General features: G+C 44.4%; 2 protein-coding genes and 2 long non-coding RNA genes across 25 annotated transcripts in view; 2 read left to right on the forward strand and 2 right to left on the reverse strand.

Annotated features, from left to right (window-relative positions):
- Positions 1-406: 406 nt before the first annotated feature.
- On the reverse strand, positions 407-37,316 carry LOC102550524 (uncharacterized). Of its 4 annotated transcripts, XR_005492396.2 has the most exons (7): positions 37,177-37,316; positions 33,269-33,483; positions 30,828-30,907; positions 3,747-9,548; positions 3,113-3,281; positions 2,375-2,438; positions 407-1,041 (listed from the first exon to the last, which is right to left on the reverse strand). It is a non-coding gene; the product is annotated as an uncharacterized LOC102550524 (long non-coding RNA). The 4 variants fall into 4 exon arrangements; XR_010056964.1 differs by having other exon boundaries at positions 3,747-30,907; XR_005492394.2 differs by lacking the exon at positions 37,177-37,316 and having other exon boundaries at positions 3,747-5,592; positions 33,269-33,433.
- On the forward strand, positions 32,099-119,056 carry Zcchc2 (zinc finger CCHC-type containing 2). Of its 19 annotated transcripts, XR_010056913.1 has the most exons (17): positions 32,099-46,300; positions 57,060-57,171; positions 60,486-60,562; positions 62,415-62,486; positions 68,777-68,889; positions 73,146-73,240; positions 75,626-75,709; positions 77,205-77,262; positions 78,967-79,099; positions 80,468-80,532; positions 80,885-80,979; positions 85,075-85,203; positions 87,401-88,882; positions 102,397-103,083; positions 106,952-107,436; positions 110,369-110,489; positions 118,283-118,387. XR_010056913.1 is itself a non-coding variant. In XM_063272218.1 (16 exons), the coding sequence occupies exons 1-16, from the start codon at positions 45,377-45,379 to the stop codon at positions 118,332-118,334; spliced, it is 3,696 nt and encodes a 1,231-aa protein (XP_063128288.1). In that variant the 5' UTR covers positions 32,099-45,376; the 3' UTR covers positions 118,335-119,056. The 19 variants fall into 19 exon arrangements, 15 of the variants coding, with proteins under 15 accessions (XP_063128288.1, XP_063128291.1, XP_063128292.1 ...); XM_063272218.1 differs by lacking the exons at positions 102,397-103,083; positions 106,952-107,436 and adding an exon at positions 116,353-116,436 and having other exon boundaries at positions 118,283-119,056; XM_063272221.1 differs by lacking the exons at positions 102,397-103,083; positions 106,952-107,436 and having other exon boundaries at positions 118,283-119,056.
- On the reverse strand, positions 98,995-101,482 carry LOC134481472 (uncharacterized). The gene is made up of 2 exons (XR_010056965.1): positions 100,685-101,482; positions 98,995-100,284 (listed from the first exon to the last, which is right to left on the reverse strand). It is a non-coding gene; the product is annotated as an uncharacterized LOC134481472 (long non-coding RNA).
- Positions 119,057-233,955: 114,899 nt separating the features above from the next.
- The window catches only part of Phlpp1 (PH domain and leucine rich repeat protein phosphatase 1), a 222,488-nt gene continuing 168,119 nt past the window's right edge, over positions 233,956-288,324 (forward strand). Inside the window, exon 1 of the mRNA NM_021657.2 lies at positions 233,956-235,669. Within this exon, the coding sequence (NP_067689.2) occupies positions 234,205-235,669 (1,465 nt within the window). The 5' untranslated portion in view covers positions 233,956-234,204. The remainder of the gene's footprint in view (positions 235,670-288,324) is intronic.

Here is a 288,324-nt window from a genome sequence, read left to right on the forward strand (position 1 = left end):
CATCTGCTCTATTTGACGTGAGTTAGGAAAGCCTTGCAGCCAACAGTTCTGGCTATGAAAGGTGTTTAGGCCCTCAAGTGGCAAGTTATACCACAGCTGATGCCGGGCAATGCCATGGAAGAGTTGTGGCAGATCCAATAGGCACATGATTTTTCTAGTCTTGCCCTCAACTGTTGCTTTTAAAATTACATGTGTTTCCTGTAACTTATTCCCCCCACCCCCTGATTCATTCCATGGCTTCCCTGCATCAGCTTGAGATCGTGTCATTGTATCTGAGGAGATCTTGGGCTTCTAGAAAAAGTGATCTGGAAATGCCATCTGGCTAGCCATTCGATGTGTCCAGACAGACACTCTGCAGACTATCTCCAGGAAGGAAGAAGAAGAAGAAAAAAAAAAAAAAGCAGACGAGAGTCTTAGAACTATTTATACAATCATCCTGCAGGCTTTGCCCTGGAAAACAAGAAACTGGGACTTTCAGGTTTTCTGATTGCCTCCCCACCCCCGCCTCCACCACCCATATTTCGTGAAGCTTAAATTATAACCATCTGTTTCAAGAGATATAAAAATCTTGAATCCAGTCTTTCTCCACACTAATGGGATACTAACCCTTTGGGAAATCTTTTACTGACGCGTTCTGCTAATTGTGGCAAAAGCAGAATGCCACAGCTCATTGTCTGCACACTTGGTAGGCTTTCTCATGGGTGTTGGAGGAGCACTGGTCTCTGACATGCTGAGTGTCTCTTCCCTGTTTGATGATGTGCGGTGATGATGGGAAAGCCCCTTTTCTTGCAGTTCCTACTAAATTATCTGTTTATGTTTATTCTTTTGCTTGGAGCATGCTTGAAGCTCACATGCTAATGCTGGGTCACTACGGAGAGCATTTGCTTGGCCTCTGAGCAAGAGTGGCTTGCATATCCGGAAAGTGGGTTATATTTACAGAAGAAAATCACCAAGATGGTTGTGGCAATTCAAAAGCTGTTCACACTCGTTCACGTTTGGTGATTAGTTGAACTTGTCTTCATCCTTACAGCGAAAAGGAATCTGAGGATGAAGAGCACTGCTCTAATTCGGCATCCGAATTCTCATCCCAGCTCCACTCAGCCCCCTCCCCCATTAATGTGCTGGGTTCGATACTTTTTCAAAAGTCAGAGGCAAAATATAACATGGCTACAGGAGACCACCCTGGGAACCTCTCTGCACTCTCTGGTTAATGTTTTCGAGATTCCAACTCACTCTTTCTGTCTTTCAGAAATAATTCCCTCTTCTATCCTACTAATTGTAGCGGCTGGTGTTCTCTTGCGAATTGTGTTCTCCCAAAACCTGTTTGCAGTGTCCTACACACTGACTAAAGGAAGCCTGCCCCTAGGCTGGATTTGGTTACTGTGTGGCCAATGGCTGGGCAAAGGGAAACTGGGCGGGACCCTAAGAGTGGGGCGGGGGGAGGGGTGCAGGCGGAGGGGTAAGGCACAAGAGATATCGCACTGACCCAGGAGAGACAGACAGATTTAGAGCTGCGGAGGGGAGATCATCTAAAATGTAAGAGTAGAGGAAAAGTGGGCCCTGGAAGGGCTGCCCAGAAGCATCTTGGGCAGCAAAACCCAATGGGCTTCACAGAAGGTAATAGGGCAGCAAAGTTAAAATAGATTTAGAAGGTATTGAGGCAGGAGTACCAGAGGGAAGGACCTGCTAGCTGTGTGAGGGTTAGAAGTGCCCAGTCACTGAGCTAGTTAAGGCATATTAAAAATAAACGTGTGTGTGTGTGTGTGTGTGTGTCTTTCATTTGCAGATACAAAAATAGCTCCCGGGTGGGTTTGCATGTGCAACCCGCCAGGAGCCGGAGTGGTGTAGCAAAAACTCCCGCTGTAATTAATAAGCTCTGACTGAGTCCTAACTACTTCCTGCTAATACGGTCTTACTGAGACCAGTTGTTTTCTGAGCACTGCGCTGAAGATAGACACGTAAACTAAGAACAAGCTGTGCAAAGCACTACCTACCACACAGTGATCCAAAGTGTGAGCCAAAGCAGAGCTGAGGGATGGGGGAGGGGGACTATTCATAAAGCAGAGAATCATATATCCTCCCACACTGTCTGATTCTGCTGTTAGATAGTTAATTCCCTTATTTTATTGTGGCACCTACTTTAAAAAACCTCAGTATGTTCAAAATATATGTTTTTCATCTTTTACTCTGTCTGTCTTAGCCTGTGTCTCACAGATAAACACAACCTTTCCTTGCACTACCTGGAATGGCTGGAGATGTAGAAACCAAGGGGGAGGAAGATCTGGAGGGAGCAGTGCTGTGGCAGCTGACTGAGTTAACAGACCCAGGCATAGCCAGAGTGTGGAGACAAAATAGACAGCTATGTCATACTTACCGGGCTGTGCCTCGGGCTATCGGGAAAGGAGCAAGTGATTCAGGACAGGGAAACCTTCCCTTTGCTACAAAGAAAACAGAGGGGGAGGCCTGGTAAGGCCGGTCTTCTTAATAGGATGTCGCAACCGCAGGGACCTCAGGACATCTGGGCTGTGACTGTTCCTACAGTGATCAACCTTAGGGCCCCAGTGGGTGGGACATGGGACAAATCAAATGTAAAGGACAAATAGGAGTGAGGAGGTGGCTAGCAAGTGAAGAAAATGTGACTTCCACTGTGACATAAAAGAAGCAAGTCATCCTGCCTTCCCCCCTTCCGAGTCCGCGGTCAGTCTGTGTGTGGCGCCCCAGGCCTCCCCCCACCCCACCCCCATTCCCGCTGGCAATGGACAAACACTTTGTTGGTGGTGACTTCTCATATCAGTCAGATGGCGGATTTTGTTCATCCTAGCTTGATGCCTGGCTTGAAGGTTAAAGTTGCCTTATGCCTAGGACTCAGAAAAGTCAAATTAAATCAAACTGCGGCAGCGCTGTACAGGAGAAGGAAGACGGACACCTGTGGACCGCCATGCCGCCCACACACTTGCCCTCCCGCACATGGCACAGGCAGGCCATAGACACCTGCTTGCTGCCACAACGCACAGCGTGGATAGAGGATGTCACCCAGAGGCCACCAGCTGCATGGCTAGCCTGCAACAGGAGCCATCACGATGTATGGTGGTCAGATGGAGAGGAGTCCCACCTGTGGAGCAGCATGAGCATGTGGAGAGGAGGAGCCTGTTGTGAGCGGCCAGTTGCGCCACCTGAGGTCACGGTGAGGTCCCAACCCGAGCTGCCACTGAGAGCCAAGTGAGAGTCTGTGGCTCCGAAGCAGCGTGAGTTGGGGCTGATGTCCGTGGCTCATATTACCACTATAGAAGACAGGGACACCCTGTTTGAGACACTCACAGGGACCATGTGGATGTCAAGGGGTTGTGCCTAACTGTCCTTGCCCCTCACTGGATGCAGTTCTCTGGAAAGCTGGCCTATATCTCACTGAGAAAGCACAGTGCAGCTGGCCACGGTGGGAGGGTGCGGGAGAGCTGACCCTACCAGGCATCTGCCATGGGATGGCACGGGAACAGAGGTCCTGCCCTTCATCCCCCCCAACGCCCCCCCCCCCCGCCACCTCTGGCAGTTGGGAAAGCAGTCCACAGAAGGGTTCATGGGCCCAGGCGAGCTATCTCTGTCCAGCGCCAACTAAACTCTCAAGAGAGCACACTCTGCCTCATCTAGGCAGCACAGTAGAGTTGGCCCTGGTGGGGCGGCACGGATGAGCCAGCCCCCAAGGGCATTGGGAGAGCATGACAGTTAGCCCTGCCCTTCCCCCACCTCACCTGAGGCAAGGGTGAGCCAGCCCCAAGGGTGTGAGAGCAGGAGGGCCGCTCCAGTTCCTCATAGGCTGCAGCCCTTGGGAGAGTGGTGCCCTTGCCTTGACTGGGAAACAGTGGAGCTGGCTCTGGAGGGGTGGGCATGAAAGAACTACCCCCAAGGGCACGAGAGAGGAGAGCAGCAGAAGGCAGCCATGCCTGCTGATGCCAGCACTGGGTCTCCTAGCCGGAACAGCGCTGGAGAGCTCATATGAGGGGGTGGGAAGATGAACCGGGTCGGGGTGCACGATGGGAAACTCACAAAGAACCAATATGAAATTTAAAAAAAATAAAATTAAGAAAAAAGATTTTTTCACTGAAGGACATTGTTCATTTTAGAAGAAAAAGTGAAGCAAGTTGTACAAATAGTACTCTAGCTTGTATTTAACTTTGAACTTCATTGCACTGTAATTTAAAAATATCTCCACTACTCTTCAATTGTAGAATTTATTGAAACATATTTAATGTATTCTACTAAAGCTTTCTGTGTGATGGTTTTAAAACAAGATGCGCCATAAAGTTTTATACCAAAGGAATCTGTCTAGTTCATTGCTGTGTCCTTAGCATCAAAATTGTTCTGGCCCCAAAAGAAGCATTTAGTGGGTATTTGAAAGATTAATGAGTGAATGCACAGACACAGAGAACTATAACTTTGTCTGCTGAACATCTTAGGGAGAGTATAATTGAAATGCATTATATATTTTTAAAGCATGAGCAAGTTAAACTTATCTTCATTCAGACTGCGTCCAGTGAAAGATTAACTGTGTTTCACTACTTAATACGTACTATAGGAAAACAACATGTTTTCACATTGTGCTAAGTTGCTGACACGATACCTAAACTAATAACACACAGGAGTTATGAGTGTGGGTCAGAAAGCCCCGGGACACAAATCCTCCAGAGTGGAAGTCCACTTGGATTCAGAGGGCTACTGTTACGGAGATTTGTACCAGGAATGGGGTCGTCACTGCTGGACACAAGCAAAGGACAGAGACTAATTGTACTACCCGAATTTACCTGCTCATTTAATTATCTACTACTGAGCTGGGTACTGCGGACATGGAACACAAAGTAAATTGTTAGACACACTCAACCACAGAAGCTGATCTTTGGGAGTGCGGGGTGGGGAGAAGGGTATTGATACACTGAGACTGTGCAGATACAGACTCAAGTCCTAAGAGGGGCTAGCCAGCTCAGCCTAAAAGGCAGAGACTCACATGTGCTTAAGCTGATCTACCAGATAGAGCAGGTTGGCTCTCAAGGGACACGTGATACAGTGGCCATCTGGGAGAAGATGCAACATTCATTTTCATATTCATTCTCCAGAGTTGCTGAAGCAGTACATCTCAGACTGGGTGGCTGACCAACAGGACAACTTTCCCACAGTGGGACTGGCTTCCTCTAAGGCCCTTCCTTACCTGCTAGACAGCCACTATCTTGCTGTCTCTTCTCTCTCTTCACCATGGCCTGGCATCACTGTGTTCTGCTTTTTGTGTGAAATGCTGTGGCCTAGAGCAAGACAGGCATCCACTCTGCCACTGAGCCATGTACACCCCTAACTATGTTCCTCTTTTATTTTGAGGCAAAGTCTCATTAAGTTGGCCGGCGTAGCCTTGACGTGGCTCTGCAGTCCAGACAGGCCTTGGTTTATGATCCTCCTTTTCCAGTCCCTGAAGAGCTGGGATGGCATCTCTGTGCCATGATGTCTAGATTCTTCTTCTTCTTTTTAAAATGTAGAATTATTATATGTCCAAGTTGCAGCTCTTTCTCTTTGTAAAGGAGGGTCTGCCCGTGTCACAGTTACTTTAACAATCTGAAGAGAACATTGAAATGGGTCCTAGTAACAGAACCAAGAACTGGACTTGTAATATTTCTATAAACCACACATAATCTCATCGAAGGCGGGGAGCATCTTGGGTTTTCGCATTACCTTATCCATTCACTTAAGCTTTATAAAAATATTTCATACTTTCTCATTTTCTTTTGTTTTTTCTTAAATAAACCATGGATTATAAATGACAATTTTTCACCAAAAATTTGGTGTTTATTCCAGGGGAAAAGAGAGGGTTCTCTAAAAAGCAAATAAATAAAAAAACTGCACAAATAAAATTATTCAGATAGCTATTAACAATGACAACATTACATCAACCACTCATAGCACACGAAGCAAATTTCTACAAACCCTGGCGGGGGAGGGTGTCTTTAGGGTCCCTAAGGATAAACTAGTATTCCTTGGTATCTGTGTCTGATGTTTCTCATGGGCTACAGTTTGTATGGGAGATATGTTGTACCAATGGAGTATAAACTAAGAGGTCCTGTCCTGTGTCCTTGACCCTTTGTATCCTTGGCTCGATAGCTCTGGCAAGGTCACGCTTGCATCAGTATTTGGTGGGAGCTATACGCCGTTTAAAATTTAACAGTAAAAGGGAATAACACTCGAAATGTAAATAAGAAATACTCAAGTTAATAAAAAAATAAATAAATAAAAAAGAAAAAAAAATTTAACAGTGCTTAGGACTCCAGTGAAAAAATACATTAAAATAAAGACCTTTAAAAACAATAAACAGGGGGTTAATACAGTAGCACAAAAGAGGAGTTGACCTATTCTTTGTTTTGGTGGTTGGTTGGTTGGTCTTGCTGAGGACCTGCCTCAGCTTGAGAGAAGGTCCTAAGGAAGTGGTGAATGGGAGCAGTGAACAAATGACTTGGAGTCAGTGATGGACACAGCTGACAGCTCTGTGTTCTGCTGTAGGTACTCCCCCTCCTTTCTCTCAGACCAAAGCCAAGTCTTTTATTTTCCATAAGCACATGGCCAAAGCTGCTTGCTAGAGCTGGAGCCCCATTGTTCTATTACATTATTACCAACTTTCCAGTTTCCTACTCCCTCATGGCCTGGCCTAAGCTTGTCTGTCCTGGAGCTTGCTCTGTAGACAGACCTCAAAGACTCAAAGATCTGCATGGCTTTGTCTCCTGAACACTGGAATTACAGGCATGCTCCACCATGCCTGGACTTAAGCTTTTCTTTACCTAGAACTTGGTCTGCCCCAAACTGGCCTTTAATTGAGAAATCTGATTTCTTTTGTCCTCTGGGATTAAAGGTATATACCACCATGCCTGGGCCTGAGCTTTTCATGGCCATTATTCCTCAAGATCTGGATCAAAAGCCTGTGTCTTCCATCCACAAGTGTGATCCAGATCTTAAAACTCCATTTCTCGATTATAGTTCATTCCAGATTAAAAATCCAAACTATTCCTTGTTCAACTACAAACACAAACAATAAGCCTATCTGGGTGGGATCTTGCCCTTAGATCACCACCCCCTAAATCTCTTTATTTCCTTCCTTAATACCTTTCTGACAAAGCTGTCTCTATTCTTTCAGGTCTATGAAGCCCCTCGTACAATTCATATTGTATTTCTTATATTTTGCATAGTTGAGAAATTCTGTAAAGAACAGTTCTTAAATTAATTTTATATATTCTTGAACTCATGTTTTCAGAGTTCTTTTCTACAGCCTTAAGGGTTGTTCTGAATGAAGGTCACAGTGTTACTATTTTGCTGAGGAACACCAGACACATTCTTGATTCCTGGAATTGTACTGTTTCTGATTATCATGTAGTCATTAATCTTCACAGGGAGAACATTCCCCAAAGGAGGAACATAAAATATATACATTATTATACAAACAAGCCTTATGCCTACAGCAACCACTGGCACTGAGAGGACCCACACCCTGTTGGCTCTGCTCCAGGGGTGGGAACTGTGTCACACTGTCTCTTCTGATGCCATGCCAGACCTAGCAGTATTTTAAGAGAAAAAAAAACTGTTTCAATTAAATTAATTAAGTGTACAAACACCATAGGGTTTCATGCTGAACAAACAGGTATAATTAGACCTAGTGACCTGTCTGAGTCACCAGGTCTGACTCATCATTGTCTCAGGTTAGAACAGGTTCAAGGACTCCTATTGTATAATAATAATAATAATAATGATAATAATAATAATAATGATGATGATGATGATGATGATGATGATATGTCTAATGTATGGTCTGCTTGATACAGAGAGAATATCTTATGTATTGTATGGATGCATCACCTGTCAATTAAAAAACCTATGACTTATACGAAAGGGTAGAATAAAAGGCGGGATGTCTGGTAGGCAGAAAGAATTCTGGGATAGAGCAGAGTATAGGAAAGATGTGAGAGGACAGATGGTGCCTAAGCAGAGGTAACCAGCCAAGTAGCAGAATGTAGGTTAGTATAAACGGGTGACCTTAATTGTGTGTGGAGGTGGTTGGAGCCAAGTGGCCTGGAAAGGGTACCTCACATTGAGGTTGGTCACGTGAAGGGACAGAGTGCTTTATCGTCCTCTGGTTGAGTCAGGCGCAGAGGACAAAGGACCACTCACTGGAATACCCACTGATGAGTAGCCAAGGGCTCCTGGTGAAGGTGGGGGCGGGGTGGGTCATGCAGTGAATCTTCATGTGCTTCCTCAGAGAATGTGGGTGAATGTCGGATATGTCACAACCTTGAATCTTACAGTAGTAGGTCTTGTCACTGGTACTGACATGGGAGTGTTTCTTTTGATCCCTGCCATTGGCAAACTTCCTGTCACAGCTATCAAATCCACTTTTTTTTTCTTTTTTCTGGAACTGGGGACCAAACCCAGGGCCTTGCGCTCGCTAGGCAAGCGCTCTACCACTGAGCTAAATCCCCAACCCCTCAAATCCACTTTTGAAAGGCTCTTCCCCTGTATGAGTGCACCTGTGGATCCATGCATAGAGAGTCCTCTCCAAAGCAGATGTGGCTGTTCGACTTCAGTCCACCATGAGGTAATTCACCAGCGTATGCACAGAGCATCTGGACACTGCTGGCCAGGGGTGGCAGGACAGTCTTCTCATCATATAAGGACAATAGTTCGAATGGAAGAAGGACCACCCTAAGGGTTCCTTTTAATAATTACCTTCCTACAGGCCCTTCATCTAAATACCATTACATTCAGGGATGAAGATTTTTTCAGATGAGATTTGTAGTGATATAACAGATGTGGTTTCTAGGGAAGTGGATCAATACATAGACCTGCAGAACTCCCTGACCAATGATCCATGCAAGATATGTAGTTCCATTTGGGCAGGGATATAATATTCATTTGTTGCAAGGCTGACCCATGCATTAGTGTCACCAAGAGAGAAAAATTAGACTTGCACAGTTTCAGATTCTACATTACAATTAAACTTAAGAGATTGCTACTCTTCGACTTCTGACAAGATTTCAAATATCTGAAATACGTGGTGAAGATAGGAAATGTTTCCTCTTTTCCAAACACATCTTCAAGATTAGATCATTTTTCAGGGGCACCTGCCGCCTTTGTTGTTGTTGCTAACATGTTTGGGGAAGTTATAAGCACACGCATGCAGGTGGGCAGGAAGCTGAGGAGAAGTATTTGGATCCCTAGGGGCTGGAGCTGCAGGAAGTTATAAGCCACCTGACATGGATGTTTGGAATAGAACTTGGGTCTTATGTAAGAGTGGCATGTGCTCTTGACTGTTGACCAATCTCTTCAGCCTCAACTTGCTCATTTCTTGATTTCAGAGGGTCTCCGGTGTCAAATCACTGAAGATAGCAAACATCTGTGAATATTCCAGTCCTTTATATGAAAAGTATGATATTTGCATATAACCAACACTCAGCTTCTCATAAACTACAAAGCATCTCTAGATCTTTTTTAACAGCCAGTTCTACAGAAATGTTCATAGCTGTTATGCTGTGCTGTTCATTAGAGAAAAAAGAAAAGGAAAAAAAACATTATAAATGGTCAATACAGATGCAACAGTTTTCTAATATTTTGCCTGTGTATGTGCATGTGCCATGCATGAATGTGTATATGTGTATTTGCATAGGTGTGGGAGCACATGTGCATGCATGGGTGCATGCATGTGAAGGCCCAAAGTTGATGCTAGTGTCCTCCTAAGTCAAGATCTACATCATTTATTGAGGTATTCTGTGCTGGCTGAACCTGAAGCTTGCCAATCCCAAGTTTAGCTTGTCAGCTTGCCCCAGAGCTTCCTCTCTGCTCCTCAGTGCTAGGATTACTGGTGGCTGCCACATCTGCTTGGCTTTTACTTGGACTCTAGAGATCTGAACTTCTGTCCTCATGCTTGCACAGGTTATCCACTAATCCATCTCCCCAGCCCCCATAAATATTTCTAATCCTGGGCTGTGATGTTTCATGGAGGTGGAGTTCAAGAATTTGAAGATACTCAAAATGTATGTCATTGGAATTAAAAGATAGCAGTAAATGGTCCTGAATATAAATTCCATCACTAGACTTGGCCACTGATGCTTAGAACAATGACTAGTTCATAATTGATTTGCAAATTTGTTGCATAAAACTGAAAATGTCATTTTTACTTATTATTATGTAATTATTATGTGATTAATAATGTGCAATTGTTATGTAATTTTATATAATTATATATCTTAGTTATTATGTAATTAATCATGTAATAGAAGTTTGTTGCTGGATTGCAAGCTGGTACTCTCGAAATCAGTCTGGTGTTTCCTCAGAAAACTGAACATTCCACTACCTGAGGACCCAGATATACCACTCCTGGGCATATACCCAAAAGCTGCTCCAACATACAACAAAGACACATGTTCCACTATGTTCATAGCAGCCTTATGTATAATAGCCAGAACCTGGAAAGAATCCAGATGCCCTTCAGCAGAGGAATAGATACAGAAAATGTGGTACATCTACACAATGGAATATTACTCAGCTATCAAAAACAATGACTTCATGAAATTCTTAGGCAAATGGATGGAACTGGAAAATATCATCCTGAGTGAGGTAACCCAATCACAAAAAGAACACACATGGTATGCACTCACTGATAACTGGATAATAGCCCCCAAAGCTTGAAATACCCAAGATACAATTCACAGACCACATGAAGCTCAAGAAGGAAGACCAAAGTGTGGATGCTTCAGACCTTCTTAGAAGTGGGAATGAAAATACTCACAGGAGGAAATATGGAGACAAAGTGTGGAGCAGAGACTGAAAGAAAAACCATCCAGAGATTGCCCCACCTGGGGGTTGCATCCCATATATAGACACCAAACCCAGACAATATTGTGGATGCCAAGAAGTGCTGACAGGAGCCTGTTATAGCTGTCTCCTAAGAGGCTCTGCCAGAGCCTGGCAAATACAGAGACAGATGCTTGCAGCCAACCATTGAACTGAGAATGGGTTCCCCATTGGAGGAGTTAGAGAAAGAACTGTAGGAGCTGAACAGGTTTGCAACCCCATAAGAAGAACAACAATACCAACCAACCAGAGCTCCCAGGAACTAAACCACCAACCCAAGAGAACACAGGAATGGACCTATGGCTCCAGCCGCATATGAATCAGAGGATGGCCTTGTTGGGCATGAATGGGAGGAGAGGGTACTTGGTCCTGTGAAGGCTTGATGCCCCAGTGTAGGGGAACGCCAGGGCAGGGAAGTGGGAGTGAGTGAGTGTGTGAATGGGTGAGGGAGCACCTTTATAGAAGCAGTGGGGGGTGGGATAGCGGGTTTCTGGAGGGGAAACCAGGAAAGGAGATAACATTTTAAATGTAAATAAAAAATATCCAAATGCAATAACATGAAATTATCGAAACCCTAATAACTTAAATGATTGAACCAGAGCTAATTTTAAAAATGTTTGAGCTAAAGGAAAAATTCAATACAATCTAGTTTTATGTTATAGTTTTGGAGACGAGAAAGGTCAAGCTTAGGTATCATGTGCCGTGACTCATCTAAGGACAGACAAGATCCAATTCCATAAATAATCTGGCGCTTACTTTAACTTGTTTGTTTGTTTGTTTGTTTGTTTGTTTTTGGACAGTGTCTCTCTGCATGGCCTAGGCTCTCCTTGAAGTTTCAATCCTTTGTTTTCAGCTTCCAAGTGTTGAGATTACGGGGTATGTTGCCACATCTGGCCGGTTTGTTTGTTTACTAGCTCATTTTTGAGGTTCGGTCTAGGTAGACCTGCTGGTCTTGAACTCACAGAGCAATTGCCTCTGTCAAGTGCTGGGCCTAAAGGTGTGTACCACCATATCTCGAAGATCTCCTTTAAAATGGGCCTGGAGAGCCGGTCAGCAGCTAAGAATCTATATAGATTGCTCTTGCAAAGGACTAGAGTACAGTTCCTAGTACCAGAGTCAGGCTGCCTGAAATTGGAATTTGATGTCTCAGACCTCCCAGGGTACCTGCCCATAGGTATATACTCCTCCATGAAGACTTACATGAACATGAATAAAAATAAAAAATATTTAATTTTTCTATGTTTTATAAAGATCATACCTGATTTTAAAAGAGTGCTGATTGCTTGAAAAAGTAGTTATATGGAAAAATGAGATTCTGTTCTGGAATTCTACTTACAAATTCATGTCTTGAGAGTAATTATTATGAATACAGCATTTGTTTGCAGCTCTCAATGGGTTATTTTACTCCACCCCACCCCCAGCTTCCATCTAGGCATGGCCATGCACAATCCCATGTAATCCCAGCACCCAAGGGTCAGACTTAGCCATGTAGTGAATCCTAGGTTCATCAGGGCTCCACGACAATACCTGTATCTCAGAACAGCAGAGGCTTTTAAACTAAAAACATACGATAAAAGAAGCCCATATACTGAGCAGCTGGTATGTGGCAAGCACACTTCTGCACTCTGGCACAAAAACCATAAAAACTCCTGGGCTCTCAGAGCTGACTCTGGACCCAATAGGCCAGAGACAAAGAAAGCTACTGGGTGAGAACATTTCAGTATTCAAGTTGTTTCTCATCTAAGAGACAACACAATATACAAAGAGGCAGATATTAAGAATATGACTCTCTTCCTTCCTCCCTCCCTCCCTTCCTTTCTTCTTTATTTCCGGCAGGGTCTTGCTCTGCCGCTCAGGAGTTCAGAGCTCAGGGTAGCCTCAAATTGCCCTGCCTTCTTGCCTCCCAAGGACTGGGGTCAAATGTGTATGCAACCATGCCAGGCTAATAATATGATTTTCTTTCATTTTAAAAGACATCCTCATTTCCACCACCAAGAAGAGCTTTGCCTATAACGTTAAAATGTTAGTTCAGATTTACTGATTTCCGAAACTCCATGAGCCTGCCACGGGGTGCTAGAACCCCAAGCTTGTGGGATTGTCCTTCCTACAGCTGCCGGCAGTTTTAGCCTTTGATTCCAGCCTTCCTTCCCGATGTCCAGGCAGGGAAGCTGGGCCCTGGCTGAGCAGTTTAAGAGGAAGAAAGATCCGTGATTAGTGACCAGCAGAGTGCATGTTCATCGTCGTAAATGTGACTACTATTACTCTATGTATTCATAGCTGAACATTCAGGTGCAAAGAGACACACGCTCAAGACTTGAAGGTAGTTGTTCTGCTGCCACATTGAGAAAGAGTATTTTTATGTATGCTTCAAAGATATGTAGATACAGAGATGCATGTGTGTATTGATGAGGGTAGTATTAGCATCCTGCCGTTTTCTACTTCATATAATAAAAACATTTCCACTAAAAAATATAGCATTAAATCACTTCAATAGCTGTGTGAGCATAATCTCCTGAGTTATTAAGCCTTTATTGTGATGGTTCTCAGGTCATAAATATTTCACTATTTTAGACATAATGTTGATGTGTGTGTGTGTGTGTGTGTGTGTGAGAGAGAGAGAGAGAGAGAGAGAGAGAGAGAGAGAGAGCATACATGCATGCAAGCTTTATGAAAAAAATTAAATGTCTGGGACAAAATACAGAAGCACAATTCCTGAATCAAATTTTCTGTACCCGTTTAAGCTTTGGAGTAGAAATCACAGGTTCTGGGCCAGAAAACGTGTGTGTGTGTGCGCGCACGTTTGCACCTCTTCTTGCTGTGTTCAACAAGCTCCTGCAACAAGCCCTCACCCACGATGCCGTCCTTAGGAGAATGTGACCTCCTCTCAGTCTAACTCAGTGCCCTCTGACAAGCTTCCTAGAATCTGGGGGAAACTGTGGTGTCCCCTCCAGTCTTCTTTGTGAGGTGTGGCTGCCGTCCAGTACTGACAGCCGTCCAGCACTGACAGACACACGTCTATCAACCTGCCCTGGGGGATCAACAACTCTGTCCTTCATCTTTGATTGCTCAACGTCCTAGCAGGTGAGTGGGGGCTGGGGGAAGTTATAAAGAGCTGGCTTAGAAATTTCGCTCCACTTTTACCCAACGCTTCCTGGATGCTGGACAGATGTTCTGCATGGCTCTCGGGAAGGTTTGTAAAGATCAATGATACTCTTTCCAGGAGCTGGGGCTTGATCAGAGGTGTGACCTGGGCTGGTCCTGGCATTTTCTCATGCCACCTGTGGCTTCTGGTGTTTGTAATCGAAACCAACACCCTGCCATAGGGAGACACCACCCAACCTGTTCCTGAGCTGGGGGTCACTGGTCATCAGGATCCTGTCCCTCAGGGCAAGCTCCTGGTGTATTTCAAACGTGAAAGGCTGTGAGGAGCAGAGCCAGCAGCAGAAACAGCACTGTTCTCACCCTACCCCTCAAAGCCGGGACATTGGACTGAGGAAACCACCCCCTCAGAGCTGCAACTCCTACCCCAAGTCCTCTGATTTCTCTGATTATTTTCCAGGAGAAATGTTGGCTGACTTACTCAAACTTAATGAATTTTGGAGAATATTGGGATGCAAACACAGAGACCTCAAAAGGAGGCTGGCTGCCACGATCTCTCCTAGTGAAGGAGCTAGTTAGTGGTTGAATGGTCCAGTCTTAGGAGATCCCAGAAGTTTGCTGTGAAATGCAAATGAGACTGAACCAGAAAAAGAAAGGCTCAAAACTGTAAACATTTATACCTGGGCAGCTGTGAAATTACCCAGTTGCTAACACTTCTGAGACTTCTGACCGGCTAATTCCAGCCTGATTCCCACTGTACGCTGATCAAGATCAGTTCCCCCAACCCCACCCCCACCCAAAGGAATGCAGCTATTCTGTTCACCAGGGTGTCTCCTGCCAGGACCTGGGGCAAGAATCAGTTTCCTCACTGTGAGTTCCAGTCAGATGTCCTAGCTGAACTGGGTGAAAAAAAAAAAGTATAGACTATGACTATTTGAGCAGTGAGGCCGGTCTTACAAAGAAAGACAACTCTGTGGCCAAGGGGCGAAATACCGGGTCAGATTTGTACCTCCTGTCTTTGGACGGACTTCACATCACAGTGGCCAGTAGCTGACTGGAGTAGAGAGCTCATTTTTGCTTTTTAAATATTAAATGGACCGTGTCCTACCTGCTGGCCCTCCCTCCACAGCAGACCACTTGCAGCATCTGTCACGTCTCAACTCGACTTCTGCCCCTGCCCCCTAGGAAACCTTGTGTCCCCGAGGCCTAGAGGGTCACACAGTGTCAGGACAGTAAGATCCACTCAGAGGGACAGTCCTGAAGGGAAGATCTCTGCCCTGGAGTGAGCTGGGGTCCTTCTCAGCAGAACTCCCAGTCTCTGAACTTACTGCGTTTACTGAGCCAATAGCAAGCAGGACGCCATGTCCTATGGGCCCCAACTCTGTCTTGTAGTTTGTACCTCCCCCATCCATGTTGGTCTCCAAAGGAAGACTTGGAGATTTAATGGAGCTTGTGAGATGGCTCAGCACATGTTCACTCACTACCAAGGGTCAGTGTGGGTTCAGTCTCTAGGGCCTACGTGGCAGGAGAACTGACCTCAAGGCAAGCTCCAAAATATATGTGTACACGTGCGTGAGCGCGCACTCGCACACATGCACACGCACACGCGCACACAGCAGCGAATCTTTCTCTTGCTGGCTGTGCTGTTACCATGAGGGAAAGTGTTTATGAAAAGGGCTCCCCACGCCTCACCGTTTCCTCCATTGCTCTTTCCTCTCTAGCTTGCTCTCACGTCCTGTGTTGCCACCAGAGCTTGGACATTTCAGGTTCCAAAACCTTGAGCCAAAATACATTTTCTTTATCCCTAGTGCTTGATATTTTGTTATAGCAACACAGAATGGATTAAGATAAACTGTGAGGAAAGGGAGGCTCAGGCAGAGACTGGAGGGGCCTCTGAGCAGGGAAGCCTAACACTGATGTGCTTGACTCTGGGTATGTGAGTCACATTGCCTAGTCAAGCATACAAACACATGTTCACTTCCCTCCTCCTCTGTCTCCACCTCCTCCTCCTCCTCCTCCTCCTCCTTTTCCTCCCCCTCTTCCTCCTCCTCCTTTTCTTCCTCCTCTTCCTCCTCCTCCTCCTTTTCCTCCCCCTCTCCCTCCTCCTCCTCTTCCTCCTCCTCCTCTTCTTCCTCCTCCTCTTCCTCCTCTTCCTCCTCCTCCTCTTCCTCCTCTTCCTCCCCCTCCTTTTCCTCCTCCTCCTCTTCCTCCTCCTCCTTCTCTTCCTCCTCCTTCTTTTCTCTCTCTCTCTCTCCCTCTCCCTCTCCCCCCTCCCATCTTTATTTAAAATCTAAAATGTCACTGAATTTACTATAGATCACATGCACTTTTAAGAAATAATAAGGATCTTGGGTACTGGCTGCAGTATGGACAAACAATCTGAATAGCCCCCCCTTGAAATAAAGCAAGAATGTCAGGGACAGGGGCAGGAAAGCCAAGGTTAGACCAGTCTCTAAGTCACGTAAAGTTGTATTTATCAAGGAAGGATGCTATCACACTATTTAACGGTTTGTTGACTGGATTTACAACTGTTAAATATTTAGACATATGAGCTATAGGCCTTCCTCTGCTAGCAATCATGTCCCATACCCCTGTGGAGGTTAGGAATCTAGGAATAGAAGTGGGTTTACTCAGAAATGAATTCATAATGTCCATTTCTGGAACCCAAGAAAGGGATATTGGGGTAATGTGAAAAAAACTGGGTCTAGGAAAAGATTTTCATGGACTAGTGGGCATGAGGAAGTTTCCTTCTTTTGGGATCCACTGACACATGTTCAATGTTTATGATTTGGTGTTTTCTTCTTTTCTAGTTCTTTTGAGAGTTCTCTTAGCATATTATTCAAATTCTATGTGGAAAAACCAAGACCTCCCATGGGTCTTGGCTGAATTTAGAAGCTAAGGATATGGGATCTAGTTAGCTAGAACTCAGCCCGAAGCCAGTAGAACCAGAGCAGGCAGAACCATCTGAACACTTAACAACTCTGCAACCTAGATCTGCTACAAAACCGATCTGGGACACAGAGCCTACATAATAGCTCATACAAGGCAATCATATAGTATTTATTGTAAGGTAATAAATACCTTCTAGCAAGATAGAAAACACTCAATAAATTGTTAGATAATTATTTGTAAATGTCTAAATAAGAACTATATTAATAATATAAATATAAACAATGTGTTCTAATTATCTAAATGGAAATACACAGACTATAAATAAAGTTTTATTTAATCAAAATATTAAATGATTTTTACAAGCTTTATCACATATAGTTAAATTGAATTTAATCTTAGGAAGTTTGACCACTGTTGTGGTTTGAATGAGGACTGTCCTCCATTGGCTCATGTATTTGAACACTTGGTCCCTAGTTGGTGGCACTGTTTGGGGAAGTTATGGAACCTTTGGTGTCATGGCTTTGATGAAGGAAGTATGTCACTGGGGAGCAGTTTCAAGGCCTCATAGCCTCACCTCACCTCCTGTTCCCATTCTGATGAAACTGGATCTCTGCTTCCTGCTCCTGCTCTCATGTTATTATAAACTCTATCTCTGTGAAGCTGTAAGCTAAATTAACCCTTTCTTCTTTAAATTGCCTTCGGTCATAGTGTTTTATCACAGCAACAGAGAAATAACTAACAGCGCATTCTCACGTTCAAAGGCTGAGGAGGGAGATGGCATATGGTAATGCCAAGTGAGCCATTCTAATTAATGTCTCTTGCCCCACTGGGCACTTTGACAACATTTCCAAGTTGCTTGCCATGTCCTTGATGTACTTTTCTTTTCTTGACTTGTTGATCTTGTATCGATAGAAGGAATTTATCCGGCAAGAAAATTCAAGCTGTGCTTCTTGGAAAGGTCTGCCAAGCACAATTGCATTAGGCTGCTTCTGTTTAAACATTCCAGTTCTTGAGAAATTCCCTAGGCACTGCTCTCGGTGTCCTTGTTGGCAGGGCTCATGCCTAATGTTAACAGTAGTCTTCTGCCACCGAAGCATGACAAGAGGGCTGCAATGTGAGTGTTTCCCACTCGTGGGTTGGAGCCTTCATTGCTCAATGTGACTGGCACTGATGGGAGGGAGGCTTCATGGAAAGTGCTGACCTCACAGAACCAGAAGCCTCATGCCAGTCAGTGCTCTCTCTTGTGAAACTGGATTACTTACTGGGAGGAGTCAGTTGTTACAAAATCAAGTTGGCTTTCTCAGCACTCCTTCATTGTCATGGGATCCCTCCTACTTTCTGTTGTGAGTTCCAGAAGCTGAGGCCCTCGTTAGAAACGCCCTCTAAATATGGAACTTTGCTGGCTTCATGAAACAGGGCCAAAATAAACCTTCTGTCATTATAAATTACCTAGACTCAGATACTCTGTTACAGCCACAGAAAACAGGCAACCATACATTTGAACTCTAGATAGAATGTACTGAAGTATTTTCTTTCCTGTCTCTGTAGAAGGCAGGCCATCCCAACACACTCACACACACACAGGATATATGGGTCAATGAATAGAATTTAGAGTTCAGAAACAATAGCATTTATCTATCACCAATCAACAACAATACCAAGACAAAAGAATGCAGAAGAATAGTCTGCCCCAGCATTAGATATCCATATGCAATAGAATGACATTGGGCTCCTAATTTATATTATATACAAAAATTAATTCAAATAGGTCAAATATCTAAATCTAGAAGCTGAAACTATGAAACTCTCAGGAGAAAACAGAGGGGTAAGTTTTATGGCCTCCTATTTGAGGCTAGACACTGAGAGATAGCTCAAAAGAATAATCCACACAAGAAAAATAATTTCTGGATTTCATAGAACTTCAGAATGGAATCCAGGTAACACATGCACTAATCCTGGCACTTGGGAGACAGAGGCAAAGGGTTCTCTGTAAGTTTGTGACAGACCTGCCCTACATTTTGAGTTCCAACCCAGTGAGGGATACCTAGTGAGATCCTATCTCACAAAAAAAAAGCTTAGTGCATAAAAAAATTGAGAAAATAAAATGACAACATTTCACAATGAGAGAAAATATTTTCAAACCATATATCTGTAAGAGATTTGTACCAGGATATACACGTTAAAAAAACCTTACAGCTCAACAAGAAGACACAATTAAAGGTAGCCCCCCAAAAAAGATGTATATTTCTCCAAAGAAGATATTTTAATGGGACAGTAGGCACATGGGAGGGTGAGTGGTGGATAGGAACATGGAGACCATAGTAAGACCCCTCTCCAGGAGCTGGATTTGTAAATGGACAGAACCGGAAAAGATCATACTGACTGAGCAGCCGAGACCCAGAAAGACAAACATCACGGTTCTCACTAACTTGAGCTCCAAGCTCCGAGTCGTCAGATGTAAGCACACATCCTGGAGGAGTGCCGGCACAAAGAATGTAAAATGGAGTGACTATTGCCAGGGTGGGTGGGTGAGGGAGCAATAGAGAGGGAAAGGTAGGGTACAAGGATCTGATCCTGACCGGGGACAGGGGATAGGAAAAGGACGGGCTGTGTTAGGGAAAAGGGAGGAAGTAAACACAGCAAAAGGAGGGAGGGGAAGAAAGTAACAGTGAGAATAACTGGAAGGGTCATAAGGGATGTTGCTACTCACTGTCCACCTAAAATACCCACGATGCCAGTAAGTCAGTATACATACACGCAGAGTCTGAATGAAAACTTCCCATCGGGGCTGACAATGTTGCCTCTAAGAGCCAATGACCATCTTACAAAAACCTCAATACTGGGCATGAGAATCCCTCTTTTCAGTTGTTGGTAACAGTTGTCCAAGAGGCTCCCAAAACATAGCAATTGCTATTACCCTTGGTGGCCTCCAGGATGTGGAAGGTTTGTCTCTATTTTTGAAGACACCACACATTTCAGACGTATGCCCCAGAGGACCCTGAACTGGAACTGACCTGGAAACATTCTCCCTAAGGACCAGCTTTGACAGTACCGCAAGGCACCATGCAAGCTTCCAAAGGAGGGAAGCCACCAACAATCCTACCCAGCCAACTCCTGTGAACTACAACAATGGCCACATGGCACAATAATCTTAAGGGTCCAGTATGGCACACATACCTTGGTGATAACCAACAGCTCTCGAATTGGACTTAAGACCTGCTCAACAAGAGGGGAACTGAGCCTAGTACTGGAAATCTTGCCAATTACCCAGGTTCAGTGACGTCATGGATGTTGAAAGAGAACCTACAACTACTTCACTAAACCCACAGGATCCCTAACAACAATCTAAACACTTGTCTTTATACTCTCACATAAATGAAGTTACTCTTTGTCAACAAAACTCTGTGCGATACTTGGAGACCACTACAGAAAACTGCAACAAATCAAAAACTGCAACAAATGGAAATGCAGAGTTGTGGAGCCCACTCCCGATGGGTACATCTACAAAACACCCAAGACTCAGGGAGCACTGTGCAAGAGGGAATGGAAAGATTGCAAGAACCAGAGGACCAGGCAGCTAGCTATGAGATGGTGTCTCCTAAGAATGTCAGAAGTTACACCCATAAAGTCTCGTCAACACAACTTTCCAAATGTGAGCTGAGCAAGAACGACTACAAAAGACGCGCTAAAGTGGATGGGGAAAGTCATTGAGGTCTCAACCCTACGTAAAGATCTACAGGCAACTAAGGTACAATAAGAACAGGAGAAGTCGGCTTCCTCGGGGAAAAACGCACCAATTGGTTATCCAATGCTAAGTGGTTCACTCTGAATACTGAAGTGATTGGGGGGGGGTGTCCTGTCTCACTCTTTACTGTATTGCTCTTGAGTAAACAGCACAGAGACATCAGAATTTATTAACAAGCTGAAAATCTGCAGTGCACAGGTTCTGAGAATATTATAATTTGTCTAGGCTAACAGTAACCAGGTAAATGCCCCACCACTTGGCAACCAGGCTATCAATAACCAGGTAAATGCCCCACCACTTGGCAACTAGGCTATCAATAACCAGGTAAATGCCCCACTACTTGCCAACTGAGTCCTGCTCTGTTTCATGTGTGTCCTCAATGTGAGCTTCTCTTAGCCACATGCTCCTGGCCTGGCCTGCCTCATGGCAACCTCCTTTTTCTACCTCCTCTGCTTTCTCCTCATGATCCCTACTTGGTCTCAAGTTCTGCCTTCCTCTTTCTCCTGCCCAGTCATCATAGACTAAGCAAGTTGTACTTACACATTTAAGAGAGAGGAAGAGGGAGAGGAAGAGAGAACAATGAAAAAATCATGAAGTTGAAAGAGAGCAAGGAGTGGTATATGGGATGGCCTGTGAAGAGGAAGGGGAGAGGAAACAAGTGTAATTATATTACAGTCTCAAAAATACAGGAAACATTCTTAAGGCCATAAGACACACTTTATATCCACTAGGATAGTTGCTGTTGAAATGGGAAATGACAAGTGTTGTCAAAGTCATTCTTGTACACAAATGTTGACAGTAGCACTACTGACAATAACCAAAGGGTAAAAGAACTTACATGATCATCAACAAGGTAGATGAATAAACCAAATGTGGATTATGTAGTCAGTTGCTAGCTCGATGATGGTTTGATAAAACACTTTGTGTGTATATATGTTCATGTAAGTGTATATACATGTGAGTGATGTGGGTGTGGGTGAGTGTGCACATACGTGTATGCATGTGTATGTGCGTTTATGTGCATGTATGTGTGTGTGCATGTTGTGTGCATATGTTTGCATGTGGTATGCATGTGTGTTTGCACAGGTGTGTGCATGTGTGCATTTGTGTTGTTTCGTGTGCTGTGCTTGTGTGTGTGTGTGTGTGTATGTGTGTGTGCATGCGCATGTGTGCATGCACATGCACAGCCCAGACGTCAATGTTGGGTGTCTTCCTCAATTGCTCTACACCTTATTTTTTGAGACAAGCTCTCAGTGAAAATGGAGTTTGCTGATTTGATTAGAGCAGCAGCTGGTCAGCAAGCCTAGGGCTCCTTCTGTCTTTCTCTGCCTCCTAGCAATAGTATTATATTTGTACCTCCACGACTAGGTTTTTATATAGGGGAAGGGGGACTGATTATAGGACTTCATGCCTACTTGGCACTTTACTGAACAATCACTCTAGCCACTAATTTCGCCTCTAGTGTGAAAGCCTTCTGTATGTTTGGGGTTTTCTTTTGAGGCTTACATGCAGGAAGATCTTCTCTTCAGTTGCTGCGCAGTGGAAGCAGGTCACAGCTCCCAGTCAGTCCCATGCTCTCATGGTAACAGCAGATGGCCCATGGCATACTGTGTACTGTGTACTGTGTACTGTGTACTGTGTACTGTGTACTGTGTACTGTGTACTGTGTACTGTGTACTGTGTACTGTGTAGCTGAGCTATGAAGTTATATGTAATACAAAATTCACTTACAGTTCACAAACTTCTCACTTTGTGATGGACTTACTGGGACATTAAATCTGAGAAGTAAATGTATACAACACTGGAATATAAAGGAGCTCCAGCGCTTCAGTACTCGTGCAACACTTGAAACATGAGGGAACCTCGAAAACGTGTTAAGTGAAAGAAGCCAGACTTAAGATGACACCACATGTCGGATTCTATTTATACAGTCCATCAAGAATAGATGAACCTTTGAAAGCAAAAAAGCAATTTGTGGTTGGCAGTTCAGGCTGGGTGGGGAAGGGATTGTATTGAATCTGTACATTGATTTTGGTAGATTCACCATTGTCATAATAGACTCAACCAGCCCATCAGCATGGAAGGACATTCCATTTTCTAGTGTCTTGCTCAACCTACGTGTTTAGAGATTTGAAGCTTTCATTGTAGACGTCTCTCACTTATTTGGTTAGGCTGATTCCTATCACATTGTGAATGGGAACGTGTCCATGAGCTCTTTCTGAGAATGTTGGTGTCTAGAAAAGCTACTGATCTTCTAAACCAAGTTAGAATTGGTTTAGAAGACCCAACCATGATATACAAAGATACTAAAAGCATACATTGGAGAAAAGGCAAGACCTTCGACCTATTGTGCTAAGAAAACAATGTTCATGTGTAGAAAAATGAAATTATAGCTGTATCTATCACCCTGCTCAAAAGTTGTCTAGAAATGGGTCAAAGAACTCATGTGGCACCTAAAATATTGAACCTGCTAAAAGAAAATATAGGCCATACCCTACACAATGTAGAGGTGGGAAAGGAGTTTCTGAGTAGGGTACCCTTTTGCCCAGGAATTAAGACCAACAATTGAGAAGTGGGTCCTCTGTACTACCAAGGAAACAATCAATCAAGTAAAGAGGAACCCATAGAGTGAGAATCTTTGCCATATATATCATATATATATATATATATATGATATACATGGCATATATGATATATAATTAATATCCAGAATATACAAACAACTCATAAAACGAACAACCCAAAGAACCAAGAAGACAAAACCCTAATTTAAAACTGGGCTTTTCAGACATTGCACAAAGACTGAAACGTTGGAACACTGAGCTCTAAATGGGAGCTCTCCTGTAAATCCCTTCCCTTAGAGTGCAGTAAACCGGTGTAAGGAGGCAGGAGGAGTGTAGGAGCCAGAGGGGTGGGGACACCAGGAGAACAACTGTAAATCAGTGGTTCCAAGCCTTCCTAATGCCGCCTGCCACCCTTAATACAGTTCCTTGAATTGTGGTAATCCCTAACCATAAAATTATTTTTCACTGCAACTTCCTAACTGTAATTTGGCTGCTGTCACAAATCACAGTGTAAATATGACACTGTCCGATAGTCGCGGGTGACTCCTGTGAAAGGGCCAGCAGCCACAGGTTGAGCACCTCTTATCTAGAAGCTGCGTCAGCAGTATTTGGGGCTGTTCTGAAGACAGGAGCTTGTGCGCACTGCTTCCATGCCCTGTGCCCCTCATCTTCGTCTCCTGGGCCTCACTCCACTGCTGCGTATGTGCTATTGATTTGTCCTGTTCTCCCAGAGGCCTCTGATGAGCACAGCGGGCGAAGAGCCCCAGCATTTCCCTCTCATGCCTCCCTCTTGCAGCTCCACTCTCCTCGGATTCAATTTTCATGTGCTCCTGTGCCACTCCAGCAAACTCTGGTGACTGGAAGGGAACTAAGTCCCTCCCGGTGCGAGATGCCTCGATGCCCTGTGGTTTGTCAAGCTGACACATCTCTCCTTTTTCAGCTGAATAACGAAGTCAGACAGTTCGTTCATTTCCGGTACACTTTATCACCTGGGGAACTTTGACTTTCTGATAATGCTGGCTTTTAAAACCCTACCTGGTTCGGGGTTTTGTTTTCATTGTGCTGTTGGCTGAGTTTCGGTTTCCTTTCCTGTCCTTCCTATTAGTAAGGTTTCAGTTCTGTTTCTCAGTATATTCTCTTTCCCTTTCCTGATGCCGCCCATTTGCTGGCATTGTTCTTTTCTGTTTTTTTAACCTGATTAAAATTAACCAGTTATTTCAAGGCAGATGTTCCCAAACAGGAGCTTTCAAAATATTGAGAGCTCGGTACCCTGTCTATTTTAGATCAAGCAAAATCCATTTACTTTATTAGATTACGTACTCATTTATGAATACATTGGCTTGCTCCTAGGAAATCCCACGTAGTGAACCGATCATTGAGGACGCCCGGCACACTAGTGACTTTAAGGGACCCACATTGGGGGCTTCCGCTTCTGCTTGGACAAAGTGCTGAGAACTCCCTGAGCTGAGGAACATTCTGGTCACAAGATGTAGAAGGGTCTACAATCTCATTTCTTCTTTTGGTTAACAGTTACCTTATGCTCTGTAGAAATTCAGACTCCCATTTTCCAAGTTCTATGGCATTCTCTCATAGTGGATATGTTTGCTCAAAGGTTATCTTGGAACATTAATGTAAATATAAGCCTACCATGACTGTTTTCATATAAATATTTTTCTTTTTTTTTCCCCAGAGCTGGGGACCGAACCCAGGGCCTTGCGCTTGCTAGGCAAACGCTCTACCACTGAGCTAAATCCCCAACCCAAATATTTTTCTTTTCCTTTTTTTTTTTTTTTGTGATTTAGGATTATCTCCTCAAGATGCAGTCATAGTTACAAACATCACAAAAACCCTTTAAATGCTAGCTTTAATTTTTCTAGTGGTGTATGTTTACCATGGTGCATACGCAGAGATCAGAGAACAGCTTGTGGGAGTTGGTTCTCTCCTCCTACGTGTGAGTCCCAGGGCTTGAACTCATGTTACTGGGCTGGGCAGGAGCTGCCTTTACTCACCAGAACACCCTCCCACCCTCATTGTTTGACACTTTCATCAAAATACCACTATATTCTGCGTCACACTTCCCTCCTCCCCCACATCTCAGTTTTAGACTCTTATACTCCTTGTCATTATTTTACATGAGGGATCCAGCCATGTGTGGCCTAAAATGGCCATTCACTATTAATGTCCCCGATAAATCAGTCCCTTTTTTTGTTGTTGTCCAAAAGAAGTATTTTGTTAAAAAGCAATTTGCACAAAGAAATTTCACGTGTAGCCATCTCTAAATTAAAAAAACCAAGCTTTAATCAGTATGTCTATTTAACAGAGAAGCATAATGAGAGTAAAAGTGCATAGCCTGAAATGGATGGAACTGGAAAATATCATCCTGAGTGAGGTAACCCAATCACAGAGAAACACACATGATATGCACTCATTGATAAGTGGCTATTAGCCCAAATGCTCGAATTACCCTAGATGCACAGAACACATGAAACTCAAGAAGGATGATCAAAATGTGAATGCTTTACTCCTTCTTTAGAAGGGGAACAAGAATACCCTTGGCAGGGAATAGAGAGGCAAAGTTTAGAACAGAGACAGAAGGGACACCCATTCAGAGCCTGCCCCACATGTGGCCCATACATATACAGCCACCAAAGTAGATAAGATGGATGAAGCAAAGAAGAGCAGGCCGACAGGAACCGAATGTAGATCGCTCCTGAGAGACACAGCCAGAATACAGCAAATACAGAGGCGAATGCCATCATTTGTTAAACCACTGAACTGAGAACAGGACCCCCGTTGAAGGAATCAGAGAAAGGACTGGAAGACCTTGAAGGTGCTCGGGACCCCATATGAACAACAATGCCAACCAACCAGAGCTTCCAGGAACTAAGCCACTACCTAAAGACTATACATGGACTGACCCTGGGCTCCAACCTCATAGGTAGCAATGAATATCCTAGTAAGAGGACCAGTGGAAGGGGAAGCCCTGGGTCCTGCTAAGACTGAACCCCCAGTGAATGTGATTGTTGGGGGGAGGACGGCAATGGGGGGAGGATGGGGAGGGGAACGCCCTTATGGAAGGGGAGCGGGAGAGGTTAGGGGAATGTTGGCTGGGAAACCGGAAAGGGGAATAACAATCAAAATGTAAATAAGAAATACTCAAGTTAATAAAGATGGAGGAAAAAAAGGAATAATTCAGGCTCATGAAAAAAAAAGTGCATAGCCTGGAGTAGGAGAGATTTACAGACAATCAAGAGGAAGCAGAGTTACTGCTCTGGGTAGCAAATGTTACCACAGCTCAGTAAGAGAAAAGCTCAGTGGACTGGCATATTTAGGAGACACGGTGGTTCCCTTCTGGAGATAGCAGGACCTGACATCACACAATGTCAGGACTCTGCTAGAGCTAATGAGAGGAAGGAGATCCTCTATGCCAGAGGAGAGCGCTAACAAAACCACTGGAGCAGAGAAGCTAAGGTTTGCAAGTCACTATGGGTACACCACATTCAGAGGTTCCATTTCCTGACCCCAAAGGAGTCAGCCTCATGTGTTTGTAATGTAAATTCTACATAGCTTTAAAACTACAAGACTTGAACAACTATTCAGCTAAGTGTCTCCCACATCATTCATTTTGCAGAAGGAAGAGAGAGTGAATGAAGGGTTAAAAGTCTTACGTCTATCCCAAGGATACAGCTCCTTCTCCTGGAGTCTTAGTTCTAATCCAGGGCACTCGGTGCTTTGCTGGTGCTATGCTTAGACAGACAGACAGACAGACAGACAGACAGACAGACAGACAGACAGACAGACAGATGCACCTGTAACCCCAGCTCTGTGCTGGGGAAAAACAGGAGGATTGGTGGGGTTTACTGACTGCCAGCCCAGCTACAGGCCCAACGAGAGAACGTGTCAACAGAGTAGGCAGGAAGTGATAGAGCAGGATACCTGATATCCCTGCCTGGCCTCCACACTCAGGGGCTTGTACAGCTGCATACACTTGTGTACAAACATCCTGGCTTTCTGTCCATCCCCTCCCTGTCTCTCTGTCTCTGTCTGTCTGTCTGTCTGTCTGTCTGTCTGTCTGTCTGTCTCTCTCTCTCACACACACACACACACACACACACACACACCAAGAGACAAAGAAAATTCTTTGAAAAACAGAAAGAATAACGGTCCTTAGACAAGGGCACCAATGAAGAATGATTATGCAGATTTAAAAAGTACCTGACTTTTGAATAACTTCAGAGGTTAGTCCCGTGTCTCTGCTGTTTTGTGTAGAATGATGAAATAATATAACTAAGCATTGGAACTACCTCATTTGCCTGTTTAAAGAAAATTTGTAGTGTAAAGCATTGTGTCTAGTCAGCTTTCCCTGGAGCTATTTTTACCTCAGGTGTAAGTCACCCTGCTACATTCTATGAGGGGTCAATAAACAAGGGTGTGAACGCACCGCCAAGTAACAATTTATCTACAAGTACAGAAAAGTGATCAGTACAGACAACTTTGCTATGACTTCTGCAACCTAACCAGAATGGGCACTCAGGACTTATTTTCTAGCATTTGGGAGGCTGAGGCAGGAAGACTGCAGTGTACTGGAGGCCAGCCTGGGCTACAGACGATACTGTTTCAAAGTTGTACACAAATGTAAAGTTTACCAATTTCACATAAATTAAGAAAAAGAGACTGGGCTGTTGCCAGGTGGAATGTCCAGTGTGGAGACCCTGCGTCGAAGCGTGGTTCGTGTTTAAAACAGAGATAAGCTAAGAGCTCTCACAGACAATGAATAAAACAAGAGCCTGGAGCGCCTATTCTTGGCAAGTTAGACAAACACATTCTCTAGATGCTAAAAATTAAGTTTCCAAAATAGATAAATGTGGTAGAGCCACATAGCATAAAATAGCATTTCCATCGCATAATATTAACACATATACATATATAACATAAAATTAGCAGTATTCCTCACCAAGAGATAACGTTAGGGCAAAAGAAAAAAAACGATGTATTCCAAAAGATGACATGGAGACTATATCTATTCACTAAAAAAAATAAAACAATCTTCTCTAAACAGATACCCAACCTAAAAAGCTGTGCCCAGTTATAGTGCTATATACTGAATAGTCAGGAAATACGTGCTTCTGGGAGACGGTGGTGACTAATGGTCATGTAGCTGTGAAAGCCCGTGGTTGGAGAGGTGCGATTTCTCCCGTGGTAGAAGGTACGTAAGTTCGGGAAGTAAGATTGCAAAGGATGAAGGTGTTTTGTGTGTACATGGGTCAGGATGTGTATACACAGTACCTTTACCCAAATTACTATCTGCACGCTTTACACAATGAAAAGACTAGACACACTCTTCTAGGTACTCCCCATAAGATACAGAGACTTTCTTTGTTGTTGGGAGACTCCTAAGCTTGAAGAAAAAAGCACTGTTCACAGATGCAGAACACAAGTCAAGTATGCTTACTAGAACTTTCTCTCTCTCCTGATGGCATTCCTGCAGGCCCCATGGCTATTTAACCCAAACCGTGGCAGCCATGTGTAGATGTCTAAGATGTGTGACTACAGTGTAAAGGACAGGGAGCGGACCCGTCTCACCACAGGCGTTCTCCCCAACGAGGGCTCGAGTTTTGCCTGAATCGGAAATAACTAGAAACAACTGAACTACGAACACTTGGAGGGATATATTTCTAAAGAAACTAACTTGAGTGGGTGTGTTTGTGTGTATACACGTGTGCAGCTATACACGTGTGCTTGCATGTGGAGGCCAAGACTCGAGCATGGGTCCTAAGGAGCTCCTTGTGATTTGGTTTTATTTTCCTTTTAACCCTTTGTGACATTCTATTTATTTTGTGTGTCTCAGTTTGTGTATGGTCACACTACCACACCTCGTAGAATAGGGTCTCTTTGCATCTGTTTCTGAATTCAGGTCACCTGACTTGATGTTGGCTTTGATTTTACTTTCTTTTTTAAAGATTACCTATTTATTGTATGTATGTGAGCACACTGTTGCTCTCTTCTGACACACCAGGACAGGGATCCCCTTACAGATGGTTATGAGCCACCCTCTGGTTGGCTGGGAACTGACCTCAAAACCTCTGGAAGAGCAGTGCTCTTAACCACTGAGCTATCTTTCAGCCCTTGTTCTTACTTTTAAAAAGGTTTTTGGGATCACAAAGTTTCCCCCTTGCCTTTTCTCCCTGAAAACTTGCTCATGCCCTGCGGAAGACGCCCACTCTCACTCCCAGCATTTCTCGGCTGCCTCTGGTTTGTCATAAGGTTGAGACTTCGTGGGCTTTCTTCTTTCCACTTCAGCCATGGCCACTGGAGTCATCCCGGTTCAGTTCACATTTGGGCAGATATGCTGGTGAGACTTCATGGGCGTGGCTCCTAATGTTACTAGGAAACAGAACCTCACAGTAAACTCTAGTCTTGTGGCTCCTCCAGTCTTCCTGTCCCGTCATCGGCAATGTCCCCTGAACACGAGGTACAGGACTGTTTGTACACGTATCCAAGGGGAGTAGGCTTCACCACTCTGCACTGTGATTGGCTGTGGTTTTTATTGTGCTCTCTAAGGGGAGTAGGCTTCACCACTCTGCATTGTGATTGGCTGTGGTTTTTATTGTGCTCTCTAAGGGGAGTAGGCTTCACCACTCTGCATTGTGATTGGCTGTGGTTTTTATTGTGCTCTCTAAGGGGAGTAGGCTTCACCACTCTGCATTGTGATTGGCTGTGGTTTTTATTGTGCTCTCTGTTGCAAAGCAGAGTTTCACTGATAAGGGGTTAATGAAACCCTAGATTGATCTGAGGGTATAAGAACAAATATTTGTAGATTGCTAGCACTTATGCTGGTTTACTAAGTTAGTGGTTATAAAGTCTTTTCCACTAACCATGCATTCGCAAGCACTGAGAAGTTAGCTGGGTTTCTAGTACCAGAGAGAACTTCCCCTTTATTGAGTGGGCCTTAAGTCCGATTAGACAGCTGACGGTTGTCACTAACGTATGTCTGTCATCCTTCAGGTTCTGGGCTGGTAGTGACCCAAGAGTCAAAGTTCTCCTAACAGAAACCCTGATACCAGACATGAGAAGTCCTCTTTTGAGTAGTTATCCAAAACTGTCAAGAGAACCCCTGAACACAGCCTATTCCTGCTGCCCTTGGCCACCTCCCAGAGATGGAAGAGTTGTCCCTATTGCTGAAGATACCACGCACTTCAGACAGGGCCCAGATGCTCCTGAGGTGGACTGACCTGAGAGCCTCCTCCCTGAGGAGGAGCTTCCATGGTATCAGGAAGGACCATGCGTGCTTCCAGAGAGAGGATGCGACTAATATCCACCAGCTCTCATGCCTATCAAACACATCATTCAGCAGCAAGGCTTGTGTTTTTAAGACAGTCTTTCACTAGGACCCAGGGCTACCCAACGAGTACCAAGGAGCCACCTGTCTCAGCCTCCCTAGAGCTGGGATTGCACATGTTTACCACCATGTCCTGCTTTCCATACGGGGGCTGGAAATCAAACTTGGGTCTTCATTCTTACGGAGACTTACTGCCTGGGCTATCTGTACAAAGAATGGCAAACCTTCTCCAAAACATATACAATGGATACAGTTATCAAAAACAACCACCTTAATATCCTGTACATTGACCAGGGCCATACAACAAATGTGAAAAGAATACCTTCAAGAGAAATGATTGAACGTCGCTGAGATTGGTAGAAGTCTCTGGTGTTGTCCCCCTGGCTCTAGCACATGGCAATGCTGTAGGGAAGAGTAAGTCATCAGTTGTCCACACAACCAAGCAAGCAAACAAACAAAAAGCCAACCTATATCCAGGAACAGTGACAAAAATAATAGAGATTTCAGTGCCAAACAGTCAGGGAAACCCTTGTAACTAGCCTACGATTCCATATAGCCTAAGACTAGAGAAATTAAACAGTGTGGTCGGCGGGCATCAGTTATGCAGGCCCTACACGCTCCTGAATTTTCCTGGTAGGTCTGAAGACCACCTGTATGTACATGGTTGTACCCAAGCTCAGAAGAGACCAGACTATGGCTTGTGTAACTCTGAAGCTCACTGAACATACAGCTTTATGATACAGGGTAGGAATGGTAACTTCCTGCACACTGAATGAGTTTCAGCCGGAAGCAAATCAACGAAAAATGGGACACAGCTTTATTAAATCATTATGCTGAAGTGCAGGTCTGGTCGGTTACATGCTGGCTACTGGGCTATACCAATCCAGGGTATGATAGGAATGGCTTACGACAGCAATGCGAGCTCTGTCAATATAAAGACTGAGCACACACAGAAGCTGCTGCTTGTATTTAGACAGCCAGCCTCTCACTGAGTCCAGGTAAATCATTACCCAATGAATAAAAGAAGCTCGGCAACAACCACAGTTAAAGGTGTGAGAACACCATGCTATGTTATCATGAGCTCTCTAAAGGTTCAAGCTTCAAGAAAAACATCACGAGATTTACAAAAGAAGCACTCAAATATAGGAGAGAAAGAAGAGCTAGCAGAGACAACCTCTGAAGGGCCTCAGATATTGGAGACAGTGACAAAGACTAAAACAAAGGAAACAAGGTTGACAAAAATTAAAGGAAATGACAATAGTATCCCACCAAACTGAGAATATTAACAAAAGTATAGAAATTGATTTTTAAAACCGAATACAGGTTTTATTATTACAAGAGATTCTGTGATTTAAAATACTCCTACAGTTAAAATCTAAGGCCCATTTGGGTCTGGCCTAGGTCGTCTGCATACATGTAATGATTCTGAGGCTTCATGTCCGTGTGGGACTCCTAAGAATGGGAGTGGGTGTCTCTGGCTCTCTTGCCTGTTTTTTGGACCTTTTCCCTCCTACTGGGTTGTCTCATGCAACCTAGATAAGAGGTTTTGTGCCTAGGCTTACTATGTTTTGTTATGCCATATTTGGTCGATATCCCTGGGAAGTTCTTTTTTGAAGGGAAATGGAAGAGGAATGGGAGACCAGGATGGGGGTGACGCAGGACTGGAAGGAAGGGGTGGGGGGCACTGTGTTTGGGATGTAATATATGAGAGAATTTTTTTTAAAAATCCAAGGTATTTTTCTAGGGACAGATTCTACAAGTCATGTAAAAAAGAAAAATAACTTCAACTCTCCCAGAAAACAGGCAAAGGAAATGCTTTCAAGTTACTCTGTGACAGTGTTAATGTGTACCCAAACCAAAGACACACACACACACACACACACACACACACACACACACACACACATATAACTTCAGAGGAAGTGACTGACTGACTATAAGGAAAAACACAAACACCTTGTATTTGAATTTCCTTATAAAAATAGAACCTTTAGCAGAATATTAGCAAGGTAGAACATTTAAAGAATAAAAAGATTTAACCAACTGTGGTGGTTTGAATGCTCTTGGCCCTGGGAATGGCACTATTAGGTGGTGAGGCCTTGTTGGAGGAAGTGTGTTATTGTGGGTGTGGGCTTTGAGACCCTCCTCCTGGCTGCCTTGGACACAGTCTTCTCCTGGCTGCCTTCTGATCAAGATGCAGAACTCTCAGCTCCTCCTTTAGCATCATGCTTCCTGCCCTGATGGTGATGGACTGAACTTCTGACGCTGTAAACCAGCCCCAGTGAAATCTTGTCCTAAGAGTTGCCTTGGTCATGGTGTCTGTGCACAGCAGTAAACCCTGACTGAGACACCAAATGGAGTGTATCCCATGAGCCCCAGGCTGCTTTAGTATCAGAACGTTACAGCACAATACACCATTTAATAAAACAGACTTTAAAATGCACACCATCGTGTGGGCAGACTTAGAAAGCACTGCCTCCAAAGTTCAACATAAATTTAGGATTAAAAATAAAACTGAAGAGATGACTCAGGGACTTAAGAGGACCAGGTGCGCTCTTCCAAAAGACCAGAGTCTGAGTCCAAGTAGCCACGTGACTGCTCGAAACCACTTGTAACTCCAGATCCAGGGGATTCAATGCTCTGCTCTTCTGCCCTTTGAGGGTACCAGGCACTCCCTTGGTACACAAAGATAACTGCACACCAACACACAGCACACATGTAAAATGTGACTTTTCAAATGTTAGGGGAAGGAGAAAATCCTACCTTTTCCAGAAGGCAGAAGGCCCTTGTGGTCCTCAACCTTGTGATGGTTGGGAGTCTATGACAGCGGCCAAGTAGGAAAGTTGATTTCATGTTGGAGGAAAGAAAAACACACACCCATGTGCGCACACATGCCCACACAATGGTAAAACACTACATTTTTCTCCTTGTCAGACTGGGCCTAATGCAGCAAGGCCAACTTTTGCCACTTCCATATGCTTCGTTCCAGGCAGTTTAGGGAAGACAAAAAAAAAAAGTGTTGTGATGAGAAACTTTAAAAAAAAATCATCATAGATTTATGACCTTGTATGTGAAACCGAAGGAATGATTGTACATGAGTACACATGTGCATGAACATACACACATATGAAACTACCACAACATTAAAGGATCAATAAAGTTGCAGAATAAAACTTTACCATACCAAAGTCAATAGTATTTCTATATATTATCAATGAATAATCCAAAATTGAAACTATAAATGTTTTCCAATGAAAAATGTGGCAAATCCAAACCACCATAGACAACATGTATTCTATAATAGCCAGGCTTCACAGGCTTGCTAAATGAACCCACAGAGAGAGAGAGCGACATAGTCAACTCTTACAAGTTGACCTCTAACCTTCATAGGTGGGCCATGGCATGCATGTATGCATGCACATATATAACAAATAAACATTAAAAAGCAGTTATGTATCTCAATGCAAAATACTTACCACAAGCGCAAGGACCCAGAGCCTTCTACAAAACTCAGTCACAGAAAAATACTGAAAAGGACTTGGGGGCAGGGTATAGCTCAGTGCTAGAGCACTCCCCTACCTTGCAGGAGACCCCACATCCCATCCCCAGTGCCACGGGAGTGGATGAAGTGCACGGCAAACTTCACGCAGAGAAATTGTGCCTGATTTGTTTTTTGCCATATTAAATTTTTAGTAATGAGTACATATGGCTTTTATAGTCAGGAAACACAGGGTTAACATTAAACTCTGGGTTCATTCAGAGTATCACATGCATTGACTGCTTAGTGGCCAAAGCTTGGCTTTGGGGTTGCCAACCAGAGTTTGAATGCCTGGAGTACTTTCTAGCATTAGACCTAGGAGACATGGCCTCACTCCACACCCTCCATCTCCATATCTGTCCCAGTGACACTGTCCGAGGAATGTTAGGAAGGTGAGTGGATGCTGTACAAACTCACTCGTAAAGTGACACTCGGCTCAGAATTTACTGTGTGGTCCTTCACAACGTTGTGATTGCTCTGTTAAGGAAGTCTTGTTTTCCTATGAGGAAATGATTTTTTTTCCTTGGCTGTCACTTCCTTCCTGTGACTTCTTTAAGCCACCAAAGTAGAAAACACACCAGCCAGAGCGGGTTGGGTGAAGAAAACAGACTATCAGTGTAACTCTCATCCTCAGAGCTGCTCTGAGCCTGAGTCCTTTGATCTCTGCATAGATCTGCTCCATGGACGCCCAGGAGCCAGGTGCCGTCCAGGGAAAACTACCAGAGGCATAGCTTTTACCAGAGCTGTTGCAAGCAGGGAGCTAGCAACATCCCTTGACCCTAAACGCTTGTGAGGCTTTGCAACCAAAGGACTGGCTGAAGCAGAAGTGTGCTGGGCTGGGCCCTGGAAGAGCTGATCGTATGATGAGTCTTAATTTAGCACCATGTGACCATCTCCTACATGTGATTAGCCTGCCTGAGTCATCAGATTCAGAGGTCAGAGGTCAGTGAAGGACAACATGGTTAACGTCCTCTAGTCACCTCTAGCTCTCTGACGTCACTGCCCAGTCTTTTCACAGAACAAAGCGGCCCTGCAGGCTACCCAAACCTCAGTGGCAACCCGGACACCATCGCAAGCTTGCTAATCTTATATTTGCAGTTAAATGTGAGAAGCAGTAGATGTGTGTAAATAAGAGACTCTGATATTTATCTCACACAAAAAAGAAAAATTTCCAAATATAATAAGACCTTTGAGACTTAGAATGAAAGTTCTATCAGCGGGGCAAAGAGTGATGGAAAATTTAAAGCAGCACTCTAGCCTATAGAAAAATAAACCTTGACTTGAGGTTTACTAACAAAATAAATGTCTGTTAATGCTTTAAGTAGAATTAGACTATAAAATCAGTGTCACAGGTAGCACTAAGCTCTGAAGCAAATACATCAAGAATATAATCATTTATGTTTGCTTAGCTCCAGCTCATTATGATAATCACTTGAAAATGTACAACATATCTTTGTACTTACTAGATAAATTGACTGACTTCATTTTTAGTATAATTTTAAGAACCAGTTTTATTTTAAGGGTACATTATCTATTATTGTGAGGTGTGGCGGTCAAAAGGCAACTCTCAGGAGATAGTTTTCTCCTTCTATCACAGGTTCAAAGTTCCTGTCTTCAGGGTTGAGGGATAAATGCTTTCTTCCTAGTGAGGAATCTCACAGGCACCTGTACATACAAGTTCTATACATACAAGTAACATATAGGCCAGCCAAGAAGATTATATATATTCACAAATATAATTAATACATATGCATGTAATAACACTTGATGAAAATGTCATGAATTTGAAAGAAAGCAAGTCTGGCATATTAGAGGGTTTGGAGGAAGGAAAGAGAGAGGGAAGTGAAGTAATTAGAATCTCAATTAAAAGTAATCGGATTTACTTAGCTCTTAAATCTATTTTGTATTTTCTTTATGTAAATGTTTGCTACCATTTCTATAAAATTGATAAGTAACATTTAAAACTCTATGTTTCAAACATTCTTCCAACTATTTTTATAAAATAGGGTTTCAGGCGTGGTGTGGTCTCAGCTCTTGGGAGGCAGAGGCAAGTGGATCTCTGTGTATTCAAGGTCAACCTGTTCTACACACAGAGTTCCTGGCTAGCCAGGGCCACAGAGCTAGACCCTGTGTGGTGGTTTGAATATGCTTGGCCCAGGGAGTGGCACTATTAGGAGGTGTTGCCTTGTTGGAGGAAGTGTGTCACTGTTGAGGGGGACTTTAACATCCTCCTTCTAGCCATATGGGAACCAGTCTTCTGTTTGCTTTTGGAACAAATGTAGAACTCTCAGTTCCTCCAGTGCCATGACTGCCATGCTTCCAGCCTTGATGGTAACAGACTAAACGTCAGGACCAGTAAGCTAACCCCAATCACATGTTATCTTTCGTAAGAGCTGCCTTGGTCATGGTGTCTGTTCTCAACAGTAAAACCCTAAGACACCCTGTCTCAAGAAAAGGGAAGAGATTCATATAATCCTAGGCTGGCTTCAAACTTGCAATGTAGCTGAGGATAACCTTGAAAATTTGGTCCTCCTGCCCTCAAAGTGCTAGGGTTACAGCTGAGCTTCACTATGCCAGATTTTATACAACCCTGGGAATTGAACCAGGTCTTCCTGCAGGCCGGAGAAGTATTCTCTCAGCTAAAGTACAGTCCCGACTTGTCCAACTTGTAGTATTATTATGGCATTGCTTTGGATCAATCTTACTTACATTGATATGATAAATGAGGTTTAAATTTCAAATAACACAAACATCAGGCTGAGTCTCGACTAGAGGCCGGATCACTTACCCCAGTTGGTCATCCTCAGGGGGAGTGATAACCGACTTAGCTATGAGGACCTGGTAAATCGGAATGCTATTCAATTCCAGGATGGGGATAGCCTCATTGTGAAGGTAAGTGACAAGCCTGTGTCCACTCCCCAGAGTAACGCACAAGAAGTGTCAGTCAGGACTCACTCTGAGTTAGAATTACAGTGTGAAAGTTAGACAGAGGAAAGACAGAGACCGTTTTATGAAAGTAAAAGACAAATGGAGAGAGATAACTCTTCTCCAGGACAGACTGGGTGTCTCCAGCGGCGGAAAGTTCTGTCACAGATGGGGAGCCGTGCACACTGAGGAGCATCGTCAACCTTACCGTGTGTGCATGCTGCCCAGCTCCTCACTTCCAGATGACAGGCAGCCCTCTGGATCGCTTTTGAAAGAAGACAGATAAAACAATCAAGTAATAAAGGCAATTATGGACATTGAACTGCCTGAGGACCCAGCTATACCTCTCTTGGGCATATACCCAAAAGATGCCCCAACATATAAAAGAGACACGTGCTCCACTATGTTCATCGCAGCCTTATTTATAATAGCCAGAAGCTGGAAAGAACCCAGATGCCCTTCAACAGAGGAATGGATACAGAAAATGTGGTACATCTACACAATGGAATATTACTCAGCTATCAAAAATGAGTTTATGAAATTCGTAGGCAAATGGTTGGAACTGGAAAATATCATCCTGAGTGAGCTAACCCAATCACAGAAAGACATACATGGTATGCACTCACTGATAAGTGGCTATTAGCCCAAATGCTTGAATTACTCTAGATGCCTAGAACAAACGAAACTCAAGACGGATGATCAAAATGTGAATGCTTCACTCCTTCTTTAAAAGGGGAACAAGAATACCCTTGGCAGGGAAGAGTGAGGCAAAGATTAAAACAGAGACAGAAGGAACACCCATTCAGAGCCTGCCCCACATGTGGCCCATACATATACAGCCATCCAATTAGACAAGATGGATGAAGCAAAGAAGTGCAGACCGACAGGAGCCGGATGTAGATCACTCCTGAGAGACACAGCCAGAATACAGCAAACACAGAGGCGAATGCCAGCAGCAAACCACTGAACTGAGAACAGGACCCCCGTTGAAGGAATCAGAGAAAGAACTGGAAGAGCTTGAAGGGGCTCGAGACCCCATATGTTCAACAATGCCAAGCAACCAGAGCTTCCAGGGACTAAGCCACTACCTAAAGACTATACATGGACTGACCCTGGACTCTGACCTCATAGGTAGCAATGAATATCCTAGTAAGAGCACCAGTGGAAGGGGAAGCCCTGGGTCCTGCTAAGACTGAACCCCCAGTGAACGTGATTGTTGGGGGGAGGGTGGCAATGGGGGGAGGATGGGGAGGGGAACACCCATAAGGAAGGGGAGGGAGGAAGGGGATTTTTGCCCAGAAACTGGGAAAGGGAATAACACTTGAAATGTATATAAGAAATACTCAAGTTAATAATAATAAAAAAAAGAATTTCATAAAAATATTAAAAAAAATAAAGGCAATTTAATTCTAAGAGCCCAGGCAGGAGAGCCTGCTCTTGGCACTCCACCATGTTTTTGTATAATGTGATTTTCTGCAGCATCCCTTAGGTTTATGCTGGGGTGACCTTGCTTGGAGTTGGCTGTCTCAGGTTTCCTTTGTAACACATTGACAAACTGATTCTTGGGACACCTTGTGAGTCTGCAAGTCATGACCATTTATTTGGTTCTGAACAACTTTACTCCATAAGTGTTTGAAAGGTCAATAAACTTGAGGAAACACCTTCAGAAAAGCAGCTCTGCATTACATTTTAAGCCCCTTTATAGAACTTGTATCTTTGTTTTGAAGGGACTTTGAATAATGCTTTGTCCCATTTACAAAAGCAGTTAACTAGGCAACTTTTCATGTGTTAAGTACACTGCGTATTTAACGCTGCGGCTCAGTGTTGCTCAACAACATTCTGAGAAATGTACGGCTAGCTCATGTTCATGCTTGAATACCAGAGAATGCACTCAGATAGATGGCGTCTCGGCACAACTGAGAACACAATAAACACATGTCTGGTGTAGCTGTGACTTAGTTAAACCACTTTGGCTCCTGGCACGTTGCGCGCACGCTGCACCTGCCCAAGAACTCTCTGGATTCGCTCTCGCACCGGTTAACTTTGATATTCCTTGACTGGCTCAACGACTGACCACTTCTAAATCTCCCTATGATGAGCAACTTTTCTGAGTCAACTTGTTAAGTCAACATTTCATCTCTGCTATCCCAGACCCAATTGGGGGAGTGGCCCCTAGGGCTGCCTTCCCAATTCATCCATGGCTGGTTTGGTTCTTTCCTGCAGCTCTGATGTCTAATCCATGTGCTTCTCTCTCATGGCTGTTCTCCTCCTCTCCTGCTTCAGTTCCTTGCCCGTGCAAACTAAAAGTCCTGCCTTCTTCTCTGCCCAGCCACTGGCTCTAAACAATTCTTTATTATCAATAGAAGGCAGCTGTGGGTAGGACTCTCAGGTCTGGAAGCGGCTTTGGGAAGCAGAATTAAGACAACATTAGAACCAATTCCCAATGGTCTGGTGTCAGTGTGCCACAGCACTCTTTTTATTTATATGTAGGATCTTCCAAAATAATGACGACGTACAGTAGACATGCACCAGTAGATGACATTTACCATAGTCAAGTATGGTGCACACCACACACAGTTGCATGTGCTGTACTTTCACATAGCTGGCAGCACCATGGGCTTGGTACAGCAGAGCCATCACGAATTAGTCAGGAATGCACTGCATTGTCATGCGGCAATGGCTGTGAAACTACTAAGTAGTAGGAAGCCGTCAGTTGCACTATAATCACAAGGAAGACGGTGACGGGCTAGCGTCCTGTGCACGGCGCACAGCTCTACGGTCTTCACAGGTTCTTTGGATGTGTACTGGGGATGTCCAAATTTTCCCATTTTATTTTGCAAAAATTCATACCAACAGAAAACCAAACCAGTACATTGTTCACCCCTCTTAGATTTTGAGTATTTCCTGACATTTACTTCCTTTTCACTAATTCTCCTGAGCTATCTGAAGATGAATTACAGGTGTCACAGCACTCAATCTTGGGTGTGTCTACACACACCTCTCGAAGACCCGGCTTTCACTTAGAAGCCACAATGTCAGCATTTCTCTGGAGAAAGCCAGCATGGAGCAAGAAGTGGCTGATCGCTCATATTCAAGTTATCTAGTTATCTCCCAAATGTCTTTCAGGTGTTTACTTCAAGGAACCAATCAAATCAGGCATTGCATTTAGCGTTTTATTTCTTGAGGGTCCTTTTATCTAGAACAGTAGCCTCCTTGTATTTGCTTTGACAATGTAACTAATTTTAAATATTTTTAAATATTTACATTATTCCAAATAATGCCTGGGTTAGCCAGGTGGTGGTGTCGCACACCTTTGATCCCGGCACTCAGAAGGAAGAGACAGGTGGATATCTGAGTTGGAGGCCAGCCTGGGCTAGAGAGTGAGTTCCAGGACAGCCAGGGATATATAGAGAAATCCCGCCTAGAAAGGAAGGGGGCAGGGTGGGGGGGAGTGTCTGGGCTAATCCTGTTCCTACGTGATTATATTCATTAAGCATATTTTGACAAGCATAAAAGTGTGTATTGCTAGTAGTGCTCTTGACATAACAAAGGAAAATATTAGTGTTACATTATTGCTAATATTAGCTGTGGCATCATGGCTTTGATGGCATCCACTTATATTTATTCTAATAAAATACATTTTCTTTATGTTAAAATAGTTTTGGATTTACTTATTTTACTTATACGAATGTTTTGCTTGTATGTCTGTCCGTGCTCCATATGCCTGGTAGCTGCCGAGGTGTTCTGACCAGTTATGGAAGATAGAAAGCCACCATGTGGGTGACAAAAATTTAACCTGGGTCTTCTGCAAGAAGTGGTCTTACCTGCTGAGCCATCTCTCTAGTTTCTATTTTTCTCTGATCTCAGCTGTGGTGAGAGAATATGTGTATTTGGTTTTCCAGTAGCTTTGTATCCAGTAGTAAGCAGGTCAGAACCATGATTACAATGGACAGTTACAAAATGTTACCTTCTTTAGCATCACTGTCTCAGAAGTGCACCCACTCGTCCCATGGATTGGGATTTTTAAAATCCATTAATATCACTGTACTGTTGCACACTGAAATTTTCCCAAACTTGAAAAACTGGAGTTCATCTGTCTCTGTGAAATACCCTATTTCAAATTAAGTAGAATTTTAGATTTGTAGATTTCTAATAGAAGTCACTCGTTTGAGGACTTTCCATAGCAAACCATTTTAGTATAAAATTTATTTTTTAACAGTCTCTAAAGATCATGGATTTCAAATTTTCAAAAACCATTCCATGTACAGTATTTGAAAGCAGAGTCATCCTGGTGGCTCAGCCCCAGGAATCTTCCTGACAGAGTCAGGCCTCCGGGGAGACTCTGAATTCAGTCCACAGATAGGCTTCTAGCCTGTGGATTTGCATCCTTTGCAACAGCGCTCGAGGTCTTTTCTGGATCTTTATCATTCTGGAGAAGCCGACTCGGCTGTGCTGGACCCGGAGACTGATCAAGAGTGGGTATGGAACGTCAGCAAGCAGAGTAAGGGAGCCCGTCAGCTCTGCCCTGGACAGCCTGGTATACAGTCGGCTCTGCCCTGAACACACTGGCATACACATTTTCTTTCCTGCTAGATATGAACTCCAATGCCCTTGGCTTCTGGCCTTTACTTCTGCTATACTGCCCAGTCATTTGTTTGTTTCATAATTGTTTAGTACTGTGTACTAAATAGGATGAATAGATTAGTAGTTGGTAAAACATGCAGTTGAAAAAGACATGGCCAGTTAACTAACATTTACATCTCAGCCAAGTATGCATCATGGCTCCCACTTACCCTGCATGTGAGTTCAAGGTCAGTCTAGCTAACACAGTGAGGCTTAGTCTCAAAAGGGAAGAAGGAGGAAGAGGAGGAGGAAAAAGAAAGGTGGAAGAAACAGGGAAACATGTTAAGAAGTCCATAGGTTAATATTCATGACTCACAGACCACACTTTATAGATGGCTCAGCCTGGCTGTTTCAGATAACATCTTGGCTAAGTGCTAAGACTTGAGCATAGAGCCCTTTAAATACCCATAGTGTAGGGGCTGCATCTGTCTGTGCACCTAAGTGTGCTGCCCGTCTGTGGTGGCCAGAGCTGTTAGGTCCCTTGGAGCTGGAGTCACAGGCAGTAACAGCTTCCTGATGTGGGTCATGGGAACCAAACTCCTAAATTTAGGTCCTCTGCGAGAGTAGCACACACTCTTGACTGCCAAACCATCTCTCTGGATCCTAAATCGATTCTTTTGCTAGAGGGGATGATGTTAAGTATATCAATGTATTTGGAACCGCATAAGTGTTTGGTGCTTGGGTAAAATTACTTGCTGTAAACTAATTGCAAAAGGTATTATTTAAAAGTCCTTTCCATCATTGCTAGCATTCACTCTAAAGTACAACCTTCCCTTGAAACCATTTTTCTTGTTGCGGAGAAACACATACTGGGATGTTAAAAATAATAGCATCTTTCATGGTTTACTAAATTGTCTATCAAGATCATCTAAAGACAGGTCACAATACTACCTTGGGCTAACTCTATTAGGGTCCTTCAGAGTAATAGAATCAATAGAATATAAGAAAAGTTATTAGATTGGCGTATACAGTATGGGATAGGTAGAACTATGGTTGTCTACAGGCTAGAGAGGTTGAGAACCTTCTCAGTCCACGAGCTGAAGGTCTCAGCAGTCCAGCTGCTGGTCTTCAGTAATTAGACGGGTAAAACTGGGCTAGAGGCAGAAAGGGGGTGCGTCAAAGCAGGCAAGCAAGACCAGCAGCTTTTCCTCTGATCACTTCTAATCTGGCCCCCTTGCTGGCCCTAGAGGGGTGCCATCATCACATAAGGGAGGGTCTTTCCCCTCCATCAGTTCTTGTAAGAATTATTCTCACAACTGGCTCAGAAGCAAGTCTCTGACAACCAAGTTTAGCCATCACAATCCCAGTATGAAAAATTTGGATACAAATCTGACGCTCACCACTCTTAGAGCCCATGTGATTTGATTACACACGGAACATAAAATTTAGAGCAGGTTTTGGCAACCAGGCAGATCATATTTCTAAAGAGTCATCAGAATCATGGGGGTAGTTCTCCCTAGTTAAACACTTCCATGTTGCCCTGGGCTCACTCTCTCTTGAGAGCTAGTGCTGGCTGCAGCCGTCCTTCACCCTTGCTCCCTGGGTTCTGTCAGTAATCACAGGGTGGAAAAAAAAAAAACACTTAGATCTGTGAGTGATTTGCAGGGTGCAGAGAGGGCCCTGAAACAACACCCTGTGGGGACGAAATCATCAAGCTGATAGAGGATAGCCTGACTTAAAGTATACTACGTGTTATTTATGTGTCACTATTAACTGCGTTTTCTACTTGGCAAAGATACAGAGACAAAAGTCATTATTACCAGCTGCAAATTTAATCCTGATGAAAAACGTGGATTGGGTGTCGTGAGTCTGTATTTAGTAACTGATGCAATGGGAAATTAAAGATGTAAAGATCAATTTGGAGGTAGACTATTTGCTCATTACATAATGAAGCATAGTGCTACTGTGCTTAGAGCATTTCATCCTAAGCTTCAGAAATGTGCCTAAGGCATCAGGCAAGAAAGGTAGACTCAGGATAGCTAATAGCTGAGGCATACTCCATTTAAGCTACACCCAAGAAGAGCATGAAAGAGAAAAACCACAGGATAGAGTAGCTTTCCCTTGTTTTCCTCAACCTAAAATGTACTGAGTAATTAGTACATTTCCATCTCTCAGCTTTATCACTGAAGCTGATTTAGGGTTCACCTCAGCCATATCCTAAATGATAAAGCCACTGAGTTGTGAGATAAAGGAGATTCCACATACTCTCTGTAGATGTCCCAGCACTCTCAGACTGCATTAATTTTCTCACGCTCCTTCTAAGGTTATGTAGTATGAGTTCCTAATTTAAAACTATACGGAAGTATAAAAAAAACAACCTACTTTTATTAAAAAAAATCCGGATTCCCCTGCCCCCCACTCCTAGGCACTAGATTTATGATTTATTTACAACCATGGACTTATAAACAGCATGTCAAGAACTCTTGATTGGTGGTCAGGCTCTAGCACAAGTGAGACAGACAGAAAGACGGTCCTGGTGGCTCTGAGAGGAATCACGGCACCTTGGGTTTTCTGTTGGTTTGCTTTTTAAATTTATTTTTATAGTTGCGCTATACATATCACTAAAAGAGAGTCATTTGGGGGCTGGGGTTTTTCAAACCTTAAAGATGTAATATCATTTAAAAACCTAAAACCCTGCCAAGACAGTAATTAATTAAATTGTTTTAAAAGAGTTACAGGAAATCCACACCAGCACTAGAATTGCAAATGTTCATGGATAGTAACTAAAAGGTAACTAATAAGTGATTCTGCAAACCATAGATTTGGGGCAGGAGGGTGTTCTTAAATTTAACCTTGCAAGCCAGAAGCAACCATCAGGCCAAGCGCCCCTACCAACAGGGTCCCCACGGCCGGATCTAAAGCCAGTCTAAAGCAGCACCTTGCAGCCAGCCTGGGCACCGGCGCTCGCCGCCCCAGACCACTCCACATCCCGACCTAACTCCCGGATCTGCGTTCCAGCGTCCACACCAACGGTCCAGGTGAAGTTTTAGAACGTGGTAATTATCCCCGGTGGCTGACTTTCGCGGAGTCCACTAGGCGGCGGGGCTGTGAACCCAGGGCGGTGGCTGACTCGAAGATGGTCTGCAGACAGATCTCTCAAGAAAAAGTAAGTCGATTTCCCTCCTCCCACGTGAACCTCGCCCACTTCTGCCGCTCCCGGCCGAGCTCACCTCGCCGTGGTCCCAAAGTCCCAAACTCACGTCCTCATTCTGCTGGAACTCACCAAGCATTAGGACCGCGCGGGACCTGCCAAAGCCTTGCGGCCTAGCAGGAGGTGGGCGTGGCCTCTCGGAGAGGGCGGCTCCCGGCAGGGGAGGGAGGCGGACGAGGAGCGCGCGTCACTCTAGCTCTGGACGTTGATTGGCTGGGGTGCGGTGCGCGGAGCCCGCCAGCGTCTCCGCCCAGCCCCTCTGCTCCTCCTCCTCGCCAAGCCGCTCTGCCAGCGCTGGCTCGAGAGGGAACCGCTCAGGCCGTCACCGCCAACCCGGTGCGGACGCGGAGAAGCCGGAAGGAGGACGCGCTTGTCGACTTGCTCCTCCCGCACCGGACTCCCCAGCGGGCACGGAGCCCAGGGGAGGAGCCGCCGCGGGCACGCCCCGCCTCCGGCCGGGACGAAGCTGCCGGCCGGCCACCGCCTCCCTTCCCCGGTCGGCGAGACCCGCCCCCGGCCCGCCCCGGCGGCATGGAGGGGCAACGTTCTTGACGGCCGTGCCGCCGCCCGGGCGCTCGGCTCCTCCCGCCGCCCCCGCTCCCTCGCTCGCATGTCCGCACCGCCTTAGCTGAGGATGCTGAGGATGAAGCTGCCACCGAAGTCCACGCACCCCAGCGAGCCGCCGCCCGACGCGGAGGAGCCCGAGGCGGACGCGCGGCCGGGCGCAAAGGCGCCGCCGCGCCGCCGCCGCGACTGCCGCCCGCCGCCGCCGCCGCCCACGGGCCTGCCACGGGGGCCCCCGCCGCCGCCGCCGTCGCCGCCCCGGGGGCTCGAGCCGCCTGTTGCTAGCGGGCCGACGGCGGGAGCGGGCATGCCGGGCGGCGGCGGGCACGCGGCGGCGCTGCGCGAACAGGAGCGGGTGTATGAGTGGTTCGGGCTGGTGCTGGGCTCGGCGCAGCGCCTGGAGTTCTTGTGCGGGCTGCTGGACCTGTGCAACCCGCTGGAGCTGCGCTTTCTCGGCTCGTGCCTGGAGGACTTGGCGCGCAAGGACTACCACTACCTGCGCGACTCAGAGGCTAAGGCCAACGGCCTCTCGGACCCGGGGTCGCTGGCCGACTTCCGAGAGCCTGCGGTGCGCTCGCGCCTCATCGTTTACCTAGCGCTGCTGGGCTCGGAGAACAGGGAGGCCGCCGGCCGCCTGCACCGCCTCCTGCCCCAGGTGGACGCGGTGCTCAGGAGCCTCCGCGCGACTCGAGTCGAGGGCTCGCGGGGCAGCGTGGAGGACGAGCCGGGTGGCGATGACGAGCAGGACGCGGAGAAGGACGGCCCCGGCCCGGAAGGCGGCGGCTGCGCCAAGCTCGGGACTGGAGGCGGGCTCGGCTTCAGGGCCCAGGAGGAACTGCTGCTGCTCTTCACCATGGCTTCCCTGCACCCGGCTTTCTCCTTCCACCAGCGGGTCACCCTGAGGGAGCACCTGGAGAGGCTCCGCAGCGCACTCCGGGTGGAACCGGAGGACGCGGAGGTGGAGCCGAGCAACTTTGCCGGCTCCAGGGCCCAGGTAAGGTGCGAAGGAGTGCAGTCGCAGCTCCGGCTTCCCCATCGGAGGCTTCGGAATCCAGCTCTGACCCCAGCCTCATGCAGGTGTCTCGGAATAACCACTCCGCGGCTCTCGGCCCGGGGTAGTCATAATTTTCTTGGGCGGCTCAGTTCCAGTCACCCACATGCATATAGAGCCACCCGCCATAACAGAATGATCTAGACTTCTCTAACGTGCACGAGTTGTCACGGAAGACTTGGAGCTTCCTGACCCTAGACCTCGGATGAGGAGTGTCGTGGGACATTTTGGGCTTTGGTATTTGGGCGCTAAGTGCAAGGGGAAAAGCCAAGCGCTTTGGGGGCGGGGGGGCTGTCAACCACGGTCTATCCCTGGATGGCCTGTTTCCTAGTCTCATCTTGTTTAAAACTGCCTTACCCCTTGGCACTCCCTGTGGCATAAGGGACTTTTCATACTTAGTATGTTCCAGTTAAGGTTTTGAATAGGTCTTTTGGCTTTTAGTTGGAGAACTTTGTATTCACTGGGGTTAGAGGGGGTTATTCTATGGAGACCTATGAATTGGCTGACCCAAGTACTAAAATCGGTCATCTGGGTAAAAGACCTGGGATGGCCTGGCTAAACCTTTATAGACTACCAAACGAGCTTTCCTAAAGGGGCCTGATTTCTACCTCAGATTTGGGGTCTGGTGATCTCTTAGGTCACTACTGTAGGCATTAACTGTTGTCTAAAAGAGTTATTAAAACACCACATTTAGTACATAGGAATCCACTTGTCGCAAACATTAAAGAATTTTTACAGTCTTGAAAACAATTTAATTAGGTCCAATAAACCACTAAAGAATGGTGATTTAATGGGGGAGATGTTTCGGTGGCATTAAAAACTGTAGATTAAGATCTTATTTTTGTGGATCAGATCTGACTGGAATGCCAGGCTTTCCACTTTAAGAGGGGGGATGCCCCTCCCTCCTCAGTTAACATGTATCAGCAGTCATTCAATAGCGCAGAACTAAAATTGAGCATTGTGTTTCACTAACGATTGTATAGACAGACTCATTAGGTTTAGGATCAGTCCCAAAGGGCCTTAGAGATCATGTAGGTTGAGTACTTCGTTTTTTTCGTGAGGCATTTGTGAAATCACAAGTTCATGTTTTATTTTATAAATCTTAACAAAACCCAGAAGTAGTAAAACTAATACCTTGCATTTTCTTGATTGTAAAATCATACCATCTTCTAGTGTCTCCACTACCAGCACACACACTTGTGTGTAATGATGGTAAAAGCTTAATTCACCCTTCAGCCTACTCACTAAATATACCTGAAAATATACACCACAGAGCTGTGGTGAAGAGAGCATGAGTTCGGGAACATGCTTTCTTGTGACAATGTAAGATAACCTTGAACTTGGTCTGATGAAAATGCCCCACAACAGAACAATTTACATCATCCCATGTGTAGTATACCAACACAGGTACAGCACTAGTGGCAGAATTTTAACCATGAGGGTCTCCTTTCCTTTCATGTTGCTTTGAATGTGGTATTGTAAAGCGGACAGGATACGTATGTGCTAATCAGAGTAATGAGATTTTTATCTTGACTGCAGTCAGTGCATGGCCTTTTCTGGCCACCAGTGATGGTTGGGAGGAGTGGACAAAGGAGATTGGGCAACCTGCCACTAATTTCAGCACATCATCACTTCTCAGGAAGTGGGAGTAGGGAATAAATGCTACAGGGATTAACGTGCTAAAACAGCGGGAGACACTGGGCTATTGCTTTGCGCCTATTTCTCCAGTAGTTGTTTAGGGTTGATGAACAAACAGTTTATGTCCAATGAAACAACTTAGATCTCACCTTTTGGAGGTTTGTGTGTGTGGGTGTGTATGTAGGTTACTGTGGGTCCCCAAGTCCTCCAGCTAACGCTGTTTCGGACTTGATGTCTGAGCAGATCTTGTTGCTCCCAGGTTGTCATTCTTGAGGCTGCTGGTGCAGGTGGGCTTTTTTAAGTGCGGATCCCCGCGGTGCAGCCCAGCTGTTGCTCAGCTCTCGGTGACCTAAGCACACATAAAGTAGGGTGCTAGCGGGATTCTGCAGAGAGGGGGCTGGAGCTTATGCCGGACGCTCGTGGAGGCGCGGGGTCCACCCGAGGGCGCCGGGGTCGCGCGTGGTCGAGGCCCACAGACAGCAGCGAGTGGGACTGCCTCTCCCCCGCCTAGCAAGATGGCGGTCGCGCAGCCCACGTGACCAGCGTCGTTCAGCCCTGGCCCCGCCCGGCCCCAGCCTGGGTGAAGGGCTGGCAGTGGAGGTGGAGAAGCACGTGGGCCCAAGGCTGGTGGAGGCTTAGACCTGATCCAGGGGAAATTCATGGGGCTGCATTTAAGTTGCCCCGGAAGTAACTGGCTACAGTTATGCAGCTTCTCATTGCATAGGAACCATATTTGTCTTTATTAGTGTTTATGACCAAGGGAAGCCCTCAGTGGACGAAGAAAAAAACGAACTCAGTATTTTGCTAAGGTATACTGGTTCAGAATACTGTACCTAGCTTTAGAATTGTACCTAATAACTATAAAGTGGGTCTCTTTAATTTATTTTATACTCATAATATTTATGGGTAGCAAGTGTACTTGAATGCCAGCTTTATTCTGTGCCCTGAGGGTGAAGTCCAGCACAAAGTGTCTTAATCATGGACAGTGTCAGTAGTTGATGACAAGTCCACCAGCCATCCTGAGAGTGTGCTTACTAGTCCACATCAGAGAAACAGGAGTAAACAAATGTGGTTTTACTCTTAGAAGTGACAGTTCATAGCTTGTGAAAAGGGGTTTGGGTGATTCTGTACATTATATTAAAACTTGAGTACTGGCACTCCTTTAGGAGACTTGCACATAGATCTCACTTTCTTCCCCGCTGCACTAGAGCATTATGCTTGTATATGGTTCCACAAATAGGCTCAAGGAACAGCGGTGGGAATACTCATACCCGTCTTAGGAAATGTGTGTAGTTCTTTGTTAGACTTCATCCGTGAGAAATCTGCAGACACCGGACGTTAGACAGTTATCTTCCTGTTAGTAATAAGATAAACCATGAACACTTAGAACAGAAGAACTTCTGTGGCTTTAGGTACCAGCGTTATTCCTGTGTTTGAATGATTATAGACACTGGCACTATTCACAAGCATTCGCTGACCTCCTTCAGAAGATTTCCCCCTAACTAGGGATGCAGAGGTGTAAGAAACAAACCATTGGTTATCATGGGAGCCTACAGTGGCTGGTATTGTGTGGTAGCCCTTTTGTTTTTTCTTAATGCTTGAAGCTTGGATGTTTGACTTGACAAATAGTATTAATTTTTGAACAAAAGATCCCTGTGTCTTAGTGTTATTTAACCTCATAAGCCATACTTGAACTCATCAAAATTAAGTGGCCACAAGTCCTTTCCCTACTAAAATTAGTAAATTTAGTGTGTGTGTGTGTGTGGGGGGGTGTTGTAAAATTGTCACTTTTTCTGTAAATATGCAAATTGGCTGTGTTGTCCTTGACTGACCTACTCTGCTCAGTTTGTAATACAGATGATGTATGAGTTGTGCTGAAGCTTGAGAAAGAAAATTTTACAATGGGTTTTAGTTTAAATGTTACTTCTCCAAGAAAATCTGAATGTATTTGTGTCAATCAGAGTCCATAGAGAGAGCTGCTACTTAGAAGTTCGGATGCCAGAATTCTGTTGTTGTTGTATTAGGTGCTAAAATATGTAAGACATGACTGTAAAAAGGAGCAGTGTTTTGTTGTTTCTGAGACAGTTTCACACTGTAACCCACGCTTGCCTCAAACTGGGGGATCCTTCCTCTGCCTCCAAAGTATGGAGTATAGGTCTGAACTATTTCTGCTCATTAGTAACATATACTGCATTTGCTCTCTTAGGTCATTGCTGGAATATGTCTTATGGTAAGGGGTTGGTAGGTCTTGCCTGAGGTTTTCTCACTCGTTGGAAGTACTTATAACTCGTCTTCGTTAGCATTTGAGTCTGGTCTGCCTCCTAGGTGGTCTAAGGGGCAGCATCTCCTTCACGTGACATGCTTGGTTTGCTTGACTGCAGCAAGAACTGGAAGCATCAGTTGTGATGTCAAGCACTGTTGGAAGAGGCTTTTTGTAGTCAGGTAATTATTTTAGTTAGCAACTACGGTACATTAGTTCCTATGCAGAGGCTTCCTCCTGGGGTCCAAGGTGTAGAAGGAAAGTCTCTTCTCTAGCTAGGTCAGACAGGTCTTTCACCACCACACCCCTGCACTCACTCCTTCTTTCCTTTGTGGAAATGGATGGGAGGCTTGTGTGGTAGAGCTCTTGGGGGTGAGGGTGGGGGGCACATGTCTGTAACAGCACTTATCAGGGAGGGGTTTACATTTCCAGCCCCAAGACCTCAACCAGCCATCCCGAATCAGAGTTTTAGTGTCATCGGTAAAAGAAGGTAGAGTGATTGCACTAAGAGCAAGTTGCAAAATAATTCAGACTCTTTTGAACACATTCTCAGGCTAGCACAGGTTTCTTTAACACTAAGTCATGTCTTCTTATTTTCAGGAAAGTGGGGTCTTTCTGTGTTTGGGGCCTTTTGGTTTTATACTTAAAGCCCACAGGGTAGAGTACTTGCACATTCTTAATTGCTGTAATTCTAGATAGATTGATTCTCAAGAAAGATACATAGTTTAAAAGATAGTATTTGGTTTTCAAAAAGGATACATAGTTGAAAGGATAGTATTTGCTATTTAGAAAAGCTATTTTTTGTCCTATTTACATTGTTAAAAAAAATCTTTTAAAACCCCCAAAGAAGAAATCCTCTTCAGTTACAAATAATTTTCTTCAGTATTGGATTTGGGACTATAAATGCAGGAAAATACATATTTTGCATTTAAATAATCATTAACTCCAGTGCAGTTGTAGTCTACTTAATCACGACTTTTCACACTTAATTAGGAAATAGTAATTTAAATTTATGTGGAGACAAGTGTGACTGTACTAAAAAAAGCAATTTTATAGTTTGATTAAGTTACATAATCCTTTAGTTAAGGGCACAGGTTGGGACCCATGTACTTGTGAGCATTTCTGCATGGGAGCTATTGTATATCTTTTTTACTTGTTTAATATTTTCCATTCTTTAAGAAGTGTTAAGGTTTTGTTGTTTGGTTTCTGGGTTCTTTTGCCAGTTATTGTAGCTCATGTTGTACTGCTCATAATCTTAGTCTTTGGAAGGTTGAAGTAGAGCGTCTGAGGGCGGTAGGGCCAGGGCTTTATCACAAACAACAACAAAAGAGAAGCAAGGGCTAGTACTCCCCAAGTACACTAGTGCTTCATGTTACCAACTCTGATTGTCACGATGGAGCACTGGAGCACTGTCACCGTACGTACAGAGAACAGAGAATTCTCTGCTCACGGGTAATTCTGGTTTGTCTGTGTAAACAGTCATGTGAAAGGGAAGTAGCCTGTGGGGTGTTTGTTATAGGTAGTGGAGGCCCAGCCCGGGTCCATTTCCTTTTGTTCTTGTGCTCTAGGGAATACTTGCCCTTTGGTTCTCTGTTAACTGGCTCATAAGCAGTGTTCAATGCTCATTCAAGGAGTAGTTTATCTGAGGTTTTATTTTATGTTTTGCTTGCATGTATGTATCTGTATCATGTGTGCCTGGTACCCATAGAGGCCAGAGAGGGCTTCAGATCTCATGGAACTAGAGTTCCATGTGGTTCTGAGCTTCCATGTGTGTCCTAGGAACCAAACCCCAGTCCCCTATGAGGACAGCCAGTGCTTTTACTGCTGAGCCATCTCTCCAGGCCTCCTCCAGCTTTTGAAAGGTTACTTTGCAAGCTTCTGGGGGAGGGGGGCATATGAGGTGGAGCTCCTTGTGTTGTATGTAACGACCCTAAGATGCGTGCACACTGACAGCAGTGCATGAGCTCATGGCTTAGTCAAAGGATGGCTGTTTGCACAAGAGACTATGGTGGATGAAGAGACTACAGAGGGCTTTCAGGGTCAGATTAAAGGACTGGCTTGTCACCAGTTTGCATGGGGACCAATGAAAATAATTAGGAGTCTCTGCTGTGTCTCCTGAAGGTCAACTGTCACTTTTAACTTCATCTGTATAAAAACACTGATTTTTTTTTTAATTACAGACGTACCCATTTCTTTTAATAGTACCATTAAACCTCAATCACCATGGTATGATTGATTATCTTAACCCTTAACTGTCTTACTTATTTACCCTGACTCTCTGCCTTTTAGTCATGAAGGACTGGTGACATATTCTTGATTCTATAGATTTGATCTTGAGTCTATAGATTTACAATAATTCACTACCTACTCCTCTTGTTTCAGCTTGTCCACCTCGTCTTTTGGACACTCTTTCTAAATCAATCCTTCGTCATTTTATAGTTTCTTTCAGTGAATGATAGACCCTGGGCTTTAATAGACTCTTAACTCAAAGTCCTGCTGCCCATTCTTTCTTCATAAATAGTGCCTTTCTTCAACACAGGGTTCATGCCTGCCCCTCCTGTGATGATCTTAGGTTATCAGTCTTCTAAGTCTCCATCGATCCAGATTTCCACTGTACATACATTCCTTAGGAATTTGGGTGCTTCCAGAAATCTTACTTCTATTTTGAGCATACAGACCTGACTTTCTTGCTAGATCTTTACATTATCTTTTATTTACTTTTTGTCCTCATTGCATATATCATAATTGCTGTTATAATTTCTTAACCCTAAGCTTTCAAATGCAGCTCTGGAAGCACTGCTTTAAGAGCGAATGTATTGAACAGTGATTTCTTTCCCCTGGTCTTACTTATACTCCCTCCTTGAGCCTCACAGGGCGGATGGGTCTGCACAGCTGTGTCCAGAGGACAGAGTTATAGACCACTGTCTTGCTGTCTGGATAATTGACTTAGAGTCTCCTTCAGGGTTTGGGCTCCAGGTTGTGATCCATATGAGAGAGAAGGAGTGAGTTGGCAAATGGAGAACACTTTGCCTGTGCTTAGGAAGATAAAAACTTGACTTTGGGCACTGAAATGAGCACTCTGTAAATTTGTGTGGAATTTTTGTGCTTATTAGTAAGACTGTGTAAATCGGGATAGGTTCCTACAGTAAAATGTATTTTTGTTTTAAGTGGTCCTGGAGGGGAAAGTAGTTATGTGTGATCTGAGCCTGAGTACTATTTGAGGGAAAAAGCCATTCTAAAAAGAGTTTGCACGATGGTGACATGAAGAGCTGTTGCTTTTGGAAATGGATTGTTTCCCTTGGACGGGTAAGTGGCTGCCCTCACTGGTTCGCTGAAGGGTCAAATGCTAATAAGAGTGTGCTCCCACTTAACTGCCTTTCTGTCATCACCACTGTCGTGGCCCTCAGATGTCTACATGGTTCCAGGAAGTCTCCTGCACTGAAGGTGTAGCTGTGGCTTTGCTGGAGGACCTCAAAGGTCTTCTGGCCCCTGGGCTGTCAACCTCAGAGGACATTGGTCTTGTCCGTCTGCATTCCCTTCTATTGTGCAGTAAGGCGGTAAAGGGAAAGATGCTAGAGCATTGCTGTGGGCTGGGGAGATGTGTGTGCAAGGCCAGGCCCTTCTGCGCTGTTTGCTCTGGTCACCTCACCCCAAAACAGCTTGCTGTGGGGATGGACTAGCATAGGAATGAAGCAGTTCCTGGCCCGCTTTCCACCTTCCTGTACAGAATGGAACTTTACTACCTGTTTGTTTCCTGTACCCTTGTCACTTTGTGTCCACTGTAGATTTTGTTTTTCACTGTGCACCTGTCATCTTAACAGGTGGCACTGTTTAGATTGACTCAGCAGAAGCAGGAAGAATTACACAAGGGACAGGCGAAGGTCAATCCTTAGGTTAAAAACTGCTGCCCTCTTTTCCTGCACCCTCCACTTCCTTCTCCCCGGGAAGCTTCTATGTCGGCATGATTGTGCTGGAACTTTCTTAATGGTTCAGTTCCCCCAAAAGGAAGCGATACAACAGTTTTAACTTTTTAATTAGTAATTAAAAAGACTCCCCCAAACTTCATAGAGTGATAGTGACAGTTCCCCTGCCACCTTGTTCCCTCTGTTCAGGTCTGCATAGTTTGCCATTGTTATGGCAAGTATCACATTGAGAAGATCGTGCGTGGACAGAAGCAGTTGTGGTGGCAGAGTGTATGTCCTCCAGAATTACCTCGGGTACTCTCTCCAGTCATTTCTCTGTATACCCAGCTCTACAGTAGCTAGTTGTGCCATCCCCTTGCTGAGTCATCTGAGACCCACATTTCTACTTAATTAGCCCCCAGAGAGGACGCACAGTCATAGCAGAAGTCTATATCGTACATGTTCTGAGATGCATCCATTTTACTGCTGCAGCTCAACTCATATACAGGACATGTTTTTCTTGATCTGGAAGGTGTTTGTATCAGGTGCTATAGGGTAGTTCTGAAGAATGCCTTTGGTTGAGGTAAGATTACACTAACCTCCTGTCTTGTGCAGTAGCTGCTAGGTAGAACAGAAAAGCAGTATTTCTCAACTTCTCCTTGTCTTATTTCTTCCACAAAGGTGGGAAGCAGAGCTCATGAGGGAGATGTCTGTTTATGGTAGTCCATGGTAGTTCTCAGGTGCCATGACATCTTTCCTTGGCTGAATGTCATGTTGTGTGACTTGTGAGGACAGAGGCAGCCTAACTGACAGCCTTTCACACTTGGTGCTAATAAGCACCACAGTTATGCTTTCCATAGCCCATTGGACACTTTAGAAAACAGCTTCTAAATTTAATCTGAAAGATTTTTGCAGTATTGGTACCTGCCTAGACTTGGGGATAAGAAGAAACTGTTTGCAGAATTTCATGGGTTGGTGGACATGGGTCCTACTTTATTAAACAGCTTGCTGCATAAACCCTGTAAAAAAAAAAGCCCTTGAGCCCCTTTTAACTTTATTTTGGCAGTCGTGCCAAGTTGCTCAGACTGGTCATGAACTTAAGAGCATTCTATGTCAGCTTCCTGTGCAGCTAGGATTACAGGAATTTACCACCATGCCCAACGAGTGTTTTCTTGAAGTTAGCTTCAGACGTGTGATTTCAGTTGTGAAGCAACCGTATTTCCCTGGTTGTTTGACTTGAATGCTGTGGAGGCAGTGTTGCTAATTAACTATGCTGAGATAACTTGTAGCAAAACTTGTTGTCCTACTGCTTTACAGCATGGTGGCACTGATCATACCACATCCATTTTGATGGATATAGAGTAATCTCGCTGTGTTTTGATTTGAATTTCCTTATGGAAATCTATTGTTGCATATTTTTCATTTGTTTATATTTGAAAGTGTATAGTTTTTAACTTAAACCATATTTTGGCCATGTTAAAAAAAATCTGCTATAAAGAGAACAAGTGGGCTGGTGAGATGGTTCAGTGGTTAAGAGTGTGTACCACTCCTTCAGAGGACCCGTGTCCCCTGGAGTTCCTGCTGCAGGGATGTCTTAAACTTCTGACCTCTTCAGGTCCCTCTTCTCATGTCTACATAGCAGTCCTGGGAATGTTTCTTATGGCTCTGGGGCTGAAAACTGGACCCTCCACCATGCAGAGCAGGTACTCTGCTGCTGAGCCATATGCCAGCACTGCGTTACTGTTCACTTTTTAAAAGCATGTACAACAGTGTTGAATTTCTAATTAGCAGAATCTCTCAGGCAGATGTGGGCTATAAGGGAAGAGATATGATCTGAGTTAGGATACCTATGAGCTTGTTTTTAGAAATTGATAGCATTGCAAGTTGGTAAGGACGTGAGGCCAAATGTTTTAGCTGCTGGGCCCTGAAGAGATCTGTGCTGTCCTAGTGACATTTGTAAACCCTTGTATACATATATGTTTGGTTTCTAGAAGGTGGGAGTAAGGCTTAGTTCCCCAGAGTATTTAATGTACTTATTTACATAACTACAGCTGTCATCTGGAATCCCACAGTCATTGTCAGACAGCAGGAGAAAACCCCTTACATGAGATCCCTGACAGCTTTCAGTCCTCTCTTCCTGTCATTTCTTAAAAAGTCAGTGTATGTTTGGTTCTTAAAACAAATGATGTTAATACGAGAGGTGCTTTGAGGTTCTGGCTAAAAGGGGTAAGGTGTCAGGATGGAGAAGGGAAAGGGCTAATTTCTGTTTTTCTGCTTACCCAGAGTCTTATAATAACGTACATATAGCACTGTTAATTCTGGAGAGCTATAAGCTCAGTGTGCTTTTCATTATTTATAAAAGCCAATCTCTGAGGCATACATCCACAGTTAACTAGTGATGGGCTGTGTAGACTCAGTCAGGGTCAGAATGTCATGGTTTCTGGGTGACTTGACTTTGATAGTGTCACATAGCGCCTCTGACAAAGATTTGCTGTGTGTGGACGGTGAGAGGAGCATCCTGTTAGACTGTCACTAAAGCTAACCAGTAAGGAAGGAACTCTGTGTGATGATTGGCATACGCTGTACTTGGGAAATTAACATAACATGTACTATTATTTATATGTCCTTTTGATTCTGGTTCACGTGACGTAGAATGAACACCACGGGCAACTCTGATTAGCATCATTGGATTTCTCTGTGCTAAGATAGCTGGGGAAGTAAATATTTGAAAAGATGATTACTTTTAAATAAAAATAAGAGTTTATACTGCTACTTGTGACTCTGATACTTGGTGTCTTCTTAATCTTAATGTTTAATTGCTTGTAACTAGTATAGTCTTATTCAGACTGTAGGATGTGGCTCATGTAATTTTCTACTCTGATATAGACTTCTTCTCTTCTAGAACGATTCTGCTTGTGGTGACTATATACAGAGTAATGAGACTGGTTTAGTAGAACAAGCCCAAATACCTCAAGATGGACTCACTGTGGCCCCTCACCGAGCTCAGCGAGAAGGTATGCTGAATTTGTTGTATTTACACTGATTAACTAACACAGGCTTTTAAAATTGTTGCTGTTGCTGCTGCTGATGGTGGAACATGGGTGGGTGGGTGGTTGATTGGTTGGTTGCTTAGTGGGTTGAGATAGGGTCTCACATAGCCCAGGCTATCCCAGATTCACTATAAAAACTAAAGCTGACATTGAACTTCTGATCTCTCTGCCTCCATATCCCAAGTGCTAGGATCACAGGCCTGTGTCACCAGGCCTAGTTCATGTGATGCTAGCAAGCAAATGTAGGGCTCATATGTGGCAGGTGAGCACTCTGTCAACTGAGCTACATTGCCAGCCCAGTACTGTTTAGTTCCTAACTCTTAGTTTTAGAGAAATCCTGTTGATCCTGGACGTTTGCAATGCTCCCGATGCTCTAACTTCTCTGTTCTGGTGTCCTCTTTCTCAGCAGCCCTGTACTGTCCTCTCACATGTGTCTGTCCTGTTTCATGGACAGTTGTTTGTTTGGCTGTCTCTTAAACCTTTACATGTGTTTCTGGAGGGCAAACACTTTAGCCTATTAATAAAGAACTTAGTATAGCATTTTATCTGTAGTGTTCAGTGTTCACTACTAAAAGAAAGAAAGAAAATGAGTAAAGTTCCTAAGACCAGAGTGAAGAAATTGTTCCCATCCATTTCCCTGTAGCCATGCAGTTTTAAAGAGGAATTATGGGAATGAGAGCACATTGCCATCTAAAAAAAAATGGTCTTGGATGTTCCCTTTTCTTTGCATTTGGGGAGTCCGTAAGCTCATACTGAGAGGAAGTTTGAAACAATGCAGGCTGCTGTGTGGGCTGCAGACGAGCCAAGGCTGTCTAAGACACTCAGTGGTAACTCTTGAGTTTGTGTCAATATGCCCTCCTTTTCACCATGATCCTTGATGCATTTTCCTGAGAGGACGTCTGTGTTTAATTATTACAGATGTTTATCTCTACCTCTGTTTAAGATGATCATGGTACTGTCTCAACTAAACTTTAACCAGAAACTACTTGAGTTCGGCTCATTGAACGTTAGTAATAATGCAGAACTTAACTTTTATAATGTTTTGTTCTCATAAAAACTTGTTGAGGAATAGAGGATTTCTAAATGATAGCAGTTCATTTTAAAGTGGTTCTGTGGCTCTTCATTTTTGCCTGATTAAAAACTTGAAGTATATAACACATGCTTCCTGGCTTTAGTGTACAAGGCTTAACACAGGTAACAGCAGGTATAACTCAAAGCTGAAGTCATACTCCCAACTTGGGAACAGCATCAGCCCCTTTTCCCTCCACCAAAGAGCAGACACAAAGATCTGGCTCAGTTGGGACCGTGCTTGCAAGCATGAACTGGAAGCTGGATCCCTAGCACCTAGGTACAAAGAGCCAGGCGCAGCAGCCCCTGTGCTGGAGACAGAGGCAGAAGACGGTCCCGGCCTTCACTGCTTATCGGGGTCACTGAGCCCTGGCTCTAGTAAAACACATTTCAAAACATGGAGAGTGATCATGAAGATGGCCAGCACTCATGCTGACCATCTCTCATGCACACACAGACAACACCCATGCGCGCATGCGCGCGCGCGCGCGCACACACACACACACACACACACACAGCGGGCTGAGGGAAAACAACATGGAGAGTGACCATGAAGATGGCCAGCATCTATCTCTCATGGGCACACACGCACATGCACAGCACACACACAGGCGACGCACGCACACACACATACATGCACAGCAGACTGGGGGGCGCTAGGGAGAAGGATGACCCAAGCTGGCCTTGCTTGCAGTCCTCATGCCTTCGCCTGTGCTGGTCTGGGATCCTACTCAGTCCGTGTGCACCCTAGACAAGCACTGTGAATGAAGGCCTCTCTACAGCTCAGGCTGCTCTGTTTTCTCAACACTGGTTAGTTCAGTGCGCTTTGGTTTGCTAGTATCCTCTTTGAAGTGATTCAGTTATAGCAATTTTTGGATACACAAACCTTCCCATTCCTCTTCAGTCATTGTAATGACTGAAGGTTGCAAGGTACCGTCAGGCATTTGCGATTCTTTTCTACCTTCACCCTCAGAAGCCAACACCTTCTGAGACACAAAGAAGAGGCTGGCCTGAAGTAACTGTCAAAAAGTACAGATTGGGAGTTGGCACAAAGTGCCGTTACTGCTGGGTCCTTGCTACTCTAAGTGCACTTCCTGCCGCCTCTGAGTGATGTGTTTGATACTCTGTCATTGCTCACCTTTCATCGTGTGTGACAGTCTTCCTGTCACTTCCGTGCTGTTGCTACTTTAACCTGTCCTCTTCTGCATCACTCCCGAATTCACAAGTGACTCCCCCCAGCCACAGTCCCATGGCATTGCTCTCCCAGCTCTTCTGCCATCACTGTCAAACCCACTCCTGTCAGGCTCCTGTGGGGCAGCCTCAGCATCAAGTAGGCACCGCAGCTGCTCTACACCCAAGCTGCAGTCTTCTTTCCTTCAGGTCCTTGTGCTGTAGTTTGTAGAGTAGACCTTTTCAGATTGGCCGCCACCCTCCTTCCTCCTGCTCTTCTTCCTCTCCGTCCTCCTTCTCCTCCTCCTCTTCCTCCTCCCCTTCTTTTTTCCAACTGGATTTCTTCTCTATGACAACTTAGTGGAGGAGCTGTAGTGAGCAGGGCTTGCACACTCACTTAGTTCCTGAGCAGACTGCTTCTCTGCATAAGTTTGTTCTCGGGTTTACCACCCTGTGTCCACTGTCTCATCCCTGGAGGAAACCGTATATTCAGTTCTTCACAGCAAGACTTACTGTTTCTTAGAGTGACCAGTTTATCCGACTTTACCCATTCCAGGAGATACAAAATCCCTTTCTGGCCTCTGTGGGCACCAGACATGCATGTGGTACTCCTACATACATGCAGGCCAAGCACCCATACATGTACAAATAAAAAACAAAAAACTAAATATTTTCTAAATTATTCCTATTATATACAAATAATTGAATGGGCTGTACATATTTAATTCACCCCAAAGTGCTGTACTCTGCCAGTTTGAATAAGAATTTTCATTATTACAGAAAACAGTCTCCACTAAAATATCTTTTGATGCATTGTTTTGGTGTTGACTGCTCGGCTTGAGCATTCAGCATCTTGACGTATGTAGGAGACATTGCCTGGTGGTTGTGTGGCATATCTGTGTATCAGTTTTCCATGAGTTCAGGCAAGTTGTAAAGACTAAGTAGCTTAATTACTGGCATTGTCAAGTTAGAGGGTCACTTAGGAACTGAGTATGTATGTGGTCTCCGATACAAGTCAGCATGTGTGTTTTTTCTTTCAGCTGTCCACATTGAGAAGATAATGTTGAAAGGAGTGCAGAGGAGAAGGGCTGACAAGTACTGGGAGTACACTTTCAAAGTAAGCCGTTCTCACCCAAGTGCTTCATTCTCCCCAGTAAGGGACGAACGAGAGAGACAGACACAAACGCAGACACAGACAGATGGATGGTTGAGATGATTGATAGGTAGATTGATGATACATAGATAATAAGTGATAGGTAGATGATTGCTAATACTATAGTAGGTAGGTAGATAGATAATAGATAGGATGGTTGATTAATAGATGGCAGGTTTTACAACAAGAACCTTGAACTTGGGAACCTTGAAAATGCAGGTGTAAAATGGATGCTTCTTTAAAAGTGAAAGTGAGTATTTCACAGGCGTCTGGACACCGGCCTTCGCTGTCCCGCTGTCACTTCCCTGACTGCTCTGCTTTCCTTGCTGCCCACGGTTTCCCATCCCTGCTGTGTGGCTTTGTCTTCCTGTTGGCTGTGAAGCACCACAGGGCCCGTCTGGTTCCTACTCTCTTTGTACCTGCCGCTTACCACTGCTGCAGCTTCACTGGGGAGCCCCGTGCGTGCGGCTGCAGCACGTGTACTCTGTCTGAGGCTGCATGCAGTGAGGCCAGGGTTCTCACAGCTCCACTGCAGCTCTTCCCACGGGCACCGATGACCATGTTCAGCTGTCCCACGCTGCTGAAGACTTCTCACCTCTGATAGAGTGCTTTCTCCATCCTCTGCACACGATACCACTGTAGCGTCCACAGATCCTTGACCAGAGCGTCATATGGAACTGGGCGTCCTCATCCCTGCCATCTTTTAGTGTCTGCCTTGCTCAGGACGTTTGTTGAGTGAATTTTAAAACTTCTTCTTTGAAGGAGAAAAATCCTTGACTTTATGATTTCTGTTTCCATATTCCATATGTCTCACTTTTGGGATATTTGGCTCTTTGCCCTTGAAACTCGGCATGCTGGCTTCTTTAGTTGTTGGAACTCACAGCTTTTCTCTGAAATTGTTCTCCTTACCCTGGACCAATGCACAGCTAACATCTGGCTCAAATACTCCCTCTCTGGCGAGCCCTCTTAACACCCAGCTACTCCTGTTTCAGACCCCAGTCTTCATCTTTGGAGTAAAGACTGGCAGAAATTCTTGCATATTTGTTTGGTTTTATGTGATGCTGACATGTGACTGAACGCAGACTTCGGTTGTCATGTCTACTCCTGTACCCCCCTGCCCAGGTAGATCCTTTCCATTTCAGAAGTGTACCAGTCAAGCAGAGGGTTGCTGCATAGCACTTTTTATGCATTTAAAATTACATTAAAAGTGATCTAGTCACCTGCAGTTGTACAGTAGAGAGTAAAAGTCCACAGAATTCTGAGGGTCCAGGAGGCAGAGCAGTACAGCTCAGTGCATTATATATCCTCTTCCTTTTGGGTCACACCCCATTTTCCTCATCTGAAAATGGAGGTAGTCATGCTTGCCCAAGCATCTTGCTAGGACTTAAAGCATCTGAAATCAAAGTGAAGTCTTTTGAGAAGCTAAATCTCCCTCCCCTGGGAAATGCACTACCAAAGAGGGGCAGTCTGCAACCACACATTTAGTGAGCATCAGGAGACAGGACTTTTGGATCTACCCTGTCAGAGTATAATTTTTGTATTTAACCAAAAGAGCAAGACATTTCTGAAAAATTAGTTCCTGAAAACTACCAAAACAGTTACATTTTAATACTGCTTTTCTAAAAATACAATTTAAAAAGAATTACTGGAAAACTTTTTTTGCATAGAATGTCAGAGACTATGAGAATGCTAGATGAACTTTTTATCTCTAATTGCTAATCTTAAATTTAAGGCCTTTTGTTTGACACATGGCTTTTTCCCCAGCCAGTTCCTGCCTAAGCAATAACCATACAATGTGTGTGTTTTCTTAAATCAGGTAAATTGGTCTGACCTTTCAGTCACAACAGTAACAAAAACCCACCAAGAGCTACAGGAATTTCTACTGAAGGTAAAATTACAGATTTTGTTGTTAAAGATTTGTATATGCTATAGAGATTCTTAAAGTTTCAATGTCAAAAGAATCACCAAGAAAATTGAAACACATAGGTTAACTCCGAACTCGGAGTGAATGTGAGGTGTAGAAAAAGGTGTCTTCTTACCTTGTTACCAGCATAAGTGGCAGAAGAATTTGCTTTAGAAAATGGTCCTTATTCTTAGCACTCTGCAGAGGTATTTCTTGTGGGTGGGTGTTCATAAGGGCTCCTCCCTACCCGACACGGGACAGCGTCTGCAGCAAGGTGAGACTTATTTTCCTGTGGTAGCCAGTACAGCGAAGCTCACCTTGAACCTTGCTGCTTTTCTTCCTTGGGGTTCATCCTTCTTCCCCCCTACCTTCAACAGTGTCTTCATACCATGGGGACATCAGAGATGGTGGGGTTCCCTTCTGCAGGTTTGTTTTCTGCACATCCTTAACCTGTTCCTTGAATAGAGTCTACTAATGAGATGTAATTGAAAGACAAGGTAAAAAGGGCACCCTCCGTCCGTGTGGCCCTGACTTACTGTAGCTCAGCAAGCGAGTCCTTTACGGTGTAGTTGGTGGTGGGGAGTGAAGCTGAAAACCCAGAGGCAGGAGGGAGCCCTCACTCACTGACCACGCTCAGTGCGAGAAAGTGTCACCACCTGATTTGAAGGTTTTGCTGGGATTCTCCTTGTGTGCCTTTTAGATCATTTGTGTGTCTTGATTCTTAACTCTGCAGGGGACTGGTTTTCACCAGTCCATCAGCTTCAAGCAGAATTCTGGAGGCTGGTTCTCTGACACACACTTTGATACACCCTCAAAATGTTAGTTTGTTGAGTTTGTTAGTTGGTCTAGGTTAAGCCGATTGAATAGTTCCTTTTTCATATGGCTTGTTTTCAATTGAACCAACCCATACACACTCACTCACTCTCTCTCTCTCTCTCTCTGTCTCTCTCTCTGTCTCTCTCTCTCTGTCTCTCTGTCTCTGTCTCTCTGTCTCTGTCTCTCTCCTCTCTCTGTGTTTCTCCCCATCTCTCTCTCTTCACTCCCCTTTTATTAAAAATAAATTTTTCTCATACTATATATTATACAGCTTCCCCAGTTTCTAACCACCACCTCTTCCATCTATCCAGATCCACTCCTTTTTTTTTTTTTTTTTTTGTCTCATTAGAAAAGAACAGGCTTCTAAGAGATAACAATAAAACTTTAATAAAAATAAGATAAAACAAAAACTACCATATTGAAATTGAACAAGGCAACCCAACAGAAGGAAAAGAGCCCAAGAAAAGGCACAAGAGTAAAAGACCCATTTGTTCTTACACCTAGGAGTCCAGTAAATGAACGGAAAGCCATATTATACACAGAAGACCTAGGCAGGCCCATGCTTGCTGCCTCAGTCTCTGAGACTGTATGAGCTTTGCCCACCTGATTTATAACTTGGTCTGCTGTTGTCCTCTGTCCCCTCTGGCTCTCAAACTCTTTTTGACTCCTCTTCCACAGGGTTCCCTGAGCGCTGACAGAAGGGATTGGATGGAAACATGTTTAGAGCTGTGTATTCCAAGGTTTTGCTTGCTCTGTTGATGATCGTTGAATAAGGCACTGTTCTAGGTGTAGCAAAAATACCGTTAGGGGTTTTAAACTCATGGTTTCTGGAGTATTTCCATTAGGGGCTGAGAACTCCATAACCTAGTTACATACTGACCACCTGCTCGTTAAGATGGGGTGAGCTTCGTTCATGTCTAGTCACCAAGGCCTGTGACCCTCCTATCAGTCCTAGACAGTGTAATGAGAAAGAAGACAGTGGTAGGAGGGCTGACACCATAAGCACTGACCTCTTTCCAAATGACTCATGGGATAATCAAAGGTGTCCTTGCCTGGGGCTGAGAGCCAGGCCACACTACAACAGGGAGATAGCCCCTCGCTGCCTTCGGGTGGTTGGGTGAGTGGGTTGGGTCTGCCTCTTTTCTTTCCATACATTTTTGAATCTCTTCTACTTATCACTAGCTCTCTTGTGTCTGGATAGGAAACATTTGCCAGCATGTAATGTGAGTTAAATAAGCAGTTATGGTCACCCACTGTTTGGATTTGGACCAGGATACACTTGCCTCCTTTTTTCTCCGTCTTCTTTGGGGCCTAGTCCCAGTGCTGGAGAGAGAACTCCAGATGAACTCAGGGGCAGAGGAAGGGCTGAAGTTCTTAGTGGAACCAGTCACTGCCACCTGTCAAGGCCGGCTTCCCTGTGTGTGGTACCTGTCCTCAACACAGAGCTCACTCAGGGCTCTGCCTGCCTGCTATCCAGCTCTCCTTCCTTGGGGTTTCCCCCTAAGCAGTGCTGTCCTGACAGATTACATAAAAGCTAAGTGCTTAACAACAAAGCCCCAAATGCCTTCTCATTCTTCGGGCTGTGGGAATTAGCCTTCACCATAGTCAGCAGGTGACGGAAACGTTTTTTCTTAAGTGCGTGACCTCCGCTCTTACCTGGAATAATCTTCACTGTCTTCCTAAAATTAATTGCCTCTTGTCAACTCTCCTTCAGGCTGCCTGCAGCATCTTGAATGTTGTGGAAACAAGAGCAGAGCTGTCCAGAACACCTGTTTAGTGGTACTCTGCTGGGTGGTTGTTGGACTGCAGTGAGGCTTTTCAGAAATGTGGGTTTGAGGTTGGGGTTGCTGAGTTCTCTGTATGTGAGAACAACGGTTTCTACCCACCATGTTCTGGCCCCTTCCAGTTTGTTTTTCATATTACCACAGCAACTCTGTGAGTTTTTATTTCTCTTTCACTGCTGTATCCACAGTTCTTGAAACAGTACCTGGGAAACAAGTAGGAATGTGGACGCATGCTGACTTCCTGAGTGGATTGAACTGTATGTTGTAGGGAGTTTTATAAGTGACAGTATAGGAGACAATATGGATATTAACTTGTTAGGAGTATACTGTAACCCCTAAAGAGTGTGCTCCGAAAGCTCACTGTCTTAACAGTAGAGGGGAGCAACACTGATGCATGTCTAGTGTGCACCCTGCCAGCTGTTTCTGGAGCTGTGCTGCACCTTTTCTAAATTGAGGCTTTTTAGTCAAACCAGGCCAGGTCATTTATAATCGTGAAAAGGAAACTACTCCGTGTATGTGGAGTCTGCTTTAGAAACCCCAGAGCTAATGTGTAAGATTGGCAAGGCTACATTGGATCTGACTTACCGTGTGGCTAGAAAACCAGACGGGAATCCTGTGGTTGAAGTGACAGTGGCCCAAGCGTCCTCCAAATGAAGAAAGCAGCTTCCTTCAAGGCCCTGACATCACAACTGTAGTCTATTAATAAAGTCTGAAGGCGATGGGTCAGAAGAAAGAGGACGCTAGGGTTTATAGCATAATTTAAATTGATTGTCCCCTTTTCAGAGGGAAGGGCTTCATCAATGAGGGCCTGCCTCATGGTGGTCTACTTCCTGAAGTGGGGAAAGGGATATGGACTCTTGTGAACATGGAGAGAAGCCTGATCAACTTCTGTGAATCATTACTGTGTTCCTCAAGATCCTTGGGTGCCGGAGTCACGACGAGCTAGTTGTAGCAAAGCTTCTGAGTCTTTGCAAGTTGTCAGTGCATAGGGGAAGGTCGCCAATGAGGCTCTCAGAGACCGTCAGTTGGCAAATGATAGTCAGTGATGTCAGCTGTTGTCCAGGCCTCCAGGCAAGATTAAAAGCCATGCAACAGGAGAGTGAGATGGTTACAAAGACAGTCCCCCCTGATGACTGTCAGTGCTGCTGATACTCTAGGAGACTCCTGAAGGTGAAGGCTGCAACTTCCTGTCATGAATCAGCAGTTTATTATTAATAAGAAAGATTAAAGATGAACGGTTTCACATTAGGCTTTAGCATTATTTTTAAAAAGAAACTTGTATCTAGGTACAGAAACCTTCCATCACTCTGAGATTGTGCAGAGAACGTGGGAGGCTGGAGCTGTTAAACTAAGACAGAAAGAAAGAAAAATCCCGTGTTGGACAGACTGTAAGACAGACTGTAAGACAGACTGTAAGACAGACTGTAAGAAAGACTGTAAGAAAGACAGACTGTAAGACAGACAGACTGTAAGACAGACAGACTGTAAGACAGACAGACTGTAAGAGACAGACTGTAAGACAGACAGACTGTAAGACAGACTGTAAGACAGACAGACTGTAAGAAAGACAGACTGTAAGAAAGACAGACTGTAAGACAGACAGACTGTAAGACAGACAGACTGTAAGACAGACTGTAAGAAAGACAGACTGTAAGAAAGACAGACTGTAAGACAGACTGTAAGACAGACAGACTGTAAGAGACAGACTGTAAGACAGACAGACTGTAAGACAGACAGACTGTAAGACAGACTGTAAGACAGACAGACTGTAAGAGACAGACTGTAAGACAGACAGACTGTAAGACAGACTGTAAGACAGACAGACTGTAAGACAGACAGACTGTAAGACAGACTGTAAGACAGACAGACTGTAAGACAGACAGACTGTAAGAAAGACAGACTGTAAAGCTTTACCTGTAGAAGTTAGACATCCCTTCCAGCTAAGTAGGCCCTGGAAAAGGAAGAGAGAAACAACATGGCAAGAAACTAGATTGTACGCCGAGGACTGCGCCTCTGCTCTCAACCCAGTAATGTTGCCTTGGTCACAGGTTGCTGGCCCTTCGTGTGATCTACCCATTATGTAAAGCAACTATCAGTGCTTTGAAACCTGAGATAGAGCTCTCCGCCAACCGTCTGGTTTTCTTTGTTAGCATATACGTATTCCGTAGAAACAATGGTCCTGAGGAGGTAGTTTACTTGTGAATGTGTCTGCCACATAAGCAAGAGCGTCCATGTAAAAGCTGAGTGTGCTCAGCCATGTCTGTAGCCCTAACACTGCAGTGTTGAGGGACGGTGGGTCCCCTGACATCACTGGCCAACTCTAGCCAATCTGTGAACTCTGGATTCAGAGAGGGGAGACCCTGTCTCAAAAGACGAGGTAGAGAGCACTCGGTGTCACCGTCTGTTCTCCACGTGCTTGTCCACCCACTCGCATACACACATTCATACATATGTATTATATGTGCATGCACTATACATACTAAATAAAGAAAATCATGTTTAAAACTAGTAAAAATATGCAGTGTCAAAAATCTATTGAAATGCTATTGTCAAAGTGTCATTGTTGAAATAAGTAGTGTCCATTTGGAAAATGTGTCCATTCAGAATGTGTTTCTCTAAGCTGCTGGTTAGAGAACACAGCAGATACTGACCAGACGTCCCCATGCCATGCTCACTGTGTTTGGCATGAGTGCTGCCACCTTTGCTCTGGGGCAGATCAAATCATGTCGATCGCTTTTATGAAAAACAGGCTAGGTGACTGCTGTTACCATTATTCTGGATTTTAGTGAAAGTGACAGTAATTCCGAAGCTAATCATAAAAGTCACAACTGAATTCTCGAGAAAGTTAGTTTTAGAATACATATTTTAAGAATATTTTTTAATTAAACAAGCTAAGTAGTATGGTAAGAGCTTTAAGTTCTTTTCTTGGCCAGATGATAGTTTCTTAGAGATTCTAGCCCATTGCCTATAGGATACATCCATCATGCTGAGAAAAACTCTGAGGAGTGTTTGCTTTGCTTTGCTTTTCTCAGTACGGGCATAGGGTGTGCAGCGTGTGGACACATGTGGAGCTCAGAGGCATCTTTGAAGAGCCCACTTCTACCTGGGCTTGAGGAATTGAACTCAAGTCTTTAGCCTTGAACAGCAAATGCTCCTACCAGTGAACCATCTCACCGGCTCCAAAGGGTGTTTTGGGGGTAAATAAAATTGCAAGGCGTTGACCCAGCTTTCACATCTCTGTTCTTTGTTTGGCATATGGCATTTAATTGTCTACCATTGCCTGAGATTAAAGTGTGAGAAGCAGGAAGGAAGCACAGAGCCGGTAACATAGGGGCAGAGAACACTTTTCAGAATGGTATCCCAGGTTTACAGTGCCAGCTGTACTATGCAGAATGGTGTTTACCTTGAATTTTGTATAAATGCCACCTCAAACAGGAAGGGGGATTGTGTGCGGGATTTGTATGGTGTCCATGGTGTGCGTGCTGAATACTTGGGTCTCCAGTATGCTCCGCCAGTCCTGGGAGATGGGCTTCCTACAGACAGACCTGTATAGCTTCAGCCTGGTGCCTTGGAAAGAAGGTTCTGAGGTGGTTAATGAAGAGAAGGCATTTACGTCTGTTTGTATTAGTTCAGCAGGTGAAATCTTAGCATTGGATATTGCTTTTTCTCTTGCAGCTTCCAAAGGAGTTCTCTTCTGAGAGTTTTGACAAGACCATCTTAAAAGCCCTGAATCAGGGTTCTCTAAGGAGGGAAGAGCGGCGCCACCCTGACCTGGAGCCCATCCTAAGGTGACAGCCACAGAACCTGGACTCGGGGGCTGACAGAGACTGTCGAGGGAGTTTGTGAGATGGACTCTCGTACTGGGTAGCTCTCAGCGCACAAAAGACAGTAGCCCTGTCTGTCACTTATTCCTGCTTCTCTAACAACATAGCCTTGGTTCCTTTTAACCAGGAAGGATCATGAGTTAAACCCTCCCCGCCCTTTTTTTTTTTCTATGAAATTTTATAAAGACTGCCTAGCCCAGTGAGATGAAGTTACTCAGAAGGAGGGAGGAAGGGAAAGAGAGAGGGAGGGAGACAGACAGACAGACAGACCTTCCCCAGCACCTGTTTACTTCCTGTTTGCTTCCTTGGAGCCCAGTGCTGCTTAAGATCAGGTCTTTACCCTTGTGAAGTTGGGACCCTTGGGAATGTATGCATTGCTTAGATGGTTAATGTGGTGTCCCGTGGTTTAAACCTACCTCGTGTTCACTCCTGCATGTGCAGGGGTCGGGTGGTACAGGAGTGGGTGATACAGGGCTCCCCTTCTTCTCAAATTCCAGCATGTGTATATAAACAAGGGAACCTGTTTTGTGATGGGAACTGGAAGTTGTCTCTATCATCCCTGACGTTGCATAAGGCAGGAGGGCTTGAAGGTAAAGGAACCAGTGCTGGAGAGGAAGGGCCTACCATTCTGTAGGCCGGGTATGGTGGCCAACACCTTTAATCCTAGCACTGGGACCCACAGAACTCTGAAGTAGAGGCCAATGTGGTCCACATAGTAAGGCTTGTCTTTAAAACAAGACAAAACCCAGCACCATGTACAAAGGCTGAGGGAACAGCTGAGTGAGGGAACTGAGGAGCTGCCCACTGTGAGCTGACCTGAAGTTCAGGCCAGCGCGTTCATAAGGACATCAGTTCTCATTGGTTCATCTAAAAGAAATCCTTTCAGCAGTTCTAGTCTAAGTGCTAAGAAGGTGAGTGGCTGCATTTATCCTGAATAGAGGTTTCCTAGGTAAAACAGTAGAGTGAGGCAAGGAAGGGGTTTGGGGGACGTTGTTGGGTTTTGGAAAGGTGAGCGTCTAAGCTGACTTGGGAAGGGTGGGGCAAGTGAATCTGACAGTGTGAACAGACAGTGCTGGGGGTGGGTGCCCTGAGAGTCTGCTAAGACGTGTGTCCAGTTGCTTATCATGCTGGATATCCCAGCTGTCCCCTGCAAGGATGTAGTCGATGTTCTACTGGAAACGTAGTCATTGAAAAGAGCTAAGTATGACTATGTTGCTCAGGTTATAAGTGAGACTCCTGGTTTGTGTTTAGAACATGAACAGAACTTCCCAGGCTTCCTGAGGAGGGACTCTGTCCTTAGGATCAGTGTGGTCCAGGATGGGGAAGGCAAAATTGCTCCACAGTAAAGATAGGCAGAATCTGGGATGGATGCATTGTCATCGTATCACAGAATTCAAAGTGTGACTGTAGGAGCAAAGGACTGGAATGAGATGGAGCCCAGAATGGCTGTCCTTGCACTACCCAGTGACACATGACACAGCATGGGAGGGACACAGGCTGGTTTCAAACCTGAATGTGAAGGTGGATCTAAGAGTTGGTAGGTGACCTGATGGATACAGACTAGGTAAAATGGATCAAGAGGGCTAAAGGGCAAGACAAGGACTTGCTGGCACATGAGTGCTAGGAAACTAGCACCTTCCACCAGAGCAGCTCTCCAAAAAGCTGGGGCCTGAGTTCAGGGAGAATAAGGAGATACAGCTTATAGCCATTGATCTGAGGGGTCTCAGGTCATAGAAGAGTGTCAGAGGAGAAAGGAAAAAGAGTGGACCAGAGAGCATTCTGGGTAAGAGCAGGTGGATAAAGTTGCAGAACATAATTGAATTCCTGAGAGCTTGTACATTTCTTGGGGACCTTGTTTTCAAGGTCCTTATTGTGGGTCCTTATTGTCCAGTACTGGGAAGGGCAGGGGTCCTGAGCACAGCAAGCTCTAGGTTGTGCTGGGCGTTCACAGAGGCCTCTGTGACTGATCAGTACTCAGAACTGCATCCAGCTGAGCAATGGGGCTAGGGCATATCTGGCAGCATGAGCCTCAGGCCTACTTGGGCGTGAGGATGCAGCACCCAGATGACACCTCTGGTGTATGAATGGCAACAGAATATGAGCCTTATGTGGACCAGAAGGTCAGCAGCACTGTTCCTGTCTACACTGGCTTCAGTATACACTTTAAACCCAGCCAGACCATCTGTACTGACTAGTAGTGGACAGAGGCTCCACTGTTGTACTTCACGGTGAAGAGAGATGCAGCTTCATAAGCTTAACTCAGTAATCCACAGTGCGTGGTGCAGTGACCCTTCCTTTGGGAAGAGTGTGGTTTCCATGATAATGCCAGTTGTTCAGTGAGGACCATGTGGAAATTCAGAAGAGAGAATACATCCATCTTCCCCAGATAATTTTTGTTGATTTTTTAATATTCTCTTTGCCTATAATTACAGATGTGCAATTCAGTTACCTCCCAAATTAAACATTTAACCCTCTGTTTTGTGTTGTGAAAGTCATATAGCATAGTCCTGGCTGGCTTGGAGCTTGCTGTGAAGACCAGAGTAGCCTCAGACTTGTAGCCATTCCTTTTGCTTCTACCCTGCAAGTACTGAGGGATAGGTAGCACCAACATATCCATCTTTAAACCACTGTGAGGGGCTCCGTAGCCTGTCCCATCTGCTCTGTAACACAGTACTTCTCTAGTGATGAAAAATAGACCATTTTTGTACCTAAGACATTTCCAGGCTTATGGTTAATTGCTGAGGAGAGATGATTTGAAATTGGCTGAAGTAGTGAGCTTGTCCCATTTCGAGGAGCACGGCCTGCTCCAAACAGGGCCTTCCACAGCCAGGCAGGCTTGGAGGCCTGGCTTTAAGAACTGGCCGATTTAGTAGGTGGGTGGTTGTCTCCTGGCTTAGGGTGCTTCCTTCCTGCTGTCCTATAAAGCTTAGCGTCCCGTGTCTGAGATCACACATCTGTTTAGATACATGTGAGTGACATATGAATTAACATTGACAATTTTTATCTTGTTTAGCTGTGATGGTTAAAATCAGATTTCAGATGTTACCTCAGCTCAGTCTGTGTTTTGTGTCTCATCATCTATGTCTTCAGATTGGAAGGTAATTTCCAGATTGTTGGTTAACTGTCAGGGATAGGTAGCTCAGTCGCCATGTAGAAAAAGGAAACCTGAATGTTACGCCGTTTCTTATTTCAAAATTGTTTATAGACGCTGGACATGATGGTATGACCTGTAGTCCTCAGCACCAGGCCCTGAGATGGGGAGGTGACTCGAGTTCCGGACAACATGAAACCCTGTTTCCAGAAAACTACTTAGAATAGGGTTTTAATTTGTTTGTTTAGTTCTAGGAGTTGAACATTGAAAAGAGAATCTAAGTAAAGCTGGGCGTAGTGGCACAGACCTACAGTCAGCCAGGCTAGCCTGGGCTACAGGAGTTCAGGGCAATTCTGGACTATTATTGAGACATTGTCTCAAAATAAGAATTAGGAAAGTAAATGAAAAGGAGGCCGGGATGTGGCTTGTTGGTAAATGGCTTCCCAACTGTGTAGGGGTAAGAAGCTCCATGCCTAGCACTTCCTGTAGAGTCCTGAGTGTCTACAGGAGCCTGCTGTGGTGCCTACCTCACCTTGTGCCTTACAGTGTGTTGGGAACCATCACTGTGGCTCTCGTTTTCCAGAACCGTTAATGTTTCCTCGGCCTCTCCCAGTGCGAGGAGGTCCTGTGATAGAGCAGCCACAGGATGACCACAGGATGAGCAGTGGTGTTCGTGAGGAAGAGGAAGGCTTGCATGTCCTCTCTGAGTAAAGGCAGCTTTTGAACCATCTAAGCAAACAGCTGAAAGAATACTTTTGTTTGTTTTTTGTTAAGTGGAAACTTCCCCATAAAAAATCAATCTCTTGGGGTTGGGGATTTAGCTCAGTGGTAGAGCGCTTGCCTACCAAGCGAAAGGCCCTGGGTTCGGTCCCCAACTCTGAAAAAAAAAGAAAAAGAAAAAAAAATCAATCTCTTTAATAGATTCTTGGCAAACAGGTTTTGTTAAAGTTTGCCCGCTCCTGCAGAAATGCATTAGAAAATAATTCTTTCTTTGGGGAAAGGCTTGCCTTACACTCTTTACCCCCACCCTCCTCTGCCTGAGCGCGTACTCACTTACAGTGGTTTTTAATCTGAACTGCGACTGCAGACGTGGACACTGGCAGGTGATATGACTTTCTTTCTTCCGCAGGCAGCTGTTTTCAACCTCACCCCAGGCCTTCCTTCAGAGTCACAAAGTACGCAGCTTTTTTCGATCAATATCATCGGAGTCTCAACATAGCTTCAGTAAGTGGTCTCTGTTCCTTTGTGGAGATCTGGCAAGTGTTTTGTCTGTTTTTGTTTGTGTTTTGCTTTTTATGGGGTTTATTTGTTGTTTATTTGTTTTTGTGTCTTTCTGTGCCATCCTGTCGTTCAAATGTGAAAAATTTTATTTAAAAGTTAGGGAATAGACACTTGCAATTAAGCAATATTTGGCTTCTTTAATGAACTTTACACTGTACCTTAAAAGATGATGATACAGAAAGAGTAATAGAACCAGGTAGACCGGTTCCCAGGAGAAAGTCAATCCTCCAGTCCTTGGCAGAGTAGGTGTCCTGAGCTGAGAGGTTGGTCACTCTGGGGCGGGGTGTGCAGTGTCCCTTCCTCCTATAGGACCCTTCAGTGCTGGCTTTCCCATTCCTTACCCTGTGTATCTCGTCCTCTGCACAGCAGCATCTAAAGACCAGCCAACACAGGCAGGACGCTCTCCTCTGTCCTGCCCATCCTTTCTGTCATTTTCAGGTGGGCTTTGTTTTGTTCATGGACTGCTGTCTACAAGAGTCTGCTGTTTACATAGACTCTGCCTAATCCCAGGACTATTCTGTGGATAAACTTTATTGTTAATCTTCTGATAAAAACTTAAGTTTAGTAAGAAACCCAGGTATTTATATTAAAGTCCTTGAGCTTCCCTTGGACCCCTTAGGCTGTAGCTGCTTGGAAGCTCAGCTCTTCCTGGAGCCCTGTAGCTCACTGTTGTGGTGTCTCTGTGTCTGTTGCTGTCACTGCCCCTCTAGATCACACTGGTCAATACCAGACTGAAGGTGACATCCTCAGGATGGACTCCGAGTCTTGTTTCTCTGTGTTGTTTGCTTTCCTGTTTTCAGTTTCATCACTCCTGTCTCATGTTCGATGGTGCACCGTTCTCTCCAGCCTGGCTTTTATGTGGCCAATCATGCTGATGCATTCCATAGGTGATTTCTACTTGCTTTAAGCACAGCCAATATTTTGAGCAACAATTTTTTTCTTAAATCTTTCCTCCTGGTTTCAGTTGTGATTTTTTTTTTTTTATACCTAAAGGAAAAAGAAAATACATTGCCTCCTCAGCTTGAGGTATGAGAAACAAAGATGAAAATTATAATTGATTATTCAGTGTGTGCTAGCTTTGAAAGTGTAACTGCTGGGGCAGCACGTGTGTCCATGTGCGTGCCTTAAATGTTGGGACTTGGTTAGCAGGAAGGGTCAGAAAAGCAGGTGCAAAGACTCGGTGACTGCAATGAGATGCACAACTCCGTGGTTGAATTTATGTCTAGATAGTGGCAGAACTTACTAAGTAAAGTCATGGTTATTCTAGAGCTCTGGAGTCTTCTTCCCAAATCAAAGTGTGGGCATTTTTAATAGTCTACCAGTAACACCTGGCTCATTTCAAAAAGGTGTTGATCAAAGTTAAGCTTGTACCCCAGATTATAAACCTGCTCAGAAAAGCTACCCACTTGGGACACACATATACACATACCCACACGGGACACACAACACACATACACACACGAGACATCCACATACCTACATTGGACACAAACATACACATGCATACATGGGACATCCACATACCCACACAGGACACGCACATCCACATCCACACATGGGACATCCACATCCACACATGGGACATCCACATCCACACATGGGACACACACACACACATATAGCAGAGTCTCTTGATAGCTTAGCCCGGCTTTAAATTCACAAGCAATGCTAAGGAGCCTGGAAAGTCTTATCTGAAGAGTAAGCATGTAAAATGCTGCTGAAGGCCTGCAGCTTGGCTTGAGGGGAAACGTGTCAGCACTTGGCATGTGTGAGTTGTTCTGCTGAAGAGTAACAGTGTTGTAAGGGTTCATTTGCACACTTTAAAAAAAAAAAGAGTCCCTCTTGTGTTCCCCTGTGGCAGAGAGCACTGTCCCATATGCTGACAGACGGTTGACTACTGAGCAGACAGTGCTGCTTCTGAGGTAGCTTCAGACTTCTTGTCTAGAGCCTGCTGCTGGCCAAATGTGCAGTGGGTCGGTACTGATCACAGTCACTGTTGTAACCAAGTAGAAGTGTGGGGCCTTAGAGCGAGCAGTTGAGCAAGGCCACAGTGCTGACACGGACTTTAAGAGTAAGAGTAGAGTAACAGGTGAGGTGCTCCTCATTTCATCCTTTGCTGCGTGACCATGCTGGGGCTCGCTGGTGTGGGCTGCCTGAGGGACTCCACTCAGATAGTTCTGCGCATTCTTGAAGGGCCTCTTTGAAGAAAGGGTCTTCACTAGTGACTCTTCCCTCTCCTTGGGGCAGAGGGACAATCATTATACTGATTTTCTTTATCTCACTATTATAATTTTCCCAGAGTTAGTAGTATTGAATTATTTCCTGCAGATAACTTACAGTCCTCTCTGAAGACTTCTAAGATATTAGAACACTTAAAAGAAGACAGCTCAGAAGCTTCAAGTCAAGAAGAAGGTAATTGTAGAGTCACTAGACTAAGTCTACACACACTGGCTCAAGGTCAGAACAGAGGCAAAAGAGCCCAGGTACACACGTGCCTTGGGATGTCAGAGATGGCATTACCAAACAGAACAGCGGACAGAGAAGAGGTTGCTCACTCCATGGTGTTGGCATAATTGGCTTTCCTATATGAAATGTATATTAATCACCTCCCACTATCATGTGCAAAGCTCTCAGGGGAATAGCAACTATTTGTAAAATGTAAAGTTTTATGTATAAACTTGAGGAGAGAAGGTTTTGTTCAAAAAGATAGATCATGACCGTACATTTGATTAAGCAAGAACTCAATATATGACCAAAAGGCCTGCATACTTAGAGACAGCCTACAGATGAGATACCAGCAGGGTGATGACAGGAAAAATGTACCCTGCATCAGTCAGGGAAATCATCGTGGTGATGTGCATCAGTGGAGAACTTATTCCAATATGTGAGCAAAATGTGTGGATAGGAAATGTGTGGTTGATGAAGCCTCAAGCTGATAAGCACAAGGCCTCCCAGGTAGTTGAGAAAGTGGAGGAGAGGCCCTCGGCACGACTGCCCAGCCATCAGGCCCACCCGGGAGACAGTTGCAAGTCTGATGCCAGGGCATCGACAGTAGGAGCTCAGACGTCATAGCTGAGATGTAAGTCGACATGGTTTGCACAGAGCACATGGCATGCATGGTGCAGTGAAGTTGGAGATCATGGCTACCCCTTGCTGATTCATCAACTATGAAATTAGACCATGTACCGGCTGTACCATGGTTCATAGTGACAAATACCAGGGAGCTGCCTGAATGTTTCAACTAAGTAGTGATGTCTGCTGGCAACAGTTAAAATAAAGCTATTTGTAGCTTATTCAGCCTGCCACAGCTCCGTATGAGTTTATGAATGTACTCACTTACATGGGTAATTAAAATGGAGCTTTCAGTAGGGCGTTTAAACAAGTTAGGTAATAGTTAACCTCTGTGAGGGGAGGAGGAGAGGAAAGGGCGACCTTTAGTCCAATCTCATGCATCTTTTCTTTTTTGGAGTAACTTGAAAGTGATCTTAGAGACTTAAAAATATTGAACATTTTAATGGAAATAGTTTCACTTGAAGTAAATTCAGTTTGAAGTCACAGACTCAAGTAAAATTTGCATAATTTTAGTAAGATTGGTATGCACATTTGAGGTAATTCAGTAGTATGTTATGTAATTGAAGATTTGTTACGGTATCTTCTGTAGGCTTGGTGTGGTGGTGCACACCTCTAGTCCTGCACTCAGGAGGCTGAGGCAGGAGTTGGGTTCGAGGTCAGCCTGGACTATGTGTATACGGTAGACCCTGTCTCTCAGAGACAGGTGGAAGCCCCGTGTGCTGGGAACTAGGTCAGAGCGATGGGCAGGCCACCCCAGCTGCATCCGTTAGTACAGGCACCTTTCAGTGCTTGCTATAGTGTTATAAATTAACTCTTGCTTTTCTCTCCCACCTAGATGTGTTACAGCACACCATTATCCACAAGAAACACGCTGGGAAAAGCCCCGCTGGGAAGTAGGTATCTAACTTCTAACGTGTAAATGCCTTTGTACCATCTGAACTCAGTTAACGTTTAGTCAAGCTTCTCACGAATGTGTTGTCTGGATTCTACTGTTTTGCTCTATGTGTTTTTGTTTTGTTGTTTTCAGTTGTTGTACATGCTGTTCCCCCTTCCCCCTCCTTACTGCCTTTTGGGGAAATTCCTCTCTTGTGGCAACCTTCATAGTTATACACTGAATTTTGTTCTTCCAAAATTTGCAGTGTGTCTCTTGCCTCTTAAAGTCTAATGTAAATTTGACATGCGCCGTAGCACTCTGAGGAACCTGGCTCAGTGTACCTTCACTCATTGCTTTCTCCTGAGTTACAATCATCTTGCATTTACATTCTCTTCACAGCTTTGAATTTGTGCCACTATTTCCCAGCATTCATTTAGGGCTCTTTCTGCTCTGTCTTGTCCCTGTGTGTCCACCTGTGCTGGTTTCCCTGTTAAATTAATGCACACATATCTGTATGTGATAAAGGCAGTTAGGGTGTGGGTGCACACGCACACGTGTATGCGGGTATGTGGGTGCTCACAAATCAAAGCCCTCTACCACTGAGCTTAACCCTGAACAATTCTTGGTTGACATTCATTTTCTGCTAACTCCTTGAGGTTCTAACAGCTGTCTGCTGGCTGTGTAGTTTTCGTCTCTGACAGCTGATGTCTCTGGCAGATCGAACAGTTTATGCGATTTGTAGTTTCCTAGTACCATCACCCAAATACAAGACTTTCTGCTGTCGTATTTAGGACCCTTGCTGATTTTACGGGTGACTTCTTTCTCTCTTCGTAGGTGAGCTTGGGACTCCGTTACTGATGGCAGCCCTGGCTCCTGCTCTCGCTTTGGACTGCTCCGCGTGAAGCCATCACTTGGCTGAGCCAGTCTCAGTGCTGTTGTTTTTGTAGCTTTTCCTCCTGGAGCTTTTGAGTTTTTCTCAGTTGTCTGTGATGGACATTGTAGCTGTTTTATGCTACTTGTGCTTCTAAATTCTGTAACCTTACATATTTTAATTTTAGAAAGTTCTCAGCCTGTGTCTTCAGACACTCCTCTAGTGTCTGTTCTCGGGAGCTGTGCTGTAGGAGTCCCCGAGGTCCTTACGTGTGTGCTGCTCACACATCCCTCTTGTCTCTCACGTTCATGTTCCGTCTCCATCTTTCTCTTCTTCAGTCTATCTTCTTCAGACCAAACTTGTTATCAGTTCTTTTTTTTCTCAGCTCTCCATCCATTGAATTCTTACACTAGCTTTACAGTTGAAGACTTTACATTTGGTTAAGCACTCAAAGTCTATAGCCAGTAACTTCATTCTCTGGATTATGGAGGCGGTGAGGGGTTCCCAGTCACATTAGACCCTTCGTGTGTCTATTTGTTCAATTCAGTTAACAGTTCTTGCTGATCCAGGCTCTGCGGCTCTGGGACTGCCAGTGAAACATGGACACCCAGTAGCCAGACACTAATGGCAAGTATATGCTTGATGCTGCTCTGTAAGGACAGGCGTTAGTGATAAACTATGCACTAAGCTTCCTGGAGTATACTTTTTTCCATACACCTATCACTAGATACTCCAAAGAAAAACAAAACAAACAGAAAACCCCAGAGACTAAGATGCGTCGTAATTGAGATGGTAAATTGGTTAAGTTACAGGGACAGACTTGACATTGTCATGTTTCTCTCTTATGAGCAGTGTTGCTACAAGCTGTGCTCTATTGGAGGGGCTCACCATGCAGTATGCAGAACAAAATGGAGTTGTGGATTGGAGGAACCAAGGCTGTGCAGCCATCCAGCACTCAGAGCACTGTGTATCCTCTGCTGACCAAGTATGTGGCGGGCTGCCTTTGGTACCGTGTGGTAAAGCATTTCTGCTCTGTGTGCTTCCAAAGAATGAATGCTGTAAGCTCTGGGTCAGGTGACTGCTGGTGAGAAGTGAGGAGACCTCAGGAAGCTTCGCTCTTACCCAGGGTTGAACTCTTCTGACTGAGGTCTGAAAGGCTTTATCTAGAGAGCTTTGCTTATTTGTAGGAATGACGCAATAAATACCTACACTCTTTATTCTAGTTGTAGGGTCTGCTAAATTGTTCCTTCTTTTGGCAGGGCCCAGAGGTGGGGGGTGTCTCACTGTCTCGATATGATAGGATTTTTTAAACTGACCGTTCCTTATAGTGTTTAGTTGGGCTTACCCAAACTCTTGCCTGTAGTAAGTGAACTACTGTGCTGAGAGGAGAAGTCTGTGCTGCATGTGGAATGCATGTGCTACACATACTGGGGCAGAAAACTCACCTTGCGTGTTCTGTCTAGAAGATTGACTTGTGAACGTTATTGTTTCTAACCAATACACAAATCCAAGTGTGTTTTTATGGACTAGAGGTTATTTTGAGACACTGCAAGTTGTCACTGTCATGATCAACGGTCTCCTTTTTAAAGCCACCAGACTTTTCTTTCTTCTATTCCAATGTTCATGCCCTCCCTCCCTCACATTTGACACAGGTCAGTTTTACTCACCCAACCTCCAGGGGGAAGGCCTGTAGCACATGCAGTCACTCAGTCACGGTCCGTTTTGGACAGTAGTCTCCCTTGCCCACAGAGATGGCATTTCCAGAACTTAACAGAGTACCTGGAAACACGAGTGGTGTCAGATCCTGTCTGCATTTCCCACACATGCAGCACTGTTACACTGCGTAAGTGGGCCCAGCGCGAGCTTAGCCACAGTAACGGGTGTAATAAGGTAGTGGTGACAGTGTATCCTAATGTTCATGGTTGTGTTCATGTGCTAAGTGCTCTTGGGGTTGTAGGGAAGAGGGCCTGGATGTCTCCAGGAAGGTGGAACAAAGTGAGGTTTCACCATGCTGACCAGAAGTTTAAAACAGGACATGTTTACTTGATGGAATTATGTTTCTGCTTGAACTGATTGTCTGGAAAGTGAAAGTGCAAATGAGGAGACCTTACTAGAGTCAGAAGAGCAGACATTGAGACTCAGTTTAAAAGAACAGTTCTCATGATTGATGTTAACTGCTTGTCATAGAATATGTACACATTAGTGCTTCTGCGGGTAACCTCAAAAGTGGTCTGAAAATCAAACTGTGTTAGTGTGTAATGGAGAAGACGTTGTTTTAGTGTTTGATATTAGAGCATGGGCACTGGAGCAGTCTGTGCTATAGCTGAGGTCTATTTGTTTTTATCTCTACTAGCTCTCTGCTGAAAAACGGAGCTTGTCTTCAGTAAATAAGAAGAAAGGGAAGCCACAAGTAGAAAAGTAGGTTCAATTTAATGTTTGCAGTACTAAAAATCAGGAGAGATGAGCATGCAGTATCTGGCGGCTGTGGATATATTTAGTGTATGTTTGTACACACACACACACACACACACACACACACACTCCAGTGGTTTTACTGCTTAGCTTTGTGGTTAATGTTTGTAATAGAAAGTGTCACATGCACGTGACAGAAGCTAAGCTGTGTTGAGTGTGGGAGCTCAGAAGCACTAGGTTTTCCTCCTTGCAAGTGGTTTTCATGATACAAATACTGGAGGGTTGAAGGTCTACTGTCTTTACTGTTTTGATGGAGGGCCTTACAAAAGTGTTGATAATCTCTGTCTATTTGGCTCAGGGAGAAAATAAAGAAAACTGAGAACAGATTGAGCAGTAGAATAAACGGGATTAGACTCTCGGCTCCCCAGCATGCTCATGGCAGCACTGTGAAAGGTAAGAAGGGTCTGAGCTCTGGCGCTCCTTAGGTCCGTCGTGTAACCTCAGCTTAGTGGACACTGGGCTACTGTGTCCCCCTTCCCAGCAGTTTCCAGTCAGATAGCTCTGAAGGTAAAATGGCAGTCTCGGTGCAGATTCGATGTCACAGTAGTCTTGTCTGTAGTTCTGTGAACCACCCTCAGCAAAATCTAAGCATACTCTTGTTAGAGTCAAATTTAGAATGGTACTGACATTTTTATAATTTGAGGACTATTCTTTCTGAGCGTCGTTAGACTAGGTTATTCAGCTTCCGCTTACCTACCATCTCATCATTGCCTTTTGTGTGTTTTCTTTGCCTACAGTGTTAAGATAGGAAAAGTAAAAGCCATAGAGCTATAGGAAAAATATTTTCTGTATGTGCCTGACACTAATCCACTGATGCCAGAAATGATTTTTTAAATTTAAATCTTACTGTCCTGATAGTGCATTAAATTGCGATACAACAAAAGTAACAAGAGTGTATTTCTTAAATTAGATGTTTATAGGCACTATAGAAAGAAAAATGATTTTATTCTGAGTTACAGATCCTGCCAGTTTATTGTATTAGCTAACCTGGGAGTGACTTTTCTTTTCTATTGCTGTGATAGAACACCATGACCAAGGCAGCCTATAAAAGAAAGTACTCAGTTTGAAGCATACTGTTTCAGAGGGTGAGTGTAGTGTGTGGCCTTGATAAGGGTGGGCTGGCAGGTCCAGGTGCGAGAGAGTAGCTGAGAGTTCCTGTCTTGATGCACACATCTTGATGGGCGCGCACACAGCACAGAGGGCTAACTTGGGGATGGTATGGGCTGTTTGAAACTTCAAAGCTCTTCCCTGACCCCCAGCCCCACTCACACAACACATCTCCTCAAATAAGGCCACATCCCTTAATCCTTCCCAAATGGTTCCACTAACCAGGGACTAAACATTCAAACAAATGAGCCTGTCGAGGCCATCCTCCTTCAAACCACTACAAAGGGAAAGAGGACCTGGGCAACCCATCTTGCCTGTGGAAGGATGTGGTCCAGAAGCATGTTGTAGCACTTTGGCATCTTACATTCCAAATGGTGACAGCACTGACAGGAAAAGCTCTGTCTGCTAGCGGCTGACTAGAAACCACTCCTGCCGGGCCTCGTGCTTATGATCCCCATCTCATTCTCCACATTGTCTCCTCATCAGTCTTCAGAGAACACAGTTAACTGAGTTACTCCCTCACCCTCCGTGAGGCCCATAGCCTCCTGTTGGTCTCACTCAGTTCCAGGAGCTCGCTCGCAGCTGTTCTCATCTTCCTCAGTCTTAGGTACCCAGAGAGCAGCACATGGGCTTTGGTCAGAGACATACATGGCTCTGGTTCTGTTCCCTTCTGTCTTAAATGTCTAATGTCCGTCCACTCTGAATGGAATGCCGCCATGTGTAACCCAGGAGTGATGCCTATCTCCTGGCTGTGAAGTGCACAGAGCAGCCTGCAGCAGCACTAGCTACTACCTGAAGGTGCTCAGGGCTGTAGGCTTTGTTCCCTGTTGTACTAATTAGAAAAACACACATTTGAGGCTGTCACAAGCTTAGTAACATCCAACCTGAAGTTTCTTTCTCCTTTTATTTCTTTAGTTTTCAACGTTAATGATAACAGTTAGACTTTTTGAGTAAGTCAAACTTTATCCTATGCTGGGTTGTTTTGTGTCATTTATTTTGTCTGTTGTTTGTTTTAGTGTTTGAGTATCTATCTAGATATATGCATGTAGATATACATACATATGTGTATCTAGTTCTAATCAACTCATTTATATTTATTGGGCAGGAGTAGGAGTAATGTGTACTTTAGGCATTTTGTCTCATTGACGTCTTATGTCATTCTAATGCATGCAACCCAAGCTAAGGAAACAAATTCATTTATTTTCCTCTGAAATATCAAAGTGCCAACAAAGAATAGCCTTTAAGCATTCAATAAAGTGGAAATAATATTTTCTTCCTTTATGGAGCAGCTCTTCCCATGAAGTGTCACAGTGTTAGAGCTGAGATATTTGGTCATTCTGATTAGTGTAACCTTTAGTTCCTTAAACAGTGTACTCCATCTCAATATGTATCATTTACCTTTTTGAATTTATTCACTTTTATCTACATTGATGTTTTGCCTGCACGTATGTCTGTATGAAAGTGTCAGCTCTTGGAGTTATAGACAGTCATGCTTTGGACTGCTATGGGAGTGCTAGGATTTGAACCCAGGTCCTCTGAAAGACCCTTAACCACTGAGACACTTTTAATTTTTAAAATCTTATTTTACATTTTAGTTTCTCGTTTGACTAATGGCACACTCATATAGCTAAGAAATACAAAAGAGAACAAAACAGAAATGTCCCCTAATCCTCTCTTCTTCCTGCCTTCAGGAAGCGGTCTGTGCAGTTAGTCAGCTCTGGAGGCTTTGGTTTTTCTTTGAGACTTGCTCTCCCAGTGCTAGGGAGGGCGGCACTCCTGAAGTCCCTTGGAACTCAAAGAAGCAGGGAGATTACCTGTTCAACACAAGGCCAGTCTAGACTCCTCAGTAAAATCATATCTTTTTATTAAAGAAAGAAATCTCTTTATAACTTCATTCTAAAGGGGTGTGGACATTGCTACCCAGAGCTCATTAAGAGCTGATTGCTTTGGGATCTGGAGAGATGACTTAGTGGTTAAGGGCACTTAAGGTTGCACATTCATGAGGACCTGAGTTCTTACAGCAGTATCCACAAAACGAGCTGGATATGATCTTAAAGGGGCCTTTAACCCTGGAGACAGAGGCCCAGGGATTGATGAAATATGTGCCCTGGGTTCAGGGAAAGAAGACGCATGGCACCCTCCTCTGGTCTCTGCATATGTGCACACAGGCATGTGCATATACACGTGCACATACAGACACACCCCAAAAATTAACAAATAAACTCTAAAAAGAGCTTGCTATTCACTTTTCATGCTAGATAAAAAGATATGTTTCTGCCCACTTTTCTGTTGCTGATGGCCACATTAAAAAGTGTAAAAGGAAATCAGACCCTTTTGTGTTTTAATAATTTAAGATTTTTTTTTTGTATGTGTATGTGTAAAAATTTTACCCTTCCAAAAAAGCCCACTGCTACTTTCCTTACAGTTTTATCAGTTTTTGTGTAGTTTTTTTCCCGTGGCAACTTGGTGTTACCCAAAATGAGCCAGCAATCCATTCTTAATGCCTGTGTCTTTGATAGCTCATTTGAGTGGCTGTAGCTAAGGCCACAGTAACCATCGTTACACTGTTGGAAGTTTATTCCCGACATAAAACACTGGTTAAGTCAACTAAATTCTTATTCCACTAACATGTCTTCTCTAGTACATATTTTGCCAGAGTAACTAATAGTTGTTACCTTTTATTGTTCTACCATGTTGCCATAGAAATGGTTGGCTTCTCCATACATCTTAGGAATTCCCTAGAGTTGCATATAAGGATCTGTATGGTAAACGTGTGTTGGATACTGGCTGTGTAGCAAAAGCTATGCTAGCAGTTGGCTTACAGAAATGAGGGAGATGGGACTGTCTATGCCTGGACTGGTGTCCGAGTGACCCATACTAGACATGGATATTCTGACGTAGTGTGCCCAAAGTGGATATAGCTAATTGGTCCTTGTGTGGACTGCAGTCATTCCTATCTTGTCTTAGCATAGGAGTGACATCTGGGTAGAAATTAAAGGGTTACTTTATCTGCCTGAAGAGAAACATGTTGTATTAAGTGCTATGGTATGGCTAGTGGTTTTAACAGAACAAGTGTGATAGACCAACCACTCTCAGAGGATTTCTGCAGCCAGCTCCAAGGAGACAGATTCTGTAGACCTCCAAGGTAGTTCCAAGTGTTGATACTGGGCTGATCCTGTAAGAAACTAACTGTGATGCAGTAAAATTCACCTGTTCTTCTATGCCTCTGCCTTAAATATGTGTTTATCAGCTGCTTAATGAATCTCAGTATACGTCAAAGACAAGTTTCAGTGTTGTAGGAAAACAAATCATTTATAGCTACAATTAATTTCTAACAATTCCATTTGAGAACTAACATAACTGTAGAGTTGTTATTTTTAGATATGAATTTGGACGTTGGATCTGGACATGACACATGTGGAGAAACATCTTCAGAGAGTTACAGCTCTCCGTCTAGTCCACGGCATGATGGAAGAGAGAGTTTGGAAAGTGAAGAAGAGAAGGACAGAGGTTTGCTGAAGGAGAAGGGGTAGAAAGAGGTGGGGGGACAGAGCTGTCTTCTCATGAGCAGACCCAATCAGAGAGAGCCTGGCAGGGTGAGCACAGTGGCTCCTCAGCTCTTGGTGGGGGTTGGGGGGAAGATGGTGATGGCTTTTGTGGAGAGCTCCAGACTTAAAGTTCTTGCCAGTGACATCTGTTGCTGGCTCTCAAAGCTGTTGTCATTGAGATATTGTTACTCTCCAGAGTGGGGCCGGGTAAAGGTCATAAGGATCTCCTTTCTTACAAGATTCTGTTTTTCTTAAACATTCCTCTGATTGCTCCAGGCCTTTAGTTAATTTCCTCCGTACCATTCTGGTCTGACAGTAAGGGGCTCTTGAAAAGCCCATGACTAATGAAGATGCTATATTACCACGGCATTTTGGCCAAAATGTGGTTTCTCACTGCACAGCTTTCAGCTCACTGGAACCTCAGCTTCTGTGTCACTTGGGCATGTCTCAGGACACTAACACTGTCTCGGGAGTCAGTTGAAGTCAGTTTTTACCTTGCAGTGGTTTCATAGTCCCATCAAATAACCTGCAGTGGTCAGTGCTACCACTCTGTGGCCACACTGCAGTTTTGTAGGGAGACATTTCAAGAAAGAAGTGAAAATAACTCAGAGCTCTGGGACCTTGAGAGAATCGTAGTACCTTATCTAAACAGGCAGGCTTTGGTGTGTGTGTGTGTGTGTGTGTGTGTGTGTGTGTGTGTGTGTGTGTGTGTGTGTGTGTGTGTGCTGCAGGTTGTGCTTGGTTGATGGGATGTGCCTGAGTGAGTACAGACACTCCCTCGGGCCTCAACTCTGACTCTTGAGTGGCTCTTGGCTGCTTGTCAGGTCTGCGGGTGACTCGTAGCATCCCTGTCTTGTTCTCGGGTCTGAGAGTGGATAGGCCCATGTAGGTGATGCTGTCCTTTATTCATGTAGGCTTTCCTAAAGACAGGACCCCTGGACTGAGAGCTGTGAATGCTTTCCAGGGTTCAGGTCCGTACGTGGCTTTGGAAACGTGCGGCTCTTTGCTGTTGTTTGTTGTAGTGATGCTGTGAGACATTTGGCTTTCCACTGTCAAGTACACAAAACATCGTTCTATCTGATCCCAGTAGGCTTCAAAGGCGTGGGGCTGTCTATTGCGACTTCAGACTGAACGTTTTCATTCAGATGGGAATTTAACTGGCCATCTGAAACATTCTTTTTTCTTTTTGGACTTAATTTTTGTTCCTAACTCTGCATTGATGGGTAGTACAGATCCAGTGCCTTGAAAAGGTTGTTAATTTATGACTCCTCTCTTCTATGAAGTTGAATATAAGTAGTGTAATGATCTCTCTCTCAGGGGCGTGTTTGCTCTCAGCATTCACTCATTCACTTAAGCTCCCTGGATAGATTGAGGCAGTTCAGCTCACAGCACTGGATCTTCCGTGTCACTGGGGTCTGTTAGCCTTTCTGTAGGAGTGCTCTTATTTGAGGAATGCTTATTCTTGCCAGCCATGCATGGCCAGTCTTGCCTTTGTGAATGCAAACACTCTTTAACGTGCCTCAAGTTAAGCCAGCTTAATTTGTGAGCAGAAAGAGTCTTACTGTAGGCATGACACCCAGCTCTGAGCTCTGGACACGGCAGGGCAGCAGTTTTCCTGTTTACTATGTCAGATGTCCCGACTCCTCTGCCCTGACTGGAAGCTGGGGAGGCTTTTGTGTGCACCGTGGTGCGGTGCAGAGCAGTTTAGTGTCTGTCTGTCGTGTGGTGGTGAGAAGTAGTGGTGCTTCCTTCTCCACTCTGGCTCTTGTGTCCCTGTGGTGTAATCATCGTAGGACTAATGGTGGAGCTTTACATGCTCCCTGTTGAGTATGCGGTACAAGTACTAATTCCATCTCTAGCCTAAACCATTGGAGCTCAGTGTTCTCCTGATCAAACTACTTAAACCGAATCATTTATGGAATAAATTTAAACTCAGGTTTGGTGGCACAGAATTAAGTGGATCACCAGTAGCCTTGGTATTGTTTTCCTTAGAGCACACTACCAGCCGGAGATGAGACGCAGTAGCAGGGGCAGTCAGGAAATGCGATCGAGGAAGCATTGCAAACTTGAGAGTTAATTCTGAATAGACCTAGCTTTTAGTTCTAATGTGAAAATAGGAGTTCAGCCTGGGTTTACCTGCATTTGCATGTCTTCTGTAGATACAGACAGCAATTCTGAAGACTCTGGGAATCCATCGTCAGCCAGGTTTGCAGGCCATGGCTCTGTCACCCAGACCGTCTCTGTCCAGCCGCCTGCTGACACCGTCTCACTGGGAACTGAGAATGGGAACCTTTTGGAAGCTCCGTTGACCTCACACAAGTACCCACATATTCCCTTCATGCCAACTCTACCCTGTGTCATGCACAACGGTGCCCAGAAGTCAGAAGTTGTCATTCCGTCGCCCAAATCTGCAGACGGCAAAGCCGTAGGGGTGCTTGTCCCTAACCCTGTGGCTATTTCTACAATGATGGAGTCCACAAATGCGGCCCCGGTTGGCATCCTAGGCCCAGCAGCTTCTGGGGAGTCAGAGAAGCACCTTGAATTGTTAGCTTCCCCTTTACCTATCCCGTCACCCTTCCTCCCACACAGCAGTGCTCCTGCTTTGCAGCTGACGCTACAGAGTCTAAAATTACAACCACCACAGGGAGCGTCTGAGAATTGCCCAGTTAATATCCCACAACAAGCAGCCACAAGGCTGAGCATCGGATCACCAAACACTGCCTTGATTCCTGTCCATAACCCAGGGGCTTTCCCAGGATCTCCTGTGGCTGCCACGGATCCCATCACAAAATCTGCATCCCAAGTGGTAGGACTAAATCAAATGGTGCCTCAGATTGAGGGAAACACGGGGACAGTCCCTCAGCCGAACAATGTGAAGGTAGTTCTTCCAGCAGCTGGCCTCTCAGCTGCACAGCCACCAGCTTCCTACACCTTTCCAGGCTCACCCCTTGCCGCCAGTGTGCTACCCACCCAGAATTCCACTGTGCTCAACACAGCCACTTCTGCCCAGCCAGCAAGTACAGGCATCAGTCCAGCCCAATCCACAGTTCCTCCTGCTGTTCCTACTCACACCCCAGGCCCTGCCCCAAGCCCCAGCCCTGCCTTGACACACAGTACTGCACAGAGTGACAGCACGTCTTACATCAGTGCTGTGGGGAACACGAATGCTAACAGCACCATAGTGCCACCACAGCCTCTGGGTCCCTGTGGTTCTTGTGGGCGAAGGTGCAGCTGTGGGACCAATGGAAACCTTCAGCTAAATAGTTACTATTATCCCAACCCCATGCCTGGACCAATGTACCGACTCCCATCATTCTTCACTCTGCCATCCATTTGCAATGGCAGCTACCTCAACCAAGCACATCAGAGCAATGGAAACCAACTTCCTTTTTTTCTGCCTCAGACTCCATATGCAAATGGACTGGTGCATGACCCAGTCATGGGGAGCCAAGCCAGCTATGGTATGCAGCAGATGGCAGGATTTGGGAGATTGTACCCCGTATATCCAGCACCTAATGTAGTTGCCAACACCAGTGGTTCTGGGCCCAAGAAGAACGGGAGTGTCTCTTGTTACAATTGTGGTGTAAGCGGACACTATGCACAAGACTGTAAGCAGTCATCCATGGAGGCCAATCAGCAAGGTAATCCCACTCACTCCCAGAGGACTTGTTTTTGAGTTCCCAGTTTCTTCTTGATTATGTGATACTGTCTTAGCAGAAAGATCCGTATGTGTGTGTTTGTTTACAGAGGTTGTATTTTCAGTGACAAAATGCAGCCAGAGAAACTCAGTGTAGACCCAGGTCACAGAGCACAGGGAAGGTCCAAAACCCAGCCAGAGAAGCCCAGCATAGAGAAGCCCAGGTCACGAGGTCTCTGAGTAAGGGCTAAGGAAGTTTAGGTTGTCACTAAGAAGTGAACGGCAGAGGTACCTGTCCAGACTCAGGGAACAGCACAGAGTGTACATTCTGTAATGTTAGTCCCCTGCTTGCAGGGCTGTAGTTTAAGAGAGTCCTTTTCCATATGGGAAGCAGGATGGTTAAATACTGACAGCTACAATGCGAGCTCGTTACTCGGCATGTGAGCTAGTTACCAGCCGGCATTCATGGTTTGGAGTCAGGTTAGAGTCTGCACAGCTGTCTCACATCTGAGCCCCTGCTGCCCGTTGATTCTGTACACGAGGCAAAAATCTAAGACGCCATTGAATCCTTACAGCCACGAAGCTTTGTGAACACGAGTTTGTGAGTTAGGAAAGGAGTGAATTTGAAGAGTACTAAGAGCAGAAGAAAAAGATGCACTTTACTAGGTGTGGGGAAGGGACCAGGTTCTGTTCTTTTGCGTTTGCCCTTTGTCGTTGTGCCAGATCTTAGCTGAGAACTGTCCTGAAACGGGCGTGTTAATCAGGCGTCCTCAGAGGAAAGTGCAGTTGATCAGCTGTAGGTTGTGCATAAGCTCAAGCTGCCCATTCTTTTGTGAGAGTAATTGACTTGCTGTTTTGGACTGGAGCTAGTGCTGAGGAAAGCCTTTGAAAGCATGCTCATTTGCAGTCTGTGTAGTGGTTTGTGATGCGTGCAGTCATAAGCGGTGACTTAGCCGTTCTGTCTTTCCTGTTTTAGGCACTTACAGACTGAGATACGCACCTCCCCTCCCCCCTTCTAATGATACGTTGGATTCTGCAGACTGACCGAGTAAAGCTTGCCTGCTTAATGCACTCACGTGTGGGGAGTCATGGGTGTGGAGGGGAGGAAAGGAAAGGTATTTTGTCTCTTTGTCTGTACATTTCCTCAATTTCTATGCAGTTGGGAGTTTTCATTTCTCTTTTGCCTGTGTCCACATAAGAAAGAGCGCAACGCGCTGAGCCTCTGGTCTCCTGTGCCGACAGCCGGCTGGTCTCCTGTGCCGACAGCCGGCTGCTCTCCTGTGCCGACAGCCGGCTTTCATGTTTGACACTCGTAACTTCAATTTCAGACAAACTCAAACGGAAACCGTCGATGTGTGCTTTCTTTACACTGAACACTTGCTGTGTGCAGTGTTTACTGAATCTTTAAACTGTGTATCTGACCTTATTTGTTTCCACAACACTGGTAACAGTCGTATGGTTTTCTTCCTCTGGCTTTCCTCACTTTGACCCTGAGCCCATGTCTCTTCCAGCCACCCTTCTCCCTAGCCTGCAGCGAGGGTGCTCAGCGCGTCCTTGTCACACTTCTGTAACCTGCTCTGAGTCTGAACCAAGGGCAACACGTGTCACCGTAAATTTTAGACATCAGAGTCCCAAGAAGTATGTACATATGTCACAAAAGCACCACGTAAATACACATATGCAGCACCTGTCCAAATAACCTGAGAACAAATGGGAGAGAGGAAGCCAGACTCGGGAAGGCACACACGGGACAGACAGGCTTTCCTTGAGTGAAAACAGTGTTTCCTTCCATCACACTTCTGAGAGCACCCCGGCGGTGTGAACACCCCGGTGGTGTGAATGCTGCGCTCTGTGGGCCTGTGTCTGTGATGAGGCCACCTCGGCCTGCCCAGACACTGCTGACTGAAGACACCCTGTCGGACAGCAGCTGTTGCACTGTCACACTGGGGTATAGTGTGTGTGCTTTGTTGCATCTGACAGAAGCTATGGCTTTCTACAAAAGTCAGGTACCTGCTCCCAAACAAAGTCACTTTTAAAACCGTTTACCACTATGCTTGATACAATGTGAAAGACTGGGTGGAGTGTGTTGAGATGGTGTTAATCATGTCACTGTCATGTCACTAAGTCTAATGCTGCTGGCTTTTTTCAGTTTGTTTTCTTTGTTTTGTTTTTAAGCCAATCTGTGTACTAAGTTGCTTCCAGGTAATTTTTGTTTTGATTTCCTGACGTGCACTGAGGATATCTGGGAGGTTGGCTGTGTCCTACCATCCATTGCAAGCTTGTGGGGTAGCAGGAAGGTAGCAGGCTTTCCGTGCCCCGGTACAGAGTAGACGTGAGTGACTTCGTTGTGGGGAATAGAGTCGGTGTGCAGCAGAGGCACTGAAATGTTGGGTCTGGGTTCTGAAACCTGACATTGTGAGACAAAGAAAAAACTTGAAGCAAAAAGAAGCTAGTTCCACACGTCAAAAGTAGTGTTTATATTTATAGCGCCAATGTATGTTCTGAAACTTTCAGGGGTAGGAGACCGGGAGAGATGGGGGGAGTGTGACGGGGTAGACGAAAGCTTTAATTTAGAAAGAAAAGTTCAAGTAAAGGAAATTATTTTGATTAAATATATTTTATTTGATCTGGGTATTTTTGGACCGCATTATTAAATCGTTGAGCTGCAGTTGAGTTGTTGAGGGGAGAGTATTGACCAGACCAGCCTTGTACAGGTGCATTGTGACTCACATTGTGCCCGGTGTCCTGTGTGGGGCTTATTTTATGATTTCAATACTGTACTGTACACAGGAGGTGTGTTACCTTCTCCTTATTTGTATGTTTACCATAGACTTTGATATCTGAGATGTTATGTACTGGAAAGGCCACTTATATTTCTAGAACAGATTGGATTTTATGCAATCTTTTCCTTGAATTAACAGCAATAAAAAAAGAAAAACAACCTAAGAATTGTGCCTTATTGCAAATTTTATAAAAGTGGGTTTTCACGGATCCTTTTCCTCGTAAAGAATCGGTGTGTTTCCCTGTTATCGTGGGCAGCGTCTCCCACTGTGATTTACCACCTTGATGTTCTAAAGTCTCTTCCTTAGTGCAGGTCATCATGCAGCCTCCAAAGGAAGGGAAAACAGTGATGCCAAGGCCACTGTGAACAGGGCACAGTCCCTGTGCCTACAACCTAGACTTGTTTCATTTCCCCCTTACAGCAGCACAAAGGACCCAGTTTATCCATTGTGTTGATTTCCATGAACATAATTACCATGGTCCAGTACCATGTTCATATGGTTTATTCCTCCTCCTGTCACCCAGTCCCAAGTCAGTCTTAAAGCTGTCAGTCATTTCTAAAGCATTGGAGGCCACTGAGCTCTCTGCTGCCCGAGTCTTTCCCCGGTGCCTCTACCCCTGGCTTCCACATAGGCAGGACATGGCAAAGGGCCGACCTGAGGCTGTTAGACTATTCCTGACCACTCTCTGAGTGTGTGGTGGTTCATCGGACACCATGTTAGTTACTTGTCTACTTCTGTGACTGCGCCATGATCATGACATGCACCAACTGATAGAAGAACAGTTTACTTGGACTTAACGCTTTCCGGAGGGTTAGTGTCCACAATGGGAGCATGGAGGCTGGAGCAGGGTCTGAGGCCTCGTGTCATGAACCACAAGCACAAAGCGGAAATGGCAGGAGGCTTTGAACCTGGGAGGGCAGGGGAGGGGCACCAGTTTCCCTTCAGCCTGTCCACATGCACATCACAGAAGGGGAACTGGACCCTTATGCTGCCCCGGGCTCTCATGGCAGCCCACCCTTCTCAGCTCCCGTCGGCTCAGTTGGTGTCCTCTGGGGCTGTGTCCGCTCGTTTGGTTTGTGATCCTGACGCTGTGTTCCTGACACTCATTTTCACACCCTGAAGTAGTCAAATAAGGATGAGTATTGATAAATGGGTCCATTGATCAGTCAGTGGACATCTGGGCGGCTTGCCTCTCCTCCTTTTTAACTTAGAGTCAGGGATGCCCGAAACATATTTTGCTGTTGTGGTTTGTGTGTAGGAACTTGTGAGGACATGTGTCGCCCTTGTGAGATGCAGATGGTTCAGCTTTCTAGGACCTAACATACCTCTTTCCAAATGAGACACACATTGCCGTGGTCCACTGGGGACCCTGAAATGCTATCCTAACACTCTCCCAGGATGCAGTTGAGGAAGAGCAGGAGGTGACTCCACAGGGGTTTGTAGGCCTGTGGGAGAAGCGAGACTGGTCTCACAAGAAGGTTCATGAGCACTGCATGAAAGCCTCCGGCAGGAAACTGAACAGATGTGGCAGGACATCTGGTCAGGAAGGAAGATGGAGGCTAATGGTAAAGGGTGTGTTGTAAGAGGATGGGTATGCAATGGGGTGAGAATGGGGGAGATTGGAAAGTTGGAAGTTACCAGATTTCAAACAGGAACAATGTGTTTCTTTGCTGTCTGAGAAAAGAAAAGCCACTGGGCACCTCTGAATAGGAAGAAAAACAATTGCTCATTGGGAAGCAGTGCCACCTGGTGGGGCATGCGAGCGGTGCGAGCGAGCTATTTCCTACTGACCTAATTTAGAGCATGCTGAATGGGATAGACTGTTTGGTTTTGTTACCCTGTGCCCAAGGCCTAAATGAATGCAGGCATCTGGCCATAAGGTGACTCGAGAAGGCACCTCTTCCAGGCATGTGCTTGTGTCAAGGTGTTGCTGTCAGTGCTGCCCGCCTTGACAGTGTTGAGACAGTGCAAACCCTGGGAGGACTGGGATCTTCCTGATGTCCAAGGACAGCAAATGCCACAAACACATCAGTGATGAGACCAAGCTCCTGCTTGAGATCAGTGCTGACATCCATGCCCTGCCTCCTGCCCCCACTGTGGCACTGAACCAAAACAAGATGGCATCTGTCTCTAGAAAGCTTCCTGTAAGAGGGCTGGGCCAGGCAGTGGGCAGACCTGCCTGCCGCCTACACTGCTCATCAAGCCAAGCGTCCATCCAGTCTCCTGTGCTGAGGAATCGGAAGACACGGGATGGGGAAACGTTCACAAATAAGAAGCCTTAGGCCAGTTGTGGTGGCGCATGCTAGTAGGATTTGCTGAAGGAGGCAGAGGCAGGAGGATCATGAGTTTGAGGCCAGCCTGGGCTACGCATTTTTATGGACAGGAAACTGGGAAAGGGGATAACATTTGAAATGTAAATAAAAAATCCAATAAAAAATCACTTTTAACATATATGATGGAATGCTACCATGAGTCTAGAAGCATCTGATTTTTTTTCCAATATATAAACATGACAGAGTTTAACTTCTGAGTTGAGCATAGCAAAATATTAATGAAAGAGAATAACTATACTGTAATAAAAGTAGAAGGAGGAGGAGGAGGAGGAAGAGGAAGAGGAAGAGGAAGAAGAAGAAGAAGAAGAAGAAGAAGAAGAAGAAGAAGAAGAAGAAGAAGAAGAAGAAGAAGAAGAAGACGATGACGACGACGACGACGACGACGGAGGACAACGCAGTCTTAGATCTTTGACAGCCAAGCTTCGAGCATTTGTCTTAAATTGCCACAAAGGCAAGGCTCACCGTAGTGCTAGTTTGAAGTGTACACAGATCTCCTCTAACAGAACTGCTTAACTTTACAGAGGCTGTGATTATTCTGTGTATCCTAAGCTTTCCATGAATATCCCAAGACTTGGGAAGTTGTAAAAGTATTGTCAGTGGTGATGACACCTTTGCAATCCCAGCACTTAAGGGCAGTGGCTGGAGGAATGGGTTCAAGACCGGTGTGGTTTGCATAGTGGGCCCCAGTCTACTAGCAAGACCCTGCTTTGAAGAAGCAAAATATAAGTGGAGTATTGGACACAAGCAGGAAGAACAAACAATCCAGTAATCTGAATTGGGGATGCAGCAGCTCCCCCCAAGGCCTGCTAAATGGCCAGAGTGCCACCAGGTAGCCTACTGTCATAACTACAGTTACTTAGTGTTCAGTGTTTGAAGGTACAAAATACTTTTTACTAATTTATTCACTTTACATACCAATTCAACCCCCTCTCCTCTTAGTGCTCCCGTTCAAAGAGCTCCCCCTCCCCTTCTCCTCTGAGAAGGGGGAGCCCCTGTCCCCCCTCCCCCCACCTATCACCCTCCCCTACACATCAAGTCACTGTACTGCAGACCTAAGTCCATCCTCTCCCACTGAGGATAGACAAGTAGCCCAGTTAGGGGAATGGGATCCACAGGCAGGCAACAGATTCAGGGACAGCCCCTCGTTCCAGTTGTTAGGGAACCTGCATGAAAACCAAGCTGTACGTGTACTGTGTGTGTGTGTGTGTGTGTGTGTGTGTGTGTGTGTGTGTGTGTGTACACAGGGTGGTGCTAGGTCTAGCCCATGCTTGCTCACTGGTTGGTTAGTGGTTCAGCCTCTGGGAGCCCCCAAGGGCGCAGGCTAGTTGACTCTGTTGGTCTTCCTGTGGAGTTCCTGTCCTTACCCCAGTTCTTCCAGAAGACTTCCCGAGCTCCGTCTAATGTTTAGCTGTGGACTCTGCATCTGTTTCCACAGGCTACTGCTGGGCGGAGACTCTCAAAGGGCAGTTAAGCTAGGCTCCTGTCTGCAAGCATAACAGAGTAGCATTAGTAGTGTCAGGGATTGGTTCTTGCCCGTGGGATGGATCTCAAGTTGGGCCAGTCGTTGGTTGGCCACTCCCTCTGTCTCTGCTCCTTCTTTGTCCCTACACATCTTCTAGGCAGGACACATTTATTGAAATATTAATAACATGCCATCAGACAGGTCCTCACTGCATAGCCCAGTCTGTCTGTAAACTCAGTCCTCCTGCATCATTTCACTGATTGAATGGGCTTGAAGTACCTTGGCTTGCAGAACTGCGGCTTTCTGACACTGGTGCTTGTTACTGCAAACCACAGGTAACCCCATGCCCTTAGCACAAGACTCAAGCTGTCAGCACTAACCTTGTAGCTATGAACTCTCTTCCCAAGTGAAAACCATACTTCCTGGCAGAGCAAAACCTAGAAACTGTGATGGGTAAGGAAAGATGGTCCTGTGCAGTTTGTGCAGTCTGTCCTGCCATCTACTGGCTGTCTGTCCTAATGGCAGGCTTGCCTCAGTTCTTCCCTCCTCAGAGCCCCCTGTCTGCATCTGTCCGTTCTCACAGCCATGAGCATCATTCCAAGGCAGTGCAGTCACTGTGCCAAAAGTAACTGCAGGAGTGAAAACTACGACTTCGATAGCTTCACACCTCACAGCTGGAGACATGGCTCACTTCCCACCCGGCTCTCTGGCCAGCTCGGCAGCATTCCCTGGAGATGAGTGTAGAGTGGGAGTCCATTCCCAGCATTGGAGGAAGGGAGGAGAAGCCAAATGTGGCGGGGCACAGGAGTGTGAGGCCGAGACCATGTCTGACAAAACAGAAGGCCCAGGAAGGACAGGCTGCACCAGAGAGCGCTGCCGAAGACTGCCTGACCCCAGAGAAGATCTGTCGGTGATTAGTCCACAACACGGACACGAGTGAGTGGAACCGCATGCCTGCCGCCTCCCTGCCTTGCTGTCACCCGACTGCTCCGTTTCTGTAAAAAAGAAGCTCAGTTCCTACCTGGAAGTGTGTGGCTGACAGCCTGACCTATACTGAGCCGTCAGGAATTCTGAGTACACATGGAGAGCCTGTGTATGTGAAAATCAAGTGTTTAAAGTACCTTGCCAGACTGACTCATTACAACTAATCTACAAAGTGAGTGCTGCCATTCCGGTCAGCCGTTCTGCTGGTTGGCCTCACGGGGTCACGTGTGACACGGGTGAGCACCCAGAGCACAGCCATGACTATGGCTGCCACAGGCTAACTATATCTGTATTCCTGACAATAAATAGCATCTAACTCCACCTAGCAGGAGCCAAGGAAGGCCCAATGGAGAATGCCGGAGTCTTTCTCAGAAGGGGAAATAAGGACAGGACCCGATGCTGGCCCAAGGCAGGCTATCACTCCAACCCTGCTGTGGAGTGGCAGGAGGCCCGATAGCTTGGAAAGAAATGGGTTCCTTTGTTCTGCTGAGTTTGCAGCACTTGGGTAGCATCCGTTAGGGCTCTTTCTCAAAGCGTAATGCTTGGGTCTTCTGCAATACGACCTTCACAACTCCCCCTCCCTCCCGCACACACATCAGGAGACATTCCTACTGGAAGGAAACTTCCAGAAGGCAGGGTCATCAAAGAATACTGAAAATAAGACTTCAGACACTGGAGAGTGAGAAGCTGTGTCCTGAAGACACATACATATATACATTCATATATACATTCATAATTCATACGTAATATATATACATACATTCATACATACATGGTTCAGGAGTGAAATAGCATGACTGTGTACAGTGGGGTTACAGTGTTCCTTGATGTCACCAGAACAAAGGCAGAACACCAAAAGGCACTAGGCAGAGCTGGAGGAAGCCTGCAGGTCACTCTGCACACGCGCGGGGGGGTGGGGGGTAGGTATGGTGGTGTTGGTGCAGGGGGAGAAAAATGACCCAATGACCTCTTCTGTTCCTGGTGAGGTGGGGGAGGTGGCTCTAGAGTAGAGGTACCAGGAACTGCTGTGCTGAGTACACGCCCCACCCACCCTTACTGCTGGGTCCATTGGTATGACCAACCACGCAGCACACTTTCACAGCGTTGTTTTTGGTTTCCTCTTTAGCGATGTGGGGAACTGGGTCTAAGGTTAAGGTAGAGAACTGTGGATTCAGTGCAGTTTATGTTGAAGTCTGGACTTCCAGCTTCCCAACCCACTACTCCCTCAACAAATGCCTTCTTTCTTTACCTCCCAGAATGCCTTTCTAAAGGGGCCTGTTCATGCTCCCATTGCTGCTGAGTCCATCTCCCCCTGTGGCCACCAAGGGCTTGTTCCAGGATCCTGCTGCTGCCCCCACCTCTGCAGGCGTTGCCCTCCCAAGATCTACTTCCTGTCCGAGCTCCCCGTCCACAACCTCAGGAGACCCAGAACTTGCCCACTAGTTAGTGATAAGCCTCTGTCCCTCACATCAGTCAAACAAGCCCTGGGCCAGAGCGTGGCCCTGGCCCTTCAGGGTTATCTATGTATAGACACACCGTGTGTGCGTGCCAGGCAGCTCAGTAAACTCAATCTGGATTGCCAGGTACAGGAAGCCGAGTAGATGCAACTGGCTTCCTGCTGCCAGGAGGGTGAGGAACGGCAAGCAAGCCTCTAAACATGGAACTGACAGTCTCATTTTGGGGAACATGTGAAGCCGCAGGATAAGCTCTCCTTAAAACTGATAAAGCAATATTGATACGTTCCTTAAAATCTATATGATTAGTGTTCAGTCATGAAAGTTCTGTGGAATTGGCAGGTGTATAGTGGGTACTGCTATCACGGAATCATGGGATACTCTGATAATTTCTAAAAATTGTCTGTACGTCACCAACTACATAGTCTCGCCTTTCTAGAACATTGTATGCATACATGTTCCTTCACTTCCCGTAAGGTTCCATCGCGATGAACACACCAAACGCCTACCAAACGCCACGGCTTAGCACCGGGGTCTACGCTTTGGAGATTCAATGGTTTATTGATGAATGGGGGTGGGGAGGGGAGGAGGCATGCAGGCAGTGGGGGGGATCTGGCCGGGAGTCTGGGAGTGCTGCTATTGCCCAGCATGACAAGAGACTGCCATACTGCACTTAGCCTGGTCAGTTAGAACTCAGCGTGGCTCCTACTGCACCCGGAGCACTTGTACTGTGAAGAAAGTCAGAGTGGCCATCACAGGCCAGGGTCTTCACTGATGCTTTATATGATATGTTTAGTCCTAAAAGCCACTGAATGGTCTTCCAAAGTGTCAGTACCATTCTGTGTGCACACTGACAACGTCTGAGAGTCCCTGCTGCTGTGCATCCTGGGTGTCAGTGTGGACGTAACCACTCTAGCAGGCGGTGATAGCATTCCCTCCTTGTCTTAATTTCTGCTTCCCCAGTGGTACACGCACGAAGTTACACATCCTTTCATATGCTAACTTTCTACCTTTGGTGAGATAAACTTACCTTTCTGGTGATTTTTTAATTGGGTTTTAATTTGCTTGTTTTTCTCTCTCTTTTTCTCATTTTGATTACATTTTTGGGGAGGTGGTGTACACACGCCAGAGGATACTTTGTGGGAGCTGCTTTCCCCTTCCGTGTGTCCTAGTGACGAAAGCGAGTTCGGAGCTTTCCCCCTTCACAAGCTTGCAAGATACTTTCTTACCAGTGAGTCTTTGGATCACTTTGGGTACCAGTCTCAGGAAGATACATATTTTGCAGATACTGTTCCCCAGCCTGTGGCCTGGACTTTATGCTTTTTTTGTTTGTTTGTTTGTTTAATTGTAATGAAACAGAAATGTAGAAACAACACAGAACAGAAAAGCAACCAAGGATATCTCTCTCTCTCTCTCTCTCTCTCTCTCTCTCTCTCTCTCTCTCTCTCAATTTTAATTCTTTTTTTTTTTTCTTTTCTATTTTTCGGAGCTGGGGACCGAACCCAGGGCCTTGCACTTGCTAGGCAAGCGCTCTACCACTGAGCTAAATCCCCAACCCCCTCTATTTTAATTCTTATTGAAGGAAATACGAGTCACCTCCCCCAGGGCAGCTTGACTTGGTGAAAGACAGGGAGGTTCTGGAGCTCCCTCCCCATAGGGACAGCCGGGAACTGTCAGGGCTGGAGCCAATGCTTACCTTTAGGGACTCCAAGGGTTCAGGAATGGGGAATCTATGAGAACCTCCCCTTCAAGTTTCCTTCCACCTTAGTGTTGATGTACTTGACTGGACTCACAGATTGGTTTGCTCTTAAAAAAACCAAATGTGCAAGCCATAGAACACTGGCTTCACATGTGCTGTGCACACAGAGATGCCCTTTCTGGAAGGCACAGTCAGATCTTGACGAACCTTGGTAGGACAGTCTGAGACTGTTCACGTGTGGGTAGAAAACCATTCCACTGGGAAGGAGGTCCGGCTGGTGGAGGGCTCTTCTGGTGACTTTCCAGGGATTTTCTTCTACTCCACCCAGCTCTTGGCAAATGGCTTCATGTCGCAGACCTTTAGAATAGTCATGTTTTCTGCAGAGCTCAGGCATGATACAAGCATGTGTGTGGCTGTGTTGGAAAACGTTCAGGAAGGTTTCTTTGACCTGCTGGAAATAAACCATCGTGCCATGCTTGTTCTAAATTGCAGCTGCCTCCAAAATCATTCTGTCCACCTACTACAAAGTAGAGCTTTGAGTTGACTCCAGCGAAGAACGGTGGTTATTCTTGATTGAAGATGTTTGGAGATGGGTGTGGCGGCTCACACTGCTAATCCCAGCACTGGTGAGGCAGAGGCAAGTGAGTCTTTGTAAGTCTGATGCAGCTTGGTCTATATAGTGAGCCCCTGTCTTGAAATAAATAGGTAATAGTTAGATGATTGATGATAGATAGATAGATAGATAGATAGATAGATAGATAGATAGCCACACATCCAAGAATATTTGATGGTCTTGATGAAGGAAAGAGAGTATGTGTGAATGTGATCAAACACATTGTACAAAATTCTCAAATAACCTATAAACTAATAGAACTAAGTCACTTTTATCAATGAGATATGACATAAACCAATACATTTCTATTATCTCCTGGACAGGTAAAAATCTCAGGGCAGCCTGAATGTCTGCTTCTCATGACCCCAGGCTACCCAGATGCTTGATAATTAACAATCATTTCAATCAAAACCACACATTTAGCCAAGTGTGCTGGGCACACACTTGGGAGGAGAGTGAGTTGAATAACAAATCCTACCACATAGCGAGGCCTTCTCAAACAAAACAAAGAACTGAAGCGAATGCCTGCAAAGCTGACTTGCGAACCTGAGTTTAGATGTGAACTCTGTGACCTTTGGGCAAATCTTTGAATGTCCTCACTCTTTTCTGTAAAGGGGAAATGGTCATAAGAAAGACAAGCATCGCCACACTGTGCACTGTGACAAAAATTCAACTCACAGTGGCTTCGAGATCACAAAGGAGGGGCAAGACCTTGCAATCTCACAGAGGAAAACCATTGTGACTTAGGCCTGACATCTTTCATAGCACATTGGAAGCACATTCACAGAATAGTAAAGAGATAAATTAGGCTTGATCACAAAACTCCTTAGGTTGTTACCATGGGAGAAAACTTGACACATCATACATTCATAAAGAACTTGTGTGTAGAATATATAAAGTGCCCCCAAAACATAGTGATTAAAAAGATAGACAATTCCTAAGCATATTGGTACACACCTATAACCCAGCACTCAGGAGGCAGAGGCAGGAGCTCGATGTTTGAAACCAACCTTGGCAAATGCTGTCCAAAAAGAAAAAGAAAAGAAGGAAAGGGGGTAAAGTGGAAGGCAGAGTGGGAAGAAATGGAGAAAGCGAAGGAACGATAAACCAAGGTAGAGATGAGCAAAAGATCTGAACAGATCAAGGAAGGCCATTCAAACGATATGCAAGTCAGTGCAAGGATGGCAGCACTGGTCACTGGGGGACAGGCATATTAAAGCCTTCCTAAGGTGCTCCAGGATGGACTTGGCTGCACAAGGTATTGGCCAGGCTGTAGGTCAATTAGAACCTAGGTATTTCACATGGGAGTGCGGGACACTACAACCGCATTGGGAGATCCGGCAATTTCTTAAGTTAAACCTATGTGCACCCTCAATTGAGCTATTCTACACTTAGTGAGTTTATGCATGGGGCAGCGTAAAAACTGTCTGCTCAGGGAATGTCTACCACAGCTTCATCTGTGCTGACAGAAAGCAGAAACAATTTGAATTTCCATTTGGAGGTGAAAGTGATATTCTGAATAATGGGTTACTGCTTGATGATAGAAAGGAATGAACTGTAAAAGCCACAATAACACGAGTCTTCAAAGGAACGTTTCTGTCAGAAACAGGCTTGCAAGTATGGCGGAACACGGTACGATAGCGAGTTTAAGAAAAAATTGCCGCACCCGATGAGGTTCCTAGTGCGCCGATGGTCTCAGTGCGCACGGGGAGGCTGAGTGAGCTGGGTTCCAATGGCATCAAAGGCAACAGCAGCCGCACAACAGGGCAAACACACCAGCCAGCAAGAAGGCAAGCAACTGTGTCTCTTGACGCCCATGCCGCCATCAGAGGCGCTGCCCACTGTGGGGGAGTGTCTTCCCACTCAGTTGATCCCGCTGGGAGTGTGCTCACAGACCTACCCACAGGCTGCTCTCAGTTCATTCCGATCCAGTCTAGTTGACAACCCACGCTAACCTTCACAGCGCTCAGGATCATACCAAAGTAGGCGTGGACCACCCGTGAGTGTACTGAACAGCAGGCCCAGGGACTCTGAGCAACACTGTCCTGAAGCAGAGGTGACCGGCAGTGCCAACCTCGCTACAGTTTGCGCATGAATGGACCGGCAGGCGGCGGGCTGACGGGTCCTCACTCTCCGCGGCTGCAGACGAGTTTGCTCCTCACTCTGATGCAGGCTCCTGTGTCTTTCCAGGTCTTCAGCTCAACTCGACTCAGAGGCCTGAATCAACCCCGCGAGTGTGAAGCCCCTACCACCTGGCTGTGGTCTGCAGCATCTCCCCAGCTGTGTTTGTGAGATTAGCAGAGCAGTGCGAGCAGTGCGAGCAGTGCGGTGGTGGCTCGGTGGTGGCTGGCTCTCCTGCCATCCTATCTGCTTTCTGCTCTGCCTCCAACAAGGCCTCTGTCAATTGCTGCAGCCTCTTTAACCCTTCTTTAGCCACTGTGCAACCAACATGTGTAATACAGATATAAATAGAATTGCTGTGTGGTGTGCTCTATGTGACCTGAGGGTTTGTATTAGTAATTAAAGTTGGATAAAGGAGCCTATATTTGCTGAATACCAAGGGAAATCTGGACTACTTACAAACTGCGGCTGACACTGTGGAAAGACACGACCATGTCTGCTTCTGACAGCCCACTCATCACTTCGCTCCTGGGTCTGCCTCCTTCATCCGGTTGCCCATTACCTCATCTGGAAGGTCTTGGGCCCCAGTATATCAGGCAGGTCCTTGGAGCCAGGAAACTCCTTTCCCTTGATGCCTTCACTTTCTGCAGCTGCCACGAGCCTGAATGCATCTGCGCAGGCTTGGTCTTGTTTCTTCAAAAACTGGGAGATTTGGACCAGGGAAAAGTCTGCAAAAGAAGAGATGCCAGGTTCCTGGTAAGCACTCAGTAAACTTCCCTTCCATGACACCTCATGAATGAATGAGGTGAGGCACCTTCAAACCCTGCCTCGTGTGTGTGTGTGTGTGTGTGTGTGTGTGTGTGTGTGTGTGTGTGTGTGAGTGTGTGTGTGTGAGTGTGTGTGAGTGTATGTGTGCGAGTGTGTGCATGTGTGTGTGTCTGTGTAGAATGTACGTGTGTGAGAATGAGCATATTTGTGGCACAATACACAAGGAGGCCAGATAACAACTTTCCCAGTATCTTCCCATCAACAGTGGGCACCAGGGACTGAGCATAGTTTGCCAGACGTTTGCAGCAAGCACTTTTACTCACTCAGCCAGCTTGTCGATGCTCCTTTAAAAAAACAAAAACAAAAACAAAAAGCCCCAGTGTCTTCTGTGTGTGAGCATTTCTCCGGTGTGCAGTCTGTGCACCATATGCACGCTACGCCTGTGGATGCCAGAATGTGATGGATACTTGTCAGCTGCCGTAAGGGACTGGGAATCGAATCCTTGTCTTCTGGAAGAGAAGACGGTGCTCTAAACTGCTGAACCCCTCTCTCACTGAGCTTGGAGCTCACCACTGTGTCAGGACTAGGTGGCCGCAGAGCTTCAGAGAGCCTGTGCACTGGGATTTCAGGTGTGTGGGCCACGCCCTGTTCTTAGAGGAGTGCTGAGAATCAAACCCAGGACCTTGTGCTGTCCTGATCTTACCAACTGAGTAAACCCTACTTTTGCTCTTTCTTTTACCAAGAGAAACGATGCGTGGGAAGGAGAGATGGCTTAAGTGTCCATACTGCATGGCCTGGTGTGGCAGCGCATGCCTTTAGTCTCAGCGGTCGGAAGCACAGCTGGATCTCACTCGGGGAGCTCCAGGCCAGTCAGGGCTACACCGTGAGGGCCTGTCTGGAAAAGCGTGTGTGCGTTGCTCTTCTAGAGAAGTGAAGTTCAGCTCCCATCCCCCACATCAGGAGGTTCACAACTTCCTGTAGCTCAGCTCCAGAGGATCCAAAGCCTCTCTCTGGCCTCTGCAGACACAGGCGCTCATGTACAGAGACTCCACAGGCACATACACAGTTAAAAATAATTAAATAAATATATAGAAAAGGGGCTTATTCCTGTTGGACTTTGAAGATCACACCCTTAGGAGGTGAATTATGGGGATCTGTAGCGAGATAGCTTTTCCTTCTTGAGGCAAGAAAAGGACCTTCAAAGCCCTTGGCTCCCTGTAATGGAGGATAGGGAAGGCAGGAAATGCTTTCTCAAAGGAAAGCAGATGGCTTAATTTTTATTTTTAAATGTAGCATATAGACACGGCATACTCACAAGCAGTGTTTTTAATATAGTTACATATTAAAATGCTAAATTTTTCTCTCCCGGGGATAACCTATCTCCTGCCCTCTGTGTGGGTCTCCTGATGTCCCAAACTGTCCCCCAAGAGGCCTTGGTGCTTTTGTCCTTGTACAAGGGGGCACGGAGCTCCCCTTTCCTGTGCTTTCTTTCTGATGAGGTATTTGGCTTTTATTAAGGTATAACATTCCTACAGTAAAGTGCACACTAACCTCCCACTGCTAGAATTGCAGGGTGTGTCCCTGTGCCTGCTGTGCTGTGATGGGGAGCCCAGGGCTTCATGCATGCTAGACAGGCAATGCACTGAGGTCTTCCCCCAAGCCCTGAAGAGGCTTTATAAGGAAAATCCACTTTACCATGTGAAAGAAGTGTTGTAGCCTGTAAAGCTCTTGACTTTATGCCTCCTCTACACTTTGTCATGTGTTAATGCTGCTCCTGGTACATTTTAAATCAAAACATTAACTGTGGCAAAATAAATCCAACCACCGGTCGGCCTTATTCATTGGGAGTGTAGGTCAGTAGCGAAGCACACTGACACCGTGATACTCCAGGGTTTCTTTGACCTTGCAAGTCTGGAACTTTCTCTGCCCTTCACCCAACCTCTTCCTCCTGACCCCAGCCGCTGGCCACCAATCTCTGCTACTTTTTATTGGTTTGTTTTCTCGAAACAGGGTCTCACTAAACAGTTTCGGCTGTCCTAACTATGTAGACCAGGCTGCCCTCAAACCTCACAGAGATCCACCTGTCTCAGCCGCCTGAGTTCAGGGACTCAGGGTGTGCACCACTATGCTTGGGCTATTTTTAAAATTGTTTTATTTATTATTACTGTGGCACACGCCCCATGTACCTCAGCTCACTTGTGGGGGCCAAAGAACAACTCCAGGAGTCTGTTCTCTCCTTCCAGCAGACACAGCTTCCAGGAGTTAGATTGGGTTGTCGGGCTTGCGCAGTAAGCCCCTTTACCTGCTACGCCATCTTGCCAGACCTACCGTTTCTTTGCTGTGTCTGAACTTCACTACTTCGGAGACTGTGGGCTAGTAGAATCATACAGAAATTTGCTGTTTTGAAACTAGCTTATTCCGTTTAGCAGGCTAACTGGATATCCTCAGGGCACATTTATGTCGTAGCATATGTCACAGTTTCTCTTCTGAGACTGCGTTGTACCCCATCGCATGACTGCCTCACGGTTGGCGCGTGTCAGTCCCTCCGTCAGGCTATGCCAACTCATTCTGCCTTTTGACTCGCAGTAAACTTGTTGTGAATGTTGAGCTGCAAATGTGTTTCCTTCCATGTCGGGAGCTTCTTGGAGGAGGTGCGATTGCTGCCCCTACAGCAACTGCCCCTCTGTCTTTTGAAGAATTGCCATACTCTTGTCTACAGGTACCGCACCAGCAGGTCCCAGAGCTTTCTTTCACATTTCTTCACATTTTGGCCAGTTTTTGTTCTTTATTATTGCTTGGTTTTGGATAGTAGTCGTCTTCATGAATATGCACTGTGCTTTGGTTTGCATGCCCCTGGTGGTCAGTGCTGTTGAGCAGCTTCTCATAGACTCATGGCTACTGTATATCTCTGGAGAAATGTCGACTCAAGTCACTACCCATCTTTAAATTAGCCTCTTTGGTTGGTGTTCGTTATTTACTTCTGAGTACGTGTTACACTTAAAATCAGAAAATGATTTTATTTCACAAAGAAAGGAGACAAACACAGGGAAAGCCAACCATGGAGGGGGTCCTGACTGAAAGCTTTAAAAAGCTTTTGGCTCTAAATATAAAAAGTTCAGTCATTGGGATGTTTGAGCAATTGTTGAGTCCTCTGTGTGATCATTCAGGGACCATCTTGTAACACTGGCACCCTCCACGGTGTCGTGTCCTCTTGGGTATCCATGAGAGAGGGTAAAGGGGGCGTTGCACGAGCGTAATTTTATGAACCCAACAACAGGTACTACTGAAGAGACGGGAGCTTCCTCTTCTTGTGTCCTGAAGAAAATGCACTGTTTCAACCACAATCCCTTAGGTCACTAAACCATTTCATTCTTCCCATACGGAAGGACAATCCTCTTTTACCCTAGAGAGTCACTCAAAGTCCCACCCAGGCACTGCGTCTGGGATTCCTTCATTACGTAGTTTTCTTCCTGGGGACCATGACTTGACTCTATTGTCTCAGCAACCAGTCCACCATAGGAATATGCTACCTATCTTCTAGCCGTACACCCAACATCTCCGGGCAGAGGCCAGCACCTTCCCATCTGACAGGCCCTGGGATAGACTGTGCTCTGAGTAGTATGACAGAAATTGCTAGTGTTAGATACAGAGCTCTGGCAACCCCAACAAGCTGGGTTTGGCCTCCTGTCCCTAGTTCACCCTTTGAAGAGTCATGGGATACCGGAAGTAGAGAAAGGAGATGTATCCAGTGTAGCCACATTAGGAAAAGATGGGCGTAAGGCCAGTGACCATCCAGGTGGGTCTTCAAAGCACTGACATGAGATTTCTTTTATTTTTTTATCTTCACTGAAAATAGATGCCATCATGCAGTGCACTCTGACTACAGTTCGCTCCATTTCTACTCCTCGCATCTTCCATTACCACCTCCCCCCCTCCCCCAGACACACTTCTCCTCCATTTCCTCTTCAGAAGAAAGCGGGCCTCCAAGAGGCCACAGCCAAGCAGGACAAAACAGGATACAATAAGACAAGGCAAATGCCCTCATATCCAGGCTGGACAAGGCAACCCAGCACATGGAAGAGTCCCCAGAACAGGAAAAGACTCAGAGAAACAGCTGCTCCCACTGTTACGAGTTCCATAGAGTCACCAAGCTAACAGCCGGCATCTACGCAGAGGACCTGGTGCAGACCCATGCATGTCCCTTCGTGCTTGCCACTCGGGATCAGTGAGCCTGTGTGAGCTCATGTAAGCCCAGCTTAATTGACTCAGTGGGCCGTGTTCTGGTGTTTTCCATTTCATCCATTTCATCTCCCTCTTCCTGAGGGTTCCCCGATCCCCAAGGTAAGAGACCTGATGGTGACCCTCCAATTTAGACTCTCTCCACATAAGGTCTGGCCATGGTTCTCTGCCTCCATTCCCATCTGCTTCTGGAGAGAAGCCCCTCTGGTGATGACTGACTGGACAGGGCACCAACCTCTGAGGACAGTCGACTATTATTAAGAATCTTTTGTTTGGTTTGGATTTTTGTCTGTTGTGTTTGGTTCTGTCCTAGGTCTCCTGGCTATCCAGGCAGTGTAGGGCATGGGCTCCCTCTTGTGGATTGGACCTTGGTTAGCCACGCCCACAAGTTCTAGTTCACCCTGTTCCAGCACATCTTGCAGGCAGGACAGATTGTAGGTCAAGGTTTGTGCCTGGGTTGGTGTTCAAGTTTCTCTTTCTGTAGTACCTCCTCAGCCAAAAAGACAAGAAACTAGGGGTAAAGGCTCCATGCAGAGACCAGCTTGGTCCCTCTACATGCAATGAGCTGTAGATGTTGTCCTTGGTAATGGGCACCTGCTGTCAGCTTTCAGAGACTGACTTTCTGTCCTAGCATCGACCTAGGTTGTTTAGGGGTCTTCCTGGGACCCCCTTGGCCAACGATTCAAAAGAATGTAACCCAGTCCCACCACTGGAAGCCTTGCCTGGCTACAAGAGATGGCCAGATCAGAATTACTCCATGTCCTGAATTACTAGGAGTCCTCACTAGGGTCACCTTCATAGATTGCAGGAATATTCCACTACACTAGACTCCCCTACAATGCTCCCCAATTCCAGCTGTGTCTCCTCACATTCTTTTCCTCCAGCCCTTCCCCTGCCTAATCCTTCCCTCTCCTGTGCCCCCACCCTCCCACCCACCTACAGAAATGTTCTATCTCCCCTTTTAGGGTAGCTCCAGGCTTCTCCCCTAGAGCCTTCCCTTTACCTAACCACTCTGGGTCTATGCTTGACTATCATTTATTAGCAGTTAATATCTACTTACAGGCGAGTCCATGCCATGTTTGTCTTTCTGGGTCTGGGTCATCTCACTCAGGATGATTTTTTTTTTCTCGTTGCATCTATTTGCCTGCAAATTTCATGGTGTCAATTTTTATAGCCAAGGAACAATCCATTGTGTAATGTACCTGTCCCTTTTTCAGTTGAGGGACATCTAGGCTGTTCCAGTTTCTGGCTATTATGAATAAAGCTGCTATGAACATAGTTAAGCAAGTGTCCTTGTTAAGGTAGATTATCCTTTGGGTATATGTCCAGGAGTGGTATATCTGGGTCTTGTCATAGGTCAAGTCCCAATTTACTGAGGAACTGCCGTATTGATCTCCGTAGTGGCTGTAAGTTTGCTCTCCCACTGTCAATGAAGGAGTGCTCCCCTTGCGCCATATTCTTGCTAGCATGAGCTGTCACTTGTGTTAATGATGTGTCAGACACTCAGACAGTTGTAAGATGGGATCTCAAAGTCCTTTTGGTTTGCATTTCCCTGACGGCTAAGGATGCTGAACATCACTTGAAGTGTTTTCTCAGCCATTTGTGATTCCTCTATTGAGAATTCTGTTTGAACCCCGTTTTCAGTTGGGTTATTTGGTTTTTCAGTATCTAATTCTTGATTTCTTTGTATGGTTTGGATATTAGACCTCTGTCAGATGTGGAGTTAGCTTCTGCCTTGTCTTTTTGACAGTGTTCTTTGCCTTGCAGAAGCTTTTGAGTTTCATGAGGTCCCATTTACTAATTGTTGATCTTAGGGCCTGAGCTACTGGTGTTCTATTCAGGAACTTACGCCAACATGCGGAATGCCGTTCCCTACTTTCTCTTCTGTCAGATTCAGTGGATCTGGTTTTATTCAGTGTATCTGGTTGAGGTCTTTGATCTACTTACACTTGAGTTTTGTGTAGGGTGATAAATACGGATCTATTTATATTCTTTTACATTCAGACATCGAGTTAGACCAGCACCATTTGTTGAAAATGCTTTCTTTTCCATTGTCTGTTTCTGGCTTCTTTATCAGAAGTCGGATGTCCATAGGCATGTGGATTCATGTCTGGGTCTTTGATTTGATTCCATTGATTAATGAGCTTTTATCTCTATAGCTCTGAGACACAGCTTGAAATCAGGGATGGTGACACCTCCAGTGGTTCTCTTATCATTCAGGATTATTTTGATTACCCTGGGTTTTTGTTTTTACAGATTAAGTTGAGAATTGTCCTTCAAGGTCTATAAAGAATTGTGCTGGAATTTTGGTGGGGATCACACTGAATCTGTAGACTGCTTTTGGTAGGATGGCCGTTTTCACTGTTAATCCTATGGATCCTAAGCATGGAAGGTCTTTCCATATTCAATTTTTTTCTTCAAACTCTTGAAGTTTTTAACCATACAAATCTTTCACTTGCTTGGTTAGAGTCACTCCAAGATATTTTTATATTATTTGAGGCTCCTTTAAAGGGTGCTGTTTCCCTGATTTCTTTCTCAGAACATTTGTCACCCTTATACAGGAGGGCTGCTGGCTTTTTTTTTTCTTTTTAGTTAATCTTGTGTCCAGCCACTTTGCTGAAAATGTTCATCAGCTGAAGGAGATCCCTAGTGGAATTTTGGGGGTTGCTTATGTATATTATCATATCATGATAGTATAAAATACTGATTTTCTTTTTACTGCTTCCTTTCCAGTTTGTATTTACTTGATCCCTTCAGTTGTCTTCCTCTAGTTAAAACTGCAAGAATTATACTGAATAGATGGGGAGAAAGCAGACACCTTGTCTTGTTCCTGATTTTAGTAGAAATGTATTGAGTTTCCCTCCATTTAATTTGATGTTGGCTACAGGTTTACTGAAAGTTATTTTTATATTATTTTTATATATGTGCCTTGTGCTCCTAATCTCTCCAATACTTCTATCATGAAGGGATGTTAAATTTTGTCAAATGCTTTTTCAGCATCTAATAAGATGGTCATGTTTTTTTTCCTTTCCAGTTTATTTCTATGATGGATTATGTTTACTAGTTTTGTATACTGAACCATCCCTATGTCTCTGGACTGAAGCCTACTTGATCATGGTAGATGTCATTTCTGATGTGCTCTTGGATTTGGTTTTGTGAGTATTTTATTGAGTAGTTTTACATCTATGTTCAGAAGGAAAATTGGTCTAAAACTCTTTTTCTTTGTTCAGGCTCTATGTGGTTTAGGTGTCAGGGTGACTGTGACCTCATAGAATGAGTTTGGCAGTGTTCCTTTGTAAGGGTCCATTGTTTGCCAAAGAATGACCACCCCAGACTCAAATATGCACAGGCAGGGAGTGTTCTACTGTACAGACGTCCAGCATGCTAGGGTTCCTCACTCCAAAATGGAGAGATGTTCCGTCCAGTTGTTCTGTCCTGCAGGACAGTCAATGAGGGTATAGAGGGTACCTGGAAGAAAATGGGGGATAAGAGATGTGAAGAAGGACGCCAAGACAAGGGTCTAATCAAGGCGACAATTTTATTTTTTTTCCAAGGCTGAATTTACACCATAGCAGGGGTAACAGAGAGAGGGGGAATGTGGGAAGTATCTACCAAGGCCAAGGACACTGCTCTTGTGATCAGCTGATGTCAACAGGATGTTGGTTTCTCAGAAATGTCACAGGTCTGTCATAACATTAGTCAGCAGGATGTTGGTTCCTCAGAAAGGTTACAGGTCATATCATTGGGCATCCTGAGGTCAGATGTATTTCTCAGCAAGGTCACAACTTTGTCATATCATTAATCATCCTGACCACCAGGTTTGTATTAGTCTTCTGCAGCTGGCTGGGGATTTTCCATGAACCCAGTCATACTTAACTTTAACTATAATATTAATATCAATAATGAAGGGTTTTAAGGGCATCGCTCCCAACAGAGAGACAACCAAGTGAGCCCTCAGGCCTAGTTTAAAGCATACTGGAATTCCAGGGTAGATGAGCTTTATCTTATTCTAGACATATCCAGAGCCATTATCAAGATGTGAAGGCTGGAGCCTGGGGGAGGTTTCTTTTAGTAATTGACTTGCCTGGGCTTGCTTGGACACAGGCCTAGTCACCTTAACTGCCAATTTGAAGCCTGTCAAGAAGTCAGCCTGTCATATCCCTCTTATGCTCCCCTTTCAGTAATGGGCCATCTCAAATCCTTGAGATGTTTCTAAGGTTTCTATGGGCTGGTACTGTTGTTTGGGAATCATTAACTAAACAGTAGAAATTTGTTCTTTAACAAATGAAATTAAAGCATTGATTATACAAGGACCACAAATCAAGGCCAAGATCAGTAGGATGAGAATCAGAGACAAGGGTGGTCAGGCAGGGAGACCAGTTGAAGAGAAACTCATACCACCCCTGAGACTGTTCTCTTTCTAGTCTTCTGTCTTTTCTTAGTCTCTTTCTAAGGCCACAGATTCTTTGACCACCCCTAAGCAGTCACCATAGAAACAACATTCCTCATCTAAGGCTGCACAGAGTCCTCCCTGCTAGAGGAACAGCAAGTCTGGGCCTCTTCTGTTCTGTAGGACTACTTCTGCCAGGTAGGATAGAGAATTCTACAGGGCCATGATAGACTTTTTCATCTCCTGTGTTTCTGCATCTATAGTCATCCATAGGGCCTTGTGATTTTTATCCTGGAGTATTAGGGCTGAGGCCCCTGCACAAACAGCCCCATGCCATGGAGAGAGCCTAGGACCACAGTGAAAATGGCTAACCATTTTATTTGGAGGTTCTAGCTGGTTGATAACATCTTCCCCAGAGTACTAAGTCATTCTAGATATAAAACTAGAACACAAAAATTCTTCAGTTGTCTTACAACCAGGCCATAAATGCATAGGGTAAGCCTCAAGGTACAAGCCTACCAAGCGTCCTCTGGGGACAGCATGTATCCTGCAACGATGGGAGTTACAGTGAGGTTGCAGAGGTGGGAATAGACTGGAGGAAACTTTATTTCCAATTTCCAGTAATGTCCCATTACTGACTGTAGGGTCAGCTTTGTGAATAGTCTCCAGGGATAACTAGTCCTTCATAGTAGTGGGGATGAGCATTTAAACATAGCCAAGAGTCCTGTGTTAAGTCTGGGTGGGAAGAGTTAAGGGCCAGGAAAGTGGCTTCTAATAATTGCAGGGGTCCTGATGCAGGTGATGAAGTGGGTAGTGCAGGAGGTAGAACTAAGGTTTTAGGTAGCAGTTGGTTAGATGAAGTGAGACCTCACTAGGGTGAAAGGGTGGTGGGTCCTGGTGAAGGAGTGATGGTGGGCAGAGGCAGACATTGAAGGGGTGCTTGGTCCAGCCTTGCTAATACCTTTTGTTGGGATTTGGTGTGCTCACCACTGCGACCCAGGTTCGATTCCCAGCCAGGGAACCAGATGTAGCAGGAGGTATTGATCCCTAATTGGCTCTTGATTGTGTCAGTAAATGATATGGAAGCCAATCTCTGGGTGAAAGGAAAAAGGTGAGGAGGAAGAGAGGGAGATGAGAGGCGTTGGAGTGGAGGAAGCGGCATGGCCTCTGGCTGCAGAGGCCAAGGAAGGTGGGACAGGATATTCTTGCCCAGCCATTGAGATATCCATCTATTTTTAAAATATTAAGGCTGTCTAGTATTTTCCATCCATGGTGACTAAGGTGGGCAGGAGAAAGAGCACAGCCGGGGAAGACATCGATGCCTTGGCGGAGCTAGCTGAGGGGTGGTTGACCAGTGGAGAGCATTCGCAGTTACAGGCGTTCTTGAGAAAAGCTTCAGTTAGCAATTGGCAGAGCTGAGTGAGGCGTGTGGTTGCTGATCACAGAGCCTAGACGGGAGTGCGGAAAGAGCTCCTTTAGTGTCTGATTCATCCTCTCAGCTTGCCCTGAACTCTGGGGTCTGTGTGCACAATGTAAATTGGTCCCCAGAACCTGTGCTAGAGAAATGAATGTTAGCCCATTGTCAGACCCAAGCAGAGTAGGCATACCTGTGTCTGATATCTTCCAGGAGTTTGCCACTACATAGTTTCCTTTGTAGGGTAGACTTCTAACCATCCTGAAAAAGTATCTACAAAAAACTAGAAAACACTTATAGCCGTATGTTCCTGATTTTATTTCTGCATAATCTATCTCCCAATTAGCCCCTGGCTATTGACCTCTGATTCTAGTTCCTGGAGAGGCTCTTGGATTGGGGCCTGAGGTGTTCATGGCCTGGAAGGTCAGACAGTATGTGATTACCTGATCAACCAAGTGTCCTAAATCAGATATTTGTATCTTGCCCCTTGTAGTAACTCCTTCAGTTCTCAGTGACCCAGATGGGAAACTTGATAAATCTCATGAATGAGCTGCTTGACAAACTCCTTATGTAGGATGGTGCAGCCTTCAGGGGGCAGCAGCCTTCAGGGATCAGCAGCCTTCAGGGGGCAGCACCATCCATCTCTTCTGTAAACTCCTGGGCATTTTGCTTGATCTCATTTGTCTTCAGCAGTGTACTCAGGGGTGTCTGATTCCATTCTGGATCAAACTGCTCCCATCCTTGAAGTGGATACGTTCCACATCTGGCCAGGGGATGTCAGTGAAGTCTGGCTTGATGTTCTGGGTGTGCCCAAACTACAGAGCAATCAGTCATGCTGCACATCTGAGGAAGGGTCAGGTAGCAGAGTGGCTGGGTGTAGGGCAGATGATGGGTTGTATCTTATTCAAGGGGGATTCAACAGTAGAGCCTGAAAATGCACCAGTCTGGGTTTGGACAGCCACATGCTGTGTGAGTTCTTGAAGGTTCCCTCAACAGCATGGGGGTGGTGATAACAAGTTCCTGCCCCATGTTTATTTTGTCAGCATCCTTGACTAGCAGGGCAGTGGCAGCTATGATCCTAAGGCAGGCTCGTCATCCTTGGGCCACTGGGTCCAGCTTCTTAGATAAATAAGCCACAGGTCTTTCCAAGGTCCCAAAGTTTGGATGAGCACCCCCTTTGCTATCCCCTTTGTCTCATCCACATACAGGTGGTGCAGGGGTATTTGGCCAATGTCCACTCTACCACTGGGCATGGCTGCTTGGGGAAGCAGAACACAGGGACTCTGACTGTGTTTATCTCACACTGCCACAGGGGCAGGTGCTGGGCTTTAGGGAAGCACTGAGGCACCAATCTGGGGATGAGAAAGCACAGTCTGAGATGTGGGAAAGCCGGAGCTCTCTGGGGGTTCCTGTGCCTGAGTTGAGGCCAGGGACATGGCTTTGGGACATCCAGGTGCTGCTGGGAGTTGCAAAAGAGCAAAGAACAGGGTTAGGGCCTCTGGGCTGGGAACAGCATCTAGCCTGGGGCCAGGGTGGGGGCAGAAGGGGAGCCCCAGCTTGTCTCAGTCAGGAATGACTGTCCTCAGCTTGGCAGCAGTTGGCTCGATGGCTGCTGTGGTTGGGAGCACAGAGAGGCCTTCTCTGGGAGATTAGGCTGTGGCTCTGTAGGCGAAGGACTTCTTCATGGCTCCCCATGGTGGATCTCAGTGAAAAGACACAGTCCACGGTTCTAAACACTTTATTATTGTGTCAGAAAGTGGGTGCATAAAACCATACCCCACTCCTCAGGGTGGGCCTAAGATTAAATACCTGTTGCAGGGAGGAGTGTCTGGGAGGGCAGACTTACCGGTTCAGCCCTCTAGGCCTCGAGGTACCTTGTTAGCATGGAGAACTCTGTTTTGGGACTACATGACTGTGGTCACATCTCTTTTATGTGAGAAGCATGGTACGTGTTCCAAGTCAGGAGTCCAGCAGGGAGCTGGGAGTCACCTAAGCTTCAGGTGTGTGCCCACCAAGTTTTCAGGTCTTGACCTGCTCTACCTTAACAAACTTCCTGGCACAGTTTTTCATCTCACAGGCGAAAAGGTTTGTGACTGTCTGGGTGGACCAGGGCCAGCATCTCCAATAAGGCTCTTCTTAGAGTCTTAAAAGCAATGTCTGTCTCAGGGGTCCATTCTAGTTTGTCTTCTTGGTCCCCTGTGGCTTCATATAACAGATTGGCTAACTCAGTGAATCCTGGCACCCAAAGTCTACAGAACCTGTCAGATCCCAGAAAGATTCATACTTGCCTTCGGGTTGATGGGACTACGATGCTAACGTTGGTGTGCTTCCAGGCATCCAACAGCATGTGCTGGCCCCCTTTAAGTAACTACCCCGGATAGGTGACCTCAAGTTGACAAAACTGGGTTTTCTTAGCAGACACTCAGTAGGCAAATTGACTCAGCTCCTGTAGCAGGTCTTGTGGGCCTCCTGGTATGTCTCTAAGTCAGGATGTCATCTCCATACTGGAGCTCTGTTATTTGGGAATGAGCTTGCTGGTACTCACCCAAATCTTTGTGCAGTGCCTCGAAAGTAGTGGGAGAGTTCTTGAATCCTTGAGGCAGGCAGATTCAACTCTGTTGTCAGCTGAAACCTCTCTATAAGTCTTGACATTCATAGGCAAATAGAGGCTGGCTATTGGGTGTCAGGACAGGTTGAAGAAGACAGCCTTCAGGTGGAGAACAGCATATGTTGTGTGCTTGAGAGGGAGGCTGCTCAGCAAGGTATACGGCTTTGGAACTGTGGAAGGGATGTCTTCCTCCCTCTTTTTACCTCACTTAAATCCTATGTGGGTGCATAGTCATTGGAATGGGGCTTCTTGGTGGGAAGGAGGGAAGTGTTCCATGCTGATGGGCAAGAATCCGAATCCCTGCCTTCCAGAGCCGGTTAATGTGAGGGTGATCCCCGTTCTTACGCCCCTGGGCATTGGATACTTATTGCCTGATTCAGGCTGGGTGGCTCCAGCTTTTAATTGAACTAGAACTGGGTCCTGATGTCAGGTGAGTCCCATTGGACTCTTTCTGCCCAGACCTTTGGGACTTCTGCTAGGAACCTCTGGAATAATGAGCTTGGAGATGGGGCTGAGGGAACAGTTTTCATTTCTCCTCTAGGGCCAAGGTCTCTTCTAGGGCCAATGAATGGTATCATTCTTATCTAGCACTTCCACTTCCTCTAGGCCAAAATGGATTTGGGCTCCCATTTTGCTAAGGAGGTCTCTTCCCAGCAGAGTGTATGAACATCCAGGAATGACCATCACTGAGTGAGTGACCCATCACATTCCCAAGTCTACTTTTCTTTGCGTAGTCAACGGATAGCGCTTGGTGCCTGTTGCCCCTTGTACCCATGACTCCATGTCCACCAGAAAGTGTATGGGCTTCCCCTCCACCTTAAGGGTTACCCAGGGCTCATGGAGGGGGGTTGAGCACCGACACCCTCAGTCATCTAGTTCTAATTCCAGAACCTTTGGGCCCTCTCTTTGATATTTTTTAGGGCACTCATTTTTCCAATGTTTTTTCCCTTGCAATAGGCACATTCGTCCCTTTCTAATGGAGGGTGATTTTTCCTTCAGCGTGAGTGGTCTTACCCTTGCCCCTTCCATGAACTAGGTTTTTCAGCTCTCTCTTATCAGGACATCTCTGGCTCATGGCAGCGAGTAGCGCTTTCACCAGTCCTCTGGTCTGTTGGTCCTCTGGAGTCCCCTGGTCATTGAAAATCTTCTCAGCTATGGCTACTAACTCAGTCAGTTGCTTACTGACAAAACCATCCAGGCACTGAAGCTTCTGACAGATGTCAGGGACAGCTTGGCCAACAAAAGCCAAACTCATAGTGACTGGTGCTCTCTGGCTTCTGGGTCAAAAGGAGTTATGTCCTAAAGGCTCCAAAAAGTATTTCTAGATATTCCCTGGGGCTCTCATTCTTTCCCTGCATTACCTAGCTCACCTTAGATAAATTCAGCAGTGCTAAAATCCTAGTCGGGTCAAGTTAAAGGAAAGGCTATCAGCCTGGACTTGAGTAGTCAGCCCATTTGCTTCCGGAACCATTTCTGGGGGACTCCCACAGTTCTCGTGTTCTCTCTCTCTCTCTCTCTCTCTCTCTCTCTCTCTCTCTCTCTCTCTCCCTCTCTCTCTCTTTCTCTCTCTCTCCCCCTTTGTTGTAAAAAGGACTTGGAGCAATTGCTGACAGTCATCCCAGTGGGCAAGTGAGTCAGCATGATTGAATCTAGAAGACCCGAGAGCTGATGGTCTTTCTGAAAATGGCGGGTTCTGCAATTTCCAATTGTAATGATCATTACTGGGGATGGCACACATGTCATGAACTGTCTACTGGGGGTCCCATACTCTGGAGGGGTAAGGCCATTGTAGAGACAGCCCTCTGGGCAATGTGGTCCGAGTGTGAGATGGACTCCAAGTGGAGTTAGGGGCTGCTCCTCCCTCTGACTGTGAAGCTTGGGCAGGGGCAATGGTGACAGAATCTGTAACATAGGGAAGGGGGCAGAGATCGTCCTCAGGAGAAGAAGGGGGAGCAAGGCAGGGAGACTAGGCCAACCCTCCTTTAGAGAAGATGGGTGAGGAGCAGGGAGGCCAGTAACAAAAAAAGGTTTTATCTAAACAGGGGCTTCTCAGCCAGGGATTGCCATGTGGTGATATAGGGCACTCAGTCTGGGCGGCCCCAAGCCTCATAAATTACAGCCTTTACCCAGTAAATGGTAGGGAGATAAAACATTTCTTCCTGGCCATCCTACTTCATAGGTGAGCCATTCAATCCTGCAAGAGATAGTTAGTTTGCTAGGACAAACAACTAGACCAGAGTCTTCTGCAACATGGCAAAAGTCCTTAAAATGGTGCAGAACCAAGCCCAATGAGGTGCTCTGTGCCTGTCCCATCCTAGGAATCAAAGAAAAATGTGTGTGAGAGGACAAAAAGCACAAAAATACACACAGGCAGACACGGAAGGACACTCCTGGGACTGTCCCACACAGTCCTCTTCCCTGTGCACAGGAGGCCCACAGAAATCAGATGAGCAAAAAGCAAGCTTTCCTGCTTCCAGTAGGGGATCAGAAGTGTACTTCATTATATACTCATCCTGTCTGCTTTTTCTCTCTCCAGATTAAACAGAAACACAGATATGTACAAGAAAGAAGACAACTGGGCATCCTGAATTACCAATGGGAGATTAAAAACAAACAAATAAAACCCACTCCACTATATGGATTAGGGGTCTCCAGCAAATCCTGGACAAGCCCCCAAATGTAAGGGTCCATTGGTTGTCAAAGGATAACACTCCAGTCTCAAACAGCAAAAAGCATTTTATTCTGCAGAAGTCCAGAATGCTGGGGTCCCTCACTCCAAAATGGAGAGACACCAAAGTGAGCTCTCAGGCTCGATTTAAAGCACACTGGAATTCTGGGGTGGATGAGCTTTATCTTACTCCATCCCTAAACATTCTGAAACCATTATCAAGGTAGGAAGGCTGGAAACTGTTGCTGAGGAATTCTGGGGTAGATAAGTTTTATCTTATTCTATCTCTAGACATTCTAGAGCCATTATCCAGGTGTGAAGGCTGGAGCCTGGGTTGTTGGGTTTTTTTGTTTTTTTTGTTTTTTTCCTACTAGTAATTGGCTTGCCTGGGTTTGCCTGGAATTAGGCCTAGTCTCCTTAGCTGCCAATTTGAAGTCTGTCATGAAATCAGCCTGTGACATCCCTCTCACCTTTTGTTTCTTATCTGTGAAATACTCTGAAGAGTATTGATGTTAAGTCTATCTGTGAAATACTCTGAAAAGTATTGGTGTTAAATCTATCTGTGAAATACTCTGAGGAGTATTGGTGTTAACTCTTCTTTGAAGGTCTGGTCGAATTCTGCAATAAAATCATCTGACCCTTTTTTTTGGTTGGGGAACTTAATGACTACTTCTATTTTACTAGGGGTTACAGGTCTATTAAATTTGTGATCTTGATTTAACTTTGGTAAGTGCTACTGTCTTAGGGTTTTACTGATGTGACCAGACACCATGACCAAGGCAAATCTTATAAAGGACAACATTTAATTGGGGCTGGCTTATAGGGTCAGAGGTTCAGTCTATTATCTTCAAGGTGGGAATATAATAGCATCTAGGTAGACACGGTCAGACAGAGCTGAGAGTTCTACATCTTCATCTGAAGGCTGTTAGCCAAATACTCACTTCCAGGCAGCTAGGACTAGGGTATTGAAGACCACACCCACAGTAACACACCTACTCCAACAAGGTCACATCTCCTAATAGTGCCATTCTCTGACCCAAGCATATACAAACCATCACAGGTACCTATTGAGAAAAATTACCCATTCCTTTTAGATTTTCCAATTTTGTGGAGTACAGGTTTTAAAGATATGTCCTCATGAGTCTTTCATTTGCCTCAGTGTCTGTTGTTATGTCTCCCTTTTTGTTTATTGTATTAATTTGGATATTTTCGATTTGTCTTTTGGTTAGTTTGGGTAAGTGTTTGTCTAGCTCATTGTTTTTCTCAAAAACCCATCTCTAAGTCTAGCTGGATTGCAAAGTTAAGTTTATGATTATGACTAAAACCTAATAAGAAAAAAACCTCACCTACGTTTCATTGATTCTGAGGGGTCCACAGAAGGCATGGATGAGGGGGAGGAGATGCTGCAGAAGATCCAGATCCATGGGCAGCCTACCTGGTATTCTGGCAGGCATGGCCTCCAGTAGAGCAGGGGGTGTCCTCCTGAGTTGGGGGCTGGGACCTAGCCATAAGACAGGAAGGGAAGGTGGGTGAAGGGTTGTAGTCTCTGAGATCCACAAGAGGCATGAACAGAGCAGAGGGGAAGCTGCAGCTGGTGTTCTGTTGTAGCACTAAGGATGATCCTGAGTCTTGGGACTGTGGTAACAGAGAGAGTGGAGCTTCTATTTAAACCCAGCCAAAAGCTAAACAGTTGTGGGCCAGGCAGCCCCGCTGGTCATTCATTCGCCATCTTCTGGGCTAGCCTGCCCTACAAGGTAGCTTAATAAGTTGTCAGAACTCTGCAGAATCTCTTAATCTCTTTCTGGGTTGTGGGGTGGGGGCAGGGTGCAAATTCCTCCTCTGGCTGGTGGCAGGCATCAGCCTTTCCCTTCCCGCAGCATGGTGGACTGGGCAAAATTCGAGTTCCTTGGGTTCCAATGTTTCAGTTAAGGGACCAGGGTACAGTTGCCTCTAGAATAATCTCGCTCTTGCCAGTAGCAATGGCACGTCCCTCTGTGATCTGTCTGCCTCAGGCCCCCTGCATCTGTTTGCTGCAAGCCCTTGAAAGTCTGCAAGTCTTCCCTGGGAATGGGTTTCTCCTTAGCACATTCTAGCTGTGTGAACTTTCCCCCTGGATATTATATCCAAAGCTTCTTGTTAAGTCTTCCTCAGTCAAAAATTTGAGAAGGGTGAGGTCAACCTCATAATTTCTCTAACAATAATTTTTGAAGAAATTTAGTAAGTTTCTTATATGTTTGCTTCTGGTCAGGAATCCTAGAAATATGGCTCAGCAGTTCAGAGCGCTTGCTGTTCTAGAAGAATAGAGTTTGATTCCCAGAGCCTACATTAGGTAGCTCAGAATCTTTGGTAACTCAAGGTCTTCTGGCCTCCACAGGTACCCAGACACACTCTCAAACACATAAATATGAAGTAAAAAACTTTTCTACACGTACATTCTACACTTTTTCTCTTGAATATCATCTGCTCTCACTGTAATAAAATACCTTGAGCTATAGGGAACTGCTGCTGGAGTGTGGTTGCTTATTTTTCTATTCTCTGCCTCTCTGTCTCTCTGTCTATCTCTGTCTGTCTCTGTCTCTCTGTCTCTCTGTCTCTCTGTCTCTGTCTCTGTCTCTCTCTCGATTTTTGTTTGTTGGTTGATTTTCTTTGGTTTTAGAGACAGGGTTTCCCTATGTAGCCCTGGCTGTCCTAGAACTCACTCTACAGACCAGGCTGGTCTTGAACGCAGAGATCCACCTGCCTCTGCCTTCTATGTGCTGAAATTAAAGGTGTGCACCACCAATGCCCATCCAGGTTGTTTATTTTTAAAGATCCTGTATACCACACTGGCCTCAAACTCCCTATGTGGCTGAGTATGGCCTTGAAATCCTGATCCTCCTAATTGGTGCTATGGTTACAGGCCCATGCTACCACACCAAGTAGTTGTGATGCTGAGGAGCCAATCTAGGGTTTCAAGTATGCCAAGCAAGAACTCTGCCAGCCAAACCAGTCCAGAAAGCCTTCTTTTCATCTGATATTGCTGCTAAGGCTTAACATCAGTGCCCACTTAAGATGCCTTCCTGAACTACTGAGCCCTTGCCAATCAACATTATCTCTATACACAGCTTTCCTTTTTGTATTCAGAGATAGGGTGGCATCAGGTACTTGCATGGGGTAGGTAAGTGTCCCTGCCACTGACAAGCCTGGGCCCAATCAAAATGCATTCCAACCTCCTTTCTTAGCATTCTAAATACAGAAGCAGGAGACTTCCTCAAGCTTGCTAAAGCCACAGCTCTAATTTGTCTTTGGCCTTTCCTTTCTATTTCTGCTTACAAATGTGTCCATCCCCCTGGCTTGCTCTTGTAATAGCTGATCAAATATTGCTATGACAGCCAAAATACATTGTTTTGGTTTTCTTTCTTCTGTCCTTTTCACCATCTTGACTCGAGGCCTTCGGTCTATCCTACGGTAATCACAGAAAACAATGCTACCAAGGTTTTGCTACCTCATAAAAGGGTTGTATCTTTTAGGCCTTTGATGTCAACAGCAACTCCCACTGTGAACTGCCTAAGGGCCACAGACTCCAGTAGGTGACAATAGAAGCCCAGTTCATGCACAGCAGTGAATTCCCACTCAGGGGGGTGAAGAACAAGCACCAAGCTCATTTGAAGTCAGGATATGGCCTGACTGTGTACTGGCGGGTCCCTCCTAAGGGCTCCTCAAAGTGCATATTGCTTTCTGCACATAAATAGCTCACTTTACCTGCTAATTAGCTGGGCCTTTTAGCCCTATCTAGGAAGCTCCCACGGGCTCTCTTGTGTAGACATCTAACATAAGTCTAAACCTGGTCCGAGATGGATCTGGTATTTCTGCCCTGCCCCAACTCGTGTAGAATGGCCCTCACAGGGATGCCTTAGCTCTTTTCTACTCTCTACAGGAACCAACATCCCCAGATACAAGTGCTTGCTTAGGCCTGTTAACAGAAGAAAGGAAGTACTATTCGACTCCATCTTGCTTTCCTCTTGTTCTTTCTCATTCTCAAGGTCTATGGCCTTCTCTGTAGATTCTGGAGCACCTCGCCATTAAGAATAGCTATCAGTTTGCACCTTGGCTCTGTGTCAAAACACCAGACTGCACAACTTGAGCTCCTGGGAAACTTGGATCTCTTCATGTTACCCCTAATACCTAACCTTCCCAATGACTCAAAAATGGGAGACCCGAGGCCCCAAAGGTCTCTTTCCAGACTGGCATCTGATGTAAATGCTATGTCCTTTCCGTTCAGCACTGTGGTACTGGGCTTGCCGTGTAGTGGGGCTGCCCGCAGGGATGACGAGCAGTTCTAGGAGGTTTCAGGGATCTCTGGGAAGTCTTGAGGCGAGCTTCCCTGAGGGTAGCAGAGTATTGACTGTGCTCCAGCAGAGGGGCCCTGTCTCTGCTCACAGGGGCCTGGCATTATCTTTTAATTTAAACACTGGACTGAGGTCCAGTCTTCGTGCCAAGCTTTGTTCTTTTCCTGAGAAGTAAACACATGCCCTTTCTTCCTTTCTCTTCTGCCCCTCTCTTTCAGCTCTGAAACTTAGAAAGTCTCTGTATAGAAGCCACCATAGAAGCTTTCCTAATTTTCCTTAGTAACAAGACTAAGGAGTAACCAATCAATCCTTGTGTGTCCTGACCTAATACGCTAAGAATCTACGACTCTTCTGTTATAACCAAAACAGAAGGCCAGATCCCTTGCTCCCACATAAAGTATCATAATTTTCTACACCAATTTATCCAGAATTACTTACTCTAGTTACACCCCTTCCAAGTCAGCATCCCAGGCTGGTCTCACTAACAATGTAGTCAAGGATGACTGTGACCCTCTTGTCCCTCTTGCCAGGTGCTGAGGTTATAATACTGCAGGCCACATTTCCAGTTGTGCAGTATTTAATTAGCTTCACTGAGCCGGTCACACATGTGGTCAACTGAGCTGCATCCTCGACTCACAGTAGGTATATTAATCTACTCCAAAAAGGAATGTGCATCTTAAGGATGCGATAGGAGCAGCACCCTTTCAGGTCACACTGAGGGCTCTGCACACTGTCAGGTCGTGCCGAAGTCCGCAGCCTGCTTGGACTCTGCCCAGCCAAGAGCCTTGCTGCATCCCAACCAGCATACCACGGCCTCCCTGTGCTCCTTCCACAATGCTCAGCTTTATTCCTTTTTTGTACAAAAAAAAAAAAAAAAGATTTCGTCTGTAATAACCCTATTTCCAAACACGGCCATATTTGAGGTCCTGGCTTATGGGACTGTGAAAGGTAGCTTGGTCCCCGTTGAGCTTAGGGCTAGAAGCCCCATGACCCTGAAGGGACAGTAGGAACTTTGTGTGCTCCTGGGCACCAGGCCTCTATACTACCCACAGCCACCTATAGATTTGTGGCCATCAGTCAAGTAAGGGCAATACCCCAAGCCCCCTCCACATGTAGAGGACGTGACCTGTGGTCAGTAGGCTCAAGACAGAGATCTCCATGCTAATTAGGTTCCTAGAAGCCACCCTCCAAAAGGTATTTAATCTTGGGCTCACCCTCACAAGTGGGGTGTGCTTTTATGAGTCTACTTTCTGCCATGACAATAAATGATTTGGAAGCACAGACCGTCTCTTTTCATCGGGATCCGCTGTGGGGAGCCATGGAAAAGGCCTTTGCCTATAGAGCCTACAAGAGTCTAGTCTCCTGTAGAAGGCCTCTCTGCCCTCCCAGCCACGACCACCACCAAGTCCAAGCCCAAGCCCACCACCACAGTCAAGCCAAGAACTCCCACCACCATGAGGTGAGCCAGGACCTCCTTCCCCATCCCCCAGCTCTGGGATAGATCCAGCCCACAGGCCTCCACTCCGTTCTCAGCTCTTCTGCAGCTTCCATTGCCACCTGGATGCCCAAGAACCTGGGAACCTGATGGTCCCAGCCTTGTGACAGGTCTAGGGACCTCCAAGCCAGCTCCAGTTGTCAGATTGCCCAACCCCAGAGCAGTGTCCCAGGACTTAGTTACAGCATAGTCAGTTACAGAGTCCTGCCTCCCCAAGTGGCTGTGTCCTGTGGTGGGGCGGACACAGAACCAATAACCCTACCCTGGGGTTATCACGTGTACATAAATACTTGTAAGGATATAATTTAAATCCTAACAATTCTAACTCAGCTTCTGGAATCTGCTCCCTTTCTGGGGTGCCTGAACAAATTACTCAGGGCTGCCAGAACAAATTGCTACAGACTCAGTGGCTTGAAACATGAGAGTAAAGTCCCCTAGTTTTGGAGGCTGGAGGTCCTGAAGGGTCACCTAGAGCAAAGTTCTTTTGAAATCAGCAGGGGACTTTTCCTATATTTTAGATAAGTCTTACAGATTTTTATGGATCACGGTTTCAACCTGGGGTTGATATTACAATTCAACACATCCCAGTGACCACCTTGTCTGCTGCTGTCTGGAGCTGGTCGCTTCTGTTCCAGCCAACTGTTCTAATCAGCTGTCAGGAGGATGTTTCATGGATGAGGTGCTGAAGCTGAACGTGGAGACAGCTTGCCCGCTCAGCAAAGCTCAAGGAAGCTCACAAAGACGAGGACCTGAGACACTGTGGGCCTGTCCCCTAGCACTGAGACACTGTGGGCCTGTCCCCTAGCACTGAGACACTGTGGGCCTGTCCCCTAGCACTGAGACACTGTGGGCCTGTCCCCTAGTACTGAGACACTGTGGGCCTGTCCCCTAGCACTGAGACACTGTGGGCCTGTCCCCTAGTACTGAGACACTGTGGGCCTGTCCCCTAGCACTGAGACACTGTGGGCCTGTCCCCTAGCACTGAGACACTGTGGGCCTGTCCCCTAGTACTGAGACACTGTGGGCCTGTCCCCTAGCACTGAGACACTGTGGGCCTGTCCCCTAGCACTGAGACACTGTGGGCCTGTCCCCTAGCACTGAGACACTGTGGGCCTGTCCCCTAGCACTGAGACACTGTGGGCCTGTCCCCTAGTACTGAGACACTGTGGGCCTGTCCCCTAGCACTGAGACACTGTGGGCCTGTCCCCTAGCACTGAGACACTGTGGGCCTGTCCCCTAGCACTGAGACACTGTGGGCCTGTCCCCTAGTACTGAGACACTGTGGGCCTGTCCCCTAGCACTGAGACACTGTGGGCCTGTCCCCTAGTACTGAGACACTGTGGGCCTGTCCCCTAGCACTGAGACACTGTGGGCCTGTCCCCTAGTACTGAGACACTGTGGGCCTGTCCCCTAGCACTGAGACACTGTGGGCCTGTCCCCTAGCACTGAGACACTGTGGGCATGTCCCCGAGCAAGCACATGGTTTTAACTATGCTCCCCTGAGGTGAGAACACAAGACCAGGAAACTTTGTTCAAAAGTCCCTTTACTTCTTGCCCAGACACAGTAGAAAGTAAGGCCATTGCATACCACTTGCTCAAAATCTTTTATAAAATCTTTCTCCCAACATGGTAGGATCCCTTCTAGATATTTCTCTCCATTCTGTAATCAGACACTAAGCAAGCAGTTATGTGACCACCATCTGTACAGATTCTCTACAATTGTGAGACAAGAACCCAATCTCTGCCTGAGCAGGAAAGACTCCTCCTCCATTAGCCATGGGCATTGGAATGACGGCAGGGAAAGTGCCATTCCTGTCATTAGCTTGTCACCAACTAGTTCCAAATTCTGCCCTAGGCTCCCGTATGCCCCACCTCCATTACTGCGCTGCCTGCCTGTAGGCATCGGTAGAGTTTGAAAGTCCTCATGTGACCTCATATGAGTTCTCTGTTCAATGTGACTTCTGGAGCTTCCACCTTCTGGCAAGTTGTGGCACGCCATCTTGCGCCCAGTCCACAGGGAGAACAAACTGGCTTTCCAGATCTGCTCAGGTTCGTCATTAACTGAAGGACCTGCAGCCCTGCAACTTCTGATTAGTGAGACAGAGCCTTTTGTTAGCCTGTAGACATCAATGATGATGTACCCTGGACAGGATCTCTGGGGACCGCCCATCAATTCCCAGCTTCCTGTCTCCTGGATGAATGCTTTTGCTTCCCTGTGCATCTGGCCTAACATACTCTTTCAGAATATCAGCTCTTATGGTTAACTGGGCCCCAAAGATCCAGGTCCCAGGTCATAACTGCCAGCCCTGTGGGTAGGGCAGCCTCGAGAGCCTGCCAGCTGTGCACTCTTCCACCTTGATCTCATACTGCTGCTGTTGCTTGACTGTGGGCGTGGGCTGGGAGGTTTCATCATAGCCATTGTGAGTGGGGCTGAATCTTCACATGCGGCAGATTGTCATTGTGTTATAGGAGATCCGGTGACATTTAAAAATAAACCTGGGTGCTCCAGCAAGTTGAAAAGGACTCACTCTTACACACGGTGACACACCTTCCACTGAGGGCTCTCTCAGGTCTCTCACCCTGCGTCCTAGCCATGCTCCCATCTGACCCTCAAAACAAACCTCCAGTCAAGTTTAGGATCCTCATCTAATAACTTGGCAAACAGGCAGAAACAGTTTAACTGGTTTAGTTAGGGTTGCTGGGGCAAGACTAACAGAACCTCTAGTTTGATGTCTAACATGTATGCCTGTGTGTGTGTGTGTGTGTGTGTGTGTGTGTGTGTGTGTGTGTGTGTGTGTAATTTTCGTCCAGGAGAGGAGGACTTTTGAAAATGCCTAAGGTTACCCTACTTCTATCTTCCTAGGGCCCCTGACTGTTTTATCCCCACCTTGTTAGAAATTCACTTTGCTTTTCTCTATGCTTACTGTGTATTGGTTTGTTGGAGATAAGAAGGGAGAAGAGGGGAGGTGAGGGAGGAGGACAGAAGAGAGGAAGGAGGAGGGAGGGAGAGGGAGGTGAATAATTAACTTTAGGTTCTGCCAATCTTTTGTCTCAAACACTTCACCCAGAGATCAAACTCCCTTATCCCCTTTGCTGTTTTCCTTTGATGGGAGCTTGTCTGGGAGGATGTGCTGCTCTAAAGTCTCTAAAGAGGTCGTTTCAGTCACTGCTTCGGTAGAGAGGATGAATTTAGAGTGGGGAGGGGGGTTGCCCGGCAATCTCCGTTCCTTCCTTTGGCTTGTTTATGTTTGCATAATCTATTTTCAGAAGTAATTGTCCCATATATGAAGAGACAAGAGCTTATTTTGACAGCTGGCAGTGTCTTTGATACTGGAAGATGTCATCTGGAGAAGAGTGAGCCGCGAGATCGGAAGCAGCTGTTGGGCAGCGGCAGCCTGAGAGTGCAGCTGTGGGCTCTGAGGGCGGGGATGGGCTGTGGCTGCTTCTTCTGTTTCTGGTTTGTGTTCTGCTCACAAGCTCCATAGCTTGTGAGCTCCAGGCTCCAAGCACCATGACTACATATTTATAACCAGGGGTTCTCTGCACTGAAAAGCAGGAAGGAGACAGAGCAGAGATGTGAGGAGGAAAAAGAAAGCCAGGAGAGGTGCTCAGATGTGAGGTAGTGGAGAAATGGAAGCCACAAACATGGGAAGGAAAACCAGACAGAGAAAGACAGATGGGCTAGGAGATGGCTCATGCTGTGCTGAGCTTGGATCCCTAGCCACACAACAAGTATGTGCCTGCACTCCCAGAGTGGTACCTGGGGCCCGCCGGCCTAGCTCAATCACTGAGCCCCAGATTTAATGAGAGACCTTGCCTCAAAAAATACAGTGGAGAGTGATAGAAGACACCCTAGACTAACCTCTCTCCTCCACATATGTACAACATAACAGGTACACACACATGCACACACACGAGCACATATGCATATGAACACAATGCATACACACATACACATGAGCACATACATACACATGGACACACAAACACATATACATAAGAACACATGCACACACATGTACACACACACACACACACACACACACACACACACACACACACGCACACAAGCACACAGAAAACAGAAAAATAAGGTGTTTGGCAGAAGGCCTGATTGCCCTTTCTGATATTTTGAAAATTTCCTGCTGTCTTTGCTGTTCAGAATTGCATAGGTGACCACTGCCGTAAGCAAGGAGTCTTGTCCTAACCTACTGCAGACAGCAGCCCTTGTGGTCCCTTTCATCCCCGAGGCTCAGGCCTCCATGTAATCACCAAGGTGAGAAATGACATCTGCTTGCCAGCGCTGCCTGTGTTGTGTTGTCTGGCCATATTATGCTCTTGTCTTCCTTGGGGTTCCCAGACACACAGCCACTGGTGCTGTTCCCATCAGTACCAGGTGACCTGAGCTATAGCCACCCGGATCCATGTTCCTACCCCAGCTGTCGGCTCTGACTGACTTTCCTCCCCCTCTTCTGCCTTCACTCCTGTTCAGGGTGCTCCTTGTCAACAGCACCAACAGCAGATCCTAAATTAAATTACTTGTTTTGTTTGTTTGTTTTTGAGACAAGGCATATATCTATACAGGCCAGAAGAGCCTCTGACTCTCTATGCAGCATAAACTGGTGTGGACTCTCATCAATCTCCTTCCCTCAGCTTCCTAAATGCTTGGCTCACAAGCATGTGCCACCATGCCTAGCCAGGAAGCCCAGTTCTAACCTTTCAAATGCTGGGGCTCTGTAGGAGAGTCGGACCCCAGTATCTTTCCTTCAGCCCTGGAACCCCTACTTCTCTTGTGCCTCCTTGCCAACACTGGGAGAAGACCTTGGGACACAGGCACAGACCTGGGGAATGAGGCTGTCTGCCTCTCTGCCACTGTCATTCCTGCCACTTATGGAAGACAGACCCTGCTAGCAGTTGGGGGGACTTGTCTCTTCAGGTCACAATGAGCCAGGGAGGTTCCAACCTCTGATCTTAGGGACGAAACCCAGCTCTGGGGCGGGGTACTGTGCTTGTGGTTGTCTGCCTTTTCCTCCCAGGGTCCTTCCAGGCTCTACCTTCTTACGGAGTGGCGGTGGCTGTGCAGGGGATCTACTTCAGCTTGCAGTTGACTTTTACAGCCTTTCTAGGAAGGCAAGTGCCCTGTGACTCCACCACAAGGCACTCTTAGAGAAAGAGACATCTGAGTTCCCTCACTTTCGTAAAGAGCATTTGGATGCACACGAGGGGTGGAGGAATACTTCTCGGGTAGGATGTTCTTGCTACAGAAAGTTGTTCATCTTGTAAATAGTCCGGCTGTCATTATTTTACGCACGGGCATTGCCATTTTGAGATGTAGTCTCCCAAAGTAAACTGCTTGCTCGAAGGATATGGGTGACTGAATGCTACGTTTCCAGATTCCTTTTCTTCGAGACCACTTTCTTTCAGCCTGACACATACTTTTTCTCTCCATACGTACTTACTGTGAAGACTGTATATGGTGTGTGTGTGTGTGTGTGTGTGTGTGTGTGTGTGTGTGTGTGTGTGTGTGTGTGGTATATGTGTGTGTGTACACACTGGAGTTTGAGCCCGTGCATGCTAAGTACGTATTTTACCACTAAACTATCCCCAGACCCTAATGAATGTTTTCACACTTGTATTTAAATTTGTGTTTTTGGGATAGCACCTGTGGCTCAGTGGGCAAGAGCAACCTGAGTTTGAGCCTACATAATGGAAGGAGAAAACTAGCTCCTGTCAGTTGCCCTCTGATTTCTACATGTGCATCATGATATACTCATACCCTTCCCACCAGTGTGCTGAGAAGACACACTGCAAACAAAAGGACTGGTTTGGCTTATGGAGCGGAAAGGGTTTATTCGACTTTTTCTTTACCATCCTTACTCCATTGCTAGAGGGAATCAGAGCAGAAACAAGCAGGGCAGGGTCCTGGAGGCAGGAGCTGATGTACAGGTCACGGAGGTTGCTGCTCCCTGCCTTGCTCCCGGTGGCTCCCTTGTTCAGCCTTCTTTCTTACAGAAGCCAGGACCAGCATCTCAGGGTGGTGCCAGCCACAATGGGCTGGGCCCTCAAATATCAATCTCTCGCTCGTTAGGAAAATGCTCTACACGGTTGCCTGCAGCCAAACCTTACGGAGGCGTTTTCTCAATTGGAGTTCCGTCCTCTCAGATGACTAGTCTAGCCTGCATCAAGTTGACATAAAATTAGCCATTTTAAAAGGCAATTGGTGTTGATTGTCACCTATCTTGGTTGTGTTGAGGTGTGACCTCATAAGCCTTCCTCCTGGAGTGCCACATGTCAACCAGATATACCTCCTTAAGGAGCTTGCCTTACTCTGCCCCCTGTGCCAAGTGTGGCATGGACATTTCTGACACAACTGCTAAGATTGCAAAAATGTGGCTCAGTTGTCCCCGTAAAGGGCGCCCATTCTTTGGAAGCTGTCTGTCCTCAAAGTGTGGTCACTATTATTATAGCATATTGGTCTCACACATAACAGATGCCAGGCCATTAGGACAAAAAGCTATATCTTCATCGCCCCTAGCACACTATCTTCCCACTGCCTACGCCATTCTGTAATTACAAAGTCAATTCTGCTTGCTTTTTGCTACTGAGGGTTGTACAGACCCTAAATAGTACTCATCACTGTTTGCTCTTCCAAGCTGTGTGCGTGGAAATGGGTTCCAAAAATACAACTTTCAAAAAATGTGTTTTGTGTGACAATATAGAAACCAGATGTAATATGCCCAGCAAATGATGCCTGTCAAATTAACTCTTCTGAACACTGCCTCTTCCTGACAGCAACTGAAGGGCGGGACTTAAAGGTCACCGATTTCCCCTCTTTCACTCAGACACAAATGGAAGTTGGCATGGCTACAGCAGACGTCAGTCACAAGCGTCAGTCACACAAAGAGCTTTCAGTGTGGCAGGAAGTACAGTGATCAGTCCAGTGGAGACAAGAAGAAGACACATTTTAAGAATTATGAACCAGCCCTGCGTATCCACACAGCAAACCCTACAAGTTTCAGAGAAAGAATTGCAGCAGACATTTTCAGTCTAAGTTCTTCACATTCTACCGACCTCATCAAAGACCCTAGACCTAATCGTTTTCTCCCTAGTCTTTCCTCTACCTCTACTCCACGGAAGCCGGTGTTACTAAAGGAAATGGCGCAACTGTCTCTGAGCTAGGGGGTCAGAGCCACCCTCCAGCCACAGCTCAAAAGCAAATCAAGTTTTTGCCGCTAAACGAAACTCTCTTGTTGGGTGACAGTGCCCAATGAAGCGGGTATCTCCTTTATAGAACAGCAGGTTCCATTGGTAAGAACCACTTTCCACTAACCTATTAGGAATATTTAAAAATTATGTTTAGTTATTTATCTGTGTATTGGTGGTCGCTTGTAGCGATCAGAAGACAATTTGCGGGAGTTAGCTTATTTCCTTCTACCCTGTGGGTCCTGGGGAGGCAACTGGGGTCATCGGGAACAAAGGACTTAACCCACTGAGCAGCCTCACTGTCCCCATGCATTCTCTAACCACCAAATAATTTCACCACTAATTGATTTGAAAGTCTAATTCGGATCAAATGAGTATCCTTTGGAAAGTAAGCATCCCTTAACAGCCCTACCTGTGGAATCCCAGGACAGCTAGTGAGGCCTGGAAATGCCATCCTCTGCGTCCCCTGTCTCTGTCACACTGGGCCGAGAGGCAAAGCTGACACTCTGAGGCTTGCTGTCACTGCTGCTGCCTTGCATTGATTTATAAGTCTCTGTGCAAAGAGCCCAAAGCTGAGCAGGATGCCAGCTCCAAGGCTGACACAGCAGAATGGACCAGCCTGGGAGCTTGCTCGGCTTGGCTTCAAGCCACTGTTCTCAGCTAAAGACCCATTGGTGTTAAAACCCATTGGTTGGAAGTGGGTAATCCGGCCATCAGTGTGGGGAAAAAAATGTATCAAGGTATCAAGACCAGGACCAGACATGTACTAGATGTCTAACCTGAGCAAAGAAAGGGTAGGCTCTGGACCCCAGGAGGAGCTCTGAGCTGAAAGCAAAGGCCCGTCTTACTTATACTAGAAAACATTCTAAAGTACAGAGTCCTGACTTTGGTTCCTAGCACATATATCAGGTGCCTGTAAGCTTGGAGCAGGGGACAGCAGACACAGAGCCACAAAAGACCTATATGATCTCACAGACATGATGTACCTAAAATAGTAAATGTCATATGAACCCAGGAGAAGCAACTGGTACTGACTTTCTGAGCACTCCTGTCTTACAACAGGGGCATGACAATGAATGCACTGATGACGGTGAACTGAAGAGGGCACAATTGTTTCAGTATGGGAGGCTTGGGAGGGTGGGAGTTACAGCAATGTGAAATACTCACTACCCCAGATCTGTTAAAAATGTTAACGTGGGGAGCGTTCTTTCAAAAGACACTTTAAAACGTAACTCATCAGGTACGTTCTTTTGAAAGCAGAATCAGGGGTGGAGTGGGGGGTAGTTTAGTGGTTAAGAGTGGGTGCTGTTCTCACAGTAGGTCCTGAGTTTGGTTTCTAGCACATACATCAGGCAACTCACAGCTACCCGTAAGCTTGGGGAAGGGGAGGAGCGGCAGAAACAGACAGACAGACAGACATCTGGAAAAAGGAAAGGTTTCTCTAGACTCTTCTCCACCTGGTATGTTAAGGCCTCGAAGTTTAGAAAATACAGAGAATAAACAAATATGTTCTCCAGGGAAAAAACAAAACATTGCAAGGTAAGAAGGAGGCAGAAGGAGGGGAACAGTTGGCGCCTTTCTAAGCTTAGCCTCTGCCAGGGGTTCCCAAACTTTGGCGTTGGCAGAATCCTTTGAAGGGCTTGTTAAAACCCGAGTGTCATTTTAAACAATACCTCATGCAATGCTACTGCTGTTGGTCAGGCAGTCACTGACTTTGGGGACCGCTGGCCCATCTGAATCCCTTTAAAGAATTAAGAGCACACTGAGGGGTTCACAAACTTTATTACATGCAATATTGTGGCACTGCAGGATACAGTGAAAATGCACATGCTTCCCAGAGCTTGCCCCCCGTGACTCGGGTGAGCAAGTGGGTTCTCATGCCTTGGCTAGTAAGCACTGCCCCGAGCGTACACTAACTAGCCGAGAGGCAGGCTCTCTGTGAGCGCACAGGGGAGGTGGGTGTGACCAATAAAAATCCCAGGTTCCCAGGCCTTGCCCAGAGCTTCTGAGTTGGGTTCTTCCAGGGTGAGACCTCACTATTTGTGGTTCAAGCATACGAACTGTGAGCTAGAGCTTTTTAACAATTATTTTAGGAAAATTTCCTTTAATTTTTAATGGCTAAACCAGAGCTCCTGATTACTGGGTATGCATTGTCCCAATGTAGGTGACCAATCGCTGGGGAAAGAGATTTTTATTCTCCCTTCATTTCCTTGCAAATATGATTTGTGTATCACCTGAGTGAGAAACTCAATCCAGGATGACTACTGAGTGAGACCCTGTGTCAAAAGCCAAAACCACAGGGTTGGAGAGATGGCTCAGTCTGCTCGCCCAGAGGTCCTGACTTTCATTCCCAGCAAGCGCATGGTGGCTCACAACCATCTATAATAGGAGCTGATGCCCTCTTCTGGCATGCAGGTGTGCATGAAGATAGAGCATTCATACATTAAATAAATAAATCTAAGAAAGAAAGGAAGGAAGGAAGGAAGGAAGGAAGGAAGGAAGGGAGAAAGAAAGAAAGAAAGAAGGAAAGAAAGAAAGAAAGAAAGAAAGAAAGAAAGAAAGAAGAAAGGAAAGAAAGAAGACAAAGCAAACAAAAAAGCCAAAACCCAACTGGACATGGTAGCACACCTCGGTTTAGGAAACAGTCAGAAGGATCATTGACATTTGGGGACTAACTTGGTGTACATAGTGACTTCTCGGATGTGCAGGGCTACATAGCAAAGCCATGTGTTAAAAAACAAAACAAAACAACAACAAAAAAACTGATAAAACACAAACTAAACAATCAATAAACAAGCAAAGGAAGCATGAGCCAATGTGCCCAGTGAAGCTGATCTGATAATTAACCCTTATCCTAACTCACTCTTTCTTCAGGGTCTGTTTAATACTTAATCCTTATGCTTACTAAGAAGTAACAATGAGAGAATCACTGATTCAGCCGAAGGCACCAGTTAAAACAGCAGTACTCTGCTGTCCCTAAAACAGAGCTAACAAAGGGGAAAATAGATAAAATAGCAACATACTGTTTACTTGCTCCAAAGAAACGGAAAGGCCAACTTCTTTTTCACCTGACATTTAATCCCCTGTGGATGACCTGAGGAGCATGACCTCTGCTGAACCTTTGTCCTCTGAGGAGCAAGTCCCTGAGAGAGAAAAATGAGGAATAAACTTCTGTTTGGCATTCTTCCTGTAGTTCGGATTTTGAGTTATGCTTAGAGTTAGACACCCAAGCCAAGGCCACTGAAGGGGGACGATCTTGAAGTGAAAGGGGAGCCAGGAAGGAAGCCTCTGAGCAAATAGAGATATGAATAGCAGCAGAGAGAATAGGCCTCCACCCTGGGTGTAAAGGAGGAGCTGACAGGGAGACACAAGACACAAGCGTCAAGTCCCAGGGCAGACCCAGTGGAGCCACTACAGAGGAGCAGCAATCGAGGGGTCCAGCTCATACGCATTTGTTTCAAGAAAGATTGCCCTAGGGCTTGGGAGAGGGATCAGAACTGAAATTACTTACCCTGCAAGCATGCACACCAGACTTCAGACATCCAGAACCTACGTTCATGGTAGATGGATAGTGGGCTACTCCAGAGGAATTTTAATCCAGCAACATGGCTGCTCTGACAAGGGATCACATCCAAAGATCTTCTTAGGCCTGTGTGATCCAGCTGGGGTGCAGGCATTTCACATAGCTTTAATCCCTCTGGCTGGAAGACTGACAAGCTCTTAGTACCAACCTTTAATCCCAAACAATGTAGGTAGGGTGTTTTTGTAGAAGGAAGCAACCATGTTTGAAAGTGACATTTAATTGCAAGGCAGTTCAATGAGTGCAGCTAAGCTGAGTTCAGTTTGGTCAGTTAAGAGTTGGGAGTCGGGCTGGAGAGAGGGCTCAGCGGCTAAGAGCACTGGCTGTTCTTCCAGAGGTCCTGAGTTCAAATCCCAGCAACCACATGGTGGCTCACAACCATCTATAATGCGGTCTGATGCCTTCTTCTGGTGTGTCTGAAGACAGCTACAGTGTACTTACATATAATAAATAAATAAATCTTTAAAAAAAAAAAAGAGTTGGGAGTCACTGGAGTTGAGTTCCTGCAGCTCTGTGCAGGTCACCAGAGGCAGTTGAAGCCAAAGAATCAGGAGAAGACAGAAGATTATCACAAGTTACTTTGAGGCCAAGCAGAGCAATTCAGTGAGAAGTGGAGAGGAGCCAGACTGACTCAGGCACCTTGGAGAGCAGTTTGAGCCAGAGCAGCTAAATTGAACCAGCCAGCCAGAGTTCAGAAAGAACTAGAATGGATGAGCTGAAGTAGCAGTGAGCCTCAGATATGACAATTACATCGGGCAAAGAAAAGTCACTTTTACAGGTGACCTGCTTACAGTTCAGGCACTTAGGAGGCAGGGGAACCCTGCAGAAAACTGGCTAGCTGCAGAAGTCTAATCTGCAAGCTCTGGCTTCAAGGGAGAGAGACTGTCCAGTGTAGAAATGAAGAATATTAAAGAATGACATCTGGCATCAACCTCTGGTCTCCACATGTGTAGTCACCTACATCCCTACACATACTACAAAGCAGTCTTCGGGTGGTTCTTGTATTTTTTCATTTGGGGGTACAATTTGATGTATGTTTAATGAAACCCTTTCCAAATTGTTTAGATTTTAGACTCTACAACATGTGAGTTCTATGTGCCAAGAAACAAGTTTATAAAAAGTATGACAGTGATTTAAAACACTGGCTCTCACTACCCAAAGACTATACATGGACTGACCTGGGCTCCAACCTCATAGGTAGCAATCCTAGTAAGATCACCAGTGGAAGGGGAAGCCCTTGGTCCTGCCAAGACTGAACCCCCAGCGAACGTGATTGTTGGGGGGAGGGTGGTAATGGGGGGAGGATAGGGAAGGGAAGCCCATATAGAAGGGGAGGGGGAGGGGTTGGGGGATGTTGGCCCGGAAACCGGGAAGGGGAATAACAATCGAAATGTAAATAAGAAATACTCAAGTTAATAAAGATAAAAATAAAATAAAATAAAATATAACACTGGCTCTGAAACCAAAAGACTGGTACTAAAATCCTCCTTTATCCTTGATCATGGGACAGTTTCTTAATATCTCTGAGCCTTATTTGATTTTTTTTTTTATTTTTGGAGACAAAAATCTCATGTACCCAAAACTGGCCTTAAACTCAATACATTAGCAAAGGATGGCCTTAAAGTTCTGATCCTCCTGCCTCCAGAGCAACCTTGGAATGCTAGGACTACAGGCAGATGCTTCCACACCTGGTTTATGTTGAGCGCTGGGTTTTGTGCACAGTAGGCAAGCACTCTACCAATGGAACTGCATGCTGATCCTGAGCCTTAGATAGGTCTTTGAGAAAAGTAAAGACACTTGTTAGAGTAGTGTTTTCATGTACCATGTAAGGATTATCCTTGAATTATTCAAATGCTGATTTCCGAACCAGCAAAGATCTGAGTACAGGCTGGATTTTGGAACTCTTAAGCATCAGGAGATGCTTAAGTACGTTGTAAACAGTGTTCTCCATTACCTTCTGACTGGTTAAAATAAAAAGCCTACTAGTAAGGTAGGACTTCTGGAGTGAGAGAAACTCTGGGAAGGAGGCAGATGCAGGAGATTCAGACAAGCCTGGGCCTGGAGGATGAAGCAGGCCCGGAAGGAAAAAGAGGTAACGAACCAGCCACATGGCCGAACTTAGGTTAGATAAATGGGATAACTAAGTCACAAGACAGTGGGAAACAATGTGGCTCACTGCTAAGCCAAAAACTTAGAAATAAATACAGTCCCTGTGTCATTATTCAGGAACTGGAGTGGGCTTAGAAAGTCTCATGGTTACAGACACTGGCTGACACTTCTTGGTGTGTGACAGACATTCATTTGTTGCTGTTTCTCTACTGAGTTGTGTAGCTGAACTCTTAAATGCTCTTGAGTATTGCTCCCTGGATGCTAGGATGACACCTGCCACAAGTTTGTGTCAAACTCTTTCTCATTCCATGATGTCTCGGTCCACTTTCTGAAACTATGATAAAATCTCGAGTGTGGATAAATTCGTAAGTAGAAACAATTTACTTAGGTGCATGCTTCTGGAGGCTAGGAATTTCTAGGTTGGGGAAAAAAGCCCATGTGCACAGGGTCTCATGCTGCTTCCGAGCATGGCACAAGTAAGGAATAAGGAAAGAGGCAAAGTATGATGGCTCATCTCACTTCCATTTTAAACTTGTTACTATTGTGTGTGTGCATGCATGTGTTATGAAGTCACACCCTCGCATGACTGCAGAGGCTTGAAGAAGCATCAATGAGGTGTCCTGTTTCATTACTCTCTATCTTGCCCCCTTGGGACAGGGTCCTCCCTGAACCAGGTACCAGGCTTTCAGCCAGCAAACCCCACCAACACCGAGGTTAGAGGCTTGTACGGTCATTCGTGACTCTACATGGGTGCTAGAGATTTGAACTCAGGCCCTCATGCTTGCACAGCATGCAGTTTTACCTGGTGAGCCATTTACCCATCCCCTAGAGTAACCGCTCTTAAGGAAACTCACTCCTGTAAGAAATGCTTTAATGGCTTCTCAGTGCCCTTACCAGCACCCAAGCTCTGATTCCCAACTTCGCCACAATGGCAGTGGAACTTCAGCATGAGATTCGGAGGAGGAAAACTGGGAAGACTGGGAGACTATGGACAGAGCTGCGGTGCAGAGGTATACTGTTTCACTTTCTTGGGAAGCATGTCTTTTCTTGGATGACGTGCAGCGTGCTTTGCATTTAGAAAGAATGATCTTGGTAGAGGAGACAGAAGGGACGTTTTGTTTCATGCTCTCTGCACCCTTAGATCTGTCCTTTATTTTATTATTTTAGTTTTAGGCCATGACATGCAGGGTCCATTCTTCTTCGGGATAAACAGACGCGCAAGCAGAAGTGCTTACGGCTGGTTTTGGCTGCTGTCCCTCCTCTTCTCTTCGCAGAATCTGTGTTGTTCACTCTTATAAATATTTATTCCTTAGTCAACTGTCAGTTTCTCCCTTTCTTTCCATGTTTCTAAGCTTATCTCCCCAGTCCCTCTATAGGTACGTCTGTAGCCCAGACTGGTTTCTATTCCCTACATAGGTGAGGGTGACCTGCCTCTAGCTCCTGAGTGCTGGGATTACTGGTGTATGCCACTCCGCCTGGTTTATGTGGTGCTGGGAATCGAACCCAGGGATGTGTGCATGCTAGGCAAGCACTCCACCATCCTTGCCAGCCCCTTACTCACTTTCTTGTGTTCCCATCAGCTCTTTTCCGTTTTCTGGAACCCCTTTTCCCCTTGCTGCCTCATTTTCCACCTCCCTCGAGTATTTCCTATCAGTTCCTGGTCTTGCTCCTTCTTCCTAAGTCCCTACGATGACATCAGAAGATGTGTGTGCTGTGTGAAGTCCCCTGTAGATGGAAGTCTAGGTTGAAAACAGAACCACGAACATGTTATCGAGAGTGTCTTCTTGCCTCCAGATTAGTGCCGCGCTATTCACTGAGAAAGTCCCTCCTGACACTGGAGGCCCTTCATCCACTAGAGCATTTCTTTTCTAGAAACAGCCAGTGGGGCCAGTGTATCCCACTTACTGGAGACTTCAGCACTGTGAGTCCTCTGGCATCTGAGCCAGGAAGTTTATGTCAAACTGGAACAGTTGGCCACCTTAAGAGCAACAGACTAGCACACACAACGATGAGGCATGGGTGGTCTGGGTTCAGAAAGTAAGAGAAAAGATGAGGGGAGCTGGGACCACTGATCCTGGAGCAGAGGAGCTGGCCGAGGGTGGACAGTGGCTATTCTGGGGACAACCTTCATGTGTTCACTGGGCGTGCTCCATCTCCCCCAGAGATCAGAGTCAGAGGAAATGGGTGTGTGGGGAGTCTGAATTTACTCACAAAGCCAAATTTCCTGACAGTGAGTATTCTTGGACACCAGAGTGAGTCTCTAAGACAGATTGAATGCCGTTCTTAAGGTCTTCAACACAAGGCATTCCCAAGGGCTTCAAGAATGTGGGTGTGGCTCAGGACCTGGGGCTGAGAACAAAACATGGGATTCTGTTTCTGCCTACTCAACCTTCTGTGGATCTGATTTTGTTTCTTGTCCTTGCTCGTCTGCAGTTAAGTCTTACCACAACTGGGACAAAGGTGGTTTCACCATGGTTTCCTGGGAGATTTCAAGCCCCACTGACATGTGATGGAGAGGAAAGACAAGCTTGTTTTTTTGTTTGTTTGTTTGTTTGTTTTGGTTTGGTTTTTTTTTTTTTTTTTTGCTTTTCTCTGAGAAATGTTCTTATTAAGAAAAGTTTATGTGTGTCTGCCTTTAATGACAGTGGTGTTAGAAATATTAAGTTGGGGTTGAAGGCAAAGGGAGTCCTGTCTCTGACGACTACCACCCCATCAGAGTGAGGGCCCCCTCTTCTCTCCCTGATCATTGCCATTAGATTTTCTTAGGGCTCTGTGATTTAACCCGAAAGCACATTTCCTCATGGAAAATTCTTGTCACAGGAACTGGGCCTTGTTGAGGTTGTTTTCAATCTTTCATTCTGTGAAACTAAGCTGAGCTCTAGTGAATCACTGTAGTTGAAAGTGGTGTGTTCTTTGGTTGATGGTTCAGACTGAGAGCCCCAGGGGTCGAGATTAGTTAACTCTTTTAGCCTTCCTATGGAATTCCCATCTTCATTTAGCCTGTAATCCTTCCTCCTATTCTTCCATAAGAGCCCCCAAGCTCCATCCATTGCTTGGCAGTGGATGCCTACATCGGTCTGAGTCAGATGCTGGGCAGAGCCTCTCAGAGGACAGCCATGCTAGACTCCTCTCTGCAAGCACAACAGAGTATCATTAACAGTATCAGGGATTGGTATTTGCCCATGGGATGCATTTCAAGTTGGGCCAGTTATTGTTTGGCCATTTCCTCAGTCTCTGCTCCATCCTCTATCCTTGCATTGTTTTGTAGACAGGATCAATTTGGCGTCTAAAGTTTTGTGGGTGGGTTGGTGACCCTATTGAAACACCAACCAAAGAACATACATGGGCTGGGCCTAGGCCTCCTCATACATACGTAGCAGGTGTGTAGCTTGGTATTCCTGTGGGTCCCAAACAATTGGAGCTATCCCCAAAACTGTTGCCTGTACATGGGATATGTTCCTCTTGCTAGGCTGCCTTGTCTGGCCTCAGTGGGAGAGGATGTGCCTACTTTCACAGAGACTTGATGTTCGAGGGTTGGGGGATACTCAGCAAGGCCCCCACCTACTCAAAGAAAAGGAGGAGGTGAAGAAGGAAGGATTGTGGGAAGGGTAACCAATAGGGCGCAATGATCAGGATGTAAAGTGAATAAATCAAAAATAATTAATTAATTAAAATTTAAAAAATTTTTTTTAAAAAGTGGTGTGTTGGTGTTGGTGGTGTTGATGATAGTGTTGGTAGGGGATTCTTGTTCTAGAGATTTCCCCCTTCATGAGATCAGCTTTATGGCTTGGAAATTGTAATGAGTTTGTACTGTCATTGGGCCCCACAGCCAGAGGTCAAAGGCAAAGCAATTGTTTGATAGAGCAATAAACTCTGGCTCATCTCCTTTACTCACTTTCTGTATACATTCTCTGGATTCTGCCCACATACCTGCTTAGGCTAGGCCGGGTCACTGACTCTGATACTGTCCCACCCACCTAGAATCACCACACTCACACTGATGATGGGCTACTCTGCATGCTAACCAACTCAGAAACAAGACCAGACGGGGGCCAGGAGAAACCCTGAAAGAACAAATGGTTCCTGCATGAATAGCTTTTTTTAAGGTAAGAATGAGCACTCTCTCTTATACACACATACATACGCTCACTTAAAGAGTTTTGATTTTATATTGGTTTTTGCATGAATAGCTTTTTTTTCAGCATATAGTTTTTTTATTACTTTTTTTTATTAACAAGTATTTCTTATTTACATTTCGAGTCCCTTTCCCGGTTTCCGGGTCAACATCCCCCTAGCCCCCCCTCCCCTTCTTTATGGGTGTTCCCCTCCCCATCCTTCCCCCATTGCCGCCCTCCCCCCAACAATCACGTTCACTGGGGGTTCAGTCTTAGCAGGACCCAGGGCTTCCCCTTCCACTGGTGCTCTTACTAGGATATTCATTGCTACCTATGAGGTCAGAGTCCAGGGTCAGTCCATGTATAGTCTTTAGGTAGTGGCTTAGTCCCTGGAAGCTCTGGTTGCTTGGCATTGTTGTACATATGGGGTCTCGAGCCCCTTCAAGCTCTTCCAGTGCATGAATAGCTTTTTAAGGTATAAGTAAGCACATGTGTGAGGAATTTGGTTTTATATCTGGATATAAACTAGATGAACAAGATTCTACTTTAGTATTATGGGGTATGCAGACCTGTAGAGTAACTAACATTGTACTTAAAGCAGTAACCAGCACACAGCAGCAATGCAGAGAACAAAATGTGTCAAGGAAGCCAGTCAGGAGGGCCACTGGCTTTTTAATGGGCGATTCAAGCAACAAGCCCATGAGAACAGTCCCCAGTTCCTTCCCGTGTGATGTAGAAGCATGCCCGTGGTGTTACTTGCTGTTCCGCTGGGTGTTCGTGCCTCGTGAGATAGCATCTCCTGCCAGCTAGTGTGGTGCTAGTGGAAGAAGAGGGTAAGCTGAGGGCGATAATTTTGGAGGATAGTTTTGTAAGTATTCCTTCTGCCTACGACCTTAAGGATCTTTCTGATGAAGCTGTGATTCTAAAAGCTCAGAAGGAAAACCATGAGCCACAGGAGAGTCTTCTTATACTGACAGACATAAAACATCAGCTATGACATTCTCTAGCATCCCTGTCAGGCATAACGGCCACCTCCCTCCTTTCTCATGTTCTTCTCCCTCAAGTCTCTTCCCAAGTTAGCTCCAAAGCTGCTATGTAGATGAGGAGGTTTGAACTCCTGGTCCTCCTGCCACCTCTCGTGTGCTGCAGTCACAGGCTGCCTCACTATCCTGAGTATACACCACACTTGCTATCCAGCCCAGGACTCCCTCCATGCTAGGTAAGGGCTCTGCCCACCCAAAGATAACCCTAGCCTGGGACTAAAGACCATGCCTTGCCAGGTAAGACAGCACACACCTCTGCTCCACATTTGTCTCTGTATTTCCTCCTGTGAATAGTGTGTTCCCCCTTCTAAGAAGGACCAAAGCATCCAAACCTCGGTCTTCCTTTTTCTTGAGCTGTGGTCTGTAAATTGTATCTTGGGTAATCTGAACTTTTGGGCTAATATTCACTTATGAGTGAGTGCATACCAAGTGTGTTTTTCTGTGATTGGGTTACCTCACTCAGGATGATATTTTCTAGTTCATTCCATTTGCCTATGAATTTCCTGAAGTCATTGTTTTTGATAGCTGAGTAGTACTCCATTGTGTAAATGTACCACATTTTCTGTATCCATTCCTCTGTTGAAGGGCATCTGGGTTCTTTCCAGCTTCTGGCTATTATAAATAAGGCTGCTATGAACATAGTGGAGCATGTGTCCTTGTTGTATGTTGGGGCATCTTTTTGGGTACATGCCCAGGAGAGGTATAGCTGGGTCCTCAGGTAGTGGAATTTCCAACCATGGCTCCAGCTGCATTGTAACAGAGGATGGCCTTGTCGGGCATCAGTGGGAGGAGAGGCCCTTGGTCCTGTGAAAGCTTGATGCCCTAGTGCAGGGGAATGCCAGGGCAGGGAGGCGGGAGGCAGTTGGTGAGTGGGTGGGAGAACACCTTCATAGAAGCCGGGGAGGAGGGATGGGATAGGGGGTTTCCAGAGGGGAAACCAGGAATGGGGATAACATTGATGAAATGTAAATATAGAAAATATCCAATAGAAGAAAAGAAAAAGAAAGGTAGCACATATGTAGCACTTCTGGGGTAGATGTAGGATCCAGATTTGAAGATCCTCCTCTACTATATAGTGAATTGAGGCCAGCCTGGGCTACATGGAACCCTTTCACCACAAAAACGTTAAAAAATGAAAAAGTTGAAAAGCAATGGTACCAAGTTCATGGTGTCAGTTAATGCCCCTGCCAACTGGTACCTCAGGCTGCCTATTATAAAGATTCTTTAGGTGTCCCTGAGAGTCAGGAAAGGTGGGCCATAGATACACCTATCCAAGCTCTCACACCTTCTTAACTCTCCCTAAGGGTAGCAGCCCGAGTGACCCTTGCCCATTCGTGGTGCGGTGAAGTCTATCCTCTACACTATACAACTGTTCACTAGTCAGGCACTTGTACAGTGGTAGCTCACTTTTAACCTGACTTGTGTTACTCTGATTAAACTGAGCTTGAGTTTCGTCTTGTATTTATTAGACACTCCACTTTGACAGGAGTTTTTATTCACACTTTTGGTTGCTTTTGTAAGTGATCCTTAGGTATTTTACGTTCACCCCTTACTTATCCCAGTATTGCAAGGCATCTCATAGATTTTTCTGTTGCAGAGCCTTGTTAAATCAGAAGCTTTAATTTTGATGTCCCGAGATCTAGTCACCATTCCTTTGAAGTTCATCTCTTCTGTATCCCTATTTGAATCTGGTAGGTTTTGCTGTATGATACACTTATGAGACACCAATTCCTGGCAGGTGCTATCAGGTGCTTCTTCTGACCTGGTCCTGAGTGGTTTGTGTGGACAGTGTTGAGTGGCCTTACCTCTTTCTTAGAGGCTTTATCTGAGATCAGAGGGCATCTCACTGTGAGCTTTCCATAGTGCCTCGGGTGGCTGCATTAAAAGCACATTGTATCTGCACACCCTTTACACACTTTTTAAAAGTATGTCCTTGTGATTTTCTAGATTTCTTCAGTATCTACTGTAATGTCCCCCATTCCATGTCTAATTTTATCACTCGGAGTCTTCTATCTCTGTCTTTTAGTTAATTTGACTAAGGGTTTATCAATATTGTTGATTTTTCTCAAAAAAAAAAAAACCCAACTCTTCCTTTCATTGATGGAAATAGTTCTATATTGCTTTCAGCCATAAGTTTGATTATTTCTTTCCATAAACTCCTTTTGAGGGTCATTTCTTTTGGTTGTTCTAGAGCTGTCGGGAGTGTTGCTTAGTTACTAACATGAGATCTAAAAATTTCTCTTTTTTATTAATACGTATTACCCTTATTTTATTTTATTTTTTGGTTATGTTAAATGTTTTCCCCTTCCCAGTTGCCCCTCCACTAACCCCTCCCTGCCTCTCTGAGGGTGCTCCCCCAACCACCCATGGACTCATGGTGCCTCAGCATCCTAGCATTCCCCTACCCTGGGTCATCAAGCCTCTGCAGGACCAAGGGGCTCCCCTCCCAGTGATGCCCGATAAGGCAATCTTCTGCTACACATCCAGCTGGAGCCATGGGTCCCCACATGTGTACTCTTTGGTTAGTGGTTTAGTCCCTGGGAGCTCTAGGGTGTGTGGTTGGTTGATATTGTTGTTCTTCCTATGGGTTGCAAAGCCCTTCAGCTCCTTCAGTTCTTGCCCTAACTTGTCCCGAGAGGTTCGAATGCTCAGTCCAATGTTTGGCTGCGTGCATCCACATCTGTATTTTGGCAGAGCCTCTTGGGAGACAGCTATACCATGCTCCTGTCAGCAAGTGCTTCTTGGCATCAGCAATAGTGTCTGAATTTGATGTCTGCAGATGGGATGGATTCCTAGGTGGGGCAGTCTTTGGATGACCTTTCCTATAGTCTTTGCTCCATTCGTTGTCCCTGTGTCTCCTTTAGACAGGAGGAATTCTGGATTAATATTTTTGAGGTGGGTCAGTGGCCCCATCCCTCAACTGAGGGCCGTGCCTATCCATTGGAAATGGTCTCTACAGGTTCTATCTACCCTTTGTTGAATATTTCTGCCATCATCCCTTTCAGGTCCTGGTAACCTCTTGGGTCCCTAGCACCTGTGACTTTCTAGTGGCTACCACCAGTTCCCCCACCCTGACTGCTACTCTCCTCCTTTCAGATTCCTGACCCTCTGTACTTCTCCCCCATCTTTTCCCATATCTGAACCTGCCCCCCCTTTTCCCTACCCCTCCCTCCTCCCTCCCTCTTTCCCAGATCCCTCTCTCCCTCTACCTATAGAGATTACTTTCTCCCCTCTTCTGAGTAGAGCACTTTGGTGTGGCCTTCTTTCTTCTTGGATTTCTTATGGTCTGTGATTCGTATTGTGGGTATTCCAAGCTTCTTTTTAGCTAATATCCACTTACTAGTGAATACATACCATGTGGGGTGTGTGTGTGTGTGTGTGTGTGTGTATAGGGGGGGGAGGAGGGGGAGGGGGAGAGGGAAAGGGAGAGGGAGAGGGAGGGAGAGGGGGAGAGGGAAAGAGACTGGGTTACCTCACTCAGGATGATATTTTCAAGTTCCATCCATTTGCCTCCGAATTTCATGAAGTCATTGTGTTTGATAGCTGAGTAGTATTCCGTTGTGTAGATGTAACACATTTTCTGTATCTGTACCTCTTTCATTCCACCTTCTAGCTATTATAAATAAGGCTGCTATGAACATAGTGGAGCACATGTCCTTGTTATATGTTCAAACAACTTTGGGGTATATGCCCAAGGAGTGGTATAACTGCGTCCTCAGGTAGAAATGTTTCTCATTTTCTGAGGAATCGCCAGGCTGATTTCCAGATTGATTGTACCAGCTTGCAATCCCATCAACAATGGAGGAGTGTTCCTTTGATCTCCTTTTGTTACTTAATTGTTTTGGCTAGAACTTCGAGTACTATATTGAATAGATAGGAGGAGAGTGGACAGCCATGTCTTGTCCCTGATTTTAGTGGGATTGTTTAATGTTTCTCTTCATTTAGTTTGATGTTGGCCACTGGCTTGCTGTATATTGCTTTTATTATATTAGATATGGACCTTGAATTCCTGGTCTCTCCAATACTTTTATCATGAAGAGGTGTTGTATTTTGTCAAAGGTTTTCTCAGCATCTAATGAGATGATCACGTGGTTGTTTTTTCTTTGAGTTTGTTTATATAGTGGATTATGTTGATGGATTTCCATATACTGAACCATCCCTGCATCCCTGGGATAAAACCTTGATCATGGTGAATGATTGTGTTCTTGGATTCAGTTTGCAAGAATTTTATTGAGCATTTAATTTTTGCATCGATATTCATGAGGGAAATTGCTCTGAAGTTCTCTTTGTTGGATCTTTGTGTGTTTTAGGTATCACTGTAACTGGGGCTTTATAGGCTGTGTTGGGTAGTATTCTTCTGTTCCTATTTTATAAAATAGTTTGAGAAGTATTGGTATTAGATCTTCTTTAAAAGTTTGATGGATGGGCTGGAGGGATGGCTCAGCGGTTAAGAGCACCTGACTACTCTTCCAGAGGTCGTGAGTTCAATTCCCAGCAACCACATGGTGGCTCACAACCATCTGTAAAGAGATTCGATGCCCTCTTCTGGTGTGTCTGAAGACAGCTACAGTGTACTTATATATAATAAATTAATAAATCTTAAAAAAAAAGTTTGATGGAATTCTGCACCAAAACCATCTGGTCTGGGGGAATTTTTGGTTGGGAAACTTATAATGACTGCTTCTATTTCCATAAGGGTTATTGGACTGTTTAGATGGTTTATCTAATCCTGATTTAAATTTGGTATTGATATCTGTCTAGAAAATCATTCATTTCATCTACATTTTCCAGTTTGGTTGAGTATAGGCTTTTGTAGTAGAAGCTGATAATTTTTTGAGTTTCTTCAGTTTCTGTTGTTCCGTCTCCATTTTCACTTCTGATTTTGTTAATTTGGATACTGTCTCTGTGCCCTCTGGTTATTCTGGTTAAGGGCTTATCTGTCTTGTTGATTTTCTCAAAGAATCAGCTCCTGATTTTGTTGATTCTTTGTATAGTTTTTTGTTTGTTTGTTTGTTTGTTTGTTTGTTTCTACTTGGTTAATTTCAGCTGTGAGTTTGATCATTTCCTGTTGTCTACTCCTCTTGGGTGCACTTGATTCTTTTTGTTCTAGAGCTTTCAGGTGTGCTGTCAAGCTGCTATTGTGTGCTCTCTCCAATTTCTTTATGGAAGCACTCAGAGCTATGAGTTTTCCTCTTAGCACTGCCTTCCTTGTATCCCATATGTTTGGGTATGTTGTGCCTTCATTTGTGTTAAATTCCGAAAAGTCTTTAATTTCTTTATTTCTTCCCTGATCAAGTCATCATTTAGTAGAGCATTTTTCAACTTCCATGTATATGTGGCTTTCTGTTGTTTTTGTTGTTATTGAAGACCAGCTTTAGTCCACATTGATCTGATAGGATGCATGGGATTATGATAATCTTCTTGTATTGGTGAGGTGCTGAGAAGAAGGTACATTCTTTTGTTTTAGGGTGAAATGTTCTGTAGATGTCAATTAAATCCATTTGATTCATAACTTCTATTAGTTTCACTATATCTCTGTTTAATTTTTATTTCTATGATCTGTCCATTGGTAAGAGTGGGGTGTTGAAGACTCCCACTATTATTGTGTGAGGTGCAATGTGTGCTTTGAGCTTATGTACTGTTTCTTTTTTGCATTCAGGGCATAGTTGTTCAGAATTGAGAATTCCTCTTGGTGGATTTTTCCTTTGATGAGTATATAGTGTCCTTCACCACCTTTTTTGATATTTTTGGTTGAAAGTTGATTTATTGGGTAATAGAATGGCTACTTCACCTTGTTTCTTGGGATCATTCGCTTGGGAAATTGTTTACTCTTAGATAGTGTCTGTCTTTGTCACTGAAGTGCGTTTCCTGTATGCAGCAAAATTCTGGGTCCTGTTTACATATCCAGCCTGTAAGTCTATGTCTTTTAACTGGGAAATTGATTTCATTGATGTTGAGAGATATTAAGAACCAGCGATTGTTAGTTCCTTTTATTTTTATTTGGATTTGTTTCTTGATTTTTGGGGGGGTGTACTTTCCCTCCTTATATTGGAGTTTTCCATTTATTATCCTTTGTATGGCTGGACTGGTGGAACAATATTGTGTAAATTTGGTTTTGTCATGGAATATCTTGGTTCCTCCATCTATGGTAATTGATAGTTTTGCTATGTATAGTAGCCTGGGCTGGCATTTTTGTTCTCTTAGGGTCTGTATGACATCTGCCCAGGATCTTCTGGCTTTTAGAGTCTTGAGAAGCCTGGTGTAATTCTGATGAGTCTCCCTTTATATGTTACTTGACCTTTTTCCCTTACTGCTTTTAATATTCTTTCTTTGTTTTGTGCATTTGGTGTTTTGATTATTATGTGACAAGAGGAATTTCTTTTCTGGTCCCATCTGTTTGGTGTTCTGTAGGTTTCTTGTATGTTTATGGGCATCTTTTTTCAGGGTAGGGAAGTTGCTGTGGTAGGAGAACTGGGTTGTCATGATGCCAAGTAGCCTTAGTTTTTGTTGTTTATGTTCTTGTGCTTGCCTCTCACCATCTGGTTATCTTTAGTGTTAGCTGGTCTTGCTGTCTCTGACTGTAGCTTGTCCCTCCTGTGAGCCTGTGAGTCTGTGATCTTAGGTGTGTGAGCACTCCTGGGTGACCAGCTTTCTCTAGGCCTAAACATTTCTTCTTAGAGGCACTTTGTGCTATGAACTTGCCTTTCAGAGCTGGGTACATTGTTTTCATTTTCATTCAATCCTAAAAGTTTTTTTATTTCTTTCTTAATATCTGCCTTGAGCCAGTTTTTAAAAATTCAGAAGTGAGTAATTTAGTTTCCATGAGTTTTTGCTTCTTTTTTTTTTTTTTTTCCGGAGCTGGGGACCAAACCCAGGGCCTTGCGCTTCCTAGGCAAGCGCTCTACCACTGAGCTAAATCCCCAACCAGTTTCCATGAGTTTTTAAACTTTTGGTTGTTACTGTTGTATTGCTATCTGGCTTTAATCCATAGTGATCTAATAAGATGCAGGGCGTTATTTCAGTTTTCTTATATCTGTTAAAATTTGCTTTTTGTCCAAATATGTGGTCACTTTGGGTAAGAATTCCAAGAGCTACTGAGAAGAATGTATATTCTTTTGTATTTGAATGTAATAGTATGTAGATATCTTCTAGGTCCACTTAACATTTTATTTAACTCCAGCATTTCTCTTCTTTAATTTTTGTTTGGATGACCTGAATATTGGCCAGAGTGGTGTATTGAAGTTACCCACTATCACTGTGTGAGGGTCAATAGAAAATTTTTGACTGTCATAGTGTTTATTTTCATGAACTTGGTACTCACGTGCTTATTTATAAATGTTCAGAATTTCAATATCCTCTTGGTGAATTTTCTTTTAATGAGTATATACTGCCCTTCTCTATCTCTTCTTATTAGTTTTTGTTTGAAGTCCATTTTTGCTGGATATTGAAATAACTACATCTTCTTGTTTGTTTTACTCACTTGCTTAGAATACTTTTTCTATCAGTTTACCCTGAGGTGATGTCTCTCCTTGATAGTGAAATGTGTTTTTTTTGTTTGTTTGTTTTTTGATTCAGCAGAAAAATTGACCCTGTTTTCTAATCCAATCTGTTGGTCTGTTTTATTTTATTGGGTAACTGAGACCATTAATTGCTAGGAACCATCTAGCAGAGGCTAAAAACTAAGAGGTGATCTTCCTGAGATCATTTCACTGTGAACTATAAAACACATGATTGATCTTTTTTCAGATAAGGCCAAGGGGGACAATATTTTAGGAAATATTCCTACTATTAATATGATTTTTCTGTTATTATTAAATATATATAATAATCACTAGGTATTAGCCCATCACTTTGGGCAGATTTCTGCTGATTAATAAAGATATACTGTCTTGCAGTGATGCTGTATAAATAGATGATTTCTTAATTCTTAAGGATGATTCTCTAAGAATTCCTAAAAGTATGCTAGTAATTGTTAAGACCTTTATAATAGGACTGCTATTAAAGCCCTCTCTGACATGAAAACTGCATTTAGAACTCTGCTGGTCTTCATGTTTTAGAAGTTAATTGCTTCTGAGATAGAAAGCAGGCATTTATAACTTAGAACATATTCCAAGAGGCTGTAAAACAATTAACTAAATGTCATAAAAAGTAACTAATGATTCATTGTGGATTCAAGAACATCATCTCTGCACCCACTAGTGCTGCCAAGGCTGTGGGTAATGTCATCCCAGAGCTGAACTGGAAGAAAACTGGCATGGCCTTCCATGTGCTTGCCCCCAATGTGTCTACTGTGGATCGTACATGCTGCTGGAAGGAAGTTGCCACATACAATGATGTCAAGAAGGTTAGGTAAGTTAGGTAAAGGGCATTGTGGGCTACACTGAGGACCTGGTTGTCTCCTATGACTTTAACAGTGATGTTGACTCTCTTGCCATTGATGCTGGGTCTGATGTTGCTCTCAGAGACAACTTTGTAAAAGCTCATTTTCTGGTATGAGAATGAATATTATAGATGTGGTAGATGTGGGGTAGGAGGAGGGTCTCCTGTAGGCAGGCTACTACAGGACTACTGCAGAGACAATATGGAAGACAGGAAGGAAAATGAAAGCTCTACCAGTTTCAGCTCAGTGTGCCCACTAGGGGTCCCTGCTATATAGTGTTTCTGCAAATGGATGGGCGACTTAAAGGAATGGAGAGGGATAGGAAGACAGCTGAGAGAGTTGGCAGGGACGAGCTAAGCGGTGCAAAGTTCATATGGATAGTCCTGTGTTTCCTCTTAGGAGCTGCCCAGTCTCATGTGGTATTTCTTTCTTTATATCATTGTGGTGTTATGTAAATCATTTAAACTTTAAATATTTAATATATTATTCAATGTTAATATATTTAATATAGTAACATATATCATATTTACTACAGAATTATTGTTATCACATATTTTAAAATATAATTGTTAAAATGTTCAATTTGTGTGTGTGTGTGTGTGTACACATTTGTGTGTGATGGGTACGTGTGTGAGTACATTTGTGTCTACCTCAGTCACATTTTACTATTTTGAAACAGGGTCTCTTGCAGAACCCACAGTTTATTGATTAGCCAGACTGACTGACCAGTGAGCCCCAGGAATCTTCCTGTCTCTTTGTGCCCCTGTGGCAGCATTCTGCCTTACCTATCTCTTTATATGCTACCAGGGAGCCCTACTTTCTAGGCAAACATTACCAACTATGGCATCTCCCCAGTCTCTGAACTGTTGACATTTGGTCTTTTGGTATGTATTATAATGCCAAGGGTGGGTCCCGAAGACCTGGCTGTCCCCAGGAATGAGAGAGTCTGCACATAGACCTAAGTGATGCTATATAACCTTGCTCTCAAGTTATTTCTGATTGGTAAATAAAGATGCCAACAGCCAATAGCTGGGCAGAAGAGGCATAGGCAGTGTTTAAGGTTCTCAGGCCTGGATGGTCAGAGAGAGAAAGAGCACAGGGGTGGGGGTGGGGCAGAGAGACAGACAGCAGACAGGCAGAGAGATACAGAGACAGAGGGAGAGGGAGGGGAGGGGAGGAGGGAGAGAGAGAGGGGAGGGAGGAGGGAGTGAGTGAAAGAGGGGAAGGCAGAGGGATGGAGGAAAAGAGGGGAAGGACAGAGGGAAGGAGGTAGGAGAGAGGGGGGAGGAAGGGGGAAAAGAGAGAGGGAGGGATGGGAGGGAGGGAGGGAGAGAGAGAGAGAGAGAGAGAGAGAGAGAGAGAGAGAGAGAGAGAGAGAAGGAAGTTGCCATGGGTTAGGAGTCAAAAGAACGTGGCCCTGAGGGCTGGCCAATTGGAGTTATAAGCAATAATTCACATTATCTATAGGAAAGTAGATTCTAATAGAATAGAGGATAGATATTTGTCCAGTTGTTGTATTGTTTAAAGCTTAGAATAAATAATAAAAATTACATGTCTTTTATCTAAGACCTAAATGAAAAAGATGGGGTAAAAGTCTCAAATTTGGGTTAAAAATTTCTACAACATTGAATGCTTCAAGTTTTTATATGAATCGACATCTGTTTTGCTTTTGCAACAAGGTCTCACATAGTCCAGACTAGATTTGAAGTCTTTCTACACAGCCCTTGAACTCTTGATGGTCCTGCCTCTACCTCTGGAGTGGTGGGATTATGCTCTTCCTTTACCATGTCCTGCTCAGATCTTGTTTTTCTGTAGAGTGAGATGAATTTCCTAAGAGCAATGACTGGATACACTTTGGTTGTGATGGCAGCTCTACTGTATATGTCATTCTGTCTCTAAGCTCTCTACTCTGTCCCTTTGTCTCTTCTCTCTTTAGCTGATACTTGTGGTGCTGGGGGCCCGTGGTGCTGGGGATGGGACCCAAGGACTTGTCCATGCTAGGCAAGTGCCACAACTGCTGAGTGGAGACTCTAGCCCATTTATTCCCTTGACTCATGGTATTTGCTCTCTGGAAGATATAGTCCTGTTTTGCTTTGCTTTTATTGGTGAATTTTTATTTTTCTTAAAAAGTTTCACAACTAACTTCTTGGTTTGGAATTTACCTTGAGATTTTCATGGCTTCAGAGACCCCACCCCCTTTATTGAAGGGATGTCTCTGTCAAATCCCTCCCCTCAGAGCTCAGAAAACCCCATGTAAGAGGAGTCAGAAAGAGGATGACACCAAGGAAGCAACAAGGCCCTTTAAATCATCATGATCAAAACACACATGATCAAAACAGCCCAGAGACTGAGGCTGAGTGCCCAGTCCTTCCTGACATAATATATCCTGATTACAGTTTCCCTTCCTTTACTCCTCCCAGTTCCTCCCCACCTCCCCACCTCCCCACCTCCCTCCCATCCAGTTCCACTCCCTTTCTGTCTCTTGTTAGAAAAGAACAGACTCCCAAGAGGTAACAACAGAACAAGAAAAAATAAAATATAATAGGATAAAGCAAAAACCATCACATCAAAGTTGGACAAGACAAATGAACAGAGGGAAAAGGACACAAGAAGAGACCTACTCCTTCACATAGGACCTCCATTAAAATACTGAACTGGGTGCCCTGGGCCCTCTGCCTTAGTCTTTGTGAGTTCATGTGGGCCTGGATCATGTTGATTTTCAGGGTCTTGTCTCCTTGGTGTCATCCTTCACACTCTTTCTGCCTCCTCTTAAACGGGCTACCCTGAGCTCTGAGGGGAGGGACTCGATGGAGATATCCTGTGTAGGACTAAGTGTTCCAAGGTCTCTTACTCTCTACAGCATGTCTGTCTATATGTCTCAATATTTGTTCTCATCTGTTGCAGGGGGAAACATCTCTGATGATGGTTGACTAAGTCGCTGATCTATGAGTACAGCAGAACATCATTAGGAGTCATTTTATTGGTACATCTCCATGTCCAATGAGTTGAATAGGTGTTGTCTTTAGCAATGGGGCCTGGGGCCTTGATATCAGTTTGTGGAGAGCATATATATATATATATATATATATATATATATATATATATATATATATATCTTTCCAATGAGGTCTATCTGTAACCTGTAGTCCCCTTATCTATACCTACCCTCTGTGATTCTACAGATTATAGCTTGTTTATTTTTGACTTAACAGCTGATATCTACAGATAAGCAAACACACATCATAATTGCCTTTATAAATTCTATTAGGAACAAATAAACATCAATTTTGTGCTCTACTGGCCTGTTCATAAAATCAGTGTGTATATTTCTGTTTACTTTCTAGGTCTTTAATGTACTTTAATACAGTGAAAATTTTTTTTTACTGTTTATTTTTCTCTACAATCACATGTGATTTGGGGGGCAGGTTAAGCATAGATGTTTTATGGTTTGAATGATATTTACTCAGTAATATCAAAGGCTATTGTTTTTATCTGCCTGCATGTTATCAGACACCAAAGATAAGGGTATAGCTATGGCTTGATGGATTATCGAGATGCTATAGTGAAACCCTGAATCTTGGTAAAAAAGCTCGTTGTCTGATGATCTTGAATGTCTTCTGAGCTGTACAGAGTGATTAGGTGCAAATGAAGCTGGTCTGTTGAAATATTCACCCAGCTGACTGTATAGAGCATTCTATGCCAGTAAGTGCAGGAGGTCAGATCTCAGCGAAAGACATAAAGGCAAGAAAAGGTCATGAACTACCGTCTCTGAAGTACCCTTTATTTCTGCAGCTCCTGAGCATGAGAGATAATTAATTGCTCAATTGTGAAAGCTAGATCTCAGGGAAGTTTCAAATAAATCAGCCAGATGGGAGAGAGTTTTGTGGCCCACGTGGTTTTATACCCTAGCAACGAAAAAGCAGGGTGAAGGGAAAACTCGCTTTTCAACTGACAGCACAATGCCTATGATTTTCCTTTGTTCTGGGGATAAAGACGGAGAGATGAAGGCTAAACTTCTGTTCCTGAATTCTCATGGTGTTGGGTGCTATGGGAAGTCATTGCTCGCTAAGACATGGATTCCAACCGCTTGTCATTTTGCAGAAGGAAGAGGATGTAACAAACCTTTTGAATACGTTTAGCAGTTGGCAAGGGCTTTGACTTGTGGTACATAAATGTGTTTTTCAGAATCGTTACTTTGTCTAGGAGCAAAAATATGCTTATTTTGTCAAAATTTTTCCCTTGGTTTTGCATTTGTGGTTTTCATCACCTTTGAAATGTTTTGATACCCTTTCTTCAAATTCTATTCCAGCATCTGAAACTAAGGTCAGTGCTCTGTAGATCAGGCATGACTAAGGTACCTGAGAGATCACTCAAATCATGCCATTCTGTCCAGCTGAAAGCAAGCCATGCTTCTCGAAACCTCTGTGTCCTCATCTGACGAAAGGCTTAGACACCTGCAAAACCCTTTCTCAAATGCTAATGTTCTGAATGTCGTCTTGGTTTCTGTCCCACGCTATCATCTCGCCAGCAAAAACACGCGGGGACACACGAATCCTTCTGTAGCCAAAACGTTTATTGAATCTTAAAGAGAGGGCCAGGGGTGCCGGCATGGCACGCTTATATACACCCTAGCGCGGCGCATCCATACCTGATCTCATTAGGCTTGCCCCGGAGTGGGCAAAGACCTGGCACGAAGGCACTCTTGCACATGCACACACAGTTAACTTCCTGAAAGGAAGTCTGCTGGCGCGGCGGAGGCCAGCGCCATCTTGTAATGGCGGAAGCTATCCCGGCTTTCCACGTGGGGCGCAGTGGAAGTCAGCGCCATCTTGTGGTGGCGAATGTTATTGCGGCCCTCTATAGGTTTCATCTTCTAGATCATTCTGAAAGGCTTTATTAGTAAAAGTGGAATGAGGTGTGTGTAGGGGGCAGCTCTGCTTATCTTGAGAACTTGAGTCTGATCCCCAGAACACACACTCTTTAAAAAGTCATGCATGGTGACTCATGCGTGCAATCCCAGAGCTGAGGAGGTGAGAGAGGCAGAGCCATAGGGCTCTCATCCAGCATAGACAACCTGACTAGTTCCAGACCAGGGAGAGACCAGAGAGGGACAAACAAGGGCATTGGCATCTAAGGAACTACACTAGAAGCCGTCCTCTGACACACATGCGCACATACACCCACATGACCACTAAAACACAGAGGTCAGCCACCTCCTTAAATCCTTGAGGAGCTTACAGAGTCCTGTAATCCCCACAGAACTGCAGCCAGATTTCAAAGCTGCTGGAGTGCTCTTGTGTAAGCCAGGATTGAAGCGCGGACTTAATATCCTTTCCCCAAGTTCACATTTCTAGCTATTTCTTCAATTTCTATGAAAACTGGAAAGGATGAGAATTTTGGTTTGTCAACAAGATAAAAAGCTCACAAATAGAGCAAGTTATCTGCTTTTCAGCACAGACTGAAAGGTGAGTTAACCAGAAATGATGCTGAACGTCTGAGGAACTAACCTGGCTGAGGGGGCTCAGCTTGCTGTACAGATGCCGCGATGCCCTTCTCTGCCTGATGTGAAATAGCTCTCATCGGCTGAGGGAGGAGCAGCCGCAGGACAGAGGAAAAGAGGGAGAAAACTCAGCAAGTCAAATCCATTCCAAGGTGTACGTAAGGGACATTAGCAACATCCAGGCAACGACCTGGGTGGAGATGTCATGTGTGAATTCTCCCTTCTGTAGCTTATGATTTAGTTAAGAGCTAAGGGACCCCAGAGCTGCTAGCTCCTGGGGTTGTTCCATATCTCTTGAAGCCACAGACAGCCCCTTGCCCATGTGTGTGCATAATTTGACATTGGATTGTTGTTTTAGTCCCTTCCAGTTCCTCACTGTTGGCTCCTAGCTGCTCAGAACCTGACATGTTTCCGGCTAGCCAGTCTCCATTCTTGGAAGCTACTGCAGCTGCCATTCTTTTTCCTCTTCCAACTTTATACTAATCCAAACCTCCTAACTCTGCTGGGCTCTGATCCCCAAGACTCTTCTGGGTGCTTGGGCATATTGGATGGCTATATCTATATTTTAGGTAACCCCATAAAAGACATATCTTCTAGTTGCAGCTTGTAGTTCTTGGAGACTTGACTTTGTTGGCCTCCCAAATGTGCCTTGACAACAGATCGTCCATCATGGCTACCAGCTCATTCTCTGCACATGTGCCACTGCCCTGTCCTAGATGTGGCTTCCTGTCGTCTGAGTCATGTCTCTCCCTTGTTTGAGAAGATCCTGCAGTTTGGGGGAAAATGGCTTAGTTGCTAAAGTGCCTGCTCCTCAAGCATGAGGCCTGAGCTCGATCCCCAGTAAGAAAGCCAGATGTGGCAGCATAAAGCTACCATCCTTCTGCTGGGGAGGAGGAGACAGGAGGCCCCTGGGACACACTGGACAATGAGTCAAGCCAGGACCACCCTGTCCAAAAACATGTGCATGTGTGCATGCAGATGCACACAAAAACACACAAATAAAAATAAAAAATAAATCCATTTTACCTCTGTAGTCGATTATGTTGATTATCAATTTGACAGGATCCAGAATGGCCTAGGAAATAAACCTCTATGCGGGTCTGTGAGGGAGCATGTCAGGTGAGTATATTGAGGTGAGGAGACCCATCGTAAGGGTGGGCAGCAGAGTTCCATAGGGTGGGGTCCCAGGAGGAATAAAAAGAAAAGGGGAAACTAAATATCAGCAGTCATGACTCTCTGCTTCTTGACTGCAGGTACAGTGTGACTGCTTCATGCTTTCATACGGCCTCACCTCATACCCCAAACTCCAGTACCACCTTGGCCTTTCCTTCCAACAAAGCAGCTTTCTGTTGCTTGAAAAGGGAAGGTCATGTTACTCAGTCCAGCAGCCGGTCTTATCCACAGATTGGTCCTCTCCCATCATGCACCAGCAGGTACCCTCTGTATGGGGAAGCAAGGCCAGGGACATTCTTCTCCCATCTTGCAACTCTCATTGTGTCTCTTGCCGTTTGCATCTGTGTCTGACACAGATGACCTCAAGCATTTGTGCTTCCATATCTGTCCTGAGCTTACATAAGGCTGTTGCCTGGACTTCCCTTCTGTCATGTCCATTTCCTCCCAAGCTGACCTCAAATGCTCCTGCCGTCCATGGCGGACACGATTCTCGTCTTTTGCTCTTATGGCATTTAACATCTTTGATCTTTTACTGCACATGGTTGTTCATGTGTCCATATTTCTAGCTTTTATACATTTTTAAGTCCAGAAAATTATAATACTCTTTGCAGTCATTGCAGTCATTGCAGTCATTGATAATTATAATTTTTTTGGGGAAGCATCTATTCAAATACTTACCCAAAAGCCTGGTTCCCAAACATGATACATAAAAGTGTATACACATGCTATAGACATACCTGTATACACAACTATTTAAACACACACACATACACATGTGTATGCATGAAAAAATGTGCATACCTACTCCTGCACATTCATGCACCTTCATATGGTTGTATACCTACACACACAAACTCAAAATTCACCTGTGTGCACATGCACACACACCAGCATCACAAGAAAAACTAGAAACATTTTCGCACATGAATGCAAGTGTATATATACAAATTTATGCATGCATGTACTTGTATGTGTACATACATGCATCCTCACATTTATTCCCACTGTAGAGACATGCTTTGCTATATCTGCAGAAGATTAGTTTTGCTTGTAGAATGATGCTGCACTGGCTTGTAGTACAGGAGAAAGGCATCCACGTTTAACTTTGAGATACGCTTCCTCCCCACAGGTGATGGTTCCTGGAGGAAGTGGGGCCTCTGTTGATAGAGCATCCCAACTCCTCTTCCCTTTTGCTTGAAGAAGGTCTCAGCCGACAAAACCTTAGAGAACACAAACCTATCTCTCCTCTCCTCTTTAGAGCTACCCTTGCATGCAGGACCATGAATGAGGTAAGGTGGGCTGCAGCAGAGCAGGCCGGTGTCTTTGCTCACAGAGATGAGGTACATCTCCAGCATTAGTGGAACACGGGTGATGTGTAGTCTCCACTGCCATTTTCCTTGCATTGTTTCCGAGTTGGCTCATAGAACAAGGAGGAAAGGGAGTGTCACCTATTTACTGGGCTCCTAAAAAGAGCCTAACAGAAGCTGGAGCCTGGGCAGAGTGTGGACAGGTCACCTGATCTCTAGCTTATCAAGTTTCATGTGCAGGAAAGAGGCTGAAGAAAGCCTGCGCGCTCGTGGATTGGTGAGCGTATGATGTCTGGCAGTATGTAGGGCTCCAGTGTGCGTGAAGTGCACCTGTAGACATACATAATACTCCTCAGCTTCCCCAAGACTTAGAAGCTTACACAACAAAAGGCCTCATTTCTGTCCATCTCAGTTTGTTTACAGCTGGATCTGCTGGTGAGACTGGTGCCCTGTTGGCTTCATCTGCCTGGGGAGGGAGTTTCAAATCCTGGACTATTGGCTTTCCTCCCTTGGGCATGACATCATTGTATTGGGTACACAGAGGTGGGCAAGTCACTGGACAAGACTGTACTTTCCTCACTGTAAGGAGATACTTCTGAGACACAGGAGTGTCTCTGTTCCTCAGCAATGGACCCAACACTAGGCCAGATGGCTTCTTGCTTTGTCTTACTGTTGTATCTAGTATATTTTGCTTTGCCTAACTGTGAAAAATGCAGAGAAAGTTCTAGATTATCCATGGTCAAGTAGAGACCTAGGTCGCAGGAGGAAAGGCTAATTCGTATGCTAAAGCTGAAGTGCAGATATAGAATTACTAGAGGTCTTTCTCCAATGTTAGTGACCGGCTGATCTATCTTCACTAAAGAAACATGGAGAGCAAATATCTGGAGGCCACAAGAGGGCACGGAGTCTTGGAATGGGTGACAAGTTTTTAATAGAATGGCTTTTTCTTGGGGAATTTGGAAATTATGATAGGTTTTACTCAGCCTGGGCTGGTTGACGTAGTTCTTCAAATAAGCTCAGGAACATCTTCCTCCAAATATTTTGCCAGCTCCACTCATAGCACAAGGTAGTTTTCTGGTGTTTTTATCTACTTTTGGCCCTGGGGAGTCTGGTTATTTCTACCTCGCACCCCCTCCTGAGTCCACTCAGATATAAGCAATACCATGGAGTTCTTTGGTAAAAATTTAAAACGATTTCAATCTCCACTTTGAGTACTACCATTTTGCAGGCTTGTAATGGGCAGCTTTGATATAAAACAACTGCTTATTTTTTTTCAAATTATACCTAACGGTCAGATGTGGTGGTTCATACCTATAACCCCAACATTTGAGAAAGTGAGGCAGGACAATAACCATGAGCAGTCCAGGCTACCTAGTGAGTTATTTAAAGCAATATGAGCTAGAGACAGAGACGTTGTCTAAAAACAAAAGCAAAAACCAATAACTAAATAAGGTTACATCTAAATAACACAAATGCTTCCAGAATGGTGTGCTCCTTTTTAGAATTTGAAACTGGACCGGGAATTTCACAATGTAGAAGATTATACAGGCTATGGCTACAGACTATATCCCCTAGCTCACATGCTGGTTCTTTTGGTAACCTTCTTAGTCAGTCACTATGTATCCTCTGCTACCTCAGCCCCAGTCAAGGAGGTGAACCCGCTGTGCCACTGGAGCGTTAATGATGGGCAGATGGCCTGCTTTATTTTATTTTTTTACTTTTTATGCTTCTTTATTTTCTTACTACCAGAAAAGAATAATCAGAGGACGTTCGCTTCAGTGGGAAGTGAGGAGAGGTTAAAAGCAAGATAAACAAAGGAACTGAGTATGCACTTGCTGCTTATCAACTGGACTGTTGAGAAAGTTCAACATGGGGAACAAGAAAAGAGGAGAGATAAATTTAAACAGAAAAATGTGGAGTCTTGCCTGAAGATGTAGCTCAACTGGCAGAGTACTTGTGTAGCATAGATGAAGCCCTGGGTTCTAAGGCCTGACACCACAGAAATCCATGGCTGACAGAGCAAGATTGGCCCATGGATGTAACAGTGGCCTGAATGTTATGAGGGAAACCAACTACTTTCTGATGGAATGTAAAGCCTGCTCCACGGGACGAAACTCATGCCTGGTACTGTACAAAGCCCATGGCTGAGGAATTCATACACCCAAGGGTAAAACTATTACTATTATTTTGCTAAACAGCACAGTACCAAACTTCCCTCTAAATTTATGTCTCTCCCTACCACAAGATTAGTGCAGCCCTGAGATCTCAGAGAAGTTTCTCTGTGGAGTAAAACTCACAACTGGTCAAAGTGCAGTGAATGGGTAACTGAATAGTTCATCAATGGATAGCTCATCCAGGTGCCATCTGTAGCACATTCCTTCCCTAGAGATCCACATTCCCTAGCATTCTCTTCCTGCTGCAGAAGAGAGAATACAAAGATCGTAAGAGCCAGCAATCAGGTAGAACCAGAGCAAAACAGTGTCTTCTGGAAATGTCAGGACTGCTGAGTTCATAAACACACAACAACAGCGACAGTTGCCTGCACAAGACCTTGCCAATCAATGTCATAGCATGAAGGGAAAGTGGTTTGTGAGGGGTTTCCAATCCTAACTGGAAAGTGTGAAGAGGTTATGGTTTCTAGAGGAGAAAAAGGTCAGTTTTCCTTAAGGCTGAGGTTCCGCAGATTGGCCATACCTGTCCCCATACTTGGACATTACAGCACAATTGGAGTAGATGGACTTTTAATTAAAAATTAAAAGAGAAGACACAAAATTGAAAGGTATGGAGGTAGATATGGATCTCTGAGAAGTTAAGGGGAGAGCTCATGTGAAAATGGTCAAATGTATAAATGTAATTCTCAATGAGTTTAGATAATATTTATTCTTTTAAGTAAAATATGTGCGGTGGCACACATTTGCAATCCGAGTGAGCAGTGGGAAGGCTAGAGGTTCTAAGTTCAATTCCCAGCAACTACCTGGTGGCTCACAACTATTCATAATGGGATAATGGGATCTGAAGCCCTTTTCTGGTGTGTCTGAAGACAGCTGCTTTGTACTCATATACATAAATAAATAAATCTTTTAAAAAAAGAAGGAAGAAAAAAAAAACCAGTGGAGCCTGCCAAGAAGACTCATGAAAACAACAATAAATGTAGTTAACATCATATTAGTGGCAGTGCATGGGATGTGGAGAAAAGAAGAGGGAGTTCTATGGATGAACTCTGTGGATGCATTTGTGGCTGCTTTGTTGTTAATGGGAAATGGGATTCCTGTGATCTCTGGGTTGCGGTCGTGTCAGTCTACTGGTGGTAGTTATTGATCTGGCAACAGCTGAAGGGGCTGCTTTGTATTGAACTTGCTTCTGAGAATAACTAGAGAGGAGAACTACATAGAAAACATTTTTAAGACACTGGAAAGCCACCAAGGAACCAAGAAGTTGCAGTACCAAGATTATTTTCCCAACCATAGTGAAGTAAAGCTACAAATTAATAAAAGCTAAGAAGAGAAATCTTCAAACACTTGCAAATTTTGAAATATACTATAGCTCCCATAGATGTTAAGAAAACTTGGACTATGCAGTGAGATCCTGGCTCAAAAACCTAAAAACCTAGGAGGGCAAGATTACTCAGTGGGTGAAGGAACATGCTGCAAGCCTGATGACGTGAGTTCAATTCCTGAAATCCACACTGTAGAAAAAGACAATGAAATCATTCCATATGTCCTCTGACCCCCTCGAGCAAGCCATCATACACATGAGAGACTTCCACACCCCACTCTCATCAATGGACAGATCATGGAAACAGAAACTACACAGAGACATAGACAGACTAACAGAAGTTTTGAACCAAGTGGATTTAAGAGATATCTGTAGACCATTTCATCCTAAAACAAAAGAATATACCTTCTTCTCAGCACCTCATGGAACCGTCTCAAAAAACAGACCATATAATCGGTTACAAAACAGCCTCAACAGGTACAAGATGATAGAAATAATCCCATGCGTACTATCATGTCACCAGGGACTAAGACTGGCCTTCAATAACAACAAAAACAACAGAAAGCCCACATGGAACCTGACAACGCTCTCCTTAATGACAACTTGATAAAGGAAGAAATAAAGAAATTACAGACTTTATAGAATTAATGAAAATGAAGGTTCAACATACCCAAACTCATGGGACACAATGAAAGCTGTGCTAAGAGGAAAACTCATAGCGCTGAGTGCCTACAAAAAGAAACAGGAAAGAGCATATGTCAGCAGCTTGACAGCACACCTGGAAGCTCTAGAACAAAAAGAAGCAAATACACCCAAGAGGAGTAGAAGGCAGGAAATAATCAAACTCAGAGCTGAAATCAACCAAGTAGAAACAAAAAGGACCATAGAAAGAATCAACAGAACCAGGAGCTGGTTCTTTGAGAAAATCAACGAGATAGATAAACCCTTAGCCAGAATAACCAAGGGGCACAGAGACTATATCCAAATTAACAAAATCAGAAATAAAAAGGGAGACATAACAACAAAAACTGAGGAAATACAAAACATCATCAGATCCTACTACAAAAAACCTATACTCAACAAAACTGGAAAATCTGGATGAAATGGATAATTTTCTAGACAGATATCAGGTGCCTCAGTTAAATCAGGATCAGATAAACCATCTAAAACAGTCCCATAACTCCTAAAGAAATAGAAGCAGTTATTAAAAGTCTCTCAACCAAAAAAAGCCCAGGACCAGATGGGTTTAGTGCTTAATTCTATCAGACCTTCATAGAAAACCTCATACCAATACTGTCCAAACTATTCCACAAAATAGAAACAGAAGAAACATTACCCAATTTGTTCTATGAAGCCATAATTACACTTATACCTAAACCACACAACGACCCAACAAAGAAAGAGAACTTCAAACCAATCTCCCTTATAAATATCAATGCCAAAATACTCAATAAGATTCTTGCAAACCGAATCCAAGAACACATCAAAACGATCATCTGTCATGATTAAGTAGGCTTCCTTATCCCAGAGATTCAGGGATGGTTCAATATACAAACTCCATCAACATAATCCACTATGTTAACAAACTCAAAGGAAAAACCCCACATGATCATTTCATTAGATGCTGAGAAAGCATTTAACAAAAAATTCAACACTCCTTCATGATAAAAGTTTTCAAAAGATCAGAAATGCAAGGCCCATACCTAAACATATTAAAAGCAATATAAGGCAAACCAGTAGCCAACGTCAAACTAAATGGAGAGAAACTTGAAGCAATTCCACTAAAATCAGGTACTAGACAATGCTGCCACTCTTTCCTATCTATTCAATACAGTACTCAAAGTCCTAACCAGAGAAATTAGACAACAAAAAAAGGTCAAAGGGATACAAATTGGAAAAGAAGTCAAAATACCACTATTTGCAGATGATATGATAGTATACTTAGGTGACCCCAAAAATTCTACCAGAGAACATCTACAGTTGATAAACAACTTTAGTAAAGTAGCTGGATATAAAATTAACTCAAACAAATCAGTTGTCTTTCTCTATTCAAAGGATAAACAGGCTGAGAAAGAAATTAAGGAAATGACACCCTTCACAGTAGTCACGAATAATATAAAATACTTTGGTGTGACTTTCACCGAACAAGTGAAAGATCTGTATGGCAAGAACTTTAAGTCTCTGAAGAAAGAAATTGAAGATCTCAGAAGATGGAAAGATTTCCCATGTTCACGGATTGGCAGAATTCACAGAGTAAAAATGGCCATCTTGCCAAAAGCATTCTACAGATTCAATGCAATCCCCATCAAAATCCCAAATCAATTCTTCACAGAGTTAGTATGATGATTTGAACATGCTTGGCCCAGGAAGTGTCACATTAGAAGGTGTGGCCTTGTTGGAGGAAGTGTGACACTGTGGAGGTGGGCTTGGAGACCCCCCTAGCTGCCTGTGGATGCTTAGTCTGTTCCTGGCTTCCTTCGGGTGAAGATGTAGAACTCAGCTCCTCCTGCACCATGCCTGCCTGGATGCTACGATGCTGCCATGCTCCCGCCTTGATGATAATGAACTGACCCTCTGAGCCTGTAAGTCAGCTACAATTAAATGTTGTCCTTTATAAAACTTACATTGGTCATGGTATCTGTTCACAGCAATAAAACAAAACAAAACAAAACAAAAAAACCCTAACTAGGACAGTTAGAAAGCAATTTGCAAATTCATTTAGATAACAAAAAACCCAGAATAGTCAAAATTATCCTCAAAAATAAAAGATCTTCTAGGTGAATCACCATCCCTAACCTCCAGCTGTATTACGGAGCAATAGTGATAAAGACTATATGGTACTGGTACAGAGGCAGGCAGATAGAACAATGGAATAGAATTGAAGACCCAGAAATGAACCCTCTTGATCTTTGACAGAGGAGCTAAAACGATCCAGTGGAAAAAAGACAGCATTTTCAACAAATGGTGCTGGCTCAACTGGAGGTCAGCAAATAGATCCATCCTAATCTCCTTATACAAAGCTCAAGTCCAAATTAATCATGGACCTTTACATAAAACCAGATACACAGAAACTAATAGAAGAGAAAGCGGGCAAGAGCCTCGAATGCATGGGCACCAGGGAAATTTCCTAAACAGAACACCAATGACTTATGCTCTAAGATCAAGAATTGACAAATGGGACTTCATAAAACTGTAAAGCTTCTTTAAGACAAAGGACACTGTTGTTAGGATACATCAACCAACAGATTGGAAAAAGATCTTTACCAATCGTACATCTGATAGAGGGCTAATATCCAATTTATACAAAGAACTCAAGAAGTTAGACTCCAGAGAATCAAGTAACCCTTTTAAAAAATGGGCTACAGAGCTAAACAAAGGATTCTAAGCTGAGGAATATCAAATGGCTGAGAAGTACCTAAAGAAATTTTCAACATCCTTAGTCATCAGGGAAATCCAAATCAAAACAACTATGAGATTCTACATCACACCACTCAGAATGGATAAAATCAAAGACTCAGGTGACAGCAGATGCTGGCGAGGATGTGGAGAAAAAGGAATACTCCTCCATTGTTGGTGGGATTGCAAGCTGGTACAACCATTCTGGAAATCATTCTGGATGTTCCTCAGAAAATTGGACATAGTGCCCCTGGAGGACCCAGCGATACCACTCCTGGGCATATACCCAAAAGATGCTCCAACATATAACAAAGACACATGCTCCACTATGTTCATAGCAGCCTTATTTATAAGAACCAGAAGCTGGAAAGAACCCAGAGGTCTCTCAACAGAGGAATGAATGTAGAAAATGTAGTACTTCTCAGCTATTAAAAACAATGACTTCATGAAATTCTTAGGCAAACGGATAGAACTAGAAAATATCATCCTGAGTCAAGTAACCCAATCACAAAAGAACACACATGGTATGCACTCACTGATAAGCAGATATTAGCCCAAAAGCTCAGAATACCCAAGATGCAATTCACAAACCACATGAAGCTCAAGAAGAAGGAAGACCAAAGTGTGAGTGCTTCAGACTTTTTAGAAGGGGGAACCAAAATACTCACAAGAGGAAATGCGGAGACAAAGTGTGAAGCAGAGGCTGAAAGGCCATCCAGAGACTGCCCCACATGGGGACACATCCCATATACAGCCACCAATCCCAGAAAACATTGCAGATGCCAAGAAGTGCATGCTGACGGAAGCCTGATAAAGCTGTCGGCTGAGAGGCTCTGATAGAGCCTTACGAATACAGAGGTGGATGCTTGCAGTCAACCATTGAACTGAGAATGGGATCCCCAATTGAGGAGTTAGAGAAAGGACTGAAGGAGCAGAAGGGGGTTTGCAACCCCATCAGAAGAACAACAATATTTACCAGCCAGATCTCCAGAGCTCCCAGGGACTAAATCTCCATCCCAAGAGTAAATAGGGATGGACCTATGGCTCCATCAGCATATGTAGCAGAGAATGTCCTTGTTGGGCATCAATGGGAGGAGAGGCAGTTGGTCCAGTGAAGACTCGGTTCCCCAGTGTAGGAGAATGTCAGGGTGGAGAAGTGGGAGGAAGAAGGTGGGTGAGTGAGGGAGCACCTTCACAGAAGCAGGGTGGGGTGGGATAATGGGTTTCTGAAGGGGAAATGGGGAGATGGGATAACATTTAAAATGTAAATAAAAATGCAGTTAAAAAAAAAAGAAAAAAATCAAGAGTAGTGGTTTATGCCTAGAATCCAAGCACCAAGAGACTGAGGCAGGAGGATTGTGAGGTCAAGGCTAGCTTTGGCTGCAGTTTGAGAACCTGTATCACACACAGTAAAAGCAAAACAAAACAGGAATGTTGTAGGTGGAGAAGTTCTCAACGTGTTTCATGAAAAGAGTAAGATGTTATCGAGAGTTTTAATTTTGTTTTATCTTTTCAATGAACTAACTTCTGGTTTTAACCACTTTATTTTCAAAAACATTATTTCCTGTGTTTTGCCTACATGTGCACTAGGGTTTTTCCTACATGTATGCATGCATGTGCACTGTGTGTGCCCTTGGAAATCAGAAGAGGACACCACTGGATAGCCCAGAACTGGATTGGTTGTGAGCCACAGTGTGAGTACTGGGAATTGAACCCAGGTCCTCTATGAGAACAGCAGGTGCTCTTAACCCCTGAGCCACCTCTCCAGCCCCTTATTGATCCCCTTGACTATTTTCCACTTGTTCTCTACTCTTGTCTTTCTTTCTTTCTTTTTTTAAATCTTTATTAACTTGAGTATTTCTTCCTTACATTTCGATTGTTATTCCCCTTCCCGGTTTCCTGGCCAACATCCCCCTAACCCCTCCCCCTCCGCTTCTATGCGGGCTTCCCCTCCCCATCCTCCCCCCATTACCACCCTCCCCGCAACAATCACTAGGTGTTCAGTCTTGGCAGGATCAAGGGCCTCCCCTTCTACTGGTGCTCTTACTAGGCTATTTATTGCTACCTATGAGGTTGGAGCCCAGGGTCAGTCCATAGGTAGTGGCTTAGTCCCTGGAAGCTCTGGTTGTCTTTCATAATTTTTATTGTCTCCTTTCTTCATTCCCTTTTGGAGAGGATCTCAGTATATAACCTGTGTTGGCCTAGAATTCACTATAAAGCTCAGCTTAGCCCCTAACTTGTCTTAGCCTCCCAAGGCTGCCAGTAGAGGCGTAAAGCACCATGCCCAGCTATTTTGTTTCTCTTTTTGGAGATATACTTAAGTTTTTTGTAATTATGTGTATGTGTGTGGGTTTGTAGAAGTGAGTTCAGCCCACAGGGGCTAGAAGTGGAGGCCAAAATCCCTGGAGCTGGCCAACCTAAGAGCAAGAGCAGCACGTGTTCTTAACCCCTGAGCAATCTTGCCACCCCTTAATTTCTAAAGTAAGTATTTAATGAAAAATTTGCTCTAATATTTCTTCCATTGGAATCAATCCATAAATCTTGATGTGCTGTATTTGCATTTTTACTCCATTTAAAAAAATTAAATTTTTCTTGAAAGTTCCTTGTAGATATTGGGCTACACTAAACCCAGGAACAGCAATACACCAAAAACATCATAGGAGTGAAATCACAAGCCGGAGTAGAGAAGATATTTGTAGGCATATACACATAACAAGGGAAAAAAATTAGCAAGGGGCTTAGATTTTGAATGTAAGATGTTCTAAAACAATAGAAAAAGACAACACGAAAGAAAAATAGTTAAAGACAAAAGAAAAAGAGATACTTCAGAAGACAGGATAAACCAAAAGCCAATAAATATATGCTGACCATTGGCAGTCATCAGACATGAAGGTAAAGCCACAGGAAGAAGCCTTAGACAAAAGACTCACCTGTTTAAATATCAGACTGTGTGTGGAGGAGGGAGGAGCTCAGGGGTTGCTCACACGGTGGTGCCAGGTGCTAGCACCGTATGGGAAGCCTTTATGTATCAAGAATCTATCTAGGCTGATGACGAGTGTACCCTATAACCTTGCAAGTCCATTCTTAGGTGTATACTCAAAAAAATGAAGACTGCTGTGCACCAAAAGACGTGTGGATTGTTCATAATGCTTTCTGGTAAGTGTTATACCCAAGTGCAGGGACCCCAAAGACCCCCGACGAGCAAATTCGGGCAGCGGGTCAGAATGAGAGCCCGGAGTCTAGGGGCGTTTGACTTTAATTGGAATTACAGGAAGCGTGGGGAATATCCATATGTGTCAGCAAGTTCATATTTTAAAAACTGCAATCCTGGTGTAACCTGCAGGAAACAAACATGAGGGCAGCCCCACCTGACAAACAGGATGGCCAGGTTATCTCTTCTCTGCAGGATGTCTCGGGTTATCTTTATGTACTTTGGTCCTGCTATTGTCACCTGGCTGTTGTTAAGGGGTAGGGGTGGGGGCATTCATAGGATGATTCCTCCGGTGGACTTTTCCGATTTTCTTCCTGGAACTGGAGTTTAGCCCCTGGTCTCCCAGAAGATGGAGTTTCTTCCAAAAATGTAGTTGGCTGGGCTCTACCTTAAGCTGAGTAACAACACCCATCCCCCGCCCAGCAGGTCCCCTTCCTGGGAGACCTTCGCCCTGGAAGCTGTGAGTGTGTGACTTTGCAAAGTGGTCTTTGCAGCTATACTGGAGTTAAGTGTTGAGATGAGAGATTGCTCTGGGCTGTCTAGGAATCCCGGCACTGCTACGAGAGAGAGGGACGAGGGAGGGTCAGTGAGGAGTGAGGATAAAGCAGATCACAGAGGGAAAGGGTATTACAAATCCAGAGAAGAGCATCCTGAGGCCAGGACCGTGTGGCCTCTAAAAATGGTGAAGGACAAAGCTGTGGGCTCTCCGTAACCGTGCCTTGCATACCCCTCTGGTCCTCATGAATCTGGGAATTGTTTTTGCCCCAAACGTTCACCATAATGTAGCAAAAAATAAGTGGTGGTATGTTTATACTATTAATTGAAATGAGGACCAGAGAGATGGCCCATTGCTTAAGAGCACTCCCTGATCTTCCAGGGACCTGGGTTCAGTTGTCAGACAGCTCACAGTCACCTCCCACTCCAGCTCCAAGAGACCCGATGCCCTTCCCCTGCCTCCACAGGCACGCATGGTATATACTCACACATTCACGTAAATAAATTAAAAGCTAACTAAACTAATGACAAAACTAACACAACAAAGTCTCACAAGTATGGGCTTAGGACTATACACCGCACAGCTTCACTGGTGCAGACTTAAAGATGGTGCTCCATCCCTGCGCTCTCAACTTGAGGAGAGCCTCTGTTACTTGGTGAATCCCATCCTGTGGTGGCCTCAGCAGAAGTTCTCACTGTCAGTCAGGAACTTGGCAGTTCTAACTAACCACAGAAATCTTCATTGGAACATGCGATACTCGGAAGCTCCGGTTTGTGTTGGATTATTGGTTTCTTTGAACAGCATCTGTGTTCAGAGGCAGCTCTTATAAAACTCACATGAGAAGACCCCAGCCCCTCCCATTGCCCTTCAGAGGCGAATAACAGATTAGGAAGGCCGCTTATCCATTTAAATTGCCAAGCAGGAAGCATTCCCGAGGGAGGGCTGGGGTTGGTTAACTTGAGTGACAGAGATTTTCAAAGAGGAATTGGAGAGTGCTTTGTTCTTTTACAAAGTGTGAGGTCCTAGGAACTGTCCTTAGGTTGTTGTAACTTAGTGTTGGCTGTGGAAGAGACCCTACCTCTGAGAAAGCTGGGCTGCTGTGAGCGGGATGGGGAAAGCCACCACTTACCTAGCCATTCTATTGAGAGATTGGATGTAGGGAGAATGAGTTGCCTAAGAATCTGGTATCCCTTCCTGAGCTGCTTCATAAAGAAGCAAGGTCATGGCATAAACAGTACCTGGTCATGTAGCTGTTCAACTCTAGTAAAATCTACATGTTCACCTGACACAAACATGGTCCCAGGAGCCCTGTCCGTGTGCTGCCAACAGTTGGCACTGGATGGCCCTGTGCCGCCTTGGGCTCTGTGATATCAAGTCAAGGTTTTCTAAAGGGACAGAACTTCTCTCTCTCTCTCTCTCTCTCTCTCTCTCTCTCTCTCTCTCTCTGTCTCTCTCGTGTGTGTGTGTGTGTGTGTGTGTGTGTGTGTGTGTGTGTGTGTGTGTAAGAGAGAGAGAGAGAGAGTGAGAATGCGCTCACACATGTCTTGTATGGGATTTAGCCTGGCTTACAAGATGCTATTTTCTAGTCCAACAATTGTTTTCATGTTTGGAAAGCCACTGGAGGTCTCAGAAGTCCCAGCACTGGACCACAGGGGATCCCTGGAGAGCTGCTGGTCTCCATTTGCATTGAAATTCTGAAAACCTAGGATTTAATGTTGGCCACAGCAACAGGATAGATCAACTTGCCAGTGATAGCCAGAGCAAACAAGCAAAAAGCAAATGATTCCCCCTCCCATGCCCACTGGGAAGACTGCCATCAGAAGGTGTAGTTCAGATTTAGGGTGAATCTCCAGCAGTCCCCCTCCCCTCCCAATAAACTGACTGAGGAAATCCCTCGGGACAACGTGCAGACGTTGGGTTTTAGTTGTCACTATCTCTACGCAGTCAAGGTGACAATCAGTTGTAGCCTCTAGAGGCTCTCCCCTGCTGTCCAGCTCTGGTCAGCTCTGGTCATCAGAAGGCAGTTCATTTCCATCTTAGGGCGGAGTCGCTACATGGCAGGCTACAAGCTTGTCTTGGACTATTTCCCACTCTGTTCCCTATTTAAGTCATTGTCCTCCAGAATGGCATGGTGTCCACATTTTTCTAGAAAGACTTCAGATTTCCCTGTGTTTCAAGATGTACTGGTGCTGCTTCCTATGTAGCTGGCCCTGGACTAGTTATACTAAGCCCAAACTTGCCCTGAATTTTCCCATCTTGTCATTGGGAAATTATGAGGCATTCACCTCATGGTTTAGGTTTGCTCCCTGCTCCCAAACAGAAGCTGGGTGTGATAGTACAAGCCTAAAATTCTAGCACTTGGGAGGTGGAGGCAAGGGCATAGTTTGAGGCCAGCTTGTGCTACACGAGATCCTATCTAATAAAACAACTTTACAAGCAAAAAGCTAACAAAACTTCCTCTCAAGCTAGAACCTCAAATCAAGTCATATAGTTACTGAACTTAGGACCACAGCCAGTGCCCTAGCAAGCCATGTTCAGTCATGCACCCCCAATATGCCAACTGTAAAGTTCAATTCATAGTAAAAAGCAGGAAAGGGATATTTCCATGTTGGGAAAGACAAAGAGATCTGGCGAAATCAGCCAGGCCATTTCTGTGGTCCTAACACACACGTGGTTTAGGTGAAAGCAGAGGGCAGGGGTTATTCATACCTAACCAGGCCTGCTCAAGGTGCAGTCCCACCTGTCACTGTCTCTCCCCTGATCTCTCCTGCAAGGTGGCCTGCCCAGTTACCCACGCAGTGTGAAATCTCTGCTAGGATACAAGGTCCTCTGCCTGATGCCAGGCTTGAGACTTCCCTTTGGCCAGCCTGACATTCCTGGAGGAAATTCTAGACCTCGGGATACCTTGTTTCACAGTCTGATAGCCATGAGGAGGGATCTAAGTGTCCCTTTAGAATATCTTCATTTGCCAGGTCATTGCAGTACCAAGTATGAACAACTCCTTGCTCGGCTAGCTGGTTTGCCATTTTGATAGAGTCTGCGTCTGACTGCAGAGGGATATCATACACCAAAATTGGAAACGTTAAGAAACTGTGAGCATGTGACCATTTACAGCTCAGAGAAGATTTGCTGAAATCACGTTAATCAGCCAACTGATGGTTCCCAATGTTTCCCACATCCCTGTTTCAGTATTGACAAATGGGGACTTAAAACACTGACCACTTATTCACTAAGTGATTCAGTTCCAGGTTATAGACATTGTAAGCCCTCCCTTAGCCCTCAACAGAAACAATGAGTAATCTAAGCACCATATTCCCTAAACATCAAAGCCTTGTTTGCAGAGGAAATGAGAGTGGTCTTTTCTTCCTTACTTCTTCAGCTATCTGGAGTATCCACAGCAAGCTGCCCTTATAAGGATTCAGTATCTGTAATAGTTATATACTTGCCTGGTTACAGGAGATGGCCATTTCCGGTTCCATATCCCCGATTGCTAGGAGTCTTAGGTAGGTTCCCCCTGGGAGTTCCCATTGTCCCAGGCTTCTAGCTAGTCCCAGAAATGCTCTCCCACTAATTCCATTCTCTCCCCTACGTCTCTCTGCTTTTGTCCTCCCCAGACTTGAACCCTCCTGTTCCCTCCCAAACACCTTTCCCACCTGGTTCCCTCTATCCATTCACCACCAACACTACCTCCCTCCCACCCCACCCATACCGTCATGTCTATTTTATTCCCCCTTCTCAGTGAGATTCAAGCATCCTTCCTTGGGCCCTCCTTATTACTTGGATTCATGGGTTTGTGGATTGTAGCATGGTTAGCCTGTACTTTATGGCTAATATCCACTTATAAGCGAGCACACAGCCAGTGTCTTTCTGGGTTTGGGTTACCTTACTCAGGACGATCTTTTCTAGTTCCATCCATTCGCCTGCAAATTTCATAATGTCCTTGTTTTTGATAGGTTAGTAACATCCTGTTGTGTAAATTAACCACAGTTTCTTTATTCGTTCTTCAGCTGAGGGACATCTAGATTGTTTCTAATTTCTAGCTATTACAATTAAAGCTGCCATGAACATAGTTGAACAAGTGTTCTTGTGGTGTCATGGAGCATCCTTTGTTTAGATGCCCAGAAGTGCTATAGCTGGGTTTTGAGGTAGAAATAGTCCCAATTTTCTGAGAAACCACCAAATAGATTTCCAAAGTGTTTGTGCACGTTTGCACACCAACCTGCAATGGAGGGGTATTCATTTTGTTTCACATCCTCCCCAGCATGTGCTGTCACTTGAGCGTTTGATCTTAGCCATTCTGATAGTATAAGGTGGACTCTCAGAGTCGTTTTGACTTGCATTTCCCTGATGACTAAGGATGTTGAACATTTCTTTAGGAGCTTCTCAGCTATTAGAGATTCCATTGTTGAGAATTCTGTGTTTAGCTTTGTACTTCATTTTTAATTGGGTTATTTTGTTTGTTGACATCTAATTTCTTGAGTTCTTTATATATTTTGGATAGCAGACCTTTCTGTAAGACTTCCAGTGGAGGGATGAGGATACCAACCCAGCCACAAAACCGTTGACCCACAATGTGTCCTGTCTACAAGATGTGCAGGAAAATAGAGCATAAGTTGAGGGACTGGCCAACCCAACTTGAGACTCATGCCATGAGAGACAGCCTACCCCAACACTGTTAATGGTACTCTGCTATACTTGCAGAAAGGAGCTTAACATAATTGTTGTCTGAGAGGCTTCCCCCAGCAACCGATGGAAACAGATGCAGAGCTCCACGGCTGAATATTAGGCAGAGTTTGGGGAATCTTGTAGAAGAGTGGGAGGAAGGATTGCAGGAGCCAGAGAGGTCAAGGACACCACAAGAAAACCTACATAATCAAGTAATCTGGGCCTATATGAGCTCACAGAGACTAAACCACCAACCAGAGAGCATGAATGGGATAGACCTAGGCCCTCTACACATATGTAACAGATATGCAGCTTAGCCTTCATGTGGGACTTCTAACTACAGGAGCAAGGCTGTTTCTGACTCTACTGCCTGCCTTTGGATCCCTTTACGGGCTGCCTTGTCTAGCCTCAATAGGAGAAGGTGCATTTACTCCTACTGCAACTTGATATGCCAAGGCAGATTGATATCCTTGGGAGGCCTCTACTTTGCTGAAGAGAAAAGGAGGGGATTGGGGAAGGGGAGGTAAGAGGATGGGGCTAGGGGAGGGGAGGTAAGAAAATGGGACTGGGAGGAGAGGAGGAAGGAGAAGCTTCTATAGAAATGTAAAGTAAATAAGTAAATTAATGAGCAAAAAATATATACTTTAACTGACATTTATATCAATATTATCTACAATAGTTTCTTAGTCACCTGTGTGTTTGTCTCAAAGGTGAGCTGAAACTGGGCATAGTAGCACGTGCCCATTACTTAGAAAGAAAGTAAAGGCAATAAAATCAAGAGTTCAAGGTCAGACTCATCTAAGCATTGAGCTTGAGACCATCTTGGACTCTGATTGAAACAACAATAACAACAAAACCAGGGGCTACAGAAATGGCTCAACCAATCAAGTGTCTGGTATGGAGGCATAAGACCTGAGTTCAAGTCCCCATGTAAAGAAGTCAGACATCAAGATACCCACTCTCAACTCCAGTGCTTGGGCAGGGTGGAAACAGATCACTGACACTCATTGGCCAGCCAACCTAACCCAGTTAATGAGCATAATGAGAGACCCAACTCTCTCCCAAAACAAATAAAGAGGGGTTGGAGTATTGGCTCAGCTGTTAACAGCACTCTTGCAGAGGACCCAGGTTTAGTTCCCAGTACCCACATGTGGCTCAGAACATCCAATGTGAATGCTGTAGGTATCAGGCATGCTTGTGGTACACATACATACATGTAGGTAAAACATTCATATAATACATAAACAATAAAATAAATCTATAAAAATAAATAAGATAATAAAGATAAATATGGACGAATGATAAAGGGTGGGAAGAAAGAGAAACACATGTATATACTTAAACACCCATCCTACAAATAGATATAGCACACACATACACACAATACACACATGTCAGACACAACACACATGCTAACAAGTAGATATAGCACACACATACACACCATACACACATCAAACACAACACACACATTTTAGCAAGTAGATACAGTATATATGCAACATACACACATACACATATAAACCACATACAGAACACACAATACATACATACAACTTACACATACAATACATACCATGTAACATATTCCATACATGCATATACAGATACATACACACAGACTATGCACATACCACACACACATATACATACACAATACACATATGCACATATACACACACCAGACACAGTCACCACACACACATACATGCTCACACACTATGTACACTTCATAAACAGTGCACACGAACCATACAAATACCACAAACACCACACAAAAACATATACACACACATAATACATATACCACACACAAACAACCTACATAAACAAACACACATATATATATACACACCACACAGATACCACACATACTGAAAGGAAAAAGTTTAAAATTGCCCCCTAAACAAAAGTTGAAGCCAAAAGCGGGCCCTGGAACTGCCTGTTCCAGAAACTAGCTGATCACAGAAAGAGTAATTATACCAGCTGGTTCAGCCACTTTGTTCCAGGAACTAGCTAACCATAATAACAGCTGACCATAATAGCAGGAACTGGCTAACCATAAAGTTAGATTAAAATCTTAAAAAACAATCATGAGAAACAGGTTCTTCCTTGTGATTCAGTATGGTTTTTCCTTTAAATACCCCTTCTTCCAACCATTCAAGGTCGAACTCTTCTACCCCTGCGTGGGATACGAGTCTCGACCCCAGTACACTGGTTTCTGCCCTCCCTATCAATAAACCTCTTATTGATTGCATCAAGATCGGTCTCTTGTGAGTTCTTGGGGGGTCGAGTCATCCCGAGACTTGAGTGAGGGTCTCCCCACTTCAAGGGTCTTTCAATACCATACATACAAACACACACACACACACACACACACACACACACACACACACACAGAGGTTGAAACTGAATCCAATCTTCTCTATATACTTATAAGAATGTTTTAGAAAGTAGATATTGACCAAAATTTTACTAACTTTTTACTATTTTCATAGGGAATCAGTATCAATCTATGTAGACTAGCCTAGAACTTTGTAGATTTTGTTCAATTCAATATTCTAATGACAAGTCTTCTAAAATCTTCTTTATTTTTTTCCAAGCTGACCTTCATTAGCAATCTCCCCAGTTTCTTCTTTTTAGCAGTAACTTTCTTCTTTCTTGCTTGCTGTTCAGGAAATGCTAGTAATGACCCCATAGCAATCCATATTTATGCCTTGAACACTAGTGCTGTTCTTAGAGCTGCAAGTCTCCAGGGTTGTTGGTTTTCCACACCCACAGATCCATGGAAGAGAAAGTGGGATAAGAACCAACGTTGATAACTGTTACAAAGATACAGGCTGCATAGGCAGCTCCTCCCAACACACAGTTCCCAAGGAGGTGGAAAATGACTTGAGGCTGCACAGGTGGGGGCGGTGGGACCAACATTTTTCTCCCTTCCCACTACAGACAACTTCTAAAATTCAGTGTCCTTTTTATCAGCCAAATATCTATGTGCTTTTTGAAATGAATGTAATTTAAACTTTTAAAAATATTTGAGAGTTTACTTTGGAATTTTTAAAAACTACGTTTACGTGTTTGTTATGTAAGGGGCACTGTGGCATGCTTTAGAAGATCAAAGGACAATTTTCTGGAGTTGGTCCTCTCCTTCCACACTGAGCTCAAGTTAGTAGACTTGGTGGTAAGCAACTTTGCCAGCTGAGCCATCCAAAATGTGGATTTTGAAGAAAGGCCTAAAGAGACAAAGATAGATAAATGAATGGATAGATAGATAGATAGATAGATAGATAGATAGATAGATAGACGATAGATAGATGATAGATAGATAGAGAGAGAGAGAGAAAGAGAGAGAGAGAGAGAAAGAAAGAAAGAAAGAAAGAAAGAAAGAAAGAAAGAAAGGAAGGAAGGAAGAAAATGACCAACACATGAATGAAGATGAGGTCACACACTGAGACTCCTTGCCTCCCTTGACTCCTTATCAAGTCTTGGGAGCTCTCCAGGCTGTGAATGTCTATAGACTCCCTGCATCCATTCTTTCCCTGCTCCCAGGTCTCCCATTTCCAGTGTTTGGAGCTGGGTCATTAACATACAGTTAGTTATATATCCCCAGAAAAAGTCCATCCACCAGGAAAAAACAAATAAGCTCAGAGCACTTCAAACTTTCTTAGGAATAGGTGACATAGGTTTCCATATTGTGCCTAGAACTCAGCCGATCAAAAGTGGACACGAATGGAACGTTTTAGGGTTCATATATGGCAACAGCCTTCACAAAATCCTATCAGAGTACAGTGGCTGGAGGGGTCATTCATCCCTTGCTGTGGGGCACTTTGACAATCAAATATATGCAAATTGTACTTGAGCATTTGGATCCCATAAAACTGGAGTCCTTCTAGGTTTGGAGGTCACTATCAAGGAGGTTTTCTCTCACACAGTAATCCCACTTACTCCTGGAATCTGATCTTAAGGAATAATTCATAGATGCTGGATGTGACCAAGAGGGACACTTAAATTATTAAGAATCAAAAGAACTATGTAATTGTGACATATTATCTAGTATGTTGCAATTGAATATCGTAGTCCAAAAGACAAAATGCAAGCGGGAGAACACAAAATGAGACATGCCATGTGATTAAGTCCACCCGAGACTACCACAAGAAGGTGCTGATGCTCAGGTCTTCCTTAACCTCAGTTCTCACAATCTTCCCAGCCCCTCTTCCAACACAGCCCTTGAGCTTGGGGAGAGGCTGTGATAGCCCACCTGTGGCTGGGCCTCTTGCTCTCTGCACTTGGACCAGCTGTGACAGCAGCTGCAGTTGTTGGCAGTAAGACTGGCACGAGATCAAGCCAGTCAGCATTCTAGTGCAGAGTGGTGGTTCTCGAGCCCCCACCGTTAACTGATGAGCTTAGGCAAGTCATAGCTCCTGGAGGAGGGGAAATCAGTTTTCCAAGGCTGTGCTCCTGCTTGCTTGACCACACTGCAGCAGAGGCTCACACACCTAGGAATACATGACCAGCACAAACTGGATTGGGTGGCTTAATTTTCTTTTAAAGGACATAAAGTTGAGGCGTGTGTCTGGAAGAAAATGAGGGAAGGAGTTCGGTGAATACGCTCAAAATACACTCTATGAAATTCTCAATGAATTAATAAAATAGTTATATTTTTAAAAGCAGGCAAAAAGTAGGAAAAACTTACCATGGTTCAGAGAATAAAGCCTGGAAGAAAGTAGAGAAAATCAGAAAGATGACTTTAAATGCTGGAGCTAAGGAGCAGAAAAGTATTTTTCCAAAAACACCCCTCCAATGTTATTTACTGCAGTTTTTTGTTTTTGATTTTGTTTGGATACAGGATCTCACAGAGCTCTGGTTGGTTCTGAACTAACCAGATGACTTTGAACTCCTGATCCTCCTGCCTCCAACTCTTGAATTCTAGGCAACCATTTCTATTTGGTACTGGGAATAAATCTAGGGCTTTGTGCAACTAAACTAGTACTCTATCTACTAAACCACATCCCCAGGTCTCAATAGAGATATTATAATAACTGAAAGTAAAACGCAACATTGGTACTACCAATGTTGAGAGTCAAGACAAGAAGGTGACAGCTGTCAGTGTGGGGACTTTTGGTCACTTTGATGGCATGAGTGACAGCGATATGCCACTGTTACTCTGGTTCCCCAATCATATCCCTGGTGTAGGTAAGGCACATGGATGTTCAATGCAGGAGGGGAATCAGCAGCGGCTGATGGCTTTAGTAAAGGGTGCCAAGTGTCTCTCCTCTCTTGTCCCATATGCTAGCCTTGGAATCAATCACAGTACAACCCTGTACCACCTAACAAAGCTTCAGTCTACAGCACACTGGGTATACAATGGAGGTCCTGTAAGGCTGTAATGGAGTTGGAACACCCTGTTGCCCAGTGACATCCTGGCAAGAGCCAGTAGTTGAATGTTTCTGGTGCTGCTGGTGCAAACGAAGAGAGGCAGAGCCTGTTCTATCCAGTGTAGTAAACATTTGACAGTGCTAATGAATGACCACATTAGTGGCTTGTGTATTACGGTGATATGCCTACTTTCATTCTTAGGCTGTACTCGTGCGTATTTAAAGTTACACAGTAGGAAGGGAGAGGAGGAGACTAGGACGGGAAGGAGGAGACAGGAGGAGGAGAGGGTGAGAAGCCATGGCAGGTGATGTTAAGATTCTGCTCTGTGTATTTACAGGTTGTTATTAATGTTCTCAAGGGATGGTTAGTACTGGGCTTTGTATGTTTAAGTGGGCAATTATATCTTACCAATTGGATCTAAGATTATTGTGTTATGTGTTCTTTTATGTGAGTGTTTGAGTGTAGGAAAGTGTGCGGCTGGGATGTGTTTCTGCCAAGATAATCTAGCAGATACCTTGGGCAGCGTGGTGCAGACCTAGCGGGGTAAAAGACAACCTTACTTTTTTATTTTTATATTTTTACAACTACAGATGGCAAACCAAGGTGATAGGCAAGAATCCACTAGTAAGGGCTGGGGATTTAGCTCAGTGGTAGAGCGCTTACCTAGGAAGCGCAAGGCCCTGGGTTCGGTCCCCAGCTCCGAAAAAAAGAACCAAAAAAAAAAAAAAAAAAAAAAAAAGAATCCACTAGTAATCCTAAGAGTTGAGAGAAAGTTTTTATTTTCCAAGTAAGAGGAGGCCTGCGCCATCTTAAGTCATGTGATATCTCAAGGGCAGGAATTCAAACAAATGGGGAAGAAGCCTGAACTGACAGGCTGTAGGTCCCCTGCTGTGTGATAAGTAATGGCAGCTCAGAGAGTTAGAGATTAAAAGCTGCTTTTTAAAGAAAGTTGTTTAGAAAGTCTTTCAGGATACTCATATTCTTTTTAATGTGGGCTCCAGGGGAATTTTGGGTTGAAATCCTAGTTAGACAAGCTACTTCTTAATTACAGGTATTATAAGGTGATTAAGTTTGTTTTTAGAAAGAAGAGAGTAAAGAGATTACCTGAATCAGGTGGGGATTTTCATCCATGGTTCGGAACTTAGGAAAAAACCTAAGTCACTACCTCCAAGTAGAGAGTTGTGATGAATGTCTGTAACACCAGGGCATATATTGTAGAAGTTATTAAGGTTAAAGAAAAATCTGTGGCTCCGGGTAGACAGCTTAACAGACGGATGTATTTTGGGCTAAAGTCCTGAGTTTTAAGTTGCTTATTGTTTTTAGAATTAATAGAAGGTGTTTAAGTTTGTTTTAAGGAGAGTAAAGAGATTACCTGAATCACGTGGTGATTTTCATCTATGGTTCGGAATTTAGGGAAAAATTGGTCACTAACTCCCAAGTAGAGAGTTGTGATTAATGTCTATAACACCAGGGAGAGTGAATGCAGACATATATTATAGAAGTTAATAAGGTTAAATAAAAATCTGTGGCTCCGAGTAAAGAGCTTAACAGATTGAGATATTTTGGGCAAAAGTCCTGGATTGATATGTTGCTTATTGATATTGGAATGATAGAAGGTATTTGGTTTGTTTTATGAATTACCCTGCTAAAGGCCATATGGCTTGTTGATGCCGGCTAGCAAGGGTTTGTGGTTACTTTTGATATTTACCACAAAAGGAAGCTCGAATTCTCTTAATGTGGGCTCCATGGGAATTTTGGGTTCATTTCCTGATATCATAGAGTGCAAAAGCCTATCAGGCTCATTGTTTAGCTTACTTCCTTTTTAAAAAATTGTTTAGTCTTCATGAAGGGTGTGATTTTGAGTTTTATGGTTATATTATTATTCTGGGAGAGAGTGCAAGATACAAGCTTTTCTGGTTTCAGACTAAGGTACACAGTATTTTGGGAGAAAGATTTTGTCTTTGTATTTCTAAATAGTATGATTAGGCTCTGGAAACCTCATAGAGTCATACTGATCAGATTTGATAGAGGTAGACCGCCTGAAAAATTTATTCAGGAGAATCAAACAAGAAGAGATCTCGATTCTAAACTTTTGTCTTGAGAATTGTATTTTACAGAGTGTGCCTACTTGGAATCCTGGTCTCAAGGACTTTAAGCTGGGTCCAGACAGGACACATCAGCTACAGCATTTGCTTCATTCTTCCTACCCCCTTACCCCCAAGGATATCTCAACACCCATGTACAGCTTGAAGAAGTTATAGAGGAGTTGTTGCTCCAATTCCCTGGACTTTGGGGGCTAAAAGTGGTTATTCTAAAGTTGTTTTTTTTTTTTTTTTATTAACTTGAGTATTTCTTATATACATTTCGAGTGCTATTCCCTTTCCCGGTTTCCGGGCAAACATCCCCCTCCCCCCTCCCCTTCCTTATGGGTGTTCCCCTCCCAACCCTCCCCCCATTGCCGCCCTCCCCCCACCAGTCTAGTTCACTGGGGGTTCAGTCTTAGCAGGACCCAGGGCTTCCCCTTCCACTGGTGCTCTTACTAGGATATTTATTGCTACCTATGAGGTCAGAGTCCAGGGTCAGTCCATGTATAGTCTTTAGGTAGTGACTTAGTCCCTGGAAGCTCTGGTTGCTTGGCATTGTTGTACATATGGGGTCTCGAGCCCCTTCAAGCTCTTCCAGTTCTTTCTCTGATTCCTTCAACGGGGGTCCTATTCTCAGTTCAGTGGTTTGCTGCTGGCATTCGCCTCTGTATTTGCTGTATTCTGGCTGTGTCTCTCAGGAGCAATCTACATCCGGCTCCTGTCGGTCTGCACTTCTTTGCTTCATCCATCTTGTCTAATTGGGTGGCTGTATATGTATGGGCCACATGTGGGGCAGGCTCTGAATGGGTGTTCCTTCAGTCTCTGTTTTAATCTTTGCCTCTCTCTTCCCTGCCAAGGGTATTCTTATTCCCCTTTTAAAGAAGGAGTGAAGCATTCACATTTTGATCATCCGTCTTGAGTTTCATTTGTTCTAGGCATCTAGGGTAATTCAAGCATTTGGGCTAATAGCCACTTATCAATGAGTGCATACCATGTATGTCTTTCTGTGATTGGGTTAGCTCACTCAGGATGATATTTTCCAGTTCCAACCATTTGCCTATGAATTTCATAAACTCGTTGTTTTTGATAGCTGAGTAATATTCCATTGTGTAGATGTAGCACATTTTCTGTATCCATTCCTCTGTTGAAGGGCATCTGGGTTCTTTCCAGCTTCTGGCTATTATAAATAAGGCTACAATGAACATAGTGGAGCACGTGTCTTTTTTATATGTTGGGGCATCTTTTGGGTATATGCCCAAGAGAGGTATAGCTGGATCCTCAGGCAGTTCAATGTCCAATTTTCTGAGGAACCTCCAGACTGATTTCCAGAATGGTTGCACCAGTCTGCAACCCCACCAACAATGGAGGAGTGTTCCTCTTTCTCCGCATCCTCGCCAGCATTTGCTGTCACCTGAGTTTTTGATCTTAGCCATTCTCACTGGTGTGAGGTGAAATCTCAGGGTTGTTTTGACTTGCATTTCCCTTATGACTAAAGATGTTGAACATTTCTTTAGGTGTTTCTCAGCCATTCGGCATTCCTCAGCTGTGAATTGTTTGTTTAGCTCTGAACCCCATTTTTTAATAGGATTATTTGTCTCCCTGCGGTCTAACTTCTTGAGTTCTTTGTATATTTTGGATATAAGGCCTCTATCTGTTGTAGGATTGGTCTAAAGTTGTTTTTATGAGGAATTTAGAAATGGTTGTAATTTAACAGGGAGGAATTAGGTAGATTGAGTTATACAGTCCTAATCTCTTTTGTTAACTAAGCTAAAATCATATCTTTGCTTTGATATAGAATTTGTTAAAAGTTTAAAAGTACAAGGTTTAGAGCCAGTCCTTCTATTGATGTCATAACAAACTTTCTGAGTTGATTACACATGTGAGTTAAGGGCCAAATAGCAAACATATTACTGACTTTGTGAGAGAGATTTCAAGATATAATTAAGATATAAAGAGAACAGTCCAGATTATCTTATATAGATAGATGGTTTTCAAAAATGTCAGATATCCACAAAATTTAAGATCTAAAGTTATTTATCCTTTGTTGAGATATAGCTGCTCCTAACAGTTCCCCTTTGGTGGATTTAATGAAGAATGTGAACATCTCTACCTCCAGCTGAGGCAATACTTTGTGCAGCCACTGGACAAAACTGCCTGTTTCATCTGCAGACTAATACTGTCCAAAAAAGGATAAATTATGCAGAATAGTTGACTGAAAAACCCTGCCAAGACAGAGTGATAAGTCCTTCAAAATCTGCATTTCAAGAGTCTGTCAGTTGATTTTGGGCCAGAAGGCTGAAGACTTGTGTTCACATGTTGCTAACAGGGGACTGTGCTAGTAGAGTTTTGTCTCTATAACCTCACAGTTCTAGAAGCTGTGTTAGGCTTCCTATGTGTATAGATATTTGGTCATTCTCAGATTTCCAATGGGGTTGAAGACTGATTATAGTCTCATAGCTTATCAGGCTGTATAACTCTGAATATACATATATTGGATTTTTATCAGATAGTATACAAGCTAGCCAAGATATAATATAGATTTTAAGCCTTTCTCAAGCTGGAATGAATAACTAAATGTTCTGTCTACTGATATAGTGATGGACTGGGTGTTGAGAATATCATATGCTTTATAAATTGTAGAATGGTAATAATTGTACTCAATTTATGTGTAAGTGAAAAGGCTTTTTAACTGGACAAAAAGGGGGAAATGTTGTGGTTTGCCCTGAAGTTACCTGTATTTTGATGCTAATTCCACTGCCTGGAGGACAGCTGCCTAGTCACTTACTCAGAACTCAGGTGACTTCACCAGAACCACCTCCCCATTGAATCTATAAAGTACAGGTGAGGGGCAGGTACAGGATAGAAGGAGGCCTGTCATTGGAGGAGAAGGAAGGATGGGCGGGAGAGAAGTTTTAAGGAAGAGGAGGAGACTAAGACGGGAAGGAGGAGACAAGAGCAGGAGAGGGTGAGAAGCCATGGCAGGTGATATTAAGATTCTGCTCTGTGTATTTACAGGTTGTTATTAATGTTCTCAAGGGATGGATGGTACCGGGCTTTGTATGTTTAAGTGCGCAATTATATCTTATCAATTGGATCTAAAATAAATAAATAAATAAATAAATAAAAATAAAGTTACACAGTATGGTACATAGGCAGCAGCCTTACTTGCTGGGCTTCCAGCACAACACCGGGATGGCAGTGCCCTACCATCTCTGTTTATGTCAGTGTATGCTAGAGTGTTCGAACATGGTGTCATAATGGTGTATCTCTTAGACTGGGTCTCTGCTAAATTATGGGAAACTGTACTGTTGTTCCTTCTAAGGGCCTGAAGAGATGACTTTGCAGTTAAGAACAGATCCTGCTCTTCCAGAGGACCTGAGTTCAATTTCCAGCATCCATATTAGCTCACAACTCATGGGGATACAACATTCTTCTGGCATCTGCAGTCACTATACTCACAAACATAGACACACACTCAAACACATACATATACATGTAATTAAAGTAATAATAACAGCAATAATAATGATAATAATATTAATAATAATAATTAGAAGCAGACTGGAACTAGGACTAGTGACATGTACCTCTAATTATAGCACTTGAGAGACAGGGACAGGCCAATTATAAGTTTAACCCACATAGGGACAGTAAGGTTGCGTATAAAGCCAGCCTAGTGTACTAAGCAAGTCTTAGGCCCCTCTGAGCTATATAGTAAGATCCTGTCTCAAAAACCAAGGTCTGGAATATAGTTTAATGGTACAGTACTTGCCTAGTGTGTGCTGGGCCTCAGTTTGATTCACACTGGGAAGGAGTAAAAGCAGACCAAACAATGTCAAATAATATAAAATATGGATACCTCCCGTGTATTTTGTATTAAAGGGGACAGTCGGGAGCCGTGGAGAACAGAAATAGATAGAAGGCAAGACTGTAATACAGGGAACCAGATATTGAAGTTGAAACGAGGCTTCAACAACAATGCAGACAACCTCCCTTGGGGATGCGGAAGCCCACGATAGCTCCAACTCCACAGGGGAACCCAGGCGCCTCCTAGGCATGAATGGTTCATGTCAGAGAGAGCATCGTGTTTTTAAAGGCAAAGAAGGCTAGTGAGGTAGCTCATCACATAAAGATCTTGCCACACGCTCATGAAGACCTGAGTTTTGGATCCCTAGCAGTTCTATAAAATGCAGACACAGTGACACATGTTGATAGCCAAAGTCTTGGAAACACAGAAATAGAAGGATCTCGGGCAGATGCTGACCAGTCTAGCCAAATCTCTCAGCTCCAAGTTCAGCATGAGTTCCTGTCTCAAAATACAAGATGGAGAGCCAGTGACCTTTCCATAAGTAATTGGATGGGACAGGAGCTGGGAAAGGCAGGGAGGACCCGAGCCCAGGCAGTGCTGGGAACAGTGAGAGAGAAAAAGGAAGGTGGGTGCTTGTGTTAGGGTGGTCAAAGTGGAGCTGAGAGGTGATTTTAAAGTTGAAACGTGAAAACCTGGAACATAATTCTAACTGTGGCTAAAATCATGTCTGAAGTACTCACCAGAGGCTAGGCCAGTGGAGAAGGGAACCTCCTGATGCCATCTCAACCAGAGAAACAGAGGAAGGAGTGCAAGCACACAGAACAGTATTCAACATCCCAGCCTGGCCAGGCGGGATGCAGGAAGAGAACAAGATGGATTTAAAAAAAATTACCCAGGTATCTGGCTATTACTCAGGAGCTGGGACTTGTAAGTAAGGAGTCCCATTTCATGGAAATGAGGGAGCCCTAAATATCATACAGTATACTGAAGCACAACCCATGTGAAGAATTTCTTTCACAAACTCCCTCCCCAGTCTCTTGCCTACCAACCCTGAAGGGAAATTACTTCTTGTGGGACAGTGAAAGGCACCCTGGTTCCCGGTTGAGCAAAGGTTAGAAATCCCAATGACCCTAAAAGATGGTAGGTGTTTCGCCTGACTCCTGAGAAACCAGGTCCCATCATTAGCCACAGTCCTTCACAGATTTGTGGCCATCAGTCATGTAAGGAGAACTCCCTAAGTCCCTCCACAGGTCACGGAGACGCAAGGAAGATCTCTATTATAATGAGATACTCAAAGGCCTGAAGGCTTAGACAATGAATTTTCCTTCCCAGACACTCCTCTCTGCAAAAGGTATTTAATCTCAGGCCCACCCTGAGAAGTGGGGTACAGTTTTACTCATACACCTTCCACCATGACACCAAATGTCTTAAAAGCATAGACTGCCTCTTTTCATTGGGATCCACCATGGGGAGCCGTAGAGAAGCCCTTCACCTACAGAGCCCCTGTCTAATCTCCTGAAAAAGGAATCCCAGCCATGGTCGCCACCAAGCCAAACCAAGCCAACCGCCATCAAGCCAAGGACTATCCCTGTGGGACCAGCCAGAGCCCCCTGCCCCTTTCCCACTCACCCCCGGGCTAGATCCAGTCCATGGGTCCCCACTTTGTTTTCAGCTCTCCCGTGACATCCCAGCAGCTCCTGGATGCCCAAGAGCCTGAGAACCTGATGGCCCAGCCTCCTTGCAGGCCCGGGGAACCCCAGCCAGCTCCTGCTGTGTCCTGTATCTCAGACTGTGCTTCCCCACCCCTGGAGTGGTGCCCTACGGCCCACCACCATCCTGGCGACGGTGTGGTTGGTAAGTGCAGTCAACTTCCTGTATCCCGCCTCCCCAAGAAGGAACCGACGCAGGGCCTATAAACCTACAACTTCTGAAACAACTGATTCAACAACCTTAATTCGCCTGGAAATACAAACGGGGCCTCCTGGGGCTTCATTCTGTTTGACCCAGCTCTGAAGACTCTAACATGTGACTTTCTGCCTTGCCTGAGTGACTTCATGTGATATACAAGTTTCCTGAAAAGGGGGCTTCCAGCCCTAATAGACATGTCCTGAGCATCTCAACATTACTTACCTAACCAGTAGGGTGCGCTTTTGAAAACAGTTTTCTAGCTCTCTAAGACTAACAGTCAGGCATAGGCCGGTGATCCTGTTTCTCAGAGTGAGAAACTACCACAGTTTGGGTTGCTGATAGTTTGGAATACTCGCTCTAATGTCTTTCTCTGTCTCTTTAAGTTTAAATTCGAGCGGAAGTTGTGTATCATAGGTACATCAGAGACCTCTGGCCTCTTTCTTGGGGGCTAGCTGAGTAGGTCATCAAGGTGTGGCCATTATTGGTGGCCTCAGTCTGGAACCACAGACTGACAAGCCCACTTCAGGCCAGTTGAATCAGGACCTCTGTAGCCAGGGTCAGAGACAGCACACTTTCCCAATAGGCAACCTCTGCTGTAGGTTTGAGAACCACGAGGCCTCGGTGTAGGTAACCAAGCAAATCCTTTCATGCAGGCAGCTCTGTGTCTTGAATTATTTGTTAGGGAGCTCCCCATGTAGGGATGTTGGGGATTGGTCCTAATGCTTTGTCTTAATTCGGCTTCTAAAATCACACAGGAATCCGCATGTCTGTCCAGATGCTGAGGGTCTCTCTCCCCAATTGGTTTTTAATTGATCAACAAAGAGCCAATGGCCAATGATTGGCCATAGTGAAAGAGGCAGGACTTTTAGGTTTCCTGGGCAAAAAACACAGAAGAGAAGAGGAGGAAGTTCCAGCATGAGAGGGGTGTAGGATGGACCACAGTTTGACAGCCAAGCAGAGAGATCAGAATTAACTCTGCTGACTTGTAAGAGCCAGGGAATCTACCCCAGGGGCCACTCCCTGGGTCTGGGGCAGCAGAAATAAAATGTAGATTTAGCAAATATTAGTTCAAGAATTAAGGAGAGGAGTGTTAGCCACAGGGAGGTTTGGAAGTGCCCAGTCATTGAGCTAGTAAGGCATAATAAAAATAACACTGCAAATGTGTGTGTGTGTGTGTGTGTGTATGTGTGTGTGTGTGTGTGTGTGTGTGTTTTCATTACTGCTCTGGTGGGTGGTTAGAAGCACGACCCACTGGGAGCCCAGTGAGGATTAATTATTCACAGGTACATAGAGGGTGCTCCTTGTGTGGTACCCACTTACCACCTTCAGCATCTGACTCGGGAGAAGTAAACAAAACAGACAAGGTATCTGCTTACTCATGGTTCTCAGTGTAAAACAAGATGCCAGTGGGACTCAAATTCCAAACAAGTAATGGAAATAAATTTCAATACAACTATGTCCTAAATAATATTATAATAATATAGTAAATACAAGTATGATCGTGGACTTGAGAGACGGGGGTCATTAGGAAGCACAGCTTTAGTGTGGGTCAGGAAGAAGGAGTGAACAAAAGAGAAATGGCGTTAGGTAGAGACGCCCATTATGACTGTCTCCAGCGAGGTTTACTGAGAGAATCGAGAGTGGCGAACTGATCGTTGGATGTGAATGTATTATCAAGAATGTTTAGGGGATGGAAAGTGCTAGAACGTTTTTTACGTTGATGATGAAACAGAGTTGAGCTGGGGATGTAGTTTACTTGAGAGAGTATAAGAAGCCCTGGATCTGATGCCCGGTACCAGAAAAACCAGGCTTGGTGGCATAGATACCCTCCAAGAACACAGAAGTTCAAGGTCACCCTTGGTTATATGTTGGATTCAAGGGCAGCCGGTAAAACATGAGAGTTAGAGAGGAAGAAAGCAAGAGGGAGAGGGAAAGACAGTGAGTGAGAGAAATCAATAACGAGAGACAAGAAGAGACATGTGTAAAGTGAAGTCTTTGAGCGTTGAGATGAGCTCACAGCACCAGGGGCTATGGAGGCCCTTTCAGATGAGGACACTCTCTCCACTGTAGGATAGAAGACAGAGTCTATGAGTACAGCTCAGACAGTTCGGTCAAGGCATAAATGAAGTTCCAGGCATGTGGCTCCGGAGTCCCAATTCCTTTCTTGGGGTGTCAAGGCACGGCTGCACCCCAGGCAGGACAAGATGGGAGCCAGAGAGTCAGCAGGATCTCAGTCCTGCTGTGAGTGCCAGGAGCGGGAGGCTTCTCACAGGACTTCTCAGAGGATATTCAGGGAAACAGCTTGTGCTCTTTGTTTGGGATGAACAGGGATTTGGAGTGTGGGAAGGTGACTTTACTTTGGTTGAGGCTTAAGGTACTGGGAACAGCTCATGCCCGTGGAGAGGTATCCCAGGTGCCAGCTGGGCAGGGAAGGAAGGCGAGCCGGTAGTTTCACTGAGGACTATGTGACATCCCTCAGGTAGAGGATGTGGGGTCAGGCTCCCCAGAAAAGGTCAGCCAGAGAAGCGGAAGCCCCACTGGGAAAGGGAGTCCTCCATTTTGCACCAAGCTGAGGGGAGTTGTCTGGACATGGTAGATCTTAATAGCAGGATCTTCCAACACAAGCAACCTTCATCCGCTGTCGGCTTCCTCATTGACTTGAGTGTGCAAAATACTGCATTCCTGCAATTTGTTTTGTACATACATATATTTATACGTTATGTCAACGCACATTTCTATTTAAGGACTATTGTAGCGTGATTGGGTACAGATTATGTACAACTCTAAAGATATCTCTGCCCCATTTTACTTTCTTTTTAAAAAAAAATCTGGTTAAAAACGAACCTAAGAAGACAGAGGTAAGATTGTGAGTTAAACAGTAGCTTTGGCTGCGTATGAGGCAGCGACACCACACCCCTTCTCAACCCTCACCCCGCTCTATCACCCACACGATATAAACTGAAACTCATACCCAGTTTTAAGCATCTGGTTCAGTGTCGTAAATAAATGCACACAGTCGCTGACTCTATCTAGAACCTTTTTATCTCTCCTGACTGTCAATTCCTTTGAGTATCCGTGCCTCATTTTTTGTCCTCTATCAGCCTGAAGCAAACGTCATTTTATTTTCTACTTCTCTGAGTTTGGCTGGCTTAGATATCCCCTTGGTTAAATCATGCCCTCCTCTGAGCTGGCTTCATTCATTCAGCCCAATGTCCTCAAGGGTCATCCATGTACTAATATAATGCTATGTCTGTTGTCCATCCTGTGTCTCCTGCCCTATGGAGAAATGTGTATATGATTGCTTTGTGAATTTACATTGTTGACTTGTTTTCTGGGCTGGGGTACACATGAGTGCCACAGCACATAAGGTGGCAAGAGGACAACATTCAGAACTTCTCTTCTTTAAATGGGTATTTATTACGTTTCTTAAAGTGTGTGTGTGTGTTATGTGTGTTTGTATGTGTGTGTGTGTGTGTGTGATGTGTGTGTATGTGTGGTGTGTGTTTGGTATGTGTGTGTGTGTGTTATGTGTGTGTATATGTGTGTGGTGTGTGGTGTGTGTGGTGTTTGTGTGTGTGTGTGGTGTGTGTGTGTGTGTGTGGTATGTGTGTGTGTATGTGTGTGGTGTTTGTGTTATGTGTGTTTGTGTTATGTGTGTTTGTGTGTGTGTGTGATGTGTGTGTATGTGTGGTGTGTGTGTATGGTATGTATGTGTGTATGTGTGTGGTGTGTGTATGTGTGTGGTGTGTGTGTGTGTGTGGTATGTGTGTGTATGTGTGTGGTGTGTGTGTCCGTGGTATGTGTGTGTGTGTGGTGTGTATGTGTGTGTGTGTGTATGGGATGTATGTGTGTATGTGTGTGGTGTGTGTATGTGTGTGGTGTGTGTGTGGTGTGTATGTGTGTGTGGTGTTTGTGTATGTGTGGTGTGTGTGTGTGTGTGTGTGTGTGTGTGATACATGTCCGTGTATACACACACACATCACATACGGGGGCACGTATGTCATGACATGCATGGGGATGATCAGATATCAACTCTATGGAGGCAGTTCTCTCCTTTCCACGTCTACATGACGTCCTGGAATCTAGACCAGGCCATCAGACTTGGAAAGATAAGCATCTGGTGCCTTTACCCACTGAGCCATCCCTCCTGCCCCATAGACCTCTGCACACACTTTGGATATTTATGATACTTCGAGCATACACCTTGCAAATATTCCCTCCCACTCTATGCTGCCTTTTCCCGCTTGTTTTCCTTTTGCTCCAGCAGCTCCTGTGTTTGACATCACCCCACTTGTCTATTTTTACTTTCATTAGCCATGTGGAATGTATCATGAAGACATCCCTGCCAAGACCATTTGGGTTTCTAACGGTATTAAGAGTATGCGATTTCTCCCACAGTTCAGTGCTCCTCCAAAAATCATATTTAAATTACTTCTGTGAAATGTTTTATTTTTAACAGTGTGTGGAAACGGAATCAATAATAGAACTAGCAATAATGTCAGATACTTATCTTTGACAGAATGTACTTGTTTATACTGATTTCATAGATTCTATGAAGACAAAGAGTCATTAGTGGGCAGAGTTGGTCTTCTTTTTGAAACATCTAATGGCATTATTAAACCACCACTATTAGCCATTCAAAATCTTCTGCTGCGAATAGTAGAGCTAACATAGGTACTGAATATTTTTTAATCTATACAATAAATATTGTATCGTTGTTGTAAAAATGTAAAAATAAAAAAAGTAATGTTGTCTTTTTCCCCGCTAGGTCCACACTGCGGTGCCCCAAGATATCTGCTAGATATCTTGGTGGAAACACATCCCAGCCGCACACTTTCCTACACTCAAACCCTCACATAAAAGAACACACAACACAATAATCTTTGACCCTATTGGTAAGGTATAATTGCCCACTTAAACATACAAAGCCTGGTACCATCCATCCCTTGAGAACATTTATAACAACCTGTAAATACACAGAGCAGAATCTTAACATCACCTGCCATGGCTTCTCCCCTCTCTCTCTCCTCTGTCCTGTCTCTTCCTCTCTCTCCTAGTCTCCTCCTCCTCCTTCAAACTTCTCTTCCGCCCATCCTTCCTTCTCCAATGACAGGCCTCCTTCTATCCTGTACCTGCCCCTCACCTGTACTTTACAAATTCAATGGGGAGGTGGTTCTGGTGAAGTCACCTGAGTTCTGAGTAAGTGACTAGGCAGCTGTCCTTGGGGCAGTGGAATTAGCATCAAAATACAGAAAACTTCAGGGCAAACCACAACATTGTATATTTAGTTAATCTTAGAAATAAAAAGGCAAAATCAATTTAGAAGTGTTTTGGGTGCCTTTTATTTTTGCAATAGGATTTATTTACAGCCCCCGTGTGTTGGGGGATGGTTTCGTGTACTGCGTATTCAGATGCTGATTACTGTGACCAGAGATCTGGCTGCAGTCTGGACATTGGCATTGTCAAGCATCTCCTGTCTCAATGCTGTGTAAAAATTGTTTTCCATCATCTCTGATTGGTTAATAAAAAGCGGATGGCCTATAGCTATCGCAGGAAGTAGAAGGTAGAACATCGGGGAAGAGAGCGGTACTGTGAGAAAGAGTCAGACGGGGAAGGTTCACCACTGAGGAAGTCAGATGTGTGAAATTGAAGAGAGGTAACCAGCCATGAGGCTGAACTTAGATTAGTGTAAACAAGTTAATATAAATTAAGAGCTAGTTGGGAAGCAAGCCTAAGCTAAGGCATAAACATTGTAAATAAGAATAAGCCTCCCTGCCATTATTTGGAAACTGGGGTGAACATAGAAAAGCCAATATGGTTACACAAACACAGTATTGCAAGCACTTTGCATAGACATCTTATTATCCTCACAACTTCCATTTTCTAATGTTACTATTATTTCCCAAGGACAATGATACGTTACAGAGCAATTAAGTAACCTGCACAGGTTCATCCAGCCAGAATCATTCAAATGAGTGAACAGTCAGTGCAAAATTGGATGGATGTCTCAATGGCTGGGAGCGATGACCCATCTGCAAAGTGTTTACTGTGCAAATATGAGGACCTGAGTTCAATCCTCCAGGACACACATAGGAAACCCAGGAACAGTGATGTACATTGTATTCCTAGCACTGCAGGCCAGCCAATCTATCCTACTTGGAGAAGTTCAGACCAATAAGATACCATAAGGAATGACAGCCAAGTTGAAGGTCTGACCTGCTCCCATACACGCGCACACGCGCGCGCGCGCGCGCGCGCGCGCGCGCACACACACACACACACACACACACACACACACACACACACCACAAAATAAAGGGAGGAAAAGGAAGGGAAGGGAAGGGAAGGGAAGGGAAAGAAAGGAAAGGGAAAGTCAGATTTTGAACTGAGGAAACATTCTCTAGAGCCTCTGTTTCTTTTAAGTCCACCATACACAACAACACTTGACTTTATATGCCACTCTAATTTATTTTAGTCACTATATGGAGTTACATGAGGTCATCTTCTACATATATAGGATGGATGTGGAGTGTGCTTATCTACACTGTCACCTGCCCCTCCTCTCCCTCCCTGTTGGTCTCCTTTGTTTCTTATACAGTTTTGCTTCTAATTTCATGTCATGTCTACATGCTCTAGTAGTCTTCTCTGTTGCTGTGATAAAATACTTTCTCCAAAAGCAACTTTGGGCAGGAAGGGACTTGTTTAGCTTAGTCCTTCCTTGAGGGAAGTCAGGGCAGACACTCAAGTAGGAGAGGAAGCTGAAACCATGAAACAAGGTTGGTTACTGATGGCTTCTTACACAGCCCAGGACTACCAGCAATGGGTTGTTCCTCCACATCAGTCAAGACAATTCCCCACAGAGAGGGCCACGAGCCAGTCTGACCCAGGCGATTTCTCAGCCGAGGCTCCCTCTTCAACTACTTAATGGCAAGTTGTAAATCGTGAATGAAAATTAGAAAGTGTTGTCCTATAGAAATGAATCACAGTGAGTAGCTGCATGGATGGGCTGAAAATGTCAGGGCATCACTGTTAACTAGTGACTGCAGCTCTCCAGGGCTTGCTGTGGATAGAAGCCAGGCAGGAGCAGAGGGTTGGTGGCTGTAGTAGCACTCTGATTCCCACCTCCCAACCCCCGGAGGGACAGGACATGTGGCAAAGGGTCTGAGGGCTGGAAACATGGGAGCTGGCTGGCCATAGCTCTCACTCACATGGCTCTGCACAAACCACATCACCTACACACAAGGGAATCAAATTTGCCAACTAATCAAAGAGATTTTCTGGAACAACAGACGTTTTACATCTGAGGGACACAGGATCCCTAGATCTTGCTTAACAAGGATAGGGAGTGTCTAATGACAGGCCTGAAGCCAGCTGAGAGGCATTTGCAGCGAGAACACATGTCCAAGTGCGGCTGATTTCCCCAGGGGATCCTGCTCCTCTCTCGAGTCATTAGGCTCCTACTCGCAACGCTAACCTCCAGACCTTGTGAGTTATGCACTGCCTTTGTCCTGAGGTGACATGCAAGACTCTGCTATTCTGAGCTAAGGCAGCCCACTTTGATGCCTTCAGAGTTTTACATGCTTCCAAAATAGGGATCTTTCTGAAATAAAGCACTTTCCAAGTTGATGTAGGACAAGAGCTAGGCACAATCCTCTTTTAGTTGGTTAATTATAATAATTACAACCACATTAATCATCCATTATTCATTTATTGCCTTTGCTCATTCTGAAAATTACATGAGGGGGACCAAATATGGGTTTGTTTGGTTATTTTTTTGTCCATGATATTCCTGGATGTCCTGAAGTTGTAGCAGAATAATATTTCCTATTTAGAGGACTGGCATTTCTAGTTATGTTCAAAATCTTACTTTTGTTTTCTAAATTTTTTTCTGAAAGAAACGAATCCAACCTATATCCTGGCTACAAAGCCTCCCCCTTACCAATTATCAGACGATATATGTCAAATATGAGACAATTCTCAGGGTGAGACACCATCTTGCGGGGAGAGGGAAGTTGAGGGATGTAATGTTAGGAAGGCCAGAACACCTGCTGTGTATCTCCCAGAAAGTGAATTGAGCCTGCACACCCAGAAAGCCATCTTCCTCAGGCTGAAGGTGGGGCTCTTCCTGCAGTGCCCCCCTCCCTTCCTTGTGTACTTAGAGCAGGCAAGAATACACATTAGTGCCCACTGCTGCTGCGGTAAGTTACCACATGCTTAGTGACATAAAATAACCTAGATTCTTTATCTTGGAGGCCTTGAAGTTAGAAAACTGAACTGGATATTGAGGTGGTACGTCTAGAATCAAGGAGGCTGTCGAGCTGTTCCTTCTAAGGCTACAGGCTCTACCAAGGGTATCTGTTCCTGTTTGCCTAGCTTCTGAGAACACCTGCGTTCATTGGCTCAAGGTGCCTTCCATCTTCAAAGTGGATGATCTCATGATACACAGTCCTGCTCTGGCCCTACAGTCTTCCCCACTCCTTCTCTTCTAAGGGCCCTTGTGGGTCTGTTAAGGGTGTACCAAGATAATTGTCTCAAAATCTTCAACTGAGTCACACTTTCAAAGTCCCCCTTGCCATACAACATAATGCATTCACATATTGGGGACTGGGGCATGGACATTATAGGTGGCCTTTATTCTGCTCACATGGTTTTCTTTTTCCCAAAACTTGTTTACCAACGGTTCTCAATCTTCCAAGTGCCATGACCCTTTAATAGAGTTCCGCACGTTGTGGTGATGTTCAACCTTAAAATTATTTTCATTGCTACTTCACTGTGATTTTGCTACTGTTACGAATCTTAATGTAAATATCTGTGTTTTCTGATGCTCTTAGGTGACCCCTGTGAACGAGTCATTCAACCCCCAAAGAGGTGGCAACCTGGAGGTTAAGAACCAGTGCTCTATTTGGAGCAGAGACTGAAGGGAAGGCCATCCAGAGACTTCCCCACCTGGGGATCCAGCCCATATACAGCCACCAAACCCAGTCAATATTGCTGATGCCAAAAAGTGCATGCTGACAGGAGCCTGATATAGCTGTCTCCTGAGAGGCTCTGCGAGAGCATGACAAATACAGAGGTGGATGCTCACAGCCAACCATTGTACTGAGCATAGGGTCCCCAATGGAGGAGTTAGATAAAAGATTAAAGGAGCTGAAGGAGTTTGCAACCCCATAAAAACAACAATACCAACCAACCAGAGCTCCCAGGGACTAACCACCATCCAAAGAGTACACATGGACAGACCCAAGGCTCCAGCTGCACATGTAGCAGAGCATGGCCTTCTTGGGCATCAGTGGGAGGAGAAGCCCTTGGTCCTGCCAAGGCTTGATGCCCCAGTGTAGAGGAATATCAGGGCAGGAGGTGGGAACAGGTGGGTAGGTGGGGTAACACTCTCATAGAAGCAGAAGGGGGAATGGGATAGGGAGTTTATGGATGGCAATAACATTTGAAATGTAAATTAAAAGTATCCAATAATAATAATAATAATAATAATAATAATAATAATAATAATAATAATAAAAGAACCTATGCTGTATACTCTATCAAGGTGAGACAGAATGAGTTTATCCAACGATTTATTCAACTTTTGCCCTTCTCCAAGGTGTTTTTAATCAGGATTTTAAGATGACAATGGTTTCCCTCTGCTGCTCACTATGCCTTACTAGCACCATTGTTTATTATCAAGTTGCCTAACCATGGCAATAGGAAGACTGTAAAAGGACTTTAACATAACCCTGGATTAGCCTGCCTTTGAGAAACTACCCTCAGACCCCTCAGACCTTTCTGAAAGTCCAAAAACACACCAGGAAAAAAAATGAAGACTCCCTGATTGAGAAAAGGCAAACCAGGTTGGGCTGTAGCTTAGTAGTGGTGTTCTTGCCTCCCAGGAGCAGAGCTGTGGGTTTGGTCCCCAGAACCACTTAAACATGAATAGCAACAATGTGCACAAAAGAAAACTCGTGCAAATAAAGCTGTCTTCTACTTAAACAAACAAACAAACAAACAAACAAAATTAAGCAATTTCTCACACCTTTCCCTGTTGGGCCACCCTGCAGTTCCTTCTACTTTTGATGTAGAACTAACCCAATACGAAAACAAAAGATGACACAGATGCGGACACGACTGAACATTCTGCGTGCCAATGTGGTAGAGTATTTCGCATGATAAACACCTTAACAACATAAGCAAAGACAGTCACAGCTCATGCTGATGTCCTATTTGCTTGTACAAATGATTCCTATGTGTGTTTCTCTGACAGTGTTGGTTATTAATCTTGCTGGAGGATTCTGAGTTTAAGGAAAGCAAATATTTCTTAGGTTGCTGGGACAATTTAAGAGGAGCTCATCTTTATCCTCAGGAGGTGCATTCCCGGGTCTCCAGTGCATGCTTGAGACTAAAGATTGCATCAAGTCCAGCCCCCAAGCCCTGCAAATCAAGTCCAACCCCCAAGCCCTGCAAGGGTACACATCCTAATGAAGGAGATAGATAGCTCCTGAGTGCCTAACCGGCTGCTGGCTCAGGGCACAGACATCGTGGACAAATCATTGACTTACTCCCCAGAAGGGATAGACCAGGATACCTCAAGAATGCACCCCACTACTCAGAGTGGAGTACAGTTAAGAATACACAAAGTGCTGGCTTCTGGAGTTTTCCATTTACTGTTTTTGAAGCACAATTAAAACCGTGCAATCAGTGGGGACTCATGTGTCACAAGTCAAGTGGCCTAAAACAGCAGGATCTTACCACTCAGCTTTCGGGGACCAAGGCTCTGAAATGAAACTCAGTGTATGCCTTTCCCTAGTCCTTGAAGCTCCCAGGCTTATGGGACAAAACATCCGAGTCTCTGTCTCCACTTAAGCCTTCCCTCATATCACAATGTCAAAAATATCTGTCACCTTCTTCTGATACCGGCACCTATCATTGGATTTCTGGATTTAGAGCGAGGGTGACACTATTTTTAGATTTTTGACCAGATTATACCAACGAAATTCTTATTTACAAGTTTCCAATTTAGAGATGTTGAGGGTCACATCTTGTCTTCAGGTCATTTTCAAAATACTTTTTGAGATTAATGTTTCCTCAGAACCTGCATCCAGGACAACTCCAAAACAGTTATCCAAAGGAGCTCTGACCCAGCCTCACAGAGAGCTTCAACTGGGCCTGCGCATCTCCTACCCCGATGGTCCCACAGCCTGGGCCGCAGTGAGATAAACTGCTCTTCCTCCGGGACTTGCCTTACATTCCAGCTTTGTCCCCCACCTCGCCTCCCATAGCGGCTCCCCAATGTCAGCAAGAAACGTCATTTGTTATCAACAAAAGGCTGGGACGCTTGGTTTCAGACCCGGGAAAAGGGGCTGAGATGCCTAATTTGCATATCAAAGCAGACCGGGCCTCCAGGCTCTCCCGGCATCCCTCAGTCATACGTAGTATACCCGGCCCTAACCCTGAGCTTTCCCCAGAAGCTCCTCCCGGTATAATTCAGACATTTTTGTTCTCCCTGCTCTCTCTTCTCTTTCCATCTCTGCTGGGGCTCTTTCTTTCCCCTCACCTCTTTCTCCCTTCCCATGGCAACTGTTGTCTTATAAAAAGACCAAGATATGTTTTGTCGAGTGCGGTACGGTGAGGAGGGAGGGGTGCTATGGCAGGAGGAGGGGAATGTGGAGAAAGGGAGAAAGGAGGGGGAGGGGAGAGGGAGAGGGAGGGGAGAGACAGACCAGGAACACTCATAGAGGGAGAGGGGGAGGAGAAGGAAAGAGAGTGAGGAGGAGCCAAACAGACCCTTTTATAGCAAGCCAGGCCTACCTGGCTGTTGCTAGGTAACTGTTGGGCACAGTCCTTAGGGCCGGTGAACTTGCCCAAGAGCAGCCTCCCAATAATACTGCATTTAATATAATGTAATCTGGCTTGATTTGGCTCATTTCACTGGTGGTGAAATAATTCATCAATTAAAATATTTCTCTTTTCTCTTTCCCTTTTCTCCCTCCAGCCCTTCTACCCTTGCTTTCTTTTAACTCCATGACCTCTTACCTTTCTCTTTCAATGTTGTTACATATGTACTTACTCTTGTGCATGTGTGCGCATGTGTATGTTTGTGTACTGCGTGCATGCAATGCCTTCAGAAGCCAGAAGGAAATTTGCATTCTCTGGAGTTGGAATTACAGTTGGGTCCTCTGGGAGAGCAGCAACTGCTCTTAACAGCTGAGCCATTTCTGCTGACCTGGTTCTGCTTTGAAAAAGTCATTGTTTATTTTCCTTTTCTACCAGCTTGTGGTAAATACCAATCTCCTCTTTGTGCTTTTGGATTTACCCACTCCAAACATTTTATGCAAGTGGGATGACTTGTGAACTTCTTGTCTGGCTCCTGTCATTTAACACAGTGTTTGGAAGACTCCCTCATCCATGTTGTTCTATAGGCCTGTGGTTTTCATGGGTAAGTACTGTTCTAGCATAGGATTGTATCAGAATGCAGCCAGTGGATGGATGCTGTGGGTTTCCACCCTTCCAGTTATTGAGAACAGAGTTACTGTACATATTCATGTGTGGCTTTAAAGCATTTGTTTTAATTCTTCAAGAGATAACATTTGGTCATGTGATGATCACTGAGTAATCCCAGTGGCCAAATCATACAACATAGCCTCATGAGCAATGTCTGAGGGCGGGCGCTGACCTCACTACATGTCATCCACACTGGGGGGTTGGCATTACTGTGCCCACTTTCATTTCTGGTTTTAGCTATTTGTATCTTACGGGTTGTTGTTTTTATTACTTGCCAGTTTTGTTGATTTTTTTTTTTTAAAGAAATGCCTTTTGGGTTCACTGATTGACTTGTTTTTGTTGTCAGTTTCGGAGATCATTTGCTGTGATCTTTCCACTTCCTTGACAAGCTTGGGCTTCATTACTCTATCCTGTGTCTGCTCTCTGGGATGTGAAGCTAGCTTGTCAGTTTCATAGCCAGCACAGCCTTTACTGTAAACACTCGGAATTGTAACCTTCCCTCTGAACACTCGTGGGCTCATCGTGCTTTGTTTTCTACTCATCTTCAACTGTTGGAATCTCCTCTTCGCTTCCTTCTTCTTGAGGTCTTCTGTTAGCCGGCCACAGTGGCTCCTGCCTATAAAAGCAGCACTGAGAGGCTGAAACATGAGGATTGCCACAAGTTTGTGGTCGGACTGAGCGACAGAGTGATGCCTTGTCTCAGATAAATTTCTATTATTTCCTATCTGTGACTGATATTTGCAGTTTTCCTTCGGTTGCTCATACTTTCTTACCTGTGGTAGCTCAGGAAACTGCTTTCACTGCTTTAGCATTTAGGACATGGAGGAGAGATGGTTTTTGTGGTCTAACATGTGATCTGCAATGGGAAACACAGGTGTTCAGCTGGATTTGGTGTTATTATTTATAATGAGATACAGTTATAGCTCTGTGCTTCCTCATAGCTCTCGGTAGGATGGAAACTGGGGTTTTGAAACCATTTAATTACTACAGACTTGTTTATTCTCCCTTTGATTCTGACAGGATTTCCTTCTTGGAGTCTAGGGTTTGGTTGCTAGCTGTCGTATCTTCTTGATGATCGGTCCTTTGTATAGAAGCAGCGTTTGTGCCTGTGTGTGTACCTGGAGGTTAGACACCAACTTTGGATGCCTTCCTCTTTTCCCTTCTACGCTAACTTTCTCAGACAAGATCTCTCACTAGACCTAGAGCTCACCCTTTCTGAAATGTTGGCTGGCCAGCAAGCCCTGGGGTCTGCATGTGTCCCCCGGCCCCACAGCACTGAGGCCACAGATACACACGCAGCCCATGCCTGGTTATAATGTGCATGCTGGGGACCCACACTGCTGTATCCCTAGCACATAACCGGCTGAGCCATCTCTCCAGCACCCTTTGTTTTATAGACACCCTTTGTCCTTTAAAACAGATTCGACGAGCAGTGAGTGCACTGTGTAGCCGCCCAGCCTGCTGGGGCTCCTGCTGAATCTTTCTTACTTTCAACACAGCTGTGTCTTTATATCAAAACACAAATTTCCAATACTTGCATTTTTTTAAGAATACGTTCTATTTTTAGGTCCGTTTTAGGTTTATGAAGAAGTGGAAGATATGAGTACCTATCCCCACTCTGCTCCCGCCCCTCTTCTTTGCAGTGTTTGCTGTCACTTTTATTTTAAAAAAAAAATGAGGCGGGGGTGGGGGCTGGAGAGAGGGTTCAGTGGTTAAGAGCACTGGCTGCTCTTCCAGAAGTCCTGAGTTCACTTCAAGGTGGCTCACAATCATCCGTAATGGGATCCAATGCCCTCTTCTGGTGTGTATGAAGACAGTGACAGTGTACTAGCAAATATAAACTAAATCTTTTTTTAAAAAAAGAAAGTTGCAGGGTTGGGGATTTAGCTCAGTGGTAGAGCGCTTGCCTAGCAAGTGCAAGGCCCTGGGTTCGGTCCCCAGCTCCGAAAAAAAGAAAAAAGAAAAAAGAAAAAAAAAAAAAAAGAAAGTTGCATTGGTATAGTTCATGAAAACCTTCTCTTCCAGTTGTACATCCTATAGGTTCCACAAGGAAGTGGTATCAATATCCAGCTTACAGTAGCATACTGTAAGAACAGTGTCTGTGCTTTTTAAGTAGCACAGAATACCTACCTGACAGAAAAATGTAAAGGAAGCAGGGTTTATTTTGACTCATACTTCAGAAAGAACAGTCTGTTGTGGGGAAGAAAGCAGGCCAGCTGAATGCTCTTGCTCCACTGTGGAAAGAGCATACAGTAGCTACTTGTGGCATGGTGCCAACCAGGAAGAAGCGATCTCTATAAACCTATAAGGGCTGCCCACACAGTTACCCACTTCTTCTAGCTCGGCTTTACCTCCTATATGTTCCGTCATCCAGGGAGCAATGTCCCCTTTGGGGACATTTTACAGGCCCACATAACACTGAGTGTATTACCTTCTGCTGTGATAAAACATTATGACCAACGGCAACTTAAAGAAGAGTTTACTTTGGTTTACAGTTCTAGAGAGCTAGAGTTCATAACGGCAGGAGAGACATGGCGGCAGGAACAGGAAGCTGAGAAATCGTGCCCCAACTGCACACACAGAAAGCAGAGATAGCAAATGGGAAGCCAGGCAAGGCTTTAAACCCTCAAAGCCCTCCACCCCCCATGACGCACTTCCCCCAGCAAGGCCCCGCCCAATAAAGGTAGCGTGACCTCCCCAACTGGAAAGGATTCAAATGCATACGCTTACGGTGGAGATTTCTCATTCAACCCACCACAGTTAGTTTAACCTCTTTGGAATAAAATAACGTTATTTTAATTTATCAATATGTGCCATAATGTTGTGTGTTGGATGAATAAAGTATTTACTAACTCTCCAAGACTTCTACTTCCGCCATTTTGCTAGTTGTTCGGATGTAACTTTTCTTTACCCTCAATTCCTTCGATACTACTTTCTTCTGTGTTTAACCGATTTCTCTTGTAGTCGGCCACCTTATTTTTCTTCTTAACTCCTGTTCTGTAATCTTCGTGGTTATTTTCTAAGTGGCCGCATTGTGTGAGGAAGGACAAACCAAAGAGAAGTTAGGAGATACAACTGGAAATGGTTGTGAGAAACACTTCAGACAAAAAACAGCACATGGCTGGTCACTCTGGGCACTGAAAGGGCAGAGTCTGTGTGTTGACTGTTTTATTGAGGTAGGTTTCATATAGATCAGCCTGACCCTGCTCTCTACTCCATAACTGAAGCTGCCCCTGAGGGCTGTTTTGTTTGCCAGTCTCCATCAGCTCTTAAGTGCTGTGACAACAGGTGAGTGCTGCCACACCCAGAGGAAGGTCCCGGCATTTAAAGCACATTTGAAGAGTAACATTTAAATTCCATGCAAAAGAATTGCAAAAGAGACCGCCTTCAACGTACAATGATTGAAAAGAAAAATAAGATACTGTTTTACATAGTAAAAATCTGTTTTACGTAATGAGAATCTATTTTTAAAAATAAAATGCACTAACAGAGATAGTCATTTTAAAGAAACATTTAAAACAAAATCATAAGGCAGTTGTGGTGACACACATCTGTAACCCCAGCATTTAGAAAGATCTGAAGTTCAAGGTCTTCCCTGGCCTGTGACCCAGGAAACCTTGAATAAACAAGCAGGCAGAAACAACAAAAATAATCAAAGAAGAGTTTCATACACAGTATCAGGGACCATCCCTGACTGTGACCTTTCATTATCTGGAGATGCTGCACTGCATTCTCCTGCTCAGTACTGAAATGAGCTCCGGAACAAAGTACTAAGTAGGAGGCTCAGAATTTGGAGGCAGGAGTTGCCTAGTACCCCAAAGTGCAGGTCACTATGAGCCTCTCCCCAGTCACATCCTGGGCAGCCAGAGGAGGAGGCCTTTTATTTTAAGGTATCTGTAACCAAGCAGATATCGTTTGCCTTCATCACTGAAGACACTTAACAAGTTGGTTAGCCAAGACTTTAAATTGTTACAGGTTGTGGAGATAATCTTGGCTTTGTCAAATAAGGTCCATTTATGCAGAGCAAATGTGTTGTAGTCTCAAGCTGGGGTTTCTACCCCCGTCTTTGATCATTTGCTTCCCAGACAAAAGACACTCAAGCTTTATTTTTATGATAAGCCTTAATCAACACTAGAATTGGGCAGATATCTATCCTCTTTGCCATTAAAATCTATTTCCCCGGGGCTGGGGATTTAGCTCAGTGGTAGAGCGCTTACCTAGGAAGCGCAAGGCCCTGGGTTTGGTCCCCAGCTCGGGGGGGGGGGGGGGGGGATCTATTTCCCCATCAATAACCCTGAATTACAACTTGCTATGTTTCATCTGGGCTGCTCTTAACTGCAATTGGCCAGCCCTCGTGGCCATGTTCTCATAACTCACTTACCCTATGGTGACTTCCTCCTCTCCCCTTTCTCTCCCCATCATGGTCTCGTCAGATCCCAAGCCCAGAGAAATCTAAGACCCCACCTATTTCTCTTCTTCCCAGCTGTTGGCACTATACCCCTTTATTCACCAATCGGAGATAACTTGGGGGCCTTGGTTACATCGTGTCACTTGGGTATGTCACTTCCATATGTGCAAACTCTCTTGTCCCTGGGAGCAACCAGGCCTTGGGGGCCAGTAGTTAGCATCACAATACAAGCCAAATATTAAACCTTAACACAGATAATAATTACTAAGTAATGTCTAGCAGGTTGGAAGAGCTTTTACAATATAAGTAGATGATACCATTTGTTGTTTCTTTAAAGCTTGAGACAGAGAAGGATTAGAGACTTCTAGTCCAATGAATTCTTTAATCTGAAGGAAGAGGAGACAGTGTGGCTTCTACCCCTTCAGGAATTGTTAAGGAGAAACAGGGACACTGAAACAGGTAGAAAGAGAAACCGACTTTGTGGTGGCTACGAATGAAGTAATAAGTAATAAGGCACAAATAGCATGCCTATGTTAGGTGCCTCTGTCAAAAATAATCTAGCTAGTGAGCAAAGGAAACTAAAAACCAAGGGCACCGGCCATCCAAGTGTAATCAGTGTCAACAGAGGGAAGCCTGCCAGGGTTAGAATTGTAGGATATAATTAAAAATATTATATAGGATAGACACAAGTAAAAAATTCTAAACAACAATCTGAAGTCTTGGAAGTATCCGAGTTCTATCTAAGGTGCTGGTTCTTAACCAGGAGTGGTTTGCCCCCACTAGGAGACATTTGTCAATGTCTAGAAGGAAGAAGACAAGACATGTAGGAGCTGTTGTCTGTGTTAAGGAAGCATCGCTCAGTGCCAGAGCAAAGAATCATCTCATTCTAGTGGCAGCAGCGTTTCCCCTGAGAAGCACTGGTGTGAACAAATTATAGAGCCTGGTGAATCCCCCAGGAGGCCTGCTGAGCTGAGTGTAGTTCACCACACAGTTTATGTCCTGAATCGCAATGAGTAAGTGTGCTGAAGTCCAATCCTGCCACTTTGTAATGCTGTTAATCTACCAGGAGAGAATAAAACCACTACCACAATTTTTTAGCCAAATTTGAAGCAAGTATTTTATTAAATACTGGCCAGGGCCATTCCTGGATTTCCAGAGTATGGTGTTAAATATTAGTCAGAGATTTACAAAGGCAAAACCCATAAGGTTATGTTACTTGCCACCTTCACCCAATCAGGGGCAAGCAGATTTCCTGATGTACTTCCTGCCTATGTGTGATCAAGCATACATCCTGTGAAGTTGGTGCAATCAAGCTTGTTTACAGAAGTGAAAGCACAGGTTGGCGATCCTTCCCAAACAGTGCCCAGCATCCCAGGAAGTTATCCATCCTTGAACTTGAGCTTAAGGTTAGAGGCATTTTTGTTTTACGTATCTCTTATATATCTCTTAAACAGTAATCTAAACTTAAAGTCTAACTGTAGCCATCACAATGTCCTAGTCCTATTTCACGGGACTAGGTTTAAAAGGCTAAGGTGGTAACATTGACACCATGGAAATGGTCAGATATGATAAGAAGTGCTTTGTAGAGTAGTGTTTCACACCCCACAGAGATAGTTTTAAACATAGATTGATACATAATAGGTCCTCAGTTACTGGGACAATGAGACTATCGCTCCCTTCTTCCTGTCCTTCCTGTGTCTATCTTTCTTTTCTCATAATTCTCTTATAAAGTAGTACTACTCTTGGGGCCAGGGGGATGGCTGCATTGGTACAATGCTTGTGTACAAGCATACAGACCAGAGTTTGGGTCCTTTGTACCCAGGTTCCTTGCTTAGCAACTTATCTGAATTGTGGGGCTCAGGAGGCAGAGATAGGGGATCCCCAGAGTAACCTGGTTAGCTGGACTAGCCAAACTGACAATCTCTGTGTCCAAGAGCATGGAGGAAGACAATGGAAATCAACCTCTGACTTCAACACATATGCACCTGCAAACACACACACACACACACACACACACACACACACACACAAACACACGTTCCTAACCATTGGACTTTCTGGGTGTAGCCAGTTGTTTTTCAACCTGAAAAGAACAAAATGATTATTCCAGGAGGGCTTATTAAGTCATAGACTGCTGAGTCTCATCTCCAGGGATGCTGAACTACCTACCACGCCAGAGATGGAACCAAGGGCTTACATTTCTCTCTAGCACCGTAAGCGATGTTGGTGCTGCTGCTCCCAGGGACAGATTGGCTCTGTCTTCTTTCACTGCTGCTATCTGCAGCCAGAAGGAAATTCCACCACCTTTTGCTTTGCCGTGTTAAACAGTTAAACCTAGCCTGAGTTTTCCAGAGTCTAGCCTGGTGCAAACTCTAAAAAACACATGATCACAAAGCTGAGCACACATGGAAGGACTTTGTCAGGCAGGGGCTTGGAGGAACAGAGAGAACCCTCCAATGGGTGTTTTGAGGAGAAATTCTTGGGAAGACAGTGTAGGCTGGTGTGATGATTGATATTAATTCTCAACTTGACAGGATCTAGAATCACCCAAGTGATGAGTTGTGTCTGTGAGGAACTATCCTGAAATGGTTAAGTGAGGTGGGGAGGCCCATCTGAAGCAGAGCATTCATTGCATGAGGTAACAATTCAGTGCTGTCTTGAGGAATGGCCAGGCTGAATGACTACACTCAGGATGCAACTGCATGACATGCTTCTACGTCTCTCAACTAAGCCCCTGCACAGCATGCTTCTCTCTCAAGTACTCACCTCGCTGTAGTACTGCGTGCTCACCTTATGTAGAATATTGTTTCTGGTTTTTTATTTTCTTTTCATATTTGTATTTTTTGTCTTAGATCCTTTGAAGATAGATCATAGAATCCTTGTGCACTACAGTGGTGCTGTAGGTTAGGTTGAAATGTCCACTTGCCAGAACCCAGAATCACTTGGGAAGCAAGTCTCAATTGAGGAATTAACTATATCACTTTGGCCTGTGGTCACATCTAAGGATACACTATCAACAGCTGCTTCAAGTTCCTGCCACCATGATTGTCCCGCCATGATGGACTAAACCCTTGAATAGACAAAATAACTTCCTTCTTTAGTTGCTTTCGTCATGATATGTTGTTACAGAAGCAGGAAAGTAGCCAAGGCAATCAGAGCTTAGGGAAAGTCACGTAAGGGCTAGGAACATAGCACTGATGCCCTGCCTCATAGGAATCACTCTAGGATGACTTTCAGGATAATTCTACAATGACCTTGGATACTTTCCTGGCCTTAAATATGGGAGGTGCCTGTGATTCTGTCCAATAAAATACAGCAGACATGACAAGACTCCACTCCTAGTATCAAGGCACATTAAGGGCCTTGACAGAGTCTCCCAAGTCAGTCACCATATTGTAAGAGACTTACAGAGCAGAGAACTATAGACTCCTGAGAACGAGAATGACCCTCAGCTGGCAGCATGAAAGTAGGCACTCCATACATTCACAAGATTTCTGCCAATAATCCCCCATGCTCGAAGGGAACACATGCTCCAGAAGGGAAAACACTCTGGGTCACTGCTAAGTTACACAGACCTTCGGCAGAAGGATCTGCTGAACCACATCTTCTCAACCACCTCCTGATACAGAGAAGGAACTGGGCTGTCAGTACATCTTGTTTAAAGTTCCTGAGGTAATATATTATGTGGTGAAGAGCAGGCGTGTCTCCAGTACAAAGGGAAGGAACCCTTACCTGGACCACAGTAAGGAAAGCAGCCCAGAGAAGTACACTATGTCCAAGAAAGCCTACCTGTATAGCCTGAGAGGATGCCGTTGGAGAGTGGAGATCTAACCCACCCCTTGCCCTGTCTCCTGCCAGATGCCAGCTCTGTGTGTGTGTGTGGGGGGGGGTGTGGTGTAATATCACTAGTGAGCCCTACAGAGATTCTAAGAAGAGACCAGCTTATATGACCAATGCATGAACTTGTCCTGCACAGAATAGACAGCAGATTTGGAGAGGCCAATGGGAAACACATCTGATGCTTGTGTGTCCATAGACCATCCGTAAGAGCATGGAGCACTGCATTTCTGTTGTTAGTTACAGAAATGGACAGTGAAAGGAAAACCAAGTGATAACTCAGGCTCTGGTTTCCATGGTAGACCTAAGTAAAAATACCCTTAAAATGCAAATGATTTAAAATTTCACTTTCTGACTTGAAGAGTGGGCTCAACAAAGTCTTTCCCCCCCAATAATTCAGTTTCCTACAGAGGCCCCTGTATTGTACTCACCTTTTTGACACCCAGCATGTTTCAAGGTCTAAAAAGTGACAAGTCGTGCATCAAGGTTGGTCATAACCAAACAGCTCTACAGTTAATGGGAGATGAGATGGTCTCTAGAGACAGTCTTGCTATCATGTTTTCTTAGTTACTCCTTAAAAGGGACAATTTATTCACTGTTCGGATGAAAATGGATTTGTTTGAATACCTCGTATCTTACTTTATGACCCTGGGGTTGAGGATTTGTATTAGGTTGCTAAGGCAGCTAACAAAGTACCAGTAACACAGAAATTTATTGTTTCATAGCTCTGGAGGCCAGACGTGCGAGTTCAAGACATTGCTGGATTTTTTTTTTTAAAGACATAGTTATATTGGATGAGAGCCCGATCCAAAGATGCTATTTTAACTGGATTGTCTACAAGATTATTTCCAAATAAGGTCTCTTACAAAGATATTGGAAGTTAGGACTTGAAATCTTTCTGTAAAGGTCACGACACAACACACAGCCAAAGCAAAGCCTATGTTGAGTAGCCACGTCTAGTAATCCTGGTGAGCCCTTGGCCACCACGGGTATAAAATGGTACTCGTGGTTTGACAAAGAATTTGGCAACTCCATAAAAGAGGTAAAGGTGTGGGGGCTGGCAAGATTGCTCAGTGGGTGTCATGGTTTGATATGCTTCACCCAGGGAGTAGCACTATTTGAAGTGTGGCCTTGTTGGAGTAGGGTGTGGGCGTTTAGATCCTTATCCTAGCTGCCCAAAAGCCAGTATTCTACCAGCAGCCTTCAGATGAAGATGTAGAACTCTCAGCTCCTCTTGTATTATGCCTGCCTGGATGCTGCCGTGCTCCTGCCTTGATGATAATGAACTGAACCTCTTAACCTGTAAGCCAGCCCCAATTAAATGTTGTTCTTATAAGACTTGCCTTGGTCATGGTGTCTGTTTACAGCGGTAAAACCATAATTAACACAGTGTGTAAGCACTTGCTGTCTAAGCCTTAGGACCTGTGTTTGGATCCCTAGTACTCATAGAAAGCTGAGTCAGCGGCGTGCGTCTGTAATACTGGCATTGGTATGGCAGAGACAACACACTCTCTTCACTTGCTAACCAGGCTAGATGAATGTTTTAGCTCCTGGTTCAGCGGAAGACTATCTCAGAAAATAGGAATAGAAAAAGACACCAGAAGACACCACCACTTGACACTCATGGGCAAGTGAACCTGCACATACATGGGCACACACATACAAATGACACACACACACACACACACACACACACACACACACACATATCTGGTGTATGGTCTAGGTCACTTATAATGTTTTGTAGAAGCATGATGGTCTCAGATTAGAGACAGCCCAAATAACTCTGTTACTTCAACTAGACAGACAATATATGTGACCTGCATTTAACAGAATTATTCATCCTAAACAAGAAAAAAATTGCAGACACATACTATGACACAGATGAATCTCAGCACACGCTAAGAGGAAGAAGCCGGTTATAAAATACCATGTATAGTTCCATTTGTATGAACTGTCAAAGGAAAGAAAACCTAGGAAGATAGAAAGCAGGCGAGCAGTTGCGAAGAGTTTAAGAAGGCATGGGAACTAACTGTAAGCAGCAGGAGGGGCTCTGCTGGAATGATGAAATAGTTCAAAAGCTGGGCTGTAGGGTAACATAGTGCAAGCCATGGGAGGTGGTGGCCATGTCTGCAATCTAAGCTCTTGGAAAGCTGAGGTAAGAAGATTACTATAGATTTGAGACCAGTTGGGCTATGTAGTAAAATCTTAATTCTAAAATATAAATATACCCAGGACCTGCATAAGTTCAAACCATACAAAATCCTCACACTGAGAACGGACAGCAAGTGAACAAGAAGTCCCACCTCTAACAAAGAAGCCATTGGCAATTGGTGCCTGCTGGTTTGTCCAGTGAGCGCCACTGGGTGGTGTATCAGACACACTCCGGGCAGGCTTCGTGCCCACAGCTGGCCAATACAAAATGGACTCCGTGGCCTTTTTGGTGTTTTGGTTTGTTTTGTTTGGTTTGTTTTTGTTGTTGTTTTATTAGGTTTTGGCTTCCGTGTGTGTGTGTGTGTGTGTGTGTGTGTGTGTGTGTGTGAGAGAGAGAGAGAGAGAGAGAGAGAGAGAGAGAGAGAGAGAGAGAAACAGAGACAGAAATCGTGAACAAGTAAGTGAGTAAGGAGGTAGGTGGGGTTTTGGAGACATTGCAGAGAGCAATGAATGTGATCACAATATAAAACTCTGTTCTTCAAAGTTATTTAATTATGCATTCAAGTTAAAAATTATTTTTTCATACCTGACTGTTTTGCCTGCGTTATGACAGTGTGCGCGCACACACACACACACACACACACACACACACACACACACACACACACACACACGCCTGTTGCCCAGCAGAGGGCGTCAGATATCCTGGAACTGAGGTTACAGACAGTTGTGAGCTGTCATGTGGGTGCTGGGATTGGAACTTGGGTTAATCAACGGGCCATTCTTCTAACCACCCAAATGGCTAAATTTTATGGCTTATGAAGTATAAGACAATAGTTTAGAAACAGCGTTGTTAAGGTAAAAACCAAGGCATTTTTTGTGTTGAGGAGGTTCTACATTGATCTGTTAAGTAGACCGGAGTCCACTGTCTGTATAAGTGTGGAAGCATGGCCAAGCATCAGGAACGAAGGGAAGGAAGCAGAGCTTGGACCACTGTGCATGGAAACCTCCGTGAATAAAACAAAAGGAACCAACATCATGCTTTCCTGGAGACTGGGGACAAGGCAGGCTTTCCCGTGTAAAGCTTTTAGCAATTTTTAAAAAATAAACTCCAAGTCTATGTATAACCTCTTCCAAAACACGGGTAATGACACATTTTAAACCCATCAGTACTCTGCACACCAAAATCGACTTTCAGTATTTGGTATTAGCTTTCAAAGAATGAAGTGTGATTTCCCCACCGTTCTCGAGACTGGCTAAGGAAGGAGCAGCCAGAGCTCGTATTTGCCCTCAAGTGCTAATTATAGTCAGTCTCCTCCAGCAATGAGCTGGATCACACCACCCGGGCAGTTTTATTCTACGGCTGTCTGGGAGATCACAGGCTATGCGCTTTTCTGGTCTGCTTTGCCCCTTTCCACAGGGACCAGGGAAGAGTCTTCCATGTAAATAGTTCCAGGGAAAAGGGACTATGTAAACATTAAAGCAATAAATGGTACTGAGGGCCTGGCAATGAGGCCCTATTTATGTATCTCTACTGGTTTCGAGCACTTGCTGGGCTGTGGTTAAAAGGGGAAATATGTGACACCACTTGCTTTTCTTTTTAACAACCTCAGCTGCCATGCAGAAGAGCGTATTACTGCTTCTCGATCTTTCTGCCCTTTCGCTTGCTCTCCTTTCATGCAGACTGAGGCTGCGGGGGTTACTTTTTTTACTCCAACGAAATAGGATCATGGAAGATAGTCCTATGATAGAGGAGTTGACTTCTGAAAAAACCAGGAGAGCTAGGCACTGGGGAGCTAGAGGCCAGCCTCTGCTACATAAGATAGTTCAAGGCAAGCCACACACACACACACACACACACACACACACACACACACACACACACACACACAGAGAGAGAGAGAGAGAGAGAGAGAGAGAGAGAGAGAGAGACCACTAACACTTCCTTTCTTAAATTCCTTCAGAGACTCAAAACGTTTCATCGTCAATTCTCTCTCTGTTGCTTCTATTGGGCCATGTGTGCCCTGGCTTTTAAGATCTTTCTACTCTTTGGGAGTGAGCTTTGCCTCAACCGTTCTATTCCATCCTGTTGCATTTACATATATGGCTGTGTGAGCTCCTGCACATGTGCACATGAGTGTAGGGAGGACCATTTGCATAATTCCACTATCTTCTTCTACCCTCTGGGTCCCCCAGGACTGGAACTGAAGTTGTCAGACTTGACAGTAAGCGCCTCTCCTGGTGAAATCATCTTGCTGTACCACAGAACCTCCATTCCATCGAGAGGTCATCCTCTCATGCTTAAGATGCTCTCATAGGTAGCATATCCAGGCCCTCATCATTTCCAGGGGTCTATGAGGCAGGCAGCAGAAGGCATTCGGGTCTTTGTCTGTAACCACTGTCATATCAACATAGATCACACACACACACACACACACACACACACACACACACACACACACACACAGCCACCTCTTTGGTTGGCTTGGGAATGTGGTTGTAAAACCAGACTTCGATTTCATCAAATACATATTTCTTGGATCTGGAGAGCTATTGTTAGGTATTTGGCTTAAAAGTCTGAGGACAGGACTTTAGACTCCCCAAAATCCACATAAAGGCCAAGTGTGTCCACCAGTAATCCCAGATCCAGAAGAAGGTGACAGGGGAACCGCAGAACAAGCTGGCCAGCACAGCAATTGTTATTAGGGAGCTCTGGGTTTGACTGACAGACCATACCTCAGTGACTAAGAGAGAGCAATTGAGATCGTGCCCAACACCAGTCTCAGATCCCCACATGCACACACGTGTAATGTACTGCTCACACGTGTGTGCTCACACACGTGGACATTCACACACATGCATGCCACATGCACTCCCATGCCCACATGAAAATAGAAAAAGAAAATGTGTATTTCTTTAATTCAATAAGTTCAAAAGGAGGTTGTTATACGAATTGATTGTAGCCAAGACAAGGTGAAAGAAAAGCATTTGTGCCAGGGTCTCCTGGGCTCCCAAGCAGATCTGTTTACATAGAAGTACATCTCTTCTCATGGTATGTGTCCTCATGACATGGATAGGGCATAGTTAAATACACAGCCCTCAGGTGCTGCCCCTTCATAACTGTGCGTCCTCAACGTCATTTCAGGGAATGTGGGAAGAATGGACAGTATTAGGTAAGACCTCTGATCCAGGCATGTGAAGTCGGTCATCTGCTTTCCGATAAAATGAAGCCTATTAACCCGCTGAGATGAGATAGCTGGGCCGACTGTGTTACGGTGGAGTACAGTGTCTCTCTGACTGGCACAGGGAGGTCCGAGCATTTGTACAGAGACACATTTTGGTGTTTGGTCCTTATCTCAGCAATGTGTATAAAACAGAGGGATGGGGGCTGAGGTCAGCCAAAGAGGAATTGGAGGCACAGTTGTTCTGTGTGTGTGTGTGTGTGTGTGTGTGTGTGTGTATGTGTGTGTGTGTACATATGTGGATGGGGAGGCCAGAAGACAGCCCTGAGTATTATTCCTCAAGAGTTTGCTGGGTATGGTAGGCAGGCAAGACAAAAGACAGGCCCCACCAGGGTCCCTCTGTCTACCCCGCCCATCACACAATTATCAGCCTGTGTCACTATGGCTGTTGTATGCGTGTGAGTTCTGGGCCCTCAGACTCAAATTCTGTTGCTTGTGAGGAAGTGCTTCACTGACTGCGCCATCTCCACAGCCTGTAATTGTGATTTTCTTTTTCTGTCTCTTTTTTCTCTGGTAACATTGGGGACTGGACCAGGGCTTTCCTTGTGAACACTAGGAAAGACTTCTACCACAGAGCTCCACTCCCAGTCAGCAATTGTGGTTTCCTTGTTCTCCAAATCACAGCCTTCATATTTCTCACACTAATGTAACTCTTTCTTTAGTGGAGCTCAGAATTACACCAACATGGAGAAACGTAATCATTAGATCTGATTGATGCTTATAACAGAAAATTATGTTTGCTGTACTAATAAAATCATAAATGCTTATATGTAATAGCAAATAATTGAAAGTGTAGAATATATAGGTAAAGAAATTGAGAAAGCTCTTTTAAGCCCCAAAGTAATATTATTTGAAACCTCTATATCTCTGCGTGACTTATGAAACATCTGAATGTGTTCTCTGTTTTGACTCACCTACTGACTGACCACTTAGAATGCTCTCCTCACTGTTTCTCGGAGGGCAACAGGCTTACAAACAACCCTCAGGCAAGCTGTGCAGAATCAAGGCACGGCCAAACGTTTCTTAGCTCCTCCTCTTGAGGGCGCACAAGACCTCAATTGCCTTTTGTCTCAGAAAGGAGCTCACACTCAGACAGCTGAAACTCCCATCTGAATGTGTGGCCCTTTTACTAGGATTTCGTGGTTTAAAGAAGACTGCACCAAGAAGAATAATGAATATTTTCAGGAACCAGATCCAGTACTGACTAAAACATCTCAGAAGCTGTTAGTTGCTGTTTTTGGAGCACATGCACCTGCTGGCTGTGGGGTGTGAGTGTGTGTGTTTGTGTGGGGGGGTCACCTCTGGGTTTGTGTGAGGATGCAGCTAGAATTCTCACAGTACGGCTTCCCAGATCTATGCTCTTTGAGCTGAAATATCCATCTCTGACTCTGGTTGGTGTGTGTGTGTGTGTGTGTTGTGTATGTATGTGTGTGTGTTGTGTGTGTCTGTGTGTCTGTCTGTGTGTGTCTGTGTGTGTTGTATGTATGTGTGTGTATGTGTGTGTGTATGTGTGTGTATGTGTGTGTGTATGTGTGTGTTGTGTGTGTATGTGTGTGTATGTGTGTGTGTATGTGTGTGTTGTGTGTGTATGTGTGTCTGTGTGTGTATGTGTTGTGTATGTGTGTGTGTGTGTGCGTGCACACACATGAGTTTGTTTTTCTTTCGAAGTTAGCAGAGATAACATAAAGAACATGGGCTTGACATCAGGGGACTCAGATAAGACCCCCAGTGTGTGTTCATTTCATGTCCCTACAGGATCAATCTCTCTCTCTTTCTCTCTCTCTCTCTTTCTCTCTCTCTCTCTCTCTCTCTCTCTCTCTCTCTCTCTCTCTTCAACAACTGATGGGACCACAAGGAATAATTTTTATAAATAAAAAGTACTATAGAAAACTAACTTCTCACTCATTTTTAATGATTTCTTTGGCTAGTGTGGTGGTTTGAATAGGTTTGGTCCCCATAGACTCATGTGTTTGAATGCTTGGCTGATGGAAAGGAGGTGTGGCCTTGTTGGAGTAGGTGTGGCCTTGTTGGAGGAAGCGTGTCACTGTGTAGGTGGGCTTTGAGTCCTCTTTCTATGCTCGGCCTATGCTCAGTGTGGAAGAGCTCATCCTCCTAGCTGTTCACTAGTCAGGCTCTCCTGCCTACAGTGATCAAGACGCAGATCTCAGCTCCTTCTCCAGAATGTCTGCCTGCATATCGCCATGTTTCCCACCATGATGATAGTAGACAAAACCTCTGAAACTGTAAGCCAGTCCCAATTAAATGTTTTCCTTCATAAGAGTTGCCAGGGTCATGGTGTCCCTTCACAGCAATGAAACCTGACTATGACAGCTAGCATACTCCATTTTTTTCTTTCGTGCCCTACCACTTCCTTCCTTCTGGATCTATTCAAGGATGTTGTTAGCTCTTTCTATGTCAGAGAAAACATATCTCGCCCTGGGATAATCATCCCTGGCTTTAAGTTTCATCTTTAAATGATACTTTAGTTTCAAGCACTCCATAGTACACTGAATTCTGTTCTTGCAAACTTATTGTCACTTATCTGGGCATGTTGACACATACCTGTGATCTCAGCACAGAAGCAATGGAGTCAGGAGAATCAGATTCAACACTAGCTGTGGCTACACAGTAAATGTGTGGCTGGCTTATATGTCACCGTGTCTACAGACAAAACAGACAAAATAGAAAGAAAAAGGGAAAATGGAGGCTGGCAAGATGGCCCAGTAGGTAAAGTACCCACCACCTAATCTGACAGCTCAAGTTTGCTCCCTGGAACCCACATGGGGAATGGAGAGAACCGACTCCCAAAATTTGTCCTCTGACCTCGACATTTACTCTCTCTCTCTCTCTCTCTCTCTCTCTCTCTCTCAAAATAAATAAATGTACAATAAGAATGTTTTTACAAGGCAAAGGACACTGTGGTTAGGACAAAACGGCAACCAACAGATTGGGAAAAGATCTTTACCAATCCTACAACAAATAGAGGCCTTATATCCAAAATATACAAAGAACTCAAGAAGTTAGACCGCAGGGAAACAAATAACCCTATTAAAAAATGGGGTTCAGAGCTAAACAAAGAATTCACTGCTGAGGAATGCCGAATGGCTGAGAAACACCTAAAGAAATGTTCAACATCTTTAGTCATAAGGGAAATGCAAATCAAAACAACCCTGAGATTTCACCTCACACCAGTGAGAATGGCTATGATCAAAAACTCAGGTGACAGCAGATGCTGGCGAGGATGTGGAGAAAGAGGAACACTCCTCCATTGTTGGTGGGATTGCAAACTGGTACAACCATTCTGGAAATCAGTCTGGAGGTTCCTCAGAAAATTGGACATTGAACTGCCTGAGGATCCAGCTATACCTCTCTTGGGCATATACCCAAAAGATGCCCCAACATATAAAAAAGACACGTGCTCCACTATGTTCATTGCAGCCTTATTTATAATAGCCAGAAGCTGGAAAGAACCCAGATGCCCTTCAACAGAGGAATGGATACAGAAAATGTGGTACATCTACACAATGGAATATTACTCAGCTATCAAAAACAATGACTTTATGAAATTCGTGGGCAAATGGTTGGAACTGGAAAATATCATCCTGAGTGAGCTAACCCAGTCACAGAAAGACATACATGGTATGCACTCATTGATAAGTGGCTATTAGCCCAAATGCTTGAATTACCCTAGATGCACAGAACACATGAAACTCAAGACGGATGATCAAAATGTGAATGCTTCACTCCTTCTTTAAAAGGGGAACAAGAATACCCTTGGCAGGGAAGAGAGAGGCAAAGATTAAAACAGAGACTGAAGGAACACCCATTCAGAGCCTGCCCCACATGTGGCCCATACATATACAGCCACCCAATTAGACAAGATGGATGAAGCAAAGAAGTGCAGACCGACAGGAGCCGGATGTAGATCGCTCCTGAGAGACACAGCCAGAATACAGCAAATACAGAGGCGAATGCCAGCAGCAAACCACTGAGCTGAGAATAGGACCCCCGTTGAAGGAATCAGAGAAAGAACTGGAAGATCTTGAAGGGGCTCGAGACCCCATATGTACAACAATGCTAAGCAACCAGAGCTTCCAGGGACTAAGCCACTACCTAAAGACTATATATGGACTGACCCTGGACTCTGACCTCATAGGTAGCAATGAATATCCTAGTAAGAGCACCAGTGGAAGGAAAAGCCCTGGGTCCTGCTAAGACTGAACCCCCAGTGAACTAGACTGGTGGGGGGAGGGCGGCAATGGGGGGAGGGGAACACCCATAAGGAAGGGGAGGGGGGAGGGGGATGTTTGCCCGGAAACCGGGAAAGGGAATAACACTCGAAATGTATATAAGAAATACTCAAGTTAATAAAAAAAAAAAAAAAGAATGTTTTTACAAAACAAGTTTGTTGGCACTTTGCTTCTAAACTAAGACAGAGATGCTAATATTTATAATAGTTTTCTTTACTGCTAATTAGGAATACATTATGTGCAGCCGTGGGCCCGGCGGGAGGTATGTGCTGGTGTGTAACTGACCTTTCACCTGACTACAGTCATAGGACAGGCCAGTTAGGGCCAAGAAAGGGTTCAGAATACCTTGCATACTGGGTTCTTTTGGCTCCCACAGTGAAGGAGTACAAGGTTAGCAGCCTGAGATGCACATGTATAACCCTCCAGTTTGGGAGGTCCGAGTTCTAACAGACAGGTTGGCAGCACTGCCTGCTTTTCTGGAGGCTCCTGGGAAAAGCCCCTCCCTTCCTTTTCCAGCTCTAGAGAAGTGCCCAGAAGCCTTGGCACAGCTTCCTCCCATTTCATAAACATTGCTGTATCCTGTAAACTCCAGCAAGGGACCTCTGCAAGGACTCACACCAAAGGACCACCAGAACAAGTGCAGCTGCCTAGTCTGGACACAAACCACTTCCACGGTTTGCCTCTACCCCGGGACATCTGTCAAAGTGTTTGCTTGACCTTGGAGAAGTGTCTCTCCTGTCTGCTCGCTCCAAAGCAAATCTGTTATTGATCAGGCCACTTTAAATGTTTGTTTAATGTTTAAAATCATTTAAAACCGATCTCTCGGTATCAAATTCTTTGAAATGTATGGGTACATAAATAATTAGTTGCAAATTTCTAATTAATTAGTTTCGGTCGCCCCCTCATCCATCTTCAATGGCATTTCAGACATCTGCTCTGCTGATAACCCTGTACAGACATACTGCCATGGTACTGTGGCCTGCCTCTGCTGTGCTCAGCCGCTCTGATGCAGGAACTGTCTCTCTGCCCCTTGACTACTACTCGTTTTGTTTGCCTTTGCAGCCGAGAGAAGCCACTAAACACACCGGCACATATATATTTGTCTATTAAATACCTTGGGGCAGACTTGTGTGAACGGTCTGAATTCCAAATCGATGCCCTGCTTGCAACTACATTTATCTATGGTATACTTGAGCTAGAACTGTCTGGAAAGTGGCAGGGAGGTACAAGGGCAGATGGGAAAATCAGCACTAGAATGTGATGCTATGCTTTAAAAAAAGCAAGAACTAGACTGTTCTGTTCATGCTACATCTGTTTGGAGGCTGTGAGTGTAGCACACACCATGCTAGGGAGCACAGCAGAAAAGAGTGTGGGGAGAAGGCGACATTTGCTACCAATTATGCTGCTGCTCTCGAAGCCAAGTCCTGAATTCGAGTCAGCAGAAACAGATAAGGACTCTTCCAGGAAGCTCACTTCCCTCTCACGATGAAATTTAATAAAACATTTGGTAGCTTGAATGTAGCCTTTGACTCATCAGCAAGAAAAAGCAGCTTGGCCTTGTTTGTTTTCCCTGCTTGCGTCTTGTTTGGGGTGTCAACAGTACAGAGCGTGTGATAGGCAGCTGATCTCTGGGGAAGTGCAGCCAAACGGAAGCTCCCAGTCAAGCCAGGAACTTCAGTTCAAACACTCATCTCGGGCAGACAATGCACCCCTTGTGCTGCTCAAGAACAGGGCCAGGGCTTTGTACCAGGATGGGAATGACAATATGCCCTAAGATTCACTTTCTTAATGCAGGGTTTGTGTTACTGTCCCATGAAAGACAACTGTGTGTCCACCGAAAACAGGATCATATTCTTCGTGCGGTATCCTGGAAAAACACACACTCATTCTAAAACTCTAAATATTTTTCTTTAAATATAAGGCTCATTAAAAGACAGGAACTTAGTTCTTATATTCTAACTCCCCTCTAAGAAATGTCTGTGCTGAGTATTCTAATAACCTGCATCTCTTTGCCAGCCCCTCCCACCGTTTAACCTTGATTGCCTTCTCAGCCCAATCACTGAGCCCACTATAGCCTAGGGTTTCCTGACTGCTCTTTTGATGGAGGGTCCCTCCTGACACTCCTGGAGACACTGGTGAAATGTTTGTTTCCAAGCCTTCTTTGGTGATGTCTCAAGGTCACGTTTGCTGTAGGACTACTCACTTTTCATCTTCAGTAACTGTAGAATCTTCACCGCAAGCTTACTCCATCCTGCCCGAGCACTGCTCCGCTCATGGGACCATCCCAGTACATTGCTTCTGCAAATGGAATTTGGCTTTACATGCTGTTCCTGCAGCTCCTCGCTCCTAAAAGCTAAAACAAACAAACAGAAAAGCCAAAAACCCACAAGAAAACAACCAACAAACAAAAAACCCAGCCAAACAGATAATTAAACAAAAGAAAACCTTCTGGTTTTTAAAACTGTAGCTTTGCGTGACCCATCCTCATAATCCTAGTACTAGGGAGGCAGAGGCAGGGGGATGGATGCAAATTCAAGGCCAGCCTGGGTTACAGTAAGTTCCAGACCAGCCCCACAGCACAGTGAGATCCTGACTCACAGTCACAGAATTAGAAAAGAAACTTCATTTTTTGTGAACACTTCAGGTCTGCTTTGAATGTGTCAGGTCGATGCAATCATCAGTGGACTCATTGAATAGAGAGTGCAGCAGTTTTAATTTCTAATGGCCGCCGTCTGCTTCCCTCTTTCCTTCTCCCTAAAGTCTAAGGCTTTTCACCCTTTTAGTTGTTTGGGTGTTTCCTCCACAGCACAAGACCTCTAGCTACACGGATGCTTCCTTCCCTTCACCTCTGTGGGAATTCCCAGTCTCCCACCTGGGGCCCTTAGGTGCTCTGTGACCACACCATTTCTGAATTAGTGATGTAACAGATTTGGTTAGATCAATTTTCAGCCAATATACTACGGGGTTATATAACATTTTTATGACTAATTTTCCTTCTTGCAAAACTTTTTTTTTTTTTTTTTTTTTTTTTTGAGCTGAGGACCGAACCCAGGGCCTTGCGCTTGCTAGGCAAGCGCTCTACCACTGAGCTAAATCCCCAACTCCAACTTTTGGTTTTTTTCCCCTGAAGTTCACAGGGCTTCATGATTTTACTTGGCCGTCTGCTTTTCATCCTGCAGAGGAAACCCTGAACCCTCCCCTGGGGCAGCAGTGTATCAGAATAGATGGAGCCTAGGAGTTTCCTGTGTCTCTCCAGAGACCTCAGCAGAGGTCCGTGGAGCTCCCTGTCCTTCTTCCACTTGATTTGGTGATTTCTCAATGTCATGATCTTTCTTCCCTCTTGACTTTGGGGTTCTCTTACCTGATATTGAGTGGGAACTGTTTCCTGCACCCCTTACCTTCTATGTCTTGGCATACCCTTCAACTCTCTGAAGTCTTCTCCTGCAGCTCCTTAAATACCCAATTCCTTAACAGTATGGCATGGAGAGTTCGTATCCCAAAATCCATCCACCTGAGTTCCTTGTCTTAGTTAGGACAACCTTCCATTGCTGTGAAGAGACACCCTCGTATAAGGATGATTGATGGGGGCTGGCTTACAGGTTCAATCCATTGTCATCATGGTGGGAAGCTGGGCAGAGTGCAGGCAGCCATGGAGCTGGAGACAGAGCTGAGTGTTCGACATCTTGATCCCACTGCATCCGGAAGACAGTTTTCCAGGTAACTAGGGTGAGGGTCTCAAAGCCTACCCCACAGTGACACACTTCCTCCAACAAGGCCACTCCTCCTGATAGTGCCACTCCCTGGGTCAAGCATATTCAAACACACGAGTCTACGGGAGCCAAGGCCATGAAAACCAGTGCAGTCCTCTCCTCTGGACCTGTCTTCACTTATTCCCTTCTTCCCTTTGACTGCCAGTGTTTAAGCGAGTGTCACAGTGCTCTCCTTCTCTTCAGGGGTGTGAGGCCTGCGCTGCTATCTCTAGGGCTTGAAAACTGAAGACATTCTCACCCTGAAACTTTTAAATAGAACTTTTTTTTCTTCATAGAAGATCTTTAATTTCCCCCTGACCACATTATTTCAAATGTTGTGATGGTATGCCTTGATGTACATCTGTTTCTTATCTCCTATTCTGGTTACTTGATACTTTTATTTTCCAACAACCTAGAAATGCACCATGTCCTTTAATTTGTGAAAACGATCTTTCATGGTTTCTGTTTCTGTTGAGACATCAACCACTTTCTTATTATTTTCTCTAAATTTCCATTTCTGTCTCTCTCTCCCCCTCTGTCTGTCTCTCTGTCCCTGTCGTTGTCTCTTTTCTCTCCATCTCTCTCTCTCCCTCTCCCTCTCCCTCTCCCTCTTCCCCTTGCCCTCCTCCTCCTTCTCCTCTTTCTTCTCTCTCTCTTTCTCTCTCTCTCTCTCTCTCTCTCTCTCTCTCTCTCTCTCTCTCCCCCTCCCTCCCTCCCTCCCTCCCTCCCTCTTCACCTTTTGGAGAAGGCTTTCCTGTCCTCAGATTGTTGTTCAGCTGTCTGCCTGTGGTTAGTGCTGTGGTCTTTGTGGCAGAGCCATCCAGCTGAGCTGTCATGGGTTTTGTCAGGGAGGCTTGTTGTAGACTTCTGATAAGTTTTTCATGAAGATTCTGAGTTTGGCTGTCAGGTCCCAGACTGAGGGCTGCAAGCGCCACTGCAGCCTGCTGTGAACACTGGGAACGGGCTTGGGGCCCAGGAGAGGAGCTGGATTTGAGCCTTACTTGTCCTTCAGCCCCGGTTCTGTTCTGGCCCAGTGCTATACCTGAGCAGGTGCTTTGTGTGTGGGAATGGGAATAGACTCTAACAGAGTGTGGCCCACCATCTTAGCACAGTAGTCACCTGCTGACCCTGTCCCAGAACTCTGTGTGTATGTGTGTGTGTGTGTGTGTGTGTGTGTGTGTGTGTGTGTGTATGTGTGCGTGCGCACGTGCCATGTTTATTATGGACTTAACCCCAAAACTATAAGCAAACCTCCAATTAGATGCTTTCTGGTGTAAGTTGCTTTAGCCATGGATCCTTCTCACATCAATAGGACAGTGACTAGGTGAGACTGTCTGAGCCATCCATATTTAATATATACAGCATAATAAGGTTGGTTGGGTAAAGGAGATTATCCATATTTAATGTATACTGCACGATGAGGTTAGGACTGACTATATAAATATCACCACTGGAAAGGTCATATGCCCACCACTCCCCATAGTTTTCTCCACCCTGGTTATATACACGTGTGTATTTGACTTTTGTGACAAACATACTAAGTTCTATCATCTTGTGCTGGAGAGTCCAGATACTTACTGTACTGCACATGCAGAAGACCAGGGTTCAATCCCCAGTACCCACTTTAGTGACTCCCAGCTGTAACTTCAGAGGATCTGACACCTCAGGGCTCCAAAGACACAATACACAGGGGTATACAAAATTAAAAACAATAGAACCGCCAATATAACCGCACGGGAGAAGTTTTACAACTTGGAAGGGAAGAGCTGCTGCAGTTAGGCTCCCGTGCCCCTGTGGAACTGGGGCTTAGGGGTGCTATCTTCTTCTTTGATCACATTTCAAAGATGTGGTTCCCAGGCTGGGCCATAAAGCCGGCCAAAACCTTAAAAACTGTTATGCATATCCCAAAGGGGAGGATGGCAGATTTAAGAGGATGTGTTTTTCTGAAGTTCCAAGAAAAAATGAGGCAGGGGGCTGCCAGCAGGAGGAGGCCTTCAGAACTTCAGTCACACTAAGGGGAGTGGCAGCCATCTTGGTCTCCCTCTGTTCTGAGAGGAAATGGAGGTGATGTCATCAGTAAGTCATATCTGAGTCACCAACCCCCAGGCCAGTGGCTACATTAGCAGGGATCTGGTCCTGTGGGGAAAGGAAGCCACAAGGTGGAAAAGGCTCTGTGAGGGGAGCAGAGGAGCCAGTTCTGCTGGCTCAAAGACCTGGGGCGGGCTCCTGCAAGCCAGGAGAGGATGTTAGACAGCTTGGGACAGGTATCCTCCCTCGCTTTAGAAACACTTTCTGGGTGGGTCACTGCTTATGGTGATTTATTTAAAATAAAAATGAGAAATGCTAAACCATACTTTTCCCTAGAGAATTTTAGGAAGACTTGAGGTATAGCCATTTTCCCTGAGGACCTGGCACCCCCACCCACCCCTACCCTGCATGTGTGTATGTGTCTGTCTGTCTGTCTGGGAGTCTGCATTGTGTGTCGAGGGTATGCATGTGTGCAGATGTCAGAGGATGGCCTTTGATTGATGTTCCTCATGAATCAGCTGCCCTGTTTTCTGAGGCAGAGTCTCTCAGTGGGAACTGTGGCTCACTGATTTGGCCAGCTGTTTGGCCAGTGGACTCCAGGGTTCTGCTCGTACAGGCCTGGCTAGCGCTGGGGTTGCAAGTATATCCCTTCACACTCAGCTTCACTGACTGAGCCATCTCTCCAGTGCTCTGGACCTCAGGTTTGGAGTTAGGTTCGGTGGCCAGGCCCTGTCACCTGGGATGAGGACTCTTCCTCCATCCCCCAGGACTTGTTTTTCACATAGCAGTTCAGATGAGTGATAAACCGTCTTTAAAAGAAACAATAACCACAGATGGAAACCCTAACTGGGCTATTTCCCAGACAGATGGGCCCATGCTACCCAAGCACAACGGAACTGTGTTAAACACAACACTTGGAGCTCACTGGCCGACCAGCGTAGCCTAAAAGGAGACACATTGTCTCAAGGCGATAAGGCAGAGAATGACAGAGGAAGACTTCTTATATCCTGCTCTGGGCCTCTACATGGGTGTGGTTAGGTATATGGACCTGTATATTCCCATGCATAAAACACACACACACACACACACACACACACACACACACACACACACACGTGGATACATACACACTCACATACACACAAAGCTTGTTTCTACCTTGACTTTCCTCCTTTTTAGTTGTGTGACCTTAAAACAGACACTGACCCTTTCTGAGCTCTCTCCAGTGGGAACACATTGCCAGTCAGAGGGGTCAAGGAGATTAAACAGAAAAATCTCCTGCTCCTCTGGCCGGGGCCTGCGTAAGGTTGACAGACAAAGCACATGATGCCCAACGAAATTCAAATCACACTAAGTGGAGTCCATTTTCACAATTTACTTTTCATTTTTGATTACATGAGTGTGTGGTATCAGTGTGTGGATTTGCCCATGAGCGTGCTGTTGCCCACAGAGAGCAGAGGCATTGGATCCCACTGGAGCTGGAAACTAGGCAGTTGTGAGCCTCTCTATGCCGGTACTTAAAACAGACTCCGGTCCTTGGTGAGAACAGAAAACACTCACCCACTGAGCCAGGCCCTGTGTGCTCCATTTCTCTCTGCTACAACCGGTTCGTCTGACCCTGGATGCTATAGCTGTGACGTGTTTCCTCATTTTAGCTTCCTTGTGGTCTCATCTAAACAGAGCTCCAGAAAGTATATTATTTAAATGTCGTTTAATGATTGGGAGATATGGAAATGGCAAAATGTTCCCCAATTCTTATTTCTACAAGTAAAAAAGCTGGGCAGTGTTGGCACAGGCCTTTAATCCCGGCACTCACTCAAGAGGTCAGCCTAGCCTGTAGAGATAGTTCCAGGACAGCCAGGGTTACACAGAGAAACCCTGTCATGGGGCATGCGTGCTTGGAGAGGGAGCAGACGCGAAAAACACAAACACAAACAAAACAAAACAAAACAATGAAACCCACAAAACCAAAAAGCATTCATATCTAGACATTAAGGTTGAGGGTTTGACATGTAGATCGGTGATAGAACAAGGCACTGACGAGTCACTGACGAGTAAGGCAGTATGAGTCCCACCGCCGACCCAAAATACAAAACCCACACCAACAAAGCAGCAAGTTGACATTTGTGGACAGTGAGTAGCATGTTCAAAAGTCTTTTTGGAAGAGTTTTACGTGAGAAAAGCAGGCTAGGAAAATGCAGTGAGATCAGGACTTCTGCTATGTTACGATGAGGGAGTTCTGAGAGTGCTGTTCATACCGAGAACTTTGTTCGTATCTTCTGTGATGAAATTACTGGTCTTACAAATTAAAATAATTTTTAATGCTCTCTCTTAAATTATGTTCTATTAATAACCCCTCAACTGTTTTAAATTACTGTTAAAATTATCTGAATTTAGCAACTTAGGGCGTACTATGTGACTTTTCCTGGGAAGACATGAACAAATGTCCACTTCCCAGACGTCAGACCAAAAATCACATGCATCTATGTTTAGTGTACTGAGCTGAGGAGTTTCCTGGGGTTACTGACAGGAGTTCGAGTGACTCAGGCGGCTGTGTCACCAGAGTGCACATAGCACACTAAAGTTCACATAGCACTGCACTGACTTATGCAAGCTGCATTGTGCTGTCACAGTTCCCTGAACACTTGCAGGCAGCAACCCTGAAGATACCCAGCTCACAGTAACTGCAGATTGGCTGTGTCACCTGAGGAGGGAGAGGCTCATCCGCCTTGTAAACTTCCTTAGTCGTCGAATCTTGTGATGTCTTCTTCTCTCCAGCAGAGAGTAATATTTCAATGTGAAAGAATTATGTAACATGGGACAACATACAACTTTTAAACTTGTAGAAACAGACAAAAAGAGACATTCAGATAGAAAACCATACAGTTGATCTTTTAAAATATGCTTGCTCTGGAAAATACCCATCTAGAAAGTTTGTAAGACATGAATACCTGGCAGGAGACACTTCATAAAACAAAAGACTCAAGTACTCTGAAGTCAGGAAATGAACTGGGGATGGATTCCCCTGTGGCTGAGGCTCTTTCCACTCTTCGTACTCTTACTTCCCTCTACCCCACCTTTCCCACAGACCACAATGTTGAGTTTTGTTTGTTATAGAGTTGTGGGTTGACTTGGTTCTATTGCTGTGCAGAGACACCATGACCTTGGCAACTCTTATAAAGGAAGCATTTAACTAGCGTCTGCTTACAGTTTTGAGGTTTAATCCACTGTCATCATTGTGGGGGAGGATTGCAGCACGCAGGCAGACCTGGTGCTGGAACAGCTGAGAGTTCTACATCTGGAGCCACAGGCAGCAGAAAGATCGCTGCTGGGCCTGGCTTGGCCTTTTGGAATCTCGAAGCTCACGACCAGTGTCACGCTTCCTCCAACAAGGCCACACCTCTTAACCCTTTTAAATAGTGCTACCCGTAAGCAGTCGATATATGAGCCTACTCAAAGCACCTCACGGGTAAATATTCATGCTTCTTTCAGGATAATGACATCTCATCCTAATAAACCCATTTCAAGCTGGAGATATGTTCAATGTACTTCATCAGCCACGTGTCTTTCGATGGGGACACGGTGTGCCGTAGAGAGCAGTGGTTCTCAACCTTCCCAATGCTGTGACCCTTTAATACAGTTCCCCATGTTGAGGCGGCCATAACATTACTTTTGGTGCTACTTTGTAACTGTAATTTTGCTACTATTATGAATCATAATGTAAATATTTTTGGAGTTAGGTTTGCCAAACAGATCTCCACCCAGAGGTGGAGAACCCCTGCTGTAGAGGGTTTGCTGTGGGCCCTGGAGGTCACATGACTGGGGAGGTGTGGCTTGTCACCTCTGCCAGCATCTCATAAATCGCCAGCCTGGTCCAAGATTGAAGGCACAGCTTCTCCCGAGCCCACACATCACTGTCCCACCACTGCAGACTAAAAGAGTCAAGGCAGGGGCTGTGTTCTGTGACCCCTTGCCTGGCCTTTGTCTTATGGGTATTTGTAAGGTTCTTAACCTTGCTCAGTGGTTCACTGTGTCACCTCCTTATTAGGATTTCAGGTGAGGACAATGGTGTGGTTCTTTTCTCAAATTCTGGGCCTTTAGGTTAAGTCCAGACTTCGATATCGGGACCCACTGCTGCTGTGAGTCTCTTATCCATGTCCCCCACTGCCCTTATGCTCATGAGAGCAGAGGATTTCACTTTTGTAGCTGACTGGACTGTGGTCTCGCCCCATCCAGGGTCACAAAGCATCAACTGATGAACGATGCTCAGGGGCTGAGGACCAAGAGTTGTGGAACTTCTCCTGCCCCGATTCTTACTCGTGACAAATCCATCTTTTCAACGACTCAACACCCAGCAGTTATTTAAATGTCAAACAAACCTGCTGTTACTCTCCGTGCATTAAAAATCTTTTAAATGGCAAGAATCAGTATTAACGTTCTTTTTGTTTCAAATTAATAGCATCTAAATGTGAAGGTCTCTGCTTTTTGACTCACAAAAACAATTGCCAATATTTCAAATTAGACTATTTTGCTTCTAAGAGGGAATCAGAAATCTATTGTTTGTGGTATAAGACACTTTAGAGACACTGCTCAGTTCAATCTTATTCACGTCGTAAGCCAGTAAGTGAACTGCCTGCTTGAGGTCAGGCATCTGCCCAAGGTCATACTTTAATATGGTAGAGCAGAACTTCTGGTTCCCAGAACCTAAAATACTGCTTGGGTTTCAACCCATTGCATGTGTAGGATATGGGAAAGGTCAACTTTGCCGTTTTCACCATCAATCTGTTGCTCTAGTAAAATGGTCGCAGGGCACAAACCTGGTTCTCCTGGCATCTCAGTTTTATAACAGAGACATGGCGAGATCCTGTCACACAGCTCTGGTGCAGTGGCCATGTCTCATAACGAGATATACCTATGGCAGTGGAAATTATTGATTTTTTTTTTGAAGCTACATTCTTATTTTACTGTAACTGTCTGTTATTGGCTATAAAGTGGCAGAATATAGCCTGGATGCTGGAGGGTTGTGACCCCCCAAAGGAGGACAGTGTGAAATTTAGGGATGAACTGTTTTAATCCTCGGGGGAAGAGTTTATTATGATGTTAGTCAGATTGGATTTTAAAGGACCCCACTGTGTGCTGAGAAACTCAGTCTCTCTCTCTCTCTCTCTCTCTCTCTCTCTCTCTCTCTCTCTCTCTCTCTCTGTGTGTGTGTGTGTGTGTGTGTGTGAAATATTGGGAGGATAATGGTGGGATTTTGTTTACTGTCATATACCCAGTTCCTTATAGCAGATCTGGCTCAGGACAGAGAAACAGTACTTAGTTATGCCTGAATTCTCAAAGCCAGAGGGTTGGTAAGATGACTCAGCAGGAAAAGGCCCTTGCCTCCAAGACTAGTGATCTGAGTTCAATCCCCCAAACCATATGGTAGGAGAGAGCCAACTCCTAGAATTTGTGTTATAAGCACACTCACCCGCCCACAACCACTGCTGAGGGTTATTGCAGAGCTTAGAGACTGATCTAACTGGGGTGGGAGTGGGGATACAGAAACTACAGACTCATGCACAAAAAGAGCTGGGATTAGGTGGGCTGTGGACTCCAATGAAGATTCATCACCAGCAGCCTGGAAATTAAGCACGTTTATTTTACACACCTGAATGCAAGAGGTGGCTTTACAGTAGACAGTTGGAGGAGGAGGGGGTGGCTAATCTTGAGAGGAGGCCTCTACATGGGAGCAGCCTCAAGCTATAAACGCCTGTGGATGATACTTTAGTATACATTGTCAACATCCACAGAAGGATGGGGCTTTGGCATTCCCCATGGATCTGAGGCAGTATGGCCCCGGGTGGCTATGCTCATGTCAACAATACACATTCATTGAGAATGTCACCTGCTCCCACAACCCGAACACTAAATGAACATGCTAGAAATATTAAAGTTTTTATTCAGATTGATGTTCCTGAAGAGTGGCCCAGAGCAGTTATTACACCGGCTCAGTGTTTCTCTCCAATTCATTTCTAAACAGAACCTCAGTCTTTGCAAATGACCCAAATCAGAAAAGATTAGGGCAGGACCTGATGTAGTGACTACTGTCCTTAAAGACTCCATGTGTCTCCCTGAAGCAGTCAGGGAAGGCCTTCGATGACAGACACAGAAGGGAGAAGTGGAAACACTGGGGCTACAAACCAAGCAATGCTAATGGTCACCAGGAACTGCTTGTGTCTTGCCTTTGGACCTCTGATCCCGAGAATCATGAGTGATCCTCCCAAGGCTCACAGTACTTTATCATCAGCAGAAGGAGTCCTGAGCTGTGGTCGGAGGCAGAAGGGAAGCAGTGAGATCTCCAGGGACTGATGAAATCTCCTCTAATCTCTGCACCATGGAGCAAACTTGAGAACACCTAGCTGCTTCCTCAGACTGAAGACTCCGTGGCATCATAATCTAGAGAATACTTTTCTACTGTAGTCATGGACAAACCAGAAAATGCTTTGGTATGATATAGGAATCCCAAACTCTCTTTCTCGCCTCCTCACCCCTGAAAAAAGATAGAGATAACTATGGAGTTCAAAAGAGTTACTAAAATCTGAAAAGCTATCAGGCCATATCTATAAGATGGAGTATGAAGCAAGACGTGGCAATGCCAGATCTTGACAGAATTCACACTGGAAGTTTATGAGGGCGGGTATGACTTCAGAGAGCTCAGACGGTCTCATCCTGCCACTGAACAGAGAACATATTAATTCAGTTTGGCCACCTGAGGCCCATTTAGTGCACTAGAGCAGTAATTTGTTAAATGGGTCCCTCATAGTAAAATAGAATGAGTAAACATTGAGCAATTTAGGACGGCAAACCACGAGTAGCTCAAGGGACATACAAATGTGAGGCTGTAATTAGATCCCGTGTTCATAATGTACAAACTAAATGTATTAGATGGTATACGGTGTCTTTCTTAGTTTATTTCTGGACACAGCTGAGCCCTTGACAGTTCAGATCAAAACTATCTTAGCTATCGATGTATGCTTCCATTAAAATTCCAACTGCTTACGTTACAAAGCAATGCCAAAGGTGGTTTCTTTTATCTTAGATCTTAGGATATACCCAGGATTAACCTAGAAGCAGAACACAGCAAGTCACTTATAAACCATGCACCAGAAGGTAATAGACTTTATTCTCTCTAAATTTAGCAAGTTGATATCAGGTTTATGACATTTCTTTTCAGAATTATCCGTTAGCATTTTAAGATGTGGCTCTAAGGTTGGTAAAGAGGTAAAGGCACCTGCCACCAAGTCTGATAACCTATGTTCAATTCCAGGGACCCAGGTCTGTCCACTAACTTCCACATGTCCACCAGGGCACAGACTCATGAGCGTACACACACACACACACACACACTCTCTCTCTCTCTCTCTCTCTCACACACACACACACACACTCTCTCTCTCTCTCTCTCTCTCACACACACACACACACACTCAGACACTCACACACTCACTCACACACACTCACACATACACATTCACTCACACACATACTCTTACACACAGTCACACACACACACTTTCACACACAGTCACACACACAGTCACACACTCTCACACATACTCACACAGTCACACACTCACATACTCACATATACACACTCACACACTCACACATACACATTCACTCACACACACATACTCTTACACATTGTCACACACACACACTGTCACACACAGTCACACTCACACACACTCACACAGTCAGGAAGGGAGTGGGAGGGAGTTAGGGAGAGAAGGAGAGAGGGAGAAAGATGACACCCTTTGTGGTTGCCTTGCCTGCAGGGTGACCTGGGTTTGCGCTCCAATACCACAACAAACGGTTAGAAGGTGTGGCTAGGCAGAAGCACACAGTGGACTGCATGTCTGGAATGCTTCAAAGGGCAGGGCACTGTGTGATGTGCGGTGGGTTAGGACATTAGGACGATGCACTCCCAACCCCAACTATGTTGAAGCTGCCTGGAAAACAGTTTTAGTTTTATTTTCAAATCAAAACTCTTCTCTTATTCACAGCAACTGTATAGTGTGGGTTGGTGCACAGGCCTACATGATATCCCATGACTCAGAAACCTCCATGAATGCTTAGGTTTCCTCGCTTTTTACCAATTTGCTATTTCAACTACAGGGCTCTGTTTTATCTTGTGTTACAAGGGCAGTCTACTCCGTCAGAAATTCTCGTTTTCCTTCTTTCCTTGTTCAGTCACTTCCTGGAGGCTCAGGGTCACATTGTGGCCACCCTTGCTGTCCTGCTGCCCCTGCCGGTGCGATTCCTGAGAATGACGGGATAGACTATCTTATATATTCCACACATGAAACCTGCCACATTTGCATTTTTTATACCTGCTTTAAAAATATTTTCTTGAAAATTTTATTTGTATGTATGGGTGCTTTGCCTGCACATGACAAGTGCACCACATACACACAGGGTTCACAGAAGCCAGGCTAAAAAATGGGCTTCCCTGGAACTAGAGCTAAAGGCTGTGAAACACCATGCAGTGCTGGGACTTGAACCTGGGTCCTCTTGCTCTTAACTAACTATTGAGCCATTTCTCCAGCTCCAACACTTGTTCTTCTGTGTGGTGGGATATATTCACTTTTCCCCCTTTATTAGTTACTTTTCTCATTGCTGCAACGAACGCCTAACAAAAGGTTAGCAAACACCTAAATAAGAAAGGATGTCTTTGGCTCAGTTTGTGGGTAGAGAATGTCAGGGCACGGAGGGCAGTGTGGCAGGAGTTCCAGACAGCTGGCACACTTTGTCAGTGCTCAGGGCACCTCACCCTCACAGACATATCCTAAGTGTTTCCATGATGATTTTAAATCCAATCCAGTTGGATGTAATCAAGTGTCTGCCCACCACTCTAACAGTGTTTGACAACTATTACTATAACTTCTTTCGTTTTGAGACAAAAGACGTCACCATGTAGACCAGGCTGGCATCAAATTCAGAGGTCTGCTGTTCTCTGCCTCCTGAATGGTAGGATGAAAGGCACCGCCACTGGGACTTATAACTATAAACAAATATATACGCATGTGTATATTATTGATTCTTTGAGCGGGGTGGGGGGGTGGGGGGATGGTGTCTCGCTCTGTAACTCTGGCTGGCCTGGAGCTTGCTCTGTAGAATAGGCTAGTTTCGAATTCATAAAATTCTGCCTGTCTTAGCCTACCGAGTGTCAGGAAGGAAGGACTTAGGCTTTTAAAGATTTATTATCATTATGTATATAAGTGATTTGTCTGAAATATGTCTATGCATTGCATGGGGGCACTGCCTTCAGGGTGTGCAGCCCATGCTCTTAGCTGCAGAGCCATCTCTCTAACCCTTGAAAAATACTTAAAAATATAGAAAATTAATTTTTAGAAATTTAACAATCACTGAAAAACTTTTTGTCCTGGCTGCTTTCTCATCCCTCTTCAACAAAAATGTGTAGCTAACCTAAAACCAAGCTGCCTTGATAGGAATTTCAGTTCTCTCTCTCCTACCAAAGTTTTCTAAAATTAAGGCAGGCTCTGGATAGTATGTAACCCAAAGCCTCGAAAGTGAGTATCTACCTATGTAAAGCTACTATGAGGGTGGCAACTCAATGCACGACGTTTATCAAATATTTCAAATAGTTAATTGCCTCAAACCAGCTTGTTTCAACCAATAAAAAGTAAGTTTATAGATCATACATTGCAACAGTAAGAACTCACACAACATAGTTAAAGCCTAGGTGGTGAGCAGTTTGAGGAAGTATGGAGATCAGACTATACCGAGAAACCTTGTCTCATTCACCCTCTACCCAGCCCCGAGTGTGGAAAGAAAAATCCTGAAAGGACTAAGAGAAAGCAAGTCCCACAATGTCTCCATTCTAATATTTCTCCCTTCGTCTACTGTTTTCTGTTATGTAAGCTTTTACCAACAGGATACAAGGCCCCAAGTCCTTAGCTATTTCTGTCCTAATATGGGAGGGAGTAGATGGGCTTAATTTGAGTGCTTTACAGGAAGCACGTTCAACTATCTTCTAAAGAAGAATTTCCAAACACTGCTAGTTTTCATGGACCATGAAAAAAGTGCGGAAAAAGGAAGACCGGGCCAGCGATCCTGTGAACTGTGTATTTTTGTCTCATTCAAAGGCCTTACCTAGAGTTTAGAGTCCCTGAAAGCTCTCAATCTCAATTAGCCAGGAAAATAAAACTCATCTGGCAAACGGTAGAGAAGCGAGTTAATGAAAAACGTTCACAGGACACAGAGTTCAACAGCAGAGGGCACAATACCCACTAGCTAGGGCCAGAAGCTGGAAGAGAGGGAGGGCAGAATCTGACGATATCTGGGTCTTGTAGTTCGCTATTGGTCTCCATTGGAGGCTCGCCCAGGAGATGAACTACAACCCCCACTGTGCAACGCGAGCCCCTCTCGCCAGCTCTCGTCTATGGCGAGGACAAACCTCCTGGGAAACAGTTCTGCCCCACCCCCATACGCACGCGTCACGTTTGTTTACCCTGAGGCCCCGCCCCCAGCCTCCCGCTCTCCCCAGAAATGTCGTCATGCTAACGATGCATATTCATGAGCAACTCCGCCCCGCCACCGCCCGCCTTCCCGCGCTTCATTAATATTCATGAGTGAGGTCGGGCCGCAGCTCCGGGGAGCTCAGGCTGACGGGCAGCGGGCGGGGCCTGGCGCTGGGGAGCCCCGGACCAGCGGGGAGGGTGTGTGTGGGGGGGGCGGTGGCGGCGAAACGGGCGGGCGGCGCGCGGGATGGAACACCGAGACACCGACGGAATGCTCCGGATCGCCACATAATCCTCTGGAACAGCCGCGCCGAACGCCATCGGCGTCTCCGTTCTCCGCGCGCCGCTGCCGCCGCCGTCTCCCACCTTCGCCTCACCTCCTCCTCCTCCGCTGCCTCCGGAGCTGGGGGGGCGACGTGAAACCCCGCTACGATGGAGCCCGCCGCCGCAGCCCCGGCACAGCGACTCGCGGACCCCACGGGTGAGGACCGAGCCCCGGCGGCGGCGGCGGCGGCCGAGGGCGGACGGAGTCCGGATTCTGTGCTGAGCGCGGCGGCCCCGAGCGGCGGGAACGGCGGCGCGGCGCGAGAGGAGGCCCCCTGCGAGGCGCCGCCGGGGCCGCTGCCCGGCCGCGCGGGAGGCACCGGACGCAGGCGTCGGCGCGGGGTGCCCCAGCCCGCGGCCGGCGGGGCCGCCCCGGTGACCGCGGCCGGCGGCGGCGCCAACTCGCTGCTGCTGAGGAGAGGGCGGCTGAAGAGGAATCTGTCGGCCGCCGCTTCGTCGTCCTCATCGCCGTCCTCGGCGTCTTCGGCCGCTGGCGGCCTCCCGGCGTCCTGCTCGGCCTCGGCGTCGCTGTGCACCCGGAGTCTGGACAGGAAGACGCTGCTCCAGAAGCACCGGCAGCTGCTTCAGCTGCAGCCGTCGGACCGGGACTGGGTGAGGCACCAGCTCCAGCGGGGCTGTGTGCACGTCTTTGACCGCCACATGGCCTCGTCCTACCTGCGCCCAGTGCTCTGCACGCTGGACACCACAGCCGCCGAGGTGGCCGCCCGGCTTCTGCAGCTGGGCCACAAAGGCGGCGGGGTGGTGAAGGTGCTGGGCCACGGGCCACCTCCGGCCGCTGCCCCGGCCGCCAGCGATCAGACCCCGGCCACAGAGCTCGGAAGAGACGTGGAGCCACCGCCCTCGAGCAGCACGGTCGGTGCTGTCCGGGGCCCTGCGCGCGCGCCTCCTGCCGATCTGCCGCTGCCCGGGGGCGCCTGGACGCGCTGTGCACCTCGGGTCAACCCTGCGCCCTCGGACTCCAGCCCCGGAGAGCTGTTCGCGGGCGGCCCCTGTTCCCCGTCCCGCGCCCCGCGCCCGGCCTCCGACACCGAGAGCTTCAGCCTGAGCCCCAGCGCCGAGAGCGTGTCAGACCGGCTGGACCCCTATAGCAGCGGCGGCGGCTCCTCCTCTTCGTCCGAGGAACTAGAAGCTGACCCGGCCACGGTCTTGACGGGGCCTTCCGGGCCGCCCCACCACCCAGTCCGCTCCTCACAGCCTCGACCGCCTTCCCCGAAGACCTCGGCGTTACTGCAGCCGAAAGCCCCGACGGGCGTAGACGGCACTGGCCTAGTGGTGGGCGAAGGTCCCGGAGACGACAAGGCGGTGGCAGCTGCAGCTCCAGGCGTTCCTCTGTGGACTCCAGGGAGGATCCGGGAGACCGTGCAAAAGACGTCTTCTCCGCCCTCCCTGTATGTACAGCTCCATGGGGAGACTACCCGGCGCCTGGAGGCGGACGAGAAGCCATTGCAGATCCAAAATGACTACCTCTTCCAACTGGGATTTGGGGAGCTGTGGAGGGTGCAGGAGGAAGGCATGGATTCGGAGATTGGCTGCCTCATCCGATTCTATGCAGGTAAGGAAGTTGCATGCATGTTTCTGTATAGCGGCTTCGAACCCTGGCCCGGACCGATAAATGATTCGAGGGGCCTGGTGAGTCTGGCAGTCTTTTCTAGCTGGTTCACATGCTGTTTGTGCAAGTACTAAATTCAGTATTCTTTAAATCTGCACTTTTTAGTGTCCAGGTCTGAGGTTGGAAAGCCGGGTGGACGAGGTGGCAAAGTCACCTGGAAATACAGGAAACACCTAAGAGGGGTACGGGTCCTTAACTGTAAAGGTGGTTTCCTCCAGGCCTCTGCTCTCGTTGGGTTGCAGGCGGTTTGGGATTCCAGGTAACACATTAATATAGACAGAGGACAATGACCAACGGAAAGTGTTCCATGATGCCTTCCCTATTCAGCTGTCCACAGTTTACCATTCATAGACAAGGCAGTGTGTGTGGGCCTCTGGGGCTGTGCTCTTGTCAACTGATGCTCCTGTTCCACCGTCTGCCACGCTTCTTTGCTCACTGAGTTCTTGTAGACACCCGAGAAGTGTGTGTGTATGTTTGTTGTTTTGAGTGTTGCTCACCTTCGGCGTTTTTAATTACTTTATTTCACTTTCCAAGTTTGAATCTTGCATAAAAGATGAGTTGGCCTGCTTCTGTCTTGCAGCCTTTATTGTCAGAACTGCGACAGGACTTGAAACAGACTAGACTTAGTAATGTCGGTGATTACTGCCTCTGATGTGACCTGAACTCTAGCAGTATTTTAGTATCTGTTCAAGTGCTTGTCCAGGGGTGACCAGTCAGTTTCTCCCTTGCCTGGAGTCTTGGCTGGAACTAAGTCGTGGAGTTACATGGCTACTGGGTATTGTTTTTGAGCTTTGTAAGCTACTCGAACTCTGGTTGAAAGGGATTTTAGTGGTCAGAACTTCTGTTTGAAATAAGGTTAGCTTAGGAGAATTAAGACTTTCAGTTTTATATTGTAGGTGCATATACTAACAACCCATGATGCCCACAGAGCTTCTTCCACAGCTAGAGGTTTTTAGTCCAGCATGTGTCCTAGTTGCAGTTTAATTTGAATGAATTGGTCTTTAACACCCACATTGATATATGCAAGACCTCATCCCTGGATGAAATATTCCTTTGTTTTATTGAAGCTTTTCTGAATTTATGTGGATATTTTGATTAATATTTGCCTTATAAAGAAAGCCAAATTGTAATACAATAGCATTTTCCTGGAGCAAGTATATTAATGGATGATATGCCCTTTATTTTATTTATTTATTTATTTATTTATTTATTTATTTATTTATTTATTTATTTATTTATATTTGTTCCAGAAAAGTGTAGCAGCAACAACTGTGTCTTTTTCTTTCATGACTCCTGTGACTGGTGAAATATTTATTTTAGAGTCATCGAATAGTAATCACACTTGGAAAGGGGCATATTTTCAGATGAGAATGACAGTCTTTCTTAATCACATAGAGGAATGTGGGTTGCAATGGACAGTATTAGAGAATGCTTTGATATATGGAGGGAGCGTTTCTCTGCTTTGTTCATGACTGGACGCCGATCAGGACAAATGTCTGTGTGAAAGGTTGGGACGTCACAGTTCTGAGAGTTTGGTTGTCTTCAGAAGTGCTTAAAATATGCTCAGTGGGCTTTAAGTGGTTTGTTTTCCTTCATCTCACTTTAAAAATGATCTGATTTCTGGCTAAATCTTACATGTGTGGTTACTTTAACCTTTTTGTTTGTTTACGAACAAGTAATTGTTACCTCCTTCTGAGTTTACTGCCTTGTTTCTATGAGGCGAGCATAAATAGATGGCAGGCGTCTGTGTGTATACTCATAAAGGCAACTAATAAAATGAGGATGCCCTACACGAAGTATCCAGCCTGCATGCGTGCATGTGTCCCAGAATGACAGTGTCTGGTTGTTGGAAAGGTGTGGCATTGTCTATTTAGGTGTTGAGTGAGGTTGGACTTATTAAGCCTAAATCCATTTATCTTTGTACTGATGTTTGTCACAGAGCAAAACTCAGCATCACTAGATGCTGCTTCAGGTTTTCACAAGGATGTCGTGACACATAGCTGAATGTTGTGAGGACATATGGTCAATGCTTATCCAAGGTTGACAGGATTCCTAGAAATTGCTCCTGTGCTCCAGTGGAATATAGGACAGCCAAAAGGAGGCTGTTGTGTTTCAATAGCTAGTGCTTTTGTTTAGGGAAAGGATAATTCATGTGTGTTTTCTATGATTTCCTTTAAGAAGACCCTGGAAATTTCTGTATTGATTTGCTTTGATAACTTTCTATGTATTGTATTATGAATTTATTGTTACCTGTCTTTTCTAGTGGGGTTAGGTGGAGTTAAAGATAGCTAGGAACTTTGAGACTGCTTGAAAATATTTCTCTATATGTAAATTGAGCACATTATCACTCTGTGTTTTTTACCTTCTCGGCCACCTTGTTTCTTATTTTCACAAAGGCCTTGTCCAGCAGAGGACTTCCATTCTCTTGAAGGTCCCTGTTCAATTCAATTTCAGTACTTAGAATCTTCCTCAGGTGATTGGAGGGCCTTGAGAGCTATTTGCATTACTTTGGTTTTGGGTAACATAAAATGAAAGTCTTTAAATGAAGTTGGTGTAGGATGGGAAGTACTACTTCATTACAGTTACTGAAACAGTTTGAAATTAGTACTGCTCTTATGACAAGAGCATTCTTCCAGTTTAAAATACTAGGAAATTCAGTTGGCTTTCTCTAATATTTCATTGGTTATCTTTGCTAATTATGCTAATGTTTAATTTCTTTTTAAAAACCATATACCTTAAGTTTTACCTGAAAGAGTAACTTTAAGTTAGAAGCCTTTTAGGAATCGAGTCACCTGATCTCAGTTATGAATACCTAGCATGAATGAGCTGCTTTGTTCAGGACTCCCTGGGGCATCTGTGTCATAGGGCAGTAGTAAAGCCTTACTTCAGATGTTTTCATTATCTTTTACTTTAGCTCCAGTTGCCTGCTTAGTTCAAACTGTAGAAAGAAGAAAGATTGTTGCCAGAATGGAGTCCTCACCCCTTACCTAGTGTATTTTGGAAGGTGTGTTTATGTGGGTTTCCATGTTTTCAACCTGCTTGCATTTCCACATTGTACTCTTTCCCTTCTGGAAATGCCCAGTCCTCACATGAACTCCCACAAAAACGGGTGGTGAGCATCAAGCATATTGACAGGCAGGTTCTTACTACTGTAACCACAGTTGTACTGAGTGGTGTGGTTTGAACATGTAACTCCAGGGTGTGCTTCAATAGTGCTTTCAAAGTACCCAGGGTTTTAACTGATTTTGTTGTTTTTTTGAGTTAACACTCTGTTATGTTCATGTATTTGTTCTTTTTCCTGTGAAGTTTGCGACTCTTTTGACTGTGGCTGGATAACTCCCATACACCAGGCTTTGATTGTGTTCTAGATACAGAGGGCTTCACTTAAATGGTCTCATTTGTCTTCCAGCCCCATTAGGGAGGAGTCCCTGGTGTCAGCCTTCTTTTCAGATTGCCCATCTGAGGCTTGCTGTGGGTTTTCAGCCCCTGGCAGAGCTGACATTTAGGGAGCAGAGATTCTCTGTTTTGTAATTCAACTCACTTTGTATGAATTGCTGCTGAATTTCATTTACACTTGAATTTTCCCTAAAAGCTTTCAGAAAACATGCTCTGTTTCTAATGAGGTGCTATTACCGGTTTATCCTATGTGGGGTTCCTTGTAAAGTGCTGATGATTCTATTTTTATCACATGGCCTTTAAAAATGTAAAGAACCAAGATTGACAAGTGAGCACAGTACAGACAGCATTGAAATATTCTGAGTATTCTGGCTAGAAGTCGTGATACTTAAAACTGAGAAGACTATAGAGTGATTAGTTTTTTACCCAAGTATTCTTGTTTGTTAAATCTTTATTGGGAAATTATCAGAACAGATAACTTGAGAGTGGGGCTTTATGTGATCTTTCCTTTTAAAGCGATGAACAGACCCATCACCAAAGAACATATGTATTGGAAATTAGAGTTACCAGTGCTCTAACAATAAGTAGTATGTTTTGATGTTTTCTTGTACCATTTTGTAAATCTTAGGTGAGAGGGGAGGCATTCTTTGAAAATGGTGGTGGTTTTGTACTCATAAAAATTATTGTAGAAGGGAGATAGGTATCCATCAGTCTGTGTGAGGTCTCAGGTGCTAAGTTTTAGCTTTTTCCTGAGGTAAGATTTAATCAGGTGTAGACCTGGCCTGTGTGAAGCTCAGCGTGCACTACCACCAAAATCAAAGGGATCGTCAAGTCGGCTGCCTTAAACAGTTGCATAAGATGTATTTGCTTTTCTTATACAATTTAGATTTTGCTTTATTAGGAAGGTAACATTTGCTGACATTGTAGGATCCACGCCTTGTACAAATCTTGGTATTTTTGCATATTTCTTGAATCGAGTTTGTGTAATTTTGTTAAGCAGCTGGTGGAGTGTCCTGATTCTTTTGACTTCCATCCTGTGTAGATCCCCAGGGATGTGTTAAACACACATGCACAGAGAGGCTTTTCTCCCATGGCCAGAGATGTCTGATGTGCCACATACTATTAATGTCTTCTGTTTCACGTGACTGAGCTCTGTGGACTTGGAGAGAACAGTTTCCTCTCAAAGTTTCCCTAGAGTTAGCAGCTCCTCTCTTTCAAAGGCATCTCACACCTCACCACTGAGATCAGTTTAATGAGAACCTGTCAAATGAGGCAGTGCATATTTAATGACTTTGTTAGGTGTTACATTTTATGCAGTCCAGTCTGTCCGGACAGGAGAAGGCTCCGAAAGTCCAGTCTGTGGGAAAACTATTCCTTTAAAAACACCCGGCATTTGTGAAAATTGAGAAAGAGGCCTTATCGATGCGTCTCCTAACATTCTGGGAAGATAAGACCCCTCCAGCTCATGTTCCGAGACCCTGTCCACTCTAAGTGTTGCACTGGCACTGAGGGCTTGGGACCAGCCTAGCGGCCTGTACAGTACGTCCAAGGCAGACTCTTTCTATAGACCTTTGGCTTTCTAAAAACAGTATAATAACCAAACCAAACAGATTACTATTTTTATTCATTCTAAATGTATTTAATGATAAAGTCTCATTGAATGTGTTATCTATCTACTGGCTTCTGCAATTGCAGTGTTGTGTTAAAAGTGGGCAAAATGTTTTATTTGGATATAGTATATATTTTTCATTTGAAAACAAGTATTTCAGCAAAGAAGGACGACATTTCTAGTATTTTTGGCATAAGCTTTTCTAAATGAAGCCTGACTAAAAATAAATTAGTTTCATTTCCAGTTATATAAATACATTCAATTGAAGATTGAATATAACGTGAAATAATGTAGTTGTGAGGCATTTCAATAATCAGTGAAAACTGTTTAGAAATTTAAAGTGTAAGTAGATTTGCATGGCGGTTTTGTTTGTTTGTTTACCCCTTTAGTTTTTCTCCTGTTTCCCAGGCAGGAAGAGGTTTGTCTGTCAGTGTGGTGGTGCTGCACATGTGTGGTGAGCATCACTTGGAGAGTAGATCTTTTCATATTCCTGCCTCAGGTAACGATGCGTGTGTGTGACGCCTGGACTTTCTTGTCCGGTACCAGGCGTGCTTTAAGGGTAGCAAGAATGAGCGTGAGCCACGCTGGTTCTCATTCCATATTTATTGGGGTTAATATTCAATTAACTTCCGAGTCATTGGTCTAGATTTTGAGATTTTATAAACAGATTGAGTTTTTGAGCTTTACTATGAGAAATGTATCCCTTGGGAGAGAGCTTTCTTTTTTCTTATCCATGCCTGCTGAGGGTGTGGCTGGCTGCAGCCCTGTTGAAGCTACATCCTGTGGTTCTTGCATTTGGCTGATGCTCTGTGTATGTTTTGGGGACGGGGAGTAAGTAAACTAAAATGTTTATCAAAGTACAACATTTTGGGAGTAAAAGTTCCTTCTTAGTTTGGGAGGAAATGGTAGTGTGTTTTTGAGAAACCACTTTGTTCTGCGAGTTGGTAAACTTGATATGATTTGGTGCATTTATTTTTATTCCTGGTGCTGAGGAGGGAATCCAAAGTCTTTGGTACACACTAGACAAGAATGCTACACAGCTGAGCCTCATCTTTAGCCCTTGTTTTTGCGAGACGGGTCTTGCTTGCCATATAGCTTACTATGGCTTTGAACGTGCGATCTTTCTGTCCTTCCGCTGCTAGGGTTATGGGTATGAGGTACAGAATACTCGGGTATTGATTTTACCCTGTGCTGGGCTGTGGTTTCCTCATCGGTAAAACGGTGAGCTTGGAAATCGGGCAAGTGAAAGATCTCCTCAGACTCCTTCCATTCGGAGACTCTATGAGGAAGCCTAATTGATTCAGATTTTCAAAGTTGTTGTTGTAGCCTCCTTTTAGAAGCATTTTGAAAGTTGTAGTTGTTCAAAACTGTCAAGTCACCTAGAAAGAACTTACATCTAATATATTAGATGTCAAAGCAGACTTCTATTTGGATAAAATTCATACTAAAGAAGATAAACAATGTTTTATTTATTCTCTTTATCATTGATATTTCCTGAAGTAGAATCTGGAAGCTAGAAGTGAATCAAAGTTAAACTCTTTTCTTAATCAATTTGTAAAGTTTCCTTCACAATCTGGTTTATGTAGTTTACTGTAATAACATGGAGAGGGACCTCATCACTCAAAACTTGATTGAATATATTTTAAGATGTTGTGTGTGTATGTATGTGTGCTTATGCACGTGTGTGTGTGAATATATTTTAAGATGTTGTGTGTGTATGTATGTGTGCTTATGCACGTGTGTGTGTGAATATATTTTAAGATGTTGTGTGTGTATGTATGTGTGCTTATGCACGTGTGTGTGTGAATATATTTTAAGATGTTGTGTGTGTATGTATGTGTGCTTATGCACGTGTGTGTGTGAATATATTTTAAGATGTTGTGTGTGTATGTATGTGTGCTTATGCACGTGTGTGTGTGGGGGGGGCAGATATCCAGGAAAGACAGAAGAGGCCACCACACATGCTAGAATTAGACTTATAGGCAGTTGTGAGCTATGCACAGTGGGGGTGCTGGGAACTGAGTCTGGGTCTTCTGAAAGAGTAGCCAGTCTGCTTAACCACTGAGTCATTCTCTAGCTCTTGTTGGTGAGTTTTAACTCATGGTAGTCTGTGTGCCTGTGTCCTAGTATTTAGTGATCCGTGGCAGAAGGAGAAACACTAAAAAGACTGAAAATTCCCACTACTCTTACCAGATTGTGGAGTTCAGAAAGCCGAGATAATTTAACACAGTTGTATTTTACTAGATGAGGAAAGTAAGCTCACATCAATTCAGTATCAGACTTAGGACACCCAGATGTTGATAGGTTCTCTAGTGCCCTTTCCAGAATTAAGAAGATACCCAGACGTCCTTTTCTCCACATTGTGAGCTTGGAAGGTTAACTATTTTCACATGTTCTTTATGTTTGAATTATTCAGTATGAAGGTTAATAACTTCTTTACACATTGCCTGGCTTCTTTCTAATCAGTGCCTTTGAGAGGTGGCATATCACCATGACGGATTGTAAGGGGAGAACCTGTAACTGAGAAGCCGACAGCTGGGTGCTCATCTCACAGAGGGAAATTAGATTTCATTCTTGATGCTGCCTTCCCTTTGGGAGGTTTAGGCTAGAATGGAGACTGGTTGGCTGAGAAGAGGCTGAGCTTTAGAATATCAGTTTGGGCTTGCGTCAACTTTGAAGTCAAAGTAGTTAGGAAAAGGGAAATGTTGGAAAAAGAAATCATTAAAAAAAATAACTAATCAGAAAAAAATTAGAGTAGATTTGAAAAACTTCTCTCTAAGCATATGCATACTAAATATCCCATATTAATTGTTCTGTATAAATTTGTTATAGTATATGGAACATATAAATTGTTCCACATAAAAAACCTAAAAATTCAATATCATTTAACCTAAAGCTAATTATGCAGTTTATTATTCTAGTATCTGTGTTAAGTTCTACTGAAGTAGCTGTTCATGGTTCTGCCTTTGTGTAGTGTGAACAGTTGAAAAACTTTGTTCTTTGATCTTTGTACTTCTGTTATGTGTTGATTTTTAAAGTCTGTATCATGAAGTGTGCTTTGAGAGGTATCTGCTAGTCGTCCGTCATTCCATCCATCCATCCGTTCGTCCATCCATCCATCCATCCACCCACCCACCTACCTATCGTCTGTGGTAGTAAAGTTATAATTTGTGAGCTCTGGAAGCTTTTAAGAGTATACGAGATGCAGAAGTTTTGTGAATGATTCCCTGAAGAATTACTGTTCATTTTTAGTATGAGAATAGAAACGTTCAAAGCGCAGAAGTACAAAAGTATGGAAGAGTAGAGGTACACTGCATCTGGAGATCAGCGATGCACCCAGGTGCTGCAGCAAGGCAGGGATTTCTTGGTGGTTCTTAGAAACATGGGATGGCCTGGCTGCTGCGGACATTTGGATTTAAATAACAAGGAACTTTTAGGCATAAATCCTGATCTAGTAACCAGACTTATTCTGTCTTGAACTCAGGCACACACGCGCGTGCGCGCGCGCACACACACATACACACACACACACACACACACGCACGCACACACAGGTTTCCCACTGTGTTTTTATGTAGGCAGCAGGAGGAGTTGGTGGTGGTTGTATTTGTGGGTGAAGTATATGCATAGCGTATTCTCGAGGAAGAAAAGCCCTTAACAAACTGCTCTTCATGTTTTCTTGAGTGTTTCCCCTCGTGAGTAGCTTAATGTGAGTGCCTGTTTACGTCACTAATCTGTTTTGGGTGGGATGCTTTATTCGATGATTTATAAATCTCTTTGGGAGGTTCATTTAGGGAAAGGTTTTGTTTCCCAAGTCTCTAATACTTTTGCTGTCTGTTTACTTCTTCCCTGTTTCCCCCTCTGAGTTCTCAGGCTCTGTCATACTCAGGAATACCTTCCTTATCTCAAGACTAAAAACAGTCCTTGCTGCCATTTCCGTTATCCCTCTGTTAGTTGATTAACATAGGAAGTGGGGAATTGAAGTTGTCCCCACATTTTTAAGTTCAGTAATTGTCTTCACTCATTGAAAATGCTTCTCTTTTCCCCAAAGAATTTTGCTTTTTTTTTTTTTTTTTTTTTTTTTTTTCTCGGAGCTGGGGACTGAACCCAGGGCCTTGCGCTTCCTAGGTAAGCGCTCTACCACTGAGCTAAATCCCCAGCCCCAGAATTTTGCTTTTTACTCGATAGGAAATTCAGATTTATGTTATGGAGTGATTTTGGTCTAGTAACGGTTGAATTTGTTGAGGCAAAAATAAAAGAGAAAAAACTATTTGGTCAGTTACTGCTGCCTTTCTTTCTTAGGCTTTAATTTTATATATTGTTATTACTTTTAAAGAAGATTTATTTTGTGTACATATGTATGTGCACTACATGTGTTCAGTACCTGTCGAGGTCAGAAGAGGGTGTTGGAACTCTTGAAACTAGAACTACAGGTGATTGGGGGCCCACTAGACCTGGGTGCTGGGAACTGAACCTCAATCCTTTGGAAGAGCAGTATGGTGTTGTTTTGTTTGTTTTTGTTTTTGTTTTTTGTTTTTTGTTTTTTGTTTTTTTTTTTTGTTTTTTTTTGGTTCTTTTTTTTCGGAGCTGGGGACCGAACCCAGGGCCTTGCGCTTCCTAGGTAAGCGCTCTACCACTGAGCTAAATCCCCAGCCCCCTTTGTTTTTTTTTTTGTTTTGACAGGGTTTCTCTCTGTATCCCTGACTGTTCTGGAAGTCTAGGCTAGCCATGAATTCACAGAGAGGGGCCTGTCTGCCACCCAACTGCTGGAATTAAAGGCATGCGCCACCACACTGGCCTACAGTGAGTGTTCTTAGTACTGAGCCATCTCTCTAACTCAGGATGTCAGGTATGGTGGCAAATCCTTTACTCACTGAGCCACCTACTGTATCTTGGTCATATCCATCCCTCCTTCCCTTCACTAACAATCATGATTCTATGTTTCAAATATGAAGACTTGAAATAACTTCCTTTTCACTAGGTGTTAATTTCAGTTTCTTATTTAAATGACAGCAAATTCCTCTATTCTCTTTCTGCAGAGATCTGAATTACCATGATGGATATTGTGAAATGCAGGAGGTTTATCTTTGGGGTTTAGAAAAAGTGAGGCTGTGATGCCTCTTGGAGTCAGGAGGCCTGGCTGCCACTGGGGCTTTGAGGCGTCCTCTGGTTGACCTGGGAAGCAGGTGCATGAGGAGTGGTCAGGAACCAATAGCAGTTGCTATTACTGTCTCAGTGCTAGGGGTGAAGCCAGTGGCTCCCGTGTGCTGGGCAATGTGCACTGTGCTCCAAGCTACATCCCTAGCCTTGGTGATTTGAGGAGGGTAGCTCCAGGTCAGTTATCAGTCAGAGACATTGTTTAAAAGGAGTTAGGTGGTGTATTTGAGGATGACACCTAGGGTTGTCCTCAGCTTCCTTGTGTGCTTGTGCTGGCACCCACGCATACACATTATAAAAAGTTATTTGGAAGAACTCTGATTTGATATAGGACAGCATTGTGTTCCATGAATCCCCAGAAATGCTGAAGGGTATTGTGGGGACGGAGGACGGGTAAAGCAGTGTAGTTTAATGTAGAAGATTCAATTAGAGCACCTATCATCTTTGTTAAGCAGCTTTTTAAACCAGTGAACAATTCTTAATTACTAAGTGTCTACAAGCTGTATGGCGTACTGCTGTTACGTGTTGGCTTTACAAGGTTTTACCTGTTAGAGGACTGGGTTCTTTTCTGCAGGATTATTTCAGCTGAGGTCTTCCAGTTTTGCTCTGAGGCACTAAATGAAATGGACTTTTGGTTGACAGGCTGATCTAAGCTGTGTGCAAGTGCTGCAGTTTGCTTTCTGTTGCTGTGGTAAAGACCATGACCAGAGCAGCTTGGGTGTTTTGCTTCACAGCCTGTAGTATTTTATATGGGAACCGGAGCAGGGGCCAAGAAGGAATTCTGTGTACTGGCCTGGGCTGGCACTGCCCGCTGCACCCTCCCCACAAGCATGCCCACAGGCTGCCATTATGGACGCATTCTCTCTTCCCAGTGACTGCAGCCTCTGTTACGGTGAGAGACACCTTAACAAGCACAACAGGTAACATTCCTTTTCCCTCCACACTAACGAAGCAGAGCTCACTTCTTTTAATTTGCAAAGTCCATAGGATTTGTATCCTGCCATAGAATGCCCAAAAGATGGATAGCAGTTTATTATTTAGTGAAGATACTGCAGTTTGAGGCCACGTTTCAAGTTCTTTATAAATACTAACTAATCCTCATCGTGACTGCAGGAGGCGGTAGTGCTGTGTGTACTGCAGATCCACAGACTGAATTAGCAGTGCACAGTCTATCTGGATCTGTACAGAGAGCACGGCAGAGGTAATCCACATGGAGCTGATGCCAGAGTTAACTAGTTCACTAGGAAGTGTCCTCTGATCCCATGTAGAAAACAGTGTGGCCCTGTGGTCAGGTGTGCCACATCTGTATTGGGAAGCCCAGACTTGGAGCTTGAGGTTCTGGGCTTGAGTCCCTGCCTGTGTCACCCACCAGCCCTGCTTCCTTTACTTCCTGCTGCTTAAGCTCATCGAGCATCCTTTGGGATATGCGGAAGCTGCCTAGGAACCCAGGATTACGAGCCAGGTACTAATTAGCTGCACATTGCGAGGTTTTTCTTTTAGGTAGGAAAGGCAGTGACTGAGAAACTGGAGACCTGTGTTTAACTGTGAGCCTGTAGTAGGCCCTCCAACCCCTCAGCCTCACTGGTCGGACAGGGAGAAAGGGCAGTTAAAGAAGCCCATCTGAAGGAACTCTGTGAGGCTGGGCTTTGAGGATATATGTGGAAGTGCTTTGTAAACTGTGAGATGGTATGTAAATGTAATGTGGCTCTATTATTTTTAGCAATAGTAATTGCCACAGATGTTAATGAGTGTTAATTAGGGCTCATTAAGGAAGGGGGGGCTGCTTTTGGCCCTGATGGTGTTATGGAGGACCACATTCAATACGGAATGTCTCCAACAGAGAAGGGGCTTCATCTGATTCACCTAAGAAGCCTTGGAACACTTCAGACCTGAGGGCACCTTTGGGAGACATGGTAACATTTACAACAGAAAGGGGGTACTGCTGAAGGAAGCGTGCGTCTCACTGGCTGCTCTGATAGCAGAAAAGGAGGAGGCTCCTAACCACACAGAGGGCACTCTGGGAAAGCTTGAAGGCCTGAAGGAACATGGCTGCTTCACTTGTGGGGTCTGACTGTTGAGAGCAAGCATAAGGCTTTAGTTCAAGGTCCCTTTAGACCGCTTGGGTCAGTCTTTCCAATCTCATCTTTAAAGTGTGCCAAGCACCCCCTGGCACCCAGGCACTTTTACTTGTTTGAATTATTTGGGGCTTGCTTTTGTATCACAGCTTCTTAGTGTCTCGGTTCTGGGACAAGCATCTATTAACATCTTTTGCTTAGATGTGAATGTGTGCCCGTTGAGGTCACCTGAAGCTTTGCAGTGGCCCATGCTGTGCTGAAAGACATTTTCTTCTTTTTAAGGCCCGTTGCCCTTTATTTTTATATGGACTTACGAGTTTTATGGGAGAAGCTATGCTTACCTTTGGAAGGAAGACATTTAAATGCCATGTGTTGATCATATTAATGTAAAAATTGAATGATAACAAACTGGTCATGACTGGGTGCTTTAAAAAAAAGTCTTAGACTTTTACTGTCTTAAACTTTATAGGCCATTTGTTATCCTTTAAACTCTGTGTTGACTTGGAGGAAGTACAATTCTTAGGTGTTCACATAAACAAGACCAATGCTTTCCCCCTCCTGTCTGTAATACTACCTACGGGTAGGGCATTTAAACTTTTTTGTTACACTTATTTATTTGTATATGTGTATATGTGTACATATATAGGTGCATGTATGTGTATGTATGTATGATGTGTGTGTATATACACATGTATATATGCAGATATGTATATATATGCATGTATATGTATATGTGTATGTAGATATGTATATATATATGCTTATATGTGCGTGTGTGTATATCTGTGTGTGTGTATCTGTGTGTGTATCTGTGTGTGTATATCTGTGTGTGTGTGCGAGCATTGCGCAGCAGGTGGAGGACAGCCTGCTGCTCTGGTTAGTAAGGTGAGGTCTTTACTAATGAGGTCTTACGAATTATCCTCATCTTCGCTGGCTCTGTGAATGCTGCCTTGTGTGTTAGTGTGGATGACACCCCTAGAAGAACTTAGTTTTACTCTTCCACATTGGCTGTAAGATTCTGACACATATCATGAAATATTTCTGATCTTGTCTAGCAAAAGTAAGCCACGTTTCTAAGTCAAATGAAAATACTTATAATTCAGACTGATTAGTATTCACGCTAATTATCTATCTGCCAGTATACATTTTCCACCACCATTAGCACCTACGTGCCCTCTGGAAATGTTTACAGAGTCTTCAGTTGACTCATTACCACAGTTTCCATCCCTGACAGGCTGATTCCATGGGCTGTTTCAACAGACGTGCTATCAGCAGTGTGATCATAGGAAGGAGAGTTCCTGGCACACATGACGATAAAGCAGTGAGTCCTCGCTCTCTAACACAGGAGGACAGATGCTTTGTAATGTGTATCTCGGAACTACTTAAGAGGACAAGACTGTCCTAAAGACACTATACAAAAGGCCAGGTCAGAGAGCAGGGATTGTTCTGTATGGTCAGGATGCTGAGTTCTAGCCTGAGTCAGCTTGTAGACCATGGGAGCTGTCGTTGTGCCTTCTGCCCTTAGTACATACAAAACAAAGAGGTTTGCAGGCCCGCTTTAAGGATCTGATGGGTTAGCCTACCTGGCATCTACCTCCAGATAATACTGGTGGATAAAGGCATGAATCATGCTCGTTTATCTTTATTCCTTTGATACAGACATTTATATTTAATCCATGCTCAGTATATTATTTATCTTATAGAACTTCTTTTTCAATAAACCAGCATTGTTTATAGACAGCTATCAAGTTGAAACTGGGCGAATAGTGTAATGTTTACTCAAGTATAGCTTTGCCAGGCTTTGCTGGCAAAATGGGAAGCAACCTTGGGGGCACCCCAGAGAGTTTAGAAACTTAGTACTGGAGGAGCTCAGAGGGTTTCTAGACCACCCCTTTCTTCCTCCCTCACTTCTGATAGAGTCTCATTACGGATCCCTGGCTAGGGTTGGAACTCTCCATCCTCCTACCTCAGCCTCCCTAGTGAGTGAATTATTGGTATGTATAGCCCACTCACCACTAGTCGAGTTCCTTACTTCTCACAGAAGCCTATTATTAGAAACTTCTTGACTGACGGGCACCTAGCATCTTCCTGGCCTGCAAGCTAGTAAGGTAAGCACTTTGTTCCAGGACAGCTTTGTTCAGAGCTTTGCTATGTGAAATACATTGTTTGGACCGGCAGCTCCTTGGAACTTGTTAGGGATGCAGACTCTCCAGCGCTCCCTGCAGACTTCTGTGTTACCATTTTAACAGGATCCCCAGGTGTTTTCGTGGGCACTGTAGACTCTGAGAAGTACTAATGCTGAATAGATTGGGGGTACATTGATTGTGTAAGATTCAGATGTGACTCAGGAGAGACAGTGGGGTCCAGAATAGGGCAGTAAGAAGGAGGGAAAAAAAGAGACTACATGACCTCATCCTGAGAATCACTATATGACCTCATCCTGAGAGTCACTAGCTAATTGACTGTCTTGCTGGTAGAAATCACAAAATTCGTAAATTTGTGGTCTGGGTGGTGGGAGGATTGCGGGTCAAATTGAAAGTAGTTGGTGTGAGGTGTCCCTCATGTAGTAAAGTGTATGGACTGGGTGTGTAGTTAGAGGCTGGTGGCATGAGTGATGGTTTGCTTCCTGCTCTGTTTCACAGACAGCACATTGGAAGACTGCCTTTGCTGAGACATGAGTGAGCTGACTGTTGCCCTGTCCTCAGCTAGCAACCTTGGTTTATACCAGCTTCTAAGAATTGGTCCACTTTGTCTTCTACTGGTTATTTTAAGGGTAGACTCAGGAAGACGGTAGAAATGTTGTCTAGTTATCTTACAAGAGCCCATTTTAAAAAATATAAAATAAATGTGAGTACTGGCTATGACTATGGGACACAAGTGAAGAGGTCTAAGAAGAATATTTTATTAAATTTATGAAATTCTCAGGTTGTATTATTTTGAATGGCAGTCCTTTCCTTTATAGTGGGGTGGGGACTTAGATAAACAATTACCACCCAACGTCTACTTTGTGGACTCGATATGAAAGGTGCAAAAGTGTTGAACATTATCCTCCAAGCATAGTAGGTGTAGTTCTCATCAGAACAGCTCTTAACTGCTTGCAAGAAACCTTGGAGACTGGGTCCATTGACTGTTGACCTCCTTTCATAGGAGGAGGGGTGGGGAGAGTCCTTGGTTCCCCCTCTCTTCCTGAGTCACTCCTGCTGGCGTGTCCCAACTTAGCCACCATTGTACATGGCTTCCTAAGGTGCTGTGGAAGGTTAACTGAAGGAAGATTCGTCTGTACAGTTAAAGCAAAGTCATCATCCACACTGGGATGAGACTCTTTGGCTGCTCAGGGGTTACTCATTCTCCTTTATGTATCTCTCAGTCCAGGCTCTGTAGGTAACTCAGTGGTTCCCCCAAGTTGGACTTGGTGGAATTGCACCATGTTTTGTCCCTATAAGGAGGCGGTAGTTCCTGAAACAGAGTATGAATGACAGCTCTGTGTGGGTGTGAGGAGTGGTAATGACTTGGACTGGTAAAGTGCAAGGTGATGAGAGCGGTGAGAAAGGGGACTGAAAAGGAAGGTTAGGGTCACCTGATGAGTGGTGTCTGTGCTTAAGCAAGTATGCAAGCAAGCAGGGTTTTAATAGTCACGCTGAGGGATGACATGCTTAGATTTGTATTGTAGGATCCAATGAACAGTCAGCTGGAGGGTCAGTTGGAGGAAGTTCCTGGAGTCTGGAAGGCTTCTTCAAGTGGTTCACTTAGTAAACTCTTACAGAATTCATTTATGCTAATGTTGCCTGTTACCAGCAAGAGATGTGATTTGTTACCGTTGCCTCAAGTTCAGCTTAGTAGGAAAGAAGAAAAGAATTAACAGTATGGACTCTACCACGTTTATAAACGTAGTGGTTGTGCCAAATAGAAAAATAACCACCTCTGCTTTGGTTAGGGTAGGTGCTGAGAGTCAACCAGGAAGTAGGAGTGTGTGGGAAAAGGCCTGGGCGGAGTGGCGGAGCCACCTGGTTGTTCCATGAAGAGGGCGTAGCCAACCTTTTGGTATTTTGACTTGACTTTGTTGCTTACAAAGTTCATGCCCCAGAATTATACAGTTGAGTTGCAAGACAAAACAAGAACAAGACAAAACCCTTCATGTTTTAAGTGAATTGACCATAAGCTGGGCCATGTGGCTTCTGGGCTATGGATTGAATATGTTTGGATGATGATGTGTAAATGAAAATTCCACAGGCACAGAGGACTTGTTTAGACTGTAGAATTGTTGGGTTTTAGTATTTAATTATGTGTGTAATATGTGGGAGGTGGGGAGCCAGGACTTTTTAAATATCAATTTTTGATCTAATCTCAATATGTTTTCCATTTTGTGAAGTAGAGATACAGTGTCAAATAAGACCACAGGGTTTCACTTGGTTTCCAGTGTGAGTGAGATAGTCCCATTAATCTAGTCTTGAGAAAATTCTTTAAATGAGTGGGAGATGGGAATTTGAATATGTCGATCGTGGTGTTGTGAGGACATCAGGTATATCTGATAAGCTCAGAGATCATTTATATTGAGGCACTAAAGTGTCCGGTGGAATTTGGGAGGACAGTGCCAGAGCTTGCATCTGTATTGCTGTGATTAAACACTGACCAAAAGAAGCTGGGAGAGGAAGGTGTTCATTTCATTTACAGCTGATAGTTTGTCATGAAGGAAAGGCGGGAGGAACCCAGAGGCAGAAACTGAACCTTAACAGGAGAAACACTGCTTACTGACTTGCTCCCATGGCGTCCTCAGCCTGCTTTCTTATACACCACAGGACCTCCCACCTAGGGATGGGTGGTGTTGCTGGGCCCTCTCCCATCAGCCATTAATCAAGGCAGCAGGCCAACCTGATGGAGGCAGTCCCTTAATTAAGGATCCCTCTTCCCAGGTGACTCTCCTGTATGTCAAGTTGTCACAAAGGAATAAGCACAGCATTAGGGTGCACACAGTTCTGAGGAAGCAGCTAGGGGGAAAACTTTAATTTAAAAAGCGTTGATGGCTTAATACTGAGTGAAGACAAATTCAGACACAGAAGAGATGTAGTTATGATATGATATGATAGGCAGTTAGTAGCCAGTCTTTGGTGCTGTACCTGTCAGAGAGTCCCTGAGTCTCTGTATTGAGCTGAAGCTTGGTTTCCTAGAGCGGAGATTGATGAAACTGAGCTCTTTACAGTTGCTGAGGTTGAGCACATCCACGATGGGCCTCGGTGGAAGAGCACAGGTAAATGCTTCTCAGAGGAAAGAGATAGAGGCAAAAGATGATGGGCGAATGGAGAAAAAAAATAAATGAAGGAAATTCCTAGAAGAAATAGTAAGAGGCAGAACCCACTGGGATCCATGTTAGCCTTGAACCATGCACATGTTTCCCGGAGACTGAAGGATGGCTGAAGAAAAAGGGTCTTGGGTCTGCAGAGAGGGAGGGCTCAGCAATGAGGAGTACTCACTGCTCACAGAGGGCCTTGGCTTGGTCCCAGGACCCATGTCAGGGGGCTCACAACTCTCTGTACTCCAGTGTCAGTGGACCCTTCTGGCCTCTAGGCTCCTCCATGCACAGGGGGTGCATAACTCAGGCAGGCTCATTGAATAGCCATAAATTAAAGCAAAATAAAATCCTTTTTAAAAAGGAAAGGATTCTTTTTCTGAGAGTTCAGAGTTGGGACTCGGTTGGTTCCAGACTTTTTAGTGAATCAGATTTCATATTTATTGTAGTGTAACTTTTCTTAAAGCAGCCAATCAGGTGATCAGTTTACCCTTAAATGTTGAGAATTCTTGCCCATTTTCATCTGGTGCTGAGCTTTCTCAAGGGTGGGCATTCTTGGGCTGCTTTCGTGTGTCACAGTGCACTGGAAAGAGGGTGAGGCTAGAAGATGTTAGGGACAGGTTGTCAGGCATGGTTTGTAGATTTGCTGATTTGCATCGTGCAGGCTGTTCTGACAAGTTTGTGGTTCTCTCCTCTCTGTGTAAATGTGTGTAGGAGAGGCGTATAGGGCAGCGACGGGCCAGGTGCTTTACAGTGTAGGGAATGAGCCACTGGGATTATGCCTTTGTTTCTTTCTTGTTTGTAAAATCACTTTTGGATTACTTTTGAGAAAATTTTGGCTTTTTTTTCCCCCTCCCCTATGACTTGATTATATTTACAGATAAGAGCTGTTGGTGAATGTGATTTTTCATTTTTAGACTAATAAAATGATTTAGAGCTTAAATCTGTTGATAAATGAGTAGAAGACCATGATAAAATTTAAATATATATGTATATGTGTGTGTGTATGCAAACCAGATGATAGAGAGGACAGTTAATTTACTCTGAATAATAAATATTGGTAAGAAACTAATGAACATGTCATTTTTCTTTCTTAGTTGTAAGCATTGAATTCCTACTTTGTGCTCATTATTGGACTATATGCAGAGATTTCAAAATGAGGTGCAGCTTTTGGCATTGTTTTGATTGTTTTTAAGAATGTAATTCCTCAAATATGTACAAAAGTCATCTGGCTATTTTATGTCCAAGTTCCAATATGCCTATACATTTCTTATTTGCATGTATATGTGTGTGCACGTGTGTGGAAATCAGTGGTCAACCTTGGGCGTGCCCACCTCTTTTGAGAGACACTCACTGGGGCTCTAGTCTGGGCTGAAGTGGCCAGCAAGCCCTAGGGATCCTGCCTCTGCCCCTCCAGTGCTGGGTTCCAAGCATGTACTACCATGCCCTGCTTTTTACCTGGGTGCTGGGCATTGAACTCAGGCAGTCATGCTTAGCGCTTTACTGATTGTCCCATCTCCTCTGCCCTGGCTTCCATATATTTCCATCAAGAAACATCTTAAGGACTATGGAAGAAACTCTTGCATGTGCCACGTTGCTAAGCAACAAACTTGTGCCCTTACCTTGTGTACAGACTCTTTACTGATTGAACCATCTCCCTAACTCTAGCTTCCATGATTTCTGGTTCATTGCTTAACCACTTGGCCACAACTACAACTACAGGTTTCTAAAACAGCCATTCAGAAGAACCACAAGTGTTAATTCTTCACATCCAGCATGATGGATAGCCAGACAGAATAGTTGGGGAATTGAGCTCAGTTTACCAGGGCCTGGAATCCTGACAGGAATGCTAGGATGGCTGCACAGTTTTGCTGTTTATTTACATGGGAACTTTGTTATTTACAGGGTTAGCAGTTACTGGCATGAAGTTTTATTTGTGTTCAAAAGTCACTGATCAGTGGTAACAGGAACTTGAAAAATATGAGATACTGTTGTGTCCCCACCGCCTCTGCCATCTCAAACAGGAATAGAGAGCTAGCTTTTGCCTTTAAGGTGGTAAAAAGCGTTCTGGAGGTGGGGGGAAAGCATGAATCAGCCCCTGCTTTTTCCAGAACATTAAACCAATTTGAACAAGGACACTGATTGTCATGAGAAAAGCACAAGGAACATTCTTCCTCCTTCCTTTATGATTTCTTGAACTTGGTGCTTATAAAATGTCAGTCTATCTATAATCAGATAGATAAGGCCTCTGCTTTCAGGACTTCAAAGTAAAGGGCAACGTTACCAACTATTAAGCCAGATCTGGTATCACCTTTCTGCAGTTTATCACTTCGGAAGCAAGACAGGACAGTTGATGCAAATTCAGTTAGCCTGTTCTATAGAGCAAGGCCTTGTCTCAGCTCCCATACTCCTCAAAAAATTACTGAGTAGAGTCAATTGTAACTGTGGCATGTGCCCTAGGGGTAGAGTGTGCTGTGAATCCTTGCTGTGAGCACTGAGTTTTGGATGGTGCTTGGAATAAATGATACATGAAAACATTTAGATAGGGCCTGAGGCTGGAAGCGCGGCATCTTTAAGGATCTCTGGGAAGGTTTGAGACTATTGACAGACAGCAGGAGCCACAGTGCAGCACTGCTTCTGCGCGTATACCATTTTGTTCACAGCGCTACTCCCCCCACCTTAAGTACAGTACAGAATGGGTCAGTTTGTAGTCTTTGTTGTGTCTGATGACATAGACCTTAGAGGCACAGTTAGTGTTCTGGAATTGATTTTAAGAATAATAAATCATTCCATTGATTTTTTTTTAAATGTTCTTTTAAGGATATCCTTTTAAGGTCAGTTGTAGCACCCATCAATCAAGTTGTAAATTTTCTGTTTATCACCACAGTAGGAGGGATAGGAGGAAGACAAGCCCAGTGCACAAGGAACTGCTTCTCCTCATCTTCCATCGTGCCCCAACCACCTGCTGTTCCTTACCAGGCACACTGGGTGCTCCCAGTGTCCTAGGGGCTGTGATCGAAGGATAAAGACATGTATTTGTTCTTGGCTGTCTTAATCCTTTTGAATGATTTCCTTACTTTTGAAGACATCAAATTAGGAGCAGGAACAGGAAAGAGGTAAAACGGTTTTAGGATTTCTTCACTATGGAAAATTCTAACTTTTAAATGAATTAGGAAAGCGAGTATAACCCATGTGCAGCTTGTGGAGGACTTAGAGACGTGCGCACTGGAGCCCCGGGGTACATATAGCACACAGTACCTGCTCTGTTTGGGGGACAGTTTGAAATCTTTCACAATTGTCACAATTGTTACAGTTGTTAAACATTGTAACCTTCCCGGAGGAATCTCTAAGCTCAGGTTCTGGTGCACTGGCCAGTGTGGCCCCACCCTTGTCTGTAGCTGGTCAGTAGGATGCCTGTTTTCCAGATGCTCACCTGCACGTGTGGTTCTCGCTTGGCTGTGACAGCTGGCCGATGGTTTGTGAACCCTGACCGAGAGCAACCAAGATTGTTTTCTATGGCGCTGCTTAGATTTGGTGCATGGTAACTTAAGTTTTTGTTGAATGAACAGCAACAGAGCAAGCAAACAAATGACTAGGAGAGAAATGACAAGAAACACCATCATGGGACACACAACAGTGACGTTTGACATTTCAGCCGTGTCATACTTCTGCTTCTTCCATTGTTGTGCTAAAGGTGATTATTATCATGGTGTGTTATTATAATGCAGTGCAGTAGTAGGCAGAATCTTCATTAATAACATGTACATTTGTGGATAGGTTTCTTGAAATTTCAGCTTATTTTTGATCTTGCCCTTAGGGTTTGGTAAATTCTTTAATTTACTTTATAGCCTATGTTAACTCACTGCTGGTGTGAACAAGGAAGGACATAGACAGAGCTTACATTTGAAGATAGTTAAGGAGTGTGCTTGGTAAATTGTGATGTGTATTTGTACATGTAAGTATGCAGTTATGGAGACAAGGTGTGTGTGTGAGAGAGAGTGTGTGAGTGTGTGTGTGTGTGAGTGTGTGTATGTTCGCTCGAGTGTATGTGTGTGAGTGTGTGTGAGTGTGTGTGTGAGTTGTGTGTGTATGTTCACACGAGTGTGTGTGTATGTGAGTGAGTGTGTGTATGTGTGTGAGTGTGTGAGTTGTGTGTGTGTGTGTGTGTCTTCCTAAGTAGTATAGGCCAGCCTGAAACGTGCTGTGTAATCCACCCTGGCTGCAAACTTGTGTTTTCCCTGTCCCAGCTTCCTGGGTCCTGGGGTATTGATAACCATGTCATATCACACCTGACTTGATGGTTTTAAACTTAATATTTGAGTATCATTGAAAACAGAAATTGCTTAAGAATAGCGTTTTACTATAAAGCTTAATAGAATTTATTTACTATAAGTATATTTAAGCTTTAAATTTGAACAAGCTTTTGGGTTTCTCCTCTTTTTGAGTAGCTATTAGGTATGCATATCTTCTGACCTTCTTTAATCAAAAGGGGGGACCAGGTCAGGCTCTTACACATTGTCTGAGAATATTTACTTACCATGGTTGAGAATCAGAAATAAAGCATGCTACCAGCACCATCATCTGAGTTTCTATTAACTAGTAGTAATATATGCAAACGTAGTTTGAATGACTCCAGACTATCCATAGACTAGCATCCCATCAAGAAACTAGAAGCCATTGCATACTTGCTATTGTGAATGTCACTTGGTGCCTTTGAAGCTGTTTCTGCTTTAGAGTCCCCGAATGGCATGTAGATGTAAGAATATAAGCTGAACATGTGATATCTTTACACAGAGCTGAGGACTATTCCTGGGGGGAGTTGTGATGCTGAAAGAAATTAAAGGGTATTTTGAGTCAGATTTTAATAATAGTATTAGTACTCAATAAAACGGTCCATTTTCAAAGCGTTTTCAGTATTGAAGTGATAATCATTGGTCCATTAAATCTGTGGGGGATTTTTAATTGAAAGGGAAATTCTTAATGGCATAATTGCCTCCTTTTTGTGTTTCTGTCCTTATTGTTTGTGGCAGGGTCTTGTGTAGCTGGCTTTGGACTTAGTATATAGTGGAGGACGCTCTTGGGCTTCTGATTCTTCTGCTCCACCTCCTGAGTGCTGGGATTACAGGTGTGTGCAGGGCTGGGACCAAACTCAGGGCTGCGTATATGCTGTACTCTACCAACTGACCTGGGGCCCGAGGTGACTATGGTTTTAGAAAAATTAGTTACAAGTAATGAATGTTATTAAATCTTTCCGCCTTATAGTATCAATGATGAGCTTGCATACATTGAAAGAAAGTTATAAATACATTAGAGGCTAGAAGCTGTTGCCATATGAGTTGCAAGTAACAGTTTAGTGACAGACCAGTGTCTATAGAGACAGACTGTAGACCTGAGTGCTGGGTTTCTTTGAGTTCCCAAGAGGAAGACGATTTGCCTGGCTTATGCGTTACCTTATTCAACAATTACTAGAAAAGAAGGAAAAAATTGTGGGAGTTTTCCTCAAATGTAAACGTGTGTGATGGTAATTGTTGGTTGTCAACTTGATTGCATCTGGAATGAACTACAATCTGTGAGAGATTTTTTGCTTGGTTAGAAGTGTGTGTGTAAATCCACTTTTAGTATGGATACACATTTTAATCTTTTAATTTTTAATTTACACATTTTTAGCCTATATAAAGACATGGAGGAAGGAGGCTTTTGGTCTTTGCCTGCTTGCCCTTGCCTTGCAAGCACATCCATTGGCATGAGAGCCTACTCTTTGGGATTCTGTGATATTGGTAGTGTGTGTGTGTGTGTGTGTGTGTGTGTGTGTGTGTGTGTATGGAGAGAGACAGAGAGACAGACTATTTAACTTCTGTTACTCTAGAGAACCCTAATAAAACGTTCCTGCTTTGTTAGACAGTGCTTTCTGGTTTGAGTATGAGTGTACCCATAAGATCATCTCTTGAATTGGTCTTTAGCTAGCGGCAGTATTTTGGGAGGTTCTGGCAGCTTTCGGGAATGGAGCCTAATTGGGAGGTGGGGTCATTGAGTGTCTTTGAACTTTATACCTGGTCTTCAGGGTCTTCAGTCCGTTCTCCTCACCGTTTCCTGCCCACCATGAGATGAGCAGTGTCCTCCACATGTTCCCACTACCATGGTCTTTCTGCTTTGCTATAGGCCTCAGTGCAGTGGAGACAGCCAGTTAACTCTGTGTTGGAACTTTGATATTGAGCTAAACCAAATCTGTCCAGATTTAAATTGATTTGTTTAGTATTATCTGATAGCAGGGAAGTAGGCTTAACCCTAACGGTAAGTAACTCTGTCATATGGAGAGTTGGCATATATAATGTCTTCAGTGACAGAATTCACCCCGCAACACTCACTTTCCACCCTTTCTTTCTGACAGGTAGTATTGGTTGTGGCCATTTGTAGACATGTGTGCCATGGGCAGACAGTGGTGAATGGGACATAGTCATTGTCTTCACGAGGCTCGTAGTATATCTACTGGAGATTTCTGCCTGTTTCTCCTTCCTCTCACTTGCTCTGCCCCTGCTGTGTGTTACCTGCCAGTCATACACAGCTCACATGCCACTGTGCGTGATGCTAATACAACCACTCTATTTTGATAAATACAGTGGAAAAGAAAAATAACTTGAAAATATGGCAGTTCTGACATTTTTACAGTGTCTTAGCAAGTTTTGCTCCGTTTCAGCGTGTTTCCAGATTTCTATGTTTCTATCTAGTTGCATAACCTAATTGGAAAGATACTATTCAGCAGTTCTAATTTAGAGGTTCTTTTTTTTTTGTAATTCATTATTATGTTCAATTTTTGCTACACCTCAAAAAAAAAAAAAAAAAAAGGCCTTCCTTTAAGTTTTAGCTGTGAAATCAATCCTTTTCTAGGGGAAGACCTTAGTGGAAGAATGAAAATTAAAAAAAAAATAAAGTGCTGTGGAGTTAGTTCATCTGTGGGTTTGTTCACTTTCTTATTTTTATTAGCTTTCACATTACATTTCAAGGGTATATGCACATGCGTAGGCTGCTGTGTCAGAGGACAGTTTATAGAGTTGGTTCTGTTCTTCCACTGTAATGGTTCCATCCTTACCTGTAAAGTTACCTTGCCAGTCCTCACCATCAGTACCATTTCTGACATACCCAGAGAGACAGCTGTAGGTAAAACAAAACACAGCTAAGTGAAGAAAACCTGGATCACTGTCACTTGGGTTTGGAGTACTGACCCTGATGTCAGTGACCCAGAGTGAATTGTGGGCAGCTGCACAAGTTGGTGGCCTTTTATATAAGCCTTGCAGGCAGAATTGCTTGGAGAAATAATAATAATAATAATAATAATAATAATAATAATAATAATAAATACTTATTATTATTATTGTGTAAAGTGAGTGTGAGGCATGTGGAGTGTTTGTGGGAGTAGGGAGGTAGCTTTGCCCTGTCTGAACATGGCCTGTAAGACAAATTGTGTGTGAGAACTTTTAAAGGAATAGAGCTCGAGTGTGTAAAAAATGATTCATACTTCCTCAGGAGGGTGGATTAAATTATTATATCTGGTAACTTCTTCCCAAAGTGTTTGTCTAAGAGTAGAACAATATCAGCTCAGAGGGAGAAGGGCAGGCGTGTAGAGGAGACATGGCCTTGTTAGCTCAGTTCAGCCACTTGGAAAAGGCTTTCATTAGTATGCAGTCTAATTATACTGCAAAGTAAAGGACTGAATCCATTAACAAGCCCAGGCCCTTTGTGTTGCTCCTGAATCCCTTTAGTTTCATGGCTGCATAGAAGCCTTATTCAGAGCATTGCTGGGCCGGCAGTATCTTTCCTGTCTGCGTGCCAGACCCTATTCATAGTGTTCTCACTTCAGGAAGTTCTCACAGTCATTTGGGGTGGTGTGGGGGAGGGGCAAGATGGGGAGGGCTATGAGGATCTCTTTTCCCTTTTCTGTTTCCTGCTCTGTCCTTTCAAACAAAACCAAACTCCAGACAAAAAGCAAACTGAAGAAGATAACTCTAAAGGAGATTCTCAAGTGACCCAATGGGTTGATAACTCCTGGAATATAACAGAAAATGTGTGTCCTTCTGGTCTCTATTCATAAACATGGAGGTCAGATGAGGGTAGCAGGCATGGGAAGAATAGATTGCAGTATGCTCCAAAGGATTTATTTCTTCCAACTGAATGTACTTAAAGGACTGTTTTCTTCCTTATTAGCAGTGAAGGTAGGAGAGGAGAAGCCAGCGACACAGGCAAGCATCTTAAAATCCAAATGAGAAGAAAAGGAAGCCAAAGAATGTCGTTTTCCTCCTTCCACTGTTTGAAAGTAGATGTTAGTCTGTTTGAATATTACCATCTTTCACCAGGGGGTGCAGAACTGGGAATTGAGGAGCAGAATGATTTAAGGAGTTGTTTTGAGAAGCTGCTGGCAGAGTGTGTGTGTGTGTGTGTGTGTGTGTGTGTGTGTGTGTGGTGTGTGCGCACACACGCAGACTTCTGAGAGTAACTAAGTGGTGCATACATACATTCTGAACCCAAGATGAGTCTCCTTAAGCCATAGTTCTGGATGTTCATCCAGTGGAGTTGTGCCTTTCCTCTGCACCCCCTCCCTCCCTCCCTCTTTCCAGCCCTCCTTCCCTCTTGTTGATTGAACATCTCCCAAAGTAGAGTGATGAACAGGGTAGTCAACTTAGAATCTACTTTAAGATACAGTGCTTCTTCTAAATTTTGGGGTATTTGGGTCAGTTCAAGTGTAAAGGTTTCTTATCATATTAGAGTCTTACTAACGCTGGCTGTGAAATTAAACAAACACAATTAGCTCCTTAAATCTGTGAAGTTTGCTAGAAAGTAATGCCACCAAATCATTAGACCGAAGTGAGTGACAAACATGCTTGAGTATTATGGCACTTTTACTGAGACAGTTTAACATATAGCATGAAAATGGTGATGTAAGAACTATGATAGCAAGATTCCTTATGGGTGGAGTCCTTCTTTTGGGGAAAAATAGTGCAGAATTTTTGTCCTTCATTTTGGTTGTGGTAGATAATTGAGATAGATAATTATTGAGATATTTTGCTATCTCTAAGGCTGTAATTAAGTAAAATTGTTTTTTCAAAAAAAAGTGTGCGGGTGAGTGTGTGTGTTTGTTTATATGCTCACGTGCTACCTGTGTGCATAGTGGAGGTGCCTGTGTGCCATTGTGCACACGTAGAAGTCAGGATGACATTGGTCTTTGCTGCTACCTTATTTGGGTTGTGGTTTTTTTTTTTTTTTTTTTGAGACAGTCTCATTTTAACACTCACATGTAGACGGGATTTGTGTGTTTTTGAGGCAGCCTCATTTTTTTTTTTTTTTTTTTTTTTGGTTCTTTTTTTCGGAGCTGGGGACCGAACCCAGGGCCTTGCGCTTCCTAGGTAAGCGCTCTACCACTGAGCTAAATCCCCAGCCCCGTGGTTTCTTTCTTGTTTCACTGTGGATTCCAGGCTGGATAGCCCACAAGCTTTCACAGACTCTCCTTGTTCTGCCCTTCGTCCTGCAGTGTAGTGCTGGCATTTAGTTTCTTTCTTTTCTTAATATTTATTGTATGTTTATGGGTGCTTTGTCTGCATGTGGGTATGTGCACTGTGTGTGCCTGGTGTCCACAGAGTCAGAAGTGGGTTGGACCCTGGAACTGGAAGTAGTTTCAGCTGTTCCTACCATAATCGAATCTGGGTATTGGAGGAACAGCTGATACTTTAAGCCACCGAGCCATCTCTCTCGTCTCACTTTCCTATTGCTGTGAGAACAGCCCGACTAGTGGAACACATACAGCGAGGAGCTATTTGTAGATGTTCTCCATGTTATTATGGTGTGATAGTTTACTTTTAGATCATGTCCTGAGACAGGAATGGGCTGGGGACAAGATATAGCCCTCAAGGACAATACTCCTAGTGACCTACTTCCTTCAGGTAGGCCCTGCCAACCAGAGTTTCCAGCACATCCTAGAACTGCCCTTAGCAGGGGACCAAGTTCTCACCACAGGAGTCTATGAGAGATACTTCATGTCGCTTCCTTTGGCTGGGACTTTAGAGTCTCACATGTCACTGTTCCCTTACAGCACACTGTAACCCAGGTTTCCAACTTCAGTTGACCTTAACTCTGCTAACGCATGCTGTGACTGGTACTGTGGTTGTTCACTTATCTTCTGACAAATTACACTAATAGCAGTGTGGTTTATGGTTTTGGCTTTGAAAAGTTTAGCTTTTTTTTTTTTTTTTGTCTGCAAGTTTAATTGGAAAACTTGGTAGATTTTTAATGATTCTTATGGAGAAGAAGCCACAGTGACTTTTGATCCTGAGGCTATTACTTTTTTCTTCAGAACAACGCTGTTGGAAGTGGCCTGGCTGGTTATTTCCTTGCTGTCACCTATTACAGACTCTCAGTAAAGACTGTGATTAAAGCATTTGTTACATGTGATTAGCCCCTGCCTGTACCGCCTTGTCTACCATGGCAGCTGTTCTGAACTGCTGTTCTTCCATCTTGCCCTCTGCAGAGTGGGGAGTGTGCCCATTGTTCTTTGTCTTAGATTCTGGTCTCTTGGTTGTGCCTGTGTTCCTGCTCAGCTGTTTCTGTTGTGCTGTGGAATTCCTTCAACCTTGTGGGACAGGCATTCCCTGTCACCTGTCTTGGCACTTTCGCAGACTGGATGGCTGTAATTTCTGGAATGCAATAGTGTGTCCACATGTACTCAGGTCTGCGTGTAGGGACCCTGTCTTCCATGTCCGGTCACTCTGAAAGATATGGAGGATGGTGAGGTCATGCTTTAATGTCTGAACTGCCTTACCTTAAAGGAAACGACCCAAACCTATAATGTCATCCTTGGTATAAATGTGTTTGGGTGTCACCAAGGCTTTCTGGTAAGAGGATGAATAAATGGCAGTTTGAGTAGTGTCGAGAGGTGCAGTGCTTTGAAGAGTATGAATAGACTGACAGGTGTTTAAGAAACTTAAATTTGGATTCACAAAAGCAGGGCCTCCTGTCAGATGTATCAGAGGGTGGGGCTGATCAGCTGCTCTGTCAAAGGGTCATGGAAATCAGTTTGCCTTTCATTTTGATGTAAGGATAACAATGACATATGAATGTACCCAATTCTACATATAAAGGAGAAGAAAACAGAAGGGTTTAAGTGTTAAAATATGTGATGGAAAGCATTAAGTTGCTGTGTCTCTTTAGGATGCCTTCAGGACCATAGTAGGTTTCAGCAATTAACAGCTTTTGTTTTTGAGTTAGCTGCCTAGATAACAGCAATTTGAGATGACTTATGTAGTCAAATGAGTATATATGTACAAACACACATACAGTATGATGTAGAGGTATAAACCTTTGCTTCTTTTTTCTTATGCTCTGGATAGATGGTCATTCTGTATCAATATATAAAAGTTTATAAGCAGTTCTGTAATCAACATGTAAATCATATGCAAATAATATGTAAACGCTCATAAGCAGCCCCTCCCATTTTCAGTTGTTACTAATCTGAAATCCACACGTTTATTTTTATTCTTAAAGACAAGGTTATGCTATTCCAGCTAGTAACTCCCAAATGATTTTAGTGTCTTAGTATGTATAATAAAAGCATATTTTCTGTGAATCTTGTATATTCTAATTGTGGAGCAGAGAGAGCTCTGTCTACTGTTACTGCATGAGACACCAGTGGAGCGAACACTGCCTGGCATGCTGCTTGTTGTCAAAGGAACTCCAGCTTGCATACAGAGTTCAACCCCCAGGGAACTAGGAAGGGTAATTCTGCCATATGTCCAGGTGAAGTGTGGGTCATTTACAATATTTGGTGGCAAATAACAGAGCCTGAATCAAAGTCCAACACTAAGGAGGTTTATTATTTCAAAATGTGGAGAATTTAGAGGCTGGATTCCCAAAGTGTGTGATGTCATCATCAACGCAGTGATGTCAGTAGGTTTTTGAATTCCTGCCCAGCTCTGCCATCTTGAGGTGGAGCTTTGCTCCCCTCCCCTCATTCCCCCCCTTGTGCCTAAACTGCTCAGGATTTCAGGTAGCATTTCTAGAGATGAGAGTGGTTAGAGAAGGAGGGCTTCAGGAAGAAACTGCTATTCTTTCTCCTTAATGAAATTACTCCTAAAAACACACAGGTTTTGTATGGTTCACTTTTTTTTTTTTTTTTTTTTTTGTATGGTTCACTTTTAACAAAATAGTTTGTGTTATGTGAATGAATATTTTGCTTGTAGGTATGTAGGGCACCACATGCGTGCCTATTGGATCCTATGGAACTGGGGTTATGGATGGTTGTGAACCATCATTTGATTTGTGTGATTTTATCATGGGTCTTCTGAAACAGGAAAAGTACACTTAACCACTGAGCCATCCCTCCAGCTCCCTATAGGACTTTCATATGGCCCTTCTAAACCAACTACTGTGATTGGTTTAAAAATCAGAACCCACTTGTTGGAGCTAGGGACAGGGTTGACTGGCATTCTCCATATGGCTGTATGTGGATGGTCAACAAAAATGGGCCTTAATCAAGAAGGAGTGTAGAATGACTGCCAGTGGCACCTGCCGTGCTCATTACGGTGCGAGGATGTGTGGTCTAGACATTTGTCTCTGATGGCGGTGAGATACTGCTGTCTGATGGGTGTAAGAGGATATGGAAGAGGGTGACTTGATTAGACAAGGGTGGCTTTAACCTAACCTTCAGATAGCTAAGAAGATAGGGTGAATGAACATATGTCATTTGTGCCAAGTCAACATACTCATGATGCTACAGTAGGGCCAGATTGAGTACTACAGAACAGACAAGGCCTGCATTTCTTGAAAATGTATAATCTGCCATTAGTTGCAAACTACTGAAGCAAAGACCCAGATGTGGCAAGCAGAGGTTGGCCATGCACCTAGTGCCTCTTGAACTTCCTGACTTAGGTAACTCAAGTACAAATTTAATTTCCATTTCACTTTTTAATATCAGAACTGTATTAGTATGTTACACCAACTTCACTTGATGGTCTTTTTTTTTTTTTTTTTTTGTTTGTTTGTTTCATTGAGATTCTGGAAAAGATGTATTTTAATTTGTCCCCTCCCTGGTGCAGGCCAAACTGGTCTGCTCTATCCGTCTGCACTGTGTGGCCCGTTTTCCCTCAGTGGAAATCCTTAAGGTTGGAACTTTACTTTTTTTATCAAGCCTCTGAAGTACCCAGGAAGAGTGTTGATTCCTAAAACTGGCAACGGACCGGACCGTATTTATAGCTTTCCTTTTATCTGCATTCTTTAGTACAACCATTCCCTTCCCCCATCGGTTCTCAGTTGGCAGGGAAATCTGGATCGCCTTGGAGTGCTGGCTTGCCTCAGGCTGCCCTGGTACTCTTTCCTAGTTCACAGCTGTCAGCACTCACTGTTATCCTGCATTTTAACCTTACAGAAATACAGACTGCAAACACATCAACAGAAATTACCATTCATGCAGAAACCTTGCATATTGCCCATTAGGCCCTGGGCCCTTAAGGTGTTCATTAGTATTCCTGAAGCAAAGTTTTGTTTTTTAATTTGTGCGTTTGTGGCTTAGAAGAAGTATGTTCTATTGCGTCTCATTTATGTGAAGTTCCAGGCTAGGGACATTTTAAGGTAAATAACTGTAGAGTTTTTATGGATGTAAAACGGTCTGTTCTCCAAGTGCTTGAAAAAATACTAGTAGAAAAGTGATCTCTGGGCTCTTGGGAGTAGCAATCCCCCACCCCCGCCCCTGTTTTCGTAATTGTAATTTCCCCTCTCCAGTCTGCATGAAAAGCATATAAAAAACAAACCATATCGTACCGTGGGCATCCAGTCATCGTTAACAGTTTTTAAAAAAGGAAATAAGAACGAAACATCTCCTAGATGATAAAGGAGCATGAGGGAGTGGAGGTGAATGTGAGGAGGATCACTGCAGGAGCCTGCAGCAGGAGCTCTTTCTCCTGCTCTGCCCTGGCCTGTGCCTCTCTTCCTCTCCTCCCTCCCTCTCCTGCTTTGCTTCTGCTGTTTCTTCTTCATCCATCATCTTCCCTCCTTTGGTCTTTGGTGTAGGTCAGACATGAAACACCATTTTCTTAAATATATTTACAACACATGAACTATGTTCTTAAATATAGTTATCTGTTCTTTCTCTCTTTCTCTCTTTCTTTCCTTCCTTCCTTCTCTTTCTTTCTTTCTTTCTTTCTTTCTTTCTTTCTTTCTTTCTTTCTTTCTTTCTTTCTTTCTTTCTTACATAAGACTTCTTCCCATCTCTTTGAAAATGTGTCTCTCCCCTTTAAAGACAAGATCTGAAGGCAGATTAGACTTCTCTAGTGACTCCAGTGAGGGGCCTAGTCAGGTTAGTTCCTTGTGGAATAGAGATTCTAGTTGAATACTGCTGTTCCTCACTTAAAAACAACAGCAAACCAACGTGTGTTTGACTCCTTTATGATGTATGTGACTCAAAAATCACAGTCAAGATCTTGTTTTGCAGTGTAATCCCACTGACAAATTTACTTTCCTTTGGCTCTGCTTCGTTGATCAAAATCAAGAGCTAATAAAAAAAATGGCTAATTTTGAATTATAAAAATTAATCTTGTTCAGGCTTGGCGATGTTGTAGAGCCTCTGTGGCTGGTATGCGAGGAATTCTGCTAAAGGTTGACTTTGATCATAAACATAGTCTTGTCCTGCCCTTCTCTCTTTCTTTTTGCACACCCTCTGAGAAGTTAAAAGAAACTAAGAGTGAAACATAGCCAATAACTAATTTCAGCCTAGACCAAACAGGGGCGTGGATTGGGCCATTTAGTTTTATGCTTTCAGTTGTCTTGCCCCCTTGGGTTCCACACTTGGTTAATTCTGCTTGAGTTAGAAATGGTGGAAGTGCTCCCAGCACACTGAAGCTGGGGGATCTAGGGGCTGGAAGGCAGTGGGCAATGCTTATGTAATGCGCTACAATGTTTACTTTGTAAAAGTTTGTAGTCTCTAACTGACAAGACTGGAAAGAGAAGAGAGGCTGAAATGAAGTAGGAGCCCACTCTTTAGCTAGTGAGCAGTCTCCTGCTCCCAGCCCATGGATTCCTTGGTTTTATATGATGCCCTGGTTCTGAGTGCATTGTCCGCCTGCTGACAGTGCTTCAGAAGTATCTTGCTGTATAGGTACCCCTCCTTTTATTGAAAATGGATTCATTTCTGCATAATGAATCCTGATTAGTTTCTTCTCCCTCTACTCCCCCCCAGGTCCTCCTCACCTTGCCTCCCACCTGGATCTACTCCCTGCCTATCTCTTACTACAAAAGAACAGACTTCTAAGAGATAACATATTCTAACAAAATAAAATATAAGATTGAACAAAAACTATCAAGTTGAAGTTGAAAAGGACAAACCAACAGAAGGAAAAGAGCCCAAGAGAAGGTGCAAGAATCAGAGATTCACTTACTTGCAAGCCAGGAATCCCATAAAAAAAGTCAAACCTAAGCTGGAAGCCGTAATGTATACACATTGGACCTAGGGCAAACCTGCGTGCTTCAGTCTCTGTTCACATGAGCCTTGCTCATGTTGACTTAGGGCTTCGTTTCCTTGGTGTACTCCACCTTTCTAGTTCTTACACTCTTTCTGCCTCTTCTTATGTGGGTTTCTTTGAACTCAGAGAGGAGGGATTTGATGGAATACCAGTTAGAACTAAATGTTCCAAGGTCTCTTCTCCTGTGTAATGGCTGCTGTGGGTCTCCGTATCTAGGAGTATAGCAGAATGTGATTAGGAGTCATTTCTTACTGCCTACCTCCTTTTGTAGACCAGTAGTATTTGCTTTTACACGAGGTCCCTTGGCTGCCTAGTGGTTCTTGGTCACCGAAGCTTCCATCGATAGGATCACAGAGGGTAGGTGTATGCAGTAGTGGAGTAGAGGGAACAGATGGATCTCATTAGGGAAGGGAATAGAATGGATAATTATTCATGTGTCAGGTGGGTTTCGAATGGGCAGATCAAGTGCGTAGAGAGGATTGTTGGATGGAATGTGGGAAGAAACAGATAAAATTAAGGGGCATTTGAGGGATGATATGGAAACCTAATATAGTAGAAACTTCCTAAAATGTATACATATATGAAGGCTACCTAAATGAAATCACTAAGTAATGGGGAGACAGAGTCCCAGTTGACCATCTCTTGTCCTCAGATGAAGTTTCCAGTACTGGGATTGGGGTACATCTCACAGGGTTGTTCACCAGAGAGATCTCATGGGAAACCAAACAACCCCGGCTGTGGCCAAGACTGTAAAATGCTCTCCAAAGATTGACATCGAGACAGCACTGCTGAAAACGGCACCCGTACAACTCATTGAGCATGGAGAGTTGGAGCTGGTGCCTGTGTTGAGCCACCATCCCTGCCTTCTACGTCTTTGGTGCAGGAAGGTACTCTGCAGTCTCCCAAAGGAAAATATAAACCGCACCCCGCCACGGACACTTAGATCTACAGTGGTGTCTGCCTGCAAAATATGCTAGGGCAGTGGTGACACAGACCTTGTGGGAGTGACCTGTCCATAACTAATCTGCCTCAAAGCCCAGCCCATGAGCTGGAGCCGTTACCGCCACAGCTTACACCCAAGCCGGAACCCTTACCTCCTACTTGCAGATTAGTCTGTGCACTTTGAGCACTGCTGACATTGTGCTTACTGTGGCTCAGGAACTGGTAAAATGGATGGGTTTTGGAGCCAAGGTGAATTGGTTTTGACTCTTGCTTTCACCACGAGTGTGTTCTTCGTTTTCCCTTTACAAGCCTCGGCCTCCTTCTCAGTGAATGTGTGGTTTTCATCAGCGCACCACTGGCTAGGCATAAGGCTCTTCCTACCGTCCTCTATTTTTCTTCCACTTTCTGGGTATTTTTTATTATTATTTTAATCTTTTACATTGTAAGTTAGAATACACAATTTAATTTTGTTGGGATTTCAGAGTTTGTGGGTAAATATCAAATGAACTTAATGCACAGCTGGATTTTGTCCGTTATTGGTAGTCGGCCTCAGACTTGGAAGAAAAGATAAAAGGTGTCCTGAGGGCCTTTGAATGTACATCTCATTGGCACTGGTAACAAGGCAAGGACTGCAGATATACATGCCAAATGTGTCTGCTGTGCTGCAGAGATCTAGGCTGCGAAGGCAGAGCAGTGGGTAAATTGCTCACCTTGTAAACCCTGGGCCTGAGTTTGACCCCTAGGCCCCATTTTTTAAAAGCCAGGCTTGTAATTCTGTCTGTGCAAGGTGGAAACAGGAGGGTCTCTGGGGCAAGCTCGTCAGCAAACCTGTCTACCTGGCAGGTTCCAGGCTAGTAAGAGACTCTGGCCCAAGATAAGTTTGAGAGCACAATACAAACACCGAAGCCATACAGTGTGTTTGTTCAGTATGTTAAAACTGCTTTATTGAGAATAGGAGATGAGCAGTACTTTTAAGGTTAAGTAGAAGCTTTCCGCAGAATTGAAGCAGGGGTATCATGGCTGTGCTCTGGAGTGCTGCGGCACCCCTGGGATTCCTGGTTTCTTCTGTCCCTGAACAGGGATTTGGACAGAGCACATGGACAGTGACAGAGGAGGAGGTATTTTTCTGAGGGACAAAAACAAAAAAACAAAAAACAACCCAAACAAACAAACAAACAAACAAACAACAAACAAACAAACAAACAAACAAACAAACCACTTGGGGTGGAAGTGACCAGCACCTGAGAAAGGTTAAAGGCTCCATGCACTGGGCCCAGAGAGGTGTCACTCTGTTGATGATTCCTTTACACAGCATATACCGTCACTTCTGTGTTTGGCTGGCTTCTCTCACGTGTGCTGTGGCTCTTAGCTGTAGCTTATGCTAGGGTGGGGACTCCAAGATTAAGGTGTGTGTGTGTGTGTGTGTGTGTGTGTGTGTGTGTGTGTGTGTGTGTTTCAAGACAGGGTTTCTCTGTGTAGCCCAGGCTGGCCTTGAACTTAGAGATCAATCAGCCTGCCCCTGCCTCCCGACTGCTGGGACCAAAAGTGTGCACCACCACTGCCTAGCAGATTAACTTGTATTTTAAACACTCAGGACTTGGGGGTATTTAACTTGTGGCCTGACACAAAATCATAAACTTATTTATCAGGATTGACTGACCCTAGGTCTTTCTGTATTCAATTTGTTGCTATAGCTCGTAAGAGCAAACAAACCAACTTAAAATGCCCACTAAGTATTATTCTAGAAGCCATTTCTGTTTCTGTGATGTCACATGCTTTTCATAGAGGTTTATGTTTAGAGTTTTAGTTTTAAAAATTAGAATACTTTTTTGATTTTATGAGTTTGAGTTTTTTGAATAATCAATATATATTATTCAAAGGAAATACCTGTTATACATTTGTAGTCTACATTAAAATAGTGATGGTATATTTTTACTATAATAGTTGTGATAGAAGTAGGGGTCAGAAACTTATAAAGTTGACAGATGACTTATAAAGTAAAGTATGTAAAACAGTTACTTAAAAAAAATTACCACTTTGCAACTAAATCCACAAAATCTAGCCCAGTGATTCATGTATCTGGTTAAAATTTTCCTTCAGAAAATTTCCAAGTATAGACTTCTTTACTCACTATGAAAAAAAAAAAGATTTATGGTGCTGGAGAAATGGCTCTGTGGTTAATAGAACTGGCTGCTCTTCTTGTCTGCTCTGGTTTAATTCCCAGCACCCACATAGCAGCTCACAGCTGTCTGCAACTTTACTTCAGGGTGCGTGACAAAACAGCAATGTACATAAAGAAAAATACGTTTCAAAGGTTTATTTTTATCAATTACGGGATGTGCGTATGTGTGTGCACATGCATGTGTGCATCTGTGTGTCTGTCTGTCTTTGTGTGCATGTGAATGCAGGTGCTTCTGGAGGCTAGAGGCAGCAGATCGCTGTGGAGCCAGAGCTCGAGGAGCCTGACATCCTCTACCAGCGGGTGCTGTCTCTGTCTGTATAAGACATGGTGACTTCTCCAGACTCGCTTTATTCCCCTTTTGCTCCCAAGCAGTTGAAAGTGTTGAGTGTAACAACGGCCCCTTCCACTGCCTAAGTCTGTCTGCTTCTGAGATAATTACAGTGTAAACACCCAGAGCTCCGCTCCTTTGTTTCTTCTGGAATTGGAGGAGAAGGAGGTGCCACCTACAAGTGGGAGATCACCAATTGCTTCTCCTATGGGTTATTGGCCCTGACCACCTACTGCCTTTAGTCATTCAGTCAGCTTTATAGGCTCACGCGCAGGAAGTGAGTGTCTCATTCAGCCTCTTAGCCGACTGTACTGACTCACTGGTGGATGAAAACCTGAGCCTATTTTACCATTTCCTCCAAGTCCCTTCTCCGTTGCTGCTTTCTTAGCCCTCCTCAGGAGGCGCTTCTCTATTTTCAGAGTCAGTCATTCCACAGAGTTCTGACACTGATGATTGTACCTTAGCATGTGTGGGCTCGTCTGTCATGTTAATAACTACACATTTTAGAGAGTTGGTCATTTCCTTTCTCCGTATTGCTGCCAAAGCTTTCTTTTCTTCCTTTTTTTCTTCCTTCTTTTTTTCTCTTTTCAGTCTTTTTTTTGTTTTGTTTTTTTTGTTTTTTTTTTGGTTCTTTTTTTCAGAGCTGGGGACCGAACCCAGGGCCTTGCGCTTCCTAGGTAAGCGCTCTACCACTGAGCTAAATCCCCAGCTTTTTTTTTGTTTTTTTAAAGACATGGTCTCACTATGTAGCCTTGATTGGTTGGAACTCAGTTAGTAGACCAGGCTGGCCTTGAACTCAAATAGCTTCACTGCCTCCTGAGTCCTGGAATTGCCCTCAATCACAGCCATCTCTGGCCAGTTTTCTTGAAGCTCACCTCTGCTTTCACTCCCCACTGCATGACGTGTTGGTCTCCAAGAAGGATGCTTGTAACACTATTCATGGGGAGATGCGCACAAATGTCTCCCCAACCGAGGTAGGAAACAGATGACAAACCAAAGGGAAGTTGCTGCCAAAGTCCAGCTTGATGAGCAAACAAGCTTTATCGTTGTTCTTTATAGAAATATGGGTGAGGAGTTATTTACAGGAACAAAAGTAACTCAAAGAGAGCTATGTCACCAAAAGTCCCCCCAGCATGGATGGCAGCTTATGAAAGCTAGACACCTGGAGCACACTGCATAGTGTGCTCACAGCTCTACAAGGCAGAGGGTATTCTCTTCAGGTAGCTTAGTGGGTCTGAGCGTTTTTCTGAAAGCTCATCGGGCTTTTGTTTGTGGAGGGAGTAATCTGGCCCGAGGACCTTCTCTAGTCTTTACTGCCTACCTGTTGGATGGTTTCAGGGACTTGGAGTTTACTTGTGAAGCTTAAGGAGCTTCCCAGCAGGATGGACTAGTTTCCTTTAGAACATCCTGTGTTTTAGGAACATCCCGTATTTTACAGACCTTCCCTCCAGTACCACAACAACCATGCATTTGGATGTAGGAAGAGACAAATAAGATCTGCAGTTAGGTGTAAAGTACTGCCTTTACATCATGTCATGTGTGCACCGCCATTGGTAACTTTGCTGAGCTCATGGTCTCTTGATATATCTTGAAATAACCCAGGGGAAGAGTGAAAGGAGAAGCAGTAGTCCTCCATCGTCTCTTGTTTCTTAGCACATTGCAGACAGTTTATATGTGCTTGCCCCAGCTTATTTTCAGGGGATGACGGTTTCTATTAAGCCAATGGGTAAGTTATGTAGAATTGCTGAAACCATACAAGATGCATAGGAATTAGATGGAGGAGAGAGAACAGAGCCTGGGCATCTTAGGAGTTGCAGGGCAGGTATGAGGTCAGTTTGAGGTCCCTTTGAGGAGAACTTGCTGTGGTTTCCACTGCTTGCCTGCATTGGATGGGCAGTTACTGGGAGTGATGCTCCTAGCTTGTCTAGGAGCCTCCCTTCCCACAAGGATGAGAATTTTACCTTTCTTGGACCCTTCCACAGAACCTCATGCTGCCCCATTCTCTCAGCTTTGAGGGGCAGATGCTGGCAGGAGGGCCACAGTTGGCTGAGCAGTCCCTCTGACTGGGTAGATAAATGACAAGCATTGGAAAAATAATAAGCCAAGACACTCCAACTGAGCTCAGCCACTTTTCAATCTAGCCTTTATTAATAAAAGACACAAATCTTATTCTATTTAAACTTCCCAGTCAATTTCTCTGGCTGCTTAGAATTTGGGTAGCAAAATAGGGGCACTAAATATTGAATTTCTTTTAGTTTAACGCCAGGAAGCTCTTACCTCCAAAATCAAACTACCAGAGCCCTATTTCTTAGAGAGTACGATGAGATTCTGTTTTGTTTTGTTTTTTGTTCCTTTGGGAAGCAGAACTTGCGATCGTCTCGTGCTAGCTTTCTAAGATGGCGCACATGTGGGATTATAGGATAAGATTTGCATGTGTGTATGTGAATATAGCAAATGAAAAATACCACATGCCCGGGCTTGAGGCTGGGCATTGGTCTCCAGAACTGTAAATCAAACCAAACATCAGACTCTGAATCATACTATTACAGCACCAAAGATCATACAAATGAAGAAATACCAGATCGATAAAGTTAGTTTTCCAAAAGGAATGGCAAAAGCTTAAGTGCTTTGTTTATATTAGAACAGGGGACCCTGCAATCCCAATTCCTACTGACACCTCAGCAAGCCCCACAACCTGCAAGAAGTCCTCAGTGCTGTATGAAGCAGGAAGGAGAGCGTGGCCAGCTGTGCCTCGTTGGGTTGGTACCCTTGCTTGTACGTGAAAAGACAGCACACATACAGCAGCAGCCAGGTCTGTTCTTACAAGAGTTAGAGGGAATGGCTTAATGGCTTGGAGTGTGGCGCTGGTGGCATAGCCATGAAGTCTACAGTAATGGCGTGCAAGAATGATCATGGCCACAGAGTTTTAGATATTAGGGATTGAATCTCCCCACCCCCAAACTATTTGTATTTGATGGCGTTTCCGAGTAGGTAACAAGTGTTTGGGAAAAGACAGAGCGTACTGTTTATACATTGCAGAAATTATGTTTCTCCACCCTGTTTAGTTTAGTGGAACACCATAGCAAAACAATAACAACACCCTCACCCTGACTGCTTTAGGAAGAAGTCTCTTCCACATATTCTACCGCAGCCATAAAAGTGTGGATGAGGGGTTGGGGATTTAGCTCAGTGGTAGGCAAGCTCAAGGCCCTGGGTTCAGTCCCCAGCTCTAAAAGAAAAGAAAGAAAAAAAAAAGGCGTGGATGAGGCATAAGTTATCATAGACTCCTAGGATAGGTATGAAAAAAAAAACCCACAAGTGCCAGTGTATCTGGGAAAAGGTTTTTTCTTTTTTTTTCTTTTTCTTTTTTCTTTCTTTCTTTTTTTTATTGCCAAGAGTATTTTGTACATTTGTTTCTATTGGTATTTAACTTATTTTTTAATTTTAATTTTTTCATTCACTTTACATCCCAATGACAGACCCCCCTCCCTCCTTTCTTCACAGTCCCACCTTTACAGATTCCTCCCCCTATTGCCCCCTTCCCTTCTCAGAGAAGGGGAGCCCCCCTTGGGTACCTCCCTACCCTGGGGCATTAGACTCAGCAGGTCTAGGCACATTCTCTCCTACTGAGGCCCAACCAGGCATCCAAGAAGTGGGGAAGGGGATCCAATTGGCAAGGAACAGAGACTGAGACAGCCCCTGCTCCACTTCTTAAGGTACCTAATGAAGACTAAGCCGCACACTTGCTACAAACATGTAGGGGATCTAGGTCAGCTTCTGTATGCTCCCTGGTTGGTGGCCCAGGCTTTGTGAGCCCCTGTGGTCCCAGTTTAGTTGACTCTGTGGGTTTTCTTGTGGTGTCCTTGACTCCTCTGACTTGCTTACTTCTCTCCCCCACTCTTCCACAAGACTTCCTGGGCTCTGACTGATGTTTGAGTCTGGGTCTCTGACTCTGTCTCCATCCGTGCTGGATGAAGCTTCTCAAGGACAGTTATGCTAGGTTTCTGTTTGCAGGCATAGCGGAGTATCATTAATAATGGCAGGCACTGGCTCTTTCCCATGGATGGGTTGGGGCAGTCATCGGGTTGGTATGAGGGATGGTTATTCCCTCATACTTTTTCATCTTTATCCCTGCACATTTTCTAGGCAAGACAGAATTTGGATTGGCGGTTTTGTGAGTGGATTGATATCCCCCTCTCTCCTCTGGAAATCCTGCCTGTCTTTATAACCCCTTCTGACAGGAATCTAAGCTAGGGTCACTCCCATAGACTCCTCCTATCTTCTCCCATCCCAGGCCTTCAGCTAGTCACCAGATATGCCCCCAACCCCGACTTGATCACCATCCCAATTCTCCTCACCTCCTCGCCTATCCAGGTCCCTCTCTCCCTCCATCTCTAATGACTACTTAGTTTCGCCTTCTAAGTGAGATTTTCCCATCCTCCCTTGAGGCTTCTTTATTATTCAGTTTCTTTGGGTCTGTGGATTGTAGCATGGCTGTCCTGCACATCATAGCTAACGCCTACTTATAAGTGGGTATAAACCATACATGTCTTTCTGGCTCTCAGATGATAGTCTCAAGTTCCATCCATTTGCCTGCAAAATTCATGATGTGTTTGTTTTTAATAGCCAGATAGTATTCCATTGTGTAAATATAACACATTTTTTTAGTCCATTGTTCAATTGAGAGACATCTAGGTTGTTTACAGTTTCTGGCTATTATGAGTAAAATTGCTATGAACATATTCAGCAAGTGTCCCTGTGGTATAGTGTGGCATCTTCTGTGTATATGCCCTGGGCTTCTATTGGTGGGGAGTTTTTAATGACTGCTTCTATTTCCTTAGGGGTTATAGGGCTGTTTAAACACTTTACCTAATCTTGATTTAACTTTGGTACCTGTTATCTCTGTAGAAAATCATCCATTTTGTTTAGATTTTCCCAGTTTTGTGGAGAATAGGCTTTTGACTGTTGGTATGTCTCCTTTTTCATTCTGATTTTGTTTATTTGAATACAGTTTGACTGTCTTTTAGTTTGGCTAAAGATTTGTCTGTCTTGTTGATTTTTCTCAAAGAACCAGCTCTTGGTTATTTTATTTTATTGTTTTTTGTTTGTTTGCTTGTTTCTAATTTATTGATTTCAGCCCTGATTTTTGATTATTTCCTGCCATCTATTACTCTTGGATATGTTTTCTTTCTTTCTTTCTTTTTTTTTTCTAGAGCTTTCAGATGTACTTTTAAGTAGCTGGTTTGAGAACTTTTTAATTTCTTTAAGGAAGCCATTTGTGCTATTTACTTTTAGGACTGCTTTCATTTTGCTCCATAAGTTTGGGTATGTTTTGCCTTCATTTTTATTGAATTCCAGAAAGTCTTTAATTTTTTCCTTTATTTCTTCCCTGCCCCAGAGATCTTTGAGTAGGGAGTTGTTCATTGTCCGTGAATGTAGGCTTTCTTGTGTTACTGTTGTTACTGAAGTCTAGCTTCGATCCATGGTGGTCTGGAAGGACACAAAGCGTCATTTCAGTTTTCTTGTATCTGTTGAGGCTTGTTTTTTTTGGCTGACTTGTGTGATCATTTTTGGACAAAGTTCCATGAAGTAACAAGAAGAAGGCATATTCTTTTGTGTTTCGGTAAAATGTTCTGTAGATATCTGTTAGGTTCATTTGCTTCATAATGTCAGCTACTTTCATTCTTTCTGTTTAGTTCTTGTCTGCATGACCTGTCAATTGGTGAGAGTCAGGTGTTTACGTCTCCCACTATTAATGTGTTGGGTTCAATATGTGAGTTAGACTTTAGCAATGTTTCTTTTACAAATGTGGGTGCCCTTGTGTTTGGGGCATAGATGTTCAGAATTGAGATATCTTGTTAGATTTTTCCTTTGGATGAGTAAGATATGTCCTTCCCCATCTCTTGATTAAATTTAGTTAAAGTCTATTTTAGTAGGTATTAGAATGGCTACTCTAGCTTGCTTCTTGGTTCCATTTGCTTGGAAAACTTTTCCCAGCCCTGTACTCTGAGGTAATGTCTGTCTTTATTGCTGAGGTGTGTTTCTTGTATGTAACAGAATGATGGCTCCTGTTTCACATTCATTCTGTTAGTCTGTGGCGTTATATTGAGAAATTGAGCCCATTGATGTTGAGAGATATTAATGACTAGTGATTGTTAATTCCTATTATTTTGATGCTAGTTGTGTTAGTGTGTGTGTGTGTGTGTGTGTGCGCGCACTCCCCTTGTTTTGTTTTTGTTGGTATGGAATTATTTTCTGTGTTTTCTTAGGTATAGTTATCCTTGTTGGGTTGGAGTTTTCCTTCTGGTATAATCTGTAGGGCTGTATTTGTGGATAGATATTGTTTAAATTTGGTTTTGTTTTGAAATACATTGTTTTTTCCATGTATGGTGATTGAGATTTTTCTAGGTATAGTAGTATAGTTTGCCTTCTGTGGTTTTTTAGAGAGGACATCTGTCCAGGCCCTTCTAGATTTGAGAGTCTCATTTGAAAAGTCAGATGTTATTCTGATAGGTCTGCCTTTGTATGTTTGTATGTCTGGAGTTTTTCCCTTTTGGCTTTTTTTTTAATTGTTTACACACACACACACACACACACACACACACACACACACCACACACACACACCCTCTAACATGACCGGCATCAAAATAATAGGATTAACAATCACTAGTCATATGAGCACTCTGTTTATGTATGTCTGTATATCAGAAGAGGGCATCGGATTCAGTTACAGATGGTTTTGAGCCAACATGTGGTTGCTGGGATTTGAACTCAGGACCTTTGGAAGATAGCCTTGCTCTTAGTTGCTGAGTCATCTCTCCAGCCCTTACTTGGAGGTTTTAATATTCTTCCTTTGCTGTGAGATTTAGTGTTAGGATATACAGTGGGAGAATTTGTTTTTCTGGTCCAGTCTAATTGATGTTATGTAAGTTTCTAATATGTTTATAGGCATGTCTTTCTTTAGGTTGGGAAAGTTTACCTTTTATGATTTTGTTGAAAATATTTTCAGGTCCACAGAGCTGGGACTCTTCACCTTCTTCTATTTCTACAATTGTTAGGTTAGGTCTTTTCATGATACCATAGATTTCTTGGATGGTTTGTGCCAGAACTTTTTTAGATTAACATTTTCTTTGATGTATCAGTTTCTTCTATTGTATCTTCTACACCTGAGATTCTCTCTTCCATCTCCTGTATTCTGTTGGTGATGTTTGCATCTATTGTTCCTGTTCTCTTCCCTAGGTTATTCAAGCTTTTGGGCTAATATCCACTTATCAGTGAGTCCATACCTTGTGTGTTTTTCTGTTACTGGGTTACCTCACTCAGAATGGTATTTTCTAGTTCAATCCATTTGCCTATGAATTTCATAAAGTTATTGTTTTTGATAGCTGAGTAGTACTCCATTGTGTAGATGTACCACATTTTCTGTATCCACTCCTCTGTTGAAGGGCATCTGGGTTCTTTCCAGCTTCTGGCTATTATAAATAAGGCTGCTATGAACATAGTGGAGCATGTGTCTAGCTTTGCAGTTTTATGAGGTTCCATTTATCAGTTCTTGATCTTAGAGCATGAGCCATTGGTGTTTTGTTCAGGAAAATTTCCCCAGTGTCCATGTGTTTGAGGCTCTTCCTTTCTTTTTCTTGTATTTGAGTGTATCTGGTTTTATGTGGAGGTCCTTGATCCACTTGGACTTAAGCTTTGTACAGGGTGATAAGAATGGATCGATTTGTGTTCTTCTACATGCTAACCTCCAGTTGAACCAGCACCACTTGTTGAAAATGCTAACTTTTTTTCCATTGGATGATTTTAACTCTTTTGTCAATAATCAAATAACACAAGAAATGTGTGGGTTCATTTCTGGGTCTTCAGTTCTATTCCACTGGTCTATCTCTCTGTGTATGTACCAATACCATACAGTTTTTATCACTATTGCTCTGTAATACTGCTTGAGATCAGGGATGGTGATTTCCCCAGAAATTCTTTCATTGTCGAGGATAGTTTTGGCTATCCTAGTTTTGTTATTCCAACTGAATTTGCAAATTGCTCTTCTATTTGCTCAATTCTATGAAGAATTGAGTAGGGATTTTGATGGGGATTGCATTGAATCTGTAGACTGCTTTTGGCAAAATGGCCATCTTTCCTATATTAATCCTGCTAATTCATGAGCATGGGAGATCTTTCCATCTGCTGAGGTCTTCCTCAATTTCTTTCTTCAGAGACTTGAAGTTCTTGTCATACAGATCTTTTACTGGCTTGTTAGCGTCACACCAAGTTATTTGTGACTATTGTGAAAGGTGTCATTTTTCTAATTTTTTTCTCATCCTGTTTATCTTTTGTGTAGAGGAGGGTTACTGGTTTGTTTGGGTTAATTTTATACCCAGCCACTTTGCTGAAGTTGTTTATCAGGTTTAGTAGTTCTCTGGTGGAACATTTGGGGTCATTTAAGTATACTGTCATATCATCTGCAAATAGTGACATTTTGACTTAATCCTAATTTCAATTTGTATTCCCTTGACCTCCTCTCACTGTGTGATTGCTTTGGCTAGGACTTTGAGTACTATATTGAGTAAGTAGGGAGAGAGTGGGCAGCCTTGTCTAGTACCCTATTTTAGTGGGATTGCTTCAAGTTTCTCTCCATTAGTTTAATGTTGGCTACTAGTTTGCTGTATATGGCTTTTACTGTGTTTAGGTATGGGCCTTGAATTCCTGATTTTTCCAGGACTTATATCATGAAGTTGGGTTGAATTTTGTCAAATGCTTTCTCAGCATCTAATGAAATGATCATGCGGTTTGTTTTTTTTTTTTTCCTTTGAGTCTGTTTACATAGTGGGTTACGTTGATGACTTTCCCTCTATCCCTGGGATGAAGCCTACTTGATCATGGTGGATGATTGTTTTGATGTGCTCTTGGATTTGATTTGCGAGAATTTTATTGAGTATTTTTTGCATCGATATTCATAAGGGGAATTGGTCTGAAGTTTTCTTTCTTTGTTGGGTCTTTGTGTGGTTTAGGTGTAAGCATAATTGTGGCTTTATAGAACGAATTGTGTAGTGCTCCGTCTGTTTCTATTATGTGGAATAGTTTGGATAATATTGGTATGAGGTCTTCTATGAAGGTTTGATAGAATTCTGCACTAAACCCGTCTGGACCTGGGCTCTTCTTGGTTGGGAGACTTTTAATGACTGCTTCTATTTCTTTAGGAGTCATGGGGTTGTTTGAATGGTTTATCTGTTCCTGATTTAACTTTGGTTCCTGGTATTTGTCTAGAAAATTGTCAATTTCCTCCAGATTTTCCAGTTTTGTTGAATATCTGCTTTTGTTGTAGGATCTGATGATTTTTTTGAATTTCCTCAGATTCTGTTGTTATGTCTCTTTTTTTCATTTCTGATTTTGTTAATTTGGATACAGTCTCTGTGCCCTCTGGTTAGTCTGGCTAAGAGTATATCTATCTCGTTAATTTTTTTTCAAAAAACCAGCTCCTGCTTTTGTTGATTCTTTGTATAGCCCTTTTTGTTTCAACTTGGTTGATTTCAACCCTGACTTTGATTATTTCCTGCCTTCTACTCCTCTTGGGTGTATTTGCTTCTTTTTGTTCTAGAGCTTTTAGGTGTGCTGTCAAGCTGCTGATGTATACTCTCTCCAGTTTCTATTTGGAAGCACTCAGAGCTATGAGTTTCCTCTGAGCACTGCTTTCATTGTATCCCATAAGTTTGGGTATGTTGTGTCTTCATTTTCACTAAATTCTAAAAAATCTTTAATTTCTTTTTTTCTTTCTTCCTTGACTAAGTTATCATTGCGTAAAGCATTGTTTAACTTCCTTGTATATGTGGGCTTTTTGTGGTTATTGTGTTTATTGAAGACCAGCCTTAGTCTGTGGTGCTCTGATTGGATGCATGGGATTATTGCAATCTTCTTGCATTTGTTGAGGCCTGTATTGTGACCAATTAAATAGTCAACTTTGGAGAATGAACCATGAGGTGCTAAGAAGAAGGTATTTCTTTTGTTTTAGGATGAAATGTTCTAAAAATATCTCTTAAATCAAGTTTGTTCATAGCTTCTGTTAGTTTCTCTATATCTCTGTTTAATTTCTGTTTCCATGATCTGTTCATTGATGAGAGTGGGGTTTTGAAATCTCCTACCATTATTGTGTGAGGTGCAGTGTGTGCTTTGAGTTTTAGTAAGTTTTCTTTTATGAATGTAGGTGCCCTTTCACTTTTGGTTGAAAATTGATTTTATTCTATATTAGAATGACTACTCCAGCTTGTTCTTCAGACCATTTGCTTAGAAAGTTGTTTTCCAGGCTTTTACTCTGAGTAGTGTCTGTCTTTGTCTCTGAGGTGTATTTTTTGTACGCAGCAAAATGCTGAGTCCTCTTTACATATCTAGTCTGTTTCTTTGTCCTTTATTGGGGAATTGAGTCCATTGATGTTAAGAGATATTAAGGAATAGTGATTGTTTTTTCCTGTTATTTTTGTTGTTAGAAGTGGAATTATGTTTGTGTGTCTCTCTCCTTTTGGTTTCCTTGCAAGATTACTTTTTTGCTTTTTGTAGGATGTAGTTTCCCTCATTGTGTTGGAGTTTTCCATGTATTTTCCTTTGTAGAACTGGATTTGTAGAATGATATTGTGTAAATTTTGTTTTGTTATGGAATATCTTGGTTTCTCCATCTATGTTAATTGAGAGTTTCGCTGGATATAGTAGCCTGGGTTGGCATTTGTGTTTTCTTTGGGTCTATATGACATCTACCTAGGATCTTCTGGCTTTCTAGTCTCTGGGAGAAGTCTGGTATAATTCTAATAGGTCTGCCTTCATATATTACTTGTCCTTTTTCCCTTACTACTTTTAATATTCTTTCTTTGTTTTGCGTGTTTTCTGTTTTGATTACTATGTGATGGGAGGATTTCTTTTCTGGTCCAATATATTTGGAATCCTGTACGCTTCTTGTATGTTTATGGACATTTCTTTCTTTAGGTTAGGGAAGTTTTCTTCTATAATTTTGTTGAAGGTATTTACTGGCCCTTTAAGTTGGGAGTGTTCACTCCCTTCTATACCTATTTTCCTAGGTTTGATCTTTTCATTGTGTCCTGGGTTTCCTGGATGTTTTGGGTTAGGAACTTTTTGCGTTTAACATTATCTGTGATGGTTGTGTCAGTGTTTTCTGTGGTATCTTCCTCCCCTGAGATTCTCTCTCCTATCTCTTGTATTCTGTTGGTGATGCTTGCATCTATGACTCCTGATCTCTTTCTCAGGTTTTCTATCTCCATTGTTTTCTCCCTTTGTGATTTCTTTATTGTTTCTATTTCCATTTAGAAATCCTGGATGGTTTTGTTCAATTCTTTCACCTGTTTGGTTGTGTTTTCCTGTAATTTTTAAAGGGATTTTTGTGTTTCCTCTTTTCGGGCTTCTACTTGTTTACCTGTGTTGTCCCGTATTTCTTTAAGAGAGTTATTTATTTCCTTCCTAAAGTCCTCCATCATCATGAGATGTGATTTTTAAAATCTAAATCTTCCTTTTCCAGTGTGTTTGGATATCCAGTATTTACTTTGGTGGGAGAACTGGGCTCTGATGATGCCAAGTAGTCTTGGTTTCTGTTGCTTAGGTTCCTGCACTTGCCTCTAGCCATCAGGTTGTCTCTCCTGTTAGCTTGTTTTGCTGTCTCTGACAGTGGTTTGACCCTCCTATTGGCCTGTGTATCAGTACTCCTGTAGACCTGTTTTCTTTTTGCTGGGTCTGGGAGCGGAGACCTGCTCCTGGGTTTGTGTGACCTGAAACCTCCAGGCGGTTGTGTGGCCCATGAGAGTTGGTCTTATGTCTGCTCTCAGGTGTGTAGGCACGCCTGGCTACTGGCTTTCAGCTCTAGGCGCAGGGAGAACCTGGAAGGGTTCTGCACCTGAGTGGCCCTAGGTCCCTGTGCCTAGAGGACACAGAGGGCACTAGGTGGGTTCCTCTTGGGTCAGGAATGTGGTCAGAAGTTTGTCTCCTCTGAGGTCTCAGCATTGTCTGCACTTCTGAGAGTCCAGCTCTCTTCCCTATGGGATATGGGTGCAGGGAGCTGTGGGACTGGTTCAGTTCAGTTCCGGGAGCAGGCAGAAACCCGCAGGTTCCTGCCACTGACTGCTCCTATATTCCTGTATCCAGAGGACACTAGGCAGGTTCCTCTTGGGCCAGGAATATGAACAGAAGTGGGCAGAAGTGGCAGTCTCCCCTGAGGTCTCAGGATTGTCTGCACTTCTGAGAGTCCAGCTCTCTCCCCCAAGGGATTTGGGTATTGGGAACTGTGGGACCGGTTCAGTTTAGTTCAGGGTACAAGCAGAAATCGGAAGGTTACTGCTGATGACTGTGCCTATATTTCTGTATCACACTTGTTTATTTTCAACTAGCCTTCTTGGTACAATTGCTGGGTGCTACTATAGCCTGCCTGGAAAAGCATGGTGCCCTTACCAATTTCTTATCCCTATCTCTCTCATCTGTCCTAAACTTCAGTTGCTAAACTCCTGTGATCACCCACCTGTAGGAATGGCCATAGCCCACTGCTCCTTGCAAGACCTCACATGGCTGCCTAGTTCACCTCTCTCCAATGCATGGTGAATTTCTCCTTCTCCTTCCTTTCATCTCCCTTTTCCTCCCGGGACCCGGAAGTCCTGCCTGTACCTTCCACCCAGCAATTGGCCCATGGTTTTCTTTACTGACAGATCAAGGACCAATTGGGGACCAGGACCTCAGCATTAGAACTACCCTTACACTAGGATTATCTCAGTTTGTATTTTCTTTATTGCTTCTCTTTCCATTTTCAGCCTTGGAAAAGTTTTATTAATTTCCTTTACCCATTTAATTGTATTTTCCTGTATTTCTTTAAGGGATTTATTATTTTTTTCTTTAATGTCTTGTATAAAATTGGATTTAAGGACATTTTATTGTCCTTTAGATGTGGTAGGATATTCAGGGCTTTCTATAGCTGTGGTCTAAAGATATCATATTGCCCTGGCTTTTGGTGCTTGTGCTCTTTTGAGGGCCTTTAGCCATCTGGTTGTCATTGGCTGTTCTATTGTTGCAGTATTGGGAGGGAGCTTACCTTTCATGATCGTGTTGGGGCCATCCTCTTGTGGATATACTTGGGCTAGATAGTGGAACTCAAGTGCGATGCAAATTGTCCAGCAGTTGGCTGTGCCCCTGATGATAGGCTGGGAAGATGATTAGGGATGGGGAGGCAGGTATAGAGGTGGAGGTCTGGGGGAGAGCAGGCCACTTGGGGCAGCTAGGCGTTCTTCAGAGGACTCCGGGCAGGGGAAGGGATTCTAACTTGTGTGGTTCCAGTTCAACAGGTCAAATGAAGGTGGGCAGAGAGGTGACTGGACAGTGGAGGTCAGGGGGACAGTAGAGCACTCAGGGCAGCTAGGCGTGCCTCAGAGATCTCAGTAGACAGCCCAAATGGATACACAAAGGTATGGTTCTGGATTATCATATCTGATACAGGTGGGATGAGAGGTTGCCAGAGGATGGCGGTCCAGGGCTACCTGGTATTACATTTCCATTTTTATCTTAAGAACTATCCAAAGAAATGTAAGTTGAAAAGTCTTTGAAAGGTACATTGTAGATGAAGCCACAGCTTGGCCAAAACTTTCAGCTGCTGTGATTAAAGGAAAGCAAAGCAAACAAACAAAACACATTCTTTCTCATTCTTTAAGCCCTAGAACAGTGATTAGACACCTTGAACACGAAAGGGACTGGGTGGAGAATACCAAAATGGCCTGTGAGGCAGGAAGCACAGCGTCAGTTTCCATACCATTGGCTAAGCTTAGTGCTGTGTAGCTCGTTACTCTGGGAAATGCTCTGTAAGCAATAGCAGTACAGCAAAAGGCTCTATGGCATGAGAAAATACACCACAAAGTTCTCTGAATATCCCAAATTGATGCCTACTTACCTCAGATTTCCTTGTCCACACATAATTCTACCAAGTTTGGCTTTCTATGGCAGAAGCATGCAGGTAGGAAAGAGACTGCTATAGCATTGGCGTTCACAGGGACAGTATCAGAAAAGCATGTGGGTGGAGATGCCAGGCAGTGACCTAAGAGGAAATCCATACTGCTTTAAGTCGTTGAAGTTGTCCTTATCTCACAGACATCCAGATTGGCTATAGCCTATGTTCTCTGGAGTGATGGGAAGCAGATGCAGATGGCAAAGCATTATAGTCACTGCTGCTCCCCTTGTTCATCAGAGTTGGAAGGAGACACAGTTTTGAAAGTGTAACGTACCATTGTATAAAACAGTTGTTAAGACTAAAGATCATGAGAGGTTGAGCTTAGAACTGGTTCACACCTAGAAATTATTAAGAATTGTTCATTCATGTAGCATTATGTGCAGGCTTCAGAAGCTATGTAACTGAAAGGTTGGAGTTAATTATAATTAGAAGTTATAGAATAGAAATATACCTAATATAGAGTAGAAATACACTTAATACTGAATACTAAATCTTTTAGTATCATGGAATCAGAAACCTGGCATTGGGCACCACCATAAAGAGCATTTCAGACAGTCCTGCTGAATGCCTGGGCATTCATGTTTTTGGAGTATATCATTGTATATTATTGACCAAAATTGAAAGAAATTATTTCTGATTTTGAAATGAGTAGAGTGATTAAGTGTGATTGCACAAGGAAAGTGAATAAAACCACAAATTTAAATCTTTTACTAAACTGTGTCTTTAAAGCATTCATAGACATGTCTTTATTTTCTCTAAACTGGAAAAGTACTCTAAACTTCTTAGGACCAATGGCTTCTCTTCATTTTGAAGTGGAAAGGTTACATTTCTTGTGTGTGTGCATTGTGTGCGTGCATGGCGTGGCATATGTGCAGCAGTTACAAGACAACTTGTGGGCAGAAGACTTGGAGGCGTTCACTGTGTGGGTCCGGGCATTGAATGGCTGCTATGGTGCTTGCTTGCAAACACCTTCATCCACAAAGCTGGCTCACCAGCCCCAGTGGGTTTTTACATTTATCCATATTTTAAATATAGTTTACAAGATAACAAAAGGATAGTTGAAAACACCTTTGGTAGAAATTTTACTAACAAGTTTAACTTAGCAAACCCTAATCTTTATTCATCAATTTCCAGGTTTAGAAGAGACTTAGGCAAAAATCAGTTATTATGTTAGTGCTTGAGTTACCATTGGTTCCAAATTTTAAAAAATGTCTTTGCCATTGCTTCATGTTTTTATAATTCATTGAATGTCGTACTTAAGTAAATTTTTCAAGATCAAATACAACTCAGCTTTATTAAGAAGGAAGGGATGTTATCCTTGCTTTGTAATTGCAACAGATTCCTGTTCCTTGTCTTATAAAAACCAATTGTCAATCGAATGAGTAGTTTTTGCTCACAGGTCATGTATTTCTTTAGTCTTCAGCCTCCAATATGTTAATTTATGATCCCCCACTGAACCATACGGGGCAAATCTTGACATAGCAACACTATGATATATGAATGGCTGGTCAGGCCTTCTTGGCAAAACGGTATACTCCAGTTGTTCCAAAATTAAGATGATCATTTTGGTAAGTAACTTATTAGGTGGGGATATTATAGCGTAATCTGTATACTTTTTATGTATGTGCCATGCCAACTCTTAAATGTGAGAAAAACATCTCAAATATCTTCATATTGTGTATGTATAGCATATGTAGACTGATTGATCAGTATCATCATTAAGATCTAGAGCGTATTCATTTTCTGATTTTAGTTGTAACACATCTCCTTTTTTTCCTTTTTTGTTATAGTAGGCAGAAAATGAAAAAAGTAAAACAAAGCAGTTCTCACATCTGTTCAATGAAAGCTCAAAGATACTATGTTCTGTCGTCGAATGGCCTTCCGAAACTCTGAGCAGTGTAGCCGGGATCTGCGTAGTGCCAGCTCACTGTTATGTCTTAGTGCCATTGTTTTGTTTTCTTATTATAGTTTATTTTAAAAGAGCATCCTGGGTTATGATTGATTGACTTATTGGCTAATGATTACATATTCTTTATGGTGATAACATAGCAAAAGTTTTAAGTTATAGGCAAAGTAAGATCAGTGAGATTCCATAATGCTGTATACATTTATAAAAGGCTACAACATATCCATCGTGCAGTGGAAAGGAGTGGA

The sequence above is a fragment of the Rattus norvegicus genome, chromosome 13, assembly GCF_036323735.1.
Source record: "Rattus norvegicus strain BN/NHsdMcwi chromosome 13, GRCr8, whole genome shotgun sequence".
Classification (NCBI taxonomy): Eukaryota; Metazoa; Chordata; class Mammalia; order Rodentia; family Muridae; genus Rattus; species Rattus norvegicus.

Coding starts and splice junctions, on each gene's coding strand:
- Zcchc2 (XM_063272218.1), top strand. CDS start 45,377: ATGCTGAGGATGAAGCTGCCACCGAAGTCCACGCACCCCAGCGAGCCG. Junction 80,980..85,074: donor TCATGGCAGCACTGTGAAAG/GTAAGAAGGGTC, acceptor TGTTATTTTTAG/ATATGAATTTGGACGTTGGA. Junction 88,883..110,368: donor CATGGAGGCCAATCAGCAAG/GTAATCCCACTC, acceptor TTTCCTTTCCAG/TTTATTTCTATGATGGATTA.